This window comes from Heptranchias perlo, chromosome 7 (assembly GCF_035084215.1).
Source record: "Heptranchias perlo isolate sHepPer1 chromosome 7, sHepPer1.hap1, whole genome shotgun sequence".
NCBI classification, from domain to species: domain Eukaryota; kingdom Metazoa; phylum Chordata; class Chondrichthyes; order Hexanchiformes; family Hexanchidae; genus Heptranchias; species Heptranchias perlo.
This window is the reverse complement of record NC_090331.1, coordinates 55,258,366-55,546,723: the sequence shown is the minus strand read 5'-3', so window position 1 is coordinate 55,546,723 and position 288,358 is coordinate 55,258,366. Positions and strand designations below refer to the sequence as shown.

At 42.9% G+C, this 288,358-nt stretch overlaps 2 protein-coding genes across 3 annotated transcripts; one reads left to right on the top strand and one right to left on the bottom strand.

Moving 5' to 3' along the window:
- Window positions 1–33,613: 33,613 nt before the first annotated feature.
- hnrnpa3 (heterogeneous nuclear ribonucleoprotein A3) lies at window positions 33,614–43,785 on the bottom strand. 2 transcript variants are annotated; one of them, XM_067987614.1, is made up of 11 exons: window positions 43,678–43,785; window positions 40,917–41,039; window positions 39,188–39,334; window positions 38,902–39,112; window positions 37,354–37,446; window positions 37,108–37,227; window positions 36,562–36,639; window positions 35,236–35,397; window positions 35,040–35,156; window positions 34,067–34,156; window positions 33,614–33,979 (listed from the first exon to the last, which is right to left on the bottom strand). In XM_067987614.1, the coding sequence occupies exons 1-10, from the start codon at window positions 43,681–43,683 to the stop codon at window positions 34,083–34,085; spliced, it is 1,131 nt and encodes a 376-aa protein (XP_067843715.1). In that variant the 5' UTR covers window positions 43,684–43,785; the 3' UTR covers window positions 33,614–33,979; window positions 34,067–34,082. The 2 variants fall into 2 exon arrangements, with proteins under 2 accessions (XP_067843715.1, XP_067843716.1); XM_067987615.1 differs by lacking the exon at window positions 35,236–35,397.
- A 46,488-nt stretch (window positions 43,786–90,273) lies between these two features.
- LOC137323319 (uncharacterized) lies at window positions 90,274–266,082 on the top strand. Its single transcript, XM_067986809.1, has 2 exons — window positions 90,274–92,952; window positions 266,042–266,082. The coding sequence occupies exon 1, from the start codon at window positions 90,349–90,351 to the stop codon at window positions 92,701–92,703; it is 2,355 nt and encodes a 784-aa protein (XP_067842910.1). The 5' UTR covers window positions 90,274–90,348; the 3' UTR covers window positions 92,704–92,952; window positions 266,042–266,082.
- The last annotated feature ends 22,276 nt before the right edge of the window (window positions 266,083–288,358 follow it).

Sequence of the window (288,358 nt, the reverse complement as noted above, 5' to 3'; positions counted from 1 at the left end):
CACTTGGAAAAGTATGGGCTAATGAATGAAAGTCAGCACGGATTTGTTAAAGGAAAATCATATTTGACTAACTTGATTGAGTTCTTTGATGAAGTAACAGAGAGAGTTGATGAGGGTAGTGCAGTTGATGTTGTGTATATGGACTTTCAAAAGGCATTTAATAAAATATCACATAATAGACTTGTTAGCAAAATTAAAGCCTATGGCATTAAAGGGACAGTGGCAGCATTGACACAAAATTGGCTAAGGGACAGAAAGCAGAGAATAGTGGTGAATGGTTGTTTGTTAGACTGGAGGAAAGTATACAGTGATACTCCCCAGTGGTCGGTATTAGGACCACTGCTCCTTTGATATATATTAATGATCTGGACTTAGATATACAGGGTATAATTTCAAAGTTTGCAGACGACATGAAACTTGGAAATGTAGTAAACAATGTGGAGGATAATAACAGACTTCAGGAGGATATAGACAGACTGATGAAATTTAAGCAGAGAAGTGTGAAGTGATACATTTTGGTAGGAAGAATGAGGAGAGGCAATATAAACTAAATGATACAATTTAAAGGGAATGCAGGAATGGAGAGACCTGGGAGTGTACATACACAAATCTTTGAAGGTGGCAGGACAAGTTGAGATAGCATATGGGATCCTGAGCTTTATTAATAGAGGCATAGAGTAGAAAAGCAAGGAAGTTATGCTAAGCCTTTATAAAACACTGGGTAGGCCTCAGCTGGAATGTTGTGTTCAATTCTGGGCACCACACTTTAGGAAGGATGTCACAAGGGTGCAGAAGAGATTTACTGGAATGGCACCAGGGATGATGGACTTCAGTTATGTGGAGAGACTGGAGATGCTGGGGTGGTTCTCCTTAGAGCAGAGAAGGTTAAGAGGAGATTTGATAGAGGTGTTCAAAATCATGAATAGTTTTGATAGAGTAAATAAGGAGAAATTGTTTCCAGTGGCAGAAGGGTCGGTAACCAGAGGACACAAATTTGAGTTGATTGGCAAAAGAACCAGAGGCGACATAAGGAAACATTTTTTTATGTAGTGAGTTATGATCAGGAATGCACTGCCTCAAAGGTTGGTGGAAGCAGATTCAATAGTAACTTCCAAAAGGGAATTGGATAAATACTTGAAGGGAAAAGATTTGCATAGCAAAGGGGAAAGAGCAGGGGAGTGGGACTAATTGGATAGCTCTACCAAGGAGCTGGCACAGGCACAATGAGCCGAATGGCCTCCTCCTGTGCTGTACTATACTATGATACTATGAATTAATTCTACCCATTTTACTTGGGATTGATGCCGATGACTATTGGCATGTAAATGGGATGACTCAGGAAACACTCTTGTAACTATCTCAAACACCAGTGGGCACAAATCTTTTTCCCTTGGCATTAACAGCGGTGCAACTCACTGCGTGGAAATTTGGGGCCTTTTTTTTATAACCTTTCAACTTTCCCTCTTAACACTTTCTCTGTTTGGAGATTGTTCTCCAAATGGTCTGTCTAAAATCTTCTTAAACCATCTACCTGAACCTCTTTCTCTCCTTCCTTCCCCCTTATTTCCTTCTTTCTTGAAAACCATCTGATTTGAGCGAGACAAACATGACATTAGTGTAAGAAGATGGCTTTCTTGTCGCCGTTTAGGTGGTGGAGAGCTCAAAGATATAGGATGTGGCTGAAACTTCTGGTCTTTATCAAGATATTGCAAATTTGACCTTCATACCCTCTGAAATGTGTCTGTCTATTTCAGTGACACCTTCTAAATGATGCATGTGACAGAATGTATCAACTTGGTTAATTAGCAATACTTATAGGAACATAGGAACAGGAGTAGGCCATTCAGACCCTCGTGCCTGCTCCGCCATTTGATATGACCATGGCTGATCTGTAATCTAACTCCATATAACTGCCTTTGGCCCATATCCTTTAATACCTTTGATTGCCAAAAAGCTATCTATCTCAGATTTAAATTTAGCAATTGAGCTAGCATCAATTGCCGTTTGCTGAAGAGAGTTCCAAACTTCTACCACCCTTTGTGTGTAGAAATGTTTTCTAATCTCACTCCTGAAAGGTCTGGCTCTAATTTTTAGACTGTGCCCCTTACTCCTAGAATCCCCAACCAGCGGAAATAGTTTCTCTCTGTCCACCCTATCTGTTCCCCTTAATATCTTATAAACTTCAATCAGATCACCCCTTAACCTTCTAAACTCCAGAGAATACAACCCCAATTTGTGTAATCTCTCCTCATAACTTAACCCTTGAAGTCCGGGTATCATTCTAGTAAACCTACGCTGCACTCCCTCCAAGGCCAATATGTCCTTCCGAAGGTGCGGTGCCCAGAACTGCTCACAGTACTCCAGGTGCGGTCTAACCAGGGTTTTGTATAGCTGCAGCATAACTTCTGCCCCCTTGTACTCTAGTCCTCTAGATATAAAGGCCAGCATTCCATTTGCCTTCTTGATTATTTTCTGCACCTGTTCATGACACTTCAATGATCTATGTACCTGAACCCCTAAGTCCCTTTGGACATCCACTGTTCTTAACTTTTTACCATTTAGAAAGTACCCTGTTCTATCCTTTTTTGATCCAAAGTGGATGACCTCACGTTTGCTGAAATTGAATTCCATTTGCCACAGTTTTGCCCATTCACCTAATCTATCAATATCCCTTTGTAATTTTATGTTTTCATCTACACTGCTTACAATGCCACCAATCTTTGTGTCATCGGCAAACTTAGATATGAGACTTTCTATGCCTTCATCTAAGTCGTTAATAAATATTGTGAATAATTGAGGCCCCAAGACAGATCCCTGCGGGACTCCACTAGTCACATCCTGCCAATGTGAGTACCTACCCATTATCCCTACTCTCTGTCGCCTTTCGCTCAGCCAACTTCCTAACCAAGTCCGTACTTTTCCCTCGATTCCATGGGAATCTATCTTAGCTAACAGTCTCTTATGTGGGACTTTATCAAATGCCTTCTGGAAGTCCATATAAATAACATCCATTGACATTCCCCTGTCCACTACTTTAGTCACCTCTTCAAAAAATTCAATCAGGTTTGTCAGACACGACCTACCTTTCACAAATCCATGCTGGCTCTCTCTGATTAACTGAAAATTCTCGGTGTTCAGTCACCCTATTCTTAATTATAGACTCCAGCATTTTCCCACAACAGATGTTAGGCTAACTGGTCTATAATTCCCTGGTTTCCCTCTCTCTCCTTTCTTAAAAAGCAGAGTGACATGTGCAATTTTCCAATCTAGAGGGACGGTTCCTGAATCTAGAGGACTTTGAAAGATTATAGTTCGGGCATCTGCAATGTGCTCACTTACTTCCTTTAAAACCCTGGGATGGAAACCATCTGGTCCTGAGGATTTGTCACTCTTCAGTGCTATTATTTTCTTCATTACTGTTGTTCTACTTATGTTAATTTTATTGAGTCCCTGTCCCCGATTCAATATTAGTTTTCTCGGGATTTCCGGCATGCTATCCTCTTTTTCTACTGTAAATACTGACGCAAAGTAATTATTCAACATGTCCGCCATTTCCCCATTGTCAATGACAATATCCCCACTTTCAGTTTTTGAGAGGCCAACACTGCTCCTGACCACCCTCTTTTTCCTAATATAACTATAAAAGTTATTCGTATTGGTTTTGATATCCCTTGCGAGTTTCTTTCCATACTCTCTTTTTGTAGCTCTTTTGTGACCCTTTGTTGATCTTTGTATCTTTCCCATTCGCCAGGATCAGTGCCATTTTTTGCCTTTTTGTATGCCCTTTCCTCTTTAGTTGTCCATGGCTTTTTTTTTGGCAAGTAGAGTTCTTGCCACTCAGGGGTACAAACCGATTCTGTATCACGTTAAATGTTTCTTTAAACATTTCCCACCGATCATCAGTCGTTTACCCATTAACAGATTTGCCCAGTTTACTGTGGACAATCTCTGTCTCATCCCATTGAAGTCGGCCTTACCCAAGTCTAGAATCTTAGCAGCTGATTCACTTTTTTCCCTTTTGAACACTACCTTGAACTCAAGATGTTCACGCAGAGTTAAGCTAAATCTGGTTCATTGTCTCGTATGGCATGCCCCCTTGTTGCCTCGAGGACATACTGCTGTAGAAAATTATCCCGGACACACTCAAGAAATTCACTACCTTTCTGACAGTTGCTAGTCTGCTTTTCCCAATCTATGTGAAGGTTAAAGTCCCCCGTTAAGACCACTGTGCCTTTCTGACACGCTTGTCTAATCTCTGCATTTATACAATCTAGCACTTCAGAGCTCCTGCCAGGGTCCTATACACAACCCCCACTAAAGTCTTAGATCCTTCCCTATTTCTCAATTCAACCCATAAGGTCTTTGTTGGCTGCTTACTTCTCATTCGATCCTCCATTTCATCTCTAATCACTAAGGCTACTCCTTCCCCTCTTCCATTTTCCCTATCTCTCCTGTAGACCTTATAATCTGGTATACTTATTTCCCAATCCTGACCATCCTCTAGCCATGTCTCAGTAGTAGCTATCATGTCATACCCTCCAATTTGAATTTGTGCCTGTGGTTCATTTAATTTATTCCTCATACTCCGTGCACCTGCTGCCCTTGTCCTTCTAGGTGGTAGAGGTCGCGGGTTTGGGAGGTGCTGTCGAAGAAGCCTTAGCGAGTTGCTGCAGTGCATCTTGTAGATGGTACAGACTGCAGCCACTTTGCACCAGTGGTGAAGGGAGTGAATGTTTAGGGTGGTGGATGGGGTGCCAATCAAGTGGGCTGCTTTGTCCTGGATGGTGTCGAGCTTCTTGAGTGTTGTTGGAGCTGCTCTCATCCACTCAGGCAAGTGGATAATATTCCATCACACTCCTGACTTGTGCCTTGTAGATGGTAGAAAGGCTTTGGGGAGTCAGGAGGTGAGTCACTCGCCGCAGAATACCCAGCCTCTGACCTGCTCTTGTAGCCATGGTATTTATGTGGCTGGTCCAGTTAAGTTTCTGGTCAATGGTGACGCCCCAGGATGTTGATGGTGGGGGATTCAGTGATGGTAATGCCATTGAATGTCAAGGGTAGGTGGTTAGACTCTCTCTTGTTGGAGATGGCCATTGCCTGGCACTTGTGTGGCGCAAATGTTACTTGCCACTTATCAGCCCAAGCCTGGATGTTGTCCAGGTCTTGCTGCATGCAGGCTCGGACTGCTTCATTATCTGAGGGGTTGCGAATGGAACTGCACATTGTGCAATTATCAGCGGTCATCCCCACTTCTGACCTTATGATGGAGGGAAGGTCATTGATGAAGAAGCTGATGATGGTTGGGCCGAGGACTCTGCCCTAAGGAACTCCTGCGGCAATGTCCTGGGGCTGAGATAATTGGCATCCAACAACCAATACCATCTTTGTTTGTGCTAGGTATGACTCTAGCCACTGCAGAGTTTTCCCCCTGATTCCCGTTGACTTCAATTTTACGAGGGCTCCTTGGTGCCACACTTGATCAAATGCTGCCTTGATGTCAAGGGCAGTCACTCTCACCTCACCTCTGGAATTCAGCTCTTTTGTCCATGTTTGGACCAAGGCTGTAATGAGGTCTGGAGCCGAGTGGCCCTGGCAGAACCCAAACTGAGCATTGGTGAGCAGGTTATTGGTGAGTAAGTGCTGCCTGATAGCACTGTTGATGACACCTTCCATCACTTTGCTGATGATTGAGAGTAGACTGATGGGGCGGTAATTGGCAGATTGGATTTGTCCTGCTTTTTGTGAACAGGATACACCGGGGCGATTTTCCACATTGTTGAGTAGATGCCAGTGTTGTAGCTGTACTGGAACAGCTTGGCTAGAGGCGCAGCTAGTTCTGGAGCACAATTCTTCAGCACTACAGCCGGGATGTTTTCGGGGCTCATAGCCTTTGCTGTACCCAGTGATATCATGTGGAGTGAATGGAATTGGCTGAAGACTGGCTTCCGTGATGTTGGGATATTGGGAGGAGGCTGAGATGGATCATCCACTCGACACTTCTGGCTGAAGATGTTTGCAAATGCTTCAGCCTTATCTTTTGCACTCATGTGCTGGACTCTGCCATCATTGAGGATGGGGATGTTTACAGATCCGCCTTCTCCCGTTAGTTGTTTAATTGTCCACCACCATTCATGACTGGATGTGGCAGGACTGCAGAGCTTTGATCTGATCCGTTGGTTGTGGGATCACTTAGCTCTGTCTATAGCATGTTCCTTCTGCTGCTTAGCATGCATGTAGTCCTGAGTTATAGCTTCACCAGGTTGGCACCTCATTTTTAGGTACGACTGGTGCTGCTCCTGGCATGCTTTTCTACACTCCTCATTGAACCAGGGTTGATCCCTTGGCTTGTTGGGAATGGTAGAGTGAGGGATATGCCGGGCCATGAGGTTACAGCTGCTGCTGATGGCCCACAGCGCCTCATGGATGCGCAGTTTTGAGCTTCTAGATCTATTCTGAATCCATCCCATTTAGCATGATGGTAGTGTCACACAGCATGATGGACGGTGTCCACAGTATGAAGAGGGGACTTCGTCTTCAAAAGGACTGTGCGGTGATCACACCTACCAGTACTGTCATGGACAGATGCATTTGCGAGAGGTAGATTGGTAAGGACGAGGTCAAGTAGGTTTTTCCTTCGTGTTGGTTCTCTCCCCACCTGGCCAAGTCTAGCAGCTATGTCCTTCAGGACTCGGCCAGCTCGGTCAGTAGTGGTGCTACCGAGACACTCTTGGTGATGGACACTGAAGTCCCCCACCTAGAGTACATTCTGTGCTCTTGCTGCCCTCAGTGCTTCCTCCAAGTGGTGCTCAACAAGAAGGAGGACTGATTCCATCAGCAGTGGGAGGGTGGTAGGCGATAATCAGCAGGAGGTTTCCTTGCCCATGACCCATGACCTGATGCCATGAGACTTCATGGGATCCAGAGTCAATGTTGAGGACTCCCAGGACCACTCCCTCTTGACTGTATACCACTGTGCTGCCACCTCTGGTGCATCTGTCCTGCTCGTGGGACAGGACATACGCAGGGATGTGATGGAGAAGTCTGGGACGTTGGCTGAAAGGTATGATTCTGACTATAGCTATGTCAAGCTGTTGCTTGACTAGTCTGTGGGACAACTCTCCCAATTTTGGCACAAATCCCCAGATGTTAGTGAGGAGGACTTTGGCGGGTTGACTGGGCTTGGTTTGCCTTTGTCGTGTCCGCTGCCTAGTGGTCCAATGCAGGGTGGTCCGTCCGGTTTTATTCTTATTATGTCTTTTTGTAGCAGGATTGTACAACTGAGTGGCTTGCTCGGTCATTTAAGAATCAACCACATTGGTATGGTCTAGAGTCACATATAGGCAAGACTGGGTAAGGACATAAAGAAATTTACACAACAAATAGTACAAACAGTTGTTCAAGAACAAGTGAAAGGGAAAAGCGTAGAATAGCAGAAAGAAAGTGTACTTTAGACACTACAGATAAAGTGAAAACTAGAAGGTATAAGGCGATTAACCCAGCATCAAAGCTGAAGGACAGGCTAGGGTATATGGCCCAACTAAGAGTTCTATATACAAATGCACGGAGTATAAGGAATAAATTAAATGAACTACAGGTTCAAATTCAAATTGGAGGGTATGACATGATAGCTATTACTGAGACATGGCTGCAGGATGGTCAGGATTGGGAACTAAATATACCGGGTTATAAGGTCTACAGGAGAGTCAGGGAAAATGGAAGAGGGGGAGGAGTAGCCTTAATGATTAGAGATGAAATCACTTCAATGATAAAGGAGGATATAACGAGAGGTAAGCAGCCAACAGAGATCTTATGGGTTGAATTGAGAAATAGGGGGCAAGAACTCTACTTGCCAAAAAAAACAGCCATGGACAACTAAAGAGGTCAGGGACAGTATAAAACATAAGGAAAGGGCATACAAAAAGGCAAAAAATGGCACAGATCCTGGTGAATGGGAAAGATACAAAGATCAACAAAGGGTCACAAAATATATAGTTCAATTACTAAATTTAAATCTGAGATGGATAGCTTTTTGGCAACCAAAGGTATTAAGGGATATGGGCCAAAGGCAGGTATATGGAGTTGGATCACAGATCAGCCATGATCTTATCAAATGGCGGAGCAGGCAAGAGGGGCTGAATGGCCTACTCCTGTTCCTATGTCCTGTGACAGCAGGTTTCCTTCCCTAAGGGGTATTAGTGAACCTGATGGGTGCTTTTTATTTATTTTATTTAATTAACTTAATATAAATTCCCCAGCTGCTTTGGCGGGATTTTAACTTGTGTCTCCAGATTATTAGTCCATCCTCTGGATTACTAGTCCAGCAACATATCCACTATGCTACCGTACCCGGGTTCAGGTACAGTAGCAATCTACCTGGATTTAAAGGGACCATGCAGGATTTACAGGTTAGTTGCTGGATTATTGCTTCTGGCTGCTGATGCAGTTGTACCTGTTTTTGGAGGTCTCCTACACTTGAATACTAGGACTAGGGGACATAACCTAACATTTCGAGCCAGGACTTGCGGGAGTGAAGTTAGGAAATGCTTCTATACGCAAAGGGTGGGAGAAGTTTGGAATTCTATCCAAAAGCGATCATAACATGATCGAGTTCAATGTAGTGTTCGAAAGGGAAAAAAGTGAGTCAGCTGCTAAGATTCCAGACTTGGGTAAGGCCGACTTCAATGGGATGAGACAGAGACTGTCCACAGTAAACTGGGCAAATCTGTTAATGGGTAAAACGACTGATGATCAGTGGGAAATGTTTAAAGAAACATTTAACGTGATACAGAATCGGTTTATACCCCTGAGGGGCAAGAACTCTACTTGCCAAAAAAAACAGCCATGGACAATTAAAGAGGTAAGGGACAGTATAAGACATAAGGAAAGGGCATACAAAAAGGCAAAAAATGGCACAGATCCTGGCGAATGGGAAAGATACAAAGATCAACAAAGGGTCACAAAACAGATAGTCAGAGCTACAAAAAGAGAGTATGAAAAGGAACTTGCAAGGGATATCAAAACCAATATGAAGAACTTTTATAGTTACATTAGGAAAAAGAGGGTGGTCAGGAGCAGTGTTGGCCTCTCAAAAACTGAAAGTGGGGATATTGTCATTGACAATGGGGAAATGGCGGACATGTTGAATAATTACTTTGCGTCAGTATTTACAGTAGAAAAAGAGGATAGCATGCCGGAAATCACAAGAAAACTAATATTGAATCGGGGACAGGGACTCGATAAAATTAACATAAGTAGAACAACAGTAATGAAGAAAATAATAGCACTAAAGAGTGACAAATCCCCAGGACCAGATGTTTTCCATCCCAGGGTTTTAAAGGAAGTAGGTGAGCTCATTGCGGATGCCCTAACTATAATCTTTCAAAGTCCTCTGGATTCAGGAACTGTCCCTCTGGATTGGAAAATTGCACATGTCACTCTGCTTTTTAAGAAAGGAGAGAGAGGGAAACCAGGGAATTATAGACCAGTTAGCCTGACATCTGTTGTGGGGAAATGCTGGAGTCTATAATTAAGGATAGGGTGACTGAACATCTCGAGAATTTTCAGTTAATCAGAGAGAGCCAGCATGGATTTGTGAAAGGTAGGTCGTGTCTGACAAACCTGATTGAATTTTTTGAAGAGGTGACTAAAGTAGTGGACAGGGGAATGTCAATGGATGTTATTTATATGGACTTCCAGAAGGCATTTGATAAGGTCCCACATAAGAGACTGTTAGCTAAGATAGAAGCCCATGGAATTGAGGGAAAAGTACGGACTTGGTTAGGAAGTTGGCTGAGCGAAAGGCGACAGAGAGTAGGGATAATGGGTAGGTACTCACATTGGCAGGATGTGACTAGTGGAGTCCCGCAGGGATCTGTCTTGGGGCCTCAATTATTCACAATATTTATTAACGACTTAGATGAAAGCATAGAGAGTCTCATATCTAAGTTTGCCGATGACGCAAAGATTCGTGGCATTGTAAGCAGTGTAGATGAAAACATAAAATTACAAAGCGATATTGATAGATTAGGTGAATGGGAAAAATTGTCGCAAATGGAATTCAATGTAGACAAATGTGAGGTCATCCACCTTGGATCAAAAAAGGATAGAACAGGGTACTTTCTGAATGGTAAAAAGTTAAAAACAGTGGATGTCCAAAGGGACTTAGGGGTTCAGGTACATAGATCATTGAAGTGTCATGAACAGGTGCAGAAAATAATCAATAAGGCTAATGGAATACTGGCCTTTATATTTAGAGGACTAAAGTACAAGGGGGCAGAAGTTATGCTGCAGCTATACAAAACCCTGGTTAGACCGCACCTGGAGTACTGTGAGCAGTTCTGGGCACCGCACCTTCGGAAGGACATATTGGCCTTGGAGGGAGTGCAGCGTAGGTTTACTAGAATGATACCCGGACTTCAAGGGTTAAGTTATGAGGAGAGATTACACAAATTGGGGTTGTATTCTCTGGAGTTTCGAAGGTTGAGGGATGATCTGATTGAAGTTTATAAGATATTAAGGGGAACGGATAGGGTGGATAGAGAGAAACAATTTCCGCTGGTTGGGGATTCTAGGAGTAAGGGGCACAGTCTAAAAATTAGAGCCAGACCTTTCAGGAGAGAGATTAGAAAACATTTCTACACACAAAGGGTGGTAGAAGTTTGGAGGGTATGACATGATATATGGAGTTAGATCACAGATCAGCCATGATCTTAACAAATGGCGGAGCAGGCATGAGGGGCTGAATGGCCTACTCCTGCTCCTATGTTCCTATGTTCCTTCGCAAACGGTGGTTGGTGCTAGCTGACTTCTTAATATTAAGGCTGAGATTCATGGATTTTTGTTAACCAAGGGCATTAAGGGATTTGGGGTTTGGTCACAGATCAACCATGATCTCATTGAATGGTGGAACATGCTCGAGGGGCTAATTGCCACTGGCACATGCTGCCTCCTGTTATGCACCACCTTCTCCTTCGAGAAAGTGGGATGTGTGTCGGTGAGTGTCCTGCAGGATTTTTGGGTGATGTGCCTGTCATGGTTGAATAGCTGCCAGTGTGTGTGACCTGTGAGTTGTGGGTGTGCGGCTTGAAACAGTGGTAATGTGTAAGGGTGAGACCACGCATCTGATTGGAAGAGATGAGTACTAATTGAAAGAGTTTGTTGGTATGTGGGCGATGGAGGGTGTTGTGCGTGGACAGTGGATGCGGCTAGTGCTGCAGCTGGTAGGAGATGCCACTTGACAGTTGACCTCACTCACCTTGACCACTTGTGTCAAAGCGTTGAACTTCTTCCTGCACTGCATCCATGTTCGTGGTGCTAAGCGCCTGGCATTGACTTTGTCCCTACTGCCTCTTAAGCATATTTCTGGAGGGCCTCTTGCCCCCCTGCGGATATAAGATGCCCCTCCTTCTGTCCACCTCTAGCATCAAGGTCTCCACAGTATCAGCAGAGAACCATGGTGCACGCTCTCTCGCAGGCCTGGTACAAACTCAGATCGGCAGATTGGTGAGGTCTGGCGTACAGATTGGAGGATGTGGGATTTAGTCATGCGCAATCTTTATTCAATGTTTTAACATAACTCATCAGTTTGTAAACTTAGGGACAGGACCTGCATCTGTTTTTCACGTGCGATGTCTGATCTCCATTCAGACTCCGTGCGGACCCGTATCTTATATTTGGCACTTATATCTATGGTGCAGGCTGCCTTTAAAGAGGTGCAGGCTGTCTTTAAGAGGTGCGAGCAACTCATGTGAGATTTGGGCCCCTCTGCTGGTGAGAAGTGCCGCAGCTGGAGGGGACATCACAGCTAGGCCTCCATGCTGTGCTTCAATCAAGTAAATAGGGAGGCAGCACGTTAGGGATCACCTGGTGCGGGCTAATCGCACACCGCGATGCCCGTGCCCAGAGTCAGGCCTTATCCAATTTAACCCTCAGGGAGTTTGATTCCAGTGCTCCTCAGCTCCTTCCAGTGCTGATGGATGGGGTGTAGCGCTGAACCTAACACCGGCTGATGACTCTACATTCACCAGTGCCATCTCCACTCATTGGCACCTTGAACAGCTGAACAGTGCCTCGGGCGCTCAGAGGCAGAGCAGAGCAATCTGTGAAGGTTCAGAGGATGAACACCTGGAAGAGTGGCCCCTCCACCTGCAGTTACCCTGGTGGGAGATGGGGTTGTGTGGAGTGCCACCTGTGCCCTAACGCACCCAGTTTTGCAGACACTATGAAGGAATCTTTTAAAAAATTAATCGCAGGCAGAGGATACAACAAAACTAGAACATAAAACAGGAGTCGGCCATTCAGCCCCTCAAGCCTGTTCCGCCATTCTATTGGATCATGGCTGATCTGTATCTTAACTCCATCTACCAACCTTGGGTCCATAACCCTTAATACCCTTACCCAACAAAAATCTATCAATCTCATTTTCGAACTTTTTAATTGACCCTCAGCCTGAACACCTTTTTGGAGGAGAGTTCCAGATTTCCATTACCATTTGTGTGAAGAAGTGCTTCCTGACATCACCACTGTACGGCCTAGCTCTAATTTTACGGTTATGCCCCCTTGTTCTGGACTCCCGCAACAGAAGAAATAGTTTGTCTCTATCTACCGTATCGATGCCTTTAATCATCTTAAACACTTCAATTAGATCACCCCTTAATCTTCTATATTCAAGGGAATACAAGCCTAGTCTAGGCAACCTGTTCTCATAATCTAACCCTTTTAGTCCTGGTATCATTCTGGTGAATCTGCATTGCAGCCCCTCTAAGGCCAATATATCCTTCCTGGGGTGCAGTGCCCAGAACTGAACACAGTACTCCAGAACATAGGAATTGCTGGACAAAAAAAGGCCAAGGCCCATCTAGTTCACCTTCTACCATCCGGTAGTCGCATGATACAATGACAATGGAGTTGTTGACTAATCAATCTCTATCAATTAGTCTACAATAAACCCAGACATGAGGCGAGGAAAACCCCCAGTGGTGGAGAGCTTTGGGAACCATAGGTCCAAAGTTACCTGTTCCGCCCAAGCATGCTACACTTACCACAATATGTCTCAAATTTGTAAATTTTGCACTAGTGTGCTGTACTCTTTTAGGCAATTTCACATAGTTACCAAATACTATATTGATGCCTCAATACTCCATTGGTTTTTAATACTGAAGTTGGGGTTTCCCACTCCAGTAACCAGGTCGATTGTACAGCACTCATTTCTGCTGAGTTGCAGCCTATTCTGAGCTGTGGATGCACCCATTGGGACCTAGATTGAGATGCTCAGTCATTTCACGTAGGACCCTTTCAGCTGACCCATCAGTATGGGCCGGAATGGAACCCAGCTTCAGAGGTGGAAGGACCATTTGTCTGACTGCCCGGGTTACCCAGTTGAATACGGGGCACAGAACGCACTGCCATCCAAAGTATTGGGCAAATGACCTGACTGGCAGAGCCCGTAGGCTGCCGACACATCACAGCTGATAGAGGAGGAACCAGCCGATGGCCCACACCCCAAATACCTGTCTGTCCCCCAAGGCTGTGGACCAGGATGGGGCTGGGCAGGTGCTCTATATGTTAGGGTCTACACTTCTGAGGAGTAAGTTTGGAGCCAGAAAGGCCAGGCCCGTCCTCTGAGGAAAGATCCTCGCACCAATAGGGAGCTGCTGAGACAAGGCTCGCAAGACTCATTCTGCCCATGGGCCCAGGGCAGTCCAGGCCATGCCCACTCCCCATGCCCTCCCAGGCCATGCCCATTCCCCCATCCCCTCCGAGGCCACGCGCACTCCTCCATCCACTCCCAGGCCACGCACACTCCCCATCCCCTCCCAGGCCACGCACACTCCCCATCTACTCCCAGGCCACGCACACTCCCCATCCACCCCCAGGCCACGCACACTCCCCCATCCCCTGATTGTACACATTAAACCACCTTTGTGTGCAGCACTAACACAGACAAGCTGACAAACAACTATTCAGCTCTACAGTATAAGAGGAAAAATAATAAGCAGGTAAAGGCAGCAATTTAAAAAAAAATGCAGTTTAAGAACCTTAGACTAAATAGAAGGGGCCTTCTTTGGAGAGGTTGAGGGCTGACCTGATAGAGGTCTTTAAGATAATGATAGAGTTTGATAGACTAGACGTAGAGGAAATGTTTCCACTTGTGGGGGAGACCAAAACTAGAGGTCATAAATATAAAATAGTCACTAATAAATCCAATGGGGAATTCAAGAGAAACTTCTTTACCCAAAGAGTGGTAAGAATGTGGAATATGCTATTACAAGGAGTAGTTGAGGCAAATAGAATAGATTCATTTAAGGGAAGCTAGATAAGCACGAGGCGGAAAGGAATAGAAGGGAATCCTGATAGGGTTAGATGAAATAGTGAGGGAGGAGGCTCGTGTGGAGCATAAATGCCAGTATAGAACAGTTGGGCCGAATGGCCTGTTTCTGTGCTGTAGTTTCGATGTAATTCGATGTACCTTTGAAATGAATGCTGGGCATCTGTAGTGCTGCTTATGCACTCCAAATGCATTACATTGTGATATGTTAATGTAATTAAAATTAATGCCCTTAATGAGCTTTGTGCACAATCTTCACACAGACTCTAGGCAATCAAAGCACTTCCTGTTCACATTTTCATGTGCATCAGTCGCTGAGTAGGCCTCAGGACCTGATAATATGGACACCTATTCGCAAAATGCAGCCGTGCAATGGGTGCCATAGTGCATTATTTATCCGTATTCTGTTGCATCTGCCTGTGTTTTTATGAACATACAAAAAGGCAAGAAAAGTACATCAGATCCATCAATGCTGATCCTACCCAATAGTTGGAACAACCTCATTCACTGCCTCCAACCACAAATAATGCTAACTCAGTGCAGGGAAGAAACCTGTGCCCACTTTCAAGAAAAGCTCTGGGACACTGCGCAACTAAGGGACGGGTGAAATTACTGCCCACCAAGAATCCAGTGCCATTGTGGCTTCATAGCAATTTCCAGCATCTTATATTTATCCAAAGTGACAAATTAACTCTCGTAACTATGCTTGCAATTAAGAGTCCAAGATCCAGGCGAAGGTATAAGATCCCACTGCACTATTTGAATGAGGTGAAGGGTGTTCTGGCCAGCAAAACCAGATTAACTGGCAATTTATCTTATTTGCCTTTCTAGGACCTTTCACAAACCCAAACTGCTGCTGTGTTTGCTTATGTAACAACAGTGACTACCGTTCTAAAATAATTCACTGGCCCTGAAGCACTTTGAGGTGTCCTGAGGATGTGAAAAGTGCTATATAAATGCGAGTTCTTTCTTCAGATATTATCCACATTGACCCTCCTCTGTGACCTCTCTACAGCTTCAATGTCCATCAGCACATATAGGGATCAAACTTGACAATAGTCCAAATATGGATGAACCAAGGCCTTATATAACCCAACTCAATTGCTTTTAGTTCTGTACTTTATTAGCCTTGGAGCACTTCCAAGAAACCTATTTGTTTTCCTGATAGCTACCCCATATTACTTGTGAACTTTTAGTGAACAGTCAATGATTACCTCAAGTGACTTTCCTGTTCTGTTACTATTAATGGTTACCCATGCATGGAATGGATAACGTAGCACTTCCCCACATTAAATGACATTTAGAACTCTGTACTTGAACTGGTAGTACATATTGCTGACGCTGGGTATTTAAGAGGAAACTAGATATGCAGGAGGGAGAAAGGAATAGAACAGTATCCTGATAGTTAGATGAAATAGGGAGGAAGGAGGCTCATGTGGAGCATAAACACCAGCATAGACCAGTTGGGCCAAATGGCCTGGTTATGTGCTGTAGTTTCGATGGGTAACGAAATATTCCATTCCCAGCACAGATATCCCTCACCTTGATAATGACAATTCACTAAAAAATATATAAATGCAAAAAATGGCTTCAGAAGCGTTAAGCCCTGTGGGTGCTGAGCGTAAGATTACTTGGCCTCGGACCAAATGGGGGTGGTATCCTCCACCCAAAAATGGACCCCAAAAATTTGATTGTTCAACATCAATTCCTCCTATCCTATCAATGAGAAGAAGCATATCAGCATGACTATTTTCTTAAATATTAGGCTCTGGAATTTACGGGGTCAGTCAAGGACACCTCATTTACATTCGTCAGGCATAAGTATCACTTCGGGTACATCTTTGGCACTGCCTGCATATATCTGCTGGAAAGTCTAGCATCCACCTGCCTGTTGCCAAGGCTCCCCTTACCCCAGCCATTGTCCATCGACCCTCTGAGTGTAGTATCTGCCAGCAATTGTGAAAAAGAAATTCCCCTTTAGGCATCCAGGCCAATTGTCTGACCAGAACCCCACTGGTGGGGCCCAAATAGCCCTTTTGGAGGCCAGTGCACCTCCATTCACTGGGAATACTGGCCTTCACTGATATGCCAGGCCTCCTTTCAGCCTGAGGAGCATAAACTCCTACTTAGGAATCCCTTGGCCCTGGCCATTATTTGCCTTATAAAGTGGCGGACAGAGGTTCTGCTCCTTACCAGGGAGCCAGAAAATTTCTGGAATCGGTGGAGATCTGCGCAGACCTGTCACAACTGAGTCTCTGCTTGTTTCCTGGGGTTTCTGACAGTAATGTCCAGGTGTTAAGGCTGGCAGAACCACCAAGTAATTTCTGGGCCTTAATACTTTAAAATTGCAAGTAGCTATTTTAAATATTATTCCAGTATATCTAGCACATCATTGTACCGAGTAAAACAACACATATCCTAACTGCAATAGAATTGGACTTTGACTATTAATATAGATATTTTCATATCTTATCTCATTAATCAGTAAACTTAAAAAGCAAACTATTTCCATCTTTTCTTTTTGTTAACCATTTTATTTCCTTTTGCTTACAATGTCAATACATTGCCATAGAGATTATCTAATATTGGAAATTTTATTGTCAGAACGAAAACTTGCTCCAGTATCAGAGTAAACACTAGAAAAACCACAAGGGTGGGAAGGCAAAAAATATATATACATAGGATGAAAAGTTTCACTGACCTCATATTGAAATGAGATATTTTAAGCACAAAATTAACTTGCAATGCACCAATTTGGATGGAAATGCAGCTGAAATGAAAGTACAAATCAGCTCCCCTTCTTGGTCAGTGGGTTTACACAGTGAGTACCTGACCCACCAAGACCAGAAAGGTAAAAAAAAATACTGCAGATGCTGGAAATCTGAAATAAAAACAGAAAATGCTGGAAACAGTCAGTGGTTCAGGCAGCATCTATACACAGGAAGGTAGGATTAACGTTCCAGGTTGATGACCTTTCCTCAGAATTCTAACAAAAGATCATCAACCTGAAACGATAACCCTATCTTCTCTCCACAGATGCTGCCTAATTTGCTGAGTGTTTCCAGCATTTTCGGTTTTTATTTCAGACCAGAAACGTCTCTGATTCAACCTCTGGTCCATGCGGAGTTAGCTGATTTCAGCTGTGGTGGATGATGGGGCAGCACAATTGGCCTCAGTGCCGCTGGTTCGGAAAAAGAAAACCAGCTCACTCCTGCTCGCTATCCATGGCTCCAGCTGGAAGTGAAAGTGTGTGAATATTGGATGAGGACAGAATAAAGCTCAGCTGCATTGTCCTGACAATTGAGTAGTCTACCACCACTCAGTCAAGATTTGTAAAGGAATAATGGCCACTTAGGTTATAAGGTCAGAAGATAATTACAGATGAGACAAAACATTTAACCCATCTTAGTCCATCTATCCAGAAAAACTGCACGGGGTAGAAATTGGTTGTAGCCTGTTTTCGGCCCCATCAATTGTGAGCAGACAACATGCATCCCAACCGGGAGGTCCGAGGCTCATCCGAAATTGGACCTCAGGCCTCATTTCAATAATATGGGCAAGTGGCTAGTGCCTGTCATGCCCCCAGAGGCAGCTTCCCTGTTGCCAATGGATCAATATTGGCCCCTTGGTTCACTAACAGCGGCCTTCAGGTAAGTCCGGGGCGGGGGTGGGGTGGGCGGAGTGCAACAAGAGGGGGTCTATTTGTGCAGTGTTCTTCAGGAGTGCTGTGGAGCTGGTAGGAGCACTCTTACTCCTCTTGGCTGATCATCAAACTTAAAAAAAAACATACTTATCTTTTTGATGGCAGCCACTTGCTTGACTACATCCAGACCAGGCACTGGGCCTGCTCCACAGAGGGCAGCCCAGTTTCCTAGAGGAGTCCAAACACCAATGAAGCCCCTCATAAGGGGCTAATACCCATTTTGGGCAGCAGCCCTGGACACCTGAATAATGCCCTGACCTAATTATAGGGTTGGATATCTTTCAGGCATCCATTGGGTGCAGGATGTTGGTCCCTGAAATTGGCTCTCATTGCTCCAAGTTTACACCCGTAAAAAGGGAACTTGGTAGTCCAATTTCTACCCCTACATTTGACCCACTGCAGCATCTAAATGTACCTTAAGTGATTCTAGGGTTTTCACCTCCGCTATCTGTAAATCCATTCCATGTGTTGATCACTCTGTGATAAGAAAATCTTCCTGATATCAGTGCTAAAGTTAACTTTTACTAGTTTGAAGCTATATCCCCTTATCCTACTCTTGCAATTTTAAGAGTCCGGATTTACCTTTTCCATACCCTTAACTACTTTACATACCTCTCAGGCACATCCTTTCCAGCCTGCAAAACCTGTCTCTCCAGTCTTTCCTCATACCTCAGACCTTTCATGATGTGGAGATGCTGGTGATGGACTGGGGTTGACAATTGTAAACAATTTTACAACACCAAGTTATAGTCCAGCAATTTTATTTTAAATTCACAAGCTTTCGGAGGCTACCTCCTTCCTCAGGTGAACGATGTGGAAATCCACATCGTTCACCTGAGGAAGGAGGTAGCCTCCGAAAGCTTGTGAATTTAAAATAAAATTGCTGGACTATAACTTGGTGTTGTAAAATTGTTTACAATTGTCAGACCTTTCACACAAAGGATCAATCTCCTAACAGTTCTCTGCACTGCCTCCAGTGCTTTAATGTCTCCCTTCTGTCTAGTGACCAGAACTGGAGGGTACTCAAGGCACTCTGCGCCTCGCTCTCTCTCCTTCTTTAAGACATTCCTTAAAACCTACCTCTTTGACCAAGCTTCTAATATCCCCATATGTGGTTCGGTGTCATATTTTGTCTGGTAACGCTCCTGTGAAGCACCTTGGGACGTTTTACTATGTTAAAGGTGCTATATAAATGCAAGTTGTTGTTGACCAGAGCACTGTACAGTTTGATCAGGGCCTCCTCTGATTTGTATTCTGTTTTAGCTAAGTAGTTCAACATTCTATTGGCTATGTTGATTGTTGCTCTGGGCATGTTAAGCATTAAGTCTACAAAGACTTCTGGATCTATTTCAACCTCATCCTTGACCTTTTCAAACCATTCATGGAGTACATCGGTCACCATTTTTTCCTTCATATGTGCAGTACTTTGCACTTAGCTGCATTAAATTTTTAGCTTTTAAAAATTTTGTGTGCCAATTTTCTGTCCAGATTTTGTCCAACGCATTCTGTAATTTCCAAATTGCCTCCTTCGATTCCACAGCTCCTCCTAGTTTGGCATCATCAATAAATTTCACTAATTCGCATTTCTGAATTCAAATCAATAATATAAATTAGAAATAGTAACGATCCCAACACTGAGCCCCAGGGCACCCCATTCAGTACCTTTCCCCCATTCTGGTATAACTCCTTTAAAAAATGTACCCTTTGCTTTCTATCTGTCAGCCAATTTTTTTTTACAAATTCCTATGACCTACCTTGGAAGTCCCAAAATTTACCCTGGAGAATTCTCAAGACTTAGGCAACATAACTGACGTTGACGGGCTCCAAAAAGGGTGGTGGAAGCAACGGAGGCAATGGAAATTACAGAATGAGTTGGACAAAATGTGAGTGGATAGCTAAGCAAAGAGAGCAGAGAAACTTGGCAAGTGTAATTCTAATACTAATAGTAACTAACCAATTAAATTGTAATACATTCTCTCCTATTTCTAGAGATATATTGTGGGAGCCCCAAAATATCTATAGTCAATAGGAGGAAGGTTCATTATCCCTCTCTTAACATTAATAATTTATCCCTGATTTTGAGACCCCTGAAAAAATGAGGATGCACTTACACGTAGAGCAGGTGCACCTGTGACCATTGGGGAGGCGGGGCTAGCTGCACAAAATTTTGCAATTTAAGTCCCAGCCTCTCATTTGCCTGGATTCTCCGCACGTGGAAAACATTTCTCAGAAGTCATGCCTGCAAGCTATCTTCCAATCACAAAATTGGAGCCATTAGCTGTATTTAAAGGGAGGATGTTCACTCTTAAAGAGTAGTCACATTTTTAGTGTGTCAAGCTACAGTGTGGGCAAAATTGCTCCAATCAGTAATGAAGCCCTGGAGGTACCGCTGCAGAGACGTATAGCAAAGGAGGGTGGTAACTCTTTTAAGGGCCATCCTCCCCCAAAAGGTAGTAGCTCAAGCTGCATAAAAGGAAGCATGTGTATAGGAAATAAATAAGGACAGTTTTACAAAGCAGGTGAACATGGTTTTGCAGATCTGGAAGACCTAAGAACAAATGCCGAGGGTCAGGCAAGTGCAGTCCTTTGCTCCCTCTTTCTCATGAAAAATGTAGCAAATAGTATTTGTGGTTTCCCTACCCTTTACGGATACAAAAAGGCAGAGAGAGACTCATTGAAAGATTAAACACGTGACAGTACATAGAAGAGACCATGGCTGGGAATTTCCTCAGGATTTCCACCACCAAACTTCAGCCAAAGTTATGGTAGTGGAGTAAGAGAACTCCCGAGGAAATTCCGACTAAAGACTTAACCAAAAGGAGAGAGTGACACTTAGAAATGTTGGAGACAAGGTACTGATGATAATGAAAACATGCAAGAGCCATAAAAAGTGGAGACAAAGACAGAAAAACAGAGAATGAGAGTGGGAGACAAATGGAGACAGTTAAATGAAGAGACAATTTATTCCTAATCTTTTATGAGCTATAATAAAACATATACCTCAGCTTACTGGGACCAATGCCACAACAGTTCCACTAGTAAGTTCTAAAAATGACAAAACAACCAGAAGTAGCTTCTTTGTCAATTTAACATAACTTGGGCAATTAAACAGTAATGCGGCTGCTGTTCTACTTAGTCCTAAAATGTTGTGTCTTCAAAACTGCTGTTGCATTTTTTAAATTTACTGTTGTTGATACTTTGTAGGTGACATTTATGTATGATTAGGCCATTGCCATAAATTCATCGGTTCATTGACATGCCTTTCAAATATATTTTTTGGCGATTGATGCTCTTTCATCTTTATCTCATGGCCAAATCAATGGAGTTTAAAGTCCAATTTAGTGCACTTGTATTCTAACAATTTACTGTGCTATTTCTTTTTTCATTAGTGACACGGGCAGTACAAAGTGCCTCAAGCAACTTCCAACACAATTCAAAATATAATAGGGCCCATTTTGTTTCCCTACTCTCCACCTAGATACGAGTGTACCCAAAGTACATTTTATCTGACATGACCTAAATCCAGGTTCAGGACATTTTAATAGGATGGAAGTTCCCCAGTCCAGGACTGTCCCCTGGCAATGCCTAGTGACTGGATGGGATGGAGGGAAGTCAGCCTCAGCTATAACACTTTGAAGCATATAGTAGCAGTGATGGCAGCCAGCTGCAGAGCATTCTGGCTGCTCTCTAAAAACAGCCAGAAGGCTTCCAGCCCCAAAGCTCTGGTGTACATCCTGAAAAAAGGGAGTTATCTTTTAGGACCCTCCATGTCCTGTTGCCTGCCCCTCTTGGATGAGCTACATCAATTTGAGTTTATCTAGTGCCTTTAATGTGGAAAATGCAGAAAGAAATTCCAAGGCACTTCATAGAGGAGTAATCAAAAACAACATGGAAACAAAACCAAAGGAGATATTAGGTAGGATGACCAAAAGTTTGGTACAAAGGGGTAGGTTTTAAGGAGGAGAAAGATGATGAGGCAGAGTGGGGCCAAGATAGCTGAAGGCATGGCCGTCAATTGCCGGGGGGGGGGGGGGGGGGGAGGAGTGCACTGGTCAGAGGACTGGAGATTTCAGGTGAGGGTAAGGCTGCAGGATGTTACAAAGGGAAGGGTGTGGCCATGAAGGGATTTAAACATGAGAATGACAATTTTAAATGAAGGGTTGGGGTATCAGGAGCTAATGTGGGAGTACCTTCATCACCCGGACTGCAGTGGTTCCGGGCGACAGCTCACCACCACCTTTTCAAGGGCAATTAAGGATGGGCAATAAATGCTGGCCTTGCCAGTGACATTCACATCCCATGGATGATTTTTTTTTTAAATGTAGGCCGAGGTTGTGAACTATCTGGTTCAGCCTAAGGCCGTGGCTTTGGGTGGGGGTGGAATTAGTGGCAAGGGTATGGAGTTTGTGGCGGACGTGTGATAGTTTTAATCTTTCCAATGTTTAATTGGAGGAAATTGTGGCTCATTGAAGACTGGATGTCAGACAAAGCATCAGACAACACAAAGGCAGCGGCGGGGTCAAGAGAGGTGGAGGAGAGGTACAGCTGGGTGTTATCAGCATAAATGTGGAAGCTGACCTCATGTCTGTAGATGATGTCACCAAGAGGCAGAATGTAGATGAGGAAGAGGCCAAGGATAGATGGAGGTGGGCCATGGGAGGAGGAGGATGGTCGAGCATGTAAAAGGCTGCAGAGTGTTTGAGAAGCTATAATGCACCAGTGTCACAGTAATAGACTTGTGCCTTTGGTTAGGGCCATTTCAGTGCTGCGCCAGGGGCTGAAACCCGATTGGAGGTTAAAATATGAAAAGATAAGCACAGATTAGGGAGGTGGCAAAATGTTGTGCGTGGAGGGGTTGATGACAGTGATTTTGAAAGGGAAATGGAACAGTGCTTGAAGAGAGGGCACTATTTACAGTCTCAGCTAGCATAGAGACCAAGGAGGGATGTTGGGTGGTCAGCAGTTTAATGAGAATGGGGTAAGGGGAGCAGGAGATGGGTCTCATGGACAAAATGAGCTTGGAGTGGCATGAGTGGAGATAGGAGAAAAGGACAATTTTGCAGCTCTCCTCAGCACCAGACAGGGCTTAAATGTCTCTCTTGTCTCAGTGACCACAGCATCATGCAAATTTACCATGACATCCTCTGACCTGCAGTCCAGATTTAGCAAGATGGTTCATCACTATTTATTGCCCATCCTCCTTCCCCTTTACAATGCCCATACACTTGACCTATTGAACTTCAGCTGGGACCCTTGGGTGCTTCAACTGATTTTTTTGTGTCTGTTTACTATTGTCTGCTAATTTGACCACTTTGCATTGAGTTTCTAAATGTGTCATTGATGTCAATTAGTAGCAATAGGGGTCTAACCATTGATCCACAGGCTGTATTTAATAATTCCCCATACATCACTCCTTTCATCAGTACTTGTTGCTTCAATTCATACAAGCATTTCCTTATCCATTTCTAAATTTTCCATAAAACCCTCCCCTTTGACCAAGCTTTTAGTCACCCCTCCTCATAGCTCCTTCTTTGGCTTGGCATCAATTTTTGTGAAGCACCTTGGAACATTTTTCTTTATTAATAGCACCATATAAATACAAATTGTTGTTTTACCTTAACTTTAAGATAATGTTGCAATCTTTTGTGTGGAACTTCATTGATTATTTGAAAACTTAAAATACACTATCATAAGGCTTTCAATCCACTTTGTTGCCTCAAAGCTATGGTTTACCAGATTAATGTACAGGCAATCATGTTTGTCCTAATCAAATACATTGTAGCAGTTATTGTTGCAAGACTGTAGTTGGGTAATTACCAGTCTATTCCTGTTTGAATAGCAACACAATGTAACAGGACCTCCCCAGCATTCATACTCACTCATGATGGCGATCAACACTTTACAAATCCCACCTGTTTTTCTTAGTACCTGGGATAAACACCAACTATCTCAGGAATTTTTGGTTTGAGTCAGTCTAAGCTATCTTGATGTCAATGTTAAGCCTACAAAACGGAGGGCGTTAGAAAGATTTTCAATGCTTGAAATAATCAAGTATATTATGATTCACATTCTTCTGACTGCACTCTGCCAGCTTATAGCACTGGAACAATTTTTTTAGCATTATGTTTAATCACTTCCAGATTCCTCTTCAACTTGCTGACAATTTGTTTTTAAATCGCATTAATCCCCTGTACTTTTCTCCCTGCAAAACTGAAGATTTTTGTTTTTCTTTCTTCACTTTAAATTGTTTATGAAAATTCTAATTATAGGTACATATTTATACTGCATATCTAGCAATAAGCCATTACAAGTATTCCACTTGTCGATTTTGAAGTGTTATCAATTTTTCTCTCTCTCCCTCACAATCACATTGTGTTACAACCATTTAGGGTGCCATGACTTCTGTGTTGACTGGATAACTTGACATTACCAAAATGCGATTTCCTTGATACAATGGGTCATGAAGCAATCATGCATTACATTTACTAACTAACATGAAACCATCTAGTTTATATCAAGTTAGTTCAAATTACCTTCCTGTTCTCAAGTATCCCTCATGTTCAAAGTAAACCGCCTCCCTTCTGTACTGGCTTTCTGTAACATGCTACTATATTCTTTCTATGCTAAAAAGGCGAGTCAAAGTAATTAATTAGATTATATTTCACATAACAGGATTTATCTCTTTACTTTCCCAGGTTCCCTAGATATAAAACTAGACCACCTTTCATGCCTATTCTGTACTTGAACATTTTATGCCATTGTTTGTAATATCCATTGCCGTCTTCTAGCATTAGTCACGTTTCTGATATCCCCACCAGGCTGCCCTATTGCCACACCAGCTTCTAGCACACAGACACCTTGATTACCATCTCAGCAAAAACCGCTTTATGGCTGTGTTTTTATTAAACAGAAGTCCATTGCTCTAACCATGCATTTCTAGGATGAGGTCAATACAGGTGTAATTGTTCAGCAACAAGTTACCATTTTTCTAAAATCAAATAGTTGATTAAATGAAAGGACTATACCAACACAAGATCTAAATATCTCATCCTACGAATTAATTTGAAATAAAAACAGAAAATGCTGGAAAAGCTCAGCAAGTGAGGCAGCATCTGTGGAGAAAGAAACAGAGTTAACGTTTCAGGTCAAAGACCGTTTGTCAGTTCTAAAGCAACTGTTGTGTGGACACGGTATCACAAGAATTTTGGTTACTGCCTACTTGCTTACAAACATGAATCCCTTGTAGAGTTGGAGGTACTCCATCTAGTGGCCCAAGTGCAAAGTGAACTGATCCATACATGGTGGCCCAAGTTTAAAAGTCCTGGCTACGTCCTCTTATTAAAACCCAGCTCTAAACCTGTTGTAAAACTAATTTAAAAACACATACCACTCTTTTACTATCTGGTTCAAATCCAGCTCACCTTGTTGGGATGAAAAGGTCCTAGAGATGAGACCATCTGAAGGAGAACTTTGTTATGGGTCCAATAGAGAACATTTGTTATATTATCTGTAGAACTTATGCAATTATAAAAAGGAACAGACCAATGAGAATTTGGAACTGGGATAGCCCAGACAAAATTTTCCAGAGAATATCTAGTTTCAATGAGAGGTTGTCTGTGAAAGCAGGCAGTTTGTTTGATTTGAAAGTCATCCAGGATGCATTAGCTTTGCTCTACGCTGATGATTGAATTTGTGATCCCCAAAGGGCAACCTTTGAACTCAAATCAGACATTTTAGAAGAGTTACGATTGTGGTCAGCTATCAAAAGCAAATTAACCATTAGTTAACCAGGGATTTGATGTTCACACCTGACCTACTTAATTGTTGGGCTTTCTAAAAAGAAACCCAAATTTATCAGTCTCAGGACAACCCAAAGTGCTTCAGAGCCAATAAATTACTTTTGAAGTGCAGTCACTTAAAATATAGGCAAATCTGGTACCTCAATTTGCACAGCATGGTCCCACAAACAGCAAATATGAGGAATTTTTGAGGGAAAAATGTTAACTCTTCTTTGAATAGTGTCATGGGCTCTTTTACGTCTACCTGAACAGGCAAATGTAAACTTGGTTTTAATGTCCATCCAAAATATGGCACCTGTGACAATGCAACACTGAAGCATTAGCATACTTTGTGTGCCCTGGAGCAGGGCTTGAACCCAGAAGTTCAGATATTGAGGCAAAAGTACTACCAATTGAAGCAAAATGACACTAAACCTAACTATTGAGAAGAATCTGTTCAATCTTTTAACATCCCAATCAGTAAAATGATGGAAGGAGTCATCAAACAATACTTACTCACCAATAACCTGCTTAGTTCAGCATTAAATAGTCCACTCCCATATGTTTAATTTAATCTGTAATTTCTGTACATTTAATCTGTAACCACCCCAAGCATTAAATGCAAATTTGACCAATTTGCAATGTTTCAGAATCCAAGTCATTGATGTAAATTACAAATTGCAGTAGTCCCAATACTGAGCTCCTCACTAGCTACTTTGTCCTTCCCCTTAAGGACCACTGATTAGTATTTGAATCTTGAGCAGCCTAATCAGAGCTTGCGCATCTGAGGGGTCAAAGGGGGGAAAAGAGAGAGGTAAAGGGGTGGGTGATGTAATAACTGATAGCTTGTGTAAAACCATACATTTATGATTTTTTTGAATTTTTACATTGGCAAGCATTGTTTCCTTTTCTAATCACATGATGGCAAATTTGTAAAAATGGGGTTGTGCTACAAGAGATTTTTTTTTTAAACGTTAAGGTTAAAAACCATGGTTGCTTATTGTTTTTTTCCCTATGCCATCTGATTGCAAATGATCCACCAAGTCTATCCTAATCCAGCAATGATAGAAATCACTTGACTAGCCACTAGCATGGGTATGGCAGCGTCATTTTAGCCACATGCACTAATTTTAGTCGTAACGCCATACACACAAAACAGCTAAATTGTACTTCATGCATATGTTACTTAACAAGTTTTGAATTCTGGCATGAATTTTATCACACAGCACATCTTAGTGAAGCTTCTGGGTTTTTGTCCAGCAGTTGCGAGCGGACTTCAGAGTGATTGCTGAGAATGTTGACTCACAAGATGCACCAGACCGGCCCCTGCTTGCCCTTTGGCATGTCGTGCCTTGTTGGAGCTGCTCATTATTTGTTAGGTTCGTTTTATTCTGCTCATCTCCCCCATACAATGTTGCTGGTGTTTCCGTGGTGCTGAAGTCCAGCAGTATTCATATTAGACACCATTTTAACAGATAACCACTAAGTAACCAAGCAAATAAACCACACACAATGATTAAAATACACCACTCTGCTTTTTATCTTGCCATTTTACCAATAAATGCACAAAAAGGTTAAAGTACACATGCGTATGCCATACGAATCATAGAATCTCTCAGCACAGAAGGAGGCTATTTAGCCCGTCGTGCCTGCGCTGGCTCTTTGAAAGAGCTGCCCCACACCCTGGTATTCAGACACGCCCATCAGTGTGTTTACTAATCAAAAATGAAATTAGCCACACATTGGACAACACTGCTCTAATCTTTTTAAAACGTTACCATTTTCTATTAAATTTTCATCTGGCATCTATATCCTCTTCAGGTAACCATGCTCCTTTTGTGGCATTAGCAACTTTGGATACTGTGCCTTCTATACCCAAGTCCAGGTCTATACATCAGGCTGCTGAAGTAATTTTGAATCAGTTACAGGCTGTTAAGAGCTTTGATAAATTGCAGAAAGCCTGAGTACAGTAGTGATAAAACTTTAATTGGGGGGGGGGGGGGGGAGAAAAGAGGGGAAGAAAGAAAATACATCTAGAACTGGGCAGCCACCCTAAAAGCAGAATAATACTGCAAGGATCTTTAATTCTCCTTCGGCAGAAGAAACACTATCCCAGGATAAGACATTCTAGTGAAGGAACTCAAAATTATAAACAAAAAATAGACCAAACAGAGCACCAGAACATTAGTATTCCTTTAATTCAAAGGAAAGCAAACATTTTAGCTGTTAGAACTGTTCGAGGAGTGGGGGGTGGGGAATTTAATTTGGTACATAAAATTTGCATTTTAAGCCATCAATATTTGATTACAATAATGGTTGAGTCAATGGTGGATTGCAATTATAGTTCATGGTTATAGTTGTCTTTAATAAATGACTGCGGTTACTTTCCATTGTGCATATATACACTTAGCAACATGGCGTTAAATTTGACAAGAGTTGCTGCAGAATCTACATGCTCTTAAAACAGAACTTGGTTGGGATTACTCTAGAAGGTAGCCTTGAATTCCGACGTAATTGTAGGGACTCTGAAAATAATACAATTAATAAGCTATACTAACACACTTACAGAAATTTACAATGCTTAGGATTGGCTAAGGCCCAGCCATTATAGTTGGATAATGTTTCTCTTAGAGGTGTATCACCATACTAAACTTGAAACAGAACTTCTGCGCATCTCCACAATGATCAGTATACCTACAAAAGAAAAGCAGTTCGATGGGCCATAGGATTTGCCCAATTACAATTAATTTAAAACATGAACATAAAGCATCCGTGACATCTATGACCCAAATTATTTGTTGAATATTTATAGTTTGATTTCAGTCGGCAATCACCACGCAACATCCTCAACAGATGCCATGCTTTTGGGTTTATTAACAAGTGATCTTTACCCAAAACAAAAGGGAATGATAAAAGATACCTATTTCTATTTGCTGATTCTTCTCCCCTACACAATTGACCTTACCAATTCTGAAGCACCTGAAACATTAACTCATCTGTTCTCTCCACTGATGTTGACACTCCTGAGTATCCATATTTGTTTCAGGTTTCCAACATCTGCAGTTCTTAAAAAAAAAAAATTTAAACTAGTTTATTACCCCGCTTTCATAAATTTCTTCATCTCTAATTTCTCAAATTCTGCCTCCTTTCTCCAATTTTGCATTTATTTTCGTTATTCCAACAGGAATTTTAACACCAAGTAGGACACAAAATAAATTTGTGCAGGAGTGCGGAAAAAGTTACAGCAGAAAGACGTGAGCACTTTACATGCATTCATGAATGTATTTGCACCTCTTCCTCTCCCCAACCCCAAGGAATGTTGCCAGATTATCAGCTCAAGTCCGGTGGCTGTCAATTTAAGAGGAGCAAAAATGATGACGAGCAGATTTCTGCAGATTGGTGTATGGTTACTCATCTAGAGTGGAAAAGGAGCAAGGCCACTATGCAGGGGAATACACACACTATCTTTGAGGTAGCAACAAAAACTGCATCCAAGACACTGCAAGGAATGTTCCTGCATTGGATGGTCAAGACATTTAGTAATTTGCCCACCTATCTTTAGCACCCACCTGGTTGGGAACAGGACGCAAGTCATAGGAATATGTATCGACAGCGGCTTAGTACTCAACTGAACACCGTCTAATGCTGTTAGGTCCCAGGTTTTATTTATAGAAGGCAGAAATGGTGGTGGGAATTCTGTCTATTGTTTTTCTTTTGCCTGTGAGTCTGGCAAGGCAGAGTTTTCCCACACAAAATTATAAATGGGATAGAGTGCTTGACTTGATAGATTGTACACGATCTGTGGAAGGAATGGAATTGATGATTTACAAACCATATTCTAATCTTATGCTTAAACAACTTCTTGCAGATAATACAAACCTACAATTTTCTAATTTGGCTCAGTGGTAGCACATCTTGACTCAGAAGGATGTGGGTTCAAGTCTCACCCTGGAGATTTTAGCACATAAGCGTGGCTAACACTTCAGTGCAGTACTGAGATAATGTTGTCAAGAGTTGTCATTTTTTGGAGGAGACTTGAAACCTCAGGTGCCTGCTCAGGTGGATGTAAAAGATCCAAAAGCTCTATTTACTATTAAGAGGAGATGGGAACTTCAGAGATCCTGACCAACATTTATCCCTCAACTAATAATAATTATCTCTATCTCACTGCTGTGTGCAAATTGGCTGCCACATTAGCCTACATTACCTACACATCAATAGTAATTCTTTGGCTGTGAAGTGTTTTGGAACAGGCTGAGGATGTGAAAGGCACAGTAAGTTCTTTCCTCATTCACATAAAGCAGCGCAATCTTCTGAAAGGAATCCTGGAGTTACCACCCACATGTTTCCCCCTCAAATATTGCAAATTGTAATTAGCAATGTAGTGGTCAACTGATTTTTAAAATAATTTTTAAAAAATGAAAACACAGCCTGCGCATCTCCTCCATCGTCATCATTGGAATGGTGCAAACACTTATTCAGCGATGACATCAGTGGAATCACAATACACTCACACAGGTGAATGTTACAAGACCAACCCTTACCAACTGCTACAAGTCACTGAAAGGATACTGTAGTGAAAGTGGTTATCTCCCAAGATAAACATATCTGGTAAAGAATTCAACTGGAGAAATAACCGAAAAAGGAGATCAATGGGGGTGGAAAAGTACCTGCCAGACCTACTGGCGCAGAACACCGTATCACTGCTTCAATTTTTAAAAGAAATATTTATATGGCCTTTTCAAAAGCAGCTAGAATCTTTGGGCTTGGCCTCAATTACAACTATAAGCAATTCTACCAAAAGGAACATAAACCATTTCACCAACTACACAGAGGAGCATCAAATCCTTATCCTACCAATAAAGGAGCAACCATCAATTCACGTTCCAGGTCCTCTCCCATTCAGGACAGCCATCTACATATTCAGGCTGCATTTATTAATGATCTGCCATATACATTTGCACCCTAGAGGGCATTTTCTCCTTTGCTTCTAGGATCTTTAATTATTCTTTCACAGCAATGTGGAAAGTGTTTTGATTTGTTACACCAAGCCAGTGTGTCACAATGGAGGTAATCTTTCAAAACGGCAATCTGAGGCTGAAAAAGTATGCAAATATAGTTGCACTTAAGATAAAATTAGAAATAATTTTCACTCAATAAAACATCCACAATTTTGCATGTAAAATTAGGTCATTTTCTATACCACATCTACAATGACATAGTACATAGCTGTGTTTAGCAACATTTTACAGTTTATACACATGAACAAATTCTGTTAATGAAATAGTGGATTAAGAATTTAAAAGCTGAAGTACTACTTTGAAAGTGAAGTCTGAATATTTTGCAGTGTGACATCAACATGAAGACAAGTGATATAAAAACCTTTATTAAAAGCAGATATATTAAAAAATTACTGGAGGAATAGCCAGCCAAGTTAAATTCAGGATAAACAATGAATGATAGAGCACTTAAAATGGCATGCAACTACTGCAAGCAAAAATCTTATCACCTTTGTTCCAGTTTTATTTAGTATCGTGAGTAAATTAGCCACTCCGTGTTTGGTTATGGTGCGATGATATACCTCCAATGCTGAGGTTTCACATGTTGAGGGGAGAGCAGAACTGGATTTGCCGAAGGTTCATGGCACTCTTAGGCCTAGACCTGTCTGAAATGGAGTTATAGCCAAATGCACAATAACCATTTTGTTAGTTAAAATTATGCATTAACATTGTTTCATTACTCTACATTATAGCTGTAGAATGAAACTGATATCTTGAAGTTACCATCTATGGGGGAAAAAAAATTAAACATTACCATACTAAAGTTACTGATGCACTACATTTTTCTCCAATCTTACCATTCCAGAAATTGAGCATTAACGTAGTATGCAACTTGCCACAGTAAAAATGGAAGACGGCTTCTTATCCAATCTGTAAATTAAGCAGATCAGTTATTCTCTTGACTTGATCCAAGAGAATGAATTTCTCCTTTTATTAACACAAAGAAGATAAAAGTCAAACCTTACCTACACTCAGCACTTTCCTTTCAGGTCTGACTGCTAGTCCTATTACAAGTGTTAATGCTGCCCTGATGTCCCTTCTAGTAGCTATGGCTGAGAAGGTTCCATAGGTTGTAGACTCTTGCTAGACTCTCTTCCATACTTCAGCTGTCATTCAAGGCCAAGCTAGCCTTAGATAACGAAGTTGCCTAACAGCACAGCATTTCCTGCTTTTCCTTCCTCTGGAAGATGTGGCTCTTGCTCCTGCCTTGCCATTCTTTAATTATGCTGACTTGTCCAAATGCAATATGGCTGCAGTAGTCCTGTCTTAGTAGATCTCCATGATTCACTGTGCTAATGTAGCTTGACTGCAGAAATTCAAAGCTTTTCCATAGTCCTCTTACAATAAGCTTGGTAGCTGTAACTTAGGGAAGCGATCTATGTACCATGTGAATCTAGTTCTAGAAATGATCATTTTCACATTTAATCTTAAATAGCTTTAAAATGCATGCAATTATAAACACTGTTAATACCTCCAGTTACATGAGTATTTTAAGTTTGAAAAATGTCAGCATGTGACATCCACTGCCCGAAAACCTCTACCTGCAGAACGATAAAAATCACAAGGTTCTACATCTCATTTAAGTTAATGTACTTAAAATGCTGCCTGGTTTTACTTCTGTAATTTCAAAGCAGCAACAGTTCCCCCCAAAATAAATGACAGAGTAAAATCATTTTGTGTAGTGGAATTTGTAGCTTACCAGTACCACCGGAATCAATCCAAGAAAAAGTGCCCTGTTCCTTAAACCCATATCAATATTATACCTGTTCAAATGTTGATTAGTGTGTAAAAAGGTAATCCCAATACGTTGGGCTATTGTACACAATCCTGAATATGATCATACAAAATTGCAGAATGGAACCAAACGATCTGGTTTTGAGGGGCTTTAAGATACTTCCTGTAACAAAATGTGGAAATACTTTTAACCATTTATACATCACAAAAAGATGCAAAACAATTTTGTAGGAAATACTCATTTGTTAACTTGTACTATATGAAACTCAATTAAGCTAGAATAAAAGATTCTTGACATGTAATGCAGCTCACTCAAGTTTGCTATAAGAGCAAAAAAGTAATTTCTGGTGACAGTACGTCCCATGCTAATTCAACCATTTCCTACATCATTATTAAACAAAACCACGTAAATTTTACATTTATGGTAGTTTATAATAAAGGAGGCGCTCCTATCCACATTTCCGAGAAGTAACTTTGCACGCCTCAAAACCCCATCATATGCATGTTGTTTCTGGTTAAAATCTACACATAAATGACTTGTGGTCTTTCATTCCACCCATAGTTCAAATTCAGGTTCAGTTAGTCTCTAAAGAATAGGGGGAGAAAATCTACAACAGAACCAGACAACTATTGTCTCCCGATTCAGAAATATTTTGCATACATTCTGTAGTGCAGCAGTTTTCCCATTATTGAATGAAAACTATTTCAAATTGAAGAGCATTTACTAGCCTACTTTAAAATCACACCAACACCACACTGTGCTCAGACATTCAATAACTGATCAGGAGTGCCTCAAAATAATTTGAAATTTTAATATCTATTCTATGTCATGTCTATCAACTTAATAGGTTATTTCTTCCTTAGAACTGCAGTTTGGTGGACCTAACATGTCAATTTAACTTTTGGATTTCCAGTAAGCTCCAGCAGTGTTGAGAAGTCTAAAAATTAAATAAAATTCCCAGTAGAGTACCTTTCTGGATTAACAATTGAGAAAAACTGACTACACAGATCATTTAGTTAAAAAGTTCTCATCCTTTTTATTCCCAATTCTACTACCACAAATTACATGGCTCAACAGCTATGGTAATGAGGAAAATAAAGACATTACTAGAACATAGTTTTAAAAAAACCTCAGGAATGTACATCTAACAGCAACTACATTGCAACAAACAACTGCACTTTTTGCAATCTCTCTATAGGAAACAGTCCTGAACAAGAAATGATCTCATGTTAACGCTGCAGTAACTTTTCTGACTACTGGACCATCGCTCTTCCTGTGGGCAGCCTTTACAATGAACTTGGTCGATATTCTGTCTCAAAGTAACCTGCAGCTTTCCTGACAACTCCTGGCTCATCCTCTCCTGCTAAGAACTGTTGCCTGTTGAATGATACAGGATAAGATTGTTATTTATTGTACTGTGAATTATAGATACTACATTTTCATGGAATTGGCGTTAAAGCTCACCTTTCAGTAAATTTGTTCAGTATCTTCTACCATAGCCACCACTTCCTCCACTACTTCCACCACCACCACCACCACCAGATGCATAACCACCTAAAAAACAAACCGTAGGGTGAGTAATGACAAATGTACCTACATGTGTGATATTAAGACATTTTATTTTGGGAACAGTGCTTTCCAATCCAAAACACACACATCCAGGTTTTTCAAGAGCAGGGCAAGTCTGGAACAGACCATGTTCAACTGAATTTTCCCCAGTGAGTTAAGCAGAAGGGGTTCTCTCAACTCCCTTTCCCACTCTAAAAGACAGTTTATATAGTGCTTTTCATGACCTCAGGATGTCCCAAAGCTCTTTACAGCTAATGAAGTATTTTTGAAGTGTAGTCACTATTGTAATGTAGGAAAAGCACACAGCAAGCTTCCACAAAAAACAATTTGATAATGACCTGATAATCTATTTTAGTGATGTTGGTTGAGGGATAAATATTGGCCACGACACCAGGGATAACTCCCCTGCTCTACTTCAAAATAGTGCCGTGGGATCTTTTACGTCCACCTGAGGGGGGAGACGGTTTAACGTCTCATCCGAAAGACGGCATCTCCAATGATGCAGCACTCCATCAGTACTGCACTGGAGTGTCAGCCCAGATTTTTTCAGGTCTCTGGAGTGGGACTTGAAAACCCACCCTGACTCAGAGGCGAGAGTGCTACCAACTGAGCCACAGCTGACATTCTAGTGCATACCACTTACAATGCCACAAAGGCTAAAAATTACATAAACTAGATGTTCATTCCCTTTAGTTTTGAATAGTGCTATGCTTTCCTATGCCATGTGTGCTTAAAAAATTCCCCATTTAGTATCCTAAATAAGAAAAGCTGAGTAAACAATGGGAAACAATGCAATTGCAGCCTCAAAAGTAATAAATACAAATGTTTCAAAAGGAGCTCCTTTTCTATATACAGTACTTGTACTCACCACCATAGGGACCGGAGTTCCGCCCATAATTACTATTCTTCATGGGTCCGTAATTTGACGATTGGTTAGGATAGTTTCCAAAGTCATTGTAGTTCCCACCTCCACTACTAAAATTTCCTAAAAGTCAAAGATTATAGGTTAATTCACTTTTTGTGTACATCTTTTCCTTCAATCTGTGTATCAGTCAAAATCTTACCTCCACCAAAGTTTCCACCTTCATTGTAGCTGTCGTAGCCACCACCACCATATCCTCCTCCACCACCACCACCACCTTGGTTGCCATAACCCGGGCCACCACCGCCATATCCTCCTCCTCCTCCTCTACCACAGTAACCTTGGCCACCTCCAAAATTGCCACCTGAAGAACATTAGTAGGTATTTATATTAAAAACCTAAGAACTGATGTTCTCCTTTACCCAGCCCTTCTGCACCATCCTTCCACCTAAGGGTTGGTCTGATGAATCCTTCCCTGGTCATGGCTAACAACCTGTTCCAAACAGTAAATGAATCACAGAAGTGGTTGCCATTACATGTGCTCCAATTTCCCCATACCCATTCTGTGCTCAGTGCCATCCCAATCAAAATTAGGATCTTAGTTGTTCTGCATCATACTAGGAGTTAGTACACCAATACTTAGAACCACTGGTTTTGAATCTATAATTTTTGACTTCTAGGAAATTTTGGTGGGGGTGGTGGAAGCTAATTTGAGACCCTGTGAAGAATTTTAAGTCAATGTAAAGCTTGTCATATATTATAGTTTTATTCTGTACAAAATATACCTTTTCTTCAGGTCCTTCAACCAGATTAGCACGGCTGGAACATAAGAGTTTTTAAATTTAAAGTCACAAAAACTCAAATGCTGTTTTCAACCTTGGATGTGACCAGAACAATCTTGATAACTGTGTACCCACCCCAGTCCATCACCGGCATCTCCACATCATACTCTTATCCTATAATTTAGTAAAATTCAGATAATCTTTATTTGAATTACTTGTTCTAATTTTATATAGAAATTCCAATGTTTTTCTGGTCCAGGTTTCACTATCAGTCTCACAACTTTTGCCAATACAGTTTAGCAGTTTCTTCTCACTGGAATTATTTTTCTTACTAGCCTAAACTACTGTTTTCACACTAAGCTAGTTAGTGAGAAGCAAGACCACTAGCAATAAACTGCAATGCAAGAACAATTAGCACAAGGCTGGGAGTAACAGATGTTATAGAAGACAGTCAGTATTACTTCTTTTATAGGGGGCACCTTAATATTCTGATCTCAACCAGGGTTGAAAAGTAATTCAAGTTGTTCTTTAAAATGCAAATTCAATTTGACAGGATTTAACTCTGTTGTAGTTAACAGACACACGGATAGAGGATATTTGGTTTCCATTTGCCATTATAAACCAAGTTGAGAAGTCAAAAGCCAAGCTCACAGCAGGAGAAAGTTGACAATTGTGAGGTTCAGATATTTGCTTACAGTCAGATTAATGCAGTGTCAAAAAAACTGACATTTCAAACCATGACTTACCATCACCAAATCCATTATATCCACTGCCACCACCGCTGCCTCCATAGTCATCCCTGCCACCTCCAAAATTTCCCATTCCTATTGTGTGGGTGGGGGGGGAAAAAAACGAGAAAAAAAAAAGCTGAACACAGTACATTCACTAGCTAGTTTTATAATCTCCATCCTGTCACCATCACCCAAATCACACAAGAGGACAGTCAACACAAGTCAAAATTATGATAGGGGGTTAATAGATATATACACATGGAAGCTAGACATGTAGAGTACAGAACTGCATGGAGATCAATATCTGAAGAGAGCCAAACGATCCACAACAGATAAAGGGATCCCCAATGCATTGTCAAGAAACACCAATTCTGATAATCCCAACATCATGGGATCATGTTTATTCAGTTTTATTGTATTGTATATACTTAAAATGTAATTGTGTCAAGCTTTTTGAATAGTATTAGAGATAGTGTCAAGTTTACCATATTAATTCTGAATTAGGATTTTGGCAAGTCTAAGCTCAATTTGACTGGCACACCAGTACAAAGTTAATTTTACCTCTGCCACTGAAATTTCCTCCTCGGATAAAGTTGCCTCCTCCATTTCCGCTTCCAAAATTTCCACCGCCACGGCCCATGAAATTGCCAGGGCTACTGCCACCTCCAGAACTACCACGTCCTTAGAAAGAAGACAGATAATGTAAATAGTTAATTGAATATTCATTCCCCATTTTCTCTTCCTCCCTTCCTGCATTTATATAGAGCCTTTAATGTAGTAAAACATTAAGTGTCCCAAGACGCTTACCTCTCTGACCAGAGCCCAGCCCCTGCATCTCCTGTCGTGAAAGTGCTTTTCTCACTTCGCAGTTGTGTCCATTCACAGTGTGATATTTTTGAACTATAAACAAAAAGATCAGTTAAGTTAGTTCTCTTCCTAAATGCCACAATACTCAAAACAAGTTTTAAAGTAACGCTACCTGGCACAAGGAAACACTACATTACTATGCTTAAATCAGTTCAGCAGTAAAATAGTTTTCCAAGGCAAGTTGTTTTGAGGGATACATGATTAAAACTTGTATTTATACAGCTCCCCAGGAAAAGGAATGTTCCAGTGCACACATTAATATTGATCAGATTTACCAATAATTCAAGAGAAGTCCCAAATGTTTATTTTCTTTCACTGGAGTGGACATCATTCCCAAGTTATTGCATGCAACACAGCCATAGAAAAGACTACTTCTTGCAATTCTCATTTGTAGAAAAGCTGCCACCCAGCACATTAAATAGGCAGTGAGTACATTTTACAGAAAACAAACCTTTATCTTCAAGATGCACTATGCCAGCCTTTTCCATTACAAGTACATTTTAATTTCTTTGGCAGCATCAATTGAATCACAAACAAATTCAGCATAAAATGCAACAGAATAGTTTCTGTTTATGCCTCAGGGATACTGGGGCTGAAATCCCTCGGTGGGTCAGTTGGTCTCCCGCCCTAACTCCAGTGACATCCCCAAATAAATAGCAGAGAGTGGATAACATCAGAGATCTTTGCGTATTGGCCTGCAAGAAACCTTTCTGTCCTGAATCAGGACAGGGCAGGGGCAGGAGCTTGAGCTCCCTCAGCCAGGAATTACCACTTCTGCTCCACAGAAGGGGCCCAGCATAGTGGCGGTGGTTGGTACACCTTGTGAGTTGAAGCGAAGCATACTGGCCCCCCAAAAAATATGGGTCCAGGCAACAAGCAGCTTGTACCCCAAACAGGTATAAAGTGCTGTGTTGCATGTTGTTCAAAAGAGACAAATTCCTGGATCAGCCTGCTTACTTGGGGGCTGATTGTAGCAGTGCTGGGGTCTGGTCAGGCAATGGCCCCACCCTCAGATGGCAAAGTGATACTTGCATCCTCCTGCCCCATGCATATGAAGTGCCCTCCCACTGACCCCCCACAAACATGAGCAGACAGGGCATAGTTGGGATCACAACCCAAGCATTTTTGGGGCCACTATCTATGCGTTTTGGCTATGTTTATCAAGTGCAGTACATGGAGTGAGGCATTGCCAAATATGCTATCTTTTGGGCATACCCGAGGCCCATCTGACTGTTCGAGACAGTTCAAGGGCACAAGTTTGGGAGACACGAATCACTACTTCATGATTTACTTTGTTTCTCTCCTTTTTTCAACTTTGATTGTGTTCAGCACACCTAGATTTCTATATATACCCATTTATAATTTGCTTTAATACATCCATTTACTCTTCTATACTGTGCTAAATGTATTAGCTGCCCATAAGACATACCGACCCCCCACCATCAAACATACATTCAGGCTAAGCCCCTTTAAATAAAAACCACATACCAACAATTTTGTCAACAGAGTCATGATCATCAAATGTGACAAAGGCAAATCCTCGTTTTTTCCCACTTCCACGATCTGTCATAACTTCAATATTTTCAATCTTGCCATATTTCTCAAAATAATCTCTCAGGTGATACTCCTCAGTATCTTCTTTGATGCCGCCAACAAATATTTTCTTCACTGTTAAATGGGCACCGGGTTTTGTAGAATCCTGCAAAATAAGCTACAAGTTAGATCTGTTCTCCATTTTTAAGCACTGTATACAGTTGCATAAATTATAACTTGCCTCTCTTGATACTGCTCTTTTTGGTTCTACAACACGACCATCAACTTTATGTGGCCGAGCAGACATGGCAGCATCCACTTCTAACACAGTAGAATAAGTCACAAACCCAAATCCTCTTGAACGTTTTGTCTGTGGTTCTCTCATCACCTAAAAGCAGAAAGGTAAAACAATTTAGAACAAGGTGTTTATACTTTCGTTTATATTAAACCAAGTGTTTAAGCTTAAAAGCATTTACAGGTCAGTATTTGCTATGTGAAAAGACCAAGTATGTTGAAGTTAATTGACAACCATTTTAATTTGACTCTATATAATGCAAATATGGAATATTGCATGCATGTCCTATACACAAAATACAGGACAAATCTAACCCAGCTAATAACTGCCATTTCGGCATCCTCCCAATCATCGGTGAAGTGGTAGAAGGAGTTATTAATACAATCAACCAACATCTACTCACAAATAACCAGAATGCCAGAGGAGATGTGACAGTAGATGTCCTTAACATCAAAGTAGCATTCCACCAGGTATGACACCAACGAGCTGTGGCAAAACTGGTCAATGGGGGTGAATGGGAAAACCCTCCAATAGCTGGAGTCATACCCAATACAAAAAGATGATGTTTGTGATTGTCAGAGGCCTGTCATCAGTCCCTCGGACACCACTGCAGCAGCTTTCAGGGACATGCCCTTTCCCTAACCGTCTTCACTGATGACCTACCCTCTATCATAAGGTTAGGGGTGGACTGTTTGCTGATAGTTCAGCTCCATTCACAATTTCTCTGTGAATGAAACAGCCCATGCTAGCCTACAATGGGACCTGGACAACATTCAGACTTGCGCTGGCAAGTGGAGTGGCTGCACTGTCTCTTGTTTGAGATGGTCATTACCTGGCACCTCCTCTTGACCTTGAAAAGGCACCATCACCGTTCTCCCTCATCAATATCCTGGGGGGTCGCCATTGACGAAAAGTTAAACTGGACCAACCATATCGACATCATGGCTAAATGACTACAGGAGAGCGGTTGGGTACTCTGCTGCGAGTGCCTTACCTCCTGACCTTGAAAGCCTCTCCACGATCAACAAGGCTAAAGTGAGGAGTGTGGTGGCATACTCTCCACTTGCCTTACAACCCAGCCACAACACTCAAGGTGCTAGATACCATCCAAGATAGAGCAGTCTGTTTGATTAGTACCCCAGCTATTGAACTCAATATGCGCTCCCCTAGGCCACCAGCGCACGGTGGCTGCAGTATGTATGATCTTCTAGATTCAGTGCAGCAATTCACCAACTTTACTTTGGCAGAATCACCCTCTCCTGTGATTTCTATCACGAGCAACAATCACTGCTAAGGTCCAAGCCACACACCATCCTGGCCTGGCCATATATCGTCATTCTATCAGAATCTTGGAATTCCCTATCTAACACTATTGTAGGAGCACCATCATAAGCACTGCAGCAGTTCAAAAAAGCCCAACACTGCCTCAAAACAGCTAGGTATGTATCATAAATGCAGCCTTTCCCAGGTCACTCACATCGCAAGAACAACTAAAAAAAAAAGTTGGTACATGGTTTTCAGAAGCGAGAACAGTTTTGTGGCTTTTCATTGACAACAGATGGATTCCAAGTGTAAAAACTTGACACATTCAGGGAATTAAAAAAATTCTTAAACAGCAATCTTGTAGGATGCAGAAAGCCTCAAGCTAAAAACACAGTCAAGTAATAAATCTTACCACACAATCTGTTAACTGTCCCCATTGCTCAAAGTGCTCCTTTAAACTCTCTTCATTAGTTTCAAAACTCAATCCACCAATGAACAGCTTGCGCAACTGCTCTGGTTCTTTAGGTTCTTGACCCTGTGAAACAAAAATTTATAGTATGTAAAAGTAAACAATGAACTACTGATCAGGACCTCCAGTGAATGGAGGGGACAACCAGAATCTCAACCGTTTGCTGGTCCTTAGATTTCTGTGTATACAAATTGATTTTCAGCAGGACAAGATTTTTAAAGACATATGAAATGAAATTTCTTAGTTTTGCTGATGAGGGGTTGTAATAAACCCAAGTGCAAGAGGAAAAAAATGGGACTAGAATCTAAAACTGTTTTACTAATCTTTGGCCTACTGAACTACTTCTGTATTGCTAACAGAATACTATGAACAATCATGTCAAGAGAGTTGCCAAGCTTGCATCAAGTGTAATTTTTTTTGATTTTTAAACTTCTACACCCGCGTGGGAAAATTCTTCTGGCTGTCTCACATATTTCAATTATATAAAGTACCAAGTTCAGCCCACATATTGCATAAAAACAGAACAGTTAGTAGTGAAGAGTAATCATGTAGAGCTGTAACACTGGTGCTATTTTATCCTTTTGCTCTTGGATAAAATTGTGTTCAATGAGTATGCTAGTATTGGAGACTTTTGACAGCGAGTGTCAGCATCAAGTACTGCACAAATCAAATGCATAGCATCATAGGTTACAGCACGGAAGGAGGCCATTCGAGTTCGCACAGACTCTATGCATGAGCAGTCCAGCTAGTCCCACTCCTCCGTCCTATCTCCGTAGTCCTGCACATTTTTTCATTTCAAGTACTTATCCAGTTCCCTTTTGAAGGCCATGATTGAATCTGCCTCAACCACTCCCTCAGGCAGTGCATTCAAGATCCTAACCACTCACTGTGTAAAAAGGTTTCTCCTCATATCATCATTGGTTCTTTTGCCAATCACTTTAAATCTATGCCCTCTGGTTTTTGACCCTTCCGCCAATTGGGACAGTTTCTCTCTATCCACTGTGTCTAGACCCTTCATGATTTTGAACCCCTCAATCAAATCTCCTCTCTGGAACCTTCTGTTCCAAGGAGAACAATCCCAGTTTCTCCAGTCTATCCATGTAATTGAAGTCCCTCATCCCTGGAATCATTCTAGTAAATCTCCTCTGCACCCTCTCTAAGGCCTTCACATCCTTCCTAAAGTGCGGTGCCCAGAACTGGACACAATACTCCAGTTGTGGCCGAACCAGTGTTTTATAAAGGTTCATCATAATTTCCTTGCTTTTGTACTCTATGCCTCTATTTATAAAGCCCAGGACCGCGGATGCTTTTTTAACCGCTTTCTCAACCTGCTCTGCCACCTTCAATGATTTATGCACATGCACCCCCAGATCCCTCTGTTCCTCCACCCCTTTTAGAATTGTGCCCTCTAGTATATATTGCCTCTCCTAATTTTTCCTACCGCAATGCATCATCGTACATTTTTCCGCGTTAAACTTCATCTGCCACGTGTCCGCCTATGCCACCAGAGCGTCTATATACTCTTGAAGTCTATCGCTATCCTCCTCACTGTAACCCCAACCTCAGGAACAAGCCTTGCATACAGGGTTATTCTTTACCTTTTGGCACACTATACAACTTGAGACTGCAAAATCGGAGAAGGATCATGGACTCAGAAGTGCTTTCAAAAAACTGATCTCAAAATCAACCCTTAAAACTTAGGAAAAATTTCATCACACTGGTTAGACCCAGATCCTAGACAACTTGTTACCCCACTGCTTTGCACCCCTGCATGATCAACAAAATGTAGTGTACACAGATGTAGGTAACAATGGAACAAGGTGACCAACATCTGCTGCTGATAACGCAACACTTTTACTAGGAAGCCAAGGATCATCAGAGCCAGGATGCACTACACTCTGGACAACGGTGGGAGCCATAGAATAGCAGTTGTTTCCGGCAGGTATACTGTACACGATGATGAATGAAAGACTCAAAAGTGGTCCTACCAAGTATCGCGCTAAAAGCACAGGTACATGACCCGTGCGACATAAGATCGATGCGCATACCACCTATGGAGCGATAACAGCTAAAGCGACTGAATGCATCACATCGGAGCTGCACTCTTCCGCCGTTTGCATTTCCAAGTTTATCCTTAAAATCGGAAAGGTAAAGGAGGCCAGCAATTCTGCGGCAGCCCGCTGGGGTACAAAAAAACGAGTAGAACCGGTTCCACTCAGCGCGGGCACTACGCCAGCCGCCAATAATAGTGCGGACAGGGACAGGAACGGGCGTTCAACATAGACCCCGACTTCACTCTTGGTCGGGCTCGGCTCCCTCAACCCGGCCTGACACTCTGACCACCGCTTTCGGCAAACAGAAAACGCGAATTAATAATTAACCAGCTAGGCCGGGAATCCAGCCGGCCGCCATCTTAAAGTCGGCCAAGACTCCATGTTGTGGCAGTTTGCACAGAAGGCCCAGGCCCAGTCAGGGGACTCATTGGAGGGGAGGGGAGGGGGGGGTGCGGAAAGCTGAATCCAGGGGCACAGGCCGCGTACAAGGCCCGGGGCTCCCCGGTGACAGCTCGCTCGCCTCAGCACCTTCAACAGGGCGAAGCGAAGCCCAACCAAGTAAATAAATGATAAAACGGAACGGTCCGAGTGGGTGATAAGGGGACAGGGAAGGGGCTGTGTGTGCGGGAGGGGGGGGGCTCGCTTCTTACCTCCATTATGCTTGTCGAACGTTTGCGGAACAAGAGCGCGCGCGAAACGAACGCGGACTCTTATCGCAGACGGGCAGATTCTGCGCCACACAAACCCCGCCCCCACGAGCGTCACTCACACTAGCCCCGCCCTCTGCACGGGGGGGGGGAGGCGGCGTCACTCACTGGCCCCTCCCCCTCCCCCGCGCAGAGCGTCATCGGCGTGGCCCCGCCCTCGCTCCGCAACGCTCGAGGTCATCCTTGCAGGACTTAAATGTGGAGAAGGGAGAGAAGGTAAATGAAAACAGTGAGCGAAATACCGTTAAACACCTGGATCTGGCATAGAATTTGACAACACAGAAGGAGGTCATTTGGCCCATGTCACCTACCTGCTGTCTGAAGGATCTATCTTTTTAGTCCTATTCCCTTGCCCACAGGGTCAACAGCAGCTTGCATTTATATTCCACCTTTAATGTACAGAAATATCCCAGGTGCTTCACAACAAGGTGGAGATAGAGAGGCGGTGAGATTTACAGAGAGAATCCCAGAAAGACCGAGACTGCCAAAGGCACTGTAACCAATGGTGGGATGAAGAAAGGAGGCATGAACAGAAGGTCTGAGGAAAAGAGTGTTTGGTGGGACATAGGGATGGAGGAGATTGTGGCAATTGGGTGGTGCAATTTATAGATGACATGGACTTTGAACTAAACGCATTGGAAGATGAGCCAGGGTAGGTCAGGAGCGATGGGCGAGTGGTACTTAGTGTGTGACTGGATACATGGGGCAGAGTTTTGTACAAATAAGAGTTTATAGAAGGTGGGAGGCCAACAAGAAAACATTAAGAGTAATTAAATCTGGGAATGACAAAGACATGTATAACACAGTGTTTTATTATACCTCAAATTGACCTTCCAACCTCATATCCTTTCCATCATAAAGACTTCCTACTTCCACCATTGTAACATCGCCCCACCTCAGCCCATCTGCCACTGAAACCCTCATCCATGCCTTTGTCACCTCCAGACAGGATTATTCCAATGCAGTCCTATTCCATCCTCTACCCTCCATAAAATTCAGCTCTTCCAAAACTTTGTTGCCCATATCCTATCCTGCACTATGTCCCACTTGCCCATAACCCCTGTGCTTACTGACTTACATTGGCTCTCAGTCCCCTAATGCCTCATATTTAAAATTCACATCCTCCTGTTTAAAATAGTTCAAGGTCTTGCTCCTCCCTATCTCTGTAACCTTCTGCAGCTCTACAACCCCACCCACGCCTCCGAATGCTCAGCTCTTCTGATTCTAGCTTCTTGTACATCTGCTCCTTTACGCCCCACTATTGGCAGCAGTGCCTTGAGCTGCAAAAATCCCATGCTCTGGAATTGCTAAACCCCTTCACCTTCCTCTCCTCCCTTCTTAAAACCCACCTCTTTAAGCTTTTTGAGCACCCTTTCTAGTATCTACTTCTTTGGCTCAGCATCCATTTTTTGATTAGGTCTCTGTTAAGCACTTTGGGACATTTTTCTACATTAAAGGCACTATATAAATGCAAATTGTTGTTTGTGGAGGGCCTGAGAAGGAGTGGAGGTAGATAATGTTGCAAATATGGAAGTAAGTAGTTTTGGTGATGGATAGGATGTGGGATTTGAAGCTCAGCACATGATCAAACAGAATGCCAAGATTGTGAATGGTTAGGTTCAGCCTGAATGGTCAGGAAAGGAATGGAATCAGTGGCAAGGGGGTTTGATTTTTGGGAGGTTCAAAAGGTAATGGCTCCTGACTTCCCCATATTGAGCTAGAAGAAGTTGTAACTTATCCAGGAGTTAATGTTGGACAAGCAGTCTGACAGTACAGAGACAGTCGATGGATTAAAAGAAGTGGTGCCGAGGTAGAGCTGGGTATTATCTGGATAAATGTGAAGTTGACCTCATCCCTGCTGATGATATCACCAAAGGACAGAGCATGGGATCTTTGCAGCTCAAGACACTGCTGCCAATAGTGGGGCGTAAAGGAGCAGATGTACAAGAAGCTAGAATCAGAGGAGCTGAGCATTCGGAGGCGTGGGTGGGGTTGTAGAGCTGCAGAAGGTTACAGAGATAGGGAGGAGCAAGACCATGAAGGGATTTAAACAGGAGGATGTAGATAAGGAAGAGGAGGGGTTAAGGATAGATCTTTGGGGAACATCTGAGTTGACGTTGTGGGGGATGGAGAAGCCTTTGCTGGAGATGCATTGGCTGTGTTTGGATAGGCAGGAGTGGAACCATGCAAGGACAGTCTCACAGAACTGCATAGTAGCTGGAGAGGCATTGGAGGGTCATGGTGTGGTCAATTTATTGAATTCTGGGATAATGCACCATAGTCACAGTCACGATTCCACCTAGTTTTGTGTCATCAGCAAACTTGGAAATATTACATTTGGTTCCCTCATCCAAATCATTGATATATATTGTGAATAGCTGGGGCCCAAGCACTGATCCCTGCAGTACCCCACTAGTCACTGCCTGCCACCCCGAAAAAACTCTCTGTTTCCTGTCTGTTAACTAATTTTCAATCCATGCCAGTATATTACCCCCAATCCCATGTGCTTTAATTTTGCACACTAATCTCTTATGTGGGATTTTAACAAAGGCCTTCTGAAAATCCAAATAAACCACATCCACTGGTTCTCCCTTATCTATTCTACCAGTTACATCCTCAAAAAACTCCAGTAGGTTTGTCAAACATGATTTCCCTTTCCTAAATCCATGTTGACTTTGTCTAATGTCGTTGATATTTTCTAAGTGTCCTGTTATCACATCCTTTATAATAGACTCTAGCATTTTCCCTACTACTGATGTTAGGCTAACTGGTCTGTAGTTTCCTGTTTTCTCTCTCCCTCCTTTTTTAAATAGTGGGGTTACATTTGCCACCCTCCTATCTGCAGGAACTGTTCCATAATCTATCGAATTTTGGAAGATGACAACTAATGCATCCACTATTTCCATGGCTACCTCTTTCAGTACTCTGGGATGCAGATTATCAGGTCCTGGGGATTTATCGGCTTTCAATCCCATTAATTTCTCCAGCACTATTTTTTTTACTAATACTAATTTCCTTTAATTCCTCCTTCTCACTAGTCCCTTGGTTCCCTAGTATCTCTGGGAAGTTATTTGTGTCCTCTTCCGTGAAGACAGAACCAAAGTATTTGTTTAATTGCTCTGCCATTTCCCTGTTCCCCATTATAAATTCTTCCATTTCTGACTGCAAGGGACCTACATTTGTCTTCACTAATTTTTTTCTTTTTACATACTTGTAGAAGTTTTTACAGTCCACTTTTATGTTCCTTGCAAATACTCTATTTTTCCCCTCTTAATCAATCTCTTGGTCCTTTTTTGCTGAATTCTAAACTGCTCCCAATTCTCAGGCTTGCTACTTTTTGTGGCAACTTTATATGACTCCTCTTTGGATCTAATACTATCCTTAATTTCTTTTGTTAGCCATGGTTGGGCCGCATTTCGTTTTGTGTTTTTGCGCCAGAAAGGAATGTATAATTGTTGCAATTCATGCATTCGTTCCTTAAATGTTAACCATTGTCAATCCACTGCCATGCCTTTTAATGAAGCTCCCCAATCTATCATAGCCAACTCACTCCTCATACCTTTGTAGTTTCCTTTGTTTAGATTTAGGATTGGACTACTTCACTTTCCATCTTAATGAAGAATTCTATCATGTTATGGTCACTCTTCCCTAAAGGACCCCGCACAACAAGATTATTAATTAACCCCTTCTCATTGCACAATACTCAATCTAGGATAGCCTGTTCCCATTGAACAACCACTGAAAATCAGTTTTCCATCATCTAACCCTCTTGCCTTAGATTGTTTTGGCTATACAACCTTAGATGCTCTCATGGGTGAGTCCCAATTCCCCTTTCCTTTTAAAGTGTCTGTCCTTTCCTTGAGATTTAAGTAACGTTTCAGTAACATGCCCAAGAAACAAACAGCAAACCCTGTTTGGTTATTGATTTTAATTATCACTCAGTAAACCACCACTCAAATTAAAAAGAATCCTCTCGGTCATATGCAAACTGAACCAATCACGCAGTATTGTTTAAGATTGAATTATATTGTTTTCCAGCCTTTCTGACAAAACTTAGAACATGGTATCGGGATAGGCTTGGTACAAGATTCTGACTTATTTGGCTGTTAAACTTCTTATGTATTATGACTGGATTTAAAGAGACACCAAAACTTGACAAAAATACTTCAGTTGTGTGACATCCTATTTACCTTATCTAAACTTGCCATAATTTTGAACACTTTCATCAGACCTCCTCTTAACCTTCTCTGTTCTAGTGAAATGATCACCAGTTTCTTTAGGCTCTCCTCATAACTAAAGCCTTTCATCCCTAGCAGGATCTTGGTTGCTGTCTTTCGTAACCTCTCCATGGCCTCGACATCCTTTTTAAGTAGGATGCCCAAAACCGGATACAATATTCTAACTGTGGCTTAACTGATATTTTATACAGTGATCGCACTTCAAAAGTAATTCAATGGCTGCAAAACAATTTGGGATGCCCTGAGGTCATGAAAGGCTGTAGATAGATAGAAGTTATAACACAGAAATAGGCCATTCGGCCCAATCAGTCAGTGTCAGCGTTTACCCTCCAAGCAAGCCTTTACCCTCCACTTTGTCCTTCAAATTTTAAGATTTGTATGTATGCGATCATTAATAATCTCTGCTCTTCTACTCTTTGTAAAGTTTTTCCATTTAGTGTGTATTCCTTCTTACTGTTCCTCGTAAAATGTATCACCTCACATTTCTCCACATTAAATTTCACCCAACATTTATCTATCTGCCCAATCTACTAATCTGTCTGTGTCTTCGTGAAATCCCTTACAGTTTTCTCCACAGTTAATCATACTCCCTATTTTGGTAGTGGACCCTTTTTATCTGAACCCAGATCACAGTATAAATGATAAATATATAGAACTGCTGTTTGTTTTCTGTCCTTTAGTCAATTCTATCCATGCACCTTAATGCAGCATCTTATCAAACGCATTTTGAAGATCCAAATACACAACAGCTTGCATTTAAGAAAGAACTTGCATTTGTGGAGAGAATGTGGAATTCGCTACCACATGGTGTGGTTGAGGGGATGCTAGATACGTACACATGGGAGAAAGGAATAGAAGGATATTTTGATAGGGTGAGATGAAGAGGGGTGGGAGGAGGCTCGTGTGAAGCATAAACTCCGACACAGACTTATTGAACCGAATGGCCTATTTCTGTGCTGTAAATTCAGTGATTGTGTAATTTATATAGCATTTTCCCAAAATTTCACTGCATATGAATTATATTTTGAAGTGTAGTCACTATTATTATTTAGGCAAAAATGGCAGGTAATTTGGGCACAGCAGGGTCCCGCTAAAAGCAATGAGATAAATATTCTGGTGGTGTTGGTTGAGGGATAAATGTTGGCAAGGACACCAGGAAAACTCCAGTTCTTCTTTTATGCCTACTTGAACAGGCTGGTGGGGCCTTAGTTTAACATCTCATATGAAAGGAAGTACGTCCAATGATGCTGTACTCCCTCAGTACTCAACTGAAGTGTCAGCCTAGATTATGTTGTCAAGTCCTACAGTGGAGTTTAAACCCACGGCCCTTAAAAGCAAGCATGCTACCACTGAGCTGAGCTGACACTTTAATTGAGAAAACATTCAAATTTGCTTTACATAAAGGGAAAAAAGAAAAAAAAAATCACTGCAGTTCTTTTGTCAACTATTTCTTCAAAATTTGTCAGACACAACTTACCTTTTACAAATCTGTGTCAGCTGTCTTTAATTAACCCATGTCTTTCTAAGTGAGTATTATTAATTTTATCCCATATTATGGCCTTTACATATTTACCCATTACCAATGTTTAACTGAAATAAAATTGAAAATGTGGAGGGAACAGACAGAGGGAACTTTTGGGTGGGGCCCCTTCTTCATAGGGTTGCCAACTCTGGTTGAACATATTCCTGGAGTTTTCATCACATGACCTCCCACCTCCAACCACCCCACCAGGTCAAACAGCCTTTTCCCCCATTTCCCATACTTTTATAACTAATTAATGAAAGTGTTCAAAGAAAGTTTAAAAAAAAACATTTTTTTATTGCCCCTATGATTTTTCTCGTAGGTTGCTTGCAGCAGTGTTCAGGAGATTAATCTTTAATTCCTGGAGAGTCCAGAACAATCATGGAGGGTTGGCAACTCTATCTTTATAACAGCACTGAAGGAAGATTTGCACCCAAAATACTAACTTGCCTGTTCTCCCCACAGATGCTGACTGACTTGCTGTGTGTTTCCAGCATTCTTAGTTTTTATTTTAGACTTCTTGCATCTGCAGTATTTTGCTTTTTACCAACGTTAGACCGACTGGTCCATAATTACAAAAGCAAAATATTGAGAATGCTGGAAATCGGAAATAAAAACAGAAAATGCTGGAAACACTTAGCAGGAGCCGCTGAGTGTTTCCAGCATTTCCTGTTTATATTTTTGGTCCATAATTACCTAGTTTCTACCTTTCTCCCTTCCTCAACAGATGTATTATATTGGCAACTATGACACTAATGTATTATTTGTCTGATCGCATTTTTGATTTGGATTCTTTATTGCTAAAAACAGCTTGTGAGAGATTAAAATCCTAGGGTCACACAGAGGTGGCTAGGCATTTTTGAAAGGAAAACACATTAGCCCAGGTATCGGACAGTTTATCCGTGCAGGTTTACTGAACCACACAACAACAACAACAACGACGCACATTTATATAGTGCCTTTAACGTAGTAAAATGTCCCAAGGTGCTTCACAGAAGCATTATCATACAAAAGTGCTGGAAATACTCAGCAAATTAGGCAGCATCTGTTAACGTTTAATCAGCCCTACCCTCCACCTTATTGGAGGCCTTCCCTTTTATTCATTCCTCCCCTCCCTTTCCTCCCTCCCCCCCCCCCTTTCCCTGGCTTTATACTTGCTTAAATTCTGTTAAATCTTTAACTTCTTCCAGTTCTGACAAAAGGTCATCGACCTGAAACGTTAACTCTGTTTCTTTCTTCACAGATGTTGCCTGACTTGTCGAATATTTCCAGCATTTTCTGTTTTTATTTCAGATTTCCAGCATCCCCGGTATTTGCTTTTGATCATATAAATGTAAATTGATAATGCAATTACTAATTCTTGGTGGATAATAGGAAATTAAAGATGTTAGTTGATTATAAAAACAGAAAATTCAGGAAATACTCAGCAAGTCAGGCAGCATCTGAGGAGACAGGAACAGAGTTAATGTTTCAGGTCGATGACCTTGCATCAAAACTGGAAGAAGTTAAAGAGTTAACAGTCTTTAAGCAAGTACAGAGCCAGGCAGAGGGGGGCAGGAATGGGAGGGGAGGAAAGAACAAAAGGGAACGTCTGAGATAGGGTAGAGGGCAGGAGCGATCAAATGACAAAAGGGATGATGATGCAAGGCAAGGAGGGTGGTAATAGGACAAGTAAAGAAACAAAAGATGGGTTAATTGGATAAATGGCCGAAAGCTATCACATTCAATCACAAGCATTTTATGCCAATGTCAAAGAATAGCTAACCATCTAATATTCCTATGTTCCTATTGGCTTTTTGGCAACCAAAGATATTAAGGGATATGGGCCAAAGGCAGGTATATGGAGTTAGATCACAGATCAGCCATGATCTTATCAAATGGCGGAGCAGGCACGAGGGGCTGAATGACCTACTCCTGTTCCTATATTCCTATGTTCCTATATTGATAAAAGAAATGCAACCTTTTGTAAATAGGCTCTATCTCTTACCAACTTCGAATGGATTGAAATTATTTTTCTGTGGGGAAGTTTAACTGAGAAGTCAGTTGCCAGGTGGCCAGGTGGCTGCCCACAGTCACCCTTCAGCCATCAGAGGGTCTGCTTTAACAACTTTCTCACCAGCAGAAAACCTGAGCTTGTTTTTGACCCTGTGGCATATTTTACCACATAATGACAACAAGGACTTCATTTGTCCTCACCTTCCACCCCATCTGCCTTTTTATTCACCAAATCCTCTACCATCATTTCCATCACCTACCACACGAGCTCATCACCAAGCACATATTCCCCTTCGTCTCTGTTTTCTGGAGGGACTGGTCCCTCTGAGATACCCTTGTTCACTCTTTCACCATTCCTACTTCCAGCTGCCCTTGACCTGGCACCTTCCCAAACAATCACAGGAGATGCAACACCTTCTCATTCACCTCCTCCTACATGACCGGTCCAGGATCCCAAATACTCTTTCCATTTAAGACAGTGATTCACGTGTACTTCCTCCAATCTAGCTTACTGTATTCATTGCTCATGGTGCAGTCTCCTCTACACCAGAGAGACCAAATGCAAATTAGATGACTGCTTTGCTGAATATCTCTGTTCTGTCCTCAAGAGTGACCTTGACCTGTCTATGGCTTACCGCTTTAACTGTCGCTCCCATTCCCACTCTAACCTCCCTTTCTTTGGTCTCCTACACTGTTCCAACGAAGCTCAACCCAACCTTCAAGCACAATAGCTCATCATTCTGCTAGAGTACTCTGCAGTCCTCTCATCTGAACATTGATTTTGGTAACTTCAGACCTTAGGTATACTCTCCATTTTCTTCACAACAGTTTGTGCTTTTGATATGCAGAGGGTCTGCTGGTGCCCAGGAGGGTGATATAAAGGATGAAATTTGAGGTGGAAGCCCTTTGTCAGAACAAATTGCTGGCAGGGATGTGATCCTGTAGTGTGGACCTGTTTTTTTTCTCTTCTCACATCTGATGGATCCATCATGTTTTGCTTGCTTTTTCTGCTTTACTTTCAGATCTGCCACTTTTGATTTTTCTCTCTCTTGCTCTTTTGTGCCTTATTTTCTCACCTTTTGTTTATATGAATCTCTGCTGGGTCTCCCTCCCCTTTTTGCGCATTCCTTTGTCCTTTTTAGATTTCTACATCATCTCACTGATGATTTTAAATCTAATAACCTTTTATTAAGCAGTTTGAAAATCAATTAATTTCATCAGCTACCACTCTGTGATTGATGTATCTGTTTATTCTCTTCCCCCACATTTTTTCAATCTATTCTTTCCAACCTTACTATCATGTTTCAGGCTTCCGTTCTGATGAAGGTTACAAACCTGAAACATCATAACCCTAACGTGCCCCAAAAATTTAAAAGAAGGGGTCTCTTCATGAGCCAGGGTGTCTAGGGTATATTACCTAAAAAAAAAATATGATTCTATAACCCAAAGCAAAATACTGCAGATGCTGGAAATCTGAAATAAAAACAGAAAATGGTGGAGAAGCTCAGCAAGTCAGGCAGCATCTGTGGAGAAAAAAACAGAGTTAAGGTTTCAGGTTGAAGACCTTTCGTCAGAACTGATTCTATAACCCCTTCACCTAAACTTGCAAAGGAAGTTGCAAAGGGACATAGACAGATTAAATGAGTGGGCAAAACTATGGCAAATGGAGTTCGATGTGGGCAAGTGTGAGGTCGTCCACTTTGGATCCAAGAAAGATAAATCAGAGTATTTTCTAAATGGTGAGAAACTAGGAACTGTAGAGGAGCAAAGAGATTTGGGTGTCCAAGTACACAAATCATTAAAAGCTAGTAGACAGGTACAAAAAGCAATCAAAACGTCTAATGGAATGTTGGCCTTTATCTCAAGGAGGCTGGAATACAATGGGGAAGAAGTTATCCTTCACTTGTATAGACCCTTAGTCAGACCCCATCTGGAGTTCTGCATTCAGTTTTGGGCACTGTATCTCAGGCCTTGGAGGGGGTGAAGCACAGATTCAGCAGAATGATACCAGGGTTTAGGGGATTAAATTATGAGAATAGGTTGCATAAACTTGGCTTGTACAATCCCCACCACTTAAAATGTCCAAAAATTCATTTGCATTGACATTAATTTCTAAGTTGTCCGTTAGCGTCTTAAGTGCTCTGTTTATTTTTGGCAGAATCAATTGTGTTTACTCTCCAGTTCGCACCTCATTAAGGTGCACTGAATGTAATAAAAGAGCCTTATTGAGGCAGACTTTATTTTAATATGAAACTCCTTCACCAAAACGTACATGGCTGTGCAGAAGATTTTCCCCATTAAGGACTGATCAAAGCAAAGAGAGAATTTTTTACCTTTCTAGTGAATTTGTGCCTACAGTCCATCAGCTGTAATAATGGACCTGATTTGAAAGCTATCTGGTAAATATAGACGTGCTGCAGCGTGAATTTTAACTGTCCTCTCTCTGGCAGCCTTTAAAACTGTAATAATTTTAAATTTTATTAACGCAACATTTTCTCTTTCAATAAATCCACCTCTGTATCCAGTCCTTTCTTCTAGTTTGGCATACTTTGGAGACTTTCACATGCTGCACTCTGATCTTCGTGCCCAATTCATATTCCCGCAGGTTTTACACTGCCTGTCATTGGCACTGAAAAGGCCACGTCATTTTTCTGTAAGAAGCTTTCCAATTTCTGTTTCTCCAGCCTTCATTAGCTTTGCTTCACGCGTTCTTTCTTTTCCACATCTGTTACAGTTTGTTGTTCTTGCAAAGTTGAGATTTCCACATTTTTTCTCCGGACATATCCAGTCACCATCGCAGACATAAAGCTTTTCGCCGACATCTTTTCCATTTCCATTGAAGAGGCTGGAAATCGGGGAGCTGCGGGCAGTTCATTACAGGGAGAGACTGAAAAATAAACTTTCTTCAGCCGTTATACCGGGCAAAGTGTATAATGGGCAGATCAAATTTGCATGAACGGGGCTGCTATAGGTGCTGGGGACTGTATTCCCTTGAGTATAGATTTAGGGGTGATCTGATCAAGGTGTTTAAAATGTTAAAAGGATTTGATAGGGTAGATACAAAGAAACTATTTCTTCTGGCGGGGGAATCAAGAACAAGAGGACATAATCTTAAAATTGGAGCTGGGCCATTCAGGAGCAAAATCAGGAAGCACTTTTTCACACAAAGGGTAATAGAAATCTGAAACTCTCTCCCGCAAAAGGCTGTGGATGCTGGGACAATTGGAGGTTTCAAGACTGAAATAGATACATTTTTGTTAGGTAAGGATATCAAGGGATATGGAGAAAAGGCGGGAAAATGGAGTTGAAGTGCAGATCAGCCATACTCTAATTGAATGGCGGAGCAGGCTCAAGGGGCTGAATGGCCTACTCCTGTTACTAATGTTCCTATATACCTAAAATCATTAAACAAAATATCAGAAAATGAAATCGTGGACTAACATTTCTTTATTAACACTTATGATAACACAATTAACAACATTTTAATAAACGCTAAATTCTCAAAGTTAACTCCTTCTCTTACCTTCCATACCATCTAAGCAAATTTGAGTGACACACCTCATTACAAGGATTCCCCTTTTAGGTGTCAATCACTGTAAATAGATACCTGTCATCTTTAATGACCCAAGTTCAAACAAAAACCAGACATACTAGTCAGCTGGTGAATCACCATAATTTCTCAACCTTCAAAAACAAGAAAACTGAAAAATATCAGATAAAAGTGGGGATTAAATTGGTTAACCCCCGAAACCTGGCACGGGGCTTGCAGTGCACGATTAACCCGTGCCCGGTCGTTGAGATGCAGGCAGGCAGCACGTAACATTCGTGCTGCCAGCTATTTTACATGATTGTAACATGCCGTAACATGCGTGCAACCAGCCCTGCCTGCAGCATTGAGTGGCTGCTCATCAGCAGGGGGCCCAGATATCGCGAATGGCTGGCACCACTTAAAGGCAGCCTGCATCTCTTAAAGGGAAGGTGCACTGTGCCTGCAGGAAGTGGTGGAGTCAATGATGAAGTGAATCTGTGCTGCAATATAGTGAAGCATGGTGATGATGGGAACACTGGAATTTTTAATGAACAACAACTTGGCTGCTCAAAGTTTGCGGGACTATTATATTTTCAAAATATAAGATACAGGTCTGAACGGAGGTCAGAAATCGCACACGTAAAACACAGATGCAGATCCCATCCTTATGTTTACAAACTGTTGAGTTCTTTCAAAACATTGAATAAAGGTTACTCACAACCACATCCTACATCCTCCAATCTGCACGCCAGACCCCACCAATTTGCCGCTCTGATTTTGTACCGGGCCTGCGAGAGAACTTGCACCATGGTTCTCTGCTGGTGCACTAGAGGCCTTGGTGCAAGAGGTGGACAGAAGGAGGGGCATCCTATATCCGCAGGGGGGCAAGAGGCCCTCCAGACATTTGCTCTCGAGGTAGTGGGAGGCAGTAGGGGTCGAGATCAATGCCAGGCGCATAGCACCACGAACATGGCTGCAGTGCGGGAAGGAGTGCAATGATTTGATACAAACGGTCAAGGTGAGTGAGTTTAACAGTCAAGTTGCATTTCCTACCAACTGCACCTCTAGCCGCATCCACTGCTTCACGCACTACACCCCCCATCACCCACCTACCAACAAACTCTTTCAATCAGTACTCAACTCTTCCAATCAGATGCTTCCTCTCATCCTCACACATTTTTTTTATTCACTCATGGGATGAGGGCATCGCTGGCAAGGCCAGCATTTATTGCCCAGCCCTAATTGCCCTTGAGAAGGTGGTGGTGAACTTCCTTCTTGAATCGCTGCAGTCCGTGTGATGAAGGTTCTCCCACAGTGCTGTTTGGTAGGCAGTTCAAGGATTTTGACCCAGCGACGATGAAGGAACGGCAATATATTTCCAAGTCGGGATGGTGTGTGACTTGGAGGGGAACGTGCAGGTGGTGTTGTTCCCATGTGCCTGCTGCTCTTGTCCTTCTAGGTGGTAGAGGTCGCGGGTTTGGGAGTTGCGGTCGAAGAAGCCTTGGCGAGTTGCTGCAGTGCATCCTGTGGATGGTACACACTGCAGCCACTGTGCGCCAGTGGTGGAGGGAGTGAATGTTTAGGGTGGTGAATGGGGTGCCAAGTAGTGCCCGGGGAAGCAGGAGCCCTGGGAGAAGAAGCAGGAGATCGGGGGTGAGGGGGGGCAGGAAGCAGGAACCCTGGGGAGAAAGCAGGAGCTCCAGGGAGTGGGGGGGAAGCAAGAGCAAGGGGGAAATAGGAGTTCTGGAGGGGAGGAGCAGCAGCAGGTGGCCAGGGGGGTGAGCACGAGGAAAAGGGGTGGGAAGCAGGAGCAGGAGGGCAGAGGGAAACAGGAGTGATGTCACTTCCAATGATATCACCCTCACCCGTTCTTGTTGAATGAAATGCACCTCACTAAACCAACCTTGCAGCTCAAATTATGTAAAATACTCAATGCTGTGGAGTTGTTAAATTCAGCCTCAGAGAAATGGTTACAGCCCCCTCACATGATCTTGCAGTGCTTGTTCATAGGGCCACATATTTGAAGGGGCCCACAAGTCAATTGATGGGTTGGCCTGGCATGGAGTGTTTTCAGAGTCAAAGTGAGGTGGGTGGCTGCTCAATGTGGAGGCCTCACTCCTCCAGCAGACAGGGGAGTTTCGTTGGAGCTTTTACAGATCATGTTGATAGCATTCGACAAGGTTCCACATAAGAGAATGTTAACAAAAATGAGAGCGCATGGAATTAGAGGCAATCTATTGGCTTGGATAGGTAATTGGTTAGGAATTAGGATACAGAGAGTAGGGATAATGGGTATGTACTCAAATGGATAAGCAGCATTCATACACATAACCCAACTAGCAGAGCAGCTGTAGGACTGAAGAGGAAGCATTGTACAGTTTGTGTTGCCTGCAATTCCCAACAGCTAGCGCCTGTATTCCAAAAGACACTGTGCATTATCTGCAGCTGTGGAGTAGAGGGCATTGCTGCTATCCGTTGGCCCCATACCTGACTGCCATCTTTCCTGCAACTCCATGTTTGAACCTCTTCGATCAGGTTTTGGCCCTAATCAAAGTCAATAGTGACATCCTCTGTGACTGTGGCGGTGGTGAACTATCCCTCCTCATCTTTATTTCAGTAGTTTTTAGACACGGTTGACCACACCATCCTTCTCCAACGTCTCTATCCTTGGCCCCATCCAATTTCTCATCTACATGCTGCCCCTTGGCGACATCATCCGAAGACATGACGTCAGGCTCCACATGTATACTGATGACACCCAGCTCTACCTCACCATCACCACCTCTCTCGACCCCTCCACTGCCTCTGTGTTGTCAGGCTGCTTGTCCAACATCCAGTCTTGGATGAACTACAGATTCCTCCAATTAAACATTGAGAAGGCCAAAGACAATGGGCTCGATTTTGCCATCGGGTTTCCTGTGGGTTTCCAGCGGGGGGGCCCCGAAAATCCCGATATCCAGTCACGTGACCGGATCGCGCCACGATCCCGACCACTTCCGGGTTCCCCGATGACGTGCGGGGCTGCGTGCACGGCCCCCGCTGGTGGGAATCCCGCAGGCAATTAAAGCCAGTGGGGTTCCACTTGAGTGTACTTACCTTGCTTGTTGAGGTCATTAAATGAGTTGAATCAGCTGTCAAAACAGGAAGTGTGGGATTTTACCTTAAACGCAGAGTGTTTCACACACTGGGCGAAACAGTCTCCCTCCAACCAGGCGTGTTGCAGCCAGCAGCCTGTGGCAGCTGCCAAGGTGCACTCCACGGGGGTGGGGGGGGGAGAGCCCTCACCCACGCAGGAGGCCACCGCGTCACATAGGGCAACCCCTGCCCCCCACCACCCCCCGCCAAGCCAGAGGACAGACCGACGCGAAACCGCAGCCCCAGTCCGAGGAACCACCCACCTACCCTGCACAACCCCTCAGACCAACACCTGCCAGATGGGTGGTGCGTGGACACCCTCGGAGGACGAAAAGCATGACCAGCCCCAGCAGCCTTGCAGTCCACGCCGTCTGCCGCAGAGACGTGGAGCCCCCCAACACGGTGCTGTTGCACGCCCACCTGCACAGCAGGAGGGAGGGCAACCGCAGAGAGAGATGCGTCGCAGAGGGCACTACCCTCGCCGCAGGGTCCACAGACCGAGGCGCAGCTCCCCGGACCTCTCCGAGCAGCAGTGCACACGGAGGCGCAGATTCACTCGACATGTAGTCGTGGAGATCTGCAGGCTCTTTCATGCCGAGCTGCTCCTGGCTGGCCCCAGCACCATCTGCTTACCTGTCGCTGCCAAAGTCACCACTGCCCTCCACAACTTCTCCTCCGCATCCTTCCAGGGTGCAGCCGGGTACACCGCCGATGTCTCTCAGTCGTCTGCGCGGAAGAGCCCTGCAAATACACCTGCACCTACTCTGCAGTGACACAATGGGTGGCATCAGTGGTGGGTCCTCATAGTGATACCCAGGAGCGGGCATTATTGGACACAACAGACAGGATTCGCGGAGACATGGCAGTGGTGGTGCCAATATAATGTGTGATGTTTGTTGCTCTGAAATTCAATATAGGTAACACCCATGGCAAACCCTCGGACACCCTTGTGCATCCCCTTCATGCTCACGACACGTTTGCCTTACGCTGCCTACTGCACATATGTGATGCATGCCCTGTGGCTGCAGCACAGGTGGTGGCAGGTTGAGTGAGGCTGGCCGTGAGGGAGATGCATGAGAGGGTGAGTATGGGATAGAGCCATGAGATTGTATGAGGATTGGGTTGCGTGTTAGTGGCGGGGTGAGTACTGGCGAGGTGAGTAGGTGCAGGTAAGATGAGGATGGGGTTTGAGTGGGTATGAGGGGTGATGTGACAGAGTAGTGTTGGCGGTGCCGAAGGAGATGTGGGGTGGGGGCAGTGTTGTGGCAGACGGAGTGTAGGGGAAAGACTACGTGTTCTCACTGTGGCTGACCTACTGTGGTCATTGGAGCGCCTCCTGCACTGTATGCAGGTGGGCGATATGTTGGTGGCGCAGGTGACCCCCTCTGCCACCTCGAGCCAGGCCTTCTTGGTGGCAGAGGCAGGCCGCTTCCTCCCGCCCGCCGGGTGGAAGAGCTCTGTCCTCCCCCTCCTCCTCACCCCATCTGATGATACCTGGGGTGAGGCATCATTAAACTGGGAGCAGCCTTCCCCCTGGGCTGCTCCATGCTGTAATTTGTTCCATTGGTTGCAGCATCTGTCAGTGGAGGACTGCCCCTTGAACTGGAGAGCCTCCAGCTGACAGATGGTACTGTGCATGCGCAGCCCGCCCGACGCGCAGACCAGCAGCGCGGACCCCGGAGGAGCAGGTAAGTGATTCGAATTAGTGGATTGCCTGCTACGATCGCGCAGGCAACCCACTAATTTCACCGGGCGCGGAGGCCACGCACCCGAAACCCAACCCGCCGGAAACCCGCAGGCCTGCTAAAATCAGGCCCAATGTCTTCGGTCAGCGCCACAAACTTCTGCGCTGTGCATTCTCTGAACTTCGTAGTGTTAACACTGTCTGTTCTCTGAAATCGGTAGTGTTAGCACTATGCCTTGTCTGAACTTTGTAGCCTACCTGACAATGACTGGATCAAATTACATATCCCAGACAATTGTCCTTCCACTTCCTGTCGGTGACAATAACAAATTACCGTAATTCCATCACAGTGGTGGAAATAGACGCAACTGTAACTCTTTAGCTCCGATTTTAACTCAGCCCACCCAGTGCAAACAGGGCGAGTAGTGAAAATGGCAGTGGGGAGGTTCAGATCGTGTTCCCGCCCAAGGCAAAAAATTTGTTCTGCATTTTTTTTATTCGTTCATGGGATGTGGGCATTGCTGGCGAGGCCAGCATTTATTGCCCATCCCTAATTGCCCTTGAGAAGATGGTGGTGAGCCGCCTTCTTGAATCGCTGCAGTCCGTGTGGTGAAGGTTCTCCCACAGTGCTGTTAGGAAGGGAGTTCCAGGACTTTGACCCAGCGACGATACATTTCCAAGTCGGGATGGTGTGTGACTTGGAGGGGAACGTGCAGGTGGTGTTGTTCCCATGTGCCTGCTGCCCTTGTCCTTCTAAGTGGTAGAGTTCGCGGGTTTGGGAGGTGCTGTCGAAGAAGCCTTGGCGAGTTGCTGCAGTGTATCCTGTGGACTGTGCGGTGGTCACTCCTACCAATACTGTCATGGACAGATACATCTGCGATAGGTAGATTGGTGAGGACGAGGTCAAGTAGGTTTTTCCCTTGTGTTGGTTCGTTCACCACCTGCCGCAGGCCCAGTCTGGCAGCTGTGTCCTTCAGGACTCGGCCAGCCAGTCGTGCTGCTACCGAGCCATTCTTGGTGATGGACATTGAAGTCCCCCACCCAGAGTACATTCTGTGCCCTTGCTGCCCTCAGTGCTTTCTCCAACTGGTGCTCAACATGGAGGAGGACTGATTCATCAGCTGAGGGAGGACTGTAGATGGTAATCAGCAGGAGGTTTCCTTGCCCATGTTTGACCTGATGCCATGAGATCCAGTTTCAATTTTGAGGACTTCCAGGGCTACTCCCTGCTGACTGTATATCACTGTACCGCCACCTCTGGTGGGTCTGTCCTGCCGGTGGGACAGGACATACCAAGGGATGGTGATGGAAGAGTCTGGGACGTTGGCTGAAAGGTATGATTCTGTGAGTATGGCTATGTCAGGCTGTTGCTTGACTAGTCTGTGGGACAGCTCTCCCAATTTTGGCATAAGTCCCCAGATGTTAGTGAGGAGGACTTTGCAGGGTCAACTGGGCTTGGTTTGCCTTTCTCGGGGTCCAATAGCCGGGTGGTCCATCCGTTTTTATTCTTATTATGACTTTTTTAAAGCGAGATTGTACAACTGAGTGGCTTGCTAGGCCACTTCAGAGGGCGATTAAGAATGAACCACATTGCTGTGGGTCTGGAGTCACTTATAGGCCAGACCAGGTAAGGACAGTAGGTTTCCTTCCCTAAAGGGCATTAGTGAACCAGATGGGTTTTTACGACAATCCGGTGGTTTCATGGCCACCATTACTGATACTAGTTTTTAAAATTCCAGATTTTATTTAATTAATTGAATTTAAATTCCCAAGCTGCCATGGCGAGATTTAAACTGATGACTCTGCATTATTAGTCTAGGCCTCTGGATTACTAGTCCAGTAACATAACCACAATGCTACCGTACCCAATGGCCGCTCATCCCAGGTAGCAAGGACCTACTTAACCGTCAAAAGTTGCGGCCCAATGATCTCATTGGTGGTTCAATGTGATTTTAACTAGAAATATTGGAAGGCCTACATGACACCAAAGCTGTCAGAAAAACATGATGACAAGCAGCCTAGTGGCCAGAAGAGGCCCAGGTAAGTATTCTTTAAAATTTCTGTGACGATTCCTTGTGGGCTAGCCCACTCATGGAATCCTTGCGCTTTCCTTCTCCCTTCCAGCACCAATGTCTGTTTGGAACCCCCCCCCCTCTATCCAATAACATTATGCTGGAGACTGTTTCCTACCAGCGTCCTGCTCCCGCGCAGATTCCCACTCCCGCCTGCTGGCCTTGTCGTCATTCCCGATAGTTCTGGGCAGGAGACAGTTCAGAACAATAAGGCCTAGGTGTTAAAATTATCTGGGCTTCACGCTCAACTCTTCATGGGGTTCCTGCCCGCCCGCCCCAAACACACCCCGAGTTAAAATCGGGCCTTTTCTGTTTCCCAAGAGCTCAGCAGGATTGCTGAAAACTCAGTTTCTAGGACCATGTCTTTACTGTGCCCACTAGTAAACCCTATCCCTGGCAGTAGTAGGCTTTACCTTTGCTGCCTCAGTGTGTGCTGCCACCCCTCTTCCTGTGATTCTTGGGACTGGAAGTAGTTGAGGCGGGAGGCAGGAAAATGGGCCAGTTTCTCTGGCATCACCCCTTTGCCTTCATTTATATCTGGCGGGGCAGTCATGGAGCGGTATAACGAAGGGAAATCCAGCCGCTGGTGTGTCCAGTTTATTCCACTGTCCAAGATGTGTCTACAGAAAGTGGAATTCATTTACTATATAGATAAGTGCCTTTACTCATAGAATCACAAAAATGTTACAACACAGAAAAAGGCCATTCAGCCCATCAAGTTTGTGCCAGTGTTTTTCTCCACATAAACCACTGAATCTAATCCCACCCGCTTGCTCGGTCCCTATACCAAGCAACGATCTAATTCCCTTTTGAAAGAAATCACAGACTCTGCTTAAATAATAGTTTCTCACAAAGAATTCCACATTCTAACCACATTCTGACAAAGGAAGTTTTTAAACTTCTTTAATTTTTTTTGTGATCATATTAAACTTGTGCCCTCTTGTTAATATCATGCTGATAAGTGGAAACAATCTATTGCTGTTTACCTTATCAGAATCATTCATAAACTTGAATTGCTCCATCAGGTGATCCCCTCTTAACCATCTCAGGGATGAACGCCCTTGCTGTTTTCAGCGTATTTCCAGTGCATAATTGGGCAAGTAAATTTTTGTGGCAGGAAAATCAGGCAGAAGCCATTTATACTGTTTTTTCACCATAAAGTCAGTCACCCCGAGTTCTCCTGCACTTTTGGCCCTTCCCACAATCTGCCCATTGAGTCACTAGTGCCCTCATCTACATATATTAGAATGAGGACCATTAGCATTGCAGTTCCGAATTTCCTGCTTTTACACTTGCAATGTACTCAGGGTCATTTAGACTGTTGTAAACAATTTTACAACACCAAGTTATAGTCCAGCAATTTTATTTTAAATTCACAAGCTTTCGGAGGCTTCCTCCTTCCTCAGGTGAACGTTGTTGGAAATGAAATCCTCAAAATGAAATCGCATTTATAAATCACAGAATAATGCTTGGTGATTACAGACAGTTTTTTCAACTGCCCGTTGCCAAGGCAATCAGTGTGCAGACAGACAGGTGTTACCTGCAAGGTCTCCGAATATACAAATCACCAAAAAAAAACAAAAAAAAAGGAGATAGAGAGGTAGAAACATAGAAAAGACAGCAACTGACCCGTTATATTAAAAACAGATAACATTTGTTCGCTGGTGGGGTAACGTGTAGCGTGACATGAACCCAAAATCCCGGTTGAGGCCGTCCTCATGGGTGTGGAACTTGGCTATCAGCAGTCAAGGACATTCAGCCACCGACCTTCGGGTAAACGTACTCCAAGGCGGCCTTCGAGACACACGACAACGCAAAATCGTCGAGCAGAAATTGATAGCCAAGTTCCGTACCCATGCTGGACTATAACTTGGTGTTGTAAAATTGTTTACAATTGTCAACCCCAGTCCATCACCGGCACCTCCACATCATAATTTAGATTGTGAATTGGTGACGCTGTTGCCAGGATCAGCTGAGCCAGGTAGTAGCCGGATGTTTCTGAGTCTGAAGAGTCTGGAGAATTTCATTAGAGATTGCTGCAACTGAGAAACACTTCTTGCAATGATTCTTTTGCTATTTTGCCTGCAGAGACTGGGACTCCTTCTCACTGCTTCTGACAGGATCAGACTACTGGCAGATTTCACCCCTCAGCATCCCTACCCACCATGAGGGATTGCCAGGAGCAAGTATGGAATAACGTATGGGCACACACTTGTCTGCCATTACCATGGAGGAGGAGCAGCAGCGCACAATGAAGCAGCATTTAATGTAAGAAGAGTGCTCTCTCATACTCCCACTTGGCCTTCCTAATATCTCTATTTGTAGCGTTCATTTTTTATATTTGTCTTGGCTTTCATTTTTATTATCTGTCCTGTAAGTGGTAAAAGCTTCTTTTTTTATTTTCAAATTTTGTCTATTCTTCCTATTCATCCATGGATTCCCAGCCTTGATACACTTTCGTTTTTAAATCTTATTGTAATATACTTAATTTGCACCTTTTCTATCGCCTGTGTAAATATTCCCCTTTGCTGATCTATTTGCTCATTTTTCCTTCCATTTCTTCTCGATAAGGTCATTTTTTTACCTTATCATGTGGTGTCCATCAACGACAGAAAGCAACCAGTGAGCCAACATTTATTGTAGAAGATTTGTTTGCCACAGAATTAATTATTGCAATACGGTTATTGAAAGTTTTGGTCTTGCCTTCGATATTCTGTCAGCCACAATGGTACTAATCAATCCTGTAAGCGGTCTGAGCATCTTATGTTTGGAAGTATGCTTATATTGCCCAATATCTAACTATATAACATAGCTTAGGGGTATAACAATAGTATCCCCTTGTAATTTGAACTGGATATTTGTGTCTTTTGCATGTGTCCCCATGTGTGCCTCTCCAATCTTCTTGAAGATGGACCAAGAAAACACTTGGTAAGATGAAGGCAGATACAAATCATTAAGCTGCTTTATTAACAGCAAGTGAACATATAGAGCAACAGCTATGATTGGACTCACTTAATTCAATCAGTAAAACTTGCCTTTGGATAATAATATAAAATAATGGACACACTATGCTTACCCACATTAGTGGGCTCTTTACTTGACTTTTGGAAGTAAGGTGTTTATTAGTTACTGACACAGGCAAATTAATTTCTTATTGTTTACAGTCTTTGGAGGAACAACTTCAATATCTAGTCCATTAGCATTTTAAGCTCCTTTCGTCTCTTTTTTAAAAACTTGTGTGAATGCATTTTGCTTTAAAACCCCAACATTTAAATGTACCTATTTTCCAAATCCTTTTTGTGGAAAAATGGTCAAAAATCCCGAAACATGACAAAGGTTCTCACAGGCCAGTGTTTCACTTTTCCCATTGGGAACCAGCAGCAGAATGAAAGAATTGTGCAATTCTTTAGTGTGGCATATTAATGGCACCCATGTAGCCCTGTGATCCATAATCTTTATGAACCACAGGGACACTGGGACAACCACACTGCATCAATGTGTAGGTCACCTGGGACCATCAAAATAGGATCATAAAAGTGAATACCTATTTCCCAAGCAGCAGTCATGACACCTTCATTGTAAGGCAATCCATTGTGCCAAGGTTACTTGGTAGAGAAAGGAAACTGCAAGGGTGGTGAGTAGTATACCTAGACCACCTTCTACAGCTCTGATATTTGATACTTCTGAGGCAAACAGGAACAGTATCAGAGCACAGATACAAGGAGGTCCATGCAGCTAGCATGGTCATTATTGAACACATTATAAGCATCTTGAAGCAGACTACAGATGTCTGGGCAAATCAGAGGAAGTAGTTCTATACAGCCACATCAAGGTTCCCAAGATAAGAGTAGTCTGCTGCACATTACACAACTTTGCCATCCAAAAAGGCATGGAGCAGGTGAAGGAGGACATGTGTTCACAGCCAAGAGCAGAACAAGACAAAGATGAGGAGCTAAAAAATATTCTTACTGAACCACCTTTGCACACAGCAAGAGCCAAACAGCAATCCCTTTTGATGAGACATTCACTTAAGTGCCCCATCCACTCAATCTAATTAACAGACTTCCACGTGTGCACAATGTAGTGGCCAAAGGCACCCTTGCAAACATTGGCCAACGAGATTCAACTGAGATCTGGGAGTTAAAATAGCCCAGACCTTATTTCTGGAGCAGCGGTGAGTTTCTAACTCATGCAGCTACTCAGTCGCCCAAAACCCACCCAGTGCTAAAATCGGGGCTCTGGTCTTTTTTTCCCAGTTCTCTTCTCTGTCTCACCTAAGATGATGACTCATGATGGGGAATGATTTTGTGGGTAAGGCAGTTCAGAGTATCTTGTCCAAGTTGCCATTTTTCACAGTGAGTGTTTGAAGGGTATTCAACAGTACAGACCATCAGAGCCAAGCCTATACCAGTCCTTACTTCATCTTCCCGCACCATGTATTTTCCAATAGGGGTCACTGGATCAGGAGCGGGAACTCTGGCTGATTTTGTTTCTCACTCTCCAGCTCAGGCTTGTTGAAGCGATTGTAGTCTATCACCATCCTGGCTGAGATCAGATAATTAATGCAGACCAATGCTCAAACCTGACGCTTCCTGCTTTACATAGCTCAGTACAATTCAAAGCAGAGCATTTGCATAATAAGCCAGATAGCAGGTTTGGTAAATATTATTGTGCTTTAGAAGGCAATATAACTCTCAGAGCTTTAGAGAAAAATATATATATTGCTGGAGATTATATCTTTTTTTACAGGACAATTGTGAATGAGTAATCTCTTTACAGAACAGGCCATGGAATGAAAGGAGCGTTTACACAGTATAAACCTGGGGGCCCCACTAGTGTGGGTTATAGCCACATAGTATACATTGCATGAATACAGCACAATAAAATAATGATCTCTATTCAATGTATTTGATTTATACACTGTATGGTAAGATAATTTACTTACACCTTTAATGGTACAGGATTATAATCTCTACATTTTTATTAATTTTCTGAAAATGTCTGAATGTATTTCATTCCCATTCAAAACTAATCTGTTTCTCATATGTTTTCACTACTGAAGATATAAAAAATGCCCATGACTGCCATCTAATAGCTGGAAGTGATCAAGAAGGAAGATATAGAAATTAAACAGTAAAATCTGAGAGCAAAAGGGAGGGAAGAAATGGAAGATAAATTAGTTGTGGCAACCCAGAAGTATTGCAAATGAGATAATTAAAGTACAGTAGGACAGAAATTATTATCAGTGATGTTATCGTGCAAACCCTTAATGTGCTGGTCTCAAGTTCCACTCTGCATTTTAACAGAGACTTTAACCCATTTAAACTAAATAGGTTAATGCCTTCACTAAAACATGGAGAGAAGAATTTTACACAAATGCAATAAACATTCATGTGGTAATATTGTCAAACAGTAACTTCTACCTTATGTCATTCCCTAGGAGGAAACCTAATTCTTGTACTGGTTTAAAATAGCCACAACATCATAGCATTAACATGTACTCAGTAAAGTCAAAGTGGCCATCGAAATAAGTTTGTTCATGTGACAATAACTATGAGAATCAGGTGTTTTTTGAGGTTTAAAACTATGAGGTCCTAATGTGAAGATCTTATATATTTTCTAAATAAAAGCATCTGGCATTGTTCATTGTGATTTGGAAAATGCCTTGTTTTATAATGACCCAGTAGCATTACCCCATATAACGCACAATGTATTATTCTGCTGCTGTAATGCAGCTGTGTAACTAATGTGTAGCTACACAATGTAATTGCTCAGCATTTTTGAAATCAGTTACATGCCATTTGATCATAGAAGATCCTCAGGTCAATTGAGGTCAAATTAGATTTCTTTTCCTTAATACTTTTTTTTCAAAAGTGTACTCCTAGGCCCTTATATTCTCCTCTGCAGTGACTTGTTCATGTTCAATTCCCAACTGCTGCGGAGAGGAAAAGGGGGCAGAGATTATTAATGAGATGGGTGGGGACCTTCCCAGCTCTCTTGCCTCATTTTCTCCCAATGTGACCAAGATATGACCACTTTCAGTATTGCCTCAGGAAGCTGGTCCTAGGTCTTGCACTGGGACCCCCTTCAAATCAGAGAGGTTGAGTGGCCTAGCAACAAGGCAAAGAAGATCCTCGAAGTAAGTTTAAAACTTCCTGTACAGGTGGCCACTGGATTTTTGGGACATGGACCTTCTGGCTCATGGCCTTGGGACACCAAATTTGGAGGCATGGCAGGATGGGCAGGTGGAACATTCTTCTGATGCACTCTCCCTTGCTCGTGCAAAGTGGGAGGAGTTTGGGGGACACAGGGAAGGAATTTTGGTGCCCCTAAGTCAATTACTGATAATTTTGTATCATGCTCAGGTCAATTAGCAAATCTCCACACTGACTTTCTTGGTACCCCTCAACCTTGTTTCCTGGTTTTCCATCCGATAGCTACACAGTGGGTGGACTGCACACCGGCATGACAGGCTGTCAGCTGGAGCGTCTACAGTTAAAAGGCCATTCCTCCAATGGATTTTGCTGGAGCAAAAAGCAAGAAGACCCAATGGAGCAGCACAGGGGCAAGGCTGCTCCAAGATTCAGCGATGCCTCACTTCAGTTGCTACTGGCCAGAGTGAGGAGGAGGAGGGAACTATTTTACCCGGCCGACAGGAGGAAGCGACCTGCCTCTGACACCAAGAAGGCCTGGCTCGAGGTGGCAGAGGAGGTCACGAGCAGGAGCAACATATCCCGCACTTGGGTGCAGTGCAGGAAGCGTTTCAATGACCTAACTCGGTCAGCAAAAGTGAGTACGGTTACTGATACTCCTGCATTCCGTGTCACACATCACACCCCATCCCCCACCCCCGACTCATTCTGCACTGCCAAGACTACTCCATCACATCACTCCTCACACCCCTTTAAGGCTCATCCTCAACGTACCTTCACTTCCTGAGCAGTTCCTCACCTCCCCATTTGTGACCCCACCAATACCACTTACCCCAATCCTGATCCAATGTGATGTCTGTCTCATACTCACCCTCTGATGCACCTGTTTCACGGTCAGCCTCACCCAAACCAATGCATTCATCGGCTGGCTACTTCACCATCACTCACTCACACGTCCGTACTTTCTCCCCTTCTAGGAGAAGAGAGTGCAAAATGCATGCGAGAGGGTGAGGACTGGAGGGTGGCCACAACAAATAGTGGTCCTCACAGACGTGAAAGAGGAGGTCTTGGAGATCAGCCGCACCCTCGAGTGCCTGTCCATCGGGGATGCCGAGACTGGCACCCCACAAACGTCTGGTGACACAACTTTAACATTCATCACACACAACATGAATTGATGTTAACAATGATTGACATGTTGAACACCTCAGTATACTCATTGCAACATGAAAACATCTGTGATGATGCTTAATATTACCTTTTGTTCTCTTCCAGGCCCTTCAACGACCGCAGTGATGGGAGAGGGCAATTCCTCAAAGGAGCGCCCGGCCTCTCAGGGCGCAGTCACATCTTAATGAGCCATCCACCAGCGCAGATAGTTACACCTCGCGTGGGTCCTAGCAGTCAGTTAGTTGGGGTGGCACCTGATAAGTTACCACACACAAGTGAGCAGGAGCAGACAATGGTGGCATGGGCAGCTGTGGAGAGTTTTTTTTAATTTGTTCATGGGATGTGGGTGTCGCTGGCAAGGCCAGCATTTATTGCCCATCCCTAATTGCCCTTGAGAAGGTGGTGGTGAGCGCCTTCTTGAACGGCGATATATTTCCAAGTCAGGATGGTGTGTGACTTGGAGTGGAACGTGCAGGTGTTGTTGTTCCTATGTGCCTGCTGCCCTTGTCCTTCTAGGTGGTAGAGGTCGTGGGTTTGGGAGGTGCCGTCGAAAAAGCCTTGGCGAGATGCTGCAGTGCATCCTGTAGATGGTACACACTGCAGCCACGGTGCGGTGGTGGTGAAGGGAGTGAATGTTTAGGGTGGTGGATGGGGTGCCAATCAAGTGGGCTGCTTTGTCCTGGATGGTGTCAAGCTTCTTGAGTGTTGTTGGAGCTGCACTCATCCAGGCAAGTGGAGAGTATTCCATCACACACCTGACTTGTGCCTTGTAGATGGTGGAAAGGCTTTGGGAAGTCAGGAGGTGAGTCACTCGCCGCAGAATACCCAGCCTCTGACCTGCTCTTGTAGCCACAGTATTTATGTGGCTGGTCCAGTTAAGTTTCTGGTCAATGGTGACCCCGAGGATGTTGATGGTGGGGGATTCGGCAATAGTAATGCCGTTAAATGTCAAGGGGAGGTGGTTAGACTCTCTCTTGTTGGAGATGGTCATTGCCTGGCATTTGTCCGGCGCGAATGTTACTTGCCACTTATCAGCCCAAGCCTGGATGTTGTCCAGGTCTTGCTGCATGCAGGCACGTACTGCATCATTATATGGGGCGTTACGAATGGAACTGAACACTGTGCAATCATCAGCGAACATCCCCATTTCTGACCTTATGATGGAGGGAAGGTCATTGATGAAGCAGCTGAAGATGGTTGGTCCTTGGACACTGCCTTGAGGAACTCCAGCAGCGATGTATTGGGGCTGAGATGATTGGCCTCCAACAACCACTACCATCTTCCTTTGTGCTAGGTATGACTCCAGCCACTAGAGAGTTTTCCCCCGATTCCCATTGATTTCAATTTTACTAGGGCTCCTTGGTGCCACACTCGGTCAAATGCAGCCTTGATGTCAAGGGCAGTCACTCTCACCTCACCTCTGGAATTCAGCTCTTTTGTCCATGTTTGGACCAAGGCTGTAACGAGGTCTGGAGCCGAGTGGTCCTGGCGGAACCCAAACTGAGCATCGGTGAGCAGGTTATTGGTGAGTAAGTGCCACTTGATAGCACTGTCGACGACACCTTCCATCACTTTGCTGATGATTGAGAGTAGACTGATGGGGCGGTAATTGGCTGGATTGAATTTGTCCTGCTTTTTGTGGACAGGACATACCTGGGCAATTTTCCACATTGTCGGGTAGATGCCAGTATTGTAGCTGTACTGGAACAGCTTGGCTAGAGGCGCAGCTCGTTCTGGAGCACAAGTTTTCAGCACTACAGCCGGGATGTTGTCGGGGCCCATAGCCTTTGCTGTATCCAGTGCACTCAGCTGTTTCTTGATATCACGCGGAGTGAATCGAATTGGCTGAAGACTGGCTTCTGTGATGGTGGGGATATCGGGAGGAGTCCAAGTTGGATCATCCACTCGGCACTTCTGGCTGAAGGTGTTTGCAAATGCTTCAGCCTTGTCTTTTGCACTCACGTGCTGGACTCTGCCATCATTTACCTGAGGAAGGAGGAAGCCTCCGAAAGCTTGTGAATTTAAAATAAAATTGCTGGACTATAACTTGGTGTTGTAAAATTGTTTACAATCATTGAGGATGGGGATGTTCAGAGAGCCTCCTCCTCCCTTTAGTTGTTTAATTGTCCACCAACATTCACGACTGGATGTGGCAGGACTGCAGAGCTTTAATCTGATCCGTTAGTTGTGGAATCGCTTAGCTCTGTCTATAGCATGTTGCTTCCGCTGTTTAGCATGCATGTAGTCTTGTGTTGTAGCTTCACCAGGTTGGCACCTCATTTTTAGATTTGCCTGATGCTGCTCCTGGCATGCTTTTCTACACTCCACGTTGAACCAGGGTTGATCCCCAGGCTTGTTGGTAATGGTAGAGTGAGGAATATGCCGGGCCATGAGGTTACAGATTGTGCTGGAATACAATTCTGCTGCTGCTGATGGCCCACAGTGCCTCATGGATGCCCAGTTTTGAGCTGCTAGATCTGTTCTGAATCTATCCCATTTAGCACAATGGTAGTGCCACACAACACATTGGATGGTGTCCTTGGTGTGAAGATGGGACTTCATCTCCACAAGGATTGTGTGGTGGTCACTCCTACCAATACTGTCATGGACAGATGCATCTGCGACAGGTCGATGGGCGCATTCCTCTCCGGGCTCTGCTCAGCTGGATGCAGATGCTGAACCCCGGTGACCAGCCTTTAAAAGGAGAATGATTGAAGTACAGCCGCACATTTGCGAGGTACTGGAACAGGTGCCACGCACACTCTGTACAATAGCGCAGGGGATGGAGGATAGTGGAATGGTGGCCCAGGTACGTGAGGGAATCTCTGAGATAGTGTCATAGGGATGAGAGGAATCTCTGAGATAGTCTCACAGGGACGTGAGGAACTGTCTGAGATAATGTCGCAGGTAATGGCGGAACTGTCTGAGGTAGTGTCGCAGGTAACTGCGGAAATGTCTGAGATAGTGTCGCAGGTAAGTGCGGGAATTTCTGCAATGGAGAGAAGGCTAGCCTCTGTTGAGCTTCAAGCATGGTTCACAAATGAGTCCATTCAGGCCCTGACAATGGCTGTTCGCGAATGTTGCTCACGGTGAACAACATTCTGCCGCTTTAAATAGGCAGACAGAAACTTTACAACTGGGCTTCTAAGGCATCTTACATGTCCTCCAAACTGTTCTCCAGCAGGGTGGTAGGAGTGATGTGGGCCTGGTCCAGGAGAGGAATGATGGCTAAAGGGGACATGGAAGTGGGCCGCCACTCAAAGTGCTCCCACGACTCATCCGTTGCCCCCCTCTCAACCAGTACCCGCAATGCTGCCTCCTCTCCAAATGGCCGAGTCTGCCCCTGCACAGGTGCAGGTGGAACAGTCTTTGGAGAGGCCCTCACAGGTTCCAAAACCCAGAGGGCGTAGGCTGAAAGCATCTAAGCAGTCTGGCCATGGATATGAGCTACCTGCCGCTACCTCTGCTGCAGCCACAGGGGATGCACCACGTGGAAGCGGTAGGAAGAGAAAGGCTAAGGTTTTGTGATCACGAAGGTTATGCACAAGGGTGTCTGATGGACTGTCATATTTTTCATTTATATTTGGTTTTTGATTAAGTCACGTTAAATGTTATCATTCTCAACACTACTGCTACATCTTGCCCATTCTTGAGTGGCTTCTTTGATAGCACCCTTTCATGTGCTTCACCATGGACGGTGTCATTTGATGCCACCCAATGGATCACTTTATAGTGAGTGTATGTTTAGTTGCAGGACTGCTTTGTGCAGGGGGCTCGCTGGTGTTGGCGCTGCTCTTTCCAGGTGGTGCGAGGACTGGACTCTTCTCACTTTCTGATCTTACGGGAACCGTTCACACATGAGTGACTCCCTGGCCTCACAAGCAGCCAGGTGAGCCGCTGCTCTGCCCATGGGTTCATCGTCCTCCTGCTCCTGCTGCTGCTCCTGCTCCTACTCCTGCTGTTGCTACTCCTGCTCCTCCTCAATATGGATGGCAGATGTGGATGGTGGATGAGGGCATGGGGCCTCATCAACCGACACGCCTCTTTGTTGCGCCATGTTGTGCAGGACACAACACACTACTATAATGCGACCCACTCTTGCTGTTGCGTATTGAAGCGCTCCCCCAGAATGATTGAGGCATCGAAATCGCATCTTCAGCAATCCTATCGCATGTTCAATTATAAACCTGGTGGCGATGTGGCTGTCATTGTATCAACCCTGTTGCTCGCTGATGGGGTTCCTCAGAGATGTCATGAGCCACATGTGCAGGGGGTATCCCTTGTCTCCGAGGAGCCATCCCTTAAGGGTGTTTGATGCGTGGAAGAGGCCCGGGATGTTGGATTCCCTCAGAATGAACGAATCGTGGCAGCTGCCAGGGAATCTGGTGCACACGTGAAGAAATCTTTTGTGGTAATCACAAATGAGCTGAGCATTGATGGAGTGATATCCTTTTCTGTTGATGAACAGTCCTGACTCGTGTGGAGGTGCTCAGATTGCTATATGGGTGCAATCGATTGCATCCTGTACCCGTGGGAAGCCAGCCACAGAGTGGAATCCCACTGCCCTCTCCATCTGGCTGGGGTTGTCCATGGGGAAGTTGATGTATTGCGAGGCCCTGCGAAACAAGCCGTCGGTGACCTGCCTTATGCATTTGTGTGCAAACGACTGAGAGACCCTGGTGATGTCACCGGTGGCACCCTGGAATGATCCGGAGCGAAGAAGTTGTGGGCAGTGATCAATTTAACAGCGACGGGTAATGAGATGCTGCCAGGCCATCAGCAGCTCGGCATGAACCCCATCAGCGAGCAACAGGGTCGATACAACGACAGCCACATCGCCACCAGGTTTATAATTGAACATGCGATAAGACTGCTGAAGATGCGATTTCGGTGCCTCGATCGTTCTGGGGGAGCGCTTCAATATGCACCAGCGAGAGTGGGTCGCGTTATAGTATAACATTGATATCTGCAACCACCTGGCGACTCACTGTCAGCCTCCATATGCACTGCTCCTCATAGAGGTCCAGGAAGCTGAGCCTCGGTCTGTAGTCCCTCTGACGAAGGTAGTGCCTCCTGCGGTGTCTGTTGTTCCCCTCTGTGCTCTTGTGCAGGTGCCTGTGGTGCAGCACTGTGTTGTGGATTTACAAGTGGTGGAAGTGCACGCCGTGCCTGGCGAGGATGGTGATGTTGCTCGTCCTCAGATGTATGGCGAATGCAGCATCGTGCCCCCCTATCCTGATGGTGTCAGTTTGAGGAGGTCCAAAAAGTTGGTAAATATGTGTAAACAGAACAATTCACAGCGGAAATCAAGAATTTTCAGTCTAAACACAAAGATCTCCCAGCCAAAAGTTTGTCTGAGAGAACTGAGTGCCCTGCTGCAATAACTCACCTTTTACCCCATCTGTCAAACAGGGATTTAAATGGCCAAATGGTTACCGGCTGAAACACAACTCCTTTACCATGGCATGCTTCACACAGCACGGGAAACACACTGAGGTAGTGTTGAAATGGCTTGCCTTCACTCTTAATTAGATTTATGTACATTTCAAGTACTTTAAGTACTTGAATTACTGCTTTAAATATTGTCCCGCCAGGTTTAATTGCCGGCGGGACGTCCTGGTTCGGGAACGGCGCGCACACCCAGATGACTCTGTGCATCCTTAGGTGTGTTGGGTCTGGGATTTCTGCCCACTCCTGGAAATCCCGATTTTCTTCGCCCACCCACCCGCCCGCCAACACACCTGCAGTTCCGTTTTAAAATCGAGCCCCTGATTTGCAATGGAAATGGACCCATGCTAGATGCAATTATTTTAAAGCGTAGGCACATGGATAGGTGAAGGAAAATTAGGAGGTAAATTTAGAACTCAAAAATCTATATAAAATTAAATTTTTCTTAATAATATGCAATTTAAACTCAGTATTCAAGAAAGCTCTCTTGAACACATTTTCAGAGCAAACTGATAAAACACATATAAAAATTTAAATCTGAATTGCTTATCCTTACCTATTATACAATACACGTGATCACAACTCATCACACTACCAAACTAATATATTTTGTTTATTGGCCCTTCCACTGCCTGTAAGCCTGCAGAAAGCCTGGTGTAAGAAAATGAAGTTGTATTTTTAAGCTTCTCTCCTTTTTTAAATACATCCATCATAAATTTAATTGGTTAGTAGGTTTCACCAACCTTCGTGAGGAACTATTTAGTTCTTAATGCGTAACGCAGGTTCTCCTGTAATATAAGACATGCCAAGTGCAAGAATTGAACAGTTCAATGTTGAGAACTGATTATTCTTGAGGTGTGGGTTAGGTTGGAGGGATTCTGTGCCTCTTCCCAGTTCCATAGTTGAGAACAACTATTAAAATCTTATTTTCTCGATGGCTGCTTTGGACTTTTACTACAGGAGATGAATTACTGGAAAAGTCAGTAAGTTACACATTCAATGCATTGAGTTCAAGTTGGGGGAGAGATTGTATATTACCTTGGTGAGATACAAAATCATATTATTTCTCTAGGTGGAGCTGAGAATTTAATTTATAGGTCAGGCACTGATCTTGTGTTAAATCTCTGGCAGCGCTCAATAAACAACTTCTTCTTAGTGACCTACTGGTTTCATTCACTTCTGATATATTTTTTGATTGAAAGGTATCAATAAAAGAGGGCATGGCAATTGGTGAGATTAATGATCCAATCTAAATGCATGGAACATGTTCCAAACAACTTCCCACCAAACTAAGAGACCAGAGTTCTGTTCCACACCAACTCTCCCTGGATACTCCAATACAATCTTAAATATAAGCGCACTATGATGATTACACTTCAATCCTTTTGTTTTGTACTTTTCCAAAATCTTAGTGTAATCAAAGAATAATATAATTCTATTTTGTCTGGGAAGATATTTCAGCAAATCTTCCCAAATCTATTTTAAAGAAAAAAACTTTACAATAGCTAAACATTTATTAGTTCAGTGGTTTATAAGGTTAATACATGGAAATTATTGCTATTTAATGTACTGTTTATTTCATATATGAAAAAATACTGCACTATAATGATATTGTAATAGAAATGATCAACATTGACTTCTGCAATGTGGTATTTCATTCTCAGGACGATAACTAGGCACAGCAGAGCCAATTCTGAGCGATCTGCACTACAAGGGCCAGGAAATAAAGTGCGACGGTCGCTGCGTCTCCAGCCCTTTAATATTTCCCTGGGACTCTTGGGGTTTTCCTGTCAGGGCAGAGCCTGGCCTGCATGTGTAGAGAGTGCAGGCCAGACGGAGTGATGTAAATGGTAGGGGGTGTTCTCAGAACACTTGCTGGATGCCCAAGTGCAGGGATGCCCAGGTAAAGTTGGTGCTATGCCCTGCCCCTGAACCCTCACTGACCACAAGTTTCTAAGGCTAGGCCAAATATCTGCAGGTAGAACACAACTTTTATTTTTGGCCAGCTCCAGAAGCTAATACTTCAATTTGGACCTTCTGAATGCTGGGGGTACACCTGTGCCAGGGCTGCCCGGGAAAGGAACTAGGGGCAATCCCAGGCCTGAACAGGTTTTTTTATTTGTTTGTGGAATGTAGGTAATGCTGGCAAAGCCACATTTATTGCTCAGACCCCTAGTTGCCCTAAGAAGGTGCTGGTTGGCCTTCTGCATGAACCGCTGCAGTCCTTGTGATGGTGTTAGGTAAGGAATTCCATGATATTGACCCAGCAATGATAAAGGTATAGCTGTATATATCCAAGAAAGTCTGCAATGCAACTTAGAGGGGAACTAGGAGGTGATGGTGTTCCTGTGACATTGCTGATGTTGTCCTTCTTGCTGGTAGAAGTAACAGGGAGGAGGGTGCTATCAAAGTAATCTTGATGAGTTGCTGCAGTGCATCCTGTAAATCAAATAGACTACAGCCACAGTGCGTTGGTGATGGAAGGAGTGGATATTGAGTTCAGTGACAGGAGCACTAATCAACTGGACTTCTCTTTTCTAGATGGTATTGAGCGTCTTGAGTGCCGTTGCACCCTTCCAAATGAGTAGTGAGCATGCCATCACTCTCCTAACTTGAGCTTTGTAGATGGTGGAAGGGATTTGAGAGTGACCCACGTCACAGAGTACCCATCCTCTGCCTGGCTCCTGTAATCACTTTGTTGATCTGGCAGTTGCAGTTAAGCTTCTGATGAATGGTGGCCCCCAGGATGTTAATGGTGTGGAACTTGGCGCTGGTGATGCCATTGAAGGTTATAGAGAGATGGCTGGGCTTTCTATTGTTTGAGATGGTCATCACCTGGTACTTAGGTGGAGTGAAAGTTACCTTCCATTTATCAGCACAAATCTAGTTGTTGTCCAGGTCCTGTTGTAGGCTGGCATGGGCTGCACAAGGAACTCCTGCAGTGATATCCTGGTGATGAGATGATTGACCTACGACAAACAGAAACATCTTCTTTTATGTCAAGTATGACTCTAGCCATTGAAGGGTTTTCTCTTTGACCTCAGTTTTTCTGGGGCTCCTTGGTGCCATACTAGGTCAAATGCAGCTAATCTCACCTCTCCTCTGGCATTCAGCTCTTGCGTCCATGTCTGGATCATGGCTGTGACGAGCTCTGGAGCTGAGTGATTCTGACAGAATCCAAACTGAGCATTGGTGAGCAGGTTATGGCGAGCAGATGTTGCTTGATGGCAGTGCCGATGAATTTTTCCATTCACTTTACTGATGATTGGGAGGGTGGTGAAAGGGTGGTAATTGGCTGAGTTTGAATTATCCTGTTTTTGAGAACATATATGGGGAAGTTCCACATTGTCAGGTAAATGCCAGAGTCATAGCTGTACTGGAATAGCTTGGCTAGAGGAGCAGCTAGCTCTGGTACGCAGGACTTCAGCACTGCAACTGGGATGGTGTCAGAACCCATAGCGTTCAGTTGCTTCTTAACTTCTTAGAGTTATCCAAATTGGCTTGACCACGGGTGGAGGCCTGTGAGATTGTCCATTTGGCACTTTTGGTTGAAGATGCTTGCAAACACTTCAGTCTTGTCTTTGCACTCACGTGCTGGGTTCCATGGAGACTCCTCCTCCCATTAGTTGCCTGGTTGTCCACTACGATTCTCAACTGGATGTGATAGGGCTACAGAGCTTTGCTCTGATCCATTGTTTGTAGGACCGCTTAGCTCTGTTTATTGCTTGCTGCTTTTGGTGTTAGTAGCCCTGTGTAGTAACTTCGCTAGGTTCATATCTCATTCTAAGGTATGCCTGGCACTGGTCCTAGCATGCCTTTCTATACTTCCAATTAAACTGGGGTTGGTCTTCTGGATTGATGCTGATGGAGGAATGAGGGATGTGTCGGCCCATGAGCAAACAGATTGTGGAGTTATACAATTCTGCTGCTGATGACCTGTAGCACCTCACGGTTGCCCAGTTTTGTGCTGCTAGATATGTCCTTAGTTTGTCCCACTTAGCAGTTAGGTAATGCCACTACATGATGGAGGGTGACCTCGCTGTGGAGACGAGACTTTGTCTTGACAAGATGGTGTAACTGGTCACTTCTACCAGTGCTATTATGGACATACATGTTTGTGACAGGTAGATTTGTGAAGACAAGGTCAAAGAGATTACTTCTAGGTGTTGATTTCCTAACCACCTGATGCAGGCCCAGTCTGGTAGCTATGTCCTTCAGGACTTAGCCAGCTCGGTCAGTGATGGGACTACTGAGCCACTTTTGGTGGTGTACATTGAAGTACCTCACCCAGACTGCATTCTGTGTCCATGTTTCCCCCAGAGCTTCCTCCAAGCGATGTTCAACATGGAGGAGTACTCATTCATCATTTGAGGGGTGGCAGTAGGAGGTGATCAGCAGGCGACTTCATGCTGTCTAGGCTCAATACTGAGGACTCCCAGGGTCATGCCCACCTGACTGTATACCACTATGCCCCACCTTTGGTGGGTCTAAGCTTCTGGTGAGATAGTTCATTGCCAGTGATGGTGATGGAGGGGTCTTTTTTTTAATTCGTTCATTGGATGTGGGCGTCGCTGGCGAGGCCAGCATTTTTATTGCCCATCCCTAATTGCCCTTGAGAAGGTGGTGCTGAGCCGCCTTCTTGAACCGCTGCAGTCCGTATGGTGAAGGTTCTCCCAGTGCTGTTAGGTAGGGAGTTCCAGGATTTTGACCCAGTGATGATGAAGGAACGGCGATGTATTTCCAAGTCGAGATGGTGTGTGACTTGGAGGGGAACGTGCAGGTGTGTTGTTCCCATGTGCCTGCTGCCATTGTCCTTCTAGGTGGTAGAGGTCGCGGGTTTGGGAGGTGCTGTCGAAGAAGCCTTGGCGAGTTGCTGCAGTGCATCCTGTGGATGGTACACACTGCAGCCACGGTGCGCCGGTGGTGAAGGGAGTGAATGTTTAGGGTGGTCGATGGGGAACCAATCAAGCAGGCTGCTTTGTCCTGGATGGTGTCGAGCTTCTCTAGTGTTGTTGGAGCTGCACTCATCCAGGCAAGTGGAGAGTATTCCATCACACTCCTGACTTGTGCCTTGTAGATGGTGGAAAGGCTTTGGGGAGTCAGGAGGTGAGTCACTTGCCACAGAATACCCAGCCTCTGACCTGCTCTTGTAGCCACAGTATTTATGTGGCTGGTCCAGTTAAGTTTCTGGTCAATGGTGACCCCGAGGATGTTGATGGTGGGGGATTCGGCGATGGTAATGCCGTTGAATGTCAAAGGAAGGTGGTTAGACTTTCTCTTGTTGGAGATGGTCATTGCCTGGCACTTGTCTGGTGCGAATGTTACTTGCCACTTATCAGCCCAAGCCTGGATATTGTTCTGGTCTTGCTGCATGCAGGCACGGACTGCTTCATTATCTGAGGAGTTGCGAATGGAAGTGAACACTGTGCAATCATCAGCGAACATCCTCTTTTCTGACCTTATGATGGAAGGAAGGTCTCTGATGTTGGCTGATCTATATGACTCTGTGAGTGCGATGAAGTCAGGTTATTGCTTGACTAGTTTGTGGGACAGCTCTTCTAAGTTGGGCACCAGTACTCAGATGCTAATCAGAAAGACTTTGCAAGGTTGACTGGGTTAAGATTACCTGAGGCTTGTCTAAACACAATGACTGGGTCATAGCCAATAGGTCCGTCTAATGTTTTCCTTATTTTTGAACTTAGCGCTTAGGACTTATTGGCTTGCTAAGCCACTTCAGAGGGTAGTTAAGAATCACGTGTTGGCCAGGTAGGGGTGGCAAGCTCCCTTCTCTGACAGATATTAGTGAACTAGTTGGGGTTTTACAACAATCTGGCAACTCACAATTTACCAGATTTATTAACTTGCCATGATGGGATTTAAATTCAGACCTCTGGGTTGAACTGCTTCTGTTTAATGCCTGGGTAGAGGGGGTCCAGAAAAATCAGCCCTAGACTAATTCAACATGTAACATAGTTACTAGTTGCATGTTAAATATTCAGTATTGGAGTTTAATAGATATTTAACAGATTGGGCTGGAGGAAGGCAGTATTATGCAAATTAACACACAAGTGTTCTTTTTCATGTAAAGCAGTGTTTAATCAATAATCCATGTTAAAAAATTAATTACAGCTCAATCAGAAAGGATTAGAAGGCAAATAGTAGCAAATGATTTTTTGCTTATTCAATTGTTCCACTTATTAAATTCACTAATTTACATTTTTCTGTTTGGATTCCATTGTATTATTGAACTAGATATAATAGGTCTTATCATGTGAAAGGAGGGTTGGTTGCCATGGTGTCCTTTCTGATAGGAGATGAAATATGTAAATGCATTGTATTATAAATTATGAATCACAGACTGTGACCAATGAACTCCACATGTACAGTGTATAGGAGTTCCAGAACATTTATTTTAAAATTAACTTAATAATGAGATTTTAAATCTCTAACAATTTTCATGCATCAGTGCATACTTTTAATTAAGATACCTGTTGTGAAACTTCAATGGATTCCATTCGTTGGTGAAGAAAATAACTCTAATCTTACTATTGCTGGCACCCATTGCCAACCTTAAGCAGAATTCATGTACATATTAACTGATTAAGTTTGTTATCTAAGAAAGGTGAGAGAGGGATACCGGGGAATTATAGACCAGTTAGCCTAACATCTGTTGGCAGGAAATTACTAGAGTCTATAATTAAGGATAGAGTGACTGAACACCTTGAAAATTTTCCACTGATCAGAGTCAGCCAGCATGGATTTATAAAGGATAGGTCATGCCTGACAAACCTGATTGAATTTTTTGAAAAGGTGTCTAAAGTAGTGGACAGGGGAATGTCAATGGATATTGTTTATATGGACTTCCAAAAGGCATTTGATAAAGTCTCTCGTAAGAGACTGTTAGCTAAAGTTGAAGCTCGTGGAATTGAGGGCAAATTATTGACCTGGTTAGGAAATTGGCTGAGCAGCAGGAGACAGAGAGTAGGGATAATGGGCAGGTACTCAAATTGGCAGGATGTGTCTAGTGTTGTCCCACAGTGATCTGTGTTGAGCCCTCAATTATTCACTGTATTTATTAACGACTTAGATGACGGGATAGAAAGCCACATATCCAAGTTTGCCGATGACACAAAGATAGGCAGCATTGTAAGCAGTGTAGATGGAATCATAAAATTACAGAGAGATATTTATTTAGTGAATGGGCAAAACTCTGGCAAATGGATTTCAGTGTAGGCAAGTGTGAGGTCATCCACTTTGGACCTGAAAAGCATAGATCAGTCACTTCCTAAATGGTGAAAAGCTCAAAACAATGGAGATCCAAAGAAATTTAGGAGTCCATGTATATAGATCATTAAAATGTCATGGACAAGTACAGAAATTAATCAAAAAGGCTAATGGAATGCTGGCCTTTATATCTAGAGGATTAGAATACAAGGGGGTAGAAGTTATGCTACAGCTATACAAAGTCCTGGTTAGACCACACCTGGAGTACTGTGTTAAGTTCTGGGCAATGCACCTTAGGAAGGATATATTGCGGCACATGGAATAAAGGGGGCAGTAGCAACATGGATACAGAATTGGCTAAGTGACAGGAAACAGAGTAGTGGTGAATGGGTTTTTTTAGACTGGAGGGAGGTGTACAGTGGTGTTCCCCAGGGGTCGGTACCAGGACCACTGCTTTTCTTGATATATATTAATGACTTGGACGTGGGTGTACAGGGCACAATTTCAAAATTTGCAGATGACACAAAACTTGGAAGGGTGGTAAACAGTGAGGACGATAGTGATAGACTTCAAGAGGCTATAGACAGGCTGGTGGCATGGGCGGACAGGTGGCAGATGAAATTTAAAGCAGAAAAATGCAAAGTGATACATTACGGTAGGAAGAACGAGGAGAGGCAATATAAACTAGAGGGCACAACTCTAAAAGGGGTACAGGAACAGAGAGATCTGGGGGTATATGTGCACAAATAGTTGAAGGTGGTGGGGCTGGTTGAGAAAGCGGTTAAAAAAGCATACGGGATCCTGGGCTTTATAAATAGAGGCATAGAGTACAAAGGTATGGAAGTCATGATGAACCTTTATAAAACACTGGTTTGGCCACAACTGGAGTATTGTGTCCAGTTCTGGGCACCGCACTTTAGGAAAGATATGAAGTCCTTAGAGAGGGTGCAGAAGAGATTTACTAGAATGATTCCAGGGATGAGGGGCTTTAGTTATATGGAGAGACTGGAGAAGGTGGGGTTGTTCTCTTTGGAACAGAGACGGTTGTGAGGAGATTTGATAGAGGTATTCAAAATCATGAAGGGTCTAGACAGAGTAGATAGAGAGAAACTGTTCCCATTGGTGGAAGGATCAAGAACCATAGGACATGGATTTAAGGTGATCGGCAAAAGAACCAAAGGTGACATGAGGAAAAACATTTTACACTGCGAGTGGTTAGGAATCTGGAATTCACTGCCCGAGGGGGTGGTGGAGGCAGATTCACTCATGGCCTTCAAAAGGGAACTGGATAAGTACTTGAAAGGAAAAAAATTGCAGGGCTACGGGGATAGGGGCGGGGGAGTGGGACTAGCTGGATTGCTCTTGCGTAGAGCTGGCGCAGACTTGATCGGCCGAACGGCCTCCTTCCATGCTGTACCTCTCTATGATTCTACGATTCTATATTGGCCTTGGAGGGAGTGCAGCGTAGATTTACTAGAATAATACCTGGACTCCAAGGGTTAAATTACGAGGCGAGATTACTCAAACTAGGGTTGTATTCCCTGGAATTTAGAAGATTATGGGGGTGATTTGATCGAAGTTTTCAAGATATTAAGGGGAACTGACAGGGTAGATAGAGAGAAACTATTTTGGCTGGTTGGGGAGTCTAGGACAAGGGGACATAGCCTAAAAATTAGAGCCAGGACTTTCAGGAGTGAAGTTAGGAAACACTATTGGATATTGGAAGTTTGGAACTCTCTTCCGCAAATAGCAATTGATGCTAGCTCATTTGTTAATTTTAAATCTGAGATTGATAGATTTTTGTTAAGCAAAGATATTAAGAGATATGGGGCTAAGGCTGGTATATGGAGTTAGGTCACAGATTAGCTATGATCTCACTGAATGGTGGAACAGGTTCGAGGGGCTAAGTGGCCTACTCCTGTTCCTATGTTCCTATGTTCCAAGGTTTCTTAGAAAGCAGATAATATTAGAATTCAAACTTTTTAACAAACTGGGTAGAATTAAATCCAAGTTTCAATTCTGTGAAAGTTTTGAATGCAGGGAACTATAGGCCAGTTAGCCTGACATCAGTAGTCAGGAAATGCTGGACTCTATTATTAAGGATGTAGTAATGGGGCACTTAGAAAATCATAATATGATTAGGCAGAGCCAACATGATTTTATGAAAGTGAAATTGTGTTTGACAAATCTATTAGAGTTTTTTGAGTATGTACCTAAAGGATCCCAGTAGATGTAGTATTTTTGGATTTTCAAAAGGCATTCGATAAAGTGCCACACAGAAGGTTGTTACGGAGGGAGATAGGTTTTTGGAGTAGTCACCCCACTGAGGGATAGGGAGCTGGCATAGGTAGAGGAAGGAGCGGTGACTATCCACAGGTCAGGGAAGGTGAGGAGAGAGAAATTAGGGCAGGAACATCCAGAGCAAATTATCCTCTCCAACAAATTTAGAGCACTGGCTCCCCTTGGGGTGGGTGGGGGGGGGAGGGGTGGTGTTGAGGGTTATTGGTAGGACCAACAAATGGATTACAATGGTACCAAATAACATGAGATGGCTCAGGGTTGGGAGGAGGTTAGCAATTCAATTAGGAATGCAGTAATAATAGAAGACTTGATAGTTAGAGAGGTGGACACAATCTTTTGCAGTCCAGACCAAGCGTTCTGGATGTTTTGTTGCCTCCCTAGTGCAAGGGACATTTTGGAAAGACTGGAAAAGATTATGGAAAGGGAAGGAGAGTTGTCAGTCATTGTGGTCCGCGTGGGAGCCAACGATATCGGAAGGAAGAGCCTAAAGTCCTCCTGCAATAGGAGATTAGAAGTTTTGGAAGCAGGTTTAGGAGCAGAACTTCAAGGTTAGTAATCTTTGGTTTACTTCTGTCCGCTAGAATAGGGAAGATTAGGAAGATTAGGGAGCTCAACATATGGCTAAAGGGATGGTTTCAGGAAGTGGGTTTCCATTTTATGGGGCACTAGCACTTGTCCTGGGGAAGATGGAATCTATTCTGCAAGAATCTGAACAGGAAGGGAACTTATGTAAATGGTGATAAATTGGGAAGTGGTAATTTAAACTAGAAAAGAAGGGTGCAGGGAAAATAAAAGCAATCAGACAGAACAAATAGAGAAGGTAGAAATAGAAATGGTTAATATACAAATAAGAAAAGAATTTGGCAAAAGGATAGCAATCAGAAGGAATAAAGAGATTAAAGGAGGAAGATCAAATTGACCAGTTATAAGCAGGTAAAAGACTGAGATAAAAAAATGAGGTGTTAGTTTGGATAAAGGAAAATCAAGGGAAATATGAGCAGATATGAGACAACGGAGGCAATTTTAACCCTACCTGTCTGGCAGAAACTGGATGGGTAGGTAATTAAAATCCCCCAGGCTACTTACTCATGGTAAATTGCCTGGATCCAACCATCCATGATTTTAGCCTGCTCTCATGAGCAGGTGGCAAAGACATGTCAGGTCCCAATGACATAATTGGGACATGACCGCAATTTTAACTCAGGAGATTTTTTCGCCAGGTTGATCTGCGTCGGAAGAGGATCAACCCCAGAAGAGGACAGAGGTGCTCCATTGGGCCCCTCAAGGAAAGCTTAGGCCTCCCCTTCCCCAGACTCTGCCCCCACGTTCACGATGTGAGACCCTCACGAGATGCCCACGGAATCCAATCCTGTTGAACCATTTTCCGCTTCCCTTCTACATCGCGCCTGTTCTGAGAGGGAAGTTGGCTGGCAGGATTTAAATGAGACTCAGGTGCTAAAATAACACATGTCTCATTTCGAGAGCAACGGGTGAGTTTCTAACTCACCTAGCCATCCGCCTACCCAAAACCTGCCCAGAGTTAAAATCGGGGCCCAAGTGCATGAATTACAATCCACAGAGTTTGGGAAATAAACAGGGGGAATTAGAAGCTATTATGTCATGGAAGATATAACTTTAAAAGCACTAATGGAAACTTGGTTGCGAATTGGGCAAGGGTGGAAAGTAAAGATATCGTTTATAATATTTTTAGGAGGGTCAGAATAGGGATGACGAGGAGGAACGGCGATATTGATGAAGGAGGGAATAAATGCTGTAAAGAGGACTGGTGTACACAAAAATGAGGTTTAGGCAGAGTCAATGTGGTTAGAGATCAAAGATGAAAAAAAGGGATTTGTACAATTGTGGGAGGGAAATGGAAGAGGAAATCTGTAGAGACCTCGGGAAATGATTATAAACTAAAAACATATTATTCCAGGAGATTTTAATTACCCACTCATTGATTGGAACAGGCATGGAATAAACAGAGAAAAGGAAATGGAATTCGTAAAATGTATGCAGGACTCCTTCCTCCAGTAATATGTTCATATGGAGATGCATTGCTAGACCTAGTTATGAATAACATAATAAATCAGGAAGATGAATTAAATGTGGGTGATCACCTTAGGAGTACTGACCATAGTATAATCAGCTTAATTTGAATATTATAATAAGGTTTAAGATCCAAAACCAAAAGGGCAAAGTTAGTACAAAAACAAGGGCACCAGATTGGAACAGGGCAGATTTTAGAAAGTTGAAGAGTGAGCTAGCTGAGATGAGGTGGAAAGAAAAATTGGCACACAGAACTGTAGGTCAACAGTTTATAATATTTAATAATATTATTATCATAGTTATCATATTTAATTGATACAATTACGGCACATATCATTTTCAAGTTTGTTTCATTATTGATGTTATTGTTATCATCCAAAAAACAACCCAGCATAAAAACCCTGTTTTCCTATTTCTGGATTCATCCAAATCTTCTGTACTTTTAATATGTCTAAGTGTATTGTACTTATATGCTGGCTGCTCCATATATGCCCCTGAGTCAGAACAACCTGATCACGTGGCCATGATTGCACTGAAGGTCAAGCATGTGGATAAAGTGCTGTGCTCTGCAGCGTTCTGGGGGTACCTCAGAACAGGTCAGGACAGTGCAGGAAGTTTCAATTCTGCCTGATCATTTAGTTGATGTTAGTCTGTGTCATATTAATGCATGAGCCTACAGTCTCAGCCTCTGCTAAGAGGAAGAAGGAGCAGGAGACTCCACCTAGAACTCCGTCCCCCTCTCCCCCCATTCCTAATCCTCCCCGTTCTACCAGCAACAGCAGCAACTGGGCCTCCATCATTTTCCTGAGGATTCCGCCAGTCTCCTGCCGGAGTTATGTCAGCCCAAGTGTGGGGGGTGGGGGGATGGGGCAAGAGCCTTTTAAAAAAGTACGAGCCATTGAGCCATTGAGCGAACGACTTGAGTGGAGAGCAGGGCAGTCTGGATCACCATGCTCGCCTCACATGCTAAAGCCTCTTCCTCCTAGCACTTTCTCCACCAGTCATCATTAGCATCATCAACATCATCATCATGGTGGAGGAGAGAGAAGCAAGGCTGAGGTAGCCAGAGATAATGGGCTGGATCTTGCTGGAGCGGGGAATCTCATGGTGCATGCCGTTAGTTAGACTTTTTCTGCACCCTTAAGCTCGAAAATCTTTTGCTCTGTAACTTGCTCAAAGTGCGAGCTGATAATGATGTGGCGAGGGCAACGGGGCAACTGGGACCTTAGTGAACTGTGGGACCAACAATCTATCTCCTTAACCAACGAGATTTAAGGATTGAGAAAGAAACAGAGAAATGGCGGAGAAGGAGGGCGAATTAGAGTGGGTAAATTCAAATCAGGTACAGAAGGAGAAATAAAGGGCGCGATTTTGCAATGGTGGCGGGTTGGCAGCGGGGGGGGTGAAAGTGCGCATGGCAAACCCTCATGAACAAAACTTACCGTTTCCGATGCGATCGCATGTTTATTGATGCTAATTAACGTCCTCTCCGGGTTTCGCGCCCGGCTGCCAGGAGCTGCAACGCGAGGTTGGGGGGGGGGGGCAAGAAAGAGAAAGAGCGAGACGTTATTCGGCGCTGGAATGGAAGACAGGAGGGGAGGGAGGAGAGTGGAAGATCCGGTGCTGGACTGGAAGACCGGGTTGGGGGGGAAGACCGGGGGAAGATCGGGAGGACACGGGGAAGGGGGGGAGGGTGAAGGGGGGACATCAGTGGGGGGTAGAGGGGGACATTGGGGGGGTGAAGAAGGGGACATCGGGGGGGGGTGAAGAGTGGGACACCGGGTGGGGGGTGAAGAGGGGGACATCAGAGAGGGAGATTTGGACATCGGAGCAGGGTGCAAAGGTAGGTTCATTTTGTGTTTTCACTTCCATCTATGGTTTTTTATTTAATTTATTTAGTTTCTTGTTCCCTGATCCGGCGTGAATCAGAAGCGGTGGACAAGCCGCCCAGATATGTTAAAAATTGTTCTAAGTACTTCATCTGTCACAGGTAAAGTGCCTTAAGTACCTCAATGTGGTACATTTGGCTCTTTAATTGTCATCCCGCCGACTTTAATTGCCAGTGGGGCTTCCGTTTTCGGGTTACTGACGTGCACACAGGTGGGTCCCTGGGAAACTCGGAAGTCGACGGGTTGGAACCGGCTTCCGGACCTGAACGGGATTGCCACGATTTTTGGAGCCCCCAACGCATCCGCAATTGCCTCCTAAAATCACCCAATTGCCTCCTAAATTCACTGCACAAGACCTCCAACCAACACTATACACCAGATACATCGACGACATTTTCTTTCTATGGACCCACGGCAAGGAATCACTAAAGAGACTACACGATAACATCAACAAGTTCCATCCCACCATCAAGCTCACCATGGACTACTCCTCAGAATCAGTTTCTTTCTTGGACACACGAATCTCCATCAAAGACGGGCACCTCAGCACCTCACTCTACCGCAAGCCCACGGACAACCTCACGATGCTCCACTTTTCCAGCTTCCACCCTAACCACGTCAAAGAGGCCATCCCCTATGGACAGGCCCTGCGAATACACAGGGTCTGCTCAGACGAGGAGGAACGCGATGGACACCTACAGACGCTGAAAGACGCCCTAGTAAGAACGGGATATGACGCTCGACTCATCGATCGACAGTTCCGACGGGCCACAGCAAAAAATCGCATAGACCTCCTCAGGAGACTAACACGGGACGCAACCAACAGAGTACCCTTTGTCGTCCAGTACTTCCCCGGAGCGGAGAAACTACGCCATGTTCTCCGCAGCCTTCAACATGTCATCAATGAGGACAAACACCTCGCTATGGCCATCCCCACACCTCCACTACTCGCCTTTAAACAGCCACCCAACCTCAAACAGACCATCGTTCGCAGCAAATTACTTAGCTTTCAAGAGAACAGCGTCCACGACACCACACAACCCTGCCACGGTAACCTCTGCAAGACATGCCAGATCATCGACACAGATACCACCATCACACGAGAGGACACCACCCACCAGGTGCATGGTTCATACTCCTGTGACTCGGCCAACGTTGTCTACCTCATACGTTGCAGGAAAGGATGCCCCAGAGCATGGTACATTGGCGAGACCATGCAGACGCTGCGACAACGGATGAACGGACACCGCGCAACAATCGCCAAACAGGAGGGTTCCCTCCCAGTCGGGGAACACTTCAGCAGTCATGGACATTCATCCACCGACCTTCGGGTAAGCGTACTCCAAGGCGGCTTTCGAGACACACGACAACGCAAAATCGTCGAGCAGAAATTGATAGCCAAGTTCCGCACCCATGAGGACGGCCTCAACCGGGATCTTGGGTTCATGTCACGCTACACGTTACCCCACCAGCGAACAAATGTTATCTGTTTTTAATATAATGGGTCATTTGCTGGCTTTCTCTGCCTTCCGGATGTTTCTGCCTCTCTCTGTTTTTTTTCCTGTTTGTTTTTTTGTTGAATGTGTATTCGGGGGTTCTGCAGGTGACACCTCTCTGTCTGAACACGGTGATTGCCTTGGCAACGGGCAGTTGCAGGGGCAGTCTGTAAACACCATGTATTGTTCTATATGTATAAATGCGTAGGCTTCAAGGAGCTCTTGAAACATTTGCCTGAGGAAGGAGAAAATCTCCGAAAGCTTGTGAATTTAAAATAAAATTGCTGGACTATAACTTGGTGTTGTAAAATTGTTTACAATTGTCAACCCCAGTCCATCACCGGCATCTCCACATCATGACTACCATCGACACCACAAACTGCCGGCTCACAGTGGAAAGGATATCCAAGAAGATCGCGCATTTAGACACAGACATCAAGTTTTTACAGAGCTGCAAGAAAGCAGACAAGATCCCGAAAGGACTCCAGATCACGAACCCACTCAAGTCCACATACAACTCGGATTACGCTGAGAGACTCTGCCGCCGTACCTCTCGCACACTCCGCAACCATCTCATACACCAACTCTACAGCAGACGCCACAACCTCGAAACCAAGATAGAGTCCATACTCTCAACCTGTACTCAGGACACAGCAGACCAGCTACGTTATACCGCCAAACAGACGAGGCAACGGAACTACGCTGCCTACATGAAAACCAAGAGCAGGAAGCTTGAGAAACTCGGCATCACCACCAGCATCGACCAAGCTTCCCCTGGTACCACGGTTGCAACCACAGGGAAGTCTATTGTCAATTTATCCGACCACACCCTTCAACCAGACGAAATCGAAGTTCTCAGCCGAGGGCTCAATTTCTGCCCCACTACCAAAATGGACCCCACTAGTCTCGCGGCGGACACAGAGGAATTCATCAGGAGAATGAGGCTCCGGGAATTCTACCACAAACCCCAAGATTTCAGCAGCGAACCCAATGAGACAATCGACGATCCGGAACAGCAGACAGAGGGATCCGCGGTACAGCAACCGAAGAGGAAAGAGTCAAACTGGACTCCTCCGGAGGGTCGCTGCCCTCAGCTGGACATGTATGCTCAAGCTGTCAGGAAATGCGTCAATGCCAGATTCATCAGCCGCACTCAGAAGACAGTCCAGAATGTCACCCGAGCACAACGCAACGCCATCAACGCTCTCAAGACCAACCGCAACATCGTCATCAAACCAGCGGACAAAGGAGGAGCCATAGTCATACAGAACAGAACAGACTATTGCAAAGAAGCATACCGACAACTGGACAACCAGGAACACTACAGACGGTTACCCGCAGATCCGACCAAAGAACACACCCACCAGCTCAACAAACTGATCAAGACCTTCGATCCAGACCTTCAAAGCATCCTACGCACTCTCATCCCACGTAATCCCCGCGTGGGAGACTTCTACTGCCTCCCAAAGATACACAAAGCCAACACACCCGGACGTCCCATCGTATCAGGCAACGGAACCCTGTGTGAGAACCTCTCTGGATACATCGAGGGCATCCTGAAACCCATCGTACAGGGAACCCCCAGCTTCTGTCGCGACACTACAGACTTCCTACAAAAACTCAGTACCCACGGACCAGTTGAACCAGGAACACTTCTCACCACGATGGACGTCTCGGCACTATACACCAGTATCCCCCACGATGACGGCATCGCTGCGACAGCATCAATACTCAACACCAACAACAGCCAATCTCCGGAAGCCATCCTACAACTCATCCGCTTCATCCTGGATCACAATGTCTTCACCTTCGATAACCAGTTCTTTACCCAAACACACGGAACAGCCATGGGGACCAAATTCGCACCCCAATACGCCAACATTTTCATGCACAAGTTCGAGCAGGACTTCTTCACTGCACAAGACCTCCAACCAACACTATACACCAGATACATCGACGACATTTTCTTTCTATGGACCCACGGCAAGGAATCACTAAAGAGACTACACGATAACATCAACAAGTTCCATCCCACCATCAAGCTCACCATGGACTACTCCTCAGAATCAGTTTCTTTCTTGGACACACAAATCTCCATCAAAGACGGGCACCTCAGCACCTCACTCTACCGCAAGCCCACGGACAACCTCACGATGCTCCACTTTTCCAGCTTCCACCCTAACCACGTCAAAGAGGCCATCCCCTATGGACAGGCCCTGCGAATACACAGGGTCTGCTCAGACGAGGAGGAACGCGATGGACACCTACAGACGCTGAAAGACGCCCTAGTAAGAACGGGATATGACGCTCGACTCATCGATCGACAGTTCCGACGGGCCACAGCAAAAAATCGCATAGACCTCCTCAGGAGACTAACACGGGACGCAACCAACAGAGTACCCTTTGTCGTCCAGTACTTCCCCGGAGCGGAGAAACTACGCCATGTTCTCCGCAGCCTTCAACATGTCATCAATGAGGACAAACACCTCGCTATGGCCATCCCCACACCTCCACTACTCGCCTTTAAACAGCCACCCAACCTCAAACAGACCATTGTTCGCAGCAAATTACCTAGCTTTCAAGAGAACAGCGTCCACGACACCACACAACCCTGCCACGGTAACCTCTGCAAGACATGCCAGATCATCGACACAGATACCACCATCACACGAGAGGACACCACCCACCAGGTGCATGGTTCACACTCCTGTGACTCGGCCAACGTTGTCTACCTCATACGTTGCAGGAAAGGATGCCCCAGAGCATGGTACATTGGCGAGACCATGCAGACGCTGCGACAACGGATGAACGGACACCGCGCAACAATCGCCAAACAGGAGGGTTCCCTCCCAGTCGGGGAACACTTCAGCAGTCATGGACATTCATCCACCGACCTTCGGGTAAGCGTACTCCAAGGCGGCCTTCGAGACACACGACAACGCAAAATCGTCGAGCAGAAATTGATAGCCAAGTTCCGCACCCATGAGGACGGCCTCAACCGGGATCTTGGGTTCATGTCATGCTACACGTTACCCCACCAGCGAACAAATGTTATCTGTTTTTAATATAATGGGTCATTTGCTGGCTTTCTCTGCCTTCCGGATGTTTCTACCTCTCTCTGTTTTTTTTCCTGTTTGTTTTTTTGTTGAATGTGTATTCGGGGGTTCTGCAGGTGACACCTCTCTGTCTGAACACGGTGATTGCCTTGGCAACGGGCAGTTGCAGGGGCATTCTGTAAACACCATGTATTGTTCTATATGTATAAATGCGTAGGCTTCAAGGAGCTCCTGAACATTTACCTGAGGAAGGAGGAAGTCTCCGAAAGCTTGTGAATTTAAAATAAAATTGCTGGACTATAACTTGGTGTTGTAAAATTGTTTAGTAAAATCACTCCCAAAGAGAGGGAAAGAAAGATTGGATTAAGAGAGAGAGATAAAAAAGAGACATAAAGGAAAAGTAAGAAAAAAAATTTAAAATTGATATTTTTAAAATCTCTAACAATTTACTACATACAGGAATAAGATTCAACAGTTTAAATTGTTCCCTTTCTGTGCCGGAGAGGTTGAATGGCAATGGATTAACAATTATGATGTTGTTAAAAAGGTACTTAAGCTCTTAATTACCAGACTTAACTTTCTGTGGCACGTTTAATGGGCAATTAATGTGCAAATCCAGCAAGTTTTTAAAAACAACGGGGAGGCTAAGGGCAAGATGGCATTTGTACGAAACAAACGGTGGAGCGGTGTAAATTGACCAGCACGTTCTGGAGATTCGCAATTCATGGCGTATCTCTTAATCCCCTGAATTTGCTGGCCGATTTGCACATTGATAACGGCGTGCGTTGTTAATACGCCGTTATTTTTCCAGCAAGGTCCGGCCCAATAATAATTGTTACCTGACAATTCATGTTACATTGTGAGGAAGCCTCTGAGAATTGATACAAAGAAGCTGGCAGCAAAGCCTGGCATGGGCTGTGAAAGCTACCAAGCTGGGAGTGGCGGACTTTGTATTAATGGACCGGGATGTGGGTGGGGTTAACTTCCACGAATAATGCACATTTAAAAAGTGAATCAACAATAGTTTTAATGTGTTAATCACAGAAGTTAACTGCAATTAATTGACAGCCCTAGTTTGAAGCCACTACACCATCATTTATGCACATTAAGCAAAGCATGTTTAAGAAAATGCAATTGTGGAAGCTTTTCTCTTTTTAATGTAACAGATTCTGATGCCATAAAAAAGCATTCAAAGATATAAAAAGTACAGGCAGATCTCAGTAAGGAAAAATACAAAAAATTGCTTTAAAACCCCAGAAATAGTGACTTCAGGTCCTGCAGTGCCTAAAATTTTGGCCTTAAATCTATCCCCGTTCAGAACTGGCTGAAATGCAGGAAATTTGTGCTCTTTGGTCTTTTGCATTGGAGTGAGTTATATCAATCAATTTACTAGGGTTTCGGCAGATGTAACTCAGGCGCAAATGCTCGAGGAAATTTGCATGTAGCGATGTTTTGGTGTAAAACAGGTGTAAGTCATTTACATGAGAATTTCCTTGGTAAAAACACGCAACTCTGCTCTTACACTGTAGTTATGCCGAAACTTTCCAGGAAATTCCTGGCCACAATATAATGTGTCCGGAAAGGTCCTTCAGGGTTATGTTATCCACTTATCTACCCTCTCATGCATAAGCCATTATGTTCAAGTCTGTGATTGTTTTGAAAATAGCTTGTATAGCTTTGAGAGAGGAACTGCAACAGAATTGTGAGAAATCCATTCAGGATGCAACAATGACATTTAGGGACTTTGGACTGAATTAATTGTCTTACATTTTGTATTGTGGGAAAAATGAATTTGCATTGCATTTTGTGACTCAACCTTATTTTGCTGCACTGAAAATTTTTCTTATTTCATTCCCCCTTCTGTTTTCTGTGCTCCATCTCTGTCTCACTATTAAGGAAGCAGAGACTGACTGATGTGCGTAGGATCTGGCAAAGCAATTTTATTTCTGTTAAAGTCACCCTCCTCCCTGATCTGCTTTGTATTAATGGACCGGGATGTGGGTGGGGTTAACTTCTGGTGGCTGACCCCCCCATCCCGATCTGCGTTGCTGGCTGTCCTCCCCCCCCACCGATCTGCATTGCTGGTTGACCACCCCTCCTCCGGATCTACGTTGCTGGTTGACCCCCCCACCCTGATCTCCGAGGATGGCTGACCCACCCCCCCCCTCAATCTCCGACAATGGCTGACCCTCCTTCCGTTCTGAGTTGCTGGCTGACCCCCCCCCGCACGAACTCTGAGGATGGCTAATCCCCCCCCCCCGATCTGCGTTGCGGTCTGACCCCTCCCCCACCAATCTGCATTGCTGGCTGACCCCACCCTTCCCTGGATCTGCATTGCTGGGTTGACCCCCCTCCCAATCGATGATGGCTGACCCCCCCCCCACCCCGACCTCTGATGATGGCTGACCACTCCCCTCCCTTGTCGTCCACTTTCCCCCCCACCCCCCGATTTTTTCCAAGCTCGATGATCTCTCTCTCCCTCCTCCCCCCCCCCCCACCCACCCCCCGATTCGTGGCTGCTTTCACTGCCGACAGGGAACCAGCCTATCAACCTGGCTGCCTGGGTGCATGGGAAACCCGGAAGCTCAAATACTTACTTTCAATTGAGTTGCGATCGTAGATTGCAATGCACTCAATTCGCTTCCGGGTTCCACACCTGGCTTGGTGAAAAAAATCATCCCCAATGTCTCTGTTATAATCGTGGATAGAGGAATGTTATATGAATGCATGAACAGTTAAATTTTATGATTGGTGCTCCTACTAGAGCAAAATGAATGGATGGAAAATTGTGCAGGCAACTAGTTGAATATACCGATGTCCACATCTCAATTCCTGATTATATATACTTCTGTTGCATGAAGCTTGCATCAGGAGCATTAAATGATAAAATTTACCGCTAAAAGTTAATCTGCTAATAGTGTCAACTGTAATTTCCAGGCTTATATATATAATGCATTGTACCACCAAATCTGAGTGTAGCAAGGCCTTCAATTGTAAATTGCAGTTTAATTGTGTGCCTTGCTTAAGTACGGTGATCATGATACACAATGAAAGAGCAGTAAGGTTGAGTGATGGGTTGGACCAGGCAAGCAGTAAATGTGGAGCAGGTTGATGGGTAATATTTTGCAATGCGCAATCTTGGGACATCTGCCTGGCACATGGTACTGTTGGGTAACCTTACCTTGCCAGGTTCCTTAAAGTATTCTGTCGTCTCCCGCATCTGTTCCTGGGACCTGTAGGTATTAAACACAGTGTTAAGCCTGGCCACCACCTCCTGCCAAGCATGGTGCACTGATATCTCATGAAGACAGTGTCCTGAATGCCAAACAGAGCAACTCACCATACACTCATCTTGTGCAGCAGATGTCCACTTCATCACCTATCAAACAGGTTCTGTGCCACTCTGCCACTTGCCCACACACCATATTTCATGCCTGTATATTGAGATTGCCTTCCCTTGCTTTTGGCTTCCCACTTTTTTCCCCTTTTAGAGCCTTTGAAAAAGCTGTCAAATATTTTAAAACTATTTTTAGGTTTTCAAAACACTGAAAGAATTTTCCACCCTATGCATCCACCTACCTTTAAGTGTCCACATCCGTTAAATTTTCCAAGCAGCCCGTACAACAATATTTGAGTTCTCGGTAGCACCAGATTTCCTTCCTCTTGCATCAGCATGGTCCCTAAATGTTGGCCAATATGTTCAGAGAACGTATTCTAATCATTCAAATGACATGAACACATGAACTTATGTGAGGTCAGGTCATTACACTACTAATGTGCTGCGCATATGAAGTGCAGTGGTTCCAAAACCACTATGACAGCATTCCCTCTAAATCTATAAAGCACTTACACAGTAGCTGATATCTCCTGTTTTGAAAATAACAATTTTGCTGCAACTAATGCACAGAGGAAATCTTTGTACATATGAAGACGAGATCAGGCTTTGCTATGATGCTCCCACAGTCAAATAGCCTGACAGTGCTCACCATCAGGACTCCCCAAAAGGGCCACCTGGGCAAGGTATCAGAGGGTAATTGACACCTGAGGAATCGTACCTAAATAAGGAATCAATATTGTTAGCAGAGGAGAAACAATGAAGAAAACTGGTGTAGAAAAATTGCTAAGAAGAAAAAGATCCAAGAATAATTTAAGCTATCCTGATCAAGGTGTCCATGTCTAAAGCGGCGTGGAGCTACATTTTGGAATCTGACAACAGTTAATACTGTACACGCATCTAATGAACAAGGCTTTGGTTGTGTCATTGCATTAAATCTCCACAGGATGGTGGAAGCTGCCTAGTTAAAAATTTACAGATCTCAGAGCACAGTCAATTTACAATAATAAATTCCATTAATATATTCTATTACACAGTGACAGAAATTATTTACCAGACCACATTTTATTATTTGGAAAGAAGGGCTTCATTGCTATCAAGAGTTCTAAACCTAAAAATTCTTTTCCAAATGTCTATTCCATAACAACAACTTATATTTATATAGTGCCTATAACGTAGTAAAATATCACATGGCACTTAACAGAAGTGTAATCAGACAAATATGAACATTGAGCAAAGAAGGAAATATTAGAATGGGTGACCAAAAGCTTGGTCAAAGAGGTCGGTTTTAAGGAGGATCCTAAAGGAGGAGAGGGATGTGGAGAGGTAGAGACGTTCAAAGAGGGAAATCCAGAGTGTAGGACCTAGACCGATGAAGGCATGGCTGTTAGTGGATGAGCAAAGGGAGGGGGGATGCTCAAGAATCCAGAATCGGAGGAATACAGAGTTCTTGGAGGGTTGTAGGGCTGGAGGAGGTTATAGAGACAGAGATGGACAAGGCCATGAAGAGATTTATACATAAGAATTTTAAATTTGAGGCATTGGGAGACCTGGAGCCAATGTAGATCAACAAGGACAGGATTGATGGGACTTGGTGTCGGATAGGATATGGGTAGCAGAGCTTTAGATGAGCTGATGTTTATGGAGGGTGGGCGATGGAAGGCCGGCCAGTAGAGCATTGGAATAGTTCAGTCTGATGGTGATAAAGGATGGATGAAGGTTTCAGGAGCAGATGGGCTGGGGCAAGGGCAGAGGCGGGTAATGTTATGGAGTTGCAAGTAGGTGGCCTTTATGATGGAAAGGTATGGAGTCAGAAGTTCAGCTCCAGGTCAAATAAGGTGTTGAAGTTGCGAACAGTCTGATTCAACCTGAGCCTATGGTTAGGGAGTGGGATGGAATCAGTGGCGAGGGTATGGAGTTTGTCGCGGGGGCCAAAGATGATGGCTTCGGTCTTCCCAGTGTTTAATTGGAGGAAATTTCAACTCATCCACACTGGAAGTTGGACAAGCAGTCTGCTAACATAAGGCAGTTGAGAGGTAGAGCTGGGTGTTGTCAGCATACATGTGGAATGTGACCCCATGTTTTTGGATGATGTTGCCAAGAGGCAACATGTGGATGAGGAAGAGGAGGAGGCTAAGGATAGATCCTTGGAGGACTTCATAGGTAATGGTGCTGGGATGGAAAGAGAAGTTATTGCTGGAGATACTCTGGTAGGTAAGAATAGAACCAAGTGAGGTCTGTACTGCTGAGTTGGACAATGGAGGAGAGACTTTGGAGAAGGGGTGGTGTGGTCGACTGTGTCAAAGGCTGCAGTGAGATCAAGGAGGAATAATGAACCACAGTCACAGAGGATGTCATTTATGACTTTGATTAGGGCTGTTTTAATGCTTTGGCAGGGTCAGAAACCTGAATGGAAAGATTCAGTTGTAGAGTTGTGGGAAAGATGGACATGGATTTGGGAGGTGACAACACGTTCAAGGACTTTGGAGATGAAAGGGTGGCTAGAGATGGGGCTGTAGTTTGCAAGGATAGAGGGGATGAGAATGTTTTTTTTGAGGATTAGGGGGATGACAGTTGTTTTGAAAGGAAGGAGAGCAAACCATTTACAATGTCAGCTAGCATGGGGGCCAGGAAGGGAATGTTATTGCGAAACATGCTGGGTCTGTTAAAAAGTATTGAATTAGTGAACTTTAGTGACAGCTAATAGTCCCAATATGGAAATGAATGTTTTGTAGCTCCTGAAGTGTCTATCGTACGAGTTTTGCTAGCACTATATGTGGAGTTTATATCAGAGATTTTATAAACATTCTATTTCTGCATCATCCCTGTTGTATGCCAAAACGTCAATGGACTGGAACAAATATACAGTTCAGCATCTTGCAAGATGCGCACCTGAATGAGAACAATTGTAATACATTTATTGAATAGCCTTATTTATTTCAACTTTTAACAACTTATTTTATTAGTTAATTTAAGGTGCACTTTGGACTATTTGTATATTAACATTGAACAGGTAATCTGTGAAAGTTCCTAACACAAATTTATGCTGTAATTTTATTTGGATTTCACTTACAGTTTAACCAGTTTCAAACTGGTGAAGGCCAATAATCTAGTTCTTGTTATCACCCCTTCCCCTCCCTCCCAGAACCATGATAGGGTCCCCCTTGTCCTCACCTTCCACCCCACCAGCCTCCACATTCAATGTATCATCCTCCGCCATTTCTGCGACCTCCATGCCAATGCCACCACCAAAAACACCTTCCCCTCCCCTCCCCTTTCAGCATTCCAAAGGGACCGTTCCCTCCATGGCACCCTGGTCCACTCTTCCATCACACCCAAAACCCACCCTCTTTCCCATGCACCTTCCCGTGCAAGCGCAGGAGATGCTACACCTGCCCCATCACCTCCTCCCTTCTCGCCGTCCAGGGCCGCAAACTCTCCTTCCAGGTGAAACAGTGATTTACTTGTACTTCTTTCAATTTAGTATACTGTATCCGCTGCTCATAATGTGGTCTCCTCTATATTTGGGAGACCAAAAGCAGATTCGGTGACCATTTTGCTGAACACCTCCATTCAGTCTGCGTGACCCTGACCTTCCGGTCGCTTTCCATTTTAATTCTCCATCCCGCTCACACGCTGACCTCTCTGTTCTCAGCCTCCTACACTGTTCCAATGAAGCTCAGTGGAAGCTCGAGGAACAGCACCCCATCTTTCGATTAGGCATTTTACAACCTTCCGGACTCAACATTGATTTCAATAATTTCAGATCATAACCACTGCTCCCATTTTTTCGGACAGCAGGTGCTGGTAATGGTTCTGCTGTTGCCATTTACACCTCCTCTAGACCCACCTTTTGTTTCTTTACTTGTCTCATTACTGCCCTCCTTGCCTTTCACCATCATCCCTTTTGTCATTTTCCAAACTTCACTGGGTACAGGTGTAGTGCCGGAGGATTGGAGGACTACTAACGTACCGTTGTTTAAAAAGGGAGCGAAGGATAGACTGAGTAATTACAGGCCAGTCAGCCTAACCTCGGAGGTGGGCAAATTATTGGAATCAATTCTGAGGGACAGGATAAACTGTCACTTAGAAAGGCATAGACTAATCAAGGGCAGTCAGCATGGATTTGTTAAGGGGAGGTCGTGTCTGACTAACTTGATTGAATTTTTCGAGGAGGTGAGAAGGAGGATCGATGAGGGTAGTGCAATTGATGTAGTCTACATGGATTTTAGTAAGGCTTTTGACAAGGTCCCACATGGCAGATTGGTCAAAAAAGTAAAGGCCCATGGGATCCAAGGGAATGTGGCAAATTGGATCCAAAATTGGCTCAGTGGCAGGAAGCAAAGGGTAATGGTCGACGGGTGTTTTTGCGACTGGAAGGCTGTTTCCAGTGGGGTGCCGCAGGGCTTGGTACTAGGTCGTTTGCTTTTTGTGATATACATTAACGATTTGGACTTAAACGTAGGGGGCATGAAAAGAAATTTGTGGATGACACGAAGATAGGCTGTGTGGTTGATAGTGAGGAGGAAAGCTATAGAGTGTAGGAAGATATCAATGGACTGGTCAGATGGACAGAAAAGTGGCAAATGGAGTTCAATCCGGAGAGGTGTGCATTTGGAGAGAGCAAAGAAGGCAAGGGAATACACAATAAATGGGAGGATACTGAGGGGTGTAGAGGAAGTGAGGGACCTTGGAGTGTATGTCCACAGATCCCTGAAGGTAGCAGGACAGGTAGATAAGGTGGTTAAGAAGGCATATGGAATGCTTTCCTTTATTAGCCAAGGCATAGAATATAAAAGCAGGGATGTTATGCTGGAACTGTATAAAACACGAGTTTGAGTACTGCGCACAGTACTGGTCTCCACATTACAGGAAGGGTGTAATTGCACTAGAGAGGGTGCAGAGGAGATTTATGAGGATGGCATGACTGGAGAATTTTAACTATGATGATAGATTGGATAGGCTGGGGTTGTTTTGTTTGGAACAGAGGAAACTGAGGGGTGATTTGATTGAGGTGTACAAAATTATGAGGGGCCTAGATAGAGTGGATAGGAAGGACCTATTTCCCTTGGTGGAGGGGTCAATAACTAGGGGGCATAGATTTAAAGTGATTGGTGGAAGGATTAGAGCGGAAATGAGGAAAGTTTTTTTCACCCAGAGGGTGGTGGGGGTCTGGAACTCACTGCCTGAGAGGGTGGTAGAGGCAGAAACCCTCAACTCATTTAAAAAATACCCCGATGTGCACCTGAAGAGCCGTGACCTGCAGGGCTACGGACTAAATGCGGGAAAGTGGGATTAGGCTGGGTGGCTTGTTTCTCAGCCGGCGCGGACACGATGGGCCGAATGGCCTCCTTCTGTGTCGTAAATTTTCTATGATTCTATGATTCTATTTAATCACTCCTGACCTCCACCCTATCACAGACCTTCCCTTTTGTTCTTTCCTCCCCTCCCCTACCTGCCCTCCACCTTTGCCTGGCTCCGTACTTGCTTCAAAACTGTTAAATCTTTAACTTCTTCCAGTTTTGACGAAGGGTCATCGACCTGAAACGTTAACTCTGTTTCTTTCTCCATGGATGCTGTCAGACTTGCTGAGTATTTCCTGCATTTTTGTTTTTATTTCAGATTTCCAACATCCGCAGTATTTTGCTTTTGATCTTGTTATCAGGTGTTTGAACTCTTTTGTTGTACACAAAACCAACCTGTTAAAGGACCTCTTATTTATTCTTATGTTCTCAACCTGTTTGGATACTGAATCCTTGTGTGACTGTCTTTGAACTCAATGCCACATGGACTACTAAATGTAAGTGGAGAGAGATCTGGTTTGGTCAATATATTTAAGTTTTAAAAAAATTCAAGAAGTCTTTCTGATAAAGTTTTACTGAGAAAGGAAGCACTCTTATTTTAAAGGTATAATACTTCTGTATATGTATTTGTTTCAGACAAGGTATGTGAAATGGTCTTAGAATTCTAATAGTAATAGTTTGTTGCATTAACACTGACTACACTTGGAGATTATACTCTGAATCTACATTTCAGTAAAGGGTTAAAATATATCACCTAGGAAGACAGAGAAATCTCTGCGGTGAAAGGGGAATCTTTAAACTTTGAGCTACTTGGTTAATTCTTGATTGTGAAAGGAAAAAATTATCTTTCGTGTGATTTGGACTTAACATCTCCTCCAAATGTTTGCTGGAATACTAAAAACAAAGAGGGAATTTATTCCACATAAATATTAAAAAAACATTTGTCAGCACTTTTGTTTTGCTAAAATCAAATTATTTGAAGCACTAATAAACCTTGACCTCTGGCCATAGAGTGATTTGATAAATGAGTTATTATGGTTTGAGGAGGGCAGGAAATTTGATCTCTTAAATATTTTAAATACATTTTTTGCATTCATAAGTAGTATAAGAACATAAGAACATAAGAAATTGGAGCAGGAGTAGGCCAATCGGCCCCTCGAGCCTGCTCCGCCATTCAATAAGATCATGGCTGATCTGATCCCAACCACAAATCTAAAGAACACAAGAAGTAGGAGCAGGACCCGGCCACACAGCCCCTGGGCCCTCTCCGCCACCCACAGGGCATTGACCGATCCGAACTCAGCTTCATGTCCAATTTCCTGCCCGCTCCCCATAACCCCTAATTCCCTTTACTTCTAGAAAACTGTCTATTTCTGTTTTAAATTTATCTAATGATGTAGCTTCCACAGCTTCCTGGGGCAGCAAATTCCACAGACCTACCACCCTCTGAGTGAAGAAGTTTCTCCTCATCTCAGTTTTGAAAGAGCAGCCCCTTATTCTAAGATTATGCCCCCTAGTTCTAGTTTCACCCATCTTTGGGAACATCCTTACTGCATCCACCCGATCAAGCCCCTTCACAATCTTATATGTTTCAATAAGATCGCCTCTCATTCTTCTGAACTCCAATGAGTAGAGTCCCAATCTACTCAACCTCTCCTCATATGTCCGCCCCCTCATCCCCGGGATTAACCGAGTGAACCTTCTTTATTTAATTTCCCTATTTAATTTTTTTCATTTTCTTCTCTCATTGCCAGTTTCGGTATGGCTTAGGAGGCTAGAGCCTATAGCTATTCATAAGTGAATGGCAAAAAAAACAGTCACTATTGAGTAGAAATTACTGGTGCAATGTTAATATACAAACATTTAACACACATACCAAATTCATTGCTCTACTATTTTAGCAGATATGTTAACTCATCCAAACATCGCCAACAATAATTTCTCCCCTCATACATCGGTTTTTCACCTCCTGACTCAACTGTTTCAATGTTCTCCTGATGGGCTCCCATCCCCTGCCCTTAGTAAAACTCAGCTCATCCAAAGCTCTGCTGTCAGTATCCTACCCCACACCAAGTCCCACTCACCTATCACTCCTGTCCTCGCTGACCTACATTGGCCGCCGGTTCCCCAGTGCTTCAAATTTAAAATTCACATCCTCACGTTTAAATTCCTCCATGGCCTCAATCTCCCTCCACCCCCAAACTTTCCGTTCCTCTGACTCTGGCCTCTTGTGTATCCTCCCCTCCCTTTGACACATCATTGGCGACCGCTCCTTTAGCCGTGTAGGCCCTACGTCAGAAATTCTTTCCCTAAGCCTCTCCACCTCGCCACCTCCATCTCCTCCTTTAAGGCCCTCCTTAAGATCCACCTCTGTGACCAAGCTTTTAGTCACTGCTCCTAATATTTCCTTCTTTGGCTCAATGTCCATTTTTTGATTATGCTTCTGTGAAATGTGTTGGGAAAATTTTCTACATTAAAGGCACTATATAATTGGAAGGTTTTTTTTGTTGACTGGTTTGCCTTGCGGTTCATTCAGGAATACTCCAGTATATGATACTGTGATGTAATGGGATGCAGGATTCTGCCTGCAGTTCCTCGAATAGTGTGGGGCTCCATTTTAATTTTGCTATAGCGAGCAGTTCCTGAGTCAAACTTTTACATGCACTAAGGATGCTGACATAGCCTCCGCTTCCTAATAGTGTTCTCTCATTTTCTTCTATTGCAGAAAAGGTATTGGATTCAAGCTTCAGTAACATGCCAAAGTTGAGGCCCACAAACATATGCAACGGCAAGTATGCCAAGGGCCAAAAGAGAGAGGTAAGTGTCCCTGGGCTGTATTATGAATACCAATGCAAAAATGGCCTGAAATTGTTTTTAAGAGTGCTCTGAGGTGGGCTCTGATATTAACAAATACATTTGCTCAATAAAATATAACGCACAGTTTGTACGTGAAGGCCCATAAAAGATGAAATAATATGCAATTGTATGTCACGCTTTGTGCACTTTTCTGCTTTGTTTATCCATGTACAATACACATTGAAATATGTTGGCCTTATTATGTATTATTGTGATATATTCTAAAGAATCATCACACAATATCAGAGAATAGTTTAGACAATTTAACGATGGACTATAATTTATCATTATGATCCTGCCAGAGTGTTTGATTTTCTCTGCTTTAAAGAGAAACCAATAAAAAGCTACGATGCTGCAGGCACCTCTATTCTGTACGGCACACTGAGAGCTATGTCAGTCCAAAGCACTCGAATAGATTGCTTCACTAGATTTTCACCAGCAAAAATACTTTGCACTCCTAATATGAGTTCAAATTGGTATTATTACAAGACTTTTAATAGTTTAAAAAGAAATTGAATGCGATTGTTGATGATGCTCTCCTTTTTTACCCCCAATTAAATCTTTCACACATTGTTTATTAGTGAAGTCTGTAAATTTCCTAACTGCACAGGTTTTTGAGAAATAGCAATCCCATCACCATCTGTCATACAACACACTCCATTACTCTATGAGCTGCCTAATTAAAAATAATCATTCCTTGAGTTCGCTTAATTTTTTGCTGCAGATGTGCAGTGAGAGACAATTTGTGTAGGAAATATCTAATATTTATTTTAATTCATAACATTTTATAATATTTTCATAGTGAAGATGAAGTCATTCTCTTCATTTCACTGAGCTGTGTCAGAGGAAATGTTGGAACCTAGATAATAGCACATAATTTTGTCAAAATACAGGGAGTTCACCAACTGGAAATCTGCTTTGAATTTACAAAGAGGCAGGCATGTACTGTGCATACATAGCCTGTTCTCACCCAATCAGCTTTGGCAGGCATTGAATTGCTTTTAAAGTTTGTGGCATTATATAATTTCAGCAAGGGGTGGCTGTTATAAAGAACCTCTGACTTCAAAAATTCTCTGAAAATCACAAGACTCTGAAGCAACATTTGAAATTCAGTTTGTGTGCAAATAATACATATTTTTTACAATTAATACCTAATCCAATATTGAGTATAGTTATCCCCAAAATACAAAAAAGGAATACGGTTTTTCAGTATTTCATTAGAGAGAACAACTTCACGCAGAATAAATAGATCTCTTATCTTTGATGGATGTTCTTGGATGGGAGCGCTTTAATTTGCTCCATGCAACAGACAATATCTATCCTCGTCTTTGATAGGGTATACAAAACCAACCGATAAGATGCCTTTTACTTACTCTAAAATGCTCTAACATTGTTCAGACACTGAAAACTTATGTCATGAGTGTCTATGTTCAAGCTCAATGTCCCATGAAGTATAACATGCATGTGGAGTGATTTGGTTTCAATAATGTATGAGAGTTGTCAACAAATCTATGCTTTTTTACATCTTTCCTAACAAAGTTTTAATAAGAAATAAAGCACTCTTGCTCACAAAGATATAATACTCCTGTATATGTACTTGTCTGTAATCTTCAGCAGATCAAAAATTGATTCTGAAGTGATAGGAGTTCAAGAGGGGTAATAGTTATCAAGTTCCGTTTTATTTCTAATTGGGAGTTCAGTGTGTGTTAGACATGGAGTGGGGGAGGGAGGTTTGAGGTGGTGGTGGGGGGGGGTGGTGGGGGGTGGGGGGTGATGTTACCCGTGCAGTGGAAATTGGGTGGGTGAGCAATTAAAATACCCCAGGTTGCTTCTCCGCTGAAAAACTACTTGGATCCCAATGTTTCCAATTTTAACGGATGCTTCTGGACAGGCAGCCAGGCCACCTGCCCAAAGCCTGAGGGATCCTAATTCACAAAGAGACACTGAGGCAGTATCTTTTGCCCTATCCGCAGACACAGAAAGAGATAAAGCGTTAGCAACATGTCCTCATCACAACCTGTTGCCAAGCAGCATTTGCCAAAGTGTTGGCACTGAGCTGCTGGTCAATGCAAGTCTTCGTACCAGTGATTGCATAACCTAATAGAATGGAGAGTGGAGGAAAGCAAAATGTTCTATCGACTCCAAGTTCCTGGTGAGGTCACTGAATTTCTTACAACACTGGACTCATATCCTTTACACAGCACCCTTTGCATTGGTCAAACCTGTCACCTTCTGCCAAGCTCTCCGCTCCACTGCCTTGCTCAGCTGACAGCCATCTAGGAGAAGGAGGAAGTCCTTCCTGAGCTGCATTTGCTGCAGCAAGGTCTTTGTGGTTTCCACATCAGAGGTGGGCATCCCAATTCTCCCCAGACTGCTGTCAGATATGTCCTTATCTGTTTAGCTTTCTTCCCCAGTCAATGTTCAAAACTGTAATTTCCTCTTTAAACTGCTGAAGACCTTTAAGGCTTGCAGCAGCACGTGAATTCCTGCCCGCTACCAAGTGAGCAATCAACCGCAAGCAGCAGTCTCACCCAGCACTTTCCCACAACATACTAATTAGCTGAACTAGGAAATATGGGCAGGTTCAGTGAAGGTGAAGTTGGGCGCAAGTGAAAGACACACCATCTGAGCTACGTTGGGATGGGGGTGGAAAATTGGCGGTTCTATAATATGGGATGAAGTTACTAAGCATTCAGAGAAACATGAATTAATCAGGGACAGTAAGCACCAATTTCTAAAAGGTAGATCGTGCTTGACCAACTTGAGAATTCTTTGAAGAAGTAACAGAAGGACAGATAAAGGTAATGCAGTGGATGTGGTATACATGAATTTTCAAAATTGATTTATAAGATACAACATAAGAGACTTTTAGCAAAGATAAGGGCATATGGAATTAAGGGGAATATTGCCACTTGAATAGAGATGGTTGGAAGATAAAAAACAAAGGATGGCTAAAAAGAAATTTCTTGGACTGGAAAGGTGTGTTAAATGGTGTTCCACAAGGTCTGTGTTGAGGTTGTTCTTATTTGCTATATAGAAAAATGAGCGGGACGTAGGAATTGGGAGAACAATAGTAAAATTTGTTGATGACACTAAAGTAGGGATGAGGCAAATTGTGACTAGGATTGTGAAAGGCTACAAGATGGGCTAGCAGCATGGGAAAATAGGTGGAAAGGTCAGATGGCAGTGGAAGTAGATTAGACCATATAAAAGGCAAATGGTATCCTTGGTCTTGCTTAGAGACCTTGGGGGTGAAATTGAGCCATGTAGTGCTCGTTTTGTAGATGCTATGCGGGCACCTAAGTCCCGAAAATGGCGTCCATGATGCATGCGCACACATCCGACGTGAAGTGCGCAGGACGCCATCTTGGTAAAAGGGTTTGCGCGCGCGTACCTAAGGACTGCCGGCAGCATGTAGAGAAGGGAGATTATGACGTGAATTAGTGTGCAACGCTGATTTTAAAGGGAACGCTGCTATTTTGGAATTCCACACTCCAGCCAATCTCGCACAGCTGAACAGGACTTTAAATGGCAAGAAGGACCCCCCACCAGCCCTATTTAAAGGGATCATTCAGGAGTTACAGGTTAGTTGCTGGATTATTTATTCTGGTTGCTGTTGCGATTGTACGTGTTTTTGGAAGTTTCCCATTCTTGGATCAACTTGCTAGCTGACAGGCAACAGCAAGGGCACTGGGGGAGTGGCAGGGGTGGGAGCAGGAATGCACTCATCCTGAGAGAGGACAGCAGGTTCATGTTCCATGGAGCTAATGCCATTTGCTGCCTCCTGATATGTGCCATCCTCTCCTGCAAGAAAGAGGACAGTGTGTCAGTGAGTATCCTGCAAGATGTTCAGGTGATGCGGCTGTCAAGGTTGAATAGCTGCTAGTATGTGTAACCTGTGAGTTGTGGGTGTGTGGTTTGCAACAGTGGTAATGTATGAGTGTGAGATGATTTGAAGAGTTGAGTACTGATTGAAAGAGTTAGGTGGGTGAGGGGGGTGTAATGCGTGGAGCAGTGGATGAGGCTAGTGGTGCAGTTGGTAGGATATGCCACTTGACTGTTGAACTCACTCACCTTGACCACTCATGTTAAATCATTGAACTTCTTCCTGTACTGCATCCTTGTTCTTCGCCCTATGCTTCTGGGATTGACCTTGTTCGCTGCCTCTTAAGTATATGTCTGAAGGGCCTCTTGCCCCCCTGAGGATATAGGATGCCCCTCCTTCTGTCCACCTCTTGCACCAAGGCCTCTAGTGCATCATCCAAGGACCTTGGTGCATGCTGTCTCGCAGACGCAGCCATTCTTCAATATATTGCAGCACAGATTCACTTCACAATTGACTGCCACCACTTCCTGCAACCACAGTGCACCTCCCCTTTAAGAGGTGCAGGCTACCTTTAAGTAATGTTAGCCACTCCCGATATTGGGGCCCCCTGCTGATGTGTGCAGCCATTCAACAGCACAGGTAGCGCTGGCTGCATGCGGCAATCATTTAAATCATCAGGCAGCATGAAAGTTATGTGCCGCCTGTATCCCAACGACCGGGTGCCGATTAATCACATACGGCGATCCCAACGCCCGTTTTCGGGTGTTATCCAACATAACCCCCATAGAATACAAAAGCAAAGAGGTATTATTGAACTTGAACAAAAACTTAGTGAGGATGAAGTTGGAATATTGTGTACAATTTTGAGCACTTCATTGTAGGAAGGATATAAAGCAATGAAAAAGGTGCAGCATAGGTTTGCTTGGTGTGAGGTGTTGGAGGTGTGAAGAGAGACTTGAGAAGGTAGCTGTTGTTGGTGGGTGATTTAATAGTGCCATGAGCAACTGTTGCAGTCCATATCCTTGCCCCCCCCCCAGCAGCTATCCCTGGAGTGTGCCAATCAGACCTGCCAGCATTATTTGACTAGAAGTCAGAAGGTTAAGAATGACTTGATAGAAGTCAGCAAGATTATAAATAGTAATGATAAAGTAAATAGGTGCCAAGACAGTAACAAGAGGGCGCACATTTAAGTTAATCATAAAAAGAATCAAAGGAGAGGTTAGAAAAATTACTTTACAGAGCAGGTGATTATAATATGGAATCCTCTGCCACAAACTGTTGTTGAAGCATAGCCTATAAATTCTTTGAAAGAGAATTAATTGCTCGAAGCAGAGGAATATTAAAGGGTATGAAAGTGGGAATAGACTAGGTGATTCATGAAGAGAAACACAGATGCAGCCTTGAAGGGCTAAATGGCCTGTTTCTTGCTTTTAACATTCTATGATTCTACACTAAGATACATGGATGTTTATGTGTGGAAGTGCCCAATGGAGGCAAAACTTTATTTGGCAAGGGGATTGGGCATCTGTGGGGAACACAGTTGTACATCACAAAATAAGGAAATTAATTATAGTTTTGGTTGATCAAACACTTCCTGATATCTCCAGCAGACTGTGCAGTTCATTGTGCAGCCAATTTTTCTCTCTCCTGGTCAACCTTTTCTTCTTCTTGTTATGCCTGTGGCTTTGTTACAAGGAGATTAAGCCAAAGGTGATATTTGCTGTAATAGTTACTCTACATTCATTTGCTGACTGTAAAATAAAACAGCTTAATGATTTGAACCTGGTCTCGTCTCACTAGTCTTAATCCGCCTGTCAGTGAGGGCATGTGCAAGGATCATGACAGCCAGTTCATATAATAAGGGAGTCTTATTATAATGCTTACAGTTCACACCATTGTATAACTAAGGGGGGACTCCTGAAAGAACGCTGTGTCTGCTTACAGGAGTGACCATTGACGCCGAACCCAAAAGAATATCTAAAATAGGCCTGAAATGTGTAACAATGCAATATCAAATATCATTCAAAGGAGACTGAGACATTGTGGGCTAAAATTGGATGATCCCAGTAGCGCAAAATGGGCCATTGAAATCAAGGGAAAACAAAATTGAGCACAGTGTAAAACGGGTTCCCGATTTACTATCAGCGAGGACCAATTTCACCTCCTATGACTCTATAGTATGTTTGAGTTGAATGTAACATTACTACACTTATGGCAAGCATGTAGATGGGATAGATGTGTCATTTGTAAGAAGACGTAAAACATTTGCAGAAATGTGGAGCTTTTGCATGTGTAGTATTTCCAAGAATCTGTATGATGTTTCTGTGAGAATATATGCAATTTGTAGGAAAATATATGTAATTTGTTCAAAGATGTGTGAGATTTGAAGGGAGATACATGAATTATGGTTAAATAGGTTAACTCTGCCTTCAGAATAGCTGACAAGGGACTTTCACATAAATGTTTTAAGCATTTGTATGGATTAAAATCCACACATTGTAACCTCAAGGTCTAAAATACATATTCTAAAATATGTATAATTCAGTAACATTTCAACAGGATGGCCCAAAGCGATTCTGTCATTTAGAAGTAAAATGGAATTTTCTTTGAAATGTATTCTTTTTCATCCAAACAAAAGGGCCAATTTTTTAACAGTTTATGTTGCTGATGTAATAATCCAGTGGAATGTTTTGATAGGGGAGGGTTTAAAACACAAATGCTAACACAGTTACAGTGTATAATTGATTCTACTTTACTATTGTGAAAATGATAACAGACTCACAATGTTACTGCCATTTTAAATATCCTTAATTGGCTCTATGATTATTTGACATCAGTGCTCTGTTAGGTTGCATAATGTTGGATGCTGCATATCTAAATTGTGGGCATTCAAAACAAACTGGTTTTTGAGCCATGGCCAACATGTCCAATTTGTATGGAATTTTAATGATGCCTATGTATCCAGTTGAGCCGATAAACTGAAGGCTGAAAAGGCTGGGGCTCTTTTCTCTAGAAAAGAGAAGGCTGAATGGTGACCTGATAGAGGTATTTAAGATAATGATAGGGTTTGATAGGGTGGACATAGAGAAAATGTTTCCACTTGTGGGGGAGTCCAAAACTAGAGGTCATAAATATAAAATAGTCACTAATAAATCCAATAGGGAATTCAGGAGGAACTTCTTTACCCAAAGAATGGTAAAAATGTGGAACACGCTACTACAAGGAGTACTTGAGACAAATAGCACAGATGCATTTCAGGGGAAGCTAGATAAGCACGAGGGAGAAAGGAATATAAGGGTGTCCTGATGGGTTAGATGAAGGGGAGGGAGGAGGCTCGTGTGTAGCATAAAAGCCAGCACAGACCAGTTGGGCCGAATGGCCTGTTTCTGTGCTGTAGTTTCAATGTAACTCGATTTAATATTTATGGTGAAATGTATTTATTTTGTTTCATTTTGAGCTTTATTTTATAAAGTCATTAAATTTGTAAAACTATTTCACTTCTTATGATCAAATTCCTTTTTACAATGAAGTCCATTGAATACAACATGTGAACTGTCCAGCAGACTTGACTGCATTGCAGAGGAAATCTCCATCTCCTGAATAGTTAAAATCAACAGATCTGTACAAGCTACCTCAGAGCTACACTTGAGTACCCATGAGAGACTGCACTCACACAGCCACAAATCATCAACTAGTTCAGTTATAAGGATTTTCCTTCTGTTTTAACCAAGGGAGAGGTAACAAGTTTTAAAGGCAAGAAACTGTGAGACATTAGCCATGACATTCTGCCATTCTTGTATTCTAATTAAATTATGACAGATTTGTATTATAGAATGCATGTACTTGAAAATTATCTGTTTTGTGTGTGTTTTTTTAATTCACTCTCGAGATGTGGGCGTCACTGGCAACATTTATTGCCTATCCCTAGTTGCTCTTGAGATGGTGATGATGAGCCCTCTTCTTGGACCGTTGCAGTCTGTGTGGTGAAGGTGCTCCTATAATGCTGTTAGGTAGGGAGTTCCAGGATTTTAATGCAGCAATGATGAAGGAACGACAATATATGTCCAAGTCAGGATGGTGTGTGACTTGGGGGAGAACATGGACGGATGGTGTTCCCATGCACCTGCTGCCCTTGTCTTTCTAGGTGGTGGAGTTTGCAGGTTTGGGAGGTGCTGCCAAAGAAGCCTTGGCGAGTTGCTGCAGTGCATCCTGTAGATAGTACACACTGCAGCCACGGTATGCCAGTGGTAGATGTTTAAGGCAGTGGGTGAAGTGCCAATCAAGTGGACTGCTTTGTCCTGGTTAGTGTCTTGAATTCTGGGAAGATGACCCTTCTCTCTATGTAATCAGCAAAATATTTATCTTTTACTTATTTTTTACAATTTATTTTGAATTTTAACATGTACAGAGTCCAAAAATCGTAACAAGAAGTGATGCATAGCACAGGGCTTGAAACCATCATGCATTCAATACCAACAGTATTAATCAATGTAGCTAACCCAGATTACAAAAAGGACAATTATTTGAAGGCCCGTCTCTACATCCAAAGACAGCGTGGGCCATCTGAGGGCAAAAAATAAAAGAAGAGAATCAGCTGTCACAAAGGAAAAAAAAACAAGGAGAAAAGCATCTTGTCGTGGTGGCTGATGTTGCTGCAGATCAGCCAATAGTCAGGAGATAATCTTTCACTTTTAAAATTATCTTCTCACTTCTGACAGACCAACAGCAACATCTACCACCATGAGAAGAATAAATAGCTGGAAAAAATTCTATAAAATAACAATAATGCAAGTACAAGCAATTCAATAGAATAAGACATTACATGAATCTCAGCAGCAGCCAGACTGCAAACGGAGAGATACTGGAGACAATAGAATGTGCTTTTATTATCCTTAACTTCTCTTTTTACTTATTTTCCCCTGTTAAGGCTTCCTTCTCCAGTTTTACATACCACTGCCCAATTGAAACTGCAGGAAGGCAACCAGTTCCCAAGTCTGTGCTAAATGCTGTTGTGTAACTTGTCTCTAAGAAATTTGTAAGAGTACCATGCGTAACTCACCCATCATTCTCCACATTTCCCAAAGATTGGGAAAATAGACATGCATGGACAGTGTGCTGGGAAAGTTGCCATGGCACAGAGTTTCAACATACCAACTTGTTGCGCCACTGGAATATCCTGTTGTGCACATTCTTGCATATTTGCTGGAATTAAAATTATGTCTTTTTAATTATTAACTTCTTTAGAACAGAAGGGTAGCAAAAAAAGCTGGACTGTGATAATATAAGAAGTTATCAGTATGGCTGGAGACTATTAACTCTATGTTTACAGTGCACACATTTCTAGAACACGATTGAGTTTCAAGTGTGTGCTAGCCAATGAACTGCAGAAAGAAAGTTATCTTATCTAAGAGACTCAGGATAACATCTTGAGGTATATTTTCTTCTATTTGCTAATGTTAGTGAAAAAGTATGCACATTTACTTTTTCATTAATATTAGCAAAAGGAAAAAAATATAAGGCTCGAATTTAGCAGGCCTGCGGGTTCCCAGCGGGTGGTCCTCCGGGAGCGTGGTCAACACGCTCGGCGAAATTAGTGGGTTGCCCACGCGATCGTAGCAGGCAACTCACTAATAGGAATCAATTACCTGCTCCTCCGGGGTCCACGGCGCTGGCCTGCGCGTCGGTCGGGCTGCGCATGCACAGTACGATCTGTCAGCTGGAGGCTCTCTAGTTAAAGGGGCAGTCCTCCACTGACAGATGCTGCAACCAATGGGACAAATTGCAGCATGGAGCAGCCCAGGGGGAAGGCTGCTCCCAGTTTAATGATGCCTCACCCCAGGTATCATCAGATGGGGTGAGGAGGAGGGGGCGGACACAGATCTTCCCCCCAGCGGGCGGGAGGAAGCGGCCTGCCTCTGCCACCAAGAAGGCCTGGCTCGAGGTGGCAGAGGGGGTCACCTGCGCCACCAACATATGGCCCACCTGCATACAGTGCAGGAGGCGCTGCAATGACCGCAGTAGGTCAGCCGCAGTGAGAACATGAAGTCTTTCCCCTACACTCAACCACAACACTGCCCCCACCCCACATCTCCTTCGGCACCGCCAACACTATTCTGTCACATCACCCTTCATACCCACTCAAACCCCATCCTCATCTTACCTCCACCTACTCACCTCGCCAGTACTCATCCTGCCACTAACACGCAACCCAATCCTCATACAATCTCATTGCTCCATCCCATACTCACCCTCCCGTGCATCTCCCTCACGGCCAGCCTCACTCAACCTGCCACCACCTGTGCTGCAGCCACAGGGCATGCATCACATATGTGCAGTAGGCAGCGTAAGGCAAACGTGTCGTCAGCATGAAGGGGGTGCACAAGGGTGTCTGAGGGTTTGTCATGGGTGTTACCTATATTGAATTTCAGAGCAACAAACAGCACACATTATATTGACACCACCACTGCCATGTCTCCGCGAATCCTGTCCGCTGTGTCCAATAATGCCCGCTCCTGGGTATCACTATGAGGACCCACCACTGATGCCACCCATCGTGTTACTGCAGAGTAGGTGCAGGTGTATTTGCAGGGCTCGTCCGCGCAGACGACTGAGAGACATCGGCGGTGTAGCCGGCTGCACCCTGGAAGGAAGCGGAGGAGAAGGTGTGGAGGGCAGTGGTGACTTTGACAGCGACAGGTAAGCAGTTGGTGCTGGGGCCAGCCAGGAGCAGCTCGGCATGAAAGAGGCTGCAGATCTCCACGACTACATGTCGAGCGAATCTGCGCCTCCCTATGCACTGCTGCTCGGAGAGGTCCGGGGAGCTGCGCCTCGGTCTGTGGACCCTGTGGCGAGGGTAGTGCCCTCTGCGATGCGTCTCTCTCTGCGGTAGCCCTCCCTCCTGCTGTGCAGGTGGGCGTGCAACAACACCGTGTTGGGGGGATCCACGTCTCTGCGGCAGACGGCGTGGACTGCGAGGCTGCTGGGGCTGGTCATGCTCTTCGTCCTCCGAGGGTGTCCACACACCACCCATCTGGCAGGTGTTGGTCTGAGGGGTTGTGCAGGGTAGGTGGGTGGTTCCTCGGACTGGGGCTGCGGTTTCGTGTCGGTCTGTCCTCTGGCTTGGCGGGGGGTGGTGGAGGGCAGGGGTTGCCCTATGTGACGCGGTGGCCTCCTGCGTGGGTGAGGGCTCTCCCCCGTGGAGCGCACCTTGGCACCTGCCACAGGCTGCTGGCTGCAACACGCCTGGTTGAGGAGGGACTGTTTCCCCCAGTGTGGGAAACTCACTGCCTTGAACCGAAAATCCCACACTTCCTCTTTTGACAGCTGCTTCAGCTCATTAACTGACCACAACGAGCAAGGTAAGTACTCTCAAGTGGAACCCCGCTGGCTTTAATTGCCTGCGGGATTCCCACCAGCGGGGCTTGCGCGAGCAGCCCCGCACGTCAGCGCGGTACCCGGAAGTGGCCGGGATTTCGTCGCGATCCGGTCACGTGACCGGATATCGGGATTTTAGGGGCCACCCCGCTGGGAACCCACCGGAAACACGATCCCAAAATCGAGCCCATACTCTCTTTTATCAAACACAAGCCATTCGGGGGTTTTTAATTCATCTTTACTTTAAGCATTGTGTAAAGATAGCAGACTCTACAGATGTAAATTTATTGACTAGCTGTACTATACAATTTGAATATGGAATTCAGCTGCAAAGTCACTTGAATCCAACTTAAGGAATCAGAGTAGGATTACTTCCAGGTAAGGATCTCATACCATTTTGTCTTTGCACTATCTCAAACATAATTGCTTTAAAAAGTTTTTATATTTTGTCTTTAATCTTTTTAACGTTAGCAGAAAGCTAACAAGACAAATGGCTCTCTGTTACCACTAAAATGTAACTGGTAGATGCAAAAGAGTGATACAAGAGCTGGCAGTATAACTTGGGCCTGCAGGCCGTACATTGTTCAGAACAGGTACTGGCCTCAAACTGGTACTTTCAGTATAACAATGATCTTACAGTCCAACCAAACAACTGCTGACCTCAATCAATGCTGCAGAGGACAGAGATTAACCAAAGAACTTTGAAGAACTGAGCCTTTTTATTTGCAAGTACAGATCTGAGACACTAATATTATCTTTTTCTATTTAAAAAAATAATTCATTTAGTGTGTTGGAATCATTAAGGCTACACAGTAGAATATAAACAAATATTCAATACTTAAGGTGGAACACAATATTAAACAATATTTGATTAATGCTATATTATTATACGGGTCCCCTGATTAAACTAATGTATTTAGCGGAGCTATTACAGATCTTATTGTTTAACATTTTGAGACTAAGAATTTGGTGCAGAGTGTTTCAAGCTATTTGCTAATTTGCTACTGCCTTCATCAAATCACTTCAATGCATTTGCTTAGAATGCTGTGCAGCTAATAGATGTCTAGTAATAAATAGTTGCTCTTCTCAAAGCTGCAGTTGGGTCTTTTTCATTTTTGGATTCCTTGACCATAGGGGGGCACATAAAGCACTTCAGGCTATGAATTATTGCAGCTGAACTGGTTCTACCTCTGGATGAAAGAGAAAGGGACTCAGAAGCAGAAAGTATTTGATTTCCAGGGTTTTTCTTTGTGGATAGTTTTCGAGACATTCCTGTTTCTCATTTATCTGATTGAAAACACTTTGTGCAATAACATTTGGAAACTTTAAAGAAAATGTTAGAATCTTATTTGTGTTTCCATAGAAGCCTAGTAGGTTTTGAGATGGTAAAACTGTGTTTTGGAATTTGTTGCATCACTGCTGATTGTACCCTATGAAAACGAAACATTTCATTGTTAGTTTGTAAAAAGTCCAGTGTTTTTTTTCTTCAGTAATCTCTTTCAAATCCTTGTTATTATAAGAAGGTAAATATGTTGCATGTTGTCCAGTAGGCCTGATGTGACGGAGTACACAAAGCCTGTAATGTTACTGTCTTTGATAAAGTTTGAATTTAGTCAACAGAAAAGAAAAATAATTTTAACCCATTCACTTGCAGTGACAGATTTGTTAACAAATCATAGAATAGCAAATAATTCTGGAATTTTCTTTCCTTTGGTGTTTACATAAAATCTGAAAACCTAAAGACTAATATGTGCCAAAGACAAACCTGTTGATTTATTTAGCAAGACTTTGGTGACACCATATAAACACAAGCAGGCATTTTTTATTAATAAATCTTAGCATGTATAGGACAATTTTAGTTAAAATTAGTTGGTAGTTTTATAAGTCAAAATAGCTAGAAGTTTTCATTTTTGAGAAAATTCAAAATGCAGGTGGTTCGGTCATGTAGTTCTTAGAATTTGCTAAGATTTTTTACATTTTACTGATCTTGGTCATTGAATAGCAGTTAAATTACCCTCTGCCACTGTATCTTGTAATAAAAAGAATTACTCAAGAAACCTACTTAACAAACCATTCAGCAGTGAATCTGTGGCCATGGCTTCCAGTCCGATTTTAACAGTCCAAAATCGGAATTAAATGGGAGGAAACAACCTCAAAATGGGGGTAATGTTGATACTCTGGCTGTCGCCATTTTAAAAGGGGCCTTCCCTTCTCTGGGGGTGGCCAGAGCACCCACCTGTTTCTGGTGGTAGGACCGGGGTCCTAGGACATCGTTAGGATCCCGATTGTAATCTTACGGGACACATTGGCGGAGCCTGTGTCATGCACAGCCTGCCTATGTATCCTGGCGTTGAGTGGCCTAAGCAGCAGTCCTCAAAGGGACCGCTGCTGGCTGCACCCAGAATGGCCCTAAAAGTTTTTCAAAGTTATATTTTTGTGGCGCTAGAGGGAATGCTTCTCTTAGCTCCACATAAAATACTGCTCGTTTCTGTTGACCTTGGCTTTGCCTCCCCCCCCCCCGCCCGCCCCCGGCAGGCCAACTTGGCCTAAGAGCTGGCTGAAATTCTTCAGGCTTGAAACATCAAATGAGTGTCCTGATGCAGCTCGCCGGTTGCATTTAAATGAGGCCCAAACCTCAAAATGGCTCCAACTCCTCAATCCCGGAATTGTGTTGTTAAAGTTACATTAAATCTTTACCATGAACAGGAATTACTTTACATCTCATGGTGACATTATCAGATCAATCAATGTACATGATCAAATCTATATATTCTTCCACAATTTCATGCAGTCTTGTCTTAAAATGGTGTCCAATATATTTTTCTACAATCTCTTCCATTCTTCGAGAATCTAATAGACAAATATTAAGACTGTAGAAGATTGCAGTTGAATTCAAATTATATTCTGTAATCAGCTAAAGCATATATTATGTGTTAAGGTGAGGGATGCCTCAAAAATGGCTCCGTGACATTTAACTACTGATTTTTGTTAAATTTATTACTATTATTTCTTCATTGCTTCTTTTTCATAATCACACAGTAAGTATGTTTGTGATATCAAACAACACATTTTTGTAAAAAAATTTCCAATTCACATAATTGCATTCAGAAACATATCGCAAAGCCATTGAAATTACAACATTTATAAAATGTTGTTTACATTTTAAATATGCATAATCAGGAACAGCAGGTCACACTGAACAGATTCACAAAGGTGTTTAAGAAATGTGTCACAAACTTGTAACAAATGAAGATTTGAGAAAGAAACAAATTTCCAGTAGTTAAATGGTTAAATGGAGAGTTTTGAGAAAGTGTGAGGGATGTTTTTGTGAAAGCCGTACACTGATATCTGTGTGAACTGAATATCTTGAAAGGTTTAAAAATAGGTAGGGTGACAAAAGGGATGTGGTTCCTTTAAAAGCATGTAAATTCAAAGCTTCTTTCCTATTCATAATTTCATAATACAGGATATATTTTTCATGTTACGCAAGTCTCTCATTTGATCATTGTGTGCTTCATATTTCCACATGCTTCCCAGTTGGATGGAAACTCCCATTAGAGTTTGGTTATTAAGATCCAGTGCCAGAAGTGCTGTGTGACTGTGACAGCTTCCGCCATGTGCTTTAATACACGATGAGGGACATTGACCTCATTTGGGCAGTGGTGACCTGGGTGACAAATTAGCTTCCTTTTCCTCTACTGCTCCACTTCCTCAAGAGCCTGCTCGAAGGTCACTGTACTTAAATGTTTGCTGTTTTCACATCAAATCTTTCAGAGGAACCTTTGTCTGTTTTTCTTTTGTTCAAAAGGTCCTCAGTTCCCAAGGTTAAAACCAGGAAACACAATTTTTGGCACATACATTGAAAAAGTAATTACTAACAGTTATAGTCTTACAACAGCTATTAGAAAGCAAAATACATGCCAGGAGTATTCTGATTACAATATAAAATAGAGAATTAAATAATTGTCAGGAATTTCTGTATTTACATTCAGTTTGTTGACAATGACACTGTGTGACATCATTACTAACAGGACAGTTATCACACTATGGGGTAGAAATTGGACTTTGTTATGCCTGTTTTACGGGCCACATTGGCTTCTAACAAAAAGGTAAATTGTTTTTTAGAAAAAGCTTTTAAAAATCATTCATGTGGAATTAGGAGGAGCAGGAGAATCCCCCCCCACCCCCCTACTCTACATTATCACGATCGTGCCCTCCTCCCCCCACCACCGAGAGTTACCTTAGGGCCGCTGCCATCAAGGCAGGCAGCCCGAAATTCAAAAAGCTGAAATAGGCAAGATCTCTGTGGAGGCGCGATAGGCGCCAGAAGCTCATCAAACTTATTGAAATGAGGCCCAAGGCCCAATTTTGGATCGGCATCGGGCTGTCTGCGCAGTATATTCTGGGCCTGAAAACGGGCCCAGACAAATTTCCACTTGGCTGAAAAAGGCGACAAATTTACATTTCTGCATTTTAATTGTTTGGAGTTGTAAAAATGTAGATGTTTTAAAATCTTAAAATAATAATATGTATGCAAAATGTGAAATAATATAATTTTTTTGGCTGAGTGGAGTAGTTGGTTAGAACACTATCCTTTCTGTTCTGAGGTTTAGATTTGACTCCAGCCTAGACTAATGAGATAAAAGTCTCTTTTTTCTGGCTGAGGGTCCTAAATAAAATTAATTCGGGCAATCTCAATCCAGTTTCTTGGGTCCAAATCACAGAACTGCCTATAATTTAGCACTAAATTTGCAATCTTACATAGACTTTCTAGCATGGAAAATGGAAAAACGCACACTCAGACAGCAGGGGGCACTTAATGCATGTTGTTAGCGAGGAACAGGGCTAGCTTTGGCTTTTAACGGGCTGTGACAGATCTGACCTGGAAGTGTTTTCTGCTAGAGGTGACAACAATTTAAAACGTTCTCCAGCACTGACATTACATATCTCGATGATCAAAAAGCAGCTTACCAGCATTTTGTAAAATAAAACAATATTTTTAGATTTCAGCAGTTCATTGTATGGAATTCAAGGGGGTAGAAATTAGTCTGGGCCTGTTTGTGGGCCCGGCCTAGGTGCTGCACGAGCCCAAACCAAAAGGCAAAAGGATCGATAGAAATTGGTCCTCGGGCCTCATCTGCATACTTGGAGAGAGCTGCCAGTGCTGGTCGTGCCTCCACAGACAGCTTGCTTGACGAGAAAACACAATTTCAGGCCACCTGCCTCGTCGGCAGCGGCCCTCAGGTAATCCCAGGAGGGGGGTTGGAATGGGCTCTGAGTGGGGTGGCGAACGATTGCAATGCCTGTGGATTCAGAGGAGCACTCCTGCTTGGCTCCACAGGATGGTTTTTCAAAAACATTTAAAAAAAAACTTACCTTCAGGTGGTGGCCGGGGGTGGCGGCGGTGGGGGGGAGGGGGTGGAGCGCTGAAGAATCCTGAGTGGGTAGGCCCCTCATTAACATATTCAAGGAGCCTAACGGCCATTTTATCCATCCGTCTGAGACACTTAAAAAATGGGACCAACACCTGTGCAGATTGGGTGTAGGCTGTCCCTCTGCTAAATTGGTACACTTTGCACCCATTTCGCACCCGAAAAATGGGCGTAATGGATACCGATTTCTACCCCAAGGTCTAGATTTATTGAGAACGTTGATAGGGAGAAACAGAAACACACCATCCCATTGTTTCACATGTAGCCAACAGTTGAATTTAGATATACTCTATCAGATCTATTTGAAGGGTGACTAATTGTAACTGTCAGCTAGTTCAACCAAACACAAGGGTAGAAGTAAAAACAGAAAATACTGGAAAACACTCAGCAGGTCAGGCAGCATCTGTGGAGAGAAAAACAGAGTTAACATTTCAGGTCGATGACCTTTCATCAAAACTGGAAGATGTTAGAGATTGACAATTTATAAGCAAATGCAGAGCCAGGGAAAAGCGGGGGTTGGGGGGAGGGGGTGGGGGGAAGGTGGGAGGGGGAAGAAAGAACAAAAGGGAAGGACTGTGATAGGGTGGAAGGCAGGAGTGATTAAATGACAAAAGGGATGATCTGGCATCAATCATGTGGCCTAGTATGGCACTAAGCCTGCTTTCTGCTGCCTATGCACCGTTGGCCACATTGCTGCTGTAACTGGTGAGATTCTTGGTGGATCTCGAGAAGCAACCAGGACATGCCCCCAAACAGATAGTGGGGGGAGGGCAGGCGACAGATGCACCTGCCCCCCTCCATTGGCTGCCATTAAGGGATGTTGAAATGCACAGCCTCTCTAATTTACACATGTTGCCTTCCTGTTTTTCTTCTACTTTCTTTAGAAACAATCCGCTGCCTATTAGATTGTCTGCTGTTCAGGTGAAGTTTGAAGGGAAAAATTGCAAAAGAAAATGCGCACATTTTCTGTAGATTATATAAAGTGTAAAATATATGCACACCATATAATCGATATAAAGTGTAAAATATGTGTACACTTTGTGAAGATTGAAAAACTAAAATATAGTGTTAACCCAGTCTGCCTTCAGAAATATTAAATGAGTACATGCTGCTAAGACAGGGAGACCCCATCTGATCACAAGGAAACACATACAGGGCAGTGGGACTCAACTTCTGCAAAAAAAGAGGTAACCAGACCACTTAAGGGAATGATTGACCCTGACCCTGAGTAGGTACCTGCAATAGACCCAAATTCATAAATATTTCATTGATTAAGATTTTATTTGCTGGAAATGGTTTGTACAAGTCCTGTAAGAGGCATTGAATGATAGAGCAAGGTTAATTACTCTTTCCCGTTCCAACTAATTTTCTTTCTTTCAAGCTTTTTGGCAGTGATTTTGTTTGGGCTTTGCAAGCTTAGGAATGTGAGGGCTGGAAAGTCTGGGTTGAAAGTGATTCCAGATCCTAGAGGTGATGAGTACATGTTTCCGCTGTTACAGTTAGTGCCCCTTCTTGATTGGGAGGACTCTCTTCCCTTGGAGATGTTGCAGTACATCTTTCTGCCTGAACAGTTGAGAAATCACCTAGTAAAGGGCAGGGCCAGAATTTGACCTGGACAACTGCTGAGTGGGAGTTCAGTGCTTTAATGTTAAGAGTAATGGGCAATCTTCAAAATGAAGACCTTAGAATTGCTATGATGTCCTTTTAAATTATTGAAGAGACTCAGGAGTAGATTTTAACTTAGGCCGTCCGGCATAAAGGGATGGTAGCAGCCCGAAAATGGCTTACTGTCTGGTTATGGCAGTGCTCCGGGGATAGCCATCCTCAAAGGGGCCTTCTGCTGGGTGGCCGGAGAGCTGCCTATTTCAGATGCTGGGGCTTCTAATATGCAAATTGGAGTCTTATGCTGTACATAGCAACCTGATTGCAATTTTGATGAACAATACAACAAAAGAGTCATCAGAAAGGTAAGTTTAAAATTATTTTTGTGGGGCTAGGAGATGCAGGTGTGTTTCTTCGGGCTCCACAAGAATGATGCAGGCCGCTGCCATCCCACACTCCCCCCACCCCCTCCGCAATTACATCCCGCCCCGGACTTACCTTCTTGATGGCCATATCAGTCTCCAGGCCGCCCAATATTGCACCAGCCTGGAGTCGGCTAGCTGCAGCGGGGTGCCCATTGGGTGCCCGTAACTCGCCATTGGAATCATAATGAGGGCAGCCCTCAAAATGGACGGGGCCTCCCGCTGGCAGGATTTGTTGGTCGGCCAGCGCGCTCCACCAGTCGGCCACCTGATTTACTCCCCAGTGTTTTCATCAAAGTTCATGACATTACTGCTGGTTAGAACAACATCCTGAATGTTTTATTTTGCTGGCAGAGCAAAAAACCTTAAAAATACCAATTGAAGGGAATGCTCTGGGTGTGATGTGAGTTTACATAATGAGAGCTAATTTGTTTCTTTGCTTCAACGATGCCATTCTCCAATCTTCCTCCTCCCTGTACTCTCACCTGTCAAAATCAAGTCTCATTGCTCAGTCTCCTACTCCAACTCATTCTTTTCTAAGACCTCGAAACTGTGGAACCTCTTCCCTCCCTCAGGCTTCCCTTCCTCATTTAACTTACTGTACAGACTTTTAAAATACAGGCTTGCTGTTATCTAACCACTTGACTTGCTTCATCTTCTTTACCACACATTTCTATCTTGGCAATACCCTGTACTGTGGGCCTTCACCAAGATTGTTCAATAAAAAGTTTTAGTTTATTAATTGTATTAAGTTTAGTATTAGTATAAAAACTTGTTTGATCTTAATTAGCCACTAGGACTGCACACATTTCACATCAAGATATACAGTACATTGCATGTGAATGCTAATGGTGAAATCAGTAATGAATTACAGACTTATTGAATAGAAAGCAACAAAATTAATTAACATTGGTAACCTTTCGTATTTTACAGTGTAATTTACATGTTCCTACAGCTACAAAAAGTGAACCTTATTTACATTTTTATATGATTTAAAGTGAGTGGTGGCAGGTGCAGCAAGATATTGAGCAATTGTATTGTTTAGAGTGACTTTAAATTCATGTAACAATTTAATATTACGCTGGTAGGCATTGACATTAATAATTCATGTCTTAAAACACAATATTTTGCATTATGTAGGCAGTATATTTTTACTGAAGTTCTGATTTATGTGATTGTTTGTACATCACACAAAGGGAGTAGATTTTGACTTTGTGCGATAATGTAAAACGGGTGATAGCGAATCGGCAACTCGATTTACATCTCTCCCGATTTTTATTTCCATTTAAGTCAATCCTCATTCGCTTTCACCCATTTTACACTATCACACAAGGTCAAAATTATCCCCAAGTAATCTTTATTCATATTTGATACTTAACAGTGAGCATCCAGAGACTATTCATCTATGGGGGACATTTCAGCCATGCCCAATAGTCTCCTCACCAGGTGTCTACACTCCCATTGGGGGGGGGTCATTGAATAGTGATCAGGAGCAGATTTTCCTCCCTGGTCCATTGGCATTGGGAAAAATTGTACCATCCCTACTATTACACCACCTGAGATAGTTCAGCACAGACTCGGAACTGAACCTGGCACCTTCCTAGACTGTATGGCTTAGTTGTTTACTGGATGTACTCGTTGAGTTATTGGTGGAGCTTTGAAATATTTTGTGGAATAATGTGGCAACATGAACTGGTAATTTTCCAGTGTTAGTGTGAGTAGATAATATTTGGAATTTTGCTACAGCTACTGAGCTAAAATCCAAGATTATAGCACCAATTTTAACTCGGGTGAGAGGTCAGCGTGGGGAGGGTGGGGGTGGGGGTGGGTGTGGGGTAAGTGGCAGGCTTGCTCCGACTCGCTGATGCTTGGCGGGAATGACCGGTGGACGGAAGCAAGAAATCGCCCAGCAGCAGGCCGCTGCCGGGGACCCAAGGAATAGAAAAGGTGCAGTATAGATTCACCAGGATGTCACCGGTGATAAGGAGTTACAGTTCTGAAGAGAGACTTGAGAAGTTCGGGCATTTTCACAATTTACCCTATCATTGCGGTAGGGCGGAAGAGAGGGCTTTAAACTAAATAGTGGGGGCAAGGGATCATGTAAGGGAAGATGTGATAAATTAAAGAAAGAAGACAAGGCAAGAGAGCAAGGTAGCAATAAGGGAAATGATAATCAGAGAGTGGCAGGAAGGGACAGAGCATGCAAACTTAAGAGTGCGCCAGCAGATAAGGCTAGAGGTTGCAAAAATACTAAAAAGACAGCACTAAAGGCTTTGTATCTGAATGCGCGTAGCATTTGTAACAAAATGGATGAATTGACAGCTCAAATAGAAATAAATATGTGCGATCTGATAGCCATTACAGAGACATGGCTGCAAGATGACAAAGGCTGGAACCTGAATATTCAAGGGCACTTGACATTTCGGAAGGATAGGAAGCTAGGAAAAGGTGGAGGGGTAGCTTTGTTAATTAAGGATGACATGAGTATAATAGAAAGAAATGACCTTCGTTCTAAAGACCAAGATGTAGAATCAGTTTGGGTAGAGATAAGAAATAGTAAAGGCAAGAAGTCACTTGTGGGAGTAGTTTATAGGCCCCATAACAGTAATAACAGTAACCACACTGTAGGACAGGGTATACAGGAAGAAATAATGGGGGCTTGTGAGAAAGGAACAGTGATAATCATGGGTGATTTTAATCTACTTATAGATTGGAGGAATCTGATTCGCAAAGGTAGCCTGGAAGATGAGTTCATAGAGTGCTTTCAGAACAGTTTCTTAGAGCAGCACGTTCTAGAGCCAGAGAGCAGGCTATTCTAGATTTGGTAAAGTGTAATGAGACAGGATTAATTAATGACCTCATTGTAAAGGAGCCTCTAGGTAGCAGTGATCACAATATGATTGAATTTCGCATTCAGTTTGAGGGAGAGAACAGTAAGACTTAGACTAGTGTTTTAAACTTAAATAAGGGCAATTATGAGGGCATGAAGACAGAGCTGGCTAAAGTGAACTGGGAACTTAGGTTAAGGGATATGTCAGTAGAGATGCAGTGGTAGACATTTAATGAGATATTTCATAACACTCAGCAAAGATACATTCCAGTGAGAAAGACTCTAGGGGAAGGATGTGCCACCTGTGGCTCACTAAGGAAGTTAAAAACAGTATCAAATTGAAAGAAGAAGCATACAATTCTGCGAAGATTAGTGGCAGGTCAGAAGATTGGACAGAATATAAAAAACAGCAAAGAATGACTAAAAGAATAATAAGGAGAGAGAAATCAGAGTACGAGAGAAAGCTAGCTAGAAATATAAAAACAGATAGTAAGAGTTTCTACAGGTTTTTAAAAAGGAAAAGAGTAAATAAAGTGAGCGTTGGTCCTCTAGAGAGTGAGTCTGGGGAATTAATAATGGAGAATAAGGAAATGGCGGATGAATTGAACAGATATTTTGCGTCCGTCTTCACTGTAGAGGATACAAATAACATGCCAGAAATAATTGTGAATGAAGAGGTGAAAGGGAGGGAGGAACTTAAAACATTTACAATCACCAGGGAAAGTGTTCTGAAAAAAATATTAGAACTAAAAGCTGACAAGTCCCCAGGTCCTGACGGACTTCATCCTAGGACCTTAAAAGAAGTGGCTGCAGAGATAGTAGATGCATTGGTATTAATTTTCCAAAATTCCCTAGATTCTGGAAGGGTCCCATTAGATTGGAAAATAGCGAATGTAACTCCTCTATTCAAGAAAGGAGGGAGACAGAAAGCAGGAAACTACAGGCCAGTTAGCTTAACATCTGCCATAGGGAAAATGCTAGAATCTATTATTAAGGAGATTATAGCAGGGCACTTAGAAAATCTCAATGCAATCAGGCAGAGTCAACACGGCTTTCTGAAAGGGAAATCGTGTTTGACTAATTTATTAGAGTTCTTTGAGGAAGTAACAAGCAACGTGGATAAAGGGGATCCTGTGGATATGGTGTACTTGGATTTCCAGAAGGCTTTTGACAAGGTGCCACATCAAAGGCTACTACACAAAATAAGAGCTCATGATGTATGGAGTAACATATTAGCATGGATAAAGGATTGGATAGCTAACAGGAAACAGAGAGTAGGCATGAATGGGTCATTTTCAGGTTGGCAAGATGTAATGAGTGGAGTGCCACAGGGATCAGTGCTTGGGCCTCAACTATTTACAATCTATATCAATGACTTGGATGAAGGGACCGAATGTATGGTTGCTAAATTTGCTGATGACACAAAGTTGTCATCAGCAAAAAAATTTCTCCTCATCTCCGTCTTAAATAGGAGACACCTTATTTTTAAAGTGTGGCCCCTAGTTCTAGTCTGTCCCACAAGGGGAAACATCCTCTCAGCATCTACCCCTTCTAGTCCCCTCAGGATCTTATATGTTTCAATAAGATCACCTCTCATTCTTCGAAACTCCAGTGTATACAGGCCCAACTTGTCCACCCTTTCCTCATATGATAACCCTCTCATCCCAGGAATCAGTTGAGTGAACCTTCTCTGAACCGCCTCTAAAGCAATTATGTCCTTTCTTAAATAAGGAGACCAAAACTGCACACAGCAGGTAGGAAAGTAAATTGTGAAGAGGACATAAGAAGTCTGCAAAGGGATATAGATAGGTTAAGCGAGTGGGCAAAAATTTGGCAGATGGAGTATAATGTGGGAAAATGTGAACTTGTCCACTTTGGCAGGAGGAATAGAAAAGCAGTACATTATTTAAATGGAGAGAGATTGCAGAACTCTGAGGTACAGAGGGATCTGGGTGTCCTAGTACATGAATCACAAAAAGTTAGTATGCAGGTACAGCAAGTGATTAGGAAGGCAAATGGAATGTTGCCATTTATTGCAAGGGGAATGGAATATAAAAGTAAAGATGTTTTGCTACAGTTGTACAGGGCATTGGTGAGGCCACATCTAGAATACTGTGTGCAGTTTTGGTCTTCTTATTTAAGAAAGGACATAATTGCTTTAGAGGCGGTTCAGAGAAGGTTCACTCGACTGATTCCTGGGATGAGGGGGTTATCTTATGAGGAAAGGTCGGACAAGTTGGGCCTGTATACATTGGAGTTTAGAAGAATGAGAAGTGATCTTATTGAAACATGTAAGATCCTGAGGGGACTAGAAGGGGTAGATGGTGAGAGGATGTTTCCCCTTGTGGGAGAGACTAGAACTAGGGGCAACAGTTTAAAAATAAGGGGTCTCCCATTTAAGATGGAGATGAGGAGAAATGTTTTCTCTCAGAGGGTCATGAGTCTTTGGAACTCCCTTTCCCAGTGAGCAGTGGAGGCAGGGTCATTGAATATTTTTAAGGCTGAGTTAGATAGATTCTTGATTAACAAGGGAGTCAACGATTATAGTAGGTAGATGGGAAAGTAGGGTTGAGGTCACAATCAGATCAGCCATGATCTTATCAAATGGCAGAACAGGCTCAAGGGGCCGAATGGTCTACTCCTGCTCTTAATTCGTATGTTCGTTTGTTTGTATAATCTTGAAAACCTTTATTAGGTTCAGGTGTGACCTAATAAAGGTCTTGAAGATTATGATAGGGTAAATTGTGATAGATTGTTTCCAGTGGTTGGCAACTTGAATGGCTTACAAATCATTTAAACCTTAAACACTACAGCCCTGCACCATGATTTAAAGTTATGTTTTCTTTCATTATGTACTCTGCTGTTTTTAATAGATTTAAATTTACCATTTTGTCATGGTCTGAGCCTCATGACCCTTTAACTCTGCAATGTGATACAGCTGCTGTTAGTGGGACAATATGATGCAGGTGAGACTCTTTTTATGGTAGATAACAAGACTATTCATTATGTCATATACATTGAACAGGTGCAGAATACGCTCAAGGGCTTTTCTTGGGGGTATGATGGACTTTAATGATAATAAACAGATCACTATTTGCAGAGGTAGGATTCCGCAGCCCTTTACTGCTGATCACTTTGAGCTGGCAATTCAATCACCAACTGCTACTGCAATTGCCAACTGAAAGCTCCTATTTGGGATGGGAATGCTTGCAGTGATACCTCCCAGGAAACATTCTTTAAAATTGATAAATAGAAAGCACTTTTAACATAGAAAATGTCTCGAGGCATTTTATAGAGGGTGAAGCGTAAAATAAAGGAACAAATGCCAAGCCATGAATTAAGAAAGGTGGCTGAAAGTCTGGTCAAAAGGATGGGTTTTGAGAAGATTTTCAGAGGTGGAGAGAGAAATGGAGGGGTTTAGGGATGCAGTTCCAAAAAGGTAAGGCTGAAGTAGTTGAAGGCTCTATCATCAATTATGAATGGATGGAGGGAAACTCATAAGAGTCAGTTGGAAGAAGGGTGAAGGAGGAAATATAAGGAAGTTGGAAAAATAAAGTGGGACATGGTCATGGAGGGATTTGAAGGTGAGGATAAGGATTTCAAATTCAATCTTTGGAGGACAGGAATCTAATGTAAGCCAGCAAAGGGTAGAGGGCGAGTAGGACTTAGTGTGAGATAGTTTACAAGCAGCTGCATTTTGGAAAAAATGCATTTTATGAAGGTGGAGGATGGGTCATCAGAGAGAGAGAGAAAGAAATTAAATACTTTTGAAGCATAGTCATTGTTGTAATGTAGGGAAATGTGGCAGTCAATTCGCGCACAGCAAGGTCCCACTAACAGCAACGAGACAAATGACCAGATAATCTAATTTTTGGTGGTGTTGGTTGAGGTATAAATGTTTCCCCGGACATCCCTGCTCTTCTTCAAAAAGTACATCTGAAAAGGCGGACAGGGTCTCAGTTTAACATTTCACCCAAAAGATGGCACCTCTAAGAGTGCAGCATTCCTTCAGTACTGCACTGAAGAAATAAATAAATTATCTTGGCGATAGATAGGATGTTGGGTTTGAAGCATAGGATACCATGTACCAGGATACCAAAAGACAAGTTAATTTTCAAGGTTTATTGAACATATACATGATTACAAGCAAGAAAATACATGAATCATATTTACAAGTAGGATATCCATTGGGGATCAAGAGCGACATTAATCCATGCCAGTTCTTGGTCAGAAGTGCACCCCAAAGGTACACTGCAGTCCATTTATACTTAACACACCTACTTTTGGCCATAAGATATGATGTAACCCTAGCATCACGTGTTATCCCTTTGTCTGAAAACTGACTCAGACCAGATTTGTCCAGCTCTGCCATATATCACTTGACTAGTTTCAGTGTGAAACCTTCAGACATGATGCTCCATCTCTTATCTCTTAGCCAAGATGCTCCTGGTGTAGTAGGAGGAGTTGGCTGAGGGAAGCAAGGTACGGTAACGCTTGACATGGATGAGCCAAATCTGAAACTAGGAGGACCCAGGTTTAATTCATAGGGCTCGATAATAGGAGGGAGGCGGGTTGGCAGCGGGGGGTCGACTGGGCGCATGGGTAACGCGCCCAGTGAATGCGGGATTCTCCGCACCCGATCGCAGCCTAATTGAAGGCACTTACCTTCGCTTCCGGGTTTCCCGTTCTAGACCTGCGCAACGGGCGCACTGTGCACCCGCATCACAGGCTGTCAGCAGGAGGAGCCCTATTTAAAGGGGCAGTCCTCCAATGCTCCTCCTGCAGCAAACAACCAATTTAAGAGCATGGAGCAGGCCAGAGGCAAGGCTGCTCCAAGGTTCTCTGACTCCTCACTCCAGGTGTTGCTCGATGGGGTGAGGAGTAGGAGGGAAATTTTTTCCCCATCGGATGGGAGGAAGTGTCCTCCCTCCACCACCAGGAAGGCCTGGCTGGAGGTGGCCGAGGAGGTCACCAGCAGCGGCAATGTGTCCAGAACCTGGGTGCAATGCAGGAAGAGATTTAATGACCTAACCAGGTCAGCCTGGTACGCATTCTCGCACACTCCGTTTTCCACATTACCTCCACCACCACACAACTCCTTCTGCACTGCCACCACAACGCCCTCGCATCACTCCTCACATCCACTCAACCATCATCCTCACCTTGCCTGCACTTACTGATCGCCCCAGTTCCCATTTGAACACTATCACGCAATCCAATCCTCATACAATCTCATGGCTATGTCTCACACGCACCCTCCCATGCATCTCCCTCACGCTCACCCCCACCCACATCAATGCATGCAGTGGGTCACCATGCAACCATCACTCAATCACACCTCTGTGTTTTGCCTTGATAGGAGAAGAGATGTCAGAATGCTCGGGAGAGGGCAAGGACCGGAGGGGGCCCACCACCCCAGGTGGCCTTAACAGATGCGGAGCAGCAGGCACTCGAAATAAGCCGGACGCTGGAGTGCCTGTCCGTGGCGGACGCCGAGACTGGGAGTGCACGAGCGGCTGGTGACAGAAATCTAACACTCAGCACTCATGATAGCGAATGATCTTAGCATCACTTGGCATCTGCAGCACCTCAATATCTGTCCACATGCTTAATATTGCTTTCTGTTCTCTTGCAGGGCCATCTGCAACCGCCGTGACTGCGGAGAGCAATTCCTCAGAGGACCTGCCAGCCTCTGAGGGTCCATCATCACATCTGAGCCAGCCATCCACCAGCGCAGATATACACACCTCGGTGGGACCCCGTCCTCACTTATGTCGAAAACTTAATTACCTATTATACACAATGCATTAACTCCAAACACTTATTTTCAGACAAGTAAGAATTTTAATTAAAAGAAACTTGAGCTCAAGGGAAGGGTGTCTAAAACAATGGTTAGAACAACCTCTTCACTGTACATAGGAAGACAGTGCATATTTATACAGTTTAATTAGTAATGTCTGTCTATCATAGAATATGGGCGTACATGTACATTCTTTATTAGTTCAAGTGGTTAGTCAATCAAAATAGGGAACCCACCCTCTGGTTCCTCATGACTGCCTCGTGATTCTTTAAACAAAGTCTGGGAAAGCACGTTTCCTTAGTAACAGTTTTTCTTATCAGTGGGTCTGTACCTAGTCTCAAGGCTATATGGTCATTCATTTCTGTTAGTCAGACAGTTATCTCATAAGCAGACAATAGCTCTTCTGTGTGTCTTTGGTGAGAACTAGAACATAAGCTTTCTATTATATTCAGCTGGTCAGCTAACATGGTCAACTTATCCATCATGCTTTGCTTCTTTTTTTTTGGTTTTAAGGGTATTAGGAAATTAATATGGTCAGCTTTATGGTTTAGGTGTATTAGAAAGTTAATTTGGTCAGGCATTTCTTTATGGTTTTCCACACTTAGTTGGGCTTGCACATGGTGAGTCACCACGCACATGTGAGCACGAGCAGACCCTGGTGGCAGGGGCAGCTGTGGAGAGTCCGCGTCGGTGGGAGCACTCTTCTCCAGGCTCTGCTCAGCTGGACCCAGATGCTGAACCCTGGGGGCCAGCCGTGAAAAGGAGAGTCATCGAGGGGCAGCAGCACATTGCCGAGGTACTGGAACAGTTGCCACGCACACTCTCCACAATCACGCAGAGAATGGAGGAGTCCAACTCCTGCACGAGTGGAATACTGTCACAGGGACGTGAAGGCATCTCTGAGATAGTTTCGCAGGTAGGTGCGGGAATGTCTGCGATGGAGGAAAGGCTAGCCTCCATCGTCAAGCACGGCTCAACAATGAGTCCATTCAGGCCCTGACAACAACTGTTCGGATTCAGGGTGAGCAACATTCTGCCGCCTTAAACAGGCTGACAGATACCTTACAACTGGCCTTCCAAGGCTTCACACAAGTTCTCCAAACTGTCGTCCAGCTGGGTGGAAGGAGTGATGTGGGCCTGGGCCAAGAGAGGGATGGTGAAAGGGGACATGGAAGTGGGGACGCCACTCAAAGTGCTCCCACGTCTCACCCGTTGCCCCCCTCTCAACCAGTACCCGCAATGCTGCCGCCTCTCCAGGTGACCGAGTCTGCCCCTGCACAGGTGCAGGTGGAGCAGTCTTTGGATGGGCCCTCATGGGCACCGAAACCCAGAGGGTATCCGCGCAAAGCATCTCATCGGTTAGGGCATGGACAAGAGCAACCTGCCACTACCTCTGCTGAAGCCACAGGGGTAGCACCACGTAGGGGTTCTTGCAAACGTAAGGCGAAGGATTTGTGAGCACAAAGGGGATGCACAAGGGTGTAAGACGAAATGTCATGTTTTACATTTATTTTCCTTTGTTTTGCAAAAAAATCATAAAAAATTGTTATCACCACTACTGCCATGTCTTTCGAAAATCTTGTCTGGTTTGCGCAATAATGCCCTTTCCTGAGGATCACCATGAAGACCCACACCTGATGCCACCCATTGTGTCACTGTAGAATGGGTGTAGGTGTATTTACAGGACTCTTTTGTGCAGATGACTGAGAGACGTCGGCCATATCCCCGGTGGCACACTGAAAGGATGCGGAGTAGAAGTTGTTGAGGGCAGTGGTGACTTTGACAGCGACAGGTAAGAAGATGGTGCTCGGGCCAGCCGGGAGCAGCTCGGCATGAAGGAGGCTGCAGATGTCTACAACTACATATTGAGTGACTCTGAGTCTCCGTGTGCACTGCTGCTCAGAGAGGTCCAGGAAGCTGAGCCTCAGTCTGTAGACCCTGTGGCGAGGGTAGTGCCTTCTGCGACGCATCTCTCTCTGCAGTTGCCCTTCCTCCTGCTGTGAAGGTGGATGTATCACAGCACTGTGTTGTGGAGCTCCACGTGTCAGAGGTGGACGGCCTGGCCGGCAAGGCTGGTGATGGTGTTCGCCCTCCGAGGAGGTCATGACTGCAGCTATGGCGGCCCCCATCTGGAAGATGTACGTTTGAGGGGGTCAGCAAGGTAGCTAAATGTGTCTGCACACTGAGGTTGAGGTTGCAAGTTTGTGAATTTTATTGTTAGGAGGAGGGTGGTGGAGGCCAAACTTTGTCCAAAGTGACAGAGTGGCCTCCTGCAATGAGTGAGGGTCTCCCCCCCCCTCTCTACCTGTCAAATGGACCTTTTCAGCTGCCACAGGCTGGTGACTGCAACACGTCCATTTCAACTGGAAGTGTTTCCCCCAGTACGGGAAACAGTCTCAGTTTAGTTGAAAATCCCACCCCTCCTAAAATATCCTACAAATCACATCTGCTAACGACCTAAAGTATCAAAACAATTGCCTCAAGTGGGATCCCGCCGGCAATTAAAGCCGGTGGGAATCCCGCATGCGGGGGCTGCGCGCGCATCACTGGGGAACCTGGAAGTGGGCGGGTTGGAGCCGGGCTCCGGACCCGCCCCGGGAATCCCCGATTTTCGGAGCCCCCCCTCCACGAACCCGCCGGCTCGGACATCCGAAAATCGAGCCCATAGTCTCTGCTCAGCTGATCTTGATTGGGGCAGTTTTCGGGTATTACATTTTGAATCAGCATTCCTGGGATGATGGAAAAAGTAGCCACCAAAAGGTTGGAAAAGAAAACAGTAAACAAACTTAAACTTGGATAAAAACTTTTGCTACAAACACTCAACACTCTGTCCAGGGTATAGCCACCACAAACCTTCTCCTGTCACCTTCCCTACATCAAACTCAGAAGCCTTTCAAAATTTAAGACTCTCCCTTTTGTGCACAATGTCACTTATCCTCCTCCTTTGCATGTTCCATACTTGTGGCTTCCTCCAGCATCCTGTTTGGCAGCTTCTAGCTTCAGCACATGGTGCCACCCTGCAGGCTGACAGGAATCCTCAAACATAGTGAAAACTGAAAACAAACCGGAGCCCAGTTCAGTACAGTATTTATACTATACCGTGATTGCTCGTGTGTTTGTCAACAGGATCCACACAATAACTGTCATATCCAATCAGCCCATGGAATATGTCCTCTCATCATATGCAGCGATTACACACTATAACATTCTCTGACCTCAGAAGAACGCACATTGCCTATGGCTTCTTCTGTAATAAAATGTGCTCTCCATAAAACACCCCACTTTATAACAGTCAATTTGCATTGCACCCACAAACAACATTACAAAGAAGCTCTCTCTATAAAACATACAATATAAAGAAGTTTATGTGCTGAAGATTCACCATAAGTCTGTATATATAAGAATGTTTGTGTATTATTTTTGGTAACATGTACAACCCTTTGCTTATAGTTGTATCTGTTACTGCTTGCTCCTTGCTCTCTCAATAATTGTATGAGGTCTCTTTTTTTTATTCGTTCATGGGATGTGGGCGTCGCTGGCGAGTCCAGCATTTATTGTCCATCCCTAATTGCCCTTGAGAAGCTGGTGGTGAGCCGCCTTCTTGAACCGCTGCAGTCCGTGTGGTGACGGTTCTCCCACAGTGCTGTTAGGAAGGGAGTTCCAGGATTTTGACCCAGCGACGATGAAGGAACGGCGATATATTTCCAAGTCGGGATGGTGTGTGACTTGGAGGGGAACGTGCAGGTGGTGTTGTTCCCATGTGCCTGCTGCTCTTGTCCTTCTAGGTGGTAGAGGTCGCGGGTTTGGGAGGTGCTGTCGAAGAAGCCTTGACGAGTTGCTGCAGTGCATCCTGTGGATGGTACACACTGCAGCTACAGTGCGCCGGTGGTGAAGGGAGTGAATGTTAAGGGTGGTGGATGGGGTGCCAATCAAGCGGGCTGCTTTATCTTGGATGGTGTCGAGCTTCTTGAGTGTTGTTGGAGCTGCACTCATCCAAGCAAGTGGAGAGTATTCCATCACACTCCTGACTTGTGCCTTGTAGATGGTGGAAAGGCTTTGGGGAGTCAGGAGGTGAGTTACTCGCCGTAGAATACCTAGCCTCTGACCTGCTCTTGTAGCCACAGTATTTATATGGCTGGTCCAGTTAAGTTTCTGGTCAATGGTGACCCCGAGGATGTTGATGGTGGGGGATTCGGTGATGGTAATGCCGTTGAATGTCAAGGGGAGGTGGTTAGACTCTCTCTTGTTGGAGATGGTCATTGCCTGGCACTTGTCTGGTGCGAATGTTACTTGCCACTTATGAGCCCAAGCCTGGATGTTGTCCAGGTCTTGCTGCATGCGGGATCGGACTGCTTCATTATTTGAGGGGTTGCAAATGGAACTGAACACTGTGCAATCATCAGCGAACATCCCCATTTCTGACCTTATGATGGAGGGAAGGTCATTGATGAAGCAGCTGAAGATGGTTGGGCCTAGGACACTGCCTTGAGGAACTCCTGCAGCAATGTCCTGGGGCTGAGATGATTGGCCTCCAACAACCACTACCATCTTCCTTTGCGCTAGGTATGACTCCAGCCACTGGAGAGTTTTCCCCCTGATTCCCATTGACTTCAATTTTACTAGGGCTCCTTGGTGCCACACTCGGTCAAATGCTGCCTTGATGTCAAGGGCAGTCACACTCACCTCACCTCTGGAATTCAGCTCTTTTGTCCATGTTTGGACCAAGGCTGTAATGAGGTCTGGAGCCAAGTGGTCCTGGCGGAACCCAAACTGAGCATCGGTGAGCAGGTTATTGGTGAGTAAGTGCTGCTTGATAGCACTGTCGACTACACCTTCCATCACTTTGCTGATGATTGAGAGTAAACTGATGGGGCGGTAATTGACCGGATTGGATTTGTCCTGCTTTTTGTGGACAGGACATACCTGGGCAATTTTCCACACTGTCGGGTAGATGCCAGTGTTGTAGCTGTACTGGAACAGCTTGGCTAGAGGCGCAGCTAGTTCTGGAGCACAAGTCTTCAGCACTACAGCTGGGATGTTGTCGGGGCCCATAGCCTTTGCTGTATCCAGTGCACTCAGCCGTTTCTTGATATCACGTGGAGTGAATCGAATTGGCTGAAGACTGGCTTCTGTGATGGTCGGGATATCGGGAGGAGGCCGAGATGGATCATCCACTCGGCACTTCTGGCTGAAGATGGTTGCAAACGCTTCAGCCTTGTCTTTTGCACTCATGTGCTGGACTCTGTCATCATTGAGGATGGGGATGTTTGTAGAGCCTCCTCCTCCCGTTAGTTGTTTAATTGTCCACCACCATTCACGACTGGATGTGGCAGGACTGCAGAGCTTTGATCTGATCCGTTGGTTGTGGAATCGCTTAGCTCTGTCTATAGCTCTTCTGTCATAGCCACCTCAGCATCCTTCCTATTGCTGTCGAAAATAAAAGCACACTGTCATCTGTTGAAATTAATGTGATTATTTCTTATTTTTTTGACGAACAATATATTTTTGTATAAACAAACTATTTGTTGATTGAGCTGCTAAAGATCCTCCTAAATATATATAAATTAAACAGCTGCTTAATTTTTGATGTATAAATTTGATATTAGCTTCCCATTCTAGCTTTGAAAAAGGAAGTGGATAAATATTTGTAAAATAAAAGTTTTAAAGGGTATGGGGAAAGAATGGGGAGATAGGACAATGTGAATTGCTGGTTACAAAGAGCCAGCACACTCACAATGGGCCGAATGGCCTCCCTCTGCTGTAAAATTCTATTATTCTATAAGCAATTTGAAAAGGATAGTGCAGAAATATTGACACCAATCGTATTTTTTTTAAAACTGTTTTTGTCTACCCTTAGTAAAGTGAATGCTACTGATCCTGATTCATTGTAAACAATTTTACAACACCAAGTTATAGTCCAGCAATTTTATTTTAAATTCACAAGCTTTCGGAGGCTACCTCCTTCGTCAGGTGAACGATGTGAAAATGAAATCCTGATTCAGTTATAGAAAGGGCTAAGTATTGTTAATGTTAATAATATTGTAACATGATCCCTTTAAATAATGATATTTAGACAAAAATGTTTCTGAATTAGCAACAGTCAATGTAAATATTTCTATAGCAGCCATCACATCACAAATACACAGCTTATCAGGGTGTATTTCTCAGCTTTGATTATGAAAACATACTGGATATCTGTTAGCTCGTTCCAAGCAATACCAATGGGAAGACGTTTTTATAAGGTGTGAAGATTTACTGTGTCATTCACAAAGTGCTCAGTGTGAGCAGGAATGATTTTACATGAATAATGGAAGAGTGTGTGTTCTTTTTGTATGTCATTTATAATGATTGCAGAGCCAAGGATTCCACCATTGTGTGATCTAAGGGTGACTTTTTAGGCAGCATTTTTGTTTATCTGCTTGTCTATGTTGGAAAACAGGGACTGTAATAGATTACCAATGCTGAATTTTAGTAGAGACATAATGAGCCAGCCATACCCTTTTCTTAATTGGATCGTTCTTGCAGGCTTGATAATATAAAATATACCAACATATTGCTTTGTAGAATAGTAAATCTTTGCATAATGTCAGCAGTGGGTACCACTTTCTGTTGTATTATAATGAAGAATGCTGGAGTAGACGTGATTTATCTTCATTTCCAAATAGATCTGCATGTGTGTACTACACAGGACCCTGGGTGGCGCTAGTAATTCACTGACTCAATTTGTAATAGTCCAGTCCATGTTTATTCCTCTTATACTATATAGAACACATACTCTCAATTCTAGAGATTTTACTGTTAATGGAGTTTATCTGGATTCAATCTACAATTGTCAGACTGTCGGTAGAGCTGTAAGTGAATACATGCAGTTGTCTTACACACATATCCACTTTAGGAAAGGGAAGGAAATCTTTTAACCTTTGCCTTTCATTGATTTAATACCACAACTGGACTACTGTAAGCCAGAAAACAGCAGACAGCATGACATGTTAAGAAGGCAGCTGTAATTGTTATTATTGTTATGTTACATATGTAAAGTCATCTGATTGATGTGAGCATGGCAGTATCACTGGTTAAAAGTCCATTAATAAACTACAATCAATAAAGCACAAATAAGACCAATTATACATTTTTTTATTCTTGTGTACTCAATTCTAAAATAGAAAATAATTAACAATAGAGGTAAAACCAATTATCCTTTTAGTATTGTTTTGCTGTGTCATTTTACTCCTAATACTTCAACTGCTGTGAATTAATTCTAAGGAGTAGGACCTTGTAAGGATAAGTACAGTATTACTTGCCCTTGGCATATCCAAATTTTAAAAAATTATTTTAAAGGAAATGTGTCAAATTTCTACCCTCTCTTGCTCCTCTGAGGATCTTAAGTTCTTTTTTGGGATATTGTTTCAGGGGCACCAGTTACCCCAGTGCCTTGCTCAAATGCCCAATATTCATGTGTGAGCCTTGAGAATGACTATCAGCAAGTTATTTGACTGTGGGGACATCACACTCAAGCCTGTTCCTGTCTTCAACTGACATCCGCACATGCGCTTCCAGTAGACTGTCCATGGATAAAGTCCTCAGCAGGAAGTCTGGCTGACTTTCCTCTTCTCAACGTTGGGTCACTGAGAGAAATTGCAGTGCCCATATTGCTGCCCAGCTGAGGTTAGCTAACTCAGCATAGGCCAGAGTTGAGCCTGGGACCTTCCTGGACTTTGTGGCTCAAATATTCATTGGATAAACTCGCTCGCCGGGATTTTCCTTGGGGCTGTTCTCACTCTGGCACTGTACCTTCAGCGGACATTTGGCAGAAGTCCTGTTTACACATGCAAAGTTATGGCAGTGGAGTAGGAGGAGCTCCAAGGAAATTCCCAGTAATTATACCGGTTCAAGGGGGTAATTTTAAACTAACCTGCCTGGCGGGAAACTGGAAAGTAAAGTCAGGCGGGGTGTAAAATGGGCAGTTTTCCAAATCACTTCCCAAATTTTTATTCTGGTCAATTTGCTTTCTCCATATCCACAATTGGAGGCATCTTTCTGAAACTGTGCATTAATCCATTTTGACATCAGTATGTTTACGGCCTTTTTGCAGAGCCACAGTTGGATATTTTGGCTCCGATATTAAGGGGGAGCCGGAGAGGGTACGGGGGAGGTCGAAATCGGTCAATGAACCCGGCAAGGCAGGGCATAATTAACATATCGTAGGGCCGCCTTCCACTCAGTTGCTGGCCAAATGGGGGCTCTCTTGTATCCTTTTTAAAGGAGAGCTTAGCTAGGATGTGGGGTGTGTGTAAAGGGGAATCTCTGCGGGCGGGAGGGAACACCAGCGGCACGAGGCTGCAGCCAGGGAGCCTTGGAGATGGTCCCCGGCACTAGGATGGGAACTCTGCGTAATGGTTGGGGCGGGGGGGGGGGGGGGTGGATGCTGACATTCAGGAGGTTCTGGGGGGAGGCTGGCAATCAGGAGGGCTGGGGATGGTCGGCAATTGAGAGGACTAAGGGGAGGTCAGCGATCGGAAGGGCTCGGGGGCGGGAGGGGAAGGTCAAAGTCGTCCTTGAGGACCCTGGTGATAAAATTGGATAGCCATGTGGTGAAGGATAGAATACTAGAGCCTGGTATTTAGTTGCTTCCAATCTTTATTCACAGAGATTCTCCTTTACACATCCCACACCCTAGCTAAGCTCTCCTATAAAAAGGATACAAGAGAGTCCCCAATTGATACCCACCACCTAATACAATTAACACTAATTGCTATAAATCATACAATTAACACTTGGGGGAGCACTCCTGCTCCTCCTGGCCCACAAGGAATGCTAAAAGAGCCATTTACCTCAGATCAGTTGCCTGGAATCCCACAGATCGGTCCTACCCTTCACTTACTATTAAATTTAAATCATGGTGCCGATGATGTCATCAGGCTGCGACTTTGGTATGTTAATTAGGCACCTGCCTCTCTTTTATGGGAGCCTCATCCATGCCCTGATTCCTCCACTTTAAAGTTTAAAGGGTCGGGAATGGGGTTGAGTTGGGGTCGGGTTGCCTGATCCTGATATATTAACCTCTCCGACCCCCTCCCATCCGTCGGCGGGGGAAGTGGGGAGATTAAAATCGAGGCCTGTGTGTGTATGTGTGTGTAAGAGAGAGAGTTTTTTTTCTCATCTCTGTCAAATATTGCTGAATACTCATCAAAAAAGTCTGTCAGCTGGTCCAGACTGCAAGCATTCGTCCCACTGCACTCAGAGGGTGCACGTACTGTAGCCCAACATGACGTTATTTCAGCAAGCAAGATTGCTGTAATGAAAAAGATGCATATAGAGCTCCACCAAAGTAACACTAAATGTGAATATTTACAGTGTATTGATTTCAACAGTTAGAAAAAGTTAGAAACCTCCGTTGGAGACATATTTGCATCTGTACTTGTCTTTAGATGATCCTATTCCTTTAGAGACCACCTATCCATAGTGATCAGGTAATTACAGTAATAATAATAATAGAATGCAGGTACAAATAATAAAGGTGCTGATAGTCGCTTCTGTCTAATAGCAGCAAGACCGCAATGTTTTAATTTCCCATGGCATTTCAACACTGCAGTTCAGCTGCTGACTATAATCACATTGCCTCAGGTTCAAATTGTAAATGAACTCTTTGGTGCCACTCGACTTGGCGTGTCAGGTATGTTCACAGTCCAACAAACAAAAGTATGAGGCCCTGATTTCACATGGTGATACACAATAGAACATGGTGTACAGTGAAAACAAAATGTGCAGAACCACACTGTGGTACACAAGGTGATTTGCAATACCCATTGTATCAGCATGAGACAGTACTTATCTGACTATATCATTTAGTAATGGAGCCAGGTGTTCCACAGTGCTCATGGTGCCCTTGGCATTCCTTTACAATGGCCCTGGGAGGTCACTCTGGCCACTTGGTGTGAAGAAAAATGAAATTATTACGACTTGATTTTGATTATGCTTAAATAATAGTGCTGACAATTTTAAACTGTACAGCTCCAGTCACAATTCCTTCAATAATGAAGCAGCCCATGCCAGCCTACAAGAGGACCTAGCTGACATCTAGGCTTGGACAAACAAGTGGCAGGTAACATCACTTCACAGATGTACCGGGTAATGACCACCTCCACAAGACGACGCCCAACCATTTCCCCTGACTTTCAACAACTTACCGTTGTGGAATCCCCCCACCATCAACACCTTGGGAGTCACCATTGATCAGAAGCTGAACTGCACCATCCATATCAACATGGCTACAGAAGCAGGATATTCTGTGATGAGTGGCTCACTTCCTGATCCCTCAATGCCTCTGCACCATCTACTAGGTTCAAGTCAAGAGCATGATGGAATGCTCACCACTTGCCTGGGTGGGTGCAGCCGCAACAACAGTCAAGAAGCTGGACACCATCCTGGACAGAGTAATCCACTTGATTGACACCCGCCACTGAACTCAATAGCCACTCACTCCACCACTCCCTTCCCGGTTGCAGTATGTAGTATCTGGGTGCATTGCAGTAACTCACCAAGCTTACTTCAACAGAACCTTCCAGACCCATGACTTCTACCACCAGGTAGGACAAGAGCAATGTCATGGGAACACCATCACCTCCAAGTTTCCCTCCAAGTCACACAACATCCTGACTTGGACATATAGCACTGTTCCTTCATCATTACTGGGTCAATATCCCAGAATTCCCTACCTAACACCATCATGGGAGCACTGTCAACCCAAGGACTGCAGTGGTTCTAGCAGCAGGCCCATCACCTTCTCAGGGCAACTAAGGATGGGCAATAAATGCGGCCTTGCCAAAGTCGCCTACATCCCAAGAAAGAAAGAAATTTTAAAAAAGTAGTGTCAAGAATTACACTATGGGTTAGCAGCTCAGAATTTTAAATATTGAATACGTAAGAACCTTTGTGGCAATGGGGTGCTGCAGTTTGCTAATGTATCTCTGGGTTATGGAGAAGAGAGGGGAAAACCACCCTGGATTCCTGCTCCCGATTGCTATCCAATGACCCCTGCAGCAAACGTGCACATGTGCACACGGGATGAGGACAGGTTTGGGTTCAGTTTGATAGCCCCATAGTCACATAGCCCACTGACCTTTACTTCTTAGGCTCACGTATATAGAAATACAAAGAAGTTACAACAAGAAAACAAGGCATTCGGACCAAGCGGTCATGTCAGCATTTACCCTCCACACTGGCAAATAGTCCTAATCACATTTAGCTATCCTGTTCCCATATCCCTTCATCCCCTTTCCTTTTATTCACCTATGCAATCTAATCTTGAATGTTGATATAGTTTCTGCCTCATCCACTAGCCCTGGAAATGAATTCCACAACCTCATAACTCTCTGTGTAAAGATATTTCTCTTGCTCTCTTTTTTAAACTTCTTACATTTAATCTTATTGAGGTCTTATTAAGGCTTTATACAGGCTCCTCATTACTTCTTGGCTTTTATATTCAATACCTCTTGTGATAAAACCTAGAATTCCATTAGTTTTTATGGCCTTATCAACCTGAGGTGTTGCCTTGAATGTTCTGACTTCCAATCCCTCTGCTCTTCCACAGCACTGAGCCTACTTTGATTCAGAGTATAATTACTGCTGCTATTTATTTTATCAAATGTATCACCTCACTCTTACTGACATTGAATTCCATCTGACCTTTTTAGCCCATTCCCCCATCTTATCAATATCCCTTATGCAGCTTCCTTCTAAATAATTAACTATCCCTCTTATTTGCAAATTTCAGCACCACTCCCACAAGGCCTATATCAATTCATTGATATACACAGTGAACAGAAGTGGCCCCAGTCTCAGCTCCATGGGACACTAGTACCCACTTCCAACCACTCTGAAAAACTGCACTTAACTCCAACTCTATTTTCTCCCTTCTAACCAATTTTTAATCCAGTTTGTTATCCTCCTCTTAAATCCATACCCCTTAATTTTCTCTCGTAATATCCTGTGATGTGCCTTCTTAAAGGCTTTCCTAAAGTCAATGTACACGACATCCACTGCATTTCACCCATCTACCATGTCTGTTACTTCCTCAAAGAATTCTGTGATGTTTGCAAACATGATCACCCCTCTTGAAATCCATACTGGGCACCTTTAGCTATTTTCTCTTTATCCCGATAAATTGGTAATTTCATCCTTAATTAGAGGCTCCATAATTTTCCCTACTACAGATATTAAACTTAATTGGCCTGTAATTGCCCAGATTAACTCTGTCTCTTTTTTTAAAGGTGGGTACCATATTGACCACTCTTCAGTTAATACAGCCCTGAAATATAATTTTTAGGGCCTCAGTTATTTCCTCCCTCATCTCCCTCAGGATGCTAGGATATATCCTGTTGGGTAACTGACACTTTGGGGGTGATTTTAACCCCCAAGAACAGGTGAGTTGGGGACGGGTGGGAGTTGAAAATAGTTGTTTTTTTGGGTCGCAATCGCAAAATTTTCGGACTTTGCATTCCCAGTGGGAAGCCTGTACTTTTATGCGCTCACGTTAAACCCGGAAGTGAAGCCGGGTTGCGGTTGCGACCCATAAAACAACTATTTTCAACTCCCACCCACCCCCAGCCCACCCGTTCTTGGGGGCTAAATCACCCCATTTGTCTTTCTTTAGCCTAATTTATCTGAAATTTTCCTTTTATCCATCATGGTATCAGTCACCTTGCACTTGACCACTTCAGGATTCACCTCATCTTTAATATCCTTCTCTTTAGTCAGACTTATTAAATACTTCTGCCATTTTTTGGTCATTATTTACAAATTGATAATCCTCTCCTCTCTGGGATCCCAGTTCACTTTTAACCATTCTCTTTTCACTGATATACTTGTAAAATAATTTACTGTTCCTTTTGATGATTTTTGAATTTTTTTCCTCATGTTCTCCCTTAGCTTTCCTTATCCCACTCTTCACCTTTTTTCTTATTTTCTCATATTCTTCTTTATTTTTTTCATCATTATTATTCTTATAGTCCTTATCAGCTCCCTTCTTCAGATTTAATTGGTTTCTAACCGTTTTATTAATCCTTGATATCCTAAAACTATTAGTAGTTTCCTTCTTTTTTAATGGAATATACTTATTCTGTACTTTTACAATCTCTTTTCTAAAAACATCCCACTGTTCTACAGTCCTGTGTGCCAATTTGCCCTCTCACCTCACTCCAGCCAGCTTGCTCCTCATCTTTTAAAAAACTGCCTGAATCCAATCTGATGTTTGAGTTTCTGTATTGACTTTTTCCCTTTCTCTTTGGATTTTAAACCTTATCATGTTGTGGTCATTACTCCCAAGGGGTGCTCAGGCATATTTAATTCATCCACATGATTGATTTTATTACTCATTATCCGATCTAGAAAAACCTCCACCCTTGTAGGCCTACTAACATACTGCTTGAGAAAGGAGTCCTGTACACATTTTAGGAATTGCATTCTGTTTTCTAGAATTACTACCTCTTAGTCCTGATCAATAAGTCGATGAGTAAAATCTCCTAGAACAATAATTTTGTTATTCCTACTCATCTCTCTAATCTGACTGCAGATTTCCTCTTCCATTCCTTCCCACAATTTGGTGATCTGTAATATACCTTTACTAATATAACATGCCCTTTCTATCTTTGAGCTTGAACTATATTGGCTCTGTCAGTACCCCACCCATGTCTGCATCAGCCCTCTCTATAGCATGTATTCCCTCTTTTACCAATATTGTCATGCTGTCTTCTTTCTTATCTTTTCTATTCCTCCTAAATATATTATATACTGATAAGTTTATTTTCCGTTCTTGTCCAGTTTGTAGCCAGGATTCTGTTCAAGCTAATTGCTTCCAGTTCCCCAGTTTATTTCCCACACTCTGCACATTGCAATACATTTTTTTTGCCTTTTTCCCCCATGTTTTTTGTTGTTTAAGCTACTCACTACATTTACTTCAGTTTATATCTGTTTATTAGAAGTCCATTTGATTTTATTCCTCTACTCCATATCCCTCTTGCTAAATTGTTTCCTGCATTAATAATATTCTCATCTATTTCTCCCTTCGCTATTAGCTGAACCTGGTTGATTTTATTTTTACAGCTTCTCTACTTCCTAGTTTAAATACCTTGTCACTTCTCTATTTAACCATTTTGGAACTACATTAGCACCCTCCCTGTACAGATTAGCCCATCCTTGCAAAATACCTCCCATTTGTCTCAGAACTAGTGCCAATGCCCAACTAAGTGGAATCCCTCTTCCTGACACCACATCTTTAGTCATGCAATGGCTTCCCTAAACTTCCTATCCTTCCCTATTCTAGCGCATGGCTGGGTAAGTAATTCTGAGATTATCACCCGTTAAGTACTGCTCCTAAAGTTGCTTCCTAATCCCCTACATTCATCTTTCATGACTTTAGACCTTTCTTTACCTCATTATTGGCTCCCACATGGACCATGATACGTGATTGCTCTCGCTCCCCATTAAAAATCTTTTCCAGTCCATGTGATACGCCCCTGGGTGGTAACAAAACACCTGGAACTGCTGGTCTGCACTTCAAAAGTCAGCACCTCTAACTATTGATTGCCCTATTACTATTGCATTTCCAGCTGTGTTGCTAATCTCATCCCTACAGGCATTTTTTGTTTGTTTGTGCCATTGATATTTATTTGATGGTTCCCACCCAGAGTCCTTATTTTCTCCATGGGAAGTTAGAGCTTCAAATCTGTTTGAGGGATAAGTTGCTCTGGTCAATCCTATTCTAACCTTTCCTTCCTGCCTTTCCTCACCCCTCAGTTAGTCATCCATCTTTGCTCTTCCACTGCCTGCTCCCTATCTCTTGTCAGTGTGACCACCATCTCAAACTCTCACACCAAAAACTGCTGTTCCTCTTTGATGTGTCAGATTGTCTCCAAATTTTGAGATTTGAGCTTGAGCAATGTGAGTTGGTGACACTTTGCACAGCCGTGTTTGTGAGTCAACACCTAGTGCTCGAAACTCCCACATCTTGTCGGAATGACACATTGTTGCCCCTTCCTCTGCTGCCATTTTTAGGTTTAAGTGTTTGTTTTACTTTAAAATTAATTTTACTTGTATATAATATCAGCTAATTTACTTAGCACCTCCTTCCCCCTCTGCACCTAGTTCTCAGTCTCACCAAATTTCTGTTTCAGAAGTCCTTACTCTCATCTCATTCCATTACCATTTTACTCCTTGATGTGCTTTTGGCTTGAGCTAGAATTCTTGCAACTACCTCCTTTACAAACACAAACCATTTTCAACTGGTCAGTCAGCCCCCAACTACATAGTATCCAATTAACACCTGGCCGATGATCTACTTACAGGTGACTGACACTTAACTGCTAACTGTCTTGCAGTTGCACACATTTTAGTTTGGCTGGGCCAACTGTATTAGTGGTGCCCTTCTCTTCAGGGCAGCACTTCTTAGTGGTTTTTGTCCTGGTGGCATTGGGCTCCTGCCTGGTGCCATTCTATCAACCCAGACTAAAGGGACACAAGTTAAAATCTAAGCTTAAATTTCAGTTCAATAAAAAACACAATTTCTGCACAACTTACTCACGGTTCATCCCCTACTCATCACTGAAATCCTATGCTTACCAAATTCCATTTTAGAAGTCCTTTCTCTCACCCTGTGCCCACCCCATTCTGTTACCAGTTTACTCCGTGATGTGCTCTTTGACTACTTCGGCAAAATATGGCAGGGGTGCTACTAGCTGTGGAACTGATCACTCTCAGGAGAGGAGGAGTAAGGAGAAAAACAGGGGAAAAAGCAGAAAGTTAATTTTCGTTGTTTATGTTTCAATTGATTGTGACTGCCAGTCTGTCACAGTAATTATCTGCTCATGTATAACTAGTCACTGTAACCAGAACCATAGGTATTCTGACTGCCTGCTGATATTCAGACTGCAGCATCTTTTTCCATTTCACACTTTACAAAATAAACTATATGATCTTAAAAGCCTATAAATACAAAAGCCATCTATTAGCTAAATGAAAGGGACTACATTTAGTGCAGCATATTACTCTTTGGGTGATCTTCCAGGCTATTGCTCCACACTCAAGCATGCAAACACTCTGACTTGAATCTGCATCAGTTCACATGAAGTCAGTCCTAGTGATATCTCCTGTGTAAATGTGTGTGTATACTGTTTATATGTTCAGTTTTTTAACACAATGACTTTAAGTTAAGTCTGTTAAAATAATGTTATTCATCTCCATAAGCACTTTTCAATTATTTTACCACCATATTTGGGTTTTTTAGTGCCACACTGTATGTTTCCCATCTCATAGAGTGGATTAGCAGCCTGCTCACAGCTTCCGTCTGCTGGTCTGTGACTGGCCACTAGGAGGTGTGTGATATCTGCCCTTGTCCTTTTAATTCTCCTTTCCCTCGTGCAAGGACACCTCCTAATTGGTCTGACCAGGATTGTGAACTTGCTATGTGTTGGGTTACATCATATCAGTCTGTGGCACAGCACATTGGTAGACCAACACAGAACCAAGGTACCTCACACGAAGATGTTTACATTGAGTTACATCAAAACTGCAGCACAAACAGACCATTCGGCCCAACTGGTCTATGCCGGCGTTTATGTTCTGCACAAGCCTTGTCCCTGCCTACTTTATCTAACCCTATCAGTGACCCTTCTATTCCTTTCTCTCTCATGTGCTTATGCAGCTTCACCTTAAATGCATCTATGCTATTTGCCTCAATTACTCCTCATGGTAGCGCATTCCACATTCTTACCACTTTTTGGGTAAAGAAATTTCTCCTTAATTCCGTATTGAGTTAGGGATTTGTAGATGAATTTGTTCAAACTTCATACATTAAATATGGTAACCCAAACTGTTGAGAGACAAACAATAACTGTAACACTTAACATCAACAAATATGAAACATTAAGACTATAAGTTCATGCCATAAATACAATACTGTTTCTAGCTTAATTAACCAACTATCAATCTTTCACAAAATTGGAACTAAAACTTAGACTTGTAGAATCAGAAAGTCAATCCCTAAACTAGCCTCTGAACCAATTAAATATGCTGACCTTATTGTTAATTTACTCTTAATCTGCAATCCTTTAAGATGATCTAATTAGTCACATCAATTCCATTCTTGGTGTCTCTACTCCACTTTCAAGTGTGTAGTAGTGAGAGCTCTGGGTCCCTGAACATTTTGAAGATGTGGCCACTAAACAGCAGAGGAACTTAAAGTCTGCAAACCAGCCCTTATTCAATTACTTGAGAAACAAAGTAAACAGTTTAAACATAATTAAATATGTGCATTCTGTTCGCAACAAGGTGCCAAACTAAGGGAAATCAATTTTAGGATTTGATGGAATAATTTAAAGTAGCCTGTTCAACACGTAACCCCAGTCCATTATGGTTCACATAAACTCCATCACCTAGTGGTAGTGTTGAATACCCCTACAGAAGTAACACCCAAGAACTTTCCAACTCCAATAATGGGCTCGATATTAGCAGGGTGGCGGGTTCTCAGCGGGGGGTCGACTGGGCGCGTGGGTAACGCGCCCGGTGAAATCAGTGTGCTCCGCACGGAATCGCAGGCTAATTGGAGCCACTTACCTGTGCTTCCGGGTTTCCCGCTGGTAAGCTGCGCGGTGGGCGGACTGCGCATGCGCAGAAAGGTCCGTCAGCTGGAGGAGCTCTATTTAAAGGGGCAGTCCTCCACTGACTGAGGCTGCAGAAACTAGGAAAAATTACAGCATGGAGCAGCCCAGGGGGAAGGCTGCTCCCAGGTTTAATGATGCCTTACTCCAGATATCATTGGATGGGGTGAGGAGGAGGGGGATGACAGAGATCTTCCCCCCGGCATGCGGGAGGAAGCGGCCTGCCTCTGCCACCAAGAAGGCCTGGCTCGAGGTGGCAGAGGAGGTCACTAGCACCACCAACATATCGCGCACCTGCATACAGTGCAGGAGGTGCTTCAATCACCTAAGTAGGTCAGCCAAAGTGAGTACACTTACTCATTCCCCTCCCCTCCGTCTGCCACATCACCGCCCCCACCCCACATCTCCTTCTGCACTGCCAACACTACTCTATCACATCACCTCTCACACCCACTCAAAGCTCATCCTCATTTTACCTGCACTTACTCACCTCGCCAGTACTCATCTCACCACTACCACTCAACCCAATCCTCATACAATCTTATGGCTCTATCTCATACTCACCCTCTCATGCATCTCTTTCACGGTCAGCCTCACTCAACCTGCCACTACCTGTGCTGCAGCCACAGGGCATGCATCACATATGTGCAGTAGGAAGCATAAGGCAAAAGTGTCGTGAGCATGAAGGGGATGCACAAGGGTGTTTGAGGGTTTGTCATGGTGTTTACCTATATTTAATTTCTGATCAACTCACATCACATATTATATTGGCACCACTACTTCCACGTCTTTGTGAATCTTGTCTGGTGTGTGAAATAATGCCCTTTCCTGAGGATCACTATGAAGACCCACAACTGATGCCACCCATTGTGTCACTGCAGAGTGGGTGTAGGTGTATTTGCAGGGCTCTTTTGTGCAGACAACTGAGAGACGTCGGCAATGTCCCCGGTGGCACCTGGAAGGATGCGGAGGAGAAGTTGTTGAGGGTAGTGGTGACTTTGACAGCGACGGGTAAGAAGATGATGCTCGGGCCAGCCGGGAGCAGCTCGGCATGACGGAGGCTGCAGATGTCCACAACTACATGTCGAGTGACTCTGAGCCTCCGTGTGCACTGCTGATCAGAGAGGTCCAGGAAGCTGAGCCTCAGTCTGTAGACCCTGTGGCGAGGGTAGTGCCCTCTGCGACGCATCTCTCTCTGCGGTTGCCCTCCCTCCTGCTGTGCAGGTGGATGTGTCACAGCACTGTGTTGTGGGGCTCCATGTGTCAGAGGTGGACAGCGTGGCCGGCGAGGCTGGTGATGCTGTTCGTCCCCCGCAGCCATGGCGGCCCCCATCCGGAAGATGTACATTTGAGGGGGTCCGCAAGGTAGGTACACGTGTCTGGACACCGGGGTAAGTGTGCAAGTTTGTGCATTTTATTGTTAGGAGGAGGGTGGTGGAGGCCAAACTTTGTCCAAAGTGACAGAGTGGCCTCCTGCAATGAGTGAGGGTCTCCGCCCCCCCCTCCTGTCAAATGGACCTTTGCAGCTTCCACAAGCTGATGGCTGCAACACGTCCATTTGAACTGGGAGTGTTTCCCCCAGTACGGGAAACAGTCTCAGTTCATTTCAAAATCCCACCCCTCCTAAAATATCAGGTCAATCAGGTCTGTAAATGACCTGAAGTACCTGTTTAAGTACTTTATGTGGCACCCCCCCGGCTTTAATTGCTGGCGGGAGTCCCACATGCGGGGACTGCGTGCGCATGTCAGTGCGTCACTGGGGAACCCGGAAGTGGGCGGATTGGAGCAGGGCTCCAGACCCGTCCCGGGAATCCCCGATTTTCGCAGCCCCCCCCCCCCCCCCCCGCCATGAACACACCCGATCGGGGGTGCAAAAATCGAGCCCAATGGATCCTGAAATTCCATACAAGGTGCTGAATAAATGCACAATATCTGGCCCTATAACAAAAATTACTTACAATGATTAAATAAAGTAGAGCATGTGTCACCAACAAGATTTCCAATTGAATATCAAAAACTGGTGCCTTCTTTCTGGAATAAATAAGATTTTGTATGAATTTTATATCCTCCCTGTTTGGAGGCCTAGATTCACCAATATGGAAATAATCTCCAATAATACCCATCAATGTCCTTTTGACAGCAACACATGTCTCTTTTCATTCACAAAAGCTATTTAACACGTAACCTGAGGCTTTATTTGTTCATGGATTAGGGAGCTGTTTAAACCCAACCAATCAGGATGTATGAAAATGTTATCCATTGTTGGTACATGGTTACACATGACACACAAATGACATGTAGCAGCGTGAACAAAGAAGAAGCCCAGGTTTGCTTAAAAGCCTTTAATTCAAGTAATCACAATATCCTGCTGTACGAATAAGCGATTTAAGGAATGTTGATGTGGCCTTGTCTTAATCTAATGGGTCTGTGCCTTCCTCTCAGATGGTTTACAGAATTGAAACAGTAATATGATGTCCAAGTGATGCATGGTTACATCTGTAATTAATATAGCGCCTTTAACGTAGTAGAACATCATAAAGTATTTCACAGGAGTGTTATCAAACTAAATTTGACATCGAGCCACATAAAGGAGATATTAGGACAGGTGATCAAAAGCTTTGTTAGAGAAGTAGGTTTTAAGGAGGATCAAGAGGTAGAGAGACGGAGCGGTTTAGGGAGGGAATTCCAGAGCATAGGGGCTAGGCAGCTGAAGGCACAGCCTTTTTTTAGACCGGATTCTCATAAGGTACCAGTCTAGCTCTCCACTGCTTTTTAATTATGACAAGTGACATGCACTTGACTAGTCATACATTTAAGCATGTTGGTGTGCCTGCTTTTGAAAGCAACATTAATGCTGCTTGTATTCATCAGAAACATTAAAATTATCTTTCTGAATGGTTAAGGTGCCATTAACCTCCCCTATTGCCCATAAGAGCTGATTGATTAACATCCAGTGGAAAGAATAACTTCCAAAAAAAAGTCATTTGACATCATAATTACCAGGAACCTAAAGAGCACCAAACCAATTACTTACATCCACAGGCCAGTAACTGATTATATTGCATAACCTACATAAAGTCAGCTGGCCTGCATGCTGATGACCTAGTATTGGTCTTCAAATCTGTTATTAGGTTTTACTGACATTATATATAAAAAGTGTGCCACATAAAAAGCTTCTGAAAATGAAAGAGAACTTGAGTCCATCCTGAAAAGTACAATCTGAGGAATGGACAGAAATATGTGCAGTTTACAAATACCAGCTCAAAAAGGAATATCTGAACAACAAGATTTTCTGGACCTTTGTAATAATCTAGACCCCATGCCATGTCCATTAATAATCAGGATCTCACCCCACATCCGTTATACAATGAAGTATAGCTTTGGCAAAAAACTCAGAGCAAACCCACAAAGTTCCCAGAAGTTTTTTTTGGCTTGTTACTTACACGTTTTTATTGATTTGTGCTATTACATTTTAGTGCAACTCTTAACACAACTTACTGTTTTTTGTGTAGGTTTGTGTTCATTCTCTTTTTGCCTGGGTACCTTATTTGCAGTCTTCATTTTTCTTATAGGTTTCAATTTTGTATCTATGTATCAATTCTACTTAGTTTATGTAGTCAGTGCTAGGCCCTATTAAAATTATGCAAAAACTATAACTTATGCATTGATACTTTTATAATAAAGCAGCAAAATCTGTTTTGGATATAAGAGCTGATCATGTTTATATTGATTAGCTCTTACAGGCAAAGCACAAATTAAAGTCAGATAAACACTTTTTGCAAACAGTCTTGTCTAAATTTTAACAAAGCTAGCCAGGGAGCCCAGTAATATGCGCTTATTCCAGCAGCATACCACATGTAAATATTACAAAGAGTCACTAGATGGCTCCTTTGAAAAGGGCAACTCGAAGACAAAAAGCATACAGCTATTATTAATAATAATTGTTTATGTAAAATATGGCACATCACAATCAAAATAAAACCTAAAAGGGGTATGGGTACATAGATTGGTAGCAATTCGGTTATACACTGGGTATTATAATACTGGGTTCCTAATTAATGTAATCTTCGACTCAAAATGAAGGCCGAAGCTAGCAGACGGGAAACCCTGTGGCAAAATAACGCAAAAACGAAGCAACTAAAGGAACCTTAAATCGAAAATTAACTTTGTTTTTGCAATGCAGGCCTTTTTGCATGGGTGAATTGTAGGAGGGTGTGACAAATATTCCCACTCTCAGGAATACAGGAGGCGAGAATCCCAGCATCTGTTTCCTCTAGTACGACACTGAGGATATCACCATTAAATCACAGCAGAGTAAAAATAGAATCGGCACGCTAGACGGGCATTTATTACAAATAATTCTAATGGATTCACGCTCCCAGCCTACACTCTGCAGAGAATAGGAAATAAAGTTTTCTTCCTTCTTGATTGTGATCGATTGTGTTTCTACATATCAAATAAGATTTGTCGTGAAAATATAAAATCAGCTGACAGCCCTTTTGAATGTGACTTTAACACCCGCCAGATTTCACCAAAACTTTTTGAAAAATAGGTCAGAAGGTGAAGCAAATTAGGCTGCATTCAAGGGATTGTAATAGGGAAGCTCTGCACACGCAAATCTTTACCTTTCCCTTTGCAAAACATTGATCTGGACTAGTAACAGAAGACACTTCATGTGACTTAAAAACATTTCTAAGCAAGTTGGAGGCGATGCTAGAAATTGTATCATTTTGCTTTTGACCCTAATGTAAATTTCAGCCCCGACGTTAAATATATTCACGAAGCTGTAAAGTTTAAAGCTATTAGGGACTGGTCTGTCTGTCCGTCGTACCATGTGTACTGTCTGCTCAGTCCCTATATCTGATTCATCATCTTAAATACGTTTCGAGTTTAGGTCTTTACTGTCGGAATCGTTGTAACACCGCCGTCCTGTACAAACGTGCAGTCAGACATCCATATTAACCCTTCAAAGGCTGTAATTTACATCATGCCCAAAATACATGGAAAATTCCTCAGTTTTTCATTTTCTTTCATATTGTTTAGACAGCTATTTCTCTGGTTGTACATTATGTTCTACAGCTTCTCTCGGACCACAGCACACTGATTTAACCAAAGTATAAGGGACGGTAGATATTCATGTGCTTGTCTTTCTGAAACCAATTAACTCTCCATCTCTCGAAGGTTTGCATATATCGCGACCGTCTCCATTTTGAAACATGTTTACACATTACACAATACGTGCATTTTTCTTTCTTAACGAATGCAAAATCGATTTGCTGTAAGTTTTTCATGTCGACTATATTGCATAATAAGATTACAGAGCCATAAACTAAAGATTACTGACGAGTTAGGTACAGGTTTCCACAGTCCTTACAGTGCTATAACTACAATTGTTAGAATCACACCACATCATATATGTATTTGTAATAATATTCATATTTAAAAATCAGTGGCGAACGTAAGAATGGTAATAATAACATGGATGATTTTGTAATGCATTTGGTATGGAGATGGCGTGTTTTAACGCTTGATCCAGAAGAGGATGCTAAAGGCTACTGGGCCAGAGGCCAGCTGTTCCTTTCTTGCAGAGTGGAAATTCCTGTGGGATGCTGCTGTTCTCCTCTGGAGTGGGACTGCACCTGCCTGCTGCCGCTGCTCTTATCCACATGATGGATGGAGCAGAGAGGACTGACTCAGCAAGCACACAGCTCACCCCAGCACATACACCATGCCACCGGCTCCCATTAGATACTGTTACAAACAAACTGCTCCAAACATCCACAATCCTACGCAGTTACCAGGAATATTTACACTCCAATTGATTTTAATGCTTAAGTTTAATATCTGCACAATTGCTGCAACTCGGGTAGAAAAATACCCCGCTCCCGTCTCCAGGGATGCAGTCAGTCTAGAATAAAGCAGCTCCCTTCGGTTTTAAACCCATCGGACCTAAATTTCCCGCTAGGTGACAACAGTTCAGGTTCTCTGACGTTGTTTAAATATTACACTAGAAGTCTGCGTTGTGTGACAGTGGTCTGTGTCATGCATTGATCTTAACCCTACAGCTCAGTACCTTACTGTCGAAACTACAGAAGCTGTAAGGCACCGCCAGTCACTATGGTGCAGATCTCGTGATCAATTCAGTCCTGCAGCAGCTTTGTAATATTCATGATCATGCCAATTGCGAATTTTCATGGGGCATTTTTGAACTGCATCCTTTTAAATTGTGTGTGGATTTTCTTGACTCAGCAGTTCACCTTCTGAAGACAAAGTCTCAAACTCAGTTGCATCTAAATTGAGGGTTTATCAAACACCGAGTCAAGCCAAAGTCACATTTTTGTTCAACCCTAAACGCTGCTGCCCTGAATATACACAGATCAGATTTATATCACGTGTCTTTAGGTGACAACCCCACGATCAATGAATCATCCTGGATTAGGAGTCACGTTTACAACCATAAATGTGAAGGCATTTGCAGAATGTATTATCTGTTGGATACCCCAATATGCTTACGTGTTACTCTGGTTATTTCAGAATGATAGCTTGTATACGAATTCTCTCGTTTAATATATTTTAATGTTTTGAAATATGTAAAATTAACAAGAAATCTAATTCATGAGGAGTAGCCTCTGGCTCACGAGCATACTGATTTACACTCACTAAAGACGGGTGATTCTTGAAATTCACCCGATTCTGGAGCTCTAGATAAACGTCTTTTGACACCTGACAGCTGGCGATATGGAAGGAGCCAAAAATACTGATCTGCTCTCCTGAAAGCCAGTTCGGTGCCCGATCACTGTGTGCATTCTGTCCTTATTGTGTGGGAATAGCCGAGTAAAAGAACAGGTCCCTGAATTGTGCTGAAGAATTCACAAGGCACTGACTGGGTCTGATTCAACTTCTGGGATTGGGTGGGGGAACTTTCCTCTTTATTCCCATTGATAACTTTTAAACACTCGCTTTGCTTTCCATTCTAATGCGGGTAAGATGAAAGTGTTACTTATCATTTGACCTCGGGGGAGGTGGCAAGAGAACTACAATGTGACCGGAGAATTTCTACTGGACCATCATTTCTGCCGAGGTAAACTTTAGTTTTCTTTGCACCTTTGGAGCACGGGAGGCTGTGTTCTGCGTGTTTACAGCAGCCTGTTTTATGATGAGAAACGAGTCCCCTGGGTGCTTGCCGTTTGCCTGCTATTGTACAGGATCCGCTAGCATGCTGCATATTTTAATACAACTGTTTCGGTAGGAAGACGTCCAGAATCATCGTTTCATGCTCGTCCCGAATTAGCATTCTTCTCATTTCTTTTATTTGCATCCTGCAACGTGATGCCCTAGATTAATTGCTTCTGTTACATATGTAAATAGCCCCTGGCATAGGAGTAGCAATTACTGAAAGATCTTTGTGGGAATAAAATGGATTCGTGGAAAATGGAATCACATTTACATTTTGAAATTGGTATTTCGCAGTTTTATACTGCCAATTCCAGCGTTATTAATGATTCCCCATGCTATACAATTCCCTTCCTCCTATTTGTTACTTCAGATAAGGATTTACATTTTAATTTTAAGGAACAGTCGTCAATTTCATGTTAAGGTTGAAAGAAAAGCATTTTCGGGTAACCTTTAAACAAAATCTTCCCCCCTCATCTTCTAGGTCTCCCAGTGCCACACATCACCCCCTGGCTAACAACTTTTGCTTCCTGTCCTCTGCTTGTGCCAGTTTTTAAGCCACCGCTGGGAGTGGCTCTCCCACTACATCCCTTCCTCAGTGCCGGGAAATGCCTGGTCTCCACACAGCAGCTCCCTCTAATGGCCAAACTGATCAGATACTCACAGAATTCAAGCATGAGCTGCTGTGGCAGGCAGTGCGAGAGATGGGATGGGGCCAGTATTATATTATTGAATTATGAAGAAGCATTAGCCTATAAGAGATGTTCCTAAAATTTTAAAAAAAGTTACAGTATTTTGGGTGGCGAATAGACAATCTGTGCAATGCTAATAATTTTAGGATTCCATCCATTGCTCAGTGCAGCTCCCTCCTCCTGTTTCTTATAACACTTGACACTGTGCTGGGTACTTCTCTATTTCGTACGAAATTTCTGCTCTACCTCACAATTCTCTCCTTCCTGTAACCTTCACCTTTATCATCCTTTGTTCCTTAGGCAATTAGAAATACTGCGACAAGGCAAGTTGGTACTTCTCATCTGTAAACAAGACCATTGACAGTTAAACATGAAAAACAGTTTGGACTGACAAACAAGATCAAAATTAATGGAAAGAAGCAGTTTGTGTAAAATCTAATTTATAGCTCAGAGATTTGGGTGGAGCTGACCAGTTTGGGTTCCTAAAGGTTAACAATCTTGGATGAGTCAATAACAGATTGCATTTATATAGCACCTTTAACATAGAAAAATGTCCCAAGGGATTTCAAGCATAAGGTAAGAAATGAATGCTGAGCCAAAGCAGGAGATATTAGGAGAGGTGACCAAATGTTTGGTTAAGGAGACAGTTTTGAAGGTGGGTTTTAAGGAGAGGGATGCAGAGGGGTTTAGTGAGGGAATTCCAGAGTGGGGGCCTAGGTGGCTGAAGGCAGGTGCCAATGGTGGGACAAAGGGAGGGGGATCTGCTGGAGGCCAGTCAGAGTAACAGAGATTTCAAGGAGGGGGTGTAGTGCTGGAGGAGGTTACAGAGATAGGGAGGGGTGAGGTTGCAGTGTGATTTAAATATGAGGATGAGAATTTTAAATTTGAGACACTGGGGGTCAGGGAGCCAATGTAGACTAGCAGGGTCAGAGGTAATGGGTGACAGGACTTCGTGCAGGATAGAATATGGGCAGCAGAGCTTTGGATGAGCTGAATTTTATGGAGATGGAGGATGAGAGGCCAGCCAGGAGAGCATTGGAATAGTCGAGTCTGGAGGTGACAGAGGCTTGGATGAGGATTTCAGAGGAGGATGGGCTGAGGTAGGGGTGGAGGCAGGCGATATTGCAAAGGTTAGATTTGACTAATGATAAAATGTTTCACTTATAATCACTATTTTATACTCAGAGATTCAGGTTGCAATGTAGTTGTAGAGAAGGATTTTTGAACTAAAGGTTTCGATATGCTTGAGAGTGATTTGACAGTAATCTTCCTCAGACTTGCTCCATACATTTTTTGGTATTGAAATTTTCATTCAATCTCAGTCACCCCATGGAAGAAAATGACAATTAGCTGGGGACTGAGCATATCCTGTTGGTAGATCTATGAAGCAGCAATGAGAATTCAGTCTCTTTCTCAAGATTATCAGTAATGGAGGTGAGAGACTCCACAATGGAGAGAAATTACAAGAACAGCATATAGATAAAAAGGAATACAGCACCACAATGAACAAGGATAATACCAGAAATGGTAAGAATGGTATATAGAAGGATTGCAGAGTCTCAGGAGAGTGTATTATGGGAGGAGTAAATAAAATGGCACAGGCAAAAGAACCTTGCAAGGCAATGCAGGAAATGGGGGTTTAACTGAAAAGTTGATGGCATGGACCCAATGTTTGGCTTTAGCACAGTCTTTAGTTGCCCACTAATTTAAATAGGTTTATTAATGTTGAACTGTGAAAAGTGGGATAGCAGAAATTTGCAAACACATTTGGGCAAATTGACCAAGAAAGATACTTTGGTTGGATTTGAAAGATACTTTTGGAGGAAAAAACTCCACCCAGCAAACCTTTAAATTGATGGAAAAATTAGATATCCAGTCAGAATTCAGTTGTAATTTTCCAAATATTCAGCAGTAGGTGCCATACATAAGTCACTTCATCCATACCAAAATTACTTTTCCATTCCAAAAAAGCTGTTAATAGAGGACAATGGATGATGATGAAAACCCAATGTTGACAATGATTCTAAAAGTACTTATAAGAAAAGTTTACTTCTCCCATATTTAATGGCTGAGTGGATAAATGTCCCTGTGCTGTTGTATAGAATCATACCAACCAGGAAAGTTCCTGGTTTAATTTCTGGTCCTGGTGATTGCAGCCAGGATGGTGGTGAGGGGCATCACAATTCGTCTCAGTGCCCTAAGCTGGGAAAGAGAAAAACACAATTAGCCAGGATTCCTACTTCTCATCGCAATCAACTGGCCTCTGCTGAAAATTTTGTCTGTGTGGAGCTGATATCGGGTGAAGTCAATATCAGGCTCAACCTTCCACAGCTCAATAGCCTGCCTGCAGTCACTGTCGCATATGAAGTATAGGCACGTAAGTGAGATACTGGCATTGCTCGCAACTGTCCTATTTTAATTGAGATGATCTGATATTAAATAGCAAAAAGAAAGAAAAGCAGTACTAGCACGCTAAACCCCCAAGATGGTAAAATCAACTATTCGACCAAGAACCACATTTCCAACCCAAGTGATGACCTAAATTCTACCTTTTCATCACAGGTTCAAGAGGTTTGGGTGCTGAAGGGCTGCCAACACCCATGGAACCAGTCCCTAGTGTGATGCAGCACTTTCATGAGAGAAAAGAAGGGGAGCAAAAGTTTACAAAGTGACAACACGTATTTCTAGGCACAGAAAATAAATTCTATCATAATGGGGCCATCAATGCGGCAGGTAAATTATTGCCACAAAAGGCGGACAAACATCACACCTATAGCTAAAGAATTTAAAGTGATTCAATAACATGTGGTGTATCAGTAAAGATAAATGATTAGTGAAAGAAAAGCAGCAGTGCAAGATAATGATGAGCTGAAAGGGGAAAAGTAAATCACATGCGCTGTGGAATACAGGCTTGATACCTTCTCTGATGCCATAGATATTGGTGAGTATTAATATTGTCGTATTAAACCCATGTTCTGTAACTTTAGCTATTACAATCTTAGCTATAACATTACACATTGTATAAAATTCCAGAAAAGTATATGCAAGTCATTTTGAGTGTTGCGAATGTCATTGGACCATAATCATTTGCCTTTTCCTAAGTTCAATAGTTCTTCTTCATATTTAAATCCCTTGCAAAGTATAATTTTTTAATGGAGAGGCCAAAGTGCAGGACAAAGGGCATACTTCAGGCACCACCAAGGTTGAAAAGAGTAAAGAGAAGATGTTTATATCAGAAAGTAGTAATTAAATGATGCCAAGCTTGGGTTTTAAAAGCCTGATGATTGCGTGAGGAAGGAAAGGCTGAGGGGGGAAAGGGGCTCAACAGCATTGAGGTCCTGGGAAAGAATGAGTTGGAGCAGGAGACTGTGCGGTGAACCGTGATTTCAGCATGATGAGGATGCAGGGAGGAGGAAAAGCAGTTGGGGTGGCTTGTTGGAAGCTTAGAAGGATCAAATGAATAAAAGTAGGATTACAGCTGACCATAGTGACATTGATAAAATAGACTGATAAGAAAGGATAGAAAAATAAAGTTGAACAATAACAATTTGCACTTATACAGTGACTTTAATGTAGAAAAATGCCCCACAGTGCTTCACAGTGTAATAAGACAAAAATTGACACCAAGCCAAAGAAGATACGAGGACAGATGATTAAAAGCTTGGTTAAAGAGGTACGTTTTAAGGAGGGTCTTAAAGGAGGCGAGAGAGCTGGAGAGACAGAGAATTTTAAGGAGGGAATTCCAAACTAGAAATGAGACAACAATCATCTGTCAAAGGACACACTTTTTCTTGTTCAATTACAGAAGTGGGAGAGATGTGCCTTCCCCACCTGCAAAGATATGGAGTAATATTCTAGTGTTCGACAGATTTTGGCTTTATAACGAGTTAAAAATTCTTGCTGAGAAGGGAAATGCTTAATGTGAAAGAGGAAACTGAACTTCTTCAAAGACCTTTGTCAATAAAAGAGATATGGGAATTCCATTTGAGGTCAAATAAGGTAATGAGGCCAAAAATGTCACTAAATGAAGAAAGGCTAAGAGTACAGCCAGAAATAAGAGGTGGTAGTTGTTGGTTGTACTTGTAAGAGACATGAAGAAACAGTGGCCCTAAAATTCCATGGGGGTTCTACCAGTCTCCTGCTGTAACTCGAGTGAGAGATTGGCAGGAACAGCGATTTTCACTTGATTATATAGTTTTCCTGAGGGTTCCGCGGTCTCCAGTTGGGGTTACTATGGTAGACTGATACAATCCCAAACAGAATTTTAGGCCTTGTCTCTTTGAAGAATTAAGAAACAAGATTTTTATTATGCCATGCAAAATGATTGGAGGTTGTGTGTATTGAGAAAATGCAATCTGAAGGTAATGGAATCACCAGCAAAGGAATAGATAGGGATGGGTGGTAAACTAAGGAGGTCACTGATATGAAGAAGGAACAGAGTGAAAAGAGGACAGACCCCTGGGGAACCCAAGTTGGTGGAAAAAGAATCAGAGAACAAGACACAATTACAACACCAATTTCAGAGAAAAAACGGCAGCCACTAAAATAGTTTTGATGGGATATTATATAATGATAGCCTGTTTAGAAATTAATGTACCCAATCCTGTAAAAACTTTGAACATATACAAGGTAATGAGAGATGATGCATCAAAGTGTTCAAGAGAAACATTACGCAGGTATATAACATTGGCAATAATTAGAAGACCATATTGGCAATCATAGATTACAGCAAAACTTTCATAATGATGGATAATTTGAAAGTTAACAGCAGCTTTCATATCTTTAGAAAGTATTAATGGAAGGGCAACAGGCAGTTAATTTGAAAAGTAAGAGAGATTATGTTTTTAAGAATAGGGTAAACATAAACAAATTTCGAAGAAGAAAGAAAGGTTGACTGGAAGTAAGAGAGATTGACAATATGGCATAGGACAGGGGTAAGTTCAAAGGCACACATTGTGAGGGTGAAGGGAGGGATGCCATTAGGACCAGAAGTCAGAGAGTAGAGAACACAGGACTGGCAGGGATAAAATTTGATATTTTCCTAAAAACAGAATGTAACAATGGAGAGAGATTCTTTACCAACATCATCAAGGTTAGAGTTGGAGAAAAGGGAGCCCAAATGGTCAGATTTCGCTTTAGAAGGGTTAGCAACAGTATGATCAGGACATCAAAGGGATAGAAAGAAGGATTGATATAAGTTATGAGGTACAGCTGCATTCGGAACCAGAAGAGCGAGCTGTTGGAGAGATAGAAAGATAGTAGTTGATTTTCAATAAAGTTGCATAGCACCTCTTATAATGGATTTACTAAAATTATGAGCAGCGAGAGTTGACTCAGGTACTTTAGACTAATCAAGATGCCAAGTGTGATAGGCAGAATTTTTACAAGAGACTATGGAACAATAGACAGGTTTGAACTAAGATACAGTATTTGATCTGATGGAAGACTAAGGTATGAATCCTTGCATGCCAACTAAACTTTCATTTCTTGAACTTCATGGTTCAATCATGGCACAGGTAGAACCAGCAGTTGGGCCAGGGTAAAACAGCAAAGAATCTTCAAAGACTGTCCCAGCTGGCTGACTTATAAAGCTTCATTTTCCAAATGTGGATTCCTGGTGCAAGCCTCACCCACTGGGAGTGCCTATCAGGAAATTGTGGATGAACTCTATACAAACTTTCATCCATGAATTTTAATAGACGGAAAACTATGGGGAGTTCATTCATGATTTCCCGATATGTTTTCACAGTGAGTGAGGCTACACTCCAGGAGCTTGCAATTGTAAAATCAGTCCTATAGTGACAAGCAAAGTGGAACTATTTATAGGCTGTGATTTGTTGCAGGATATTTTATAAGAGGCAGTGTTCAGACAAGCCCCATTGCAATATAGTCTTCTAGTTTAGCTATAGTCCAATGTCAATTAATTAAAACTTTGGTCCTTGTATTCCTATAGATGATTCTTGCATGGTCAATATTATAGAAACCCATCAGGATCTTGGAAGGGAAGGTGATAACAATGCTTTACAAAGATGCTTTGAAGAAGACATTGAAATCAAGAGCAGTGAAATGTCCATATGGGGAATAGATCTTTCAAACAGCAGGAAGCAGACTTTTATATGAAGGTCTTCTCCACAAAGTAAACACAAGTAAGAAGTGGTTGGCATTCACAGGTGCTGTCCTTTCATCTTTTCAACACAGACTCAGTGCAGGCAGCAGAGGGTACTTAGTTTCATATGTCAGAGGCTATATGATCTTATGTGGGTTGCAGTTATATGGCACCTTTTATGTAACAAAACGTCCTAAGTTACTTCACAGTCATGGGTCAGACTTGTGCAGGATAAGGAGGGGATTAGGGGAGGTGACCAAAGCCACTGTCGAAGCAGTAAGCTTTAAGGAGGATTTTGAAGGCGGGGAGAGATGTAACAAGACAAAGATGTTTAGGGAAAGTGTTCGAGTATGGGGGTGAGATGGTGAAGGTTCTGCCAGCGATGGGAAAGCAGAGGGAGGAGGGAATGTACAGTAGTCCAGAGTTAGAAGAGTAGAGACTTTGAGTCGGGATGTAGGGCTTGAGGAGGTTGCAAAGTTAGGGAGGAGTAATGCTTTGAAAGGATTTGAAGACTCGACTGAAGATTTTGAAGTTGGTACACTGGCAAGGATCAAGATGAAAGGTGGGCACAATTTTGTGTGGTACAGGATATGGGTAACAACATTTTGGATGAGTTGGAGTTTATAGATGGTGGAGCTCAGGAGGTCGCTGAGGAGGGTCTTTGAAAAGCTGAATCAGATGGTGACAAAGGAATGGATGAGAGTTTCTGTGGTAGTGGAGATGAGGTAGGGGAGGAGATGGGGAATGTTTCAGAGGTGAAAGTCCTGGTGATGAGCTGGTGGTGGGATTTGAAGCTCAGCTCAGCTCAGCATAGGGACATCATTTATGGGGACATCAATACGTTGCAAACTACTTCACAATACAATTATTGCAACAGATCAACTCTACATCAGGGAGACCAATCGCAGATCGGGTGATCGCTTTGCTGAACACCTCTGTTCAGTCTGCAAGCATGACACTGACCTTGCCATTTTAATTCTCCGTCCCACTCCCACTCTGAGCTCTCTGTCCTCGGCCTCTTACACTGTTCCAATGAAGCTCAACGGAAGCTTGAGGAACAGCACCCCATCTTTCGATTAGGCACTTCCCAACCATTGGACACATTGATTTCAATAACTTCAGATCATAACTACTGCTCCTATTTTTTTCAGACAGCTGGTAATGCTTCTGCTGTTGCCATTTACAGCTCCTCTAGACCCATCTTTTGTTTCTTTACTTGTCCCATTACCACCCTCCTTGCCTTGCACCATCATCCCTATTGTCATTTAACCACTCCTACCCTTCACCCTATCAGAGACCTTCCCTTTTGTTCTTTCCTCCCCCCCACCCACCCTTTCCCAGGCTCTGTTCTTGCTTAAAAATTGTTAAATCTTCAATTTCTTCCAGTTCTGATGAAAGGTCATCAACCTGAAACGTTAAATTGGTTTCTTTCTCCACCAATGCTGCCTGACTTGCTGAGTATTGCCAGTATTTTCTGTTTTTATTTATTAAAGTTAATGTAATGGACTTATTTTAAGACTCCAGTAATTCTCCATACCACACCATTCATGGTCAGTTGAAGGCTATCTTAAGGGGCATAGTCCTGTGACACTGGCCGATGTGCTATTCCAAATTCAGGATGACCCCGAGCAAAGCATATCCATTTTGAATTCCTCCCAAAGCCCCACAAATAGTTAATAGTGTCATCTAAAGTTTGGTGAAACTTCTTTTTTACAGTGTTATTTTATCCATATCACAGTGTTCATGTTCTATAGCTTTATATAAAATTACATATTTACAGGTTCTGATGTTGCACTGATTCACATGAAATTTGCTTATTGCCACACACTTATTCAATTTTGAAATGGGCCTAAAATAAAATGAATATTAATATTGTGGAAATATTGTATGGAGAAGAAGCTTCAGAAATAAATAGAAAACGTGAAGAAATTCTGCAACATGCAGTTAATAAATCTTGTAATAAAAATTGATTTCTACCATTTGAATTAAGGTAATGTGATTACTCAGCGGATAATAAATTATAGTACAGTACTAATTACCATTTGGATTGATCTTGTTCTAATTCTAGAACAGGGCTCACAGGATGTGACTGGATTAAGTGCTAAGAGCAGCATGCATTATAGAGAAGTGTACAACCCAGCCCTGTGAATCCAGTCTTATATTAATTTATACAAAAAGTATTGGAGAAATCAAACACATTCTTTAGGTTTCACTTTTGAAACATAGTAAATGGCTGGAAAAAGAGATGATAAAAATATATTTAACAGTCAGGGTTATAGACCCACATTACAGGTTTATACTGCAGGGAACTGACTAATTATGTAAATTCTTAAGTGCAGCATATCCACATTCCTTGGAGTACAGCACATATTTTTGGCTTGCTGTATGTGTATACATGTACAGCTAGGAATTTACACAAAAATTGTGGAGAGTCAGGTCCCAGGAGTGCAGGGCAGTAATTGCTGCTACTCTTATAAAAAAAGAGAGCATGTGAGCTTTTTACTGTGCAGTTGACACCTGTTAAAACAAGATTTCTATGAACCTTTCTCCAAAAAGCTTGTAGGGTTTTGAAATTATCCTATAACAGGGAAAACAAATTCCTTAAAGCTTCATAAAAATTGTATAGCACTGAAGTTTTCCCAGTTCCTTTAGGGCTGCTCTATAGGATATCCTACAGGATACAGTAGTGAATTAGTACAAATACATAGAAGGGATATATTTTCCTGTAGTATAAATGAAATCTCTACTGAGCTAAATCAGGCTATCCATCATGTCACTGATTCAGTTGTAATTTTCATAATCGCTTTCTGAAAGTTTCAAAGGTGTAACCTAGATCGGATATAGGAACCTATTCAAAAATCTAATTATTAGCAAAACAAATAGCAGCCTCAGTGATGATTCCATGTTGAATCCAGCAGATTTTTTTTTATTGCAAGATGCTTTTGCAAGACCATGCAGCCCTTTTAAAAACCAAACAAGAAAACTTTTCTATCTACCTTCATTTTGTGCATTTATGGAACTTAGATATACTTGGCTTGAAAGTCCTGTTGTGAGTTGACTTTGTACATGAAATTCCAATTGCATCTCAAATTATGCATTGTAACATTATAGATCTTGTTCTCTTTATAGGTGCTGCAATAGATTCCTTACATGCTTTTCTTCACTTACATTCTTTCCTAACTAAAAAGTAATTAAGTTGTGAAATTCTTCATCACTGCTATTGTGTGACCAGCCAGAAGGAGGCACAATTCAAGCAGGATGAGCTGGACTGGAAGTCTTGGCTAGATTGGAATGGCTCATTTTTATTGGCAATACAGCTGGCTTTCTCAACAAGAACTAACCACAAGAGACACATTTGATTGACAGACAGCTCTGAAACGTGACGAAGCAAGTGCTTTAATGCCTGTGCAATTGGGCTACCCCAATACTGCCATCATCCTTTTGTGCTTTCCTTTCTTCAAATTTGACAAATGATGAATTGTGATAAGAGCTATGAGTGGACTGTTCATGACACACACGCACAACACATGGCCCTCATTATCCATGACAATACTGAATGGTTAATAGTTATGGTTTCTGTTAATATTCAAAATTCTTTTAAGCTTATTTACTGTTTTCTACACTGTGCCAATATACTACTAAATATCTTATTGCGTTTCATCGCAATACTTAATTGCACATAGGAACATTTTCCTGGCACTGCAGATTCATTATAAGGTGACATGTTTGAAAATATTAAATATGCCAACAAGTTTATGTTACCCAGATTTAACCAAAACCATATAAAACAGTATATGAGAACTTAAGTAACATTTAGAACAATTGTATAACCAGGTAAATTTAATAATTTAATTGAAAATGAAACCAACAGTTCACAGTATTTTGTGCATTTGTATTGTAGGAGGACGATATGTGCCAGCAACGGGCCTATTTCAAATGCTGTTGGCATCTATACCGTTTAATATTTCTACAAAAACATTAATAGGAGATGCCACTGCAGCAAAGGCAGGCTTTGCATTATCATTTCTAATAGTATAAAATGAATTGTAAACCGACAAGAATACTGTAGTTCTGGCATTGGTATTTAATTCAAGAATATACACTCTGAGCCGCTTGGGATTAGTAACTGTGATTATGAAGTTTCACTTTAATTTGGATAGAGCCTGAGTTTTGTTATGACCAGAACATTTAACTCGTTATCCAGACTTCCAGAATTTAAAAAAATCCCTTCCACAACTGTGCCATATAGTAGCTAACTAGCTTGATAGCTTTCAGTCATCAGTAAATTGCAGTATTGCTGCATAGTGAGCCCAGCAAAAGCATGTCAGTAATTGATATATTCCCTCATTCTCTTCCTGTTTAAAGTTGATGGAAAGGATTTAGTGCAATGCTTATGTGGTGATGACAGATTTAGAAGTGGTTATGAACTATAACAGACATATACTGGCCTGCACAGCAATTCACGACACATGCTTATGTTGTATTCTACAATCATGGCACAAGGAACTTTCTCATTCTGTGGTAACGTCTGCTTCATTTCTAGAGTTTTGGACCAGTGTGATAAATCAGTCTTCAGATCGCTTTTTATATACTTTTACAAGAATATATTTATTAAAACTGAGGTGGGCTGTAGGTACGTGGTGTAACAGCCAGTCGAACCAAAATGTGGCAAAGATCAGCCTGTTAGTCTGGGCAACAAAGAACTGCACAATGAAAACAGACTATTCATCCAACTGTGACGAGCAGCATTGACAGATGTGAATGTGGGTATTATAACTCTGTGAAACAGAACCATGTGGGCCTTCATTAAGTACCACAGAAGCTAACAGCCTGCAGACTTGACTAGAGAAATATTCCACTCATATTAAAGTTTCATTAGTGTCTATGGATCTCTTGAATTTGACCAGATATTTTAAATTATTGATTACAGTTCTCTTGACTCTCATTAGACCATGGGGAAAAAATGTTTTATTTCTTTAAAGGTAAAAAGCGTTTCAACGAGAACTGCTGTTTAGAACATTGAAAGGATGTATATTTGATCAGACTAAGTGAGCAAATAACAGTGGTGATTGGTGGAAACCGACCTTTCTCAGATACACAACGTTCTTGATCTTTGTAACCTAGTATTATAATTACAAGGAAGTTCATCAGACAGTAATAAACAAGAAGGTTGGTGTTCATCATGGCCTTTAGCACCCCAGGAACTGTTTGGTACAACAACAAAAAAGTTAAAACAGACCCATGGATATTAAAACCCAAATAGGCAAACACACGCCTTTCAGTTTGTTACTTACACTAGTGTGCCTATTTGCATTTATTTTTTAAATAGAATTAAAAAAATATTTTCTGTTAGTGGAACAGCTCAGAACAATAAATGCTTAGAGAATAAATTAAACTTGGGCAGTTACTGCAACAGACCTAAGCTTGTCAGAGCCCTTCTTTATTCTAATTCATAATCTAGTTAGCCAACAATGAATGAGGAGCTGAGCATGTGTTGGGGTGTTTGCCAGAAGGGTGATTGTTTTGGCATGAGATAAAGATGAGTGCAAGCATTCACTTTCCTCATTGATTCTTCCTCTGGATCACTTTTCCACAAAGGTTTAGTAAGGTTTTAAATTACCATTTTTAAAAAATGGCTACAAGTCTAACTACAAAGCTAGTCAGTTTTCAAATGGAGTTTAACTCTAGAGTAACAGTTGCACCAGCAGCAAAATCGTTATGAAGACATATAGAGAATACAATTAAGATTCCGAAATTAAAATTATGAGCAAGTAAGGCGCTATATCCTTTCCCAAAACTCAGGCAAATGGCAATATGGGTTTAATTTAAATACTTTCAATTCATCAAGTGGTCCTCACTCATGAGTGCCTCTGCCTCCTCCCTGTTAGATTGCCATTCTTATTTATTGCCAAATGAATTACTGAAACAGATTTCCTCTCATTTCCCTTGTTCTATGGTCCAAAATGATATTGATATAGAAAGTGTAACATAAACCAACTGTTCTGAGTCTCAGTTGGCTCATTCAGTAGTGTCTTTCCTTCCAATCTGAGAGATAGTGAATTCAAGCCCTTCCAGGGAGATTTGAATAGGAACTTTAATATTTAAGGGGATGTTCTGTTATTAGAAGTACTAATATTTTGGAGGAAGATGACAATTCCATCACACCAAGTGCAAGAGCAATTTCTCAGTACCCTCTATAAATGAAGTGACAAGCTCGTCAATTGGTTGCATCATCTCCCCCACAAAAAACAGTACTCAATTCTGCCCCATCAGTAATTAATATATATCTTTAATAAGTTAAATAGATTTCCATTTGTTTGACTTCTAGTGGGCTAGGCCTATTTATTATCTAGCTCTTATTAATGAAATATAAATGACAAGATACATCTATGAAGTGCATATTCAATGATATTATTGTACAGAGCTATGAAAAAAATATCCAATGCAAGGAGACAGACACACTTTAAACTAATTAAATGTTATGTAAATGAAAAAGTCTTGTCAATTTTTGTAATTAAATAAAAATGTAAAATCCCAATACCCACAAGGATTTCCTATGGTCTGTAGCTGCCTCCTTAATAATATTACAGATACAACTTTGCATATCTATACAATTAAATTACAACAATGCACAGTTTAAATGCAAAAAAGGTTACATTTTATATAAACACAATTTCTAACAAACATTGAGTTTAAAAGAGAATTGTTAATATTTCATTTATATTTGGGCTACAAGAAAAATATCCAAAAATTATATTTGAAGCAGATATTTTTGGGCGGTTTCTTACTTTAGCAAACTAAGAAATTTCAATTATTTTAGTATTTTCCAATGGTTCATGTCAGTAAATAATAAGCTGTAAGAATCCTAAATCAGAAGTAACAAAAAAATGCCTAGAAAATTGAAAATAATTTAACACCCATTAATGTGAAACTGCTGCATTATCTGTTATTTGATTCAGGGCTGTGCCGAGCTGATTTTTATGATAATGATTTTGTTACAATGGGAGAAAAGTGTTCAGTGAAAATTGATTATTTTAAAAAGCAGTGACAAATATTTATGTTAAACATTATTTCCTTCTCACACATTTGCACAGTACACTGGCAGCCCTCCAAGAACACACGGCTGCATAACGGCAGCATTTCTCAGAGAGTGAAATGTTCCATTACTGAACGCATGCTGCTCCTGGTTTCATGAAGCAAAACAACGGCTGGCTCGGCTTTATGTCAGCAGTTCCAGCCTTTGCTCCCTATGCCCTTCCAATAATTTTAAAGATTGAGGTGGCTAATATGTATGTTAATATTTAAGTTGTTAGCAACCAGTACAGCATGGCTATAGGAAGGAAGAAGACATCTTTGTTAAAAATGGAAGCATTCATTTTCTAATGAATCATTCATCCATTGCAATTCAATTTCTTAAACTCAGAAGCATCCAACCTGGGATCTGGAATATATGATCTATCTAATACAGGAGTAGGACTATCTTATGTTGCAGTTCAAAGTAAATTGCCTTTAAGAGAAAACACTGTGGTAATTACACTCTTAATTTTCAGTGATCTTCATACAGGTTCATAAAAGGCCAGGGTAACAGGGATTCTGCAAAACGAACTGACTGAATACATAGTAGCCATTTTTCCATGTTGGTACATACCTCCTGAGAAATGAAATGATCAGACACCTCAGGATTCTAACACCACAATTGCACATTTCAATATTGACAAGGATGGAGCAGGACCCTAGTGAACAGACATACAATAAAACCAGTGATGGGGAAAGAGCCATCCTGCAGCAGAATCCTCCTATTTGGTTATGCTGCTACTCACATGAGATCTAACACCTGCAAAAACATACACTGTTCTAATATTCTCCAAGAGTTCAATGAACTGCTGAGCTAGCTTCACTCAGAGCACAGCCACTCCATTAATGGGTTTATTTGTAATTTAAGGCATTGCAATAGCATTAAAAGTCTTCTATGTTTAATAATATTTAGTTAGTAAAGACATACAAGAAGTTAGTAACAAAATAGGCATTTAAAAATTCAGGCAAATTATTTTAAGAAACTAATAAAATAATTATATATAAAAACTGGACTCTAAAACTTATACTGTAAAACTTCTGTGCTTTAGATATGTAAACGTAAAATTCAATATTAGATTGCAATGTTTGATTTGAAGTTCCTCATAAAAAATATTCTGCTTGTAACAAAAGCTAGTCACTGACCTGGAAGTGACATTCAAGCAGGGGTGATGACTTTGTACATTGTTTTCTTGAATACTGTTGTGGGATTGCACAATGTTAAAACATCTCATCATTACTGATATTCCAAGTCTAGTCTCAGGTTCGTTGAACTAACCCCAGACTTCATAGAACTAAGCCTTACAGCTGAATATTGATCATCCTCAAGATTCCTGACATAAAACTCTGTTTGTGGAAAGTGTGGGTTGCGTTTTATTTACCAAGTAGATAAATTATTAATGACCTCTGTGGTTTTGTGGTATTCAGCAACTAGCAGGTCAGGGAATAGCATAGTTATAATCTGAGCCTTTACCTAGTCCTCAACCATCACACATATTTAGAGAATGAGAAGGCAGCTTCACACATAAAAACAGGCACAAACAAATATCGTCATAATCTAAATGTTACACCTTTAAAATGTCAGTAATGCACACTGTATTTTCCAGTTGATGTTCAGTAGTTTGCCTTCTCATCACAGTGTTTCTTTATATAATCTGGCAAAATCATCATAGAGGAACAAATTACCAAAATGGAATTCTTCCCCAAATTATTTTTGAAAAATAACCCTATACATGAGATGTTTCTTTGTTAAATGCTCTGGTCATGTTTGCAATGTTTTTGCACAGGCAGAACTGTTTATTCTGTAATTCTCCAAGTTGAAAAGGCTGCTAAATTGACTATTATGGTATGCACACCAACTGTTTGGTTAAGATTGCAGCTTCCAGTTTAGCTGTCTCTTCAAGATCGCTTTCCTCGAAGGTGAGATGATTTAGAGGCCCACAGAAACTTAATTTTTCTTGATCACCATGTGCAACCTGGAGCCTTAATGGCAAGCATAATTAATTCTGCTGATGTTAATCATCAGGGCTGGGCCCCACAATTATCAGCCTAGTGCAGCTGGGGCATAGTGTAGACATGAAAAATTAGGAAAACAAATCAGTAATGGTGTGGCAGATTTAATCTGCATCATGAAACAAAGTTAAAAAGAGGAAGATCGAGAGAATTTCAGCTGAAGCTTTTGTGCCAATGAGTCTTGACAGAACTGAAAAATGTTGCTGATGCCCAAAGTGATTGGTAATTACTTGGCCATTGAATTTTTTATTGTCAATTTATCATGTTGCAAGAGGTTAAATTTAACATCTTCTTCCAATGCTATCTCACCAGGGAAAGGAAAGCTTCTGAACCACGTGGTACAGGAGTCAGTGAAAGGTTAATCAGGTAGTCCTCTAGTTTGTGTGGTCTTTGAAATCATTACCTATTCTGTACAGTACACCCTGTGCGATGAATGCTGTCTGTAATGGAACAGATATGAATGTAATGTGATTCTCAGCACCTTCACTGAGGAACGCTTAGTTTATCTTTATGCATGTTTCAAGGCTGCAGTAATCGCCTCATTTGGGCCAGATAGGATGATTTCAATACTATCAAAGCTTTATTATATAAATCTTCTCCTGAATGGAAATCCCTTCAATATTAAATTGAAGTCTTGATATGTTAACCCTTTGTGAGGTGGAGATGCATTGCCATCCCAAAGTTGAAAAATAAATATAAAACCATGTTTTTAGTTAATTTAATAACTGCTATTAAATTGAAAAGAATACATATGCTGCTCAATGTATTCCTGCAGTTCCCTTTTACAATGAATCACACTGGAAATGTACAAAAAAATTGCTTGTGGCGGTATTAATCTCTTTATGTTGAATGGGATATTTTACATATTTGATTTTTACTAAAAGTCTAGATTGCTCAAATCCAAATCTCTGTGATATATCTAGAATGCAGAATGCATTTAAGAGCTATTCAGCATGCTCTTTTATCTCAGAAGTACTTTTCATATAATTATATGAACTGGAATGATCCTTTTGAGTAAAATGCAAAGGAACTTTTGCCTAAGAAGTTTCATTTCTCTTCATCACTAAATTTAGGCCAATTCAGTTCCCCGATGTCTCTGTGGGTAAGTGCTCCACATGATGTGCTATTCAGGCATCAAGAGCAAGAATATGCCAGCTTTGATATTTGGTCTTGCATCTGGGTAGCTGATCCCAGTTGGAGCAGGGCCACAATAATCGGCCTAAATACATGGTGATCTTTGGTGGAAATGCATGTGTGTGGATATTGGGCTGTGAAATAATAGGTTCAGTGATGATGCTCTCATGGTCGAAGAGCATGTGAACACTTATTATGTAGGTTCACAAAAGGTAACATGGATGAACCATTTAAACAATTGCCCAACATGACTCAGCACTTGCAGGAGAGAAGGGTTAAGGGATAAAATCAGGGAAAATTGGAGGAAAAAATAACACTAGGCCAACTCAGTTTACTTGACATGCTTCATAAACCTTTCACAAATAAACAGCTCTTTTCACAATCACTGAATGCATTCTTGTGTTATCTGGAGGGAATTGAGATTTTAAGGTTTTAAATTTATGAAAGCATGTCCATATAAAATATTACTGCAGCTTAATTTTGTCCCCCTTTTTTTCTAAGTAAAATGTGGAAACTATCTCATACAACTCAGGGTGACTCTTGACATAGTCATGCGATTCAAAAATTAATGCCTAGAATCCGTGGAAGCAGCATAACATTATCCTGTTCTTAAACTTGTTGGGCATACTGTAGAACAGAACTCCTACACTTGTGATGAACATTTCAGCTATGTATTAAGAAGATGTGGAAATTTTGAAGAAAATTGAAAAAAAGTGTTGCTTAAAAAAAATCTAATAGATTACTATTATCTGCTAATGAAAAATAAGATGTCGCCCTCTGCAGAATTCCAAAATGGCCTTACTTGGACAAGGCTGTGGAGAGAGAGAAAAATCAATCTATACATTAATTGCCACAATTTATTATACAAATGAACATGTGATTCAGTCTTTATTGGATATAAATTTAAAAGGCACAAGGAGACCTGGATTTTAAATCAATCACAAGAAAGGGTCTTGACTTGTTAGGAGGAGACAAAGACTGGTGATCCTAACCACATTAATCTGCAGATCAAAGTGTATGTAATTCTGTTACATGTGGGAACTCCTCTAGGGAAATCCTGACAGGGATCAATCCCAGCTTCCAGGCAGTGACTTATAGCTCTTGAATACAAAGATGGTCAGATGGCATAACTGTCGACTAACAATGATGGAACTCATCTGATAGTGGCCACTAATGAAGGCCTGCCCCACAGTCTCGTACACATTTTACTGCCTGTGTAGTTTCCTGAGGTTAAATAAAGCTACGGTGTAGGGAAATGCAATCATTTTTTAGCAAGCATGACCTTTCTGACAGTGAGTTAGGTATTGATTTTATATTTATATTTTGGAATCTCTCACAGTTAGGGAAAATAACTGCTCCAGAAAGCAAGCTGCAGCCTATAGGTAGTTTAGAGTCACTGAATTAAAATTGTAGAGATTATATTTTGAAGAAAATTCATTCTCTTCTTATATAAACCTTGTTTTTATAAACCCTTGAGCACCATGGCTCAGCCTGTAGTCTAAATGTGTGATAATTCAACGTGAAAATAAAACGTTAGCATTATGGATGTTAGGAAGGAGCAAGCGGCAGCTTAACTTGCAGACAAGAAAACTATATCCCAATTGAGCAAAAGTGATTTATTAAAAGGACAAGGAATAAAAAAATGAAAGGTACCTACTAGTCCCTACTTGCCTCCTCAGTCCTGTTTAGTAGTTAGCATCTCTCAGGTGTAGAAATAGCAGGTGGGAATTCCAGTGAGAAAGAAGTTGAGAGTAAAATGATGATTTGATAGCTCAAAGACCCTACTGTATGTTGCTACTTTGGACTTAACTGCACTTTGAAACTGGATTTCAACCAAAGGCACAACTAATTAGGAATCAATCCAGGGCCATTAGTGAGGTGAATGAGTGTACCAGGGTTGCATATTTCAAAAGAGTTGGTTTTAATGAGCTCACCTCATGGGCGAAAAGGGAAGTGAATAGATTGAAGATAATGTAGGGACTACACCAGCTGAACTGTGTGATCACTCAACAACTCTCATTACAAGTAAAGATGCTGAACTTGTACTCTTTCTTAATTGATCAACTTACCCTTTACTAAGAAAGTGAAATAAAGTCTACGTGGGAAACAGCTATTATTGTCCATTATTGGGCTCCTTAGATAACATTTGGCTTCACAAATGTACGTGGACTGGGTGTTGCAGTGAGTTATAACAATGTCCTTTCACCACTGGACTTTCGGGTAGATTATAACTTTTCGGTGGCCGGATGTTCTGGTGACAAAGAGGCCGCTGTGATTTTGAGGCCTGGGCCTCATTTGAATTTGACCAGCGAGTTAACTGGCCAAATGGGTGTCCTGAAGCAACCTGCCAGTTTTGGGCCACAGGAATGTCAGCCAGCTGAGATGCCGGCAGCAGCTGCAGGTAGGTCCTGGGGGGGAAGTGAGGCCGAAGATAGTGAGCTCAGGGTGACAGCGGCCTGTGGAGCACACTCCGACCAGTTCTATCCTAAAATGGCAATCAAGGTCTCATGTACATCAGGCGCTTCACCTGGCCAGCGGTAGACCCCTGTGAAAGTGGCAGCAGGCTGATCGTTGGAGTTAACGTGATGGTAAGTCTACCAACCCCAGTTTGAAGCCATTACCACTCTGTTAACGCTGATTTTGGCAGGTTGAAGTCAACCCCTTTGCCTCTTATGGCTGCTAAGCAATCTTAGCTAATTGGATGTGAGCCTGCAACACAAACTGGCCTCAGTCATCAGTTTGGAGGATAATTTAACAATTTTCCTCAGAGAAATTAAAAGAATTGGTAGTTTAGAAATGGAGAAAGTCATGCTGGAACATCGGGGAAAATTAAAGTTTGGGCATATTAAAGTAATGCAGGAGGAACTTAGCCGAACTTCCATCAGACAACACTATCAGAAGAGAGGACTTTAAATAGAAATATTTGATTGTGTCAACTTAGTCTAAAGTGGAATATATGCCCTTCCCAGCACTAGTACACTATGATTACCCAGACATACACATAGAAACATGCATACACACATGCACATATACACACATGCACATACATACACTTGAAATGTAAGCATTCTGAACACTGTTACAAACAATTTTCTCAATTCAGTTTTTAACATCCAGTTTGGATATTCAGGAATATTTATTGAAGATTCATACAGTTAGATTAAAATGAGAGAGCCCAACTCCAACACTATAGAACTCCTTGGCACATTAGCATTAAAAGAATTTGTACCAGTGATGAAATTTTTCCCTGCAACTGGGCACTACCAATCTTGCCATAGCTGGTGTCAGGGAGATTGTATAGCAGCAATGTGGAAGTCATGTGTGCTAACACTGAGGTGAATCATCATTGCAACCATTCAGCTCTGTCACTTTGTGCTCAATCTTTTCCCTTGACACATATCCACAGCAGATGTAAGGTCAGCAGAAATCTAATCTCGGTTTTTTACAATCCCTAAAACTTCAAAAGAAAATGTAAATCTGTCAGAAATTAAACAATGCAGGTATGCAGAAACTGTGGAAGGTGGTGCACCCATTATGAAGAAATTCCTGTATCCAATTATTTTGTGCATGCAAGCAAGAATCTGCCATAGTGGAGGTCCAGCTCTGTGTCTGCAATACTACATCATTTAAATATAACCGAAACAAAGGCTTTCAGGAAAAATTGCAAACTGGGTATATATGTGCAAACAAAACAGTTCAGATTGTGCTGGCACTAAATAAACCTTGGTGTCAATGGCAGGACAGGTGAAAATGGGAGCTAATATGTATACAGTTCAAATACTCTGGCGCACACTACGAAAATATCCTTTGGTTCTGTCGCATGATGCCAACCTGCTTTGCTTTTATCATAATGGAGCATTTAAATTGAGTTACTATAAACTGATTTTTAGCAATTAGTTTATCTCTTAATGTTTCTAATTTGCAAAATTTTCCTATGCTATGGCACGGTGGATTAATGATTAATTAAGTGCTGCAACAGAAAAAATAGAGAGCCAGAATTTCTATTTTTAAAAAAATGAGATAAACAGCTGTTTTTTGTTGAGATTAATAAACTGATAACAAAAATGTGGGAAGGCATGCCTTGAAATGTGCCATTGCCAAGGATGTGATTTCATTAGAGGTAATGAGAAAAAGCAGTCAAATACAAGATAAAGGAGCATTGCCAGAACATTTTTGGTGGGGGATGATGATCTCTGAATATGCAGGAGGGAAAGCAAGCATGGCAGTACGTCACAGAGATGTCTAACACAGTGTCAACAACTAGAAGGACCTGAACGGAAGTGAGATGAAAGCTACATGACTTAAGGAACAGCACAAAGGAAAGGCATGAATACTATATTTCTGTGAAGCAGTACAGGACAGAAGTAAAAATATATGTAAAGAACATCTGTACTGACACAAAGGAACATTAGCTATAACTTAGCGAGTAAGGTATTAGAAGTGAAAATGCAAGGGTTATTTATAATGGGAGAAAATGTACTGCAGGAAGCAATTTCCATGGAGGAAATCACTGATTTTCAATCCTCACTATGCTAGGGTTTCAAGGTAAAACTGTCATATAATCAGAGAAAGGTGCAAGTTGCAACAAATGGTGGATCTTGAAACCATAAACCACTGACTCCATATCAGGAAGCTATTGTCTAACTGTTTAGGAGGCAAGCATGGAAAAAATGGGGTTGGTGGAGATTGGAAGACAGCACACAACTTGTGGTATCTACCAGTTTATTTAGATAGTCTATGATTTGCATCATTTGCTACATGAACTTGCCCATATTTAGTGATAAGCACATAATTATGCTCACAATTACGTTGCAGCACCCATGTCAGTAAGTGAGCTTACTTACTCATAGTATACCATTGACTATCTTCACGTAGTAAAGGTAAAACCCAAAGAACAGCACTTACTACAGCACTAACCATCACCATCCACACTTGATTTCATTTCCAGCACAGTACACACACTATGGCAGAATATATAGTGAGGTTGAGGAGAAAGCACAGGCTGAGGCTCAGAGCATTGAAGGAATGAATAACAATAGTAGTGGTTTATGAATGGCCAGTTATTGGAGATCCAGTGTGCGTTGTGCCCCTATGAGTTGTATGGGAATACACATTTTAGTGGGCCTGCTTTGAAATGGAAGTTGGTACAGAATCAGAACTGCTTTGAGGAGTCATTGTTTCCTTCCAAATAACATAGAAGATGGAGTGTGTGGTGTGGGGAAGTCCAGCACCAGATGTACACTGCCAGCTCCCATGTGAGAGATGCCACAGAAGAAGAGTTGTCTGATATAATGAAGAAAATGAATAACTACACCTTGCTTAGCAAACAAATAGAATAGCAAAGAAGCTAATTTAGTGGATAAGTAGGATTAGGTGACAACAGATTTCAAAATTACTAATTAGGTAATATTAAAGTCATCATATTAATGGCCCCAATGTGGTACCTTTGAACATCATTCATTGCTGAAAAAATTGTACTGCACATTACATAACACAAACTAAAATTACATTAGAGAATTGCTACAAATATCAAATGTAACAATTCTGTTTGTAAAGTAGGAATAAGAACTTATTTCTTCCAAGAAACATGGATGACAACAGAACTGACACAAAATTTCCCAGAGTACAGCAATTTTTGCAGCTTCATACAACACAGCCATTTCATGCAGAGGTGGTGAAGTGGGGAGATTTAAGCAGGAGATTCCAGCGGGCAGGAGTGTAGCGATTAAAGAGTGGCTGCTGATGGTGACAAGGAGGGAGTAGGAACAAGGAGTAATTCTGTGTCAGAGGGGCAGAAGATGCCTGTAGGGATATATGGCTTGAGGAAGTCAGTGAGATAGGGTCAGGTAAGGCTATGGAGGGATTTAAAAGCAAGAACTCGTCTTGAAGTCAGTGCACTTTGATATAAGGAAAGGAATTTGGAGAGGTGGGGTGGGCGATGAGGGTGTGGGAAAGGATTCAGGCATTTGTGTCTGAATGCATTGTATTTTATAGAGGGTGAAGGCAGGGAGAGGTGGGGGGCAGCTAGGAAAGCATCAGAGAAGTTGAGCCTTGAAGTAATAATTCATGGACTAGAGTTTTGGCAGCCGTGGGAGAAAGCTGGGTTGGAGGTTGATGATGCTGCGGAGGTGGTTGGAAGTAGTTTTGCTGATGGAATTTTTCTGACATTAAGTTAGTGGAAATTTAGGTTCATCAGTTGGAAAGTGGAGTCACAGCTTTGGAATCGATGGAGTGCTGTTGGCCTACATGTGGAAGCTGACCCCATGCTTCCTGATGATGTTGCTGAGGGGTAGCATAAAAATAATGAAGAGGAGTGGACTGTTACAATTTGGGCATTCTCCCAACACCCTTTAATGATCCTCACTGCAAAAGGTAGCTTCCATAAGAGCCCTTGCCTCTTATGAACCAATACTAAGTTATACATGTAGTGAATGCGATGTAATGTGCCTCAAGTCTAATGATATATGCTTTTATTGCTGGGTCATTCTACAAATAATATGGATTGCCCACTTTGTACTACTTTCTGATATACTGTGAAATTCCAGACTTTGACACTTAAATGGAGTTTGAATCTTCTAATATTTGATAGGCATTACAAATAACTTGGTTCTAGGAGATCATTATGTATCTCACAGTGGCATATATTAATATTTCACAAGCCTGAAGTGTCTGAACCTGATGTGGGAATGTTTGAAGACAAAGACATAAACAAAGGCAGGCTGACATGCTTTGCACTTCAATGTAAAACCCAGACACCGTGTATGTCTTTGCTCAATCCGGACCCTCATAAATAAAGACTTACATTTATATAATGCTTTTCACAACCTCAGGACGTCCCAAAGCGTTTTACAGCCAATGAACTACTTCATTGAAGAGCAGTTACTGTTGTTATATAGGCAAACATGACAGCCAATTTGTACATAGCAAGATCTCACAAACGCAGATGTCCTCCACCTCAAGCATGATCATCAATAGTTCCTCTGAATGTGCAATTTATTGTCAATGGTTGTTAAGGGAAAGTTCTCAGTGGCTGACTCCCTGATTAACTCTCCAAATGACTTTAAATTTCTTGAAAAACTCAGCTGTTTTAATGGACCAATAGACAAATTGGTCTTTACTACCATATGAGTTGCTAATGCCATGCAACCATTTTACAAATGTTACCATCTGTGAAGTAAAAGTTGCTAATTTCAATGCTTGAAGTTTCAGAAAGTTGTACAAACTTCAAAATTTTCAGATTCAGGGGAATTAGAGAGTGTAATGGGATAGTACACTATACTTTCACCTCAGGACTTTGAGTTCCAATCCAGCCTCAGTGCTGGCTTTCAGTGAAATTAATTTGAGTAGTCTCAACACAGATTTTAGTGCATGTGGGTTCAATTCAGCGCAGCTGGCACTAAGGGGCTGAAAGGTGCCCCTTTCGGTGGTGCAAGTGCCTTTGCCGCTGCCAGTGCACGGAGGGAAAATCCCCAGGTTTTTCCACTGTTGCTTTATTTAAACGCAGCTGGGATTGCTCCCAGCATGACTTGCATCACGCATTAGGGGTGCAGAGGTCAGGATTTCCTGGGCAGGAGTGGAAATGTGCTGGTCTTAAAGCAGCATCTACGCTTCCTGTTGGTGGCAGAGTTTGAAATTGGGTATTTTCTGCTGTGTATTGTGATGAGATTATGTGGGATACTGCTAGTGCCCAGGGGCAGGTAGGACAGCTTATGAATGGTGAAATGTTTGAATGGTGGAGTCTTGCAATAAAGTTGAAACAAAACAAAAAGGAACAAATAGTACGAAACAGTACAAGAAAAAAAGCAATGTTGCAGTGCCAAAAAACAAGAACTAATCACACCAAAGGTCAGTTAGGCCAGTTTTAACACTACTTCTGGTTGCTATGTGCCTAAAGGAGTTTGGTCTGCTCTAACATTTAAAGGTGCACAGTGCCAGCCTTGTGCCAAGGGTGCATTCCAGGAGAATTCCTGGGGCAAAAAGGACACATGGCAAACAAATGCTGTAATGAGGCTTGCACCATGAAACAGCACTAGGTCTTTGCACCACCAGCTGAAAGGTGCTATCAAAAAACCCCATCAAAAAACCCAGGGCTAATGCAAATCAGGCACACTGACTCCATTCCCGATTTTCTGTTCTCTCTGTTACTGCTGCTCACTTGATGCGTGAAAGCGGAATTTCAGTCCTTGGGTTGGCAGTACGAGTCAAGTCATGACGATAGCTAGGAGGCAAAAGAAATTCATACTGGGGTCCCCATATGCTATAATGGGCAAAGGTACAACTTAATCGTAACATTAAGTCATACAGACCAGAAGGCCCCCTGTTCAATGCATGGTCCTTGCTGAGTTTGCTGATCTAGAAGTTATGTTGCTGAAGTTGGCCTTAGTGATTTACTTGAGAGAGAAATTCTTACTCCTGATTACTATCCAGTAATTCTAGCTGGAAGCAGATGTGTGTGGATGTTGAATGAAGGATTGGGCTCAGCTCTGGTGCTGACACTCACTGGGGGTTCTCCTTCTTGTCTGCCATAACTTCAGTGGAAAGCCAGGATAAACAGAGTAAACAGCATTTACATCGTTTTTCCAAGGCTTCCATGGTTCTTCCATCAAATGTACAGCAGATGAGTGGGAGAATCTCCATGGAAATTTGCCCCCATTGTTTCTCTCCTCTGAGACAGAAGGTTGTGAGTTCAAGCCCCACTACTGGACTTGAACATATAATCTAGGCTGAACTCTAGTGCAGTACTGAGGGAAGGAGTGCTGTATTATTAGAAGTGCTGTCTTTCAAAGGGGATGTTAACAAGGCCCCATCTGCTTCTTCAGATGGATGTAAAAGGTCCAGCTGAAGACATCATTCAAACAATAGGGCGTTCTCCTGCTGTCATGGTCAACATTTCTCCCTCAACCAATACTTCTTAAAAACAGGTTAATTGGTCATTCAGCTTATTTGCTGTTAATGGGACCTTGCTATGTGTAATTTGCCTGGTATGTTTGCTTACATAACGGTAGGGACTACACATCAAAATATAATCAATTGGTTGTGAAGTGTTCGGAAATATCCTGAGAATGTGATAAGGTGATCTATAAATGCAAGTTCTTTCTCTTTTTCTTCTTTATCTGTGTTCACACATGAGTATTGATCACTTGGGGGAAGCACTGAAGGGCTGCTGGTACCTGAGCAAGGCACTGAAGGATGCTGGTACCTGAGCAAGGCTCTGATGGATGGTGGTACCTGAGCAAGGCACTGAAGGATGGTGGTACCTGAGCAAGGCACTGAAGGGCTGCTGGTACCTGAGCAAGGCTCTGAAGGATGGTGGTACCTGAGCAAGGCACTGAAGGATGGTGGTACCTGAGCAAGGCACTGAAGGATGCTGGTACCTGAGCAAGGCACTGAAGGGCTGCTGGTACCTGAGCAAGGCTCTGAAGGATGGTGGTACCTGAGCAAGGCACTGAAGGATGGTGGTACCTGAGCAGAGCACTGAAGGATGGTGGTACCTGAGCAAGGAATTGAAGGGCTGCTGGTATCTGGGTGAGTCACTGAAGCGCTACTGGCAATAAGAGTCACCACTTTCAGGCCAAAAGTGGAAATTTTTCCGTATTACAACACTGGTGTACCTGACCTCTTCCTTTGTGTATTAGTGTTTTAACTGTGTGTGGGATGGACATGGTGTACCTGACCTCTGCCTTTGTGTACCAGTGCTTTCACTGTTTATGGGATGGACATGGTGTACCTGACCTCTGCCTTTGTGTACCAGTGCTTTCACTGTTTATGGGATGGACATGGTGTACCTGACCTCTGCCTTTGTGTACCAATGTTTTCACTGTGTATGGAATGGACATGGCGTACCTGACCTCTGCTTTCATGTACCAGTGTTTTCACTGTGTGTGGAAAGGACATGGTGTACCTGACCTCTGCCTTCATGTACCAATGTTTTCACTGTGTGGGATGGACATGGTAGGGTTAAGTCGCGGCAGCCATTTTAACTGCTCGTCCGGTTTTCACCGGGAGGGCTGGGTTAAAATCAGCTCTATGATTTCCTCCTTGGCTACACTAACTGATTTAAATGGCTCAATCTCCATTCGAAAAGCAGCGTAGACCCAGTTATCCTGGTTCTGGTGATCTGACCCTGGATCTGGCTCTTCCATTTCTGCTTCATTAAATGCAGTGAACTTGATTGGATACACAGAACTGGCTCATTTCTGAAATTAATTGCAAACTGCACTCTGAAAATGAAACTTTTGAATGTGTCCTTAAAAATAAACACCATTTCTTCTCTTCTGGCACGGAGCCTTTTCCTCACAGAGTTTTAATGATTTTTGCCCATTTTAATACACAGTTAGCTCGTCTTCTTTTAAGGCTTCCACATCTGTGAGCACCATGACTTGTTAATTCCCAGGAGACCCTTCCACCTTCTTGGGGCCTCAAATGGGCCTACAGTGTGCAATGGCAATCTAAATAGAAACGGGGGGAGAGTCGTACATGGATGTCACTCTCGAAAACCAGGTAAAAATAAGCCCCCAATATAAAAGTACCTCAAATCGTATATACCAAGTCTGCTAATCCCAGCCAGGACTGCGGTAAGGGTAGAATTTAACTCGGAACCCCTGGGCGAGGCTGGGTCAAGTTTCAGCCAGGGTCTCACTCCTGATTGCTAGCCAGTGATTCTTGCTGAAAAGAACATAAGAAATAGGAGTAGGAGTAGGCCATACAGCCCCTCAAACCTGCTTTGCCATTTAATAAAATTATGGCTGATCTTCGACCTCCACTCCATTTTCTCGCCTGATCCTCATATCCCTTGATTCCCCTAGAGTCCAGAAATCTATCGATCTCAGCCTTGAATATATTCAACGACTCAGTATCCACAGCCCTCTGGGGTAGAGAATTCCAAAGTTTCACAACCCTCTGAGTGAAGAAATTCCTCTTCATCTCAGCCTTAAATGACCGACCCCATATCCTGAGACTAAGCCCCCTAGTTCTAGACTCTCCAGCCAGGGGAAACATTCAGCATCTACCCTGTCAAGCCATTCTTCTAAACTCCAGAGAATATAGGCCCTTTCTACTCAATCTCTCCTATAGGACAACCCTGTCATCCCAGGAATCAATTTAGTGAACCTTTGTTGCACCACCTCTAAGGCAAGTATATTCTTCCTTAGATAAGGAGACCAAAACTGTGCACAGTACTCTAGGTGAGGTCTCACCAAAGCCCTGTACAATTGTAGCAAGGCTTCCTTAAAGTGTGTATGTATGGAGGTTGGGTGAGAACAGGATTAGTTGTGATGCCTTCCATGGTTGAACAGTATGTTGCTGTGATGCCTTCCATGGTTGAACAGTATGTTGCTACTTATTGTCTAGCTTTATGTGAAGAATGCTGGTGTGTCAGCAATAGCTATAACAAGAATGTCCAACACTGCCACCAAATCACTTAACAAATTGATTGAAATAATTAAGATACCTAATTGATAGAATGTGACGTGAACACTGCCAAAATTAAAATTTTGCGTATTAGAGACGTATGTGTTCATTTATTTATGCCCTTGACTGCCAACCCTTGAAAAAAATCACCACTGGATGTTTTAAAATCTGAGTATGAAGCGAAACTGGATATTGCAATTGAGAACGGCCTTCAGCTTGAACTATTGTTATGCTTAATTATTTCTCCCAGGCTTGTCGGTTGAGAATAAGAAACTCCATGGATAAACGCAATGACGCTATCTCACTCATTGTTTAGTGGGTTCACTGGGGCATCGCGAGATTGGAAGCCTGTTGTAGGCAATGGTCGGAATTTGCTGGGTGAAGCAGCCTCACGACAGCAGATTGAACATTAGGGCTCTGTTTCCTGTTGGTAGCTGCTGGGATAAGTTGAGAGGAGGAGGAGGAGGAGGAGGTGTATAGGGAGAACTGGTGAAATATCTAGATTGTTAGAAATAAAAGCTCAGGTTTCTTCAGTTCAGAGGTCAGAGGGGTTAAAGTCTAGAGCAGTGGATTATAAACAGAGCAGCTGTAATGGCCTTGTTGCCGACAGAAAGTCTGGAGAGAGGTGACAAGGACTGCTTTTAACGTGAAAGTGTGAATGGAATTACTGACCTAAAAAGGGGCTTGTAATATTGGGTAAATATACTGTTTTAAAGTGTAACTGGTCGATCTGTTCACATCATGAGTTTATGTTCCAAGGAGCAGTTCTAGTATCTCATTGGTTTGATAACACTAAAGAAGTATGTCAACAATTCCCCTCTTGTGGGTCTGGTGAACCTATGAACCCTGTTTAGAAAAGAAAATTTGAATTTATGACAATGGACAGAAAGAGATGATTTGAACAGTCAAATGACCCAGTGTCACAAGACCATTACCAGAGCACAAATTTTCCACAAACAGTTCTTGCACATCTGAGCCTGCAGGGTATTTACAAAAGGCGAGGCTGTGTGCCTGTAAGTAGTGTTTTTTTTTGCCAGAAGCAAAATTTTCAAATAAATACTGGCCCCACAGAGCTATAGATTGCAACATTTTCATTCAAGCTGTCAAATGTCACAAGGCACTAACCTATTTCATTCAATTAGTTTCTGATGAGAATGTACTTAATATTATCGTTTCATAGTCCAGGATCAGATATTTTACAACATTTCACATATTCCAGGTTAGCAGACTGTGACTTTCGCAACCAGCCAAGTGGTTTATGCCATGACTCTGTGCCCTGTGCCAATTCCATCTATAACTTATTGTTACAACTGAATATTTGAACAACAATGTACAAATTCACTGAATTAGAACACCAGTGATGTTTTGCAGTAAACCCACTGTACAGGAGGGGGAGAGTGAGACACAAAGGCCTTTAGTTTCTGCACATTTGCACTCCCACATAACCCTTTAAGACTCTTTTCGTCTTGCTGCATTGAATTTACAGAGTTTATTTTTTGCACTGTACAATAGTTTGAAAATTCCTGGGTTGACTTTTTCTCCACTGAGTGTGAACGGGGAGAATCCCAGCTCAACTTGTGTGAGATGTATTGTGCTTACACTGGGGGTGATTTTTACCTTACCCGCCCGGTGGAAACTGGCCGGCTGGGCAGTCAAAATCGCCCTGGAGCTGCCGGGAGCTGACCGATTGGAATTTTTGCCTTCTCAAGTCAGCAGGCGGCGACAACACCCGCCCAAAGCAGCTGGGGTCCTTATAAATATATCCACGATAGGTTCTGATGATGCCATCGAGACCCAACTGCAATTTTAATTCAGTGGCCTGAGTGGAAAGTGGTGGTGAGTTTCGCACCAGGCCAAGCCAGCAGGGAAGCGGACTGCTCCTCTGGGCCCCACAAGGTAAGCTTAGGCTTCCTCTGTCATAGACTCACCCTCCCCTGATCGTGAGATGCCAGCGAGACAGCCCCATCAGCCGATCCTGCAGCTTATCTGGCCTCTGGGCCGCATGATTTTTCTGCCCCTTCCCGATGATTGGAACAGAGAGCTGGTCGGATTTAAATGAGGCTCAAGAGTTAAAATACCCCGGGCCTCATTTCTAGAGCAGCGAGTGAGTTTCTAACTCAGACTGCTGTTCACCCGCCGAAAAATTGCCCGGTGTTAAAATGGTAGTGCTGGATTATTTTGCAAAGACTTTTCCCATTTTTGGATGAATTGTTGTGCAATTTCCTCAGTTCTGCCACTTTTTAAAATCACAAACTACATCTCCTAAATCCTGAACGAAACAAAATTAATTGAAATAACATTTTTTAAAGCATTCCTTTCCACAAACAGCAAGTCTTGCTTATTTTATTTGGAAACAGGCCAACTCACAAGGAATGATCTGAAATTCTCTAGTGGGGGGAGGGCTGTACTGACTCCCATTTTGTTTCCTATTTGTGAAAAATGTCATGCGCCTTTGAGGTTAAATTATGTTGCTATCACTTTAGGGTAGACACTTTGAGCACCTAAAGGTGCTTTTATATATTGTGCAAGACCGTGCTAATTTGGTTCCCAAAGCGTGGGCCTGAAGCAGCCAGCTGCAAGCCAAACGTAGAACTGCTGGGACCTCCTACAATCGGCTGACGGGAAGATCTGGGCCGTTGGTTTTAGTGAGTCCTTGGCAGTTTTATAGTTGGCTTGGAGCCAGCCGACTGCACAACATCTGCTCCTGGGGAATCTGGTGGCACCAGTGCAATATAAAACCACCCAAGAGATGATAAAGCCTCTGACTGTAGCAGAAGAGTCCGTACTATCATTTACATACAGCAACTAATTGGTTTGTCTCAACAGGGCATGATTTAGGAAACTTTCCTAAATCTTCAAAAGCAGTGAAAGTGCAGACATGTGCTGAAACTGTGCAGGGTAATAGGGACTATGATAAACAAATACTGAAAATATGTCTGGTTTCTTCAAAACCTCTCCTACCATAAACATCAGCACAATAAGAGCCGGCAATGTAACTGGTTAGAGTTAAAGACAAGGAGCAGTTTGACATGATTGTAATGAGGATAGATACTTCATAAACTTGGTCCCAATGGTTTCTGGGAACACGGCGTTAGGCATCTTGCTTCTGAAAATGAGGGGCCTACTGCCTGTTTCAGGTCCCCTGCAGGAAACTGGGCAACACTGAGTGAAGCAGGCACTGGGCCAGGTCCGCTCAGGTTTCCCCAGTTATTGCTGCGGCCTAAGCAGCGGCAGCCATCAAAAAGGTAAGTTTATGTTTTTTGAACCTTCCTGTGGAGCTAGAAGTGGCATGAGTGCTGCTCCTGACCTCACAGCTATCCTGAGGGCCATTGCTGGCCCCTAATTCTCCCCCCTCCCTTTCTACCTTCCCCCCATGCCCCGCCGCTTCCCCTCACCCCCACTCCCACGACTTATCTGAGGGCCACTGCCGGCGAGGCAGGAGACCCAAATTGGATACTGCAATCTGGTGAGTTGTCTCTGGAGACTTGGCAGGCTCTGCAGCTCACCCCTATTATTATAATGAGGCCCACGATTCAATATCTGAAGAGCCTTGGGCTTTCTGGTTAGGGCACACACTGGAAGTGCACTGTTAGTTATGCACCTGAAAACAGGACATAGTGAATTTCTACCCCAAAGACTTCAATTATAGTCCCAAGTAAAAAAGTGATATTGCAGATTTGAGAATATAAGAGAAATGACAGGATATCCACAAAATATCTGTAAATATTTCATCATAGACAATGAATTCTTTTTTTTACAATTTTCAATATGGAAGTAATTTTGAATTTTTCGTTGTGAGGATAAGCTATCTGTCTAACACTATCATCAACGCATCTCCAATGTGACAGCTCAGGAACACCGCTTCACTCTATTAGACAGTACAAAATATATCGGGGCCGATTTTCCTGACCTTTGGCTAGGGGAACACCCATTCCCTGGGTGCAAAGGTCAGGAAAAGAGGGCAGAGGCCCTTCAGCTGGATCTCCTTCCCCTTTATGTTGCCTCGAGATTTCTGAGGCTTCCCTGGAGGGCAGCAGCTGTAATGAAGGGTTCCTGGGCATTCCCGGCCTCCTGCCTCTTTGTTCATGTCACCCAGTCGCAGAGGTGCCCGATGAAGCTGGTGTTGTCCTTGTGCTAGGAACTCCCTCACACCAGAGAGTCTGACAGCACCTAACAGCAGACTGAAGACGGCCTAGAAGTTGAGTTTTAACATTTTTGAAACTTACCCAACAGATCTTAGCATCTTGGGGCCGTCTGCTGCTGGTCTGCAGAAGAAACCAGAAGGCCCCAAGAGAAGCAGCCAGGAATGTAGCTCCGGCCTCTCAGGCCCACAGCTACTCTCCAATTTCCTACCCCTTTTTGTCAGTGATAGGAAATATCAGTGTACCTGGGCCTGGGCAGACACAGCAGACTTCAGGTGCCAGGAAAATCAGCCCATTCCTTTACGAAAGTGCCTTTTGAACACATCCCCCTTTTAATTATTGTTCTTCCCTTTAGTCCCCACTCATATATCATATTTTGTCCAAGAGAATGGACAAGCGACTTGTTCCAAGTGTATGTCAGTCTCTGGGAGGTTAAGAAAGAAAGAAAAACTTGCATTTATATAGTGCCTTTCACAACCTCAGGACATCCCAAATCAGCTAATTAAGTACTTTTGAAGTGTAGTCACTGTTGTAATGTAGGAAACAGTAGCAAAAAGAGACTCCTCCCCATGTGGATTTTTCCCTTCTGCCTTTGAGGGAAGTGTCTCTCCTTTGCTTAGCGACTACCATCGACACACTGAGATTGGGCATTTGACTTGGGAGGTATCTTGTGTGGGAAACCACTCGGTAACACTGCATTATAGCATGTTGATGTATCAGCTCGCCGAACCTTCTGACCACCTCATCCATTTATGAGTATATTTATGAGTAAATGTACTGAACCCTGACTGGAAGCATTGCAGTTTCAGATGTAACATAAAGCCTTGTCAGATACTTCTTGCATCACATAAAATGAAGTCAATTTACAGCTTCTCAAATAATTAAAGTAACCAAATAACAACCGTACAATTTAGAAAGAGGTAATGCCTTTAATTAAACAATAAAAACCTGTTTCATTATTCTGCATATTTTGATAATGCCGTTCAGACAGTCAATCACTTCACTAAATCCAATACACTGCTATCACTGCTATGATACTGGGACATAATTTAATATTGTAGTTTATCTAGGCATATTTGTAACCAGTAAGGAATATTTAGTATATAATGTCTATATTCAAATCAATGGGGAATCTGAAAAAGCCATATCTCTACATTAAACAATTGAATTATTGTTAATGAAATTGTAACCATCTATATTTGCATGAAGATTTGATCATGCTTGCCAGATAGTGATTTTTTCCTGTTACACTGTCTGTGTCATCTAAAAGAAAGAAATGATTTTTTTACAGGACATGAATCAGAATACCATTATTGAGCTGTACTAATTTTCCCCTGTAACTGCCTTCTAAATTGGTTCCTTAGGGCTTTAAATATCTAGTGTACTTGTGGCTTCCAATTGTACATTGCTGGTAAGAAAACAGCAAGTTTCTGAAATGGGGCTGGCTCTGTGGCGATCAATACTTAATTCTAAGCAGTGCAATAGGCAACAGTTTCCATAGTAACATTGATGTCATGGAGGTTGAACAGTGGCCGTTACAACAAATCATTTCCTTTGAGCAATTGTAATTGACTATTTGTACGGTTTGCTGTCACCTGAGACTATTTACATCAGACCTTAAACTGAGCAGCATTAGTTATTCCAGGTCTCTGAGGGTTAGTTCTTCTTTCTGTGACCTTACAAACACTTCAGAGGATATCACCATAGCAACAAGGGCTATATCAGAAAAAGCAATGTGAAAAGGACAGCTGACTGTAGCAGGCAATCTTTAGGTGAAAAGAAAGCTTGCACATTTACTGCCTGACTCTGTATAATATTGTAAAATCAAGGCACCACTTCCCGTTGGATATAGTGATAATGTGAAAGCCTTGATCGTGTACATGAAAATGGCCTTGGTGATTTACTGGAAGGTTGTAATGTTTACTGTGCACATTTTATTGCATTTTACATTCTAATTACAAATGTCCACAATATGGAAAAAGATCAATTTCAACAATTACACCAGGGTAAAGAGCAGCAATACTGCATTTTGTTTATTGTGTGTAAATTACAAGCTTATTAATCCAATTCACTTTTTTATATTACATAGTCATCTGCATTTCAATTTTTGTTTTTAGTTTTATACTGTTACTTCAAGGTACACACAGTGAAATATCCCCAGATCTTGTTGCTGAGCAAATTTTTTTAGTGGAATCAAAGCACTGGAGATATGTCGTGTTTCAGTCGAATAGCTCCAATTGACACCAGGGTGAAAGAAATATATTGCGAATTGGGAGCTTTGTTAAAAGAAGTGATGGTGCTCTTGCCTCCTAAACAGGGCAGGTATTGAATTCCAAAGCTGTTCACCAAGAGTGAGTTTTGACAATTCTCCGACTGGTTGTTAGGCTGTAAATTTATCTATGGTAGGATTCAAGCATGGCAGCTTTCACATATCAGGCCCTATTGTGCCCTCACCCAAAGCCCACACGTACACACATTCCAGCATGAGTCACAGCAAAGTGAACAAGAGCAGGAACGCTGGCTAATTCTCCCTCCCTCCCCAAGTTATGGGTGTTGAGGCAATTGTTGCACTACTAGTGCCCCCCGGACCCCCAGCTGAGAGCTGTTAACTTAGTGCATATTGTGGACTGAACTTGAGACTTTCCTGGTCTGTGTGACTGAGTAGCAAACAAGGTGGTGCATTTAACCACTGAGGTATCAGGGGAGCACTTAAGACTTTTTAAACCTGAAGTATTAAAAAAGAACAATATTCTGTGAGCATTATTTTTAATCTTAAGATAAAAACCGTAACAAATATGTTTGTAATTACTTGCTTCACATGGGAGAGAACAGACCAAGCAATAGTAAAATAATTAGGAGAGTTGACTAAAAGTGTGGCTGAAAAGATAGGTTTTGAGAAGGCTTTAAAAGGCAGGAAGGGCAGTGGCAAAGCGAAGAGGTTTAGAGAGGGAGTTCCAGAAGGTGGCACCCAGATGGCTGAAACTCTGCCACTGTGAGGAACGCTGGGTGAGGGGGAGGAAGCCAGTCAGAGGACCATAGGAAGTGGTCTGGCCGGGACATTTGGCTGGAGGAAGTAGCACATGGAAGGCCAGTGAGGGATTTGTAAATGAGGACAAAGATTTTGAATCTGATGTGTTGGTAGACAATGGAATTCATTCAGAATAAGAGTGAAGGGCTAGTGGAATGTAATACAGGGCAGGATGTGGGCGGTACAGTTTTGGACAAGTTGGAGCGTAAGTAAGGAGGAGCTTGGGACACAGAACTATACATTCAATGTATTTTCCTGTAGGTACCATGTGACGAAACTAGAAAGTAACTTCACAAATCTAGCTTGCTCCAGGAGTGCACTTTGTGTGGTATGTAAGAATTCCTGACCTATCACAAAAGTAAGAATTCCCACTTGTAGCCCACAGCAAGACAGCCTGTTCATGGAGCAATGCAGCAGTGTTAAATTCGAGCTGCAGCCAGGGCCAGTAGTGAGAAGATCATTAAGGAACAAGAAACAGTGATTTCCTAGCCAGATCCCTCAGGGCAAATCATCTGTTATATCAAAAGCTTACTGATTTGCCACCCCAAAGGATGAGAAAGTGTACAGAATTGCTTACTGTGTGTATACCTGGCTAAGCCACTGGAGGGGTAGTACAGTTGGCTTCAGTGCCTTTGGACTGGGGAGAGGAACATCAGCAAAGGCTCCTGCTCCTGATTTTTATTCAATGACCCCTGGTGGAAAGTGTGTGTGTATGAATATTGGTTGAGGACAGGATTGGGCTTGGCTGTAATGCAATCGAATAGGCTGCCAACACTCACTGTCCAAGCTCACACTAGGTACAGATATCTTGTTATGAACTTGTGGTTATGATATCATGGTAATGGGGACTACCCATTCGAAGTAAATATTTTATGCCTGTACACTGCGGATTGTAAATAATTTGTTGTGACTATAGTAAAGCCAATGTAGAGCTTTTAATTACTGCTGAACAGGATGCTGTAAAATCAGGGAGAACGGAATACATTAACCTGAACTGCACAAGGAGCTCACTGTCTAGTTTATAATCAGCCCAGAATCATCTCTATACTGATAAGCACCTATAGTAAGACAACAATTCACCCAAAGACTGAGGCAATAAATCCAGCTTGGTGCCTTTCAAGTGGTTACACTTTGATCATCCGTTCTACATTGGGAGTGTGTGCCTTGTCTGTTTAAATTCATTGACAACAGCCTTCACATTGTGACAGAGCAAGAAAAGTGCTATAATGACAGGAAATACACTGTTTGGCACCACACCGAGATGCTGTATAATGTGTTTGTACAGGAGCAAGAGTCACCAGGAAACCAAACAACACTTAGGTCTCAGACAATTTACTTCAATTCAGCTTGAAAACAAATGATCAATAAAATCATGTAAGCTAACAAAAGAAATTTTCTGAGGGAACATTACACTCTGATTTATCAGTACTGCTTAAAAAGTCTTAACAACTGAACAGGAGGCACTTAAATCCAATCTTTGCAGAACAGAGTGAAGTCTCAGAAAAGGTAGTAGCTTTCATTTAAAATTAGGGAAAAGGCCTGAAACATCCAAAACTTTGTAAAATGAAATATTAATTATCAACCAAAATCTCTGACCTTTCTGAGACTAACAGCCCTTCAATAATGACACAATTGTGCAATTCAGAAGTCAGAGAGTTGTGACAAACCTCTAAGCTCTTTCCTGAGCAAATTTAAATTGTTATGGTAACATATTTTGATGATTCACTTGCAAACATGTCAAACTTAAAACTCTAAGGATCTAAGACTTGGATGCAAATTTAAATGGGTTGGTCCAGGAATGGCAAACGACTGGATTACACGAATTAGACATGTTTGACTGAGATCGATTGATTTTTGGACTCTAAGAGAATCAAGGGATATGGGAATCAGACGGGAAAGTTGAAGTTGAGGTCAAAGGTCAGCCATGATCTTATTGAATGAGGGGCCGTATGGCTTACTCCTGCTCCTAATTCTTATGTTCTTATGGCACTATTCTCTGCTTGTGGCTTAGCGGGAGAATGCACCATATGGCATGGTACTGAGCCACACAGACCAGGAAGTCCCAGGTTGGATCCTCCACTGTCAGTGCTGAACTAGCTGATCTCAGCTGGCCAGCACTTTGGTTAATACAGTTGGCCTCAGTGTCTCTAGGCTATGGAGGAGAAAATAAATCAGCAAGGGCTCCTGCAGCTTTGGACATATGTGGATGGCAGGATTGTTCTTGGTTGTGATGTTCTCCACGGTTTAATAGCCTGCCAGCATTCACTACGTAGGCTCACATATGAAGAATGGTCACTTGGGTGAGGTACCAATGTCTGTTGGTGTTCGTAGAATTGTATCCCAGCAGAAGACAAAACCCTCAAGAGATAAGGGAAGATAAAGGAAGAAAATTAGAATGGAGAAAAACCCTCCCACAGCCTACTGGATTAAGACACAGATGTATCACTACTGGATCATTAAAGACCAAGGGGTAAATTTTAACCCCCAAGAACAAGTGGGTTGGGGGCATGTGGGAGGTTAAAATAACAGCTTTTTGGAGCAGGACCACATCCCGACTCTAACTCGCCCACTTCTGGGTTTCACCCAGGCAGGTTTGTATGCCCAGGCACAGCAGACACCAGGAAGTCCCGCCCCCACTTAAAGCCAGCGGGCTGATACTTAAAAGGGCATTGAAATACTTGAGGTACTTAATATTTTGTGTATTGGAAAATTAAAATGAATTTAACCTTACCTGATCGGGATGCCTATGGTTTCTGATTCACATCAGGAGAAAGCAGATGGGAAGAGTCGGATCCATAGGGTGAGTACATTTTATTGCACTACTTGAGGGCCCGGAGGAGCAGGAGTGCTTCATCCAGGCCCAACAAGCTCACCTAGCCGGCAGGAACCCTGTGATCGGCCGCCTTCCACCCCCGGATGGTGGATACCCCCCACCTTGGTGGACCCCCACCCATCTCCGACTCTTGACCCGACCTCCAGCGACCTCCGATTTTCTCCCCGGCCCATCCGATCCCCCATTCCTGGCCCATCCAATCTCCTCCCCAGCCTTCGGATCTTCTCCCCAGCCCTCCGATCTTTTCCGTGGTCCACCCGATCTTCTTCCCAGCCTTCCGATCTTCTTCCTGACGCCCCCCCCGATCTTCCCAGCCCCCCATCTCCTCCCCGGCCCCCCAATCTTCCAGGCCTATGATCCCTCCCTCCCTCCCTCCGATCCCTGGCTGTAGCCTGCTGTCGCAGGCCTCCCTGTCTGACAGCCAGCCGGTCTGTCAATCAGGCTGGCTGCTGGGTGCGAAACCCGGAAGTGCAATTTATTGGCCACATTAAGGTCGTGATCGCACCGCCAACTTACCTTCCGGGTTTCGCACCCGAAAATCTTCACCCCACTCCTTTCCCGGCTCGAAGTGAAAATTCTGCCCAATGCTTCTCAACACTGTGTCAAATAATGACCACATCTGAGTCAACGTTGGCCCATGTAAGGAAGGCAGGAGATTGAACATCTGGGGCAGAATTTTCACTTCGAGCCAGGAAAGAAGCGGGGTGGTGGGGGGGGGGAGATTTTAGGGTGCGAAACCCACAAGGTAAGTTTGCGGGTCGCATAATGAGGCCAATAAATTTTACTTCCTTATTGACAGACCGCCTGCCTGTCGGGCAGGGAGGGCTGCAGAAGAAGATCGGATGAGCTGTGACTTGGAGATCGGAGGTCGGGTGAAGAGTTGGAGGTAGGTGGGGGAGTCCCACATTTCGGTGGGTGGGGGGTACGGCCAATCGCTTGTCAGCCACGTGAGCTTGTTGAGTCTGGATGAAGCACTCCTGCTCCTCCCGGGCCCACAAGCAGAGCAATAAAGGCACTCACCTCATGGATCCGGCCCTTCCCGCCTGCTTTCATCTGACATGAATCGGAAGCGATGGAAAACTCAAATGGGTAATGTTAAATTCATTTTAATTTTCCAATACACAAAATATTAAGTAGCTCAAGTATTTCAATGAGGTACATTGCTCTTTTAAGTATCGACCCGTCAGCTTTAAGTGGAGGCGGGACTTTCTGGTGTCTGCTGTGCATAAGCATACATACCTGCCTGGGTTAAACCCAGAAGTGGGCGAGTTGGAGCCGGGATGTGGTTCCACTCCAAAAAGCTGTTATTTTAACCTCCCACCCACACGTTCTTGGGGGTTTAAATTTGCCTCATTGTCTTCGGTCCCCGTTACAACTCTGTTCCCTAGCCACTGACTCCATCCCCCTCCCTGGCCACTGTCTGAGGCTGAACCAGACAGTTGGCATCCTATTTGACCCCAAGCTGAGCTTCCAACCTCATATCCTCTCCATTACAAGACCACCTACTTCCTACGTCCAAAGTATTCCCCACCTCCGCCCCTACCTTAGCCCATCGGTTGCTGAAATCCTCATCCATGCCTTTGTTACTTCCAGACTCGACTATTCCAATGCTCCTTTGGCCAGCCTCCCACCTTCCACCCTCCATAAACTTCAGCTCATCTAAAACTCTGCTGCCCAAATGCTATCCTGCACCAAGTCCTGAACACCCATCACCCCTGTGACACTGACCTAGATTGGCTCCCAGTCCGGCAACGGCTCAAATTTAAAATTCTCACCCTTGTGTTCAGATCCCCCCATGGCCTCGCCCCTCCCTATCTTTGTACCCTCCTCCAGCTCTACAACCCTCTGAGATCTCTACGCTCCTCCAATTCTGGCCTCTTGCGCATCCCAGATTATCATTGCTCCACCATTGACAGCCGTGTCTTCAGCTACCTAGGTCCTAAGTTCTGAAATTCCCTCCCTAAGTCTCCCTGCCTCTCAACCTCTCTCTCCTCTTTTAAGGTGCTCCTTAAAACCTACCTGTTAGACCAAGCTTTTGGTCACCTGTCCTAATATCTCTTTATGTGGCTCAGTATCAAATTTTGCTTGGTAACACTTCTGTGAAGCTCCTTGGGATGTTTTGCTACTTTAAAGGTTCTATATAAATGCAACAATTGCTGTTGTTTTATGTATACATTCCTCCTACCCACCCTCCCCCAGATGCTACCAGTCTTAAATTTCTTCAATGTCCTGAGGAGAAACAGTGTACAAGAATATAACAGCAGAACAAGTGTGTGAATAGTAACTCCATGAATAGTGAAGGGCTGAGTGGTAACTGAATGCATGTCTCCAAGTGTTCTTCCATCCATTAATCTAAGAGATATAAGTAGTTCCCTGTATGGTAAATCGACAGCTTCATTGCACTGAAATACAAAGCAGCAAGCACTTAAGGTTACCACAGAATTTACCTTGCCTGGAGCTATAAAATAGTCCACTACTACCACATCAAGAACCAAGTGGAAGTGTCTGTGGACTGATATTTTGAACATAAATGTATGGAATTAATTGGAATACCTGTCATGTGGACACTGTGGGACAGAATGAAGCTTTGGAACAGAAGATATGAAAGCAGCTTCTTGTTGAAATTTAGATGTTTAGTATCTTCCAATTGGCTTGAAAATTATACTTGACAATTTCCACAAAGTCCCACCATGTGTACTGCTTAATCTTTATATTTTATGACCTGGTTCTAGGGTTAGGCTTTGTGAGATTTGGACTAAATTAAAATGCATTAGCTAGAGAACACTTCTTTTTAAAAAGCTACATTGAGAATGATGTGCTGCCTTTAGTTATTTTGGCAACACACAGTCTATAACTCTGGTATAAAAAAGACAGGAAAATTTGTCTTTTCATAGAAGTAAGTGGAAGCTTTTATCTCCATTACAGGTTATGGAGACAGCTCATTGCAATACTGCTGGCCTCAGCCTTCCATCTTCACAGCACAGTATGCCAATGATGACACAACAGATTCAGATGTTGACTGCTGTGATGGGACTCTAAAAAAAATTGCCTTGTGGAGATTGCTACACGCAAAAGGGCTTTTTTATTAATTTTTTTTATGAAGCCACCTGGAAGTGGTTAAATACATGGCCTGGCCTGCAGATTTGCTTTGTGCAATCAGGTGTTAGTGCAAGTGGTCTTTATTTACAGCAATTAAACCTCCAGCATTCTCTTCTCAAGGCACACAATTACTAAGGCTCTGATATTCTCTCTAATTGCTCTTGTTGAGGAGGTTGGTGGGATGCCAATGATCTGATAGGGTAGAGGATTATCATTTTTTAGCCTACTGCCTCAAAAAATCATTTGTAATATCCCTTGTGTAATTAGAAAAGACTCATGATTAATTGTCCTGTAAAATTTGCCTCTCTGTTGCTTTTATTTTCCAGCTAAAAGTATTAATTAATGTTAACTCCTTTTGTTTCCAGCATTTTCATTTTCGACGTAAATTGTGCTTGTTGCTTACCAGTGCTCTGGTACAGGATTGAAAAAATAAATCTTTGTTTTATTGAAAAATTAATATTTGGTGATAAGCAGAATTTGTAGTATGTACAAAAAATGTTTAATTGCCCAAGGAATTAAAGAATGATGCTTTGGTTGATATTTTTCTGCGTTCCATTGATACTGATAGTGACACTTCCCCTTTAAGCAGCAGGTTTTATATCCTGCTGTAGTATCAGTTCACTGCCTCTCCCACTTCTTTTTTCCATCTCCTCCCCCCACCCCAGGCAGAGCCTAACTACCACCTCTCTATTATTACCCCCCCCCCCCCCCCCCACCTGAGGTGTTGCTAGCTAGATTTACACAGCCTGCATGCTTCTCTATATTGTAATGACCTAACTTTGCAATTTAGGACAGGGTCAGGACCGGGACATCATGACATGCAGAGTCCCACCCTACTTCATTTTGGATAGTACTGTTGAAATTTGGGCTTAGTGTCGTTAACTAAATGCAACAAAAACCAAGAATACAAAGAAAATCTATCACTCTGAAAACAAGTCTACATACCTTTAAGTGAACTCACTATAAAGTCCAGGAAGTGAAATTCTTGTTTTTAACCTGCCCATTGTGATGACATTGCTTCTCTGGACAAACTATGTAAAAGGAGAGGTACAGAAGCTTCGCCCTTGGCTGTTTAATTTTTGAGCCTCTAATGAGCTTGTGCTGTGCCACTATTAAAAATCTGGAGTGACACCAGCAAAGCCTTGAAAAAGGCTGTCCTGCATAATTCTGGTGCTGAGTAGGCAGATGGTCTACTCCCATGACTTTCCACACCCTCCTCCATGTCAATTGCACACATACCCAGCCAACGTACACAATCGCTAAATTTCTCCTTTGGGTCCATATGCAATTTTCCTCCATCCCTGCTTCTGTTATGAAGGACAAGAAATCTGAGAGTTCAATCAAAAACCTTGAAAAGCTAATGCAGAAAATTGGAGTGTCTTCAAAATAAGACACACTATGCAGGTAGTTTAAAAAATATCCATAAAAATTTGATGTTCTCAGCTCTTTCTTAAGTAACTCTTTAATCCATTTGGTACATTGACCTTGTGATGATGCCCATGAATATTATCAATTAACACTACTCAAAAGCTTCATGAGATATGCAAGAGGCAAGAATTGGAGGAACTTTGCTGTATGACGGTCAGCTGGTGCATTATAATTGTACAATTAAAACAATAGAATCAGATCCATTATACAGTTCATCAACAACAACTTGCATTTATATAGCGCCTTTAATGCAGTAAAATGTCCCAAGGCGCTTCACAGGCACATCATCAAACCAAATTTGACACCAAGCCACATAAGGAGATATTAGAATAGGTGACCTAAAGCTTGGTCAAAGTTGTAGGTTTTAAGGAGCATCTTACAGGAGGAGAGAGAGGTAGCGAGGTGAAGATGTTTAAAGAGGGAATTCCAGAGCTTAGGGCCTAAGCAGCTGAAGGCATGGCCGGCAATGGTGGAGCGATGAAAATCAGGGATATGCAAGAGGCAAGAATTGGAGGAACTTTGCTGTATGACGGTCAGCTGGTGCATTATAATTGTACAATTAAAAACTTTATTATACACAATTTACTTTGAAACCTATTTTCTTATTTTAGCTCTTTATTTCCCTGCTATTAAATGCTCACCAGGGAAATAAAGAGCTAAAATAAGAAAATAGGTTTCAAAGTAAATTGTGTATAATAAAGTTTTTAATTGTACAATTATAATGCACTGATTATAATTATAACAAGAACTGATTTTCCAGTCAGTTAAATGTGACAAGAAAATGTACACATTAGGTGATGGCCCCAGTGTCTGAGCACATACACAGTGTCAGTATGTGCTCATGTTTATGGTCTCAGATATGGTCCCAGCATGAGAAAATATTCTCAGTCTACGAGCTTGTTGGTGCTGCTAGCACATGTGACTATAGATGGTTCATATGCTTAGGTAGTTCCAACATGTGCATACTCTCCACTTGCCTGGATGAGTGCAGCTCCAACAACACTCAAGAAGCTCGACACCATCCAAGATAAAGCAGCCCGCTTGATTGGCACCCCATCCACCACCCTAAACATTCACTCCCTTCACCACTGGCGCACTGTGGCTGCAGTGTGCACCATCCACAGGATGCACTGCAGCAACTCGCCAAGGCTTCTTCGACAGCACCTCCCAAACCCGCGACCTCTACCACCTAGAAGGACAGGAGCAGCAGGCGCATGGGAACAACACCACCTGCACGTTCCCCTCCAAGTCACACACCATCCCGACTTGGAAATATATCGCCGTTCCTTCATTGTCGCTGGGTCAAAATCCTGGAACTCCCTTCCTAACAGCACTGTGGGAGAACCGTCACCACACGGACTGCAGCGGTTCAAGAAGGCGGCTCACCACCACCTTCTCGAGGGCAATTAGGGATGGGCAATAAATGCCGGCCTTGCCAGTGACGCCCACATCCCGTGAACGAATAAAAATAAAAACAGTACCAAGATGTGCACACATAGACAGTTATAAGAACCAGCCACTCAGTTGTATCAAGCCTTTATACTACACGGACTGCAGTGGTTCAAGAAGAAGGCCCACTATCACCTTCTCAGGGCAATTAGGGATGGGCAATATTTGCTGGCCTTGCCAGCAATACCCATATCCCAAGAATGAATTAAATATTTTCAGGATAATATGTCACTTTGAGAGATATACGGCAAAATGTAGAAATGGATCAGCTAAACATTCACAAATCTACTTGATGCTGGATAAAAAGTGGTAATCTTTGACATGCATACAGCAGTCAGTTTAGTGTGATAATCTTTGGCATGAGTAGGGAGTTGAATGGATGTTGACAGAACAATAAGCAAATACTTCATATGATATTCATCCAGATAACACAGTGGTGGTGTTTTGTTGAGTTGGGATCATTTGTTGGGTTTGGACAGTACACAGAGATAATTTCTACAAGGTATCCATCCCCTTCCTTGGTTGACCACTCGGATTCAACCTGACATTGCACAACCTTGGTGTCCTGTTTGGCCTTCAGATAAGTTTCAAATCCCACATCCTCTCCATCAACAAGATAGGCTATTTCCATTGCCTGCCTCTGTACCTGCCTCACGCTACCATTGCTGAAATTCTCATTCATGTCTTAGTTACCTCCAGCCTCGACTTCTCCAATGATCTCCTGGCTGGCCTTCTGAGTTCCACCCTACTTAAACTCCAACTTGCCAAAACTCCACCGCTTTTCTGTACTGTATCCCACTCACCTATCACTCTTGTCCCCACCTACTTTCACTGGCTCCCTGTTCTCCGGTGCATTGACTCAAAACTGTTGTCCTAACTTTCAAGTCATCCCACGGCTTTTTGCACTACAACTCTTCGGCCTTCTCCAACCATGCGGTTCAGTTCGCTGCTTTTCCAACTTTGATCCACTATTTATTCCTCTGTCTCTTTGCTCCACCATTGGAGGCAAAGTCTTCAGTCATTATGCCCTTGCACTCTGGAATTCTCTTTCTAAATCCCTCCCAATGAATCTATCTTTATATATAGCACCAGCATACTTTTTTGCCCTCACTTGAAGCTCCATTGTGAAGTGGCTATAGACGTTGGCAATATTTGTAATAGTGCCATTCGCTCTGCAAGAATCAATTTATGAAAAAATAACTAAAACTTGTTTCTAACAGGAGTCCTGTTACTTTCCTTTGTATATTTGTATAGATGGTACACTACTGGATGGAGGCATGTGCACTAAATATTACATATTAAAATAATAAAATCCTACACAAATTTCCTTTATAGTTATGTGTCACTGTGCACAAATCCCATGCTACTTCTAAGAATTAAAGTGCCTGCATTAGCGCTGCATGTTTTGATGCTAATTTGTATGGCAGGAACACAACAAGAATTAAGCTATGCTGTTAATCTCCATTGAACTTTATGATTTGAAGGATGTGTTCAAGATTCAAATTCCTTCTGTGTAAAATATCAAGATTAAAATTGATGTTATAACATTAAATTTGGCATTAACGCGCCACCATCCAAATTCTTCTTCTGGTTGAGGTAGTATTTAACCACCTTACCGTTGAAACACCTTAGTGTTCAACCACGTTTGTCATTTCCTGGAATTAGGGCTGGAGGAGGGGAGGGGTGCTCCTGTGCCAACCTCCTTGAAAGCATTTCCTTTATGATGAGAGCCATCTCTGACTCAGTAAAATGTGCCTACTGTGTTTTCTGTGCTATTATGTTACAATTTTCTGATGAGCACATCTGGGTAACCACCTCCCTTGTGTATTGAAGTCAGGAGACTCACCTCCTGTTTATTAAACTGCTAATATGCAATTTTTGAGGCAGAGAGCTGATTAGATTGTTTAGTTTCTCACTGGCCATGCGTCATCCTGCTGATCAGAAAATCCTTCCACAACTGCCCATTCTCAAGTGGACAATTGTGGAAGGCATTGTACAACAAATAACTGTGTAAAAGGTCATAACACCTGACAGGCAGAAAATCAACCCTGTGGTCATCAACTTGCAGTGGCCCTATTTAAATTGACCTATTCTGAATTGAAAAATTTACTGTCACTCACCCTTTAACTTAGTTTTTGATGTTGTAATGACTGGGTCAAATGATGTCAACTTCATACAAAGGGTAGTCGAAATCTGGAACTCTCTCCCCCATAAAGCTGTTGAGGATAGGTCAATTAAAATATTTCAAAACTGAGATTGATAGATTTTTGTTAGGCAAGGATATTAAAGGTTACAGAACCAAGACGGGTAGATGGAGTTAAGCTCCAGATCAGCCATGATCTAACTGAATGGAGGAACAGGCTCAAGGGGCTGAATGGCCTACTCCTGTTCCTATGTTCCTGTGATCCTATCTGATGACACAGGAGTTTATTTAGAAAGTGAGACACGTTGATGAATTCTGAAAACAAATCTATAAACTGGTTAAGTACAGCTGTTGGTGGGAAATGGTGGCATGAGTTTACAGGGTGTCAACAAATCATGGAACTTAGTCATTAAACTAATCATCAGATGGTTTGCGGCAGACCTTAGTTGTTGAGTTTTATAGTCCAATGGTTACACCAGATGTTGGAAAGTTCCATACCCAATTTGTCCTTATGTTGACATAAAACTAGTCAACAAAAATCAGCTATGAATAAGTAGCTAGAATAACAAATCTTTCTGCCTACTTTCAAACTAACCGACAAAGAAACTGATGTTAACAACTTCTTGTACATAGGTTAACTGGGTCTCATGATTGCAAATTAAGGTTCAACATTGTGACTTAATTTTTAAAAAACAGTTGTTGCTGTGACTTTAAAATGATACTAGTCTGTAGCGCATCTGGGAACTTTTCTGAGGTATAATATTAGCTGTAATAACTAAGAATTTGTCATCATACCCCAGAGATTGATGTGGAACCTCTCTTGTTCTCCGTATAAATGATTTGGATTTAGATTATGGCAGAATATCAAAATTTGCTATCAATACCAAATTAGGGACATAGCCAACTGTGAGGAAGAGTACAAAGACTGCGCGAGGACATTAACAGATTAGTGAAGTGTACAGTTGCATGAAAAATGTAGTTTAACATAGATAAATGTAAAGTAGTACATTATACAAAAAAGGACATGGATGGTAATATATGCTAAACTGTAAAATTATCACTGGAGCAAAAGGACATAAAAATCTATGAGTGCAGACACACAAAGCTTGAAAAACAGGATTACAGGTGAAAAGCCGAAAAAAGAACAAATGGGATTCTGGGTTTTATATTTCAGGACATTGGATGTAAAATAAAGGAGGTGATAATGAATTTGTAGAAGGCGTTGGTTAGACCACAGTTTTGAGCTCCTCACTATACAAAGGGGGGGAATTTCCGTGGGCTTTCTTCTGCTCATCCTCCATAACTTTGGTGAGAGAGCTGCGGAAACCGCGGAAATAAAGGAATAAATTATGTTTATGCTGGTGTCCGGGTGTCCATGGCTCTTACGCCAAAGTTATGGTGGATGAGCTCAAGAACACCCACAAAAATGCACCCCCTTGGTATATTGGAGCCAGGAAAAGGTGTAATATCAATTCACTAGGATAATACCAGGTATTACATAGAATGTACAGCACAGAAACAGGCCATTTGGCCCAACAGGTCCATGCCGGTGATTATGCTCCTCAAGAGCCTCCCTACTTCATCTAACCCTATCAGCATAGCCTTCTATTCCTTTCTCCCTCATGTGTTTATCTAGCTTCCCCTTAAATGCATCTATGCTAGTTGCCTCACTACTCTTTGTGGTAGCGAGTTCCACATTCTAACCATTCTCTGGGTAAAGAAGATTCTCCTGAATTCCCTTTTGGATTTGGTATATGATTAGGCAGAGTTATCATGGTTTTATGAAAAGGAAATCTTATTTGACAAATTTATTAGAATTTTTTGAGGAAGTAACTAGCGGGGTAGATAAAGAGGAACCAGTGGAAGTAATATATTTGGATTTTCAAAAGTCATTCGATAAGGTGCCACATAAAAGGCTGTTACAGAAGATAAGGGCTCATGGAGTTGGGAGTAACATATTAGTATGGATAGATGATTGTTTAACGGACAGGAAACAGAGAGTAGAGATAAATGGGTCATTTTCAGGTTGGCAGGCTGTAACTAGTGGGGTGCCACAAGGATCGGTGCTTGGGCCTCAGCTATTTATAATTTATATTAATGACTTAGATGAAGGGACCGAGTGTAATGTATCCAAGTTTGCTGATGATACAAAGCTAGGTGGGAAAGTAAGCTGTGAGGTGAACATAAAGAGTCTGCAAAGGGATATAGACAGGTTAAATGAGTGGGCAAGAAGGTGGCAGATAGGGTATTATGTGGGGAAATGTGAAGTTATTCACTTTGGTAGGAAGAATAGAAAAACAGAATATTTTATAAATGGTGAGAAACTATTAAATGTTGGTGTTCAAAAGGATTCGGGTGTCCTTGTACAAGAAACACAAAAAGTTAGCATGCAGGTACAGCAAGGAATTAGGAAAGCAAATGGCATGTTGGCCTTTATTGCAAGGGGGTTGGAGTACAAGAGTAAGGAAGCCTTACTACAATTGTAGTCTGTGTACAGTTTTGGTCTCCTTATCTAAGGAAGGATATACTTGCCTTAGGGGTGTTACAACGGAGGTTCACTAGATTAATTCCTGGGATGAGAGGGTTGTCTTATGAGGAGAGGTTGAGTAAAATGGGCGTACATTCTCTGGAGTTTAGAAGAATGAGAGGTGATCTCATTGAAACATATAAGATTCAGAGGGAGCTTGACAGGGTAGATGCTGAGAGGTTGTTTCCCCTGGCTGGAAAGTCTAAAACTAGAGTCACAGGACAAGGGGTCGACCATTTAAGACTGAAATGAGGAGAAATGTCTTCATTCAGAGGGTTGTGAATCTTTGGAATTCTCTACCCCAGGGGGTTGTGGATGCTGAGTCGTTGAATATATTCAAGGCTGAGATAGATAGATTTTTGGACTCTAGGGGAATCAAGAGATATGGGGATCAGGCAGGAAAGTGGAGTTGAGGTCGCAGATGAGTCATGTTCTGATTGAATGGCGAAGCAGGCTCAAGGGGTCGTATGGCCTACTCCTGGTCCTATTTCTTATGTTCTTATGGATTTATTAATGACTATCTTATATTTATGGCCCCGAGTTCTGGCCTCTCCTGCAAGTGGGAACATCTTCTCCACATCTATCCTGTCAAACCCTTTCAGAATCTTAAAGACCTCTATCAGGTCACCCCTCAGTCTTCTCTTTTCTAGAGAAAAGAATTCTAACCTGCTCAATCTTTCCTGATAGGTATACCTCTCAGTTGTGGTATCATCCTAATAAATCATTTTTGCACCTTCTCCAGTACCTCTATATCCTTTTTATAATATGGAGACCAGAACTGTTCACTCCAAGTACTCCAAGTGTGGTCTAAACCAGGTTCCATATAAGTTTAACATAACTTCTCTGCTTTTCAATTCTATCCCTCTAGAAATGAACCCCAGTGCTTAGTTTGCTTTTTTATGGCCTTATTAACCTGCGTCGCTACTTTTAGTTTTGAGTATCTGTACCCCCAGATCCCTCTGCTCCTCTACCCCATTTAGACTCTTATTATCCAAGCAGTATGTGGCCTCCTTATTCTTCCTACCAAATTGTGATACCTCAGCTTATCTATATTGAAATTCATTTGCCAATTACATACCCATTCTGCAAGTTTATTAATGTCTTCCTGTACCTTGTCGCTGTCCTCCTCGGTATTAACTATGCCCACAATTTGGTATTGTCTGCAAATTTTGAAATTGTACTTCTGATTCCTGAGTCCAAATCATTTATGTAAATGGTAAACAACAGTTGTCCCAGCACCGATCCTTGTCAAACACCACTTTCCACCTTTTGCTAGTCTGAATAATTATCTTTAACCCCTACTCTCTATATTCTGTTTTGTAGCCAGCTTGCTATCCATTCCCTGACTCTACATGCTCTGACCTTAGTCATGAGTCTACTACGTGGTACCTTATTGCAGGCCTTTTGAAAACCCATATATATTACATCTACTATATTACCCTTGTCTACCTTTTCTGTTAATTCTTCAAAGAATTCAATAAGGTTGGTCAAGCATGACCTTCCCTTTTAAAATCTGTGCTGACTACTCTATTATATTTTCGGTTTCTGGATGTTTTTCTATTACACCTTTGAGTAAGGATTCCATTATCTTTCCTACCACAAACGTTAAGCTAATTAGTCTATAGTTCCCTGGACTGGTTCTATCTCTTTTTTTAAATATAGGAATCACATTAGCTGTCTGCCAGTCCTGTAGCACTATTCCCTTTCCTAATGATTTATTAAAAATATGTACTAGTGCCTCTATTATCTCTTCCTTACCTTCTTTTAATGTGCGCAGATACAAACCATCTGGACCAGGGGTTTAATCCTCTTTAAGTTTGATTAGCTTACCAATTATCTCCCCCCTTTCTATCTTAAATGTCTTTATATCTCTTCTTCTAATGTCATGCTCACCATGTTAGTCTCCGTGGTAAATGCTGAGGCAAAGTAATTATTTAATATTTCTGCCATTTTGCTGTCACTATCTGTGAGTTTATCATATGTATCCCTTAGTGGCCCTATCCCTATCCTGATTTTTCTTTTGTTATTTATGTATCTGTGGAATACTTTATTATTTCTTTTTATATTCCTTGATAATTTAATTTCATAGTTTCTCTTTGCCTTCCTAATTGTTTTTTAAAACTTCTTTCCTAACCTTTTCGTATTCCCTTTTGTCATCCTTTCCCTTGTTGTCTATGTACTTAGTGTATGCCTTTTTCTTTTGTTACAATTTTGCCTTTATTTCTTTACTCATCCATGGTGTATCATTACTGGTTAGTTTGTTCTTGCTTTTTAGTGGGATATTTCTCCTGGATTCTTGATCACCGTTTTAAATGTTTCCCACTGCTGTTCTATTTCTTTGTTTATCAGTAAATTTTCCCATTTTATTTTCCCTAGTTCCATTCTCATCCCCTCAAAATCACCCTTTTCCCAATTTATTACTTTGGTCTTTGTCTTACTAATGTCCTTCTCAATCTTTATCTTAAACCTTATTATGTTGTGATTGCTATTGCCTAGATGTTTCCCTACGCTTATTTCTCTTATCTGATCTGGTTCATTTCCCATTACTAGATCCAGCAGTGCTTCCTCTCTTGGGCTTTTTACATACTGGGTGAGAAAGGAGTCCTGCACACATCGTAAAAACTCCATTCCCTGTACCCCTTTCCCTACTTCTTCTTGCAAGTTTATTTGGGGATAGTTAAAATTTCCTGTGATTATTACTCTATGTCCTTTACTCATCTCGCATATTTGTTTATATATTTTTTCCTCCACCTCCTTTCCACTATTAGGTGGTCTGTAGTATACCCCTATTAGCGTGATCGATTCCCATATGGATTCTGGTTCTATCCTTCTGTTAGTTATGTCCCTTTTTTCTACTGTCATTATATTATCTCTATTAGTACAGCTACTCCACACCCCCTTCCTTTCCTATCCTTTCTGATTATATTATAACCTGCAATATTTAGTTGCCAGTCCTGTTCTTTATGTAGCCATTTTTCAGTTATTCCTACTACATCTGGTTCCTCACCATGGATTATTGCCTCCAATTCCCTTGTTTTATTTTGGACACTGTGTACATTTCCATACAGGCAGTTTAATTCATCTTTAATAGTTGTTCCTTTTACTTTATTTTTAACAGTCCTTTTATACTTCTGTTTTATAACTGTATTTGTTCTTTGATCATTTATGTTATCTTTATTCCTTACTCTGGTCTGACCTTTACACTCATCTCTTGTTTCTTTTATCTTTAAGCTTTCGTTAATGCTACCAGATCCCTCCCCCCATCTTGCTAGTTTAAAGCCGTATGCACTGCCCTATTTATCCTTTCCGCTAGGACCCTGGTCCCATTCCGGTTCAGGTGGAGTCCGTCCCAGCAGTGCAGCTCCTTCCTGTCCCAGTACTAGTGCCAGGGTCCCATGGAATGGAACCCCCCCATTCCCACACCAGTCTTTCAGCCACACGTTCACCTTTCTGATCTGCCTATCCTGATGCCAATTAGCACGTGGCTCAGGTAGTAAACCTGAGATTACCACCCGTGAGGTCCTGCTTTTTAATTTAGTTCCTACCTTCAGATATTTCCTTAGCAGGACCTCCTCCTTGTTCTTCTTTTGTCATTGGTGCCGACATGGACCACAACAACTGGATCCTTCTCCTTTCTTTCCAAGTTCCTCTCCAGTTGCTCAAAGATGTCCTTTACTCTTGTACCAGGTAGGCAACACACCTTCCTGTAGTCTCGGTCCCGACTATCTATCCCCCTGATTATAGAATCCCCTTTGACTACAACCTTTCTATTCTGATCCTCACCCCCTTGGACTGCCTCATGCTCCAGAGTGCCATGGTTAGCATTCTGGGCATCCTCCCTGCAGCCTTCATCCTTATCCTCACAGGATCTCATCAAGCACCTCATACCTGTTGGATAGGACTAGTGTCTGTGGGATCTCCTTCTCTACCTCCCCCTCCCTTATGTGTCGGAGTGTCTCTAACTCACACTCCAGCTGAGAGAATTCAGTTAATATGAGGGATTTGGAAAATGTAGGGCTGTATTCAGTGACGCAGAGTAGGCTAAAGGGAGCTCTAACAGATATGTCTGAAACCTTGCAAGGGTCTGAGATGGTAAATAGTGAAAGATTATTTCCACTGGTCAGTGAATCAGTGATAAGGGGATATAAACTTAGAATAAAACCTAAAAGTGTAAATGGGGAGGTTAGAACAATTTTTTCATGTAAAGACTTATTGGAATATGGAATGTCGTAACACAAGTGGTTATTAAAACTGAGTCAACCATGACATTAAAACATATGGAGAAGAAAAATATTAAAGAGTACAGAGAAAGAGCAGTAAAATGGGATTAAATAGCTTCAAATGGAGCTAGCATCAATGCAGGCACAATGGGCCGAATAGTTTCCATCTATGCTGATCTTCTATGAATCTTGCTATGATTAAGAGGAAGAAAGGTCTGTGCCAACTTTTTCTTCATTTTCATTTATTAGATCAAAAACTCTGATAGACCGTTTAAGGTCAAAGCCCGTATGAGAGGCGTTTTTCTACGAGAATAAGAATTGACTTAAAGAGGCTGTACTCTACCGTGAGCTGTGAGAAGAATTGATGTGAAGCAGTTGGAATGTTGAGCTTAATCTGGCTCCCTGAAATGGGGTTAAAGAGAACCTATGAACTGTCAACACATCAGTCCACACAATGGATAGACTGCTAATGGCAAAACAATTCATGCTGTTACTGCATATGCCACTAGTTCCATATGTATGGTCAGCTGACTCCCTGGTAAACCATCCTACTCTTGTTCTGCACTTCGGGCTTTGAGGACTCAGAACATTACCTTTTTGAAGTGTCATGGACTTTTTAATGAGCTTTAAAAATATTAAATCATCCAGATTTCCCTTTAGTCTTTGTTTTTAAAAAAATGGTTATTCCAATGGGTATGTTTCGAAGGGCCAATTATCACTAAATCTCTTATTAACTGTGCCACAGCAGTTTCAACACAGACCTTCTGCATCACCAACAGCTGCAGAAGTAAATCGCGTCATCTTGCAGTCAGCAGAAATGAAACTTCTGCTATCACTTTGTATGGGTTGACTTTTATGATCTCTCTTGCATTGATTTGAACTAATTGAAGATTCTGGTCCTGCTTTATTCACAAGTATCCAACTTGATCTCAGCCGGAGGCCTTGTAGGCCTGTAGAAGTAGAAATTCTCGGCACTTCTTTTTTGGTCTGCTGGCTGTCACATAGCCTTCAGCCCTGCACTGTAACCCCATTGCACCATAAATGTATTAAAAATGTACTTACTTGAAGCAGGTGGATTTTCCTGGTTGCCCTTTTATAGATCCTCTGATTTGAAGGGCAGTCCCACATCCTTTAATGCTTCATTTTTTTTGGGAGGTCTTCGGGGCAGGTGTAACCTCAGTGGAACCCTCAAAAATTTATGTTACAGGCATTAGGATATCAATCCCATGTTATTTACATGGGCTTGAAATGCTCAGCCTACACCAGAATATGCCCTGTAAGCGCAAATGGGATGAAGACCTGGCGTTATGGGTCTCTATTCCTTCCTTTTCCCTCTCCCTAACATCCAGAAACTTTGGATGCCCTGAAATTCTGCAATCCCGCTCCAGCTCTATAATCATGGTGGAGTGGGAGTTTGCTGACCCAGTTCCCCATATCCCATCCAAATTCCCAGTGTGGGCTGTCACCTGTGCCAGAAGTGGCACATCTGGGATACCCGTTAGATAGGAGGGGAGGAAATTGGTAGCGAAGACAAGCCACTGGGAAGGAGTGTCAGTAGGTCTGGATGAAGAGGCCATTTTAATCCCATTGTAAGAACTTAGCTTTGATGCTGGGCAGGCTGGGAGATGGGATGGATAAAGGCTTCATTTGGCTCAATGATCTGTTAGAGTCTGCTCCCTTTCAGATCAGAGGGAGTGCTAAGCTGCAGTGGGGCAGTCGTGAAATAGGAACGGAAAATAATGCTATCCTTCATGATCAGAAGACCGCTGTACCCTTGTGGACCCTGAACCAATGCCTGCTTACTGCCGGGGCAATTGCCAAATGGTCATAATCTGCAGCCCTAATTGAGCCACAGCGGCCATCCTCCCAAGCTGCAGCCACTGAGAGAACACCTCATACAAGCACTAGGGTCGGAAAATGGGCACTTCAGTCAGGCACTAAGGGGCTTTGTATGGAGAGAGCGTTCCTGTAGTCGCTGGTAGTCTTACAATGCAGTTGGGCAGATGTTGTTGATAGTAAAGCATAAGGAGTGGGACAGATGTTGGATACTAAAGTTAATCCAGGGGAGCACAGATTGTTCAGCTGAAGTTCTCTTCAGTAAGCTGCTGCCAAACAGCTCCAGTGGCAGGTAACTGCTGGACCCCCTCCACTTCCTTCCTATCTTCCATACCATCAGCATTCTCTGCCTCATCATGCTGAAAGCCTGTCTCTATTGGTGCCTACATATGCAGTCTTCCTTATAGCAACCTATAGAACTCATGGAAGTTACACACACGTTTCCTGGGGTAAGTTAATTTAAATATTTTTGGTGTGACTTGAGTGCAGAAACTGTATAAGTTGTTCACATGCACACACACCCACCCCAGAAAACTTCTGTACCACAGCAACATAACCTTTTTAAAACACGTCAGGTTCCACATGTACGTTGACGACACCCAGCTCTACCTCACCTCCACCTTCAAATCCGTCTATGGCTTCACCTCTCCCCAGCTCTGTAACCTCCTCTAGCCCTACGACCCTCTGAGATCTCTGCGCTCCTCCAATTCTGATCTCTTGTACATCCCCGATTTTAATCATTCCACCACTGGTGGCAGTGCCATCAGCTGCCTAGTGGTTTTGCTGACAATTTGCACTAAATCATTTAACGGCATATCTCACCCATAGCATCAGTCCAGATTGGCAACATCATTCCCACTCAGTTTGGGTTCCGCTAGGACCTCTCGGCTCCAGACCTCATTACAGCCTTGGTCCAAACATGGACTAAAGAGCTGAATTCCAGAGGTGAGATAAGAGTGACTGCCCTTGACATCAAGGCAGCATTTGACCGCGTGTGGCACCAAGGAGCCCTCTTAAAATTGAAGTCAATGGGAATCGGGGGAAAACTCTCCAGTGGCTGGAGTCATACCTAGCACAAAGGAAGATGGTAGTGGTTGTTGGAGGCCAATTATCTCAGCCCCAGGGCATTGCTGCAGGAGTTCCTCAGGGCAGTGTCCTAGGCCCAACCATCTTCAGCTGCTTCATCAATGACCTTCCCTCCATCATAAGGTCAGAAATGGGGATGTTCGCTGATGATTGCACAGTGTTCAGTTCCATTCGCAACCCCTCAAATAATGAAGCAGTCCGATCCCGCCTGCAGCAAGACCTGGACAACATCCAGGCTTGGGCTCATAAGTGGCAAGTAACATTCGCGCCAGACAAGTGCCAGGCAATGACCATCTCCAACAAGAGAGAGTCTAACCACCTCCCCTTGACATTCAACGGCATTACCATCGCCGAATCCCCCACCATCAACATCCTGGGGGTCACCATTGACCAGAAACTGAACTGGACCAGCCATATAAATACTGTGGCTACAAGAGCAGGTCAGAGGCTGGGTATTCTGCAGCGAGTGACTCACCTCCTGACTCCCCAAAGCCCTTCCACCATCTACAAGGCACAAGTCAGGAGTGTGATGGAATACTCTCCACTTGCCTGGATGAGTGCAGCTCCAACAACAAGAAGCTCGACACCATCCAGGACAAAGCAGCCGGCTTGATTGGCACCCCATCCACCACCCTAAACATTCACTCCCTTCACCAACGGCGCTCTGTGGCTGCAGCGTGTACCATCCACAGGATGCACTGCAGCAACTCGCCAAGGCTTCTTCGACAGCACCTCCCAAGCCCGCGACCTCTACCACCTAGAAGGACAAGAGCAGCAGGTACATGGGAAAAACACCACCTGCACGTTCCCCTCCAAGTCACACACCATTCCGACTTGGAAATATATCGCCATTCCTTCATCGTCACTGGGTCGAAATCCTGGAACTCCCTTCCTAACAGCACTTGGGAGAACCTTCACCACACGGACTGCAGCAGTTCAAGAAGGCGGCTCACCACCACCTTCTCAAGGGCAATTTGGGATGGGCAATAAATGCCGGCCTCGCCAGTGACACCCACATCGCATGAACGAATGAAAAAAAAAGGTGTCAGCTGTAACCACTGGACACCATGCCAGGGCAGCAGGCAGAAGAGGTCTAAATGGCTTCGCTGATGAGGATCTGCAAGCTCTCCTCCACAAGGTACAGCACATGAGCCTTACACTCGTGGCTGTTTCTTTCACTAAACCAGACACCAGCTGACGCTGGCAATGACTCCCAACTCCCTCACACCCAGGACTGATCAACAGTGCAGAAAGAAGTGAAAACACTTCATGAGGGCAGGCAAGGCTAGCATGTCACCAAACTTTCCCTTTCCTCTTTGTCTACCCTGGGCACCGCCACAATCTTCAATCTCTTAAAGCAACACGCACACTACTATACCTTCACACTAGACTCTGGATAAGGGCACACGCAACTCCCCTAACGTACGCCTTTCACAACTTCAAAATGCCTTCCTGCATTCTAACATCTTACACCCCCACATCTCTCACTCACTGCTCCCATTGCAATTGCCACACACTCCTTAGCGGACAGGTTATTTATGAACATTACAGTAAGTCAGGAAATAGGCCATTCAATAGGTTTGGACTTCTTTGCACAGATTCCTGGCGAGGTCCTGCTGGGTCAAAGAGATCTGCTTTGGTGTCATCTGATAGGATGCATAGAAGGAGGTACGGCTGAAGTGCTGCCACTGCAGTCAATCAGTCGACGAAGACGTCCTGCAGAATCTGCCCTCTGATGCCCCTTGCAGCGGCAAGTGAGGACGCTGCCAGGTTTGCATTACGGATGAGCTGGGCATCTTGAGAATGGAACTCCTTCTTATTCACATATACCAGCGGCTGTTTTGTTTGTGCCTTCAGTGCCATGTGCGCCATTGTGGCCTCGTGCAGCCTGGGGAATCCAGTTATCCTATAGATGTCCCTGGCTCTGTGCCTTTGCTGCCTAGGGGTGATGTTGTAGTGGAGGAATCTGGCTGCTCTATGAAAGAGGGAGTTGATCAGTTGTCAGATGCATGCCTTGACAGCTTCCTAGTTAATGCTGCACAGATCTCCAGTAGTAGCCTGGAAGGTTCCAGAGCCATAAAAGTTGAGAGATGTGGTCACTTTAATTACCATCAACAGTGCGGCTGTGGCAGTGGAGCGAGTCTGCAATTCTTCATGATGAAGTTAGCATAGTTGCCCATTGGCATCCTCGGAAAGGTGCAGCCGTTGAATACACAGCTTCTAGGAAAGGCCCCCTTAGGTGTGGCTTGTACACACATCAGGGAGAGTAGTATCTGGCAGGCCTCTGTGCTCTCCATGCTGCCGGACTCTCCTGGTGGTGGGTTTGCCCATGGGGAAAGACATCCCTTGTCCAAAGTTGGTCTGAATGTGGGTTTGGGAGTGGGGGCAGTTGGATGGGTTCAAAAATTATTTTCTAGTAAAATGAAGTTCAGGTTCAGTGATTTAAAAAATGTGAAGGCAAAAGTTCCTCAGAAGTGTGTTATCAGTAAGTGAAGATGGTGCCTTCTTCAGCTCACCAACTCCATGCTTAACTTGTCTGAAGTACAAGGGGGAGCTGTTAGGTTGCTTTGTTTGGATGTAAAGTCACACTGATTGCAGGAGCGGCGCAAACCCATGAAAGTTTCATGTACTCTGCAAATCAATGCTGAGGTGCTTTGATGGGCGTAAGATTTACACTCTTAAAAATATTGAGGAAGTTTGTAGCGCAATAACTGTGCATAAGTCACGTAATCGGCTAAAACACAAATTTCTTCAATCTCTTTGGCACAATAATGGTGTAAGAAAGGTGTAAGTGCTGAAAACAATGAGGAAATTCAAAGCCATGGAATTCCAAAGATTCACAACCTTCTGAGTGAAGAAATTTTTCCTCATCTCTGTCTTAAATGGTCGACCCCTTATCTTGAGACTACGACCCCTAGTTCTAGACTCTCCAGCCAGAGGAAACAGCCTCTCAGGATCTACCCTGTCAAGCCCTCTAAGAATTTTATATGTTTCAATGAGATTGCCTCTCATTCTTCTAAACTCCAGAGAATATAGGCCCATTCTACTCAATCTCTCCTCATAGGACAACCCTCTCATCCCAGGAATTAATCTAGTGAACCTTTGTTGCACCTCCTCTAAGGCAAGTATATCCTTCCTTAGGTATGGAGACCAAAACTGTACACAGTACTCCAGGTGTGGTCTCACCAGATCCGTATATAATTGCAGCAAGACCTCCTTACTCTTATATTCCAACCCCCTGCCAATGAAGGCTAACATACCATTTGCCTTCCTGATTGCTTGCTGTACCTGCATATTAACTTTCTGTGATTCGTGTACAAGGACATCCAAATCCCTCTGACCAGCAACATTTTTTAGCCTCTCACCTTTTAAAAAATATTCTGTTTTTCTATTCTTCCTACCAAAGTGGATAATTTCACATTTCCCCACATTATACTCCATCTGCTGCCTTCTTCCCACTTACTTAACCTGTCTATATCCCTTTGCAGCCTCATGGCATCCTCCTCACAGCTTACTTTCCCACCTAGCTTCATAGTGTCAGCAAACTTGGATAGATTATGCTCGGTCCCCTCATCTAAGTCATTGATATATATTGTAAACAGCTGAGGCCCAAGCACTGATCCTTGTGGCACCCCACTAGTTACAACCTGCCAACCCTAAAATGACCCGTTTATTCCTACTCTCTTTTCTGTTCGTTAACCAAACCTCAATCCATGCTAATATATTACCCCCAATCACATGAGCCCTAGTCTTGTGTAACAACCTCTTGTGTGGCACCTTATCGAATGCCTTTTGAAAATCCAAATATACTACATCCACTGGTTCCGCCTTATCTACCCTGCTAGTTACACCCTCAAAAAACTCTAATAGATTTGTCAAACACGATTTACCTTTCACAAAACTATGTTGACTGCCTAATCATATTATGATTTTCTAAGTGCCATGTTACTACGTCCTTAATAATAGATTCTAGCATTTTCCCTATACTGGCCTATAGTTCCCTGTATTGTCTCTTCCTATAGCGGAGTTACATTTGCTACCTTCCAATCCACAGGGACTGTTCTAGAATCTAGGGAATTCTGGACGATCAAAACCAATGCATCCACTATCTCTGCAGTCACCTCTTTTAAAACACTAAGATGTAGGCCATCGGGTCCAGGGAATTTGTTGGCTTTTAGTCCCATTAATTTCTCTAGTACTTTTTCTTTACTAATCTTAATTACTTTAATTTACTTTTTGTCAGCTTATCAGCGAAGATAATTTCTCTTTATTATGTACAAGAATCTAAGTATAAAATTAAATCTAACACCAAAGGAAAGTAACAGGGACCCAATAAGCCGCTACAGGCAAAGCTATATTCATGCTCAGACATTTTTTAATATTTCCCAAATGTCCAATGTCTTAAAATAACCAATATATACTTTGATGAATTCACTGAGCAAGATGCCAAAAATTTCAGGCAGTAATGAATAACATCCGTTCTTTTATTTTCAAAAATCTAATGAAATTGCTTTGTAGTATTTAAACTGATGTGAGGTTTATTTTACTGGTGTAAAGAATACTATTCTGGAACGTCCAATAAGAATGTATAACATTTTGTAAGCAGCTTTATTAAAAGGTTGACTAAAGAAGCTATGGAATATCTTTGATTTTTGATTGTCTCCTTAACATTGCCATTAATTGACTGACTGCACTCTATTAAAGTAAGCCCCTGGCACAGGATGAATCACTAGATTGTAACATTAACATGTTTAGCCGTGAATAATGAAGTTAACACCAAACATTTGTGCGCATTAATGCTCAACATGAAAGTAACTATTGTGTTGCTGTGGTGTTGAGATGAAAAAGGCTCACAATCAGTAACTCGATCTCAAGAAAGATCAAACAGTGTGTGTGCGGTTTAAGTTTTCTCAATGGTTTGACCAGATTTTTACTACATTTAACTTACAGCGTTGCAGCTGATGGCAGTGCCGACTTTATCAGCATCACTGGAAGGCAATGAGGTAGCTTTGCCACCACAGGAGGCTCCTAACTCAACTAAAGAGATGGGCTTTACCAGTACTTTTGGAAGCAGAGCTGGAAACTGCACTGCTTCCATTCCTAATATCAACATTTACTTTTGGCCCCCAGTGCTTCAGCAATGAATTTATTGGTTGCCGACCCAACCATTGGGGAAAGTACATACCGTGGTCAGACACAAAGTTGTGAATGACGGCATTAAAACAACACCGCATACAGAAGCTTGAACATGCATCGTTATTTTACTGTTGTTCTGATGCTGTGGGATGCAACCTGCTGTATGAGCTGCTTAGTGTGGTGTCAGGGCAGCTGGTTCCCGATGAGTGGATCTCACGCAGTCAGCAGCATCCCCAGAGAAAACTTGCTGCATTCACTAAGGCTGGACACCAGCATTTGGCTTCATTGAATCCGGAAAATTTACTTTGGGGTTGCTATCGGCTACGAGAGGCCCACCAGGAGCTGGTTGCTCTGGCATCCCACTAAGCACAGCATATAAACCAGGCAATAGATTCTATTGCAGTGGCAGCCACAAGCAATATTACAGAATCACTTCAGAATGGTTTGTTTAATGGAAAATGACCCTGATGCTGTGTTTTTCTATAAAACCTGTTAGCCAGACCTAATATGATTGAGGAAGTGGTGAAATTCTGCAGCTTTATCCAAATTGTAGCAGTCCTAATGCTTATGATGGGGAGAACCCTTTATGTGCAAAGTACTCTGTCACTCTTTCATTTTAAAAACACAAACTAACAAATTTCTCCTAGCTGTTAGGAAGTATTTTCTTTTTAATTGTAGATTATGGGTCTCGTGGAAACATGACATTTTGAGTCTTTGTTCATATCCTGAGTCACCCTAGTGACGTAGCTAAGGTGGAGGCCTGCATGTGTCCCACAGTGTCTTCGTTCAATTTAATTGGAGCTGGCACTTTCAATTGGCCTGCAGCCAATCCAGCTCAACCTTGGAAAAAATCACAGCACTTCCTTCAATCTTTCCTTCCCCATTAATTGTATCTGGAATAAAGACAAGCTGTCACGGTTTGGCATTTTCTGACCATTTTTCCACAGAAAGGGTTTGGGAAAAAATACTTTTAAATGTTGGGTATTTAAAACAAAATGTATTGACTCAAGTCTAGGTAAAAAATACCTAGACAAAAGATAATTAATATGCTAATGAAAGTTATTTTCAACAATGACTTTAAACAATAAACAATTCATTAATCTGTCTTGGCAATTGATTAACAACTCGGCCTGGAATTTCCGCATATTTTTCAATGTAAATATGATGTCTAAAAGGCATAGATGCAAGTTTTAATGGGGAAACTTACATGTAACTGATTTGTACTAAAAACTCGCTACGTTCCCTTGTTGGCTGCTTCTGCCATCCACCAGTTGAAACCCTGTACCCCTCGTTTCCATAGCTCCCGACTCCCATCCAATGGTGCAGCTGATGCAGGTTTTCTGCTTTAACACTACCAATATGCTGGCATAGATTTATGCCCAGATATAAGAGGTGCAGCATAGCTCCCATTCCCTGATTTCGAAGTAGTTCAAGAGTTTAGCACTAAAGAGACTTTTGCTGTTTCTTGCGAGTTTCCTAATGATTTTGTTTCACTTTTTCGCAGTGAGACCTGCACTATACATGACTACGGTGCTGTCAGTCTCAATGCATCTGAGATTTTTCAGACCCCCAACCCGACCCAATCCCTGAGCCCACCCCATCCCTCAGAATGACTGAGCAGCAAGTATGGGCTAGCCAATGGACAAACCTCTGTACTCTATTATAATGGAGGAGGATGAGCAGCAGAGGAAGAGAATGAGGCATCAAATTTACAGATGATACCAATCAAGAAGAAGTAATGGAATCAAATGAGGCAGCTCAGAAAACGCTATGAGAGTGAGGCATCATGACAGAAGACTGCAGTCCATTCGCTATTACACCCCCCTCCCCCCTACCCAGAGAGCGTACAGGAAGAACAGGTTGTACCAACAACTTTCTGAGGAACTGTGTGTCAGGAGACTACGCTTCTCTGAGGAAGTCATGGGCCACCTTGAATCATCATTACCAATTGTTTTAAATGTTCCCTACTGGGTCAGCTTTTATTCAACAAAACATATTAAAGAAAATTGAACTCAGCCAGTTGTGGCATTCATAGCTTGCCATCCATTTTTTTGTTGGATGCTACTAAAGAAGTTGTTGATGAGTCAGAATGTCTTGCAGTTCAATAATGGCAAGACCAAAGCTCCCTACACCCCTGTGAGAAAGTCAGTGCCCTGGTCCCGAACCCATGCTCCACCTTGGATGCCCGCTCAAGCTCAACCTAATGGTGCTTAGCCTCAGTAGCCTGCTTGACCTTGAGCTGAGCTTCAAAATCCCACATCCAATCCATTAACATTGCCTCCTTTCACTTCTGAAACATTGCCCATCTCTGCCCCTCCCTCACCCCCACTGCTGCTGAAATGCTTATTCATTCCTCTGTCACCTTTAGAGCTAACTTTTCCAAGCCTTCCTCACTGTCCTACTAAACTAAATCCAACATAAACTCCGCCTCATCCAGAGCTCTGCTGCCTGCATCCTGTCCCACACAAAATCCCACTCACTTATCACACTGATCCTTGCCAACATGCAGTGGCTCCCCATTCTCCAGCACGTCGATTTCAAAATCTCAGCCTCATCTTCAAATTCTTTCATGGCCTCATCCTTCCCTATCATTGCTTCCTCCTCCAACCCTTTGTCCTTGTCCACACCCTCTGCGCTCCCAATTCTGATCTACTGCACATTTCCCGCTCCTGTCACTCTGCCATCAGTGGAAGAGTCCTGAGTCATCTGCTCCCCTCCCCACTCTGGAACTCTCTCCTTCCTGCTTGCTCCATATCTACCCAAACCTTCCTTAAAACCTACCTCTTCAACAGCTCCGTTTGCCACTTCTCCCGACCCTCCTCCTACTCTGGCTCAAATTTCCCCCAAACTGTGACATGGCTTGGGATATGTTCCCACATTAAAGGTGCTACTATATAAGTGCAAGTTATGTTGTTGGCTCGATTATTGCAAGTGACACTCACTTGATTACTTATAACACATTTATTGGCATGACAAAATTGCACAAACTTGGATAATTATGAAATGTGGTCCAAATGAGGAGAAAGTAGTATTATTACAGAAACCTACAATACAGCAAGGAAAAGAAAAACCCACCAATTCAGAATGATTATCTTTCAAATGTCTGTATATTGGAAGGGGAAACTTGGTTTGTTGTGCAGTAATTATATAATAGTAATCAAGATGTTCCTCATTCAATGAGTATTTGGTTGTGGGGATGGGGTTGGGGGGGCATCTAAGGCATAAGAAGTTAATAACATAAAATGCATCAAATGAGCAAAGGCTATTAGTGAACTCCCTTCTTCTGATAGACAATTTGCAACAGCATATTACTGAGGGGGATAATTAACCACAGATAAACCCTCCACAAAAACTGGAATTCCTTCCTGTTCCCTCGCCAAAAACAGTATGTTTCCTAACCTCAAAGAACAGTACCAAAATACCTTTAAAATGGGAATTATCAGAGGAAAATGACATTGGAATTCTCCTTCTATTGACTTGCTTGCTTTTCATCTGTCCTTCCTTTCTGTTTAGAACTTTGGTTTATTGCCAAGTGGTCAGATTCACATTGATAATAATAATCTGATCTATTTGATCTCTCAATAACCCTCCATAGAACAATTATATGACAGAACCAGCAAGGAGACGAAGGATGAGAATGAAGTCAACAAAAGGTTATGAATGCAAACTATTTCACTGTGCAAAGATACTGAAAATGAATAAGCAGAGATGAAAAGCTATGACCCATTGCATCATTAATGAATAGATTATTCTGAGTTACACATTACATTAATGGGCCAGTTATACTGCAATTTCTGCATCGATCAACATGGCTTTCATGTTGCATCAATGTGTAAAGTGCAGTGTAATTGTGGTGTGAAGTTACTGATATGAGGATGATTTAAATTTTGGCAAGTGGTGTGAGATCAACACAAGGAGGTATCTCGCACAGGCCGGGTTTCACACCAACTGTGGTGGAACTGCAATTGGCATTCATTTAAATATGTAAAGATCCTCTGGCTTGGATTCTACTGTTTGGCTGTGAAGTTCAACATTGTTGGCTTTGTTGATTGTTGGTCTGCATTGGTTGGACAGGTTGAGCATTGAGTCCAGCAGGGGAATTTTAACCCTCATGGGTGGGTGGGTTGGGGGCGGGTGAGAAGGTTAAAACTGTAAAATTCTCAAACCCGAAGCAACCTGCCTCCAACGTGCCCACTTTCATTTGTAACGGAGACATTTTTGGCTGCATGTGAGTACCCTGCTCGCTGGAGGCGGGTCGATCATTATCACATGCTAACGAAGCGCATTTGAAGAGATTTCAACAGGGATTTGAATTTGTGGCACGTTTTCCAATACCTCGCAAAGTTGCTGCTGTACCTCTGTCATTCTCCTTCTCAACGATGACCCCTTGGGTTCAACTTCTGTGATCAGCTGAGCTGAGCTTGGATAGGAGTGTGCCCCCCAACGTGGACTCTCCACAGCTGTCCCTGCCACTAGTGTCTGCTCGTGCTGACTTGTGAATTGTGAATCACCAGGTGAAAACCCAATTAACTGTCTAACTGGACCCACCGAGTATCTGCGTTGGTGCATGGCTATTCGTCCTGTGACAGTGCACCCTCAGAGGAATGAGGTCCTCTGTGGAATCATTGTTAGGCATGTCCACCAACTGTTGCTCTACGCGTGAAGGCCCTGGAAGGCAAAGAAAACAGATATGAGTTAGTCCTGGCAAAGTAACAATCTTGACAATCACCATATTCAGGCTTCTCATAGTTCAGTCACTGATGAAATAAAGTCAGCATGTGTCCGTTCCCAGTCTCTCCATCTCTGATTGACAGGGACGCAGTTGTGCCATTTATCGCTATGACGTCCTCCTCTGCATCTTTTAGCTGCACAATTTGTGGTGGGCCACCTCCAGTCCTCTCCTCCTCCCTTGCATTTTGTGTTCTTTTCTCCTACAAGGGGCAAAAGAACAGACCTGTGAATGACTGAAGGTCACGTATTCACCCGATGGATGCAGCGCATTCTGTGAGGGTGACTATCAGGCAGATGGATCACATTGCATTAGGGTTGGGGTGAGTGCAAGTGGTGGATGGATAAATGGGGAGGCGAGGAAGTGCATAGAAAGTGAAGGATGGGTGCTGTTGAAACTTAAGTGGGTGTGAGGAATGATGTGATGGAGTACACTTGGCAAGACAGAGTGAGGCGGGGGGTGTTGTACACCACAGGATGTAGGTGAATCAACAACTGTACTCACTTTCCCTGACCTGGTTAGGTTATCAAACCGCTTCCTGCACTGCATCCAAGACCAGGACACAAGGCTCCTGCTGCTGGCCTCCTCAGCCATCTCCAACCACACCTTCTTGGTGAGAGCAGCAGGTTTCTTCCTCCCATTGCTGGGGAAAATTATCTCCCTCCTGCTTCTGACTGAACCCAACAGTAAATCAAGGGAATCGTCATTAAATCTGGGTGTTGGCCTTGCTCGTCCTGAATCCATGTTCACTAACTCTCACCATCTCCCTCCAAAACCTCCTAGCCCCTCCAAATTCCATTTTTGCATTGGCCCATTAAATAGTCGATTTGAGATCGCTTCATGCGGGTGCGTGGTACGCCCACTGCTGCAGCTTGGAGTTACGAAACCCGGAAGGAAAAATTTAATTAGCCAATCAAGTTAAAATCGGACATTCCCACTCACTAAATTTTCTTCCGGGTTTTGGGGACACAATCCCTCCCGCTTGGAACCCGCCTTTGCTTTAATATCGGGGCCCAGGTATCTTTACACTTTATCCTGAGCCATTTCAACACCATTCTTGTCTGATGCCCATTTTTTCTTCCTACGTGCAATACTTTACACTTGTCTGCATCAAATTTCATCTGCCATTTTTCAGCCCACTCATATATTTTGTTTAACTCATTTCTGGGTTGCCTCTAGTTTGGTATCTTCTGCAAATTTGACCAATTTGCATTGAATTTCTGCATCCAAGTTGTTGATGTAAATTAGAAACAGGAGTGGTTCCAACACTGAACCCGGGGGTACCGCCTTCAATATTTTTCGCCAACCCAATATTACTCCTCTGACCAGTATCTGCTAGTTTCTACCCTTCGACCAATTTCTTATCCAGTCCCAGGTTTTGCCCTAACTTCCCACAGCCTTGAGCTTAACTCGGAAGCCACAATTGTAACCCTACCCACACGGCGGTAAAGGTGCATTAAAATGGCTGCCGGGCACTACCTACTGCATTCCCGCAGAATTCGCCCCTCCCCCCCTTATTTTAATTCCCTGGTTTTAGGCGCGTCAAGGGCGCCTGCCACAGGCAGGAGGTGGGCCTCATAAATATTTAAATGTTGGGTTCCGGCGCTGTAATTTGGACCCTGATGCCATATTAACACTGAAATGCATGAATCGAGCACAGGCCTGGAATCGCCAGCAAAAGCTGGTGGCAAGCAGGATGACAAATCCTCCTCCTAGCCCCACAAGGAAACTGTGGGCCTCCTCTGCCCCAGGCTTCCCTTCTCCCCCAACCATGATTGTGTCGGACTTCCCGCTCCTCACATACCTTGCCTCAGGCTCCCAGTAGGAGTCAGTGTGGAGAAACTAAATCGAGGGCTGGGAGTTAAAATGGCCGCCCCTAACCGCCCCTGCACTCTGCACGTTGAAATCGGGGCTTCAGCCTTTCGTGTGGAACTTTATCAAATGTCGTCGAATATACTCTTTCTACCACTGACATCACATATTTCGTTCTAAACGTCAGAAAGGCTGTAACATAACGTGCACTCACAGATATCACTCCATACAAAGCAAAAGGCCCTGAGTACTGTCTGGGATTTCACACCATCGTAACATAAAAATTTGAACTGCATACATCAATAGATGAAGGTGGAGAGATCTCATTAAAGTCGGTAACTCAATCCTAGGGTTCATTGCTTTGTATAAATCACTCACTTTACTCGTGAAGTTTATGATGCCGTTTGAGCCCCTTCACTGGGTTAGTGTCTGGGTAACTTCCTCTTAGCCATCTACTAGTCATATTTGTATTTAAGCAGAAACACCAAAAGCAGCAAGAAATGGGAGAGTTTAAAATTAAAAAAAGATTATTTTTAGCCTTAAGCAATTTTAAAAAGAAAGATGGAAATCAGGACAGAGTAGATCAGCTATGAGTGAGCAGTATAGTCCTTAAACAGCCGAGAGCTGTCAATTACCATGGAAAGGATGGCGCAGCCAGGATCTGCAGTCCCCACATTACCCATAAATCTGCACTGGCAGCAGCCAACATATGAGCTGCAGTCACAAGCTGTTCATGTAGCAACCCAGCAGAAAATAGAAACTATAAAACTGTCACTGGGAGAAAAATGCAGAGGAGATTTGTTTATGGCTCCCATAATTCAGAACTGCCTTAGTTTAAAGTAACTACAAAAATTACAATAAACGCCTATTCACGGCATTGATCATACAACGTCAGCAAGAACATTATGGGCGAAACATAGAGAGTCTTACTGTATACAGTTTAATTTTGTTCACCTGGATACTATGCTAAATTATCCAGCATTGCACAGGAACATTTTCACTTCAATGCCCACAATAGGAAAATATTTAAAGCATAGTAACACTTAATTTGTCTGTAAAATAAAGTCACATTTAACTCTTCTCAAAATTAGTTGAACAGCATCAAACAGCTATGCTTCTAGGTGTTGTACTATGCAGGTGAGAACTTGAGTTTATGTAGCCTATGTTATGGAGAAATGAAGGTCTGGAAATGAAATTCAGCCAATGCTGATGCAAATCAAGGACTTAATGCCTGTTTGAAGTGCCCTTTGTAAAATTTGTTTGCAATTGGCCGCAGCATGCTTTGTGCAAGCTGTAGTCAGTTTTCTCAGGCGTGCAACAGCCAAACCAGCAGTCCTTAAAGAGACCGCTGGAGGCTGTCACCCAAAAGGTAAGTTAATAATTTTTTACTTAACTGAATGTGGAGCCAAGAGGAGCAGGAGTGCTCGGACCCCCTCTCGTTTGCCTCCCATCCCCGGACTCATCCTAGGCCCTCAGCTGGCTGATCTGCCTCCCCATGGCGAGCTGTCTCCTGGGCTGTGATTGGCGCCTGCATTCCCTAGTAACATACTAATGAGGCCGGCAGTTCAATTTTCCGTGGTTTTGCCGTTGGCCTTGTCATCTGCATGTGGCGTGCGCTGTACCCAGATCGCGTCCCATTTCGGGTGCAATCCAATTTCTAGGCCAAAGACTTTCTTTTAGAAAAACTTGATTAATACTTTAGAATGTAAATCTATCAAATATGGACATTTTTTACGTATTGCAATCTTATACTAGAGACAGGCCACTGCAAGACCAAACTAATCCAAATTGAGCAAAATGTTGATGTTCATGAATTAAATCAAAACAGCCAAATTTGGGCTTCTTCACATTTTTGGTGATTTGGGGTTTATTTACAGTTTGAGTTCAACTTCAGAAGGTACCATACTATCACGACAATGAGAAGTACACTGCCACAAATGCACACAGCCACACATGTACTGCCATACATGTACACTGCCAAACACGCACACGAGCGCTGGATTGTCAGGAATTTGAAGCAAATCTTCAAAAAAACATCAAGGATCAGATCATCCCAGCAAATAAATATGAAAACAAACAGCATAATTAATATGCTATGATGACAAGAAGCTAACAGCAAGGCAATGATGCATACAATGACAAAATCTATGTAATTAAGTCTTACGTACAGCACATTACACAATAATGTATCAGGTGGTACATTAAATTTGTCCATAACAGGAAAAAGATCAAGCAGCATGCTTTTTTGATTATTTTGCCTTCAATTGGTATTTGCTGACTCTTTTAGATAAACTTTTATCTAAATACAGTATAACCTTCTTAAGAGTATACTTGATTTTTTTTACAATTATCCAGGTTATTCCAATAAAAGGAATCCACACAAAATATGCTGTATCATAACTGTTATATTTTGATGTGGAGATGCCAGTGATGGACTGGGGTGGACAAATGTACGGAGTCGTACAACACCAGGTTATAGTCCAACAGCTTTATTTGAAATCACAAGCTTTCGGAGCTTTGCTCCTTCGTCAGGTGAGTGCAGGGTTCCATAAAAGCACAGCATATATAGTCAGAGAACAATGCCTGGTGATTACAGATAATCTTTCCAACTGCCCGTTATCACAGAGAAATAATCACAGCAATCAAAGGAGTGGATGGTGTTCAGACAGGGAAACATTACATCCAAGAATACTGAATACACAAGCGGTCAGATCACAAAGACAGAGAGAGAGAGAGAGAAAGAGAAAGAGAAAGAGATAGAGAGAGAGAGAGAATGACCAGTTGTATTAAAAACAGATAACTTTTTCTCGCTGGTGGGGTTACATGTAGTGTGACATGAACCCTAGATCCCGGTTGAGGCCGTCCTCATGGGTGCGAAACTTTGCTATCAATTTCTGCTCGACGCTTACCCGAAGATCAGAGGCTGAATGTCCTTGACTGCTGAAGTGTTCCCCGACTGGGAGGGAACCCTCCTGTCTGGCGATTGTTGTGCGGTGTCTGTTCATCCGTTGTCGCAGTGTCTGCATGGTCTCGCCAATGTACCATGCTCCGGGGCATCTTTTCCTGCAACGTATGAGGTAGACAACGTTGGCCGAGTCACAGGAGTATGAACCATGTATCTGGTGGGTGGTGTCCTCTCATGTGATGGTGGTATCTGTGTCGATGATCTGGCATGTCTTGCAGAGGTTGCCGTGGCAGGGTTGTGTGGTGTCGTGGACGCTGTTCTCCTGAAAGCTGGGTAATTTGCTGCGAACGATGGTCTGTTTGAGGTTACGTGGCTGTTTGAAGGCGAGTAGTGGAGGCGTCAGGAGAACAGCGTCCACGACACCATACAACCTGCCACGGCAACCTCTGCAAGACATGCCAGATCATCGACACAGACACCACCATCACACGAGAAGACACCGCCCACCAGGTACATAGTTCATACTCCTGTGACTCGGCCAACGTTGTCTACCTCATACGTTGCAGGAAAGGATGCCCCAGAGCATGGTACATTGGCGAGACCATGCAGACATTGCGACAACGGATGAACGAACACCTCGCAACAATCGCCAGACAGGAGGGTTCCCTCCCAGTCGGGGAACACTTCAGCAGTCAAGGACATTCAGCCTCCGATCTTCGGGTAAGCGTTCTCCAAGGTGGCCTTCGAGACACACAACAACGCAAAATCGTCGAGCAGAAATTGATAGCCAAGTTCCGCACCCATGAGGACGGCCTCAATCGGGATCTTGGGTTCATGTCACGCTACATGTAACCCCACCAGCGAGAAAAAGTTATCTGTTTTTAATACAACTGGCCATTCTCTCTCTCTCTCTGCCTTTCGGATCTCTCTCGCTCTCTCTTTCTCTCTCTGTCTTTGTGATCTGACCGCTTGTGTATTCAGTATTCTTGGATGTAATGTTTCTCTGTCTGAACACCATCCACTCCTTTGATTTCTGTGATTATCTCTCTGCCGAGTTGTGATAACGGGCAGTTGGAACGATTATCTGTAATCACCAGGCATTGTTCTCTGACTATATATGCTGTGCTTTTATGAAACCCTACACTCACCTGACAAAGGAGCAAAGTTCCGAAAGCTTGTGATTTCAAATAAAGCTGTTGGACTATAACCTGGTGTTGTACGACTCCGTACATTTGTTATATTTTGTACAGTGAAGCTGCAACTTCTCCTTCCCCCAAATGTTTAGATTGATTTGTATGACTGTTGTCCTTTAGAGATTAAATAGCAATTTTGTAACAATGGGCTGGAAATTGCCTAACAGCGCTCACCGCTATTAATGGGCAAATCAAAGAGCAAGTTCCGGCAACTGCACATGCGCAGTCAAATGCGGAAATCCTGAACTTGCTCTTCTGATTCCCTGCTGATCTGACTGCTTCATGTTAAAGAGATATCGCAGGCTGGAATCAATGGACCAGCGCGAACGTGTTCTCCTGCCCAGCTGGAAACTATCCAGAAAAAAGGTACGCTGAGTTATATCAGGTCTAAACTAATTTTTAACAGCATGGTAAATATTAATGACTGCCAAACAACTACTCAGGCACTGAGAATTAACTTTTAAAAATGTGGAACCTCATTACTCCCAATTTTAACAGTTTTTGGACATATACATTTTTTAAAAAAAAATTTTAAATTTTAAATTTTTATTTTTTTACTTTTTCTTTCTGTCTCTTTTATCTCAGTCTTTTAATCTTGCCCCCTCCTTATTTTGCTTTCTCTATCTGATTTTATAGTACATTTACTATTCTTATCTGACACTTCCTGGTTATTAGTCTGCGCGGGTTGTGAATGGGTAATCACTTCCAGGTTCTCAGAGCGTGGCTTGAGTGAAGTTGATTGGTGAAGGAGACACAGAGATCCTTTCCTCATCTCAAAGCTCTGAGAAGCTCGGGAAAGACCGCTGCACTTCCTGCAGGTCTCAATTAAAACAAGTTGGCGCCCAGAAGCCCGTGAAAAGTTGGTGGATGAGTTAGTTACTTCTGAGCAGCGGGCGACATCCGTTCGCCACTCAGTGCAATTTCCAGCCCATTGTATGATCCCAGCTCTCACCCTCACTTCACATTTAACAGAATTGTTGTGATCACCATTACTGCCAGTACAGGCATTGGAAATACAATCTTATTTTGTTTACTCTCCTTTTTGCGGCAGTGTAAACTAGGTATCCTGCAAAAACACATGGTTTGTGCCAAGGCAAACATGACTAAAAGATCTATTACATCATTGTTATGGATTCAGCTTTACCTCTGTAGATTCCCAGTTTCGACACCGACAAGCTCCAAAGATAAATTATTAAAAAATAATTGCTTTTTATTAACAACTGGACAATTTCAGACCGGTTATTAAATTCAGAAATTATATTGCAAATGTAGCATTTCTGGACTCAACTATTGGTGAACCAGGGCATGCTAACTGAAATATTTCAATAGAGGAGAATGGGCGGTGGGGGGAGAGTCAGCACTCTGCAATAGAAATGCATTTTGACTGTAAGGAGTGCAAAGCCACAGAGTGAATTTAAACACAAAAGTCATTTATTTCACTACTACATTTATGTATGAAAAAAGCATTTTAATAGCATTTGATGATTGCTATGAAAACCAGAAGCCGTGGGTAAAATTTCAACGGGTAAACTTTGGAATGAAATGGCACTAAAGCTGATCCCTCAATCCCATCAGATTAGCTTTCAGATGACACAAAGGAAGCCTAATTGTCAGTGACTGGTTGCAGACAAGTGTGTTCAATGGATTGATTATTGAGCCAACCAGCTTGCCTATCTGCTCTGTTTTATTGCTATGCAAATGTTGTAGCAGACTGCTCTACAATATTAACATTTGATGACAGCATGGTCCACTCCTCCATCGCCCCTAATACCTGCTGTCCTTCCCTCGGTGCCTACCCATGCGAGTGCAGAAGATGCAACACCTCCCGTTTCACCTCTTGCCATATCACCATCCAAGGCCCCAAACACTTCTTCTGGGTGTGACAGCGATTTACTTGTACTTCTTCCAACCTGGTATATAGTATTTGCTGCACCAGCATGTGGTCTCCACTACAATGGGGAGACCAGATTGGGTGATCGCTTTGCTGAACACCTCCATTTCATCAGCAAATGCGACCCTGAGCTTCTGGTCGTTTGCCACTTTATTTCTCCTTCCCACTCCCACTCAGACCTCTCTGTCAGTGGGCAAGGTACCTGGTCGCAGGTTTAGACCTGTGTTCACATGCCTTGTCCTTTGCAGATGAACAAGAGAAACGCCTACAATGCCTTAACAGCAAGCATAATATGCCAGAAGGCATGGTTTTCATTTGGTGTTCCGGAATGAATATGTGTTCCTTATCTAAATCATGGAGCGCTATGGGAAACTACCAAAGGAATTCCCATTGTCAGCACTTTGCTGCAACTTCAATTGCAGCAACAGCAACATTTCTGGGGAAAGTCTCGGGGAAAAAAATTCTAATATGAAAATGGTGCTCTCTACAACAACAGACAGCAATGTAGAGAGCAAATTCCAACTAAACATCAACTTGCAGCAAATCACTGAAAACTGACTTGCACAAAAATGTCGTTGGCATTGAGAATTTAAAGTGCTTCAGCACACTATCACTGTCGGAAAGCCTGTGAATTAGGATGGAACCCAGATACACCGGATCCTGGCTCGCATTGCTCCTTTCTGCAGGACCTTAGTTACGTAGAAAGCAAATTTCCAATCATGGTCCTCTGTATCAGAAGGGGCATGACCAGGGAAGGGGATCTTGGGTGAAGAGTTTCCTCATCTCTGGCTAGGATCTGCTGGGCAATCAGTACCCTGAGTGAAAAGAGGCATACAGTTCTCCCAGCCAATAGAACAGTAGTACAGTGCATGGTTTTGGTCTCCATATTATAGATATAGAGGCATTGGGGAAGGTGCAAAAAAGATTCACAAGGCTGATACCAGAACTGAGAGGATATCCTTATCAGGAAAGGCTGAACAGGCTTTTTTTTAATTCGTTCATGGGATGTGGGCATCGCTGGCAAGGCCAGCATTTATTGCCCATCCCTAATTGCGCTTGAGAAGGCTGGGGCTTTTCTCTCTGGAAAAGAGAAGGCTGAGGGGTGACCTGATAGAGGTCTTTAAGATAAGGAAAGGATTTGATAGGGTAGACATAGAGAAAATGTTTTCACTAGTGGTCATAAATATAAAATAGTCACTAATAAATCCAATAGGGAATTCAGGAGAAACTTCTTTACCTAAAGAGTGGTAAGAATGTGGTAAACGCTAACACAAGGAGTAGTTGAGGCAAAAAGCATAGATGCATTTAAGGGGAAACTAGATAAACACATCAGGGAAAAAGGAATAGAAGGGTATGGTGATAGAGTTAGATAAAATAGGGAGGGAGGAGGCTCATGTGAAGCATAAACGCCGGCATAGACCAGTTGGGCCTAATGGCCTGTTTCTGTGCTGTAGTTTCAATGTAACTCGATGTAACAGAGACCTATCTGGCAGCGAAGGTGCCCAAATATTTAGTTGCATTCTGCTCTTTGCTGTTAAATGCTGATATTCTTTGTGCCGGTGGTTCTGGCACAGATACAAAGAATAGCGGGTCACAGTTAGGCTGTGGCCCAGTGGGGTCAGCAGTGGATGTTCCTGGTGGGCCGATTCCAGTACTTACGCTGGGATTAAGGGCTTGCGGATGTTCCAGAGCAAATGTATGTTTTTCCTTTCATCAATCCAGGATTTCAAGTTGATGTTTAGTTGCATTTTGCTCTTTGCAGTTACATGCTGATATTTGTTGAAAAAGAGAACAACTTTATTATAAGCTTTTGCTACAAAAACCTAGCTTTAAGAATTCAACTTCAGCAAGTCATATCAATGGATAAGTCTTTCACACCTTTTGTGTGGGGCATAATCAATGAATGTTGGGGGACAATCTTGCCTCAAGAATGTGAAATCAGTGCAGGACCTAATTAATATAATTGCTGTATTACAATGGAGCTGGTGCTGGCCAGAGCAGCTATTATTTTTCTTCACTACACACAGTGAGCAGGCACAGGGATTTGCATACCCAATTTGCAAAGCCTTGCAAAATTCAGGCTATAGTATGTGGGATGCAGCTTATTGGGCTTGTATGGAATACATCTTAATATAAAAAGTCTGATTATCTTATTCCTAATTATATATCACATATTCCCAAAACAAAAGTTGTTGGTAAGCACCTTGTAAAATGGCCTTGTATTGTGTTCTAGACATGAATGCAAGGCTAATACAACTAGTCTTGCTACAACCAAGCACCACATGCATTACCAGAGGGAGGAACTCCTATGACGACTGTAATTCCTGCCTGGAAAATGAGACAATGCTTTTGTCTGCACTCGAGCTCCTTGTTTCCTTAAGATGTTTTTTACATTTCAAAGAAATCGTACTCTGTTGAAGGCTTTGTCACACTCCTGCCAAATTGGCCCACCCTTCCAATAACAGTACAGTTGTTTCTTTTGCAGAGTCTTCAAAGCAGTAAGAATTTGAAAGGGTGATAATCCATGATGCAGTCAGCTAGCTGTCTCTTCTGATAGAATGATACTTAAATCAATTTTCAGTTTAAAGTATTTTAGCTTAGCTATCATCATTATGACTTTATTGGTATTTGACTTATCTTTCCCATAATTACTGGAAGGTGCTTTTTTGTCACAAGCTTCACAGTGTGTAATGTGTGAAAAGAACAGCTAATATTTTAATACAATTTCCATCGCTGTCTTTGTGACGCACCTGCAGCATTTATTTTATGGTTACAAATACATGCAATCCCTTACAGGCTTAGTTTTAGTCAGTCCATTGTTAATAATAGCAATAATAGTGAAGTCTAGTTAAATGTAAACACTTGAAACCTACAAAAGATGCATTAATCTGAATTTGAATATACAGAACAGAGTCAATAAAACTTCATTTAATAGTTTCACATATAAAAATGAAACCATGTTGAAAGGTTCCCATCATCACTAAAGCCTCTCAGTCAGAGAGACTTCAGTGAAAATAGAGAGGAAATGGCAACCAGCACTGGGAAACAAAAATAAAATTTTGAGCTCTCCCTAACAGTCTAGTGTGTAGTGGCACCATTCAGTGTAATGCTCAGCCATGCAAACTAGAAAATCTAAAGTTCAATGCTAAGTTGGTCGATATCAGCTGGGGCAGTAGCTGGTGTGCTACAATTGGCTTCAGCATCCTTGGGCTGGGTAGGGGAAAAATCAGATGTGGTTCCATTGCTGATTGCTATTTAGTAACCTCTGCATCGATGAATGTTGGGTGACTTGAGGATCAGACTTGGCTGTGATGGCGTCACAAATGACCACCAGCTGATGTTTACTGTCCAGGCTCAACATGAGGAATGGTCACTTGGGTAACACGGAATCATACAATAGCAACAAGCCAACACCTTGGTGGGGGGAGGGAGAAATCTGGGAGGAAAAAAACCCAAAATAGAGCTCCATGCTTCAATATGCAAACGCTGATGATTAACTCATTCCAAAAGAAGCTGGAAAAATGTCTGGTTTAAAACTGGATTGAAAACTCAGTGAATAAGTATAGTCATGGATGATCAAATACGCCATGGAATACAATCATTCTTGTCTTTCTGGGACTACAGAAGTGTCATTTGTGAAATACAACAGGTAATTGCAACATTAGGTTGATATCCTGGTGTTCTGATGGATTAATTTAAGAGGGCAGAATGAGGTTTCACAAGGCATCATCTTCTTGGAAGCTTTATCTGTGATCAGTGACCTCCCTCAGGAGATTAAATGGGTTGAGTAGTTTTCATGATAGTACGTGAACTGCTAACAGGAGGACACTCAATGGGCCAAATGACCTTTCCTTGTTCTATACATTCTTTCAATTTTTTTCCTTTCAACAACAACAACAACATTTATATATCGCCTTTAACTTAGTGAAATGTCCCAAGGCGCTTCACAGGAGCGTAATCAGACAAAAAGCCAAAGAAGGAGACATTGGGACAGGTAACCAAATGCTTGGCCAAAGAGATAGGTTTTAAGGAATATCTTAAAGGAGGTGGAGAGGCAAAGAGGTTTTCCACAGGGAATTCCAGAGCTTAGGGTCTAGACAGCTGAAGGCACAACCACCAATAGTTGGCTGAAGGAAGTTGGGGATGCACAAGAGGCCAGAGTTGGAGGATGCAGAGTTCTCGGAGGGTTGTAGGGCTGAAGGAGGTTACAGAGATAGGGAGGGGTGAGGCCATGCAGGGATTGGAAAACAAGAATTTTAAAATTGAGATGTTGGTGGATGGGGAGCCAACGTAGGCCAGTGAGCACAGGGGTGATGGGTGAGTGGGACTTTCTGTGAGTTAGGATACGGGCAGCAGAGTTTTGGATGAGCTCAAGTTAATGAAGAGTGGAAGATGGGAGGCCAGCCAGGAGAGCATTGGAGCAGTCGAGTCTGACAGTAACAAAAGCATGGATGAGGGTTTCAACAGCAGATGGGCTGCGGCAGGGACGGAGATAGGTGGTATTATGTAGGTGAAAGTAAGCAATCTTGGTGATGGGATCGGAAGCTCATCTCAGGCTCAAATAGGATGCCAAGGTTGTGAACAGTTTGGTTCAGCCTGAGACTGTGGCCAGGGAGAGGGATGGATTCTATGGCTAGGGAACGGAGTTTGTGGTGGTGGCCAAAGACAATGGCTTCGGTCTTCCCAATGTTTAATTGTAGGACATTTCGGCTCATCCAAGGCAAGCAGTCCGACGCCACAGAGGCAGTGGAGGGATTGAGCGCGATAGTGTTGAAACAGAGCTGGGTATCGTCAGCGGACATGTGGAACCTGATGTTGTGTCTTTCCTCTCCTGCAGATGGTTACTTTTGCAGGATTATAGTTCCATGGGCACCAGCAGCGTTATGGCGCTTCACCCAAGTGGTTATTCTTTATATTGGGCTCAGACCATGTGTATTGACAGGCTATTTTATCATGGGGGCCTTCACAGGAGAGCCAACTCCTGTCATCACCCAACATTCATGCTCTTTTCAACAAGGTCCACTGGACAATGATCAGGAGAGAAACCTTAACTGATTTTCTCCTCCCTAGCCCAGGCAATTGCAGCATGTCACTGCCTTCCCCAGCTGAGATTAGCTGATTCAGTACATACCAGGGATTGAAGTTTAGATTTCCTGGCCTGTGAGTGGCTCAGTACCATGTGGTGGTGTACTTATCTTCTGTGCTTTCAGTATCTAGTGTTTCATGCTTTTTAAGTTCTTATCTTATACATCCTGACTTATCCCAGGAGCTGTGCCTATAGACCAAGACAGAGCTAGGATTCTCCTCTGAATTATTGCCCGTTTATTCATGAAAAACAGTGCAAAATGCATCCCTAAAGATGACTGCCTTAAAACCATTGCTATAAAACTGCACCAAAATAATCCTCCCAAACAATCATCAGTCATCTTTAAGGTCCACCGGGAGCCTGATCCGCTGCATGTAAATGGAGTCAAGGAGACATGGGTCAGCTCTCCACACATTTTGTCTAACATCTTCCCTCAAACCAGTCCTAAATCATTACTGGCACAATATACGTGGCGGTAGGATCTGTGGTAAGGTATCCCTGGGATGAATACTGCAATGGGGAGGCCATTTTGTGTGCTGCTACTGAAGGTTGGTGTTACTATGCCTATAGATCTCTTTATACTTTGGAGGTTCAGTCAGGACTTTTGCTGCTAATTTTACTCAGCTCAAAGTACTGCTTTGTGTCTGGAAATCCCTCTGTTCTTATGCTATGATGAGAAGGAGGATGAGGATATGGAAGAGGCTAGATTGAAGGCACTTAGAGGAAAGCATCAGAGAGGGCATTTCCCTACATGCAGATACCCATTCACCAGAGTCTACAGCCTAAGAAGGTCTTACTTAGACTCTTATGACCATCAGTTTCTTAGAACACAAAATGGCCTCCCCAATGGAGTATTCATCCCAGGGATACCTTACCACAGATCCTACCGCCACGTATATTGCTTCCCCCAAGGCTACTGGGGAGGTACTTCTCCTGCTACCGAAGACCTATAGCCCACTTCTACCAAGATAACAACATTGTCTGTGCCAATCAAGGTCACAAATGCCTTTAAATCCTTTGCAACTAGGTCCTTCCAGGCAGCATCTGGTGACTTTTGCCACATTAGTCAGGCAGCTGCTCAACATTCCAACAGGAAGGTCACTGATCTCAATTCAGAAGGGCTGTGGAATTCATATCCTTTCCAATGGAACCAGACAAAAGAGAGCGAGCTATCCAGTTCTGCAGATTGGCAGTGTTCCCACCAGACACACTCTGATGTGGCTTTCTGCCCTCATTGTCCAATAGTCTTGCTCTTTGGACCCTCATTTCTACCAAAGGCATCTCCATGGATGTGCCAGAGAATCTGAGGGCCCTTCCAATTTTTGGCATCACTGAGACTGCTGCTGTTTCAAATATTCTTGCAAAAAAAATAACACTCCCCTTTAACTGGCTGTATCTTTTTAAAAGCTGCACCACAACTGTATTTCTCTCTCTTCAAGTGAAGATAGCTTATTAGGAACTGTGCTCTCGCTCCAAACGTACCCTGCATAGCAAATGGGGGATCCAAGAGGAAATTGCAGTGGGCTAGTGACGGATTCACGTGGGTGGATGGTATTCTTGTTTCCCACTAACCTTCTAACGGGAGGAGAATTCAGCCCAGTGTATAAGTGGAGAACTGCCTTTGCTGCCTACATTTCACAAGGGAGGCAGTAACTGAGCTATGTCTTCTCTTTGAGCCAGAACTTCAGACATTGACCACAGGAATTGCTCTGCAGCAGCTGTGAAGGTGACAACAGTATTGAATTTCTACACCACTGGATTATTCCAAGCCACAACTAGCAATATATACCAAAGAAATCATTCTGCTGTGCACTGATGCATCAAGCAGGTGACAGAAGCTTTGCCCGGCTGGAGAAATTCTTTCATCACTTTCTCCATGGAAAGGCTTCATCAATACAAGCGGGCACAACACTTTTATCAGATGGCAGGTTTTTCTGAAGTGCAGGACATCATACATGGCACATAGGTGGCCATCTGATTCCCACCATCAACCACAAGCTATTCATGAATAGAAAGGGCTTTATTCAATTAAAATGCAGGTCGTCCATTGAATTCAGTTCTTTAATGCAGCTCTATTTTAAGTGTGAGTAGCAGTCCTTTAAGAGTTACTGCTTCGCCAGATATCACAATCACTCGTCCTTTCCCCCAAGATAGCAAGCTTCTTGCAGCTGGTTCAATCTTTCAGGGAAGTATTAAAATTACACTAATCAGCTGACCTTGCAAAATCAAAAACAGCTCATAGTGTACCACAGTGATCTGGCCTGGTGGCATTGTGCCAGCACTGCTATATCTTCCCTTAAATGTATCGTGGGCCTGTTCCATTCCAAGTACGCTTTACTGTGTGTAAAAATGTTCTGCAGCAGTGAATAGAACAAATATATCCAGAATATCTAGGGCGCAGCCAGTTAAAGGGAAGTGGCAGAAAGGGGACAAACATTTTTACAGCCTTTGGAAAAGTTTCAACTGCATCTTAACCCATTGACAACATTTGCCAAGGTCGAAGGAGGAGAGAGCACTGAGGGACAAGTTAACAATTAAGGGACAGGAAACCCACGGTGCAGGATGAGTCTGCAGGAAGTGATTCAGCAACCCTGACCCCCTGTTTGATCGATGCTGAAGTGGAAATGTGCTACATGATGTGTGAGCGGCCTTGCTCGTCATTCCAAGGCATCATTTTCATAGGTCAGCATGCCCCGATAAGGGGTGAAGGCAGGCCTGAGGCTGCAGTTGACCAGTACTGGCTGTTGCCAGCCCTGTGGTGCATGTTGGAAGCAGGTGTCCAGGCAGAAGATAGCACAGCTCTGTGTCTGGCTCTGCTGACCTGGAATTTGTGAATTCTCGTGGTTGTTGTCAGATAGATGTGACAATACATTCAAATATGTTGGTGACATCTTGGCAGTCAATCAGGTTATGCTGGCTGTTGATCACACTGACGTGTGGTCTTTTATGCAGTACCACTTAAAGTATGACATACTGCGATTGGGTATTTCTGAAGAACCATCCAACATAATGGTTAGTCATGCAATAACATATAACTGTGTCATTGGGTCCGCTGTCATAGCCTCCCTTGGGAATAGGAGCTTCCACACCCACTGGTCATCTGCCAAAGTGAGATATGTGAACCTCTTTTTGCAGATATGAGTGTGCAGGTACTAGTGAGTAGGTGCAGAACACCTCTGTGGAGTCCAGCCAGTCTGGTATCCTTCCATTGGTCTTCCTCTTCTTTCTCCGCTGGTTGGGAAAAAAAGGAACTGATTGAACAGTTTGTACAGAGGCTCATAAGAAGCTAAGTCCCAGCAGAAAGAAACAATAAAAAAAGTTTAGAAGTGCCAAATAAAAATGTGCCTTCATATTACTTGACCTTTGAATTAATTTCTTTATGTCTCTCCAGTCCTTAGCAACCCTGGAGTGAATATTATTAACACCGAAGCCTGGATTTACTGCTTTTGGCATAATTTATGCTGGAATGGCTATTGGCAGGTTTTAGAAAGTCTGAATTGGAAGTGTACTGTTTGCACCCAATTTTCTTGTCAGCAATTCATCATAGTTTCAGGTGATTTTGATAGGTGTATGCAAAAAATCATTGGAAGTGGAAAATTGTGTAAATGAAAGAGATGGAGACAATTAAAGGAGAGTGTCACAATAGAGTGACAAAAATCCTGAAAGCTTTTGAGGAGGATCAAAAGGCATTTAAACCCATTAGCTATTTTTGTCAAGGCTGAAGGGACAGGGGACTAAGAAGAGACAGGCAACAATGATGGAAAAGGAAACCAAGTTCCTGTCATGAGTCTGCAGGCAAGTGACAGCGCAGTCAGTGCCCAATCCCATGTTTGACGGTTGCTAAAGTAGAGGTGCTATTGTAAGGACAGTGATCCTTTGTGCTGCTCTAAAGTGCCATCCCCATAGATGAACATTACAGCATGCTTGCAAAGCAGTAGGGCCAAGTTTCAGGCCATGGCTCAATTTTGCTGTCACTAACTGTGCCAGCCCTACACTACAAGGTAACTTCAGATATGCCTTAATCAGATGGCGCAGCTCTGCCTCTGACGTTCTGCTGACCAGACCCTAAGAAGAAAGTTCCCTACCATTATTGGCAGACAGGTGTGCAGAAGCTGTGATTGGGATGCTTCCAAGAAAGCATCAAATGTTATGGTTAGCCAAGGATTGACATGGTTTAATGATGCCATTGGGTCTGCTGTCCCAGCTTCCTTTGAGAAGAGGAGCCTTGACATACATGAATCATCTGCCAAAGTGAGATCAGACCACTTCTACTTGCAGATACAGATGTAGGGTACTTGTGGGTGGGAACTGAGCATCTCTTGTGCAACCTAACTTGCCCAGCATCCTTTCGTGGGTCTTTCCCTTCTTCCAAACAAATCAGATAGGGGGATCCCCATTCAAAAACCCATTAGTGCCAGTGATGTGCTGGGGGCATAAAATAAATAATGTACAGCAATTGGCACCCAAGCCATGAGAACCCAAGCGCCAGCAGGAACAAAACAAACAAACAGAAAGAGAAATATTTAAGACGTAGCTGAAATACATTAGCCTTAATATTACTGTGTCCTTCATATACGTATGTCTGCCTAGGTACTCTGGATGCACATGTCAAATGGGTGTAATTTACATTTGGCGACCTATATGTCAGATCAGCAGGAAATGGTGTGCAGGATGGATATGCCCCGAGTTATTATTGAAATGAACTGTCTGCCTGTGCGAGGTGAACATTTCCAACTCTGTTTGTCCAAAAATGTGTTGAAGAGCAAAGTGGGTGGAGTTTGGAAGGAATGGGAATTCTACAGATTTCTTGCTCTTAGTCATCCATTTTACATCACTACAATGGGCAACTGCAAGCAACAGATGTAGGCCTAAGTGTCAAGCATGTATGTGTGCCAGGAAATTGTGTGCTGGACACCTCCGCCCAAATTTCAATATTTTACTGACATTTCCACCTGTTTCAGCTGGGAGCTTCCTGCAGGCACCTCCAAGAAATGTGCAGGGCAGAGACCAAGGCTTGGAATTTCCTTGGAGCTGCTCTCGCTCCATTGCCGTAACTTCTCATCTTTGGTTGTGTGATGCTTGAATTTTGATGGACAAGAACCTCTTTAAGGGCCATAATTTCCTTTTATTTCCCCGAAAGAATTCAAATGCCTGTTTTTTTACAGATTTTAATGACAGACAATTAAAATGGCAGGCACATGCAATCTCGTGTAGCATGATTTCCTCAGCGGGAACAATAGAAAATCATTCGATAACGGCACACCATTAATAATGATCCTTTATCATTTTTCAAGCAGCAAACAAGCCACCAAACCAATATAAATGACAACAACTTTGTGCAGTGGGCAAAATTTTTGAGAAATAGCTGAGCCGGCAAATTTGTAAATTTAATTTCACTGACTGGGGAATGGAGATCTTTATTGATTCCACAATGGAGAAATGGGGTGAACATTTGGTCCAAGCAGGGAACCCACACACTTGTGCTAAAAATAGCAGTCTGGATTGTGTCTGATAAGGGTTAAACCAGTTGTCATTGCTCTTTCTAAGCAATTACTCAGTCTGTCAAACCTGGTAGCAATGGAATAAGTGGCTACCCAAGGTTTCAATTGCACCAGTCACAGCACTTGTGAAAGAAAATTGTTCAGCCCTTGCTTCCTTTGTGCTTTGGGGATCCCCTACAGGTGGCTGTGAAGATGCCACTTATTCTATGGTACTGTCTATTTCCAAACACCATTCATGTATGACTGCAGTGATGTCAGAGAATCATTGTGGATTCAGAGGATGTAGAAAAGGCCTGTGTTCCTGTAATATTAAGTCCCATCTGAAGGCAGGCCCAGTAGGAAACCAATCCCTTACCTGTGCAGCTTATTTATGTTGTAGTACATCACCCTCCTCTGATCTTTCCTGCCACCTCCACTTGGTTAGTGATACTGTAATTCCAAACATGCTCGCTAATCCCCTCTACATATTGGCAGCCAAAGAGAGCAAAGGGCATCTTCTTATAGGAGGTGATCTACTAAAGCATGGTGGGCCCACCCCCTGCTCTTGTTCTTTCCCATCGTTGTGAAAAGCCTTGGCTTATAAGCAGAGCACATTTGTGAAGATATTAGAAAGTGCCTGAGCAACTCAAACAGCACCCCCATGTCCTGAGCACCTCTGTCTCTGTGCCAGGCCTTTTCACATTAGCTTGCATGGTGGTTTTCCTGCCCGTACTCTTTTGCAGGTGACTTGCGGCATGCTATATGCAAGGTATTATTGCCCCTAATTGCGGATGTGCTATGCAGCTTCTGTTGAATGAAGGAGTATTGCAAAAAGGGGATAATGTTTATGCTTTTCAGCTTAGTTTCCTGAGGGTGTAGAAATGAACATTTACATTGGATCTATGCCTTGTATGAGGGAAAATCATGCATGTGTAGAAAGCAACTACAATTACTTTGGCACTTTTCTTGATGCCACTGAACTTATTTCTCATTTGTCTCCAGCTACGGTGGACCTAGAAGACTGCATTCATGCACTCAACAAAAACTGTGCTGTAGGCACCTGAATTTCCAGGTTCAGCATACTTGCTTAACATGGGCAAACACCAGGCGTAATTATTGCCTGCCATTTCTTCTCCATTAGTGGGCAGTAAATAGTGCGGGGACTATTGCAGGGCTACAGGCAAAAATTTCCAAGCGACAGACAAGTGACCAAGATGTCAACAAGCAATTGTTGGAACAGTAGGGCATTCTGTTTTACAGGTGGGGCTGTCAAAATGTTATTAGAGCAAATGTGCCAGATAAACTAGCTGCTATTTCCCACAGACGATTATCAGGTAGCCAGAGAGTGGGTGAGGATGTGTCGCAAGAGGTAGCAGCACATGTAAACACAGACAATAGTGTGCTACGTTCCTGGCTGTGGTGCCACAAGATGTTTAATGTCCTCAACAGGTAAGAAACCCATTGTACCCTTATATTTATTAAATATGCACAGCAAAGATAATTCCCTCTGACCCAATAATTACAGTTCTTTGATTGCTTTCTATGATTGCACATTATGCATGAAGGTACACTTCATACTTTTCCACTAATGCTTCTTTTCCTCACAATCTAAGCTGCTGTTCCTCCTGACAAATCCTTCCATCCATTGTATTTGCATGACATATGTTCCTGTCTTCATATTGCCTGTGAACAGTACGCTGATGTGGTGTTCATGTGAGTCCTCCTGCCAATGTCAAATAGTCAACCCCTTTGACTTGCAAGGGAAGATTAGACATAACAAGAGAGAGAGAAGCCAAATGGGGGTAGTGGTCCCCACCCACCACCCCCCTGAACCTCTGTCACCTTCACCTTTTGAGGAGGTAGCACAGCAGATCCAGGGCAGAGAGACTTCTCAGGAAGCAGGGAACTGGATCCAGCTCAGGATTTGACCTTTTTTTCACATCCAATGCATTCACTACAAACAAAGCATACACTGAAGAACAATTACATGTCACTCATTAAGTGGAATATAACATCTCATCAAGTTGTCATCACTATATTATTGTAACACTTGTTCCTCTCCTCTTTCTATAGGTATGCCATATAAAGTTAAGTTGGGGTCCAGTGATTTGAGGGAAGCTACTACCTCATAACATGCTGCATCCTTCAATCTCACCCTGGAAGGCAGCATCCACTCTAAGAGATGTTGATAGGGAGTTTGAGGAGTGATAAACAGGACATGTGAGCAGGAGCAGATGAAAATAGCATAAGAAACTTCTGTCCAGAGGATCAGCTCACATCCATCCTCAGCTGATGTAGATAGGGATCCAGACCTGAGGGGACATGGTTTTAAAAGAAGGATTGACCCTGAATATGAAAGATTACTGAAGTCATTGTGAGTTGTGCCTAGGACCTTTCACCACTGTGGCTATTGTGTGCTGTGTTGATGGACAGAATAGAAACACTACAGTCCAACATGGAGCACGTGGCAACTCCAAGGAATATTCACAGCAGAGGCCCCCATGGCCGAGTCCTCAAGGCCTCTTTGCACCTTTCATGAATGCTGAGAGTGCTCTGGCCTCTACTTTCTCCTTGAACTCAAACGCAAAAGCCTCTGACAGACACACAGCAGCCAGACACCTCGCATAGAATCAAAGAATCATATAACGCAGAAAGAGGCCATTCAGTCCATCGGCCAGTGCCAGCTCTGTGAAAGAGCTATCCAATTAGTCCCACTGCCCTGCTCCTTCTCCATTGCCCTGCAATTTTTTCCTTTTCAAGTATATATCCAATTCCCTTTCTGCAGCCACTGGGGGAGAATGTAGAGGAAGCAGCAGATTCAGCTGTAAAGCCTGCTTTAGGGTACAGTAGCATCATGGTTATGGCATTGGACTAGCAACTCAGAGATCCTGAGTTTAAATCACAGCACGGCACGTTGTGAATTTGAATTCAATAAATCTTGTAATTTATGGACTAGCACCAGGCAAAATGATTATCAAAATTTCTGGATTGTTGTAAAAGCCCAACTGGTTCACTAATGTCCTTCAGAGAAGGAAATCTACCATCCCTACCCAGTCAGGCCTACATGTGACTCCAGTCAAACACTACATTATTGACTCTTAATGGCCTCAGAGTAACTAGGGATGGACAAGAAACGTGACCTTGCCAGCACGGCCACATCACAAGAAGAAATAATAATCTGCCACACTCTGAGCCTAAGACATGGATCACATTTAACACAGTCACCTCAGAATCGTTATTGTTCTGTAATCTTCTTGTTGAGTCCTTTATCCAGTTATTCTACTAATTAAATAATAATTCTTAATATATTCTCAGGAAAAGTCTCATAATGTTATTCTGGTTTTGGTAAACGCATGGATATTTTCCTTCATGTCAATGCAAAATACTCTTGAGCCAGGTGTGACGTCAATCTCTGATGTTACCATTTTGTTGTGCTGAAAGTATTTGCTGTCTTCACACTTTCAACCCTCTCCGAGTGCTGGCTGTGGATAAATAAGTGGACTTGATGGATTTTTCATTGACAGTTAGCTTTATCACTAAGAGAGATTTCTATAAGACTGACAGACAGATACAGTTGATTAAGTCTGTGCAATTAAATGTGTGGCAGAGAATTCATTAATATAGCATTGAACACTGTAGTCTTTGTGTGAAAATTACTGCACAATTCACTTTTCTAGTGATTATGGTGGATACTTCAGCAAAAGTTATTTTTAACCTCAAGTTGAAATCAAAAACTCATGATAAGATTTAGAGTGTTATCTGTTATGCTATGGCTGACTGCTAGATGATAATTTGGCTTTTGCACTTTTCAGCAAATCTTCCATATGATTGTTCCACGTAATGTGCCAGCATTGATTAAAATGACTAGAATGTTAAATAAGATCTACCAGAATCAGATCTCAGTCAGCTAGCCTCCCAGTTCCGACAATCAGTTGTGGTTTAATATGGAAACAGAAATAGCATTAATCAGCAATACTATACGACAAGACATTAAGCTATGACCCTATGATTCATCTAATACAATAAATTAGGGTTTAAGGTACCAGAAGTGAAATGGCTCAATCTATAGCATCATTTTCTTGGAAGGAGTGAAGGCATTGGCGATATTGGGAGTGAATTTCCTTGCCATTTTCAGGGTATCTGCAGTCCATAATTAGGTCAAGTAAATTTTTGTGGCAGGAAATTTGGATGAAAGCCATTTCCACCAGTTTTCCACCATTGAATCTCTTTTCCTGAGCTCCACTTGCTTTTGGCCCTTTCTGAAACTGCCGAGTCCTGAGTGCACAAATTTAAATATATGGTAATGAGGGCAATTGCCCTACAGCTCCAAGTTTCCTGCTTTTACGCTCACAATGCACTCAGGGTAACTTAGACTGAGAATTATACAGTGCAGCTATTGTCAGAATCAGCTGAAACAGGCGGAAATGAGGAGTTTGTGAGCCTGAGGAGTCTGGAGAGTTTGATGAGCAATTTCTGCAGCAAGGAAACGCTATGTGCAGTGATTTTTAGGTGTTGGTTGGGGGATAAATGTTGGCCAGGATACTGGGAGAACTCCACAGCTCTTCTTCGATAAGTGCCATGAGATCTTTTACATCCACCTGAGACGGCAGGTCTCATCAGAAAGATGGCACCTCCAACAGTGTCGCACTCCTTCAGTACTGCACAGAAGTGCCAGCCTAGATAGGATGTGATGGCTAGCTGTGAGGCCCAGTACTTAGACCATAGGGAGGTTGGTGAAATGAGTCAGATCTTGATGGACTGAGATTTCCAAATAATAGTGCTCCATTCATCTATGTAGATATGCTATATGAGTCTGCCTCTCAGTTGTCTAGCAGCAATTGCCACAGCACCTTCCTCTTCTTTATGGGCTGGGTCTTCAGAATCAGCAGGACATCCTCTGGGACATCTACCATCAGTCCTTTCCTGATTAAAAAGTTGCGAAACACAAAACTGGCCACCACAATTCGAGACTATGCTGGGTGCATACCGCAAGCCTTGTACTGGCAGCCACCCTGGCCCTTACTCCTGCTATTGAAATAGAGCTGAGACACTGGGCTGATTAAGTTTAAAAGCATCATGACAGCTCGCAGCATGTCATGAATTCAGATGCAAAAACCTGTACCTGTCATCATACATTTATGGAATGGAAGCCTTTGCAGTTCATATAAATATGGTGGTTTACATTTGGGGTGCCACATGGATGCAATTGATAGCCTTCACAGTCCTGGCAAATCTGGAAATTCTGGAATCTTTGATGGACATCTCAGTTATCTGTCTGAGAGTCCCATTGAATTGTATAAATTGAGATACCCTGGCAAGGAGGGCATTGGTGACTTGCTCTTTAGAGAAGTGTACAGCAAATTGGGTGATCTGTGGCTCCTTGGAATGAGCCTGTGGTGTAAGGGTTGAGAGTTGTGGTCTCTTTCTCTTCCACAGTCCGAACTAACCATGCTGTGGACCTTAGTTGCAGATCAGGCTGCAGCCACAAACGGGGCTCCTCCAAAGCTTCATGACTAGAGCCCAGCCTCCTAATACAGAGTTCCTGGGAAAGATCTTGAAACTTGCGCCAGGGTCTATACATCCTGCTGAATGCAAAGCATTGAGATGGTCTGGATCTTCTCTGTTGTTGCTTGATTAATCTGGTTTCCCTTACAACCTTCTGCTACTCCTATTCCTCCAGCATAGAGATCATGTAAAGTAGCATCTTATCCTAACTCCGTCATTTACATGTGGTCGCCTCTGAATGGGTGAACATTTTCTCAATTTATGCCCAGGTGCCTCTGGAGTGGAATCCAACTGCACATCTGGGCTGGCCAGAAATCCTAATCCCACATAGGTGCAATTAGCAAATTACTCTCTCCAAACCCAAGAATTTCAGCGCCATTAACTTTTGTTGTAAGTATTCCCACATTCAGTACAAAATTGAATCTCTGTTCCATTTCCCAGGACAAACACACAGGCCTTGTCATTTGTACAAATTTTCAACATGACAACAGTTGCTTTCCTTCAGAAGAATTTATTGTATGAAGCAGTTTGAGATGTTTCAATATATTAAGCTGCCAGGTAAATGTAGTTATTGTTTATCATTAAATTATTTTTTAAAAATTCAATGCATTTTGTTATTTTCCATTGGCTCACAGCAAATTAACTTGGCACAAATAATTCTTCCACAAGTTAATAATTTGCCACAATGTGAGGTTCTGGAATTATCTGGAAGTGCCTAATACAGGAGAATCACATCAGTTCTGTTGTGTTTTTTTATACGAACAAGGTACTGCATTTTTTGAAATTATTGCACACTGCAAAACAACTCTGCAAATCAGCACACCCTCTCCAAATAAAGAACTTCCATGAGTGATCTTGCAGAACCGCAGGAGGTTTGAAAACAGTGACCAGGGTCTTTTGAGCCATTGAATTATTGTGAAGATCAGAGATGTCATTAGGTTTCTGGTTCCAATCATTCAACATACACCCTGTCAATGAGGAGCCCATTTACTGGGGACACATCACACTCCCAATCAATTCTTGAGTTGAGTGACTTCCCCATCATGCAATCAACATCTGTGCCTGTAGACGTATCAGAACTCACATCATTCATATTCTGCACACATTTAATTGGCTTGATGTTAAAAGTAAGATGCAGGATACATTCTAATCAAGATGGAAAAATATAGTCAGATATTTGGATAAAGGAAAGATTTTCATGTGTTTCTTTCCTTTACAGTTAAATAAACAAACATTTTGCATCTTGCCATAAGGAGCAATGATGCTCTTAAAAAGAACATGAGTAAATTATTTAGTGACTCACACAATTCATTTCATCATACATCTGCGACTGGAGCAGGTGAAGCTGAAGTGACTGGAGGTTGAGAAATGATGCAGACGTATGGTATTCACATTTCCACTAGAGCTCTTCCAAAGGTCATCTTTCATCCATTTCATTTGCATCAGCATCTATTCTCTTGTTTTTATCTGTTTCCTTTCAAATTCATTTCAATAAATCAATTAAAATGTACAGCAGTTTCAAAGCTCTTTGCAGGTAATTCCACATGGTTTTGATGAAAGAAATTGAACATGCTTAGTAATGAGTAACCACTGAAATGACTTCAGTTTTAATGTAACATGGCTGCAAAACAGCTACAGAATGTTCTGTCGAGGTCTTAGTGGAAAAATATACAGAACTGAACATGGTAAACGGTCAAAATATCTTCTGTCTGCAACCTCAAAAATCTAAATCTCAGATTTAACCAGCCTATTAATGAAAATTATTTTTAAAATTGTCAGATTTATTTTTAATTCAGTAATTTAAAAAATGTCACTCTTAGAGGTAGCTAAATGAAAGGTTGCAGCTTAGTCAGATTTGTTTGAGAAAGTACCTATTGGTTGGAGTAAAACAATTTCAAAAAGTCTTTCAATACTCTGTAACGGTTATTTAAGAGAATACATGTACTTTATGTAAGAGCCATGCTAGTAACATAGGTTACTACATTCTTAATTTCTAATATTGCTTGTTATTGAACCAGATGCTGATTTTCAAAAGGAATATACCTGTGTTTGGAGAGCTTTGTGTTAGATTAAACTTATATAAATAGTGCTATATTTATACTTCAAAGAGTAATGATGGAATACATTTGGAATTGAGGATTGGGTCAGACCATAATAAATTTTTGTTTGTAAAATAAATGACAGTTCTGTATTCTATACCCATTCTAAGCACTTTACTATAATGAACACAGTGCAGCCGAACCTTTAATCATTTCAAGGTTGCCCTGTTTCAGTGTAAAACACACTGCAGAGTTCATCATGACCTTTAGCAGATAGACTGTGATGTAACTAGTGAGCTGTGCCAGGTAAATTTTTCTAGGAATGCTGACTTTTACCAGATATTAATGCCAGCTCCCTTAGCCAGTAAGATCAGCAGGGCTCAATTATCTATCTACTAATGATAATTTATCTGCAACTTTTAAAAATATCCATGTTTCTGTTGCATCTGTCATTTAAAATTCAGCTGGTGTGGAGCAGATTACAACACCACCAACAACAACTTGGATTTATATAGTGCCTTTAACATAGCAAAATATCCCAAGACGCTTTCACAGGAGCATAATCAGAAAAAAATGATGCCGAGCCAAAGAAGGAGACATTAGGACAGGTAACCAAGAGCTTGGTCAAAGAGATAGGTTTTAAGGAGTTTCTTAAAGGAGGAGAGAGCAGTGAAGAGGTGGAAAGGTTTATGGAGGGAATTCCAGAGCTTAGGGCCTAGTCAGCTGATGGCACGGCCACCAATGGTGGGGCAAAGGAAGTCGGGGATGCACAAAAGACCAGAATTGGAGGAATGCAGAGTTCTTGGTGGATTGTAGGGCAGGAGGAGGTTACAGAGATTGGGAGGGATGAGGCATGGAGGGATTTGAACACAATGATGAGAATTTTAAATTTGAGGCATTGGTGGACCGGGAGCAAATGTAAGACAACAATCACAGGGGTGATGGCTTACCTTTGGACAGAGAACTTTTAATATGCTACATTGAAAGACGTGTGATACCGTAGCATACCATAGATGGAACTATTCAACAGAGCAACTGGATTCCAGTAACTCTTTTTCTCCAATGGAGAAGTAGGTGTCCTACGATGTCATTCAAAGCTAGCAGAGCTTTATCAAAACTTGCATTAATTTTACAGACAATCATATAAAGTCTCTCTAAGAACTCAGTACACTGTAACACCAATAAGCTGCTCCAGTACAGCAGGGATACATGCTCAACCCTCACACGGTGATATAAAATCAGCAGAGGAGCTCTCCCTGGGAATGTGTCTCACGCCTCCTAGGCCAGCTGAGGAGCTGTTTGTTAAGGCTGCCCACTGGCAGATGGTTCCCTGTCCATCCTTTCAGATACTACTGGTTGCTAGCCCATGGAGACAATACAGGATTTCATACAAATATAAAGTGTTGGTACAAAGTTAAAAGAACAGGTGATTCCACATCTACAACACTCATATTATACTTATATTGCATTTATCTGCTTTTATACTGCTGTGCTCACACTGCTGTCTATTCAGATAAGTAGTTTCATTGGTCGCCATTTCGATATGCACCATTGTGAGGGCAGACTACAGTAAAGGCACAGCTACTAGATTGAATGTACAAGGTCTTCTTATAGGAATCACTGACAAAACCTTGAGAAAGAAGACAATAGTAAAATCTCCAAAATTGTACCCATTGAATTGTGGTATGTAAGGCATGCAGTATAATTCTCCTATCATTAAACAACATTGATTAGAAATTGTTTAGTTTCTTCTGCTAAAGCAAGAAAATGTGAATAATGAATAAATATAAATTTGACTTTCAGAATTAGACATATTGGGGCCCTAAATTGGCCAATTGGAACAGGACTTTAAAGGCTGGTACATGTAGACAACAGGCATGTGGAAAGACTTCAAGCTCACATAAGTGTAATATTACAGTGAACATGCAAGAAATAAATCATAGAAATAGGATACAGACCAAATTTTACACTGATCAGAATTACAATTGTAACAAGATCTTCTGCACAAACATGGCAGGCAATTCAGTTTTCCAGGGAGGGAAAGTTCTGTAAATTTATTTCCAATTCCAGGTTGAAAGAGTGTTGCAATTTTGAGTTATTATATAACCATCTTCTCACTCTCACAAATTAGCAGCTGTTAAATACAGAGCAGACTTTTTACATACTAAAGCAACCAATATATTTATTTACAATCAAATAATGCTAGGAAATACAACTATTTGGCAAATATTAAAACTACAATATATCTAAACATGCATACAATGAAAGTTAATGTAATGAATTAATAACCCTTTGTGAAAATGATGTCAGAAGAATTATAAAAGATTCTTAGGAATATTGAACAATACTGAATGGCAAATTTAAGAATAACATTTTATTTATTTTATACTGAACAACAAACTACAATAAGAAAATTCAGTAATAAGGAGATAGGCTGACATCCAGCCCAACTTGTAAAACATTAACATTAATATAACGTGGTAATTATTCCAACAAACATCAATTATACTCCTGCTTCCCCCTTTTTAAATAACCCACTGAACAAAAATGAGAAGGACACAGGGAGGATAAAAGAGAAAAAGCAAATATAGGTCTCCTCTCATAACATGCCCAGCACCCTGTGGCAAATTCTCATGATACTTTCTATCATTACAGAATGTATTAGAACATAGCACACACGCTGAGAGCAACACAGAGTTGCTTTCATCTGATCGTGGACCAGAATTTTAGAAAGAACTGTAACATAAGCTGCAATTTTTAATCTATGAGGTGTTGAAACTCTCCATTCTTAGAGGAGTTTCAATCGCTGGCTTTTCCAAGCCAAATCAAATAATGACTCATTCTCTGATTAGCATAGGAGATTGCTTGTGGATAGTTTCCTGACCAGACAAGCAATACTCCCTACTTAAATTCAATTAAGCACAGTGTATAGATCACATTATGTACAGAACAAAAATACAGTTTTGTCTGCGGCAAACCATACAATTCAGACAACCAAGTTGTTAGTTAAGTCTAACAAGACATGAACACTGGAAGGACAACCAGTTCTTTCAGTTTTCAGGAAATTCCTGCTATTTACATCTGCAGTCTAGGTCTGCAAACCAATTTGATATTTGAGTATGAGAAATAAGCAAATTCACACATTTGCAACAAGTTTAAACAGAAAATGAAGGCTTGTTTATAAAAGGTCTGAAACCTTTCTATAAACCTTTGTGTTCCGTTGACGGGAAATATGACATTGCTTTCAGTGTTAGCAAGCTGTTCTATTGCTGAAACATTTTGCACTTTGTGCTCTTGCACATTTGACAGTACATCAGTGCACAGTGATACTCATACATCTTGGCATTACTTCGCCTTTGTACAGTGCTACAATTTCAAATTTTTAAGACTATCTTCTCTTTCAAAGGTCCAACAGCAGCTGACCTTGTAAGCTGTCCTCTTCTACACTTTGTCCTCAAAGAGCTGCATACACAAAGGGTTAAAAATTACCCTACTTGCAGTAAGCAGTCTTCTTACTAGATTCATGTAGCCTTATATTATGCTACCAAATTCTGAAAAATGGCTGATATTATGACACAGAATAGAGGATTACAGATTAAAGCAACTAGTCATTTTATTAACAAATTAGTAATAATAATATGGGTACGGTAGCATAGTGGTTATGTTACTGGGCTAGTAATCCAGAGGCCTGGACTAAAATCCAGAGTCATGAGTTCAAATCCCGCCACGGCAGCTGGTGAATTTAAATTCAATTAATTAATTAAATTCAATTAATTAATTTTTTAAAAATCTGGAATTAAAATACTAGTATCAGTAATGATGACCATGAAACTACTGGATTGTCGTAAAAACCCATCTGGTTCACTAATGTCCTTTAGGGAAGGAAACCTGCCGTCCTTACCCGGTCTGGCCTATATGTGACTCCAGACCCACAGCAATGTGGTTGATTCTTAATTGCCCTCTGAAATGGCCGAGCAAGCCACTCAGTTGTAAAATCTCGCGACGAAAAGTCACAATAAGAATAAAACCGGACGGACCACCCGGCATCGGACCACGAGGCACCGGACACGACAACGGCAAAACACCAAGCCCAGTCGACCCTGCAAGGTCCTCCTTACGAACATCTGGGGACTTGTGCCAAAATTGGGAGAGCTGTCCCACAGACTGGTCAAGCAACAGCCTGACATAGCCATACTTACAGAATCATATCTTTCAGCCAACGTCCCAGACTCTTCCATCACCATCCCTGGGTATGTCCTGTCCCACCGGCAGGACAGACCCACCAGAGGTGGCGGTACAGTGATATACAGTCAGGAGGGAGTGGCCCTGGGAGTCCTCAACATTGACTCTGGACCCCATGAACTCTCATGGCATCAGGTCAAACATGGGCAAGGAAACCTCCTGCTGATTACCACCTACCGTCCTCCCTCAGCTGATGAATCAGTCCTCCTCCATGTTGAGCACCACTTGGAGGAAGCACTGAGGGTAGCAAGGGCACAAAATGTACTCTGGGTGGGGGACTTCAATGTCCATCACCAAGAGTGGCTCGGCAGCACCACTACTGACCGAGCTGGCCGAGTCCTGAAGGACATAGCTGCTAGACTGGGCATGCGGCAAGCGAACCAACACGAGGGAAAAACTTACTTGACCTCGTCCTCACCAATCTACCTGTCGCAAATGCATCTGTCCATGACAGTATTGGTAGGAGTGACCACCGCACAGTCCTCGTGGAGATGAAGTCCCGTCTTCGCACTGAGGACACCATCCATCGTGTTGTGTGGCACTACCACCATGCTAAATGGGATAGATTCAGAACGGATCTAGCAGCTCAAAATTGGGCATCCGAGAGGCGCTGTGGGCCATCAGCAGCAGCAGAATTGTATTCCAGCACAATCTGTAACCTCATGGCCCGGCATATTCCTCACTCTACCATTACCAACAAGCCAGGGGATCAACCCTGGTTCAATGAGGAGTGTAGAAGAGCATGCCAGGAGCAGCACCAGGCGTACCTAAAAATGAGGTACCAACCTGGTGAAGCTACAACTCAGGACTACATGCATGCTAAACAGCGGAAGCAACATGCTATAGACAGAGCTAAGCGATTCCACAACCAACGGATCAGATCAAAGCTCTGCAGTCCTGCCACATCCAGTCGTGAATGGTGGTGGACAATTAAACAACTAACGGGAGGAGGAGGCTCTGCAAACATCCCCATTCTCAATGATGGCGGAGTCCAGCACGTGAGTGCAAAAGACAAGGCTGAAGCGTTTGCAACCATCTTCAGCCAGAAGTGCCGAGTGGATGATCCATCTCAGCCTCCTCCCGATATCCCCACCATCACGGAAGCCAGTCTTCGGCCAATTCGATTCACTCCACGTGATATCAAGAAACGGCTGAGTGCACTGGATACAGCAAAGGCTATGGGCCCCGACAACATCTCAGCTGTAGTGCTGAAGACTTGTGCTCCAGAACGAGCTGCGCCTCTAGCCAAGCTGTTCCAGTACAGCTACAACACTGGCATCTACCCGACAATGTGGAAAATTGCCCAGGTATGTCCTGTCCACAAAAAGCAGGACAAATCCAATCCGGCCAATTACCGCCCCATCAGTCTACTCTCAATCATCAGCAAAGTGATGGAAGGTGTCATCGACAGTGCTATCAAGCGGCACTTACTCACCAATAACCTGCTCACCGATGCTCAGTTTGGGTTCCGCCAGGACCACTCGGCTCCAGACCTCATTACAGCCTTGGTCCAAACATGGACAAAAGAGCTGAATTCCAGAGATGAGGTGAGAGTGACTGCCCTTGACATCAAGGCAGCATTTGACCGAGTGTGGCACCAAGGAGCCCTAGTAAAATTGAAGTCAATGGGAATCAGGGGGAAAACTCTCCAGTGGCTGGAGTCATACCTAGCACAAAGGAAGATGGTAGTGGTTGTTGGAGGCCAATCATCTCAGCCCCAGGGCATTGCTGCAGGAGTTCCTCAGGGCAGTGTCCTAGGCTCAACCATCTTCAGCTGCTTCATCAATGACCTTCCCTCCATCATAAGGTCAGAAATGGGGATGTTCGCTGATGACTGCACAGTGTTCAGTTCCATTCGCAACCCCTCAGATAATGAAGCAGTCCGAGCCAGCATGCAGCAAGACCTGGACAACATCCAGGCTTGGGCTGATAAGTGGCAAGTAACATTCGCGCCAGATAAGTGCCAGGCAATGACCATCTCCAACAAGAGAGAGTCTAACCACCTCCCCTTGACATTCAACGGCATTACCATCGCTGAATCCCCCACCATCAACATCCTGGGGGTCACCATTGACCAGAAACTGAACTGGACCAGCCATATAAATACTGTGGCTACGAGAGCAGGTCAGAGGCTGGGTATTCTGCGGCGAGTGACTCACCTCCTGACTCCCCAAAGCCTTTCCACCATCTACAAGGCACAAGTCAGGAGTGTGATGGAATACTCTCCACTTGCCTGGATGAGTGCAGCTCCAACAACACTCAAGAAGCTCGACACCATCCAAGATAAAGCAGCCCGCTTGATTGGCACCCCATCCACCACCCTAAACATTCACTCCCTTCACCACCGGCGCACTGTGGCTCCAGTGTGCACCATCCACAGGATGCACTGCAGCAACTCGCCAAGGCTTCTTCGACAGCACCTCCCAAACCCGCGACCTCTACCACCTAGAAGGACAGGAGCAGCAGGCGCATGGGAACAACACCACCTGCACGTTCCCCTCCAAGTCACACACCATCCCGACTTGGAAATATATCGCCGTTCCTTCATTGTCGCTGGGTCAAAATCCTGGAACTCCCTTCCTAACAGCACTGTGGGAGAACCGTCACCACACGGACTGCAGCGGTTCAAGAAGGCGGCTCACCACCACCTTCTCGAGGGCAATTAGGGATGGGCAATAAAATGCTGGCCTCGCCAGCGACGCCCACATCCCGTGAACGAATAAAAAAAAATGAAGCAAAATATTCAGCAAATACTTTAAATACAATATATAAACATACATACACAGAAAATCTCTAATGAATTACCCTTTGTAAAAATGGCATTGAATTGATTATAAAAATCTCTGATAAAAAATAGAATTATTTTTCTGAATGATGGATTCACTCAGTTTTGTGTCTTCCCAGATTTCCTTGATGAATTTGTCTTAGTAGGAGTAGGTTTTACTTTCGGCGTGGGTGGAAAACTGGTGTTGCGGACAAGCAGTCCATTATACACCCCGCCTGATCCTGGGTGATATGACCACTTCATGGGGCCAATTTTCTTTTCTATAATGAACCTTGTATGCCACTTCCTGTTATGGGCAGGAAATAGAAGCAGAGATCTGTAGTGTCACGTCTCCACCCTTTTTGCACATGATGCGCATTTCTGTCTGGTCTGGGGCAGATGAAGGAAGTTCTCTCTTGAAACAGGCGGCAGCTTCATTATTGTATTTAAATGACGTGAGAACATTCTTCTGATACTTTCCGTGTCTTTTGTGCCCTTTACATCAGTCATACGGCAAGTGAAATCAATATCTAATACAATTGGCCATCCGGGGTTGCTAGGTGCTGAGCAGTACTGGTAAGTACATTTAAAGGGCCAAAAAGAAGATTTTTGCAGCATCTTTGAGCTATTTCTGGCCCATTTTCCATTTCTTTTCTTTGTGTGTTTTTCTCTAGGTCATTAGGTTCTCATGAGCTTTTGTGCCAATTGTTTTGACTTTTTATATCTACAGCTGCATTACTGAGTTCTTTTCCCAGAGCAAATTCCCGTTTCAGAGGTACTGGGAAGAAAAAGAGGAGGACCACCAAAGGGATGCCAAACAGATGAGGCTGAATGAGAGGTGCATCTGTGCCTATCTGTTTGTACCCACACAAAACTGTATTTGCAGAAAGAGATTACTAGACCTTGTTTTGGTACAAAATTAGGGCTTGTGAAAACTCCAACTCTGAAGGTAGGTTGTGACAGTAGGCCTGATGACAGATATATGTGAAGGCGTAACTAATTTTTATGTTGGATGATTCTTCAAAAGCACTCCAATCACAGCATGTCATGCTTTACATGAAACCACATGGATGAAGACATGCTAAAGTGATTATCAGCCAGTGTTACATCCACCCAGATCACCACCAACCATATCTGCAGGCATTGTCACACCTAGCTGGCTATGGCTGTGGGGAAATGTCCTCAGCAGAGAACCAGATGCAGAGCTGTGCCATCTAATATAAGGACACCTGTTGCTAACATGCATCATTGGTTTGGCACAGCCAGTGACAGAACAGTCAGCTACAGCTTCAAGTCTGCACATGAAGCTTCCTGTTTTGTCTGTCACTTCTTAACTCCCTGCCCTTTAGCCTTAGCAGATAATGTGTTGAGATGCTTTTGGCATTCAAAATGTTGGTCCTCCCATTGTGATGCTCCTTTCTCATTGTCTCCTTTAGATTTTCCACACCAATATGGTCGTTAAACTTATCCCAGTCTATACCTGGATCTGTGAATATTGAGTGTTATTAGCACATTATCAGGAGTGTGATGGAATACTCACCACTCACCTGAATGGGTAGCACAAAATCATGAAGGGTCTAGACAGAGTAGATAGAGAGAATCTGTTCCCATTGGCGGAGGGGTCAAGGATCAGAGGATATAGATTTAAGGTGATTGACAAAAGAACCAAAGGTGACATAAGGAAAAACTTTTTACACAGCGAGTGATTAGGATCTGGAATGCATTGCCCGAGGGGACGGTGGAGGCAGATTCAATCATGGTCTTCAAAAGGGAACTGGATAAGTACTTGAAAGGAAAAAATTTGCAGGGCTATGGGGAAAGGACGGGGGAGTGGGACTAGCTGGATTGCTCTTGCATAGAGCCGGTGCAGACTCAATGGGACGAATGGCCTCCTTCTGTGCTGTAACCTTGCTATGATTATCATTCATGCAGGATTAGCACCAGTTCCTCTGATAACAGCAAGATCTGGACAAAATTCAGGCTTGGGCTGACAAGTGACATGTAACATTTGTGCCACAAAAGTGCCAGGTAATGACTATCTCCAACAAAAAAATGCCCAACCACCTTTCCATGACCTTTAACAGCACCACCATTGTTGAGACCCCCATCATCAAAATCCTGGAGGTCACCATTGACTAGAAGATTAATTGGACCAGCCATATTATTAATGTGGCCACAAGAGCAGGGCAGAGGCTGGGACAACGAATGGGCCACCTCCTGATCCCTCTATGCTTCTCTACCATCTACAAACCTCAAGTCAGGAGTGTGATGGAATACTCACTACTTGCCTGAATGGGTAGAGCTGCAACAACACTCAAAAAGCTTGACATCACCCAGGACAGAGCAGTCCACTTGATCGGTGCGCAAGCCATTGTACCTAATATCCACCCCTTCATTTACACTGTTATATTGTTACACTTGCACTGTTGTACTATTTTATTGTTTTGTTGTGGCAATAATTGTTCTAATTCTATTGTGTCTACAGCATTGTGAAACAAATTATTGCCAATGAATGCACAACAACATGAATGCTACAAATGTACAAAAGTCAAAATAATTAATTATTTTGTGACATTTCTTTACAACTTTTTGAAACTGCTATGAAAAGACTGTTATGTATCCAAGAGCTTTGGGTCACAGGAGGTACAAAATTCATCCTTTTATGAAAAACAAGAGAATTCCTTGTTTTCTGCATAATAATGGCTCACCGATGAAATTGTAAGACTGTGCACCTTTGAATTGCATGGTTTCTGAGAATGCAATCTTGTTAAAATCAATAATTACAGAGAAAAACAGGTATTTGTCTGTTTTTCATTAAAAGAGGAATTTCACACTAACATTTATTTCAGTCTAATGTTCTTTACATATTCCACCTTCTTGGGACAAAATCTACTAGGTCCTGATTGCTATTCAAATAAAACTTACAAGCACTTGGCTTGCAATTTCACAAATGGGTTAAAAACCAGGTGCCAACTTTGTAAGAACCTTTGAGGGAATGAAATAGTTGACTGTTGTTGGCTAATTGCCAGCAATTGGATCATATTTTGCTAAATGATCTAAATGTTTCAGTGAGTACAAGCTAACTAAAAAGGAACATTGTGAAGACGTAACACACCGCTGTACAATACGGAGCACTCACATTAAGATAAAACACTGTATTTCTAATTTGTTTAATAAGGCCTACTATGAAATTAAGACCATGAAAATATTACATCATTCAGTCACATCAAAGGGCTGTGACTGTTGGCCATCTGTTTCCTTATAAGTAGAATATTAGCTTTTGTCTTGATCTAGGTAACCTAATGGTTGAAGGTTAATTGGCAACTCCCATTAGAACCAGTACAGAATTGAAACCCTGCGGAAATATATTTACTGTCTTAAAGACAATCAACACATTTCTAGTTTCTTCATTTTGTCTTAATTTTTATAGAATTTAACTACTTTTTATGATTTCTCAAGCCTTTTCAGTGATCTGATGATTTTTTGTCAATGCTCTTAGTCTGACAGGTACTTAAAGTTGCTGCGTTATGTATTGGCTGTCAGGGTCAGCAAAACCTCAACCCAAAGTTTAGCTTCATATGTAGGCACTAATGGCTGTAATTTCACTTCTGGGAATGTGGAAAGCTGGCATCCAAATAAGGCAAATTTGGAAAAATCCAAATAAATCTATCTTGCTCCAAATCAGATTGAGAAATAACTTTGGAAGATGAAAAGTGAGGGTTACAACAATAATAATTAGCTGGAACTAATATTCATTTCTTTCTGACTCTAGTGACCCTTTAACTAATTGCAGCCCCCCAAAAATATTGAATTATTTTATGTTAAAAGGAAAACAGCAAGTTGTGAGGCCCAAACAGACACAAAAACTCAACCTGAGAAGTTTTCCAGCTGGCAGTGGAATAATGTTGATGTCTGCCATTCATGCTTAGTTCCAATGCTTAGTCCATGTAGATGTGCACAGATTTAAATTCAACATATCAGGGGTGAAAAGAACAATCGCAGATTATAAGCAAAGTAATCACAACACAAAAACAATGCACACATGCAACAGCAGTTTATAGATGTCTCAAGGTAACATTTAATTTAGTGTCCTTCTTTGCAACCTATTTCCTAATATAGAAAAATAGACTGATTGTTAATTTATCACCACTGCCCCTTAAATACTGGTTAGTACCTGACAGACCTAATAATGTGTCTAACAACCCCCAGAACCACATTATGGTAAGAGAGCAAACAGCATCATAAAGTACAGCTTGAGAGCTATAAACACTTTTTCGTTTTACCTTAGTTGGTCTACCGATAATGTGGTGTTATATTTCTCAGCTCTCCTGGCATATCCTGCAATAATGAATCATCACACGGTCACACATTCTCAGCTCTGACCACCCCTCACCCTCCCCCTCAGCCTGCCTTCAAGCTTTTTAAGAAAACTTTTTGTTTATTGATGCCAGTAAATCTTTAGAACTGACAGCAGATTTACTGCTGGCATCTACAGAAAATTCTTCAGCTGTTAGGTCATGAGCCCCTTGGAAGAGCTTGACCAAAGTATCACATTTTCTGTGCCTCAACCAAGTGTGTTGAGCTCTGGGAAATGCTGCAATTTTGTTAAATGCGTGATTTTCCGATCACTAATGATATTCCACATTTGTATGTTCAGGATATATCAACCTTTTTTTTAAATTATCCCTCCAAATTTCTCCATTACGTTAAGGTGCTGGCCTGAATCCTCCTCTGAATTTCTACCCATTTGGGCAGATTTGGGGTGGTAAATAGAGGAAAATGTGCTCTTAAAGACTCTGCCTCACATCTACCACAAAAAAATTGCACCTGAATTCTCCTCCCAAAAAAACGCCTGTTGCCTTTAAGGCCTGCCACAAGCCCATTTTGTCACATTTAAAGGGGGCGTGGCTAGCTTCTCCACCACATTCCCCTCCATTTCTGGTCCAAACCAGCTACAAATAATTACCGCCACTATATCAGTGGCAGTAAGAGCTACTAAAAGGTATCCCTGAGGCAGATACCACATTGATGAGGCTACTTTGTTTGCTACTGCTGAAGGTGGGTGGGTGGGTGGGTGGGTCTTTGTCTGATTATCAATCATTTTAGTACTTTGGGGGATAAGTCCGAACTTTTACTACTATTTTTCTTCAATTCTGCTTGAAGTACTACTTTGAACTCTAAATGTGGATTTTTCAATGGGAATCCCTTTATTTTGATATTATGAAGAGGAGCTGCATTAACACACTGAAGGGACTAGGTTACAGGCTCTTAGAATCAGGCATCACCAAAGGTATCTCTTTCCTACATGTGGACACTCACTCACCAGCTCACACTTCTGCTATGGAAGTTCAGATGGCTGCCATCTTGGCTTTGGGTGCCAGTGTCGACAGAGGCTTCCAGAGCTTCACATCACCCCTGTAGGAGTGATTAGGCACAGTCCCAGGTGAGTGGCCTTGGCTCTCTCAGGATGACAGCATGCCTGCTCCCCTGCCATTCACTCCACCAGGGCCCTTGTTAGTGCCACATAGCCACCTGGGACAGACTGCCCTAGCCCGTGCAAGATACCCTCAAAGCCCAGAGCTGGTTGAGGTTGCCCACCATGGCCTCTGAAGCATCCTCAATGGAAACTCAGCAGCCTTTCACCTCAAGCTGTAGCCTTATACACCTCATAGGAGTATAAGGATAGTAAACAAGCACTCAAGACCAGCACTAAGGGGTTTCACAGGGGTGATAATTATTACTATTAAATATATGATACAGATGGAATTGAGTTGTTTTGTTTTCTGATATGGATTTGGTGTTGGTGGTTCTATTTGTTGTGAAGCGAGGGTAAGACCCATAAGGCTGGACTGAATAAAGGCAATGGGATGTTGGTAATGTGGATGGTGGTGATAGGATTGTGGGACTGTTGGTGTATTGGGTTTGGGAGGGGATGGGTTCATGTGAAGTACTCTTGGGTGAGCTGCTCTCCAAGAGCTCTAACAGCTAAGGGCACTGATGGTCGACAATGCTCATGCTCTTCCTCCTCTTCGTTCCCTTCTTCCTTCTCTTCGTTCTCTTCTTCTTCTTCCTCCTCTTCGTTCCCTTCTTCTTCCTCCTCCTCTTCGTTCCCTTCTTCCTCCTCCTCTTCGTTCCCTTCTTCCTCCTCCTCCCCCTGCTGCACTCTTCCTGCCCAGGTAGTGGTAAGGATATGTCCCTCATGATTGTGGCATGCAGCAGACGATGACAAATTTGGATACCCGCTCAGGGATGTGCTGCATAACTCCTCCCGAATGGTCCAGACAATGGAAGCACTGTTAGAGGATGTTGTTTGCTCGGTTACATTCCTGGTGGCAGCATGGCACTCGTAGGCCTGCTTTGCATCTGTGCCTGGGTTCCTACCAGGTGTCATGAGCCACGTCTGAAGGAGATAGCCCTTGTCACTCAGTACCCAACCTGTGGCCTGGTTGGAATAAAGGCACAGAGAACTGGCCCATGACTGCTGTCAGGAAACCGGGCACAGACCTGCATGATGCACTGCCTGTGTTCGCAATCTAGATGGACTTGAAAGAGTGGAATCCCTTTCTATTGACAAAGATGCCAGGCTGGTGCTGGGGAACATGCAAGGCAATGTGTGTGTACTCTGTTACCTTGGACCATGGGGAAACCTGCAATGTGTGCGAAGCCTAGTGCTCTCTCATCCTGCTTTGCTCTGTCAATAGGGAAGGAGATGTAGGCGTTCCTCCCAGTGTGAAGAACCTTGGGGACCTCCCTGATAAAACAGTAATCTGCAAACTGAGATATGTCGCTGATGTCACCTGCTGCAGCCTGATAAGAACCTGTGGCATAAATGTTAAGGGCCACAGTGCCCTTTACAGCCACAGGCAGTGCTGTCCAGGCCATTGTACAAGGCTTAACTTGTGGCTGCAACAGGTGACGTAGCTCAGCAACAGCCTCCTTTATGAAGCGGTGGCACCTGAGAAATTGCTCCTCCGAGAATTATATGTAGGAGAAGTGGTCCTTGAAGACCTGCTTTGGGTATGGCCTCCTGCTCACGGCCCTCCTCCTCCCTCTTCTTCGAGCTGCTCTTGCTCTCTCCTGTCTTCCATGCTGCTTCCGTTCCTCCTCCAGCCCCAAAGGTAGCCCTAATGGACCACCCATGACTGCAGTGCTGCTATTTAGAAGGCAGCCAAAAGCAGTACCAGCAAAATCTTATTCTCAGCAGTCAGAATTAAGTTTTCACAGTCAGAAAACAGGCCAAAAAAATGCACAGAAGATAACCAGCAGCCTCAAATGATGAACTAGCAACTAACCTTTAACTACTGGATGAGCTATTTAAATACCGCTGCTGAATGGTCCTTCCTGCCTGTTAGTGCCACGTGTGGCTGGGCGAGTTTATCACATGGTGAGTCCAGAGCTGGGGCAGACTAATATCTCAAAAGGGTCCTACAACTAGCATAGGACCTTAATTTGAATATTTTATTCATCACTTTAAATAGTTCTGGCGTGTGCCTTGGATGCCTACAGAGTAACCCGATCAAATATGGTGGGCAATGCACCACCAGCTCGCAATAAACGTGCACACCCGCCTGGCATATTCAATGGTAGCCGTCTATTTTGTGCCTGATAAACGAGTGCTGTGCCATCGACTTTCTCGGCCATCAAGCCTTAACCTTGATAAATGGTGGAATGCTTTGATTTTTGAAAATGCAAAAACTGGCTATTAAATATAAAAAATGAAAATGATTAGCCACAAGTAATATCAAGTCCTAAATCATAAATATTTTTGATTTTTAGCTCTATTCCATATTTTTACCATGTTGTTTTAATTTAGCAAGCCAATGAAAATGTGTTGGGAGCAGGATGACATAAAATGACATAATTCAAGAGTCAAAAAACGAGAGCCTCCAACCTTTTTGTATTTCAAGCTTCACCAAGTTTAAGTTGTTATGTGATTGAATTTCTGTAATTGAAACCCAGTAAGTAGGGATGAAATTCATATTGGGCAGTAACGCAAAACGGCCGGTAGTGAATCGGCCGCCCATTTTACACTTCATCCGATTTTCTTTTCCACTGAAGTCAATGCAAAAGAAAATTGGGCAGGGTGTAAAACAGGCAGCCGATTAGCTAGCGCCTGTTTTGAGTTACTGCTCAAGATGAATTTCATCCTCGGTTTTCCTAAATGATTTTTGCATAGATCCAGGATCATTCGAAATGTGAACTTTCTTTTGAAAATACAAATTCTATTTCTGCCCCATTTCAGCTCTTACTGTTGGCATCCTGCGATAGAAGTAGGATTTGTTACAATTATTTTTTTTCTTCAGCTCAATCACACTGAGGCAAGTCACACATCAAATCATGAACCACAAACATTGAAAATAATATTGGATCAAAATAAATTCTAAGCAACGCTGCTTAATTTCTCTAAAATACAGTTTTCAAACTATGACCCCTAACTTTCAAATGCACTAAAAGTGATTAACAGCAACACTAAGCTGCCAAAATGCCTGGTTCAATAATACATGTGAATTCGACCTAAAACAGAAACCAAGATCTGTTATCTGAAGTAGGCAACGGCTAATGGCAGAGCATCCTGAGAAACGGTAAGAAGAGTTTAAATGAAACAGGCATTGCAGGCAAGGCTGTTAATGGAATTTATATATTTGAAAATGGATTTTCAGGAGAAACGTGCAATAGGGGGATGAGTGGCCCTGTTTATACAATAAGGCAGAATTTTTGTGTGTTGTCTGTGTGCACAGAAATGACTTAATATCATATAAAATTAATATTATGCAGGGTCTTAAAAATCAATGGTAATAGTATAAATTTAATTATTTATATGCAGTTAGAGTTTATGAAATATAGGCTATGCCCTATTTGAAGTTATTAGGATTGATTTTAATTTTACATAATTTCAGCCTTTAGTTCTGTTGGTTAGATGGTAATTCTAGCTTAATTCATTCTTGATCTAAGGATCAGATGTTTCCAGTCCAGACAGCTCTTGTACAAGATGCATAATTGCACAGACAAATCTGCTTGGTCAGTTTACAGATTCATAACAAGCTTCCACTAACTCACAGTCTGGCTCTTTCAAGCTTTCTTATACTCTAAGCTTCCTGAAGATACTCGCTCATTGTCCCACTAAAATGTCTGCTGAAAACAATCATTTAAATATCTTCTTATTTTGATTGTGGCTGATACCTTTTGTATATTTAAGTGCAGTTACCCTGCACTTGTCTGTTGCTGTGCTACATCTTCACTATCACAGCAGAATGTGCCAGAAGACTGCAACTGAACTGCGGCTAGTTTGCCTTCTGGTATGAGACTATCTGAAGGATGTAGTCTCTCTCCGCTTTTCCTTCATGCAATTTACAGATTGATTGCAGACCTATATTTTTCAAATTTAAATTAAAAATTGAAAAGACCTGTCACATGATCTTCTCAGGCTCCTTTAAGCTTCTAATATTAGAATAGATGACTATCCTGTTGGATCTTTTCTATCATTAGAAATTTAACTGGAATTCAAATATTTTTCCACTCAAAACACACAGCTTTGTATCTGAAAACTGGTTCATTCCAGTTGTGAGCTTAACCAGTATATGTGGTGAGCTTGAACTCCACCAGATATACATAAGGGCTGATAATGTAGCATTGTGGCAGCTATACTGTAGTGAGCTGACCTTGTACTTCATCGTGAGATCAGTTTGCTTGCAGGAGCATGTTGCTCCTGGCACACATTGCCTGACATGCTGAGAATGCATTGGGGTCAATAGTCGGATCATCCAGTGCTGGTAGGCCCTGCTCTTGAGGAGGGAGAGTAATGATTGTAGCAAATGGACACAGCAGAAGATTTTAATGGAGCTATTGGTAGAGGCCCTGCAAAGAAAAGTGATCCTTTTTGGCACCAAAGACCACCCTCCAGTTTAAGTTTGGGACAGCATTACAGGGGAAGTGTGCATAGCATGCTGGCAACTTTTCATGTATTTTCCAAATTTACAGGCAAATTTACAAAACAGAGAGGCTGTCTGAGTATGCATGTTGTGTGTGTAAAAGAGAAGAGAGAGATCAGAGATGCATTTCAAATGTGACAAATTATATACATACGTGTTGGAGTTTGTGTTTATGTTCAAATTATGAACATTCTAAAAACTTCAGAAATGTATCAAGCTGAGAGAGAGGCAGAGAGAAAGACAGGTTATCTTTCCTTGTGCTAATCTGAGTTCTTTATAAGAAGAAACAATTGAATTTGAAATCTTCTCAGCCAAACAAAGAAGGCATTGATTATCATCTCCTATGTGTCATAATAGCTAGAAAATGCCAGAGCCTGTAATTGGATCAGTACAGGCAATTGTTAATGTACAGGATTTCCATTATAAATGATTACATAGGCACTTTCATTGTTAAATGTTGACATCAAAATATGACAAAAAATCATGACAAGAAGTACGATTTTGTGGACAGAAAGTATGCGTAAATGTAAGATTTTTAATATAATAATAGATAAAATCCACTGATTAGGGTTTTCACAGAATAGTGGACAGTCATGAAATTTGATCTACAAATCAGCAGTAGGAGTTCCAGAGTACCATGTAACAAAAACAGAATTTGATTTAAACAATCACATAAGTTCATGGGCCTAATGTTATATCCTAAATGATATAAACACCCCTTTTATTATAAGACCAAGTTATAGTCCAACAAATTTATTTTAAATTAAATTCCGCAAGCTTTCGGAGGCTTCCTCCTTCGTCGGGGGGATGGTGGAAGGCCGACGAAGGAGGAAGCCTCCGAAAGCTTGTGGAATTTAATTTAAAATAAATTTGTTGGACTATAACTTGGTGTTGTAAAATTGTTTACAATTGTCAACCCCAGTCCATCACCGGCATCTCCACATCTTTATTATAAGAGCATATCCTCTGACTAACCATGAGTAACGCCATAGAAGCTCTGCTAGTATTAAATTAAAAGTCTTGTGTATTGCTCACACATCCTGTACTTTCAGGAAGTAATGATTAATTACTTACTCCAGTCGCTGTATTGCCATCACACTATTTCCGTCACACCTGGCTGTCATGCTAATTGTGCTATTTCTAAGCCTATTTTAGATATTCATCACTGGTTGGTTCGTTCTTCTCATGTGACTCTAGGTCCTCCCCAGCTCTGATTATTCCTTCTCCCACATGTGGTGGTGTTGTTGTCACCTGTGTGAGGCCTGTGGACATTGAGCATTGGAAACAGGTTTTCATGCTTTTATTCTCTTCTGGCCGATCAGCTGACCTCCCCGCTAGTTCCTGGCATGACCCGTAAATGCCATTAGGTGTTAACATTTTATCTTCGGCTTGTCAGTCTGCCACCTCACAGGTTCCTAGCCATGAACTGGGAAGAGTGCTTTAAATTATTTCTTCAATCATCACAGGTTCTTGGCCACAAGCCAGGGATAGTGTTTAAAATTTTATCTGTGGCAGTTAGCCACGCTCCCCCCACAGGTTCTGGCAATGAGAACGGAACAATTTAAAAAAAAAATTTCTTAGCTGTGAGTTGGGAATAGTATTTAATTTTTTTTTACCTTGGATGTTAACTGGCCATCCATGTGTTTCCTGATAAAGTCTCTGGTCCTGGTGATATTTAAATCCCATTCCTGGTGCTTTTTTAAAAGTCCTGTTTGTTTTTTAAAAAAATTCCCACTCCCCATTATTATTTTTTGTCCCACTTCCGGTGTTTTCTCAATTCCCGCTCCCCATGTTTGTTTGTTTTTTAAGTCCTGTTCCTGCTGTTTGTTCTTATGTCCAACTCTGATGCTTTTTTTAAAAAGTCCAGCTCGGGTGTTTGCTTGTTTTTAAAATCCCATTCTCAGTGCTTCTTTATTTTTAAAGTCCTGTTTTTTAAAGAATAGTTCCATTCCTGTGACTGTGCTGTTTTAAGTCCCACTTCCATTCTGGTGTTTTTTGAAGTCCTGTTCCTGGTGCTTTTTCTCTTTGTCCCATTCCTAGTGTTTGTTTTTTCTAAGCCATGCTCCCGACATTTTTGTTTTAAAGCCCTGTTGCTGGTGATTGTTTTATAAGCCCTGCACTGTTCTTTAAGTTCTGCTCCTAGTGTTTTTTTTAAAATCCAGTATGCTGGCAGTGGACGAGGTTCCTTGCTGCTAGCACATACTTGGAAGATGATGCCCCTGTATGTCAACATTTCAAATGGTGAATTGTGAGGGGAATTTTAAGCTGTCAACTGAGATCTGCTGAGATTATGTTTATTCACTGAAACATCTTCTGATGTTTCAGTGAATAAACACAGCACATGAACAGGAAGATACAGTCTGATTCCTGACAGGAATAGAGGCAGCAAATTTAAAATTGTACACCCTTCTAATTGACACCCCTTCCCCAAGCAAACTAGTGCACACTTTTCTACGTGGGGATCTGGAAACATGCTTGCCTAGAAATTTTGAATTTTTACTTCGCATTTGATACATTTTTTATCTTTCAACAGGCAATTGGACCTCCTCAGCTTCTTCAAAAGTTATCTCAACTGTTACTCTGTCCAACATCCTCCCCATCTGTTTATATTGGCATTTTTCTCCCACTAAGCTCCTCCCACCAGTTCATGTTAGCTTTCTTCTCCCTCCTTTTCCCTCTCAAATCATGGTGGCAACATTCTCTTCCCTACCTCAGTTCATGCTAGCAATTTTCAGGAATCCTAACTCACTTCATGATATGACTTTTTGTCTCCCTCCCTCAGCTGCTGCTGGAACCTTTTCCACTTTCCCCACCATGAGTTTTCACTGCATTCTCTGGCCACTCTCCAATCCTACCTCTTGTTGTTCCAAGAATGAAACACCGCAGGAATTCTTGCATTACTTTTGCAAGATCAGAAATCCAATCTCTCAAAACCATTGCTCACAGCAGTGTTCCATCTCTGGAGTCGGGATGGGGAATGGTGGTCATTTTCAGCACCTCAGCAGTCAAGCATTTCCGTATCACGTTCTGCAAAAATTGTCACACCAAACCAATATAACTTCATGACTGCATACTATACCTCATCCACCATGAATGCACATCCAGTCATATGCTCAAACAGAAAGATCAAACAACAGAAAGGAAACCCCAACATCAGGTTCAAGTGCAAATGTGTTCCCTGTTTTTATCCTGTGTTCCCTGCTCTAACTCTAAATCTTCCCCTGTGGCTAAGGGCTGCAGCAGGTGAAATACCTAAGTCAGTGTGGTGCCAATTGGACTGCCTCTGTGACTGCTCCTCACAGGTGGCTCTGTAGAAACACAATGGGAAGAACCATATATTGGAACCCGCTAGACACTCCTTGGAGCACATTTTCAGTAGTTACAGATTTGATGCAGTGGAGCCATGTAAGTTGCCTATTGGCAGAATGTGTGAACAAAGCACCAATTCCTTGAAGGAAGAGAAAGATGGAAGAAATGGTTCCAGTTTGTGGATTCAAGTTCACCACCTGCACACCCCTTTCTAACACAGACCATGGAGTGGTGGCCCTCTATGTCCAAGGTCAGTTCTTCCAGGCATGTCATTCACGTCAGATATGGGGGAAATGTCTGCAGTTTTCAGCCTCTCACTTTCAATATGGGCTTCCTTTTCCTGCTATCATGAACACATTGTTGAAACGATGACGGTTTCTGAGATCTGCCAGAATTCGGCAATTGGCCACTCAGCTTCCTTAAACAAGAGTTCAAGAACATGCAGCAGACAAATGAGTCTTGGGGGAGTGTGTTATGGTCCCATCCTCTCAGTGTGAGTAGTGAGAAGCTGAAAGGTGCATCATGCCTGACTTTGGGTTGCCTTGCACTAGTGATAGGAAGAGTACAGGATAAGGGGGCATCCCATGTGAGTATGCGAGTGGTTGAGGGGACACACTGTACATGTGGTGCAGGCATGCCATTGCAGTACATTGATAAGAACACCAGTCACATACTGTGGCAAATTTTTTCAAGGTGTTGAATTTCTTTCTCATCTGGGAGGATAACCCCTTTATTAGCAGAAATTAGACTCACCTGCTTGGCCACCTCTTCCCTGACCACAGCTTGTTGAACAGGGTGTCCCTCATTACCAAAAATGGGATGCTCTTTGTCATTACTTACCTCAGAATGAACAGGGATCTCTAGAAATTGTCAGATTCCTAGCTCATTTCAACACAATACGCAGCAAAATGAACAATTTTCAGACAACAGGAAGTATAGGTGCAGCTTTAAGAAGCTGCAACAGCACATTTATGGAAATCCCCTCACCCTGGCCTCCATGCTCCCCAGCGTGTGATTAAAAATTGTGCGAGGAGGTCTCTAGCAGTATGTAAAGGAAGGGACCTCAGCACACCAGGGAGATTCCCTCTTTGTGTCAGAAACTTGAACTACACAGGAGTAGATATGCTACCACAGCTGTTGTTGTCCCTCTGGAATTTCAGCCTCCAGCCAGGGCACTGGGAGGGCCGAATACTAAAATTGGCCTGCAATCCCTGACCAGAATTGAAAAAATCAGCCAGGCTTCCTACTCCTGATCACTACCCACAACCCATATTTAAAGTGCACATGTTATATGAGGATCAGTTCTGCTTTGGGTGGTGATGGCTGTCTTGGCTGATTATTTCATTGAGATTCACTATCCGTGATCATACTTGTGTGTTTGTGTCCTAGCATCACAAGAGCAAAGGGAAGAAGATTGGAGGAGAAAAAAAAGTAAATACAAAAATCCACTGGTAACACCAAACTATCAAAGTTAATTTTGCTATTCCAGAAGAACCGATTGACACTTTCATCCCTTCAACCTGCAGTGGATTTAAACCCAGGAAGCATTATGCAGAATATTACAGGTAGATTGACCATTTTATTTTTTCATTTAGATATCCTGGAAATAAATAGTGTTTTGTGGATATCAGAAGATGGGGTGTTGATATCATACAGGAGATGTAATTCACAACTGCTGCGCTCTGACATTTATCGTTTCTGAAGTAATAAAATGCTTTGTAAATCAGCGCACAATATAATAGAATCATAGAAAGATTACAGCATGGAAGGAGGCCATTCGGCCCATCAAGTCCGCGCCAGCTCTACGCAAGAGCAATCCAGCCAGTCCCACTCCCCTGCCCTATCCCTGTAACGCTGCAAATTTTTTTCCTTTCAAGTACTTATTCAGGGTATGGTAGCATAGTGGTTATGTTACTGGACTAGTAATCCAGAGGCTGGACTAATAATCTGGAGTCATGAGTTCAAATCCTGCCATGGTAGCTGGGGAATTTAAGTTCAATTAATTAAGTAAAATCTGGAATTAAAATATGAGCATCAGTAATGGTGTCCATAAAACTACTGGATTGTTGTAAAAACCCATCTGGTTTGCTAATTCCCTTCAGGGAAGGAAACCTGTTGTCCTTACCTGGTCTGGCCTATATGTGACTCCAGACCCACACCAATGTGGTTGATTCTGAAATGGCTTAGCAAGCAACTCAGTTGTAAAATCTCGCTTAAAAAAAAGTTATAAGAATAAAACCAGATGAGCCACTAGGCACCGGACACGACAAAGGCAAACCAAGCCCAGTTGACCCAGCAAAGTCCTCCTCATGAACATCTGGGGACTTGTGCCAAAATTTGGACAGCTGTCCCACAGACTAGTCAAGCAACAGCCCGACATAGCCATACTCACAGAATCTATACCTTTCAGCCAATGTCCCAGACTTTTCCATCACCATCCCTGCGTACATCCTGTCCCACCGGCAGGACAGACCCTGGTACAGTGATATACAGTCATGAGGGGGTGGCCCTGGGAGTCCTCAACGTTGACTCCGGACCCCATGAAATCTCATGGTGTCAGGTCAAACATGGGCAAGGAAACCTACTGCCCTCCCTCAGCTGATGAATCAGTCCTCCTCCATGTTGAACACCACTTGGAGGAAGCACTGAGGGTAGCAAGGGCACAGAATATACTCTGGGTGGGGGACTTCAAAGTCCATCACCAAGAGTGGCTCGGTAGCACCACTACTGGCTGAGTCCTGAAGGACAGAGCTGCCAGACTGGGCATGCGGCAGGTGGTGAGCAAACCAACACGAGGGAAAAACCGACTTGACCTCGTCCTCACCAATCTACCTGTCGCAGATGCATCTGTCCATGATGAGTACTGATAGGAGTGACCACCACACAGTCCTTGTGGAAATGAAGTCCCGTCCTTGTACAGAGGACATCATCCAACGTGTTGAGTGGCACTATCGCCGTGTCTAAATGGGATAGATTCAGAACAGATCTAGCAGCTCAAAACTGGGCATCCATGAGGCGCTGTGGGCCATCAGCAGCAGCAGAATTGTATTCCAGCACAATCTGTAACCTCATGGCCCGGCATATTCCTCACTCTACCATTACCAACGGGCCAGGGGATCAACCCAGGTTCAATGAGGAGTGTAGAAGAGCATGCCAGGAGCAGCACCAGGCTGTACCTAAAAATGAGGTGCCAACACCGGTGATGCTACAACTCAGGACTACATGCATGCCGTAGACAGGGCTAAGCGATTCCACAAATCAACAGATTAGATGCAAAGCTCTGCAGTCCTGCCACATCCAGTTGTGAATGGTGGTGGACGATTAAACAACTAACGGGAGGAGGAGGCTCTGTAAATATCCCCATCCTCAATGATGGCAGAGTCCAGCATGTGAGTGCAAAAGACAAGGCTGAAGTGTTTTCAACCATCTTCAGCCAGAAGTGCCGAGTGGATAATCCATCTCGGCCTCCTCCCGCTATCCCCACCATCACAGAAGCTAGTCTTCAGCCAATTCGATTCACTCCATGTGATATCAAGAAACGGCAGAGTACAGCAAAGTGTGTGGGTCCCGACAACATCCCGGCTGTAGTGCTGAAGACTTGTGCTCCAGAACTAGTCCCTCCTCTAGCCAAACTGTTCCAGTACAGCTACAACACTGGCATCTACCTGACAATGTGGAAAATTGCCCAGGTATGTCCTGTCCACAAAAAGCAGGACAAATCCAATCTGGCAAATTACCGCCCCATCAGTCTACTTTCAATCATCAGCAAAGTGATGGAAGGTGTCGTCAACAGCGCTATCAAGCGACACTTACTCACCAATAACCTGCTCACCGATGCTCAGTTTAGGTTCCGCCAGGACCACTCAGCTCCAGACCTCATTACAGCCTTGGTCCAAACATGGACAAAAGAGCTGAATTCCAGAGGTGAGGTGAGAGTGACTGCCCTTGACATCAAGGCAGCATTTGACCGAGTGTGGCACCAAGGAGCCCTAGTAAAATTGAAGTCAATGGGAATCAGGGGGAAAACTCTCTAGTGGCTGGAGTCATACCTAGCACAAAGGAAGATGGTAGTGGTTGTTGGAGGCCAATCATCTCAGCCCCAGGGCATTGCTGCAGGAGTTCCTCAGGGCAGTGTCCTAAGCCCAACCATCTTCAGCTGCTTCATCAATGACCTTCCCTCCATCATAAGGTCAGAAATGGGGATGTTCGCTGATGATTACACAGTATTCAGTTCCATTCGCAACCCCTCAGATAATGAAGCAGTCCGTGCCCGCATGCAGCAAGTCCTGGACAACATCCAGGGTTGGGCTCATAAGTGGCAAGCAACATACATGCCAGACAAGTGCCAGGCAATGACCATCTCCAACAAAAGAGAATCTGACCACCTCCCCTTGATATTCAACGGCATTACCATCACCGAATCCCCCACCATCAACATCCTGGAGGTCACCATTGACCAGAAACTTAACTGCATCAGCCACATAAATACTGTGGCAACAAGAGCAGGTCAGAGGTTGGGTATTCTGCGGCGAGTGACTCCCCAAAGCCTTTCCACCATCTACAAGGCACAAGTCAGGAGTGTGATAGAATACTCTCCACTTGCCTGGATGAGTGCAGCTCCAACAACACTCAAGAAGCTCGACACCATCCAGGACAAAGCAGCCCGCTTGGTTGGCACCCCATCCACCACCCTAAACATTCACTCCCTTCACCACCGGCGTACTGTGGCTGCAGTGTGTACCATCCACAGGATGCACTGCAGCAACTCGACAAGGCTTCTTCGACAGCACCTCCCAAACCCGCGACCTCTACCACCTAGAAGGACAAGGACAGCAGGCACATGGGAACAACACCACCTGCACGTTCCCCTCCAAGTAACACACCATCCCGACTTGGAAATAAATCGTCGTTCCTTCATCGTCGCTGGGTCAAACTCCTGGAACTCCCTACCTAACAGCACTGTGGGAGAACCTTCACCACACGGACTACAGCGGTTCAAGAAGGCGGCTCACCACCACCTTCTACAGGGCAATTAGGGATGGGCAATAAATGCTGGCCTCGCCAGCGACGCCCACATCCCATGAAGGAATAATTTTTTAAAAGTTCCCCTTTTGAAGGCCATGATTGAATCTGCCTCCACCCCCCCTCCCCAACCCTGGCAGTGCTTTCCAGATCCTAACCACTCGCTGTGTTTAAAAAAAAAAGTTTTTCCTCATGTCACCTTTGGTTCTTTTGCCAATCACATTAAATCTATGTCCTCTGGTTCTTGATCCTCTTGCCAATGGGAATAGTTTCTCTCTATCTACTCTGTCTGTCTAGACCCTAAGCTCGTAATAACATGGTGAGATATATATGGTGCAAATATCATACACATGGATAACGTACTTTAAGAGGCTGTTTGTCTGCTTACACTGGGAGGATATAGGTGAGTGGCACCAGAGGCTGAAACGTTAAGGAGTTAAGACTAGAATTTCAATAAGGCTCTAAACATTCCACAGTAGCAAACCATAGTTTATTTTATTCATTTTATGAATTTTGATGTTCTTATGTCATACTATTTTTGGACAGTATGTGTCTAAGTTTCCAGTACAGCCATGCAAACAAACATTTAGATTGAAGTAAATGTGTTGAGTCCTTTAAAGGCTGCCAGCTGCCAGCTGAACTGGTTGCAGCTATCTTGTTAAGAAAGCAGATACGTAAAAATTCTGCAAATTCACAAAACAATTTGATACTGTTGTTTTTTGCAGTCTAGCCCTGAAATAAAGGAAACAAACGAACAATAACACATTTTTCAGATGAGCAGACTTAAACAAACTATCAATCACTTATTGTATGTAGCTAGTAGATATTAATATCAACACAATGCATGTTTAGTTTAATAGGGTAGTTTATAATCAATGGTTTATGTCTCCATGACACCTCTGATAGATTTTTTTTCCATAGAAAGTCAGCCCAGGAGTAATTAATTTTTTGATAATGCATCCATTACCAATGTATCCTATTTATTTTAATATGTTTATGCGACAATTTTTGTTTTTGTGAATTTAATTTAATCTTAAACTGGGTTTTTTTGGCTCCCTAATTTTTGGCCGGTTTACATGATGGCCCTGAATTTTTTTAAACTTTCTGCAATTGTGCTGCAGTAACTTCGTCGGAAGTGCGGCAGAGACTTCGTTTGTGCGTAAACAGGGTTTACGCCACACTCTCGACAAAGTTACGATGGGCACAGCGGCAGAAATTGCAAGGAAATACGATGTCATCAAATGTTTCGCTCTTTAGCTTCTCACTAAATTCTTATAGGTAAATAAGAACATAAGAACATAAGAACTAGGAGCAGGAGTAGGCCAATCGGCCCCTCGAGCCTGCTCCGCCATTCAATAAGATCATGGCTGATCTGGTCCTAACCTCAAATCTAAAGTCATGTCCAATTTCCTGCCCGCTCCCCGTAACCCCTAATTCCCTTTACTTCTAGGAAACTGTCTATTTCTGTTTTAAATTTATTTAATGATGTAGCTTCCACAGCTTCCTGGGGCAGCAAATTCCACAGACCTACCACCCTCTGAGTGAAGAAGTTTCTCCTCATCTCAGTTTTGAAAGAGCAGCCCCTTATTCTAAGATTATGCCCCCTCGTTCTAGTTTCACCCATCCTTGGGAACATCCTTACCGCATCCACCCAATCAAGCCCCTTCACAATCTTATATGTTTCAATAAGATCGCCTCTCATTCTTCTGAACTCCAATGAGTAGAGTCCCAATCTACTCAACCTCTCCTCATATGTCCGCCCCCTCATCCCCGGGATTAACCGAGTGAACCTACTTTGTACTGCCTCGAGAGCAAGTATGTCTTTTCTTAAGTATGGACACCAAAACTGTATGCAGTATTCCAGGTGCGGTCTCACTAATACCTTATATAACTGCAGCAATACCTCCCTGTTTTTATATTCTATCCCCCTAGCAATAAAAGCCAACATTCCGTTGGCCTTCTTGATCACCTGCTGCACCTGCATACTAACCTTTTGATTTTCTTGCACTAGGACCCCCAGATCCCTTTGTACTGCAGTACTTTCCAGTTTCTTGCCATTGAGATAATAATTTGCTCTCCGATTTTTCCTGCCAAAGTGCATAACCTCACATTTTCCAACATTGTATTGCATCTGCCAAATCTCCGCCCACTCTCCCAGCCTGTCTATATCCCCTTGTAGGTTTTTTATGTCCTCCTCACTCTCTACTTTCCCTCCCATCTTTGTATCATCTGCAAACTTTGATATGTTACACTCGGTCCCCTCCTCCAAATCGTTAATATAGATTGTAAAGAGTTGGGGACCCAGCACCGACCCCTGCGGAACACCACTGGCTACTGGTTGCCAGTCTGAGAATGTACCATTTATCCCAACTCTCTGCTTCCTGTTAGATAACCAATCCTCCACCCATGCCAGAATATTACCCAAATTTGCCCAAATTTGGAAAAAATACTCACTCAAACTCTTGAATTATGTCAAACTTATTGTATAAGTAGATGGGGGAGCTTCTGGTTTATGCAACCCTCGCTTGTAACCTACAGTTTATGTGGTCGGTGCCACTCAGCAGTTCATTTAATGCAAATACTGGTCCCAATAGGTAGCTTCTGTACAGCACTTTAGTTTGAGAGAAAGAAAGAATGCAGTGTGCATTAATATTAAAAATCAATTATAGGAATTATTTTATCTCAAATTTTCATTTAACTACATATCAGCCTGTGCCTCTAGAATTGTTATCCACTCTAGTAAATCTCTCGTGGTGTTGCTCAGAGGATACATTGTTTTATAAAGACTGGAGCATTATACCATATACTGTACATTGGTCCGCATTTTCAGAAATGTTTTGGGACGTCTTCTGGGTGGGTGGTTGAGTGAGCAGGAAATGTGGAGGAGAGCCTTTCTGTTGAATACACATACCCATATTTGGGCAGATATATTCAAAGTAATATTAATGACAGCTATACCCCATCCTACGTATTTGTCATCAATAAACACCAGTGGGGTAATTTTAACCCCCTCCCTCTCTTCCCCCATCCCCCCCCCCACCCCACCTCACGAAGGGCGGGAGAGGGTCGGGGGAGTTAAATTGGTAAATGTGAAACCCGACCCCAACCTACTTCCAGTTTAACTGTGGTAAGCTGGGGGGCATCCAAGTAACCTGCTCTGGAGAGGCAGGTGCATGATTATAATATTTAAATGAGGCTCCGTTCCTCATATTTTGGGAGCCATTTGAATTTAACGGCTGCGGGCCAGGTTTCTAAAGGCTCAGGAAACCTGGCAACTAAAGGGAGGCGGGAGATGCCGAATCCAGCAGGAACGTGCTTTTGCAGCCCTGCTTGCAGGCCAGGAAGAGCAGGAGTGCTTCCCCCCCCTGGCCCCCCAAGTAAATCTTCTGCCGCGATCTGCTGACCTCTCCATGATCTGCCTCCCTGTCCGCGATCTGCCGATTTTCCCCATCACTATGCCCCGATCCTTTCTGATTGCCGGGTACCATCCCCAATGGACCCCGGTTGCAGCCTTGTACGGCAGAGTGTCCCGCCATGCAGCCGGCCAGCCTCTCAACCTGCCCAGCTGTCGGGTGGGAAATGGAGTAAAAAAATTGATAATGAGCCGTTAAATTCGGCAGATCCTCCGCGTTGCCGGCATTTCTGGATTTTCCAGCCGCAAACACATACCCCCACTCCCTCCCTGTCTCCCGGAAAATATTGGGGCCCAGGCATTAGGGCTACCAATACTCTTGACATCCAGCATTGCTAAGGAGACAGGAGGAGATTTATAATTTAAAGGCCTCAAAGCAATTGACTGTACTATGAAAACTGGCAACTGCTTAAAAAAAAAGTAAGTGAAATCAACTTTTTCCCTTTTAACCGGCACTGCTGGCAGCGCTATTCCGCAGCAAGTCTGACAGCAATTCTCTCCCTGCGCCCCCACCACCACCGCGGACCCATGGCAGGCCACCCGCTGGGACCAGAAATACTACTGAAATTCCCTCCAGATCAGAAAGTCCAGGCCAATATATTATCCTGCTGCTAAAGTGGAGTTGTGTGCAACCTGATATATTCCCTTAACAGCATAAAATGTAATTGCTATAACTGGGCACATCGTCAGGTCAATTAGAGGCTAATTTTGTTCTTGGGCATATCCTAAGGTCAGTTAGAGGCTAATTGCTGGGGAAGCTTCTCTTTGGACTAGCGACTGATTATAAATCCACAGCTGTTCCCCAAGGCCAAATGAATCCAGCAGGACATGACAGGCTTTCTTTTTCATTTTATGCTTTTTAAAAAAAAAATTGCGAAACTGAAATTTGAATGTATGGCACGATGCGACTCCTAAAGGTTGATGGACTGGTCTCAAAACCTTTGCATATATGTGCGGCCCGAAAATCTGCAGGCCTGATGTAAGTTCTGGGATCCGCCTGTTGGAAGCCTTTGCTGCTGACTTCATCAGAGCATCCAGGCTCAGGGGGAGGTCCCCATTTAAGTAAAACCTGTGGCACCATAGATGCATCTTGGGGGGGCTGCCAGACCAGGCAAGGGTGGATATTGGGGCAGCCACTTGCAAGTACCTAGTCAGCTCCTGCCCAACAGGACCTACTGGGGGCTGATCTGTTGCAAGAAAGTTTTAATTTTTGTCGGGGTCCAGGCTAATACCCAAGGCCTGAACCTGCAGGCGGGCCTCAGGAGGCTGCTACTCACATTTTCTCCTGATATACCAGCCACTCAATGGAACCCAAGCCAGGACTGAGGAAATTCTGGCCTGAGAATCTGGGAGCCCTTTGTGCTGCTGACCCCTCCCCCCTCCAACCCCCCCGCCCCCACCCATGCTCAAGACTGCTGCTTCTTGAGTCATTCCTGAACTCGTCCTTTCTGCCACTCAAAAACTGATGCCCTTTGAACTGGCTGCAGCCTTTTAAAGATTAAATTAGCAAAGTATCTCCCTCCCTCCCAGCAGTGATAGTCCCTATCGCGGGTGGTGTTACTGCTCTAATGCAGGATGAATTCTGTAGCTGAATGCAGTGTTTTTGAGGTACCTGAAAGTGAAGAAGTTGGATCCCTGACTGTAGTCAGTGACTTGTTTTCTCAGCAGTTTATAGTGCGTCTTCCCGGCTTCAGGCTCATCTCTTTTTATAATTGCTTTCATTGTATATACCTTAGGGTATCCTTATTTCTCTTCATTTCAGGCACTACAAGACAAACCATCTGGTTCTCTTACACAGTTCCCACTTTATTGCCTATAATTTAGAAAGTATTTGTATCCAGTGGTATGCAGTCATCTGAGACTCCGCTGTCTCATGCTGTTTACTTTTCCTTTGGTGAAACATGACTCTACTGAAATGGAATGCACTTCTGAGCTTTTTTCCCCCTGCACAGAACAGTCTCATTACTTTGTAAAATATGGACTCTGAGTTGCTGTTAACAATTTTCATATTTCCAGCAGTCATGCTTCAACTGCTTTAAAGGGTGGTTGAGAACAAAACTTCAGTTCAAAAGCAGCTCATTGTAAAATCCTTTTCAGGAAGAGTCACTTACTCTGCATTACTCATGAGGACATTCCCATGATAAATCTAATGTTGGGAGTTTACACTGTGCTACAGTAACTTCATGTGCAGCAAAACCTTTATTCGGTTCAGTAAATCCAGAACACGTGTCATTCCTCTTCAGTTCACAAGTGGCAGCATTAATAATAGTATTTTAAAACTGTTTCACATTACAGCCTGAATATACAGTGCTGCAAATGAGGCATTAGTATATTTGGTTTGTTGGTATTTTTTAAGGGATTTAATACTATACATTAAGTGAGTTGTTTTTTCCCATTTTTCTAGCGCACTTATCGGATCACAGGACTTTATTCACTGTACTTTCTTGGAGGTCAGGATTGTCACAAATGGTCAGAGTTTTGTAGATGAGAGTATGGAGTTTGAAATTGTTGTGTTATAGAAGTTATTGAAGGTTGTCATGGATTGAAGTGATGGGAAGCGGGATTTAGCGCAGTTCAGGATGTGAGTGACAAAGTTTTAGATGAGTTGAGTTTGTGTAGAGTGGAGCCTGGGAGGTCGGTCAGAAGTCCTATCTGGAGGTGACCAATGCATGGATAAGGGACTTTACAGTGGTGGAGTGAGGTAGGGGTGGAGTTAGGTGATATTGTGGAGCTAGGAAATGGGGTTTGAAACTCAGCTCTGCATTAAACAGGGCACCAAGGTTGCGCAGCTAATGATGCAGCCTTAGTAAACAGTTGGCGAGGGAGGTGGAATCAATAGGGAGGATACGAAGTTTTTGGCAGGGTCGAATATAATGGCTTCAGTCTCCCCAACATTCAGAGGAAAATTTATCTCATCCTTGATTTGATCGCTGATAGGCAGTCTGTTGGCACAGATATAATCATGGAGTCAAGGAAAGTGGTGGAGAGGTACAGCTGGGTGTCATCAGCATACATATGTAAACTGACTTATGAGGGCAGCATATAGATGAGGAAAAGGTGGGCAGGGCAAAGGTAGAACCCGACGGTACATCAAAGGTTGAAGGAGAAGTTATTGTTGGAAATGCACTTGCTGGTACGTAGGAGTGGAACCATTCAAGGGCATTCCCTTAGAAATGGACAATGGAGGAAGGGTGGTGGAGGAGGATGGTTTAATTGATTGTGTCAAACGCCATGGAGAAGACAAGGAAGGATAATGTGCTATGGAGAATGCTATTCATGAACTTAACCAGGACAGTCTCAATGCTGTGGGCGGAGTGGAAACCAGACTGAAGCAACTGAGAGTTGTGGGAGTGACGAACAGGGAATTGGGATGTGACAATATGTTTAAGGAACTTGCAGAGGAAAGGAAAGATGGAGAGGTCAGCAGGGTGGTGGTTGGGATTTTTGAGCAGGGGGCTGATGATACTAGTTTTGAAGAATAGCATGACGGTACTTGAGCAGAGGGAACCATTTGCATTGTCAGTCAACAAAGGGGCAAGGAAAGGTAGTTGAGCCAGCTCGTCCTGCATCCTAATGACTGCAGTTAGAGTCTGCTGTGCAACAAGAGCAAGAAAATCAGTCCCTTTATTTTTTTTTGATTACTATCACTTAAAAGATGCAAATGAAATTGGATTAATTTGTGCCTGGATGCTGTGTATTTGGGTATTCGTCTTCCTGAGAAGCATGGTCAGTTCAGCCTTCTCTGAAACAATCTGTGCCTGACCTCGCAGTGTGAAGTTTTACTGTCCTGTAGAGAACTCATTTTTTTCCAATTTGGGTAACCATAATTTGTGTTCTCAAAATCTATTATTGATCGGACCTATGTTTTATGGTTTCAGCCTCATGGTTGGGGAACCTTGCTTGTGTACGATTTATCCACAAGGCTTTCTGTACAGGTGAAAAGTGGCTTTAATTTTGAAAATATCACAAACGCTTCTGTGAAACATGCGGAAGGCAATTAATAATGATGAAATATGGAATGTTAAGCATCAGTATTATCTAGAAAAAGTGGTTTGCTTATCTTATTTATTAATGATAAAACATGCTATATTAAATTTTCAGCATTAATTCAAAGTATTATTTTACCAGAAGATGACAATATGAAGCAATTCAGAAAATTTTATTCAACTTCTTGAAAGGGTTCAGCTGAAAAATGCCAGGATCTTTGGTTGTTCACTGGTTATTCTGAATATTATACAGCACGTGTTTCTCAATAAAATGCAATTTAAGACAACTCCAATAGTCAAATAAGTTAGTGTATAATGTATGGTTGAAAGACTGAGTCCATAATTCAAGAAATCTCATTTTTAAACCATATTAGGAAGCAGAGAAAAGACAATGTTAATTTATTTTCACTCCAAGGCCACGTGTCAGAGCTGGGTGGGTCCCTCTGCAATATAGCCTCAGTTCCAACCACAGACTGACTCCCTCCAATACTTTAGCAGCAAATGGCCAACTCCCATAACGAGCAGAATAGCAATGCCTGTTGATGGAAGTCTACACAAACAACACTACCATCAAATAACATTTCAGTTCCAAGCTTAATCCTGAGCATTCAGGAACCAAGATAAAATATTACTTCTCTGAAAGTTGTTACAAATAGTTTAATTAAGATATAAAAAAGATGCTATAGGTTGAGCAATTAAAACTAGAAGGGACAAAAGTATTAGTTTGTTGTAATGATGTTATGTGGAATGAGCTTGGACAATTGCAATTCATTTACTGAAATAAACAAAGAAAATTCCAGAAATAAACACCAAAATCAGCGAGCATCTGAAAAGAGAAAAGACAGGTTAATGTTTCAACAACAGCTTTGCATTTAAATAGTGCCTTTAAAGTAGTAAAACATTCCAAGGCACTTCACAGGAAAGATTATCAAACAAGATTTGACACCGAGCCACACAAGGAGATATTAGGACAGGTGACCAAAAGTTTGGTCAAAGAGGTAGGTTTTAAGGAACATCTTAAAGGAGGACAGAGAGGTAGAGAGATGGAGAAGATTAGGGTTAGGAATTCCAGAGCTTAGGGCCTAGGCAGTTGAAGGCACGGCCGCCAACGGTGGAGTGATTAAAATCGGGGATGCATAAGAGGCAAGAATTGGAGGAGGGCAGAGATCTCAGAGGGTTATAGGGCTGGAGAAGGTTACAGATATAGGGAGAGGCAAGGCCGTGGAGGGATTTGAAAACCAGGATGTGAATTTTACAGTCGAGGCATCGCCGGACCGGGAGCCAATGTAGGTCAGCGAGCAGAGGTGAAGGGTGTATGGGACTTGGTGCAAGTTAGGATACAGGCAGCAGAGTTTTGGATCAGCACAAGTTTTTGGAGGGTGGAAGATGGGAGCCCAGCCAGGACAGCATTGGAATAGTCAAGTCTAGAGGTAACAAAGGCATGGATGAAGTTTTCAGCAGCAGATGAGCTAAGGCAGGGGCGTTTGCAACCATCTTCAGCCAGAAGTGCCGAGTGGATGATCCATCTCTGCCTCCTCCCGATATCCCCACCATCACGGAAGCCAGTCTTCGGCCAATTCGATTCACTCCACGTGATATCAAGAAACGGCTCAGTGCACTGGATACAGCAAAGGCTATGGGCCCCGACAACATCCCAGCTGCAGTGCTGAAGATTTGTGCTCCAGAACTAGCTGCGCCTCTAGCCAAGCTGTTCCAGTACAGCTACAACACTGGCATCTACCCGACAATGTGGAAAATTGCCCAGGTATGTCCTGTCCACAAAAAGCAGGACAAATCCAATCCGGCCAATTACCGCCCCATCAGTCTACTCTCAATCATCAGCAAAGTGATGGAAGGTGCCGTCGACAGTGCTATCAAGCGGCACTTACTCACCAATAACCTGCTCACCGATGCTCAGTTTGGGTTCCGCCAGGACCACTCTGCTCCAGACCTCATTACAGCCTTGGTCCAAACATGGACAAAAGAGCTGAATTCCAGAGGTGAGGTGAGAGTGACTGCCCTTGACATCAAGGCAGCATTTGACCGAGTGTGGCACCAAGGAGCCCTAGTAAAATTGAAGTCAATGGGAATCGGGGGGAAAACTCTCCAGTGGCTGGAGTCATACCTAGCACAAAGGAAGATGGTCGTGGTTGTTGGAGGCCAATCATCTCAGCCCCAGGACATTGCTGCAGGAGTTCCTCAGGGCAGTGTCCTAGGCCCAACCATCTTCAGCTGCTTCATCAATGACCTTCCCTCCATCATAAGGTCAGAAATGGGGATGTTTGCTGATGACTGCACAGTGTTCAGTTCCATTCGCAACCCCTCAAATAATGAAGCAGTCCGAGCCCGCGTGCAGCAAGACCTGGACAACATCCAGGCTTGGGCTCATAAGTGGCAAGTAACTTTCGCGCCAGATAAGTGCCAGGCAATGACCATCTCCAACAAGAGAGAGTCTAACCACCTCCCCTTGACATTCAACGGCATTACCATCGCTGAATCCCCCACCATCAACATCCTGGGGGTCACCATTGACCAGAAACTTAACTGGACCAGCCATATAAATACTGTGGCTACGAGAGCAGGTCAGAGGTTGGGTATTCTGTGGCGAGTGACTCACCTCCTGACTCCCCAAAGCCTTTCCACCATCTACAAGGCACAAGTCAGGAGTGTGATGGAATACTCTCCACTTGCTTGGATGAGTGCAGCTCCAACAACACTCAAGAAGCTCGACACCATCCAAGATAAAGCAGCCCGCTTGATTGGCACCCCATCCACCACCCTAAACATTCACTCCCTTCACCACCGGCGCACTGTGGCTGCAGTGTGTACCATCCACAGGATGCACTGCAGCAATTCGCCAAGGCTTCTTCGACAGCACCTTCCAAACCTGCGACCTCTACCACCTAGAAGGACAAGAGCAGCAGGCACATAGGAACAACACCACCTGCACGTTCCCCTCCAAGTCACATACCATCCCGACTTGGAAATATATCGCCGTTCCTTCATTGTCGCTGGGTCAAAATCCTGGAACTCCCTACCTAACAGCACTGTGGGAGAACCACACGGACTGCAGCGGTTCAAGAAGGCGGCTCACCACCACCTTCTCGAGGGCAATTAGGGATGGGCAATAAATGCTGGCCTCGCCAGTGACACCCACATCCCATGAACGAATAAAAAAAATTTTTAAAAATACGGGCGCTGTTTACGGAGGTGGAAATAGACAGTCTTGGTGATGGAGTGGTTATGTGGTTGGAAGCTCATCTCAGGGTCAAATAGGACTCCAAGGCTACGAACGGTCTGGTTCAGCCTCAGGCAGTGGCTAGGGAGAGGATGGAGTCGGTGGCTAGGGAATGGAGTTTGTGGCAGGGACTGAAGACAATGGCTTTAGCCTTCCCAATGTTTAGTTGGAGGAAATTTTTGCTCATCCAGAACTGGATGTCGGACAAGCAGTGTGACAAATCAGGGACAGTGCGGGGGTCGAGAGAGGTGGTGGTGAGGTAGAGCTGGGTGTACATGTGGAACCTGACGTTTCAGATGGAGATATAGCATCAGAACTGAAATAAAGAAAGCAATAGATCTACTTTATAGGTCTGACCAAAACAACGACTGAAGAGAACAAGAGGTAGATGCAATTAATATAAAAAGGCAGCTAATGGATTTAGTTGTCTGTGAACAGACTTTTTTTAAAAGAAAAGGTAGAAAAAGATAACGTTTACAAAGGTCATCTGTTAGGTGGTGAAAAGGCATTAGAGAGACAGAAGGTAACTAAAATACTTCCAATATGTAAGAAACAAAGTGGAATGTGAAGGGGGAAACTGGTTGGAAAATGTGGGAGATAACAAATGTCTGAAGTTGTTACTTCTTCAGACCAAAGGTGCCCAGGAAGAAAATGGCATTCTGCTTTTGCAGTTTGCGTTGAGCTTGGCTGGAGCAATATAGGAAGTTAAAAGCAGTAGCACTGGCGTAAGAATGAGAGTTTAATTGGTGAGTCACGCAGAAATCAGGGTTATGCTAGTGGACAGAACAAAGATGCTCAACAAAGCATTTAGCCAGTCTATATTTGGTTTCACCAACATAGAAAAGACCGTGTGCAAAGAGTGTTTGGGATTTTCAACAATGGTGTGGGAAGAAGTGAATAGGAAGGTGCTGTGGTTCCATTTGAGAATGGTTGGAGAAGGGCAGCCAAAAGTAGAGTGATAGAAGAATAAACAAGAATGTCAACAATCCTTCTGGAAAATAAGGACAGCAGGAGAGAGGAAGGGAAAATGTGCTTTGTGCTGGGATCATTTTGCTGGTGGCAGAAATGACAGCTGAACTGTCAGATGGGGAGGTTCGTGGAATAGAAGGTGAGGACAGGGACACAGTTCTTGTTGTGAGAAGGGCTGAGAGTGAGCCACAAGAATTGGGGCAAATGAAGATCAAGGGTCTTGCCAATCACAGATGAGGGAAAACCTTGGCAGAAGAAAATAGCTAGTTCAGAAACCCTAGTCAGCAAATTAGAAGATACAACAAAGATGGAGAAAACAGATGGAGATTTTACAGGAAAATGGTAAGAAAAAAGTACAATCCATGAAACTGTGGGAGTCTGCGAGCTTGTAAAAGATTTTATGGCCAATTTATCATGTTCATGCTACCAGTGTAACAGCTCACCCACCAGCCCTCAGTTTCCCAATAGATGCAGCTGATGGGCAAGGATCTACTATGCCAGTGTTACAAATTTGGAAAATTACCCCCTTCAGTTCAACTCTTGTTTTTTTAGTGAGTATGAACCCACAGCACAAAACTGGCCCTAGGTTGGCATTAATTGGTATTAAATTGGCAATCTCACTTCAGAGGATCGGTGAGGGACATTAAAAATGTCACCTTAGTGCAGCAGGCGTACTCTTTTCAGATTTAGATCGTGCCTCATTGTTGGAGTGGAGAGAGATTTACTCTACATCTATTAACTGGGAAGTACCTGAGTTGGGAATATTTGATACTGACAGCGAATGTCTGAGTGAGAAAATGTTCCATTTTCCATCTCTAACATCTCTCACCTTGGTGAGCAGAGGAATTTACACAAGGTCAGCACATCAACTATTACTTTCTCAGTGGCATGCTTCACAGACTGACAGTTCCACACAGGAACAGTAACAAAATAACACTTCTAAAATGATATCCTATTGATTTATATCCTGCTTGACGGAGTCTGTGTTAATTCCCAGTAATGATGAATTAGTATGAAACTTTTGTAGAAGGTGCTGTTTAAATCACTTTCAGTCAATACTCGCCATTACAAGAGATGAAACACTGAACATATTTCAGATATTTATTGGTGCAAGTTAGTCCATTTCCTTACAGCATATTAATGCTGCAAACAGAGGATGTAGCCTGGATGGACAGGAAGCAGCCTGTATATTCCATAAATAAGGCTGTCCTGATGGCTCACAAATAGTTAAGAATAGATTGTGGTCAGCCTCAATAGTGCAGATACAAATCATATTCTACAGCTACCTGAAAACATATCCTATTTATGTTGCTTGGGTTTTTTGTTTACTTTCAATTTTTTTTACAAGGACAATAAATCTGTGACCAATAGAGTCCAGGAGAAATATATCCCACTAAAAAGCAAGAACAAACTAGCCAGTAATGATACACCATGGGTGAATAAAGAAATAAGGGCAAAATTAAAACTAAAGAAAAAGGCATACACCAAGTATAGACAACAAAGGGGAGGATGACAAAAGGGAATATGAAGAGATTGGGAAAGAAGTTTAAAAAAAACAATTCGGAAGGCAAAGAGAAACTACGAAATTAAATCATAAAAGCAATAGTAAAGTATTCTACAGACACATAAATAACAAGAAAAATCAGGGTAGGGATAGGGCCACACACGATAAACTCACAGGTAATGACAGCGAAATGGCAGAAATATTAAATAATTACTTTGCCTCAGTATTAACCAAGAAGGCTAACACGGTGGCCATGATATTAGAAGAAGAGATTAAAAAAGATACAAAGACTTTTAAGATAGAAAGGGGGAAGATAATTGATAAACTAATCAAACTTAGAGGATTAAAACCCCTAATCCAGATGGATTGCAACCATGCATGTTAAAAGACGTTAGGGAAGAGATAGCTGAGGCAGTATTACAGATAGATAAAAATTCATTAGTAAAGGGAATAGTGCCAGAGGACTGCCGTCAGCTAATGTGATTCCTATATTTAAAAGGGGAGATTGAACCAGCCCAGGAAACTATAGAACAATTAGCTTAACATCGGTGGTGGGAAAGGTAATGGAATCCTTACTCAAAAAGATAAAATAGAAAAACATCTAGAAACCAAAAATATAATAAAGAATAGTCAGCACGGATTTCAAAAGGGAAGGTCATGCTTGCCCAGCCTTATTGAGTTCTTTGAAGAAGTAGCAGAAAGAGTAGACAAGGGTAATGTAGTAGATGTAATATATTTGGATTTTTAAAAGGCCTTCGATAAAATACTGTATAGCAGACTCATGACTAAGATCAGAGCATGTAGAGTCAGGGGACAAGTAGCAGAATGGATAGCAAGCTGGCTATAAAACAGATTGTAGAGGTTAAAGGTAGTTACTCAGACTGGCAAAAGGTAGGAAGTGGTGTTCCACAAGTATCGGTGCTGGAACCACTGTTCTTCATTTGCATAAATGATTTGGACTCTGGAATCGGAAGCGCAATTTCAAAATTTGCGGATGACATCAAATTGGGGGTATAATTAATACCGAGGAGCACCGCAACAAAGTGCGGGAAGACATTAATAAACTTGCGGAATGGGCACATAATTGGCAAATGAATTTCAATATAGATAAGCTGAGGTATTACAATTTGGTAGGAAGAATAAGGGGGCCACATACTGCTTGGATAATAAGAGTCTAAATGGGGTAGAGGAGCAGCGGGATCTGGGGGTACAGATACTCAAATCACTAAAAGTAGCAACGCAGGTTAATATGGCCATAAAAAAGCAAACCAAGCACTCTGGTTCATTTCTAGAGGGGTAGAATTGAAAATCAGAAGTTATGTTAAACTTGTGTAGAACCTTGGTTAGACCACACTTTGAGTACTTGGAGTGAACAGTTCTGGTCTCCATATTAAAGAAAGGATACAGAGGCACTGGGGAAGGTGCAAAAAAGATTTACCAGGATGATACCAGAACTGAGAGGTTATACCTATCAGGAAAGATTGAGCAGGCTGGGGCTTCTTTCTCTAGAAAGAAGAAGACTGAGGGGTGACCTGATAGAGTCCTTTAAGATTATGAAAGGGTTTGATAGGGTAGACATGGAGAAGATGTTTATAATAAATCCAATAGGGAATTCAGGAGAAACATCATTACCCAGAGAGTGGTTGGAATGTGGAACACGCTGCCACAAGAAGTGACTAGCATAGATGCATTAA

What these genes read in the sequence shown, in the direction of transcription:
- hnrnpa3 (XM_067987614.1), bottom strand. An exon ending in CTCTGTTGACAAAATTGTTG is followed by an intron (nt 37,447 to 38,901) that starts GTATGTGGTTTT and finishes TTTTGTTTATAG; the next exon opens with TTCAAAAATATCACACTGTG. An exon ending in GCTGGGCTCTGGTCAGAGAG is followed by an intron (nt 37,228 to 37,353) that starts GTAAGCGTCTTG and finishes CTTCTTTCTAAG; the next exon opens with GACGTGGTAGTTCTGGAGGT.
- LOC137323319 (XM_067986809.1), top strand. Translation starts at nt 90,349, where the DNA reads ATGAAAACCAAGAGCAGGAAGCTTGAGAAACTCGGCATCACCACCAGC.